Below are 288,358 nucleotides of genomic sequence, written 5' to 3' on the forward strand. Positions count from 1 at the left end.
CAGGTGGGGTCTCACGAGAGTGGAGTAGAGGGGGAGAATCACCTCCCTCGACCTACTGGCCATGCTTTTCCTGATGCAGCCCAGGATACGATTGGCTTTCTGGGCTGCTACTGCACACTGTTGTGCCTCTGAGCCTCTCATCCACCAGCACCCCCAAGTCCTTTTCTTCAGGGCTGCGCTCAAGGCAGTCACTGCCCAGCCTATATCGGTGCTTGGGATTGCCCTGACCCAGATGGAGGACCTTGCACTTGGTCTTGTTGAGTTTCATGAGGTTGGCATGGGCCCACCTCTCCAGCCTGTCAAGGTCCCTCTGGATGGCATCCCTTCCCTCCAGCGTTTCAGCTGCCCCACACAGCTTGGTGTCATCGGCAAACTTGCTGAGGGTGCACTCTATGCCACTGTCCATGTCGCTGACGAAGATGTTAAACAAGACCGGTCCCAGTACTGATCCTTGAGGGACTCCACTCGTCACTGGCCTCCACTTGGACATGGACCCATTGACAGCCACTCTTTGGGTGCGGCCATCAAGCCAGTTCTTTATCCACTGAATTGTCCATCCATCAAACCCATATTTTATCAGCTTGGAGACCAGGATGTCATGCGGGACAGTGTCAAAGGCTTTGCTCAGGTCCAGGTAAATGACGTCAGTTGCTCTCCCCTTGTCTATTGATGTTGTGACCTTCTCATAGAAGGCCACCAGGTTTGTCAGGCACGATTTGTCCTTGGTGAAGCCGTGTTGATTGTACCCAATGACCTCTTCATTATTCTTCTGCCTCAGCAGTGCCTTCAGGAGGATCTGCTCCATAATCTTACCAGGCACGGAGGTGAGACTGACTGGCCTATAGTTCACTGGTTCCTCCTTCTTTCCCTTTTTGAAAATGGGGATTATGTTTCCCCTTTTCCAGTCAGTGGGAACTTCACCAGACTGCCATGACTTTTAGAATATAATAGAGAGCGGTTTAGCAACCTCATCCGCCAGTTCCTTCAGTACCTGTGGGTGTATCCCATCAGGTCCCATGGACTTGTTCACTTTCAGGTTCATCAGATGGTCATGAACCTGATCTTCACTTACGATGGGCAGTTCTGTCCAACCCCTGCCATTGTCTTCTGTGACTCCAGGAGTGTGGCTGGAGCTCTTGCCAGTGAAGACTGAGGAAAAGGAGTTGTTGAGAACCTCGGCCTTCTCCATATCACTTGTCACCAGCTCCCCCGTTTAATTTCTGAGGGGGCCCACACCTTCCCCAGTCGTCTTCTTAGCATTAATGTACCTATAGAAATTTTTGCTGTATACCTTGATCTCCTTGGCTAGATTTAATTCTAACTGAGCTTTAGCATTTCTCACCAGGTCTCCTGCTGCTTGGACAGCTTCCTTATATGATGCCCCCCATTCTAGCTGTCCTTTCTTCCACTCCTTGTAAAGTTTCTTTTTGTGTGACAGCGTGTCCAGGAACTCCCTGTTCATCCAAGCAGGTCTCCTAGCATTCTTTCCTGCCTTCGTCTTTGTCGGTTTACTTTGCTCCTGGACATGGAGAAGGTGATCCTTGAATACTGACCAGCTGTCCTGGGCCCCCCTTCCGTCTAGAGCTTTGTCCCAGGGCACTTTGGCCAGCACATCCCTGAAGCGATCAAAGTCTGCATGCCTAAAGTCCAGGGTTGTAAGGTTGGAATACATCCTCCTAGTTGCCCTGAGGACCTTAAATTCTATCGCTTCGTGGTCACTGCAGCCAAGGTTATCCCTGAGCCTCACGCTGGTCACCAGCCCTTCACTGTCGGTGAGAACGAGGTCCAGCATAGCGCCGTTTCTTGTTGGTTCCTCTACCATTTGGAGGAGGAAGTTGTCATCTGTGCATTCCAGGAACGTCCTGGATTGCTGGTGCCTTGCTGTGTTGTCCCTCCAGCAGATGTCAGGGTGGTTGAAATCCCCCACGAGGACCAGGGCCTGTGAACACGAAGCCACTTCTGTCTGCCTATGGAGGGCCTCATCTGCTTGGCTCTGCTGGTCAGGTGGCCTGTAGCAGATCCCTACGGTAACATCACCTTCCCCTGTCTTTCCTTTAATCTTAACCCATACACTCTCAATGAGCTTCTCATCCTTCCCCATGTGGAGCTCCATCGATTCCAGCTGGTCACTGATGTAGAGGGCAACACCTCCTCCCCTCCTCCCCTGCCTGTCCTTCCTAAAGAGCTTGTATCTGTCTATCCCTACATTCCAGTCATGGGAATCATCCCACCAAGTTTCAGTAATAGCCACTATGTCATGGCTTTCCAGCAGCACAGTGGCCCTTAATTCATCCTGTTTATTGCCCAAGCTGCGTGCATGTCGCTGAAAGATTATACTTGCTGGAGGCTTAGTAAAGGCACTCCATATTTGTGACATGATTTAACTGTGCCTAGCTTTACTTTGTTTCACCAGGTCCTAATTTAGACCACTGAAAAGGCTGCTTTACACAGACCTCCGCTCTGAGCCAGTCTCTGAACTGATTTGGAAGACAGGAGAATGACCAAAAACCAATACGATATAATTCTATTTCTTTAAAGTGAGAAGAGGATTGAGAATACTCTGCTTGACTTGTAGCCCAGACAGCTGGTACCTGGGGCAATAGGAACAAATATAAGCTTGAACGGTGCAGTCATGGGGGATGGAATAGAGCGATTGCTGTGTATAGATTTTTCAATTATAATAATAACATTGTCGCCACACAGTACAAGTGAAGAAAAAAGGAACATTAACGATTAGACTCTGCTGACACACAGAAGGGGTAATCCAGCAGAGGGAGACAAACTGAAGAAACCATTGCACTGAAATCACCAAAAAAAATGAAGTGGAAGAAATAGGAAGAGTGCACAAAATGAAACAGAATAGTCACCTTTTTTTTTTTTTAAATTAGTAATTTACTCACCATTCTTACTTCTCTTACTTCCTTGTCAGTATCAGGAAATCTAGATTTTAATTTTAATTTCTTGCAAAGTGTGTTAAATCAGGCAAAATGTTGCTGCTAAAAATATGACATCTCTATTTCACAAACGCTATTTCTAGGTACTGGAAAAAATTTTCATCATTAACAAGTCCGCGTGAAAGAGCCATCATTTAGATTCCTACTGTTTCTTGACAGAAGGAATGCGTAGTGCAAAATATGTTTAATGATAGCAGTATTCGAGATTGCTTTTATAGCTCCAGGGGTTTGAAAATAATAATAATTATTATTATTATTTTTATTATTATTATTTACAAAATAATTAATTAATTATGTAACAATCTTTTACTTCAGCAAGACTGACTGACATAAAAAGTCTTCCTGACAAATAGGCAAAATAAAGGATTTTAGTACAGACTGACGGACACATGACGTCGTGGTGGATTGACCCTGGCCAACAGCCAGCACCCGCACAGATGCTTGCTCATTCTTTGTCTCATGCAAAGGAGGAGTACGTGAGCAGCTGTGTGGGTGTTTGGCTGTTGGCTGGGGTCAACCCACCACGGTCCTTCCAGACCCAGTACAAAAGTCTTCCTGATCTCAACAAAGTTCTTGATGCTTTACTTGGTGACAGTTTATATCCTGAGTTGCCTTGAATTGCTCTAACCTGAGCAAATAGAAATTAGTCATGTCAGTTTGAGCAGCCAACACATGTTCCACCTTATAGTCAGAGAAAAAAAAACCAAACACCTTGAAAGGGCAATTCATCTCGACCTAAGGCAGGTACGTGCGTTCAGATGAACTGTTCTCTTGAAACATCTGTTTCTTTCTAATGGGAACTTTGCCTTACTAGCTGAGGTCTGAATTCAGACACCCAAAGGCAGCTGAGACAAAGCCAACTAACTCCTTAAGTCTTTATCTAATTGCTCCCTTTTGTATCCCTTTTGAAACGTCTTCAGAGCTGTCAGTAGACATGTCCTGTATTCTAGTTCAGTCGTGCCCCACTTTATCCCAGAATTAAAGATTATCCCCTACTTTTACTTCTATATTCTCTGTATTTTTTCTCTGTTCTGCCACTATTTTTATTAATATGTACCCCTTTCTTCAGTAACAGCTATTATATTGTTTGTAGCCTGCTGTACTGATTCAGCTCTGGCCGATCAGGCCTAGCAAAAGAAGAAAAAGCTAAAATTTCATCTGCGACCTGAGCTAAATGTTCTCGTTTTTCATATGCTTACTTACCCATTTCATAGCTTATCACCATATGTAGCCCGAAGTATTTGCACTCATCTTTCTTTGCTGATCAAAAGGATATTTTTTGCTGAGGAATGGAAGAAAAACATTTCCTTACTTTCTTGTCGGGACAAGATACAGATATTGTCCCACTCGTACCCTGTCTCATTGTTTGTAACTCTTTTACAGCATTTATTTTATTTGGGGGTTTTGGCACAACCAGAAGCCCTAATGTTTTGAAGAATTGGAACTGTGCTCAGGAGTCTGGCAAAACCACTCCGTGACTAAATATTCCCTCCTGTGTTTTATACCCGTCCTTCTCTCCTTCTTTCCTTCTCTCTTTACTCCTTCCCTCCTTTGTCCTGTTCCCCTTTCTTCCTTCGTTCCTTCTATCCTTCATTCTTTCTTTCCTCTTTTCCTTCTCTCCCAAGCCTTTTAATCTGCCAACTGTTTTTTAACAGAAGTTTCCCACATTACCACCCAAGTTTTCAGTCTTTTACTTACCTTTATACTACTTCTGTTTCTCCTGCTGGACTGTATTATCATTGCTACTCATGAACACATGAGGAATCCCATATCCAAATCTAGTCAAGGGAGGTTAGATTCAAAATTTTGTTTGAGGGCAGGTCTCAATCCCAGCTTACTGAAATCAACAGCAGATCTTCCCCTGCCTAAGCCAACCACTCTATGGTTGGCCTCATGGGCCCTCATGGGCTTTTGAGATTCACATTAAAGAATTGCAGTAGGTTCTGAAACTTTTAACCTGAAAGGCAGGAAGTTATTGGAAAACAGGCTCTTGTTTTGCAGTCCCTCGTGGATAACACCCACTTGAATGAGGTTGCCATCTGTTGTTTTCTTGGATCCTGTCAGAATATGTGAAATAAACTGGAAGAGAGAGAGGCAAAACGACAGACAGATGCAAGCGGGAAATAATGTTTGGAAATTTACTGTTGAGGTTCTACAAAGCAGAAGGACGTGAAATGTTATATGTTAGGTCTGGAAAAGACCTGCTGGGGCAGTGAAAGTGAACGCAGCAATCACCAAAAAGTGGCTGGAGCATAAAGCAAGCTCCCTGGCTGCCATAGGTCCAGCATTGTTGTTCTTTATTTCTTTTTCTCATAGTTTTTAGGCATATATTGTCTAAATGCTGGCAGCGGGAAGTGGGACTGGAATCATCCTTTAGACTACGGCAAGAAGGACAAAGTAAAAGAGCAGTTAGAATAAATAACTTTTGGGTTAATGACAGGAACTAAAAGCGTAACATTCCCATTAACCTCTTCCTTTCGGCAAAGCTGAGTTGTAATGAGGAATCCAGCCTGTGCCTTATAAAGTTGAGGTATAGGGTTATGATCAGAAGTTTCATCAGTTTAGTGATACTACGTGTATTTCCACTTAAATTTAAAATCAAGTGTTTTAGGATTCAAAAGCAAATAACATCAATTCTGTCGGTGAAAATGAAATAGAGTTGTTTATCCTCGTTAAAAAAGAAGCATAGTTTTCTCTGTTTTCCTTCTGTTAGCTATCAAGGAATACATACCTGTAATATATAAAGAAGATACATGTATTCTTACAAAACCCAAAATCAGTGTATCGCACAGAAAGTACGTTTCCTGAAAATATTTTCAGAAATGTTTTAACAGCAAGTGCTTCATCAAGCCATTTTATCATGTTATATGCAGGAAGAGAAAAACTAGCACAGAGTTAGTTCATCTGCTAGCTTCTGAATTTAAGCAAACATTTAATATACCAGTAATATTGATTGCTGTTACAAGATGTTAGGCATGTCTGTAAGTAGTATTTAAATCTGATTCTTTTAAGCTGAAAACAGTTTTACTGACACAATGATACAAGCATTTCCTGAAACAGAAGGACATATTTCCTGTATTTTGTTAATATTTGACAGCACTGATCTTAAACCAGTAGCAACATCACACTGATTTGTAAGACAGATTTTAAAGTAAGGTTGAAACTCTGTATTATTGTATCCCACATAAACTCGTTTACCAAGCAACAATTACATAATAAATTACATTTAAACCCCAAAATAGACCCTGTTGTCCTTATTTAAGTCATAGAATTAAGCAGAGTTAAAAAAGGAGAGCGGATCCTGCAGATGAGCACTCAGCTGACCATGCTTTGTGTCCAGGCACTGCAGTTTCCTCCGCCTCAGAGCAGGCCATCAGCAGAAGTCAGTTCCATGCTCGGGGTTCCCCAAAGGAGTGAATTTTTCCCTCAGTGCTTCGTTTGTGAAAAAAAACCCACGCCACCACCACCAAACCCCCTCCCCCCCCCAACAAAAAAAAAAACAACTCCAAAAAAACAAGAAAAACTCCCCTTCACAGAAGGGAAAAGCTCACTTTGAGATATTGCAAGCTTTTAGAAGTCAATACCAGTATTTCCAACTGCATTCTAGTTTTTGCAGAGAGACAAGGGGAGTCTGGGCTCAAAGAACTTGTACATTTCCTTGCTGTTACTCAACAGGAACATCTAGTCTCTGAGCTTGCAGGGCATGAAGTCAAATTTGTGTGTTAACCTTCACAGAAGAATCCTTAGCCTGAGTTTATAAAGATGTCTGACCACGCCTGAGAGCACACCCACTAAAATAACTGGATTAATAAGAACGGAGAGAAACGCATAATCTGTATTTTTGGCAACAGACCCCAGCTTTTTGTCACTGTTTTCCTCCTTGCTCAGGACACAAGGAGATTTTTTTTAACATAAACTGTAGCTGAAACACAAAGGGGCCCTCTCAACCCTTCCACCTCCCACAAAAACTAAGAGCATAGAGCAGGAGCCTAGGCCAATCAAGAGATTTAAAAAATAGACATTGCAGTAAAAAAAACCCCAGTAGGTTCAATCTGCTTTCCTTGTGTAAGCGAAAGTTTGATTTAGCTTGATCACAATTTGTAATTCCCATTACGTGGCACAGCGATTTGGTTACAGAGGAGTCTTGCTTCCAACACAGGTGCAAGAAATTCCAATGATCAGAAATTACGTCTAAGTTAGTTAGATGGTGGAACAATTTATTCAGATTGTGTTGTAAACTTTGTAACCTTTTGATCCTTTTTTTTTGGGGGGACTCTTTACTGGACACTTACAGTGTCCAGGCCAGTGTCAAGGCTGGCCACTATATTATAGTGACAGTTGCACCAATGTCAGAGATAATACAGTTTCCTATTATACAGTGAAGATCGTGTCCACCCTTCCTAAGAGGATCAGGCTGAGAGCCGATGTTCAGCTTTCTAGCTTCCATGACCTTAGACGCTTTGCTTTGTTCTTCAAAGTATTGTTTTGTGCGCCGCTGCCCTAAAACTTTCATAGTTAACTTATCAAATGATCGGGAGTGCTCGGTCACGTGTATTCTGCATTATTTGCCATTCCTGCAGACCTGGTTATCATCTGGTAACAGTTATGTTTGTTTGCTTTGGTATTACTGATGATAATATTATACTGTAGAATAAGAACAAATCCCTGTAATGATAATAAGGCACCTTTCAATTAGTGGATTTTTAAACCACTGATAATTACCTTTATTTTTGATTGTTCTAAATTTCAGTTGCATTGCCAAGAGGTACCAGATCAGATGCCTCACAGAGTACGCGCATGTACCCACACTTATTCTATGATCTTTCGGTTTGGAAACTGCATCCCATACCACTTCTATCCAGTGCCTTGTTTCCTATCATAATCTTCCCAGAAGTGTGTGAGAGTGTTGGAGACTTGGATTCATACTGACCTGCTTCTTCCTAGGATCAGATCTCTCTGCCCTCCTGGTGAAAGACTTTCTAAGGTGCAAGGCAAAAAGCAGTTTCCCACAGACTTTGCCAGTGAAAAAGAGTTAAGAAAAAAATCCAGACTTCATGGACTGGAGGGAAATAGAATAAGAAATGGAAATAGAAAGAGCTGTACCCCTAATCCATGTAATTTTGATATTATTCAAGTTAAATATATAATATATGTATATCCGGTCTCTTTGAATCATACAGTCACTATTATAAGGCGGAAAAAACCCATGTTTTAGTCCAATGTTTTAGTCTAAGTAGTTTTAGAATAAATACTGTCTATTTTCACAATAGTAAGGTGTGCTCCAAAGAAGCAACCTAGACCTTCTCAAGTTCAAGGCTTCCCTACTGTCAGAAAAGGATAATACCTGCATGTTTTATTTTGTGTTTGGACAAAATATTCACTTCATTCTTCATCCTCTGTATAACTAGAATCTGGCGTTTTTGGTTAGACTCAATGGGTAAGGGCTCTGAAATTCCCTCGACATCTCCCAACTTCATACTGTCGTGTTGTAAGAATCAGGTCCTTTTTCTTGTACTTTTGAACAGCTAAAACTACTCCCCCGCTGATGATCCCAGCCATTATTCTTCTTCTATTCGAATAAGCTCCCTCCTTGGTGTCTCCTTTTCTTAATCTCTTTCCAGCATTGCATTTCCAGCCGAGGGAAGTTGTTGATAGTTGCCCAAGTAACCGGAGCCCACATTGCTACATGGGTCATGTCAAGGCAGAGTGCCATGAAAGCTTTTTGCCTAGTACTTTCCCAAGTAGATTGTAAAATAGTCAATTCTGCTAATAATCTAATTTAAACCTCAGAATTCAGTTCCATATTACTGCGTGGGTTTGCTTTAAATCCTTGCTGCAAAGATTTGCAAAGTCATTCTTTTGGTTAATAAAATAAGCTGTAAACCAGAAACCTCTCTTTCTATAAACTTCTATAAAATAAAACCTTTGAAATCACTTTTTATATGTGTATTTAGGTATCGGTATATAAATTTTAGCAAGGAATAGTCCTAGTCTGAGCTGCTTCTGGCATTTTCAAACCTTGGGTTTTTTGCAGCAAAGTTAAAAAGTGCAATCATTTTGTGTGTAGACACCATACCAATGACAGGGATAGTTTTAAAAAGTGTGGTGATAGACGAGTAGCAATGCACGATAATGCCACATTCTACCACCTACATTGTACCACTTGACACATAAAAGATATTTTTGTAACATCCAGGTGAAAAATAGGTTGCAGTCTCTTCCCTTCCCCTCTCCCTTGAGATCCACAGTTTCTTGTGGGGGATTTGTCAGATCTGGGCAAAAAATGCAAAGAGAGAGAAAAACCTTCAGTCATGCAACAGAAATATATTTAGATTGCATTTATTCTTCTGATTGAGGAACGCACTTTTTCTTTTAAAATTATTCTCTCTTCCAAAGGGTTTTCATTCTACTTCTATGTCAAACAACCTGGTATAAAACATAAGAAGTTATGAATTCACAATGGTTTTAAACTGAAAGAGAAGGCTCCGGGGAGACCTCATAGCAGTCTTCCAGTACCTAAAGGGGGCCTACAGGAGGGATGGGGAGGGACTCTGTCAGGGAGTGTAGGGATAGGACGCGGGGTATCAGCCTCAAACTGAAAGAGGGGAGATTTAGATTGGATATCAGGAAGAAATTCTTTACTGTGGGGGTGGTGAGGCACTGGAACAGGTTGCCCAGAGAAGCTGTGGATGCCCCATCCCTGGAAGTGTTCAAGGCCAGGCTGGATGGGGCTTTGAGCAGCCTGGTCTAGTGGGAGGTGTCCCTGCCCATGGCAGGGGGGTTGGAACTAGAGGATCTTTACGGTCCCTTCCACCCGAACCATTCTGTGATTCAGCAAGTCAGGGGTGGAGTTGGGTAGGTATTTTAGCAGTGGTGTTATTCAAAAAAAGAATGTCCACATAAACTGATGCAAAGCAACCACAGTATTTGTGGGAGTAATATTGAAGACCACTAATTCTGTTTGGTTTTAGTGTTTAATAAGATGAGACAATCTTTATTGACAGCTGGTTGGCTTGCATTTCTCCCCAGACTGGAACGAAATTCGAGTTTCTCTGAAAAAAAAAAAGAAAATATGCTTTGGGTCAAAAGAAATATGTAGGCAGGGAAGGATAAAAAATAATTTAGTATGTCAAGGCTGGTTTGATGCAAGAGGTTTATTCAGACTTTTTCCAAACAAGATGTTAATTAACATCTCACAGGGGTTCTTTTCTAAAGGGAAAACTTGCTTAGGCAAAGCAACAGATGGTACAAAATAGTTTATGTGGAATTTTCCTTTTAGGTGAGGTAGGTAACACATAGCACCATGTTGCATTAAGGAATGTTTTGTTGTGTAGCATGAAGTTGATGAGTTTTGACAAGTTAACATATTGCCATTGAATAAAGGTGTTATATTCATTTAATGGAAGGAGATATACGTTATTCTCCATACTCCCCTCGGTCTACAGAGGCACTACCAAGAACATCAAGAGAGGATTTTATGAGAACAGATTAAAATAGACTGCACTTGTTGAAATTAGCTGCTATCTTTACTTATTATTTGTCAAATATCTTAACATCGCATTTGACAACCTATTATGGCAAGTGACGCACCTTAGGACTGTTGCTATTTGTGCTCCTGTAGCTGGGAGAGGCTGCAATATACGTACTTAAATCAATAGCTTAAATTCAAGGATCTGAATGTGTCATGCAGACCATTTAATTATATCAAGCTGGCCAATGAACATGGCTTGGAGGGGATGTAAATGGATTCTGCATGCGTGAAAGGCAGCAGATGGATTTATTGACTTCAGATGCAGTCAGGGGACACAAAGTGACATTTATTCCTTAAGAACCAGAAACAACAGAATTCACTCACTAGTCTGTGTATCTGTGCACTAACACAACAGATTGTGACTGAAAGGTTTAGCCTCCTTATGTACTTGTGTTTAATTTAAATCAGTTATTATTGTGTTCAATGTTTATGTTTCTATCCTGCTAATCCGATTATTCTCAATTTTTTTTTTATTACTTTCTATGAAATGACCTGAATTTGGAGTCTGTTCTATATTAAAGGTTACTGACTTCCAATTCTCCTCCACCTCAATGAACTTTTTATTCCTTCAGGAAGAAAATCTAAGAATTGAGTCCATCTGAGGCTGTGTTCAAGATGTGGAAGTGACGTACAGCAAAACGTAATGGATGGATGCTAGGCATAGGCAAAGAAAGGGCACAAAATAACAAGTTTGGCTTGGCCTTTATCCATCAGAAAGTTGTCTGGCATGATGCCTCTGCTGCCTTTCATGTCTCTAATTTTCTTCTGTCTTGAACAAATACAAATGGGTATAATGACTTTGCTTGTTTTTCCTGTAGTTTCTGGGCTTACACACTTCTACTGTATTTTGCTAAACTATTTTTCCAGCTTGCTTCAAATGGAGGTCCTTTTTGACTTTCATTTTATCGCTCTGCAGCTCTTTTCCACCCTTTTTTCAAAAAGGTTCTCTCATTTGCGCTAAAATTTTCAATCAGATATTTCCTTGAGCTTGCAGAATAACTGTGATCTAACAGAAGTAAACAAATGAAACACCTCACCCTTAGGACTGAGCATAAACTATTTATACTGCATTTTATGGATGCCTAAAAATCACTATGCAATACCGTAATCCATGCATGAAGAACTAATTTCAGCTTCATTGCCTTCCATGGAGCTGCAGAAATGATACATTTAGTCTGATGATTGTAAGAGTGTGAAAGAGTGCGTCTTTCTTATATTCTCATTTATTTCTGTCTTTTCATATCCACTCGCTTACTTGAGGTGGAAAGGAATGTGTAATCGGCGTGGCTGAGCGAATTAGAAAGCTGTATGTGAAAAAGAAACCTATAGACTCTTTTCACTTCTTTGCTGACGGGAAGGCTATGCAGAGGCACAGAGAGCACGACACCAACTGTAACATATGCGTGGCTGTGGGATACATATGCTCCCGTCTTCCATTCCCTACAACTAACCTTCATTAGATTCCCATTTGCATTTTCCCTCCTTCGGAATGTCATCTCCTTCCTGCTGCTCGGTTCCACCAACATACCTCTCCTTATTCCTTCCCCTTCCCTTCCGATAAGGGATAAACATAGATGAATAATGGCGTGCCTCGGCCAGTTTGACATTGTAGTCCCAGTCCCATGTGATAACTCTCACCGGCTTGGGCACAGACTTTGCTCCTGGGTGTTCAAAGCCACTGTCTATGTGGAAGCAGAAGGAAGTGTGAAGGGAGATGCCACTCTGCTCAAGTACAGAAGGTGAAGAATGCTTATGTCTGCCTTCCTACGGCGAAACAGGGGTTGGTGTAACGGGACTGATCTTCCCATGCACACCTATGGTGTGAACCAGCTTTGAAAGGGCGACTGAGGTCTCGGACTTCTCCCTTCTACACCCTTGAGGGAAAGTTTGCTGATAAAATCAGTAATGAAGTACCTCTCTCTTGCTGTTTGTCCTCGTTTCATCTGCTAAACAAGAATTTTCCTAGGTCTGTGTGGTGCCTTAAGTTAAAAACGTTCTCATTTTTTTTGGCAGCTGCAGCTTCCTCAGCTTCAACGATTCAATGTGTAAAATTGATATCAGCGCTAGGCAGGCTGTGCATGCCTTTTCCCCAGGATCTCAGAGGGAGCCGATCTTATCCCTCTAACTGCAGATTACTGAGGCTCCCCAAGAAAGTGGAGGCTACAGACACGTGTGGATAACCTTTTTAGGTGGGTCCACTTCAAAGAAGTCATATCTGAGACAGTAAGATGCAAGTTAGCAACAGGTTTGACCTCATGGTAAATAACTGGCTTATGAAAATAGTTAAAAAAAATAAATAAACAATCATACAGCTTCTGCACAGCCCTGTTTGAAGACCCATTTGGTAACTTTAGGGAGAAAACACCGACTCAAGGCACAGCTGGCAGCGCTCCTTCCCTGCTCTGAGAAGCCTCCCCTCTCTCAAAGGCATTGGACTTACAGAAGGCTGGTAGGGCTCATCTTCTTTACTTTCCCCTGGAAGATGTGAGGAAGGGTTTCTTCACCCTTCCAGAGACCCAACAGAAAGATTTCTACAACTGGAGCAGAGTGCCTGAGGGCTGCTCGGAGCTATGGTGCTATTTTTTTCCCCATTAACCTAGCGGGGATTTTTTTTTTGCCTGCCTTAATGGTAAGGGAGGTTCTGCAAAGTTCTGCATCTGTGTCATATTTGTCCCAGAATCTGTTGTAAACCAATGCAAAATAGGCTATTTGTGTAGCTTTTAGGAAGAAGACATCAAATACTACATTTTCTATTTATACACCTAGATGAGTTGATGAAAGGGGTTAACTGTATCCCAAATACTTGGAACCATTAATCATTGCATCGTTAATAGCAGCAGCAATGCTTTGCACCCCTTTAGACGTCTGGTTTTCCAACAATTTCTCAAGCAGAATGTATTTTCTTCCCTGTTCAAAGGGTTTGATTGGTGGGATTTTTCTCTGCAGCCTGGTACTGATAGGTGCCTGCTCATGGAAAAAATGCAAAGCTGGCATTTGGATGAAAGTCTGCTTCTTCCTGGGACCCACACTATAGGATTCGGTTCTCTGAAACCAAGAAGGATGATGGAAGGAGAGATAGTGGACTACCAGTATCTTAACGGGGCCTACAAGAAAGCTGGTGAGGGACTTTTTAGGACCTCGGGTAATAGTAGGACTAGAGGGAATGGATTAAAACTAGAGATGGGACGATTCAGACTGGACGTTAGGAAGAAGCTCTTCACCATGAGGGTGGTGAGACACTGGAACAGGTTGCCCAGAGAGGTGGTGGAAGCCCCATCCCTCGAAGTTTTTAAGGCCAGGCTGGATGGGGCTCTGAGCAACCTGATCTAGTGGGAGGTGTCCCTGCCCATGGCAGGGGGGTTGGAACTAAATGATCTTTAAGGTCCCTTCCAACCCTAACAATTCTATGATTCTATACTCACTGAAGAGCTTTGGTGCATCGGGAAGCAGGATTTTGTACTTCCCCCAAGGAAATAACTCCACCCAGTAATTCAAACACGTATGGCTCATGAGCAGACACTGCTGATGTATGGATCAAATTTTCCATCCTGTGGCAGTTGTGAGAGTGATGCTATGTGAGGCAGAAAAAGAGCTGGTAGCATCTCTAAGTTTGGCTTGCATAATGCTTTCCACTGTTAGGGATGCCAGGGCCTTGTTGTTTGAAAGGAGGTGTTTGGAAACACAGCAGGGAAATTCCTTAAAATACAGATGAGTTATTTCGTGTGTCCCGTGAAGATCTCAACACAGCTTTGCCACACCAGAGAGGGAAGGTACGCAGAGGGGAGGAGAGTCAACATGATTCATCAACTAAGCCACGTTCACGCTGACTGACTTCTCTACTTTTAGTCCATACGGACAGGAAGCAAAAGGTAATGTGTCAAGCCAGTAAGAAGAAGAGTTACTACGATTGAAGAATAAAAAGAAATAACTATTAATTTCCCGCCCAGTGAACAGCAAGTACCTGTAGTAGGAATGAATCAAGAGGGGAAAATAGTCCATAATGAGAGACTGGCTCAGACTGGGCATTTGCACAACAGGACCATATTGAATTTGCACAGACTCCTTAATTTTGGCATTTCTTACCTCTATGACTGCTTCATTTTGCAGCCTCAACATTCTTTTATGGCAATTATTCCACCGTGTGGAATGCACAGCTCATATTAGGAACTTATGCAGCTTATTTATGGAGGCATAGTCCGTCACTGGAAACATTGTGGGTTAAGGAATGTTAAAGAAGAGTCTCTTGAGGGACACATGGGTGGTATTCCCTGGAAAGCATCCTGGAGGATTTTTTGCTATGTATTTTCTCAATGTGGGATGAAAATAAGCCAAAAAAAAAAAAAATAGGCAAGAGGTATTCTATGTACTGTATGACTGAATGAGAGACTCTGCGTTCTGAAACTACATGAGAATGGGAGCCCTTGGATGTCTTCGTAAAAGAAGAAAAAGACCATCAGACTTACTACGTATTTTTATTAAGTGGTGCTTTTAGGGGTCTTCAAAATAATACTCCAAAAACTACCCAGTAATGTGAATTTTGTACTTGGAGGACTTGTCATGCAACTGTTCTAGCTACATGGAAGTTAATGCCTTGTCATAAAGACTTTTGTCTTTATGAACCCCTTTGTGGATTCACATAATAAAAGTTGTGTGAAATTCAGCAGATCAGAAGGTGACACTCTCCTGTCTGAGGCTGTTACATGCCTGAAACATGTTTTTAAAATTAATTTTCAAAAGGTAGAGTAATGACATAGAACCTGGTCTAGCTTTCACAGGGGCAAGTTCATCTACCGCCATGAAGATCAGTGATCTCATTCCAGATTTCCACCACAAAGATTGCACTCACTATCTGGACAGACTTCTTGAAGTCCTTGTTTCTCATTCTACCTACATTGTAAATTCTGATATTGTAATTCCAGACTGTCCGAGGCATTCATCCTTAAAAATCAGTCCATCGGAATGCACTCCTATACTGACCATACTGATGCCTATATTGCTGGGTTTTATGAAACATTCCCTCCCAAGCTAATTTCAAAGTGCTTCTTTGTCACTGCGCCTCCTTCTGGCTTTGAAAAATAATATAATCATTGTGGCCAACCTCCAACCCACTCACCTTTATGGTTTCTAAAATTGTTCAGCCAGTTGACAAAGAACTTATTAATTCTTGCAGGTCATTCATTTACTACGACTACTACCATCTTTAATTGGTAGCTCACACAGCAGCCTCCCAAACCCCAGAACTCAATGTAGGTCAAACGTGAGGGAATTTAACCTCTTCCAAATAATGTTCTACATCTGAAAAGACACAACTTGACTTTGAAGCAGGAAGTTCAAAGTAAACCATCCTTACCTCCGGCTGTTTTCCTGAAAGTGTTCCTGTTTTGGCTGGAGGCTTTTGTTTGCTTGTTTTTTTTCTTTTCAGGAATCACTGGCAATTTCAAAGGTATCCCAGGTCCTGGCAGTCCGACCGTTTGCGGTTGGACAGCAGGCACAAAGAGATTATTCTTCAGTGTCTCCATTTTAACTCTCAGTTCAGCTTGGGTCTCAAGCTGTGGTTTGACAATACAGTGAATCTGGGTTTTGGGGCACTTAGTGTCAGATCTCAAAGCCACTGTAATCATAAGAACGCAGTACACTGGTACAGTCACTCCGCTGATTCAGATTTGTTAATATATTGAAGGGAGAATTTTGTCCTAGCAGATTTAACGTAGAGCAAGTGTTCTCTCTCTAGGCAGATCTAACTTCATGCTGTCTTCCTGCAGCCAGCATAAAATCAGCATAAAATCAACATAAAATTACAAAGTGAATGTAAACACTGTGTGCTGTGCTCTGGCTAAACCAACCTAAATAGAATCATATGCTCTTGCCTGATTTTGATCAAATTTGTACTGCTACATGACGTACAACCGCATAGAGCTGGTATTAAATGATCACAGAACCGCTGTCTCAGTAGTCTACCAAAGCAACAACTCTGTGGTTAGAAAATTAAAGACATTTCATCTTAGCGTCTGCTCTTTGCTTAGAATTACAAACATCCTCATCAGTGGAAGCTGTCGTTTCTAATAAATGGACAGCTTCAATCATTATCATCTAGGATGTCATCGGGAGCAGAAGATGGAAGATGCAGAAAACGTGCCTCGGCTGTAGGATTCTTAATGCTCGGTTTTTTATAGTGACCCAGACCTCCTCTAATGGCAAAAAATATTGCTTTTTGTGCAGGATAAGGTTATTTGTGTGCCCCTATTTGCTCTAATAAAATAATTTTTTTTCCAGCCTACAGAAGGTGTATCGTATTTCCATGATTATAAACTCAGAAGATTCCCTGGTGATTATCTAGCCAGTGGAGGTTATATGCTATATATACTATAGAAGATTTTACATGCATATAACAGTGGTGGTTGATTATTTAGTTCTCTGTTGAACAAGTCATAAGATACACCTGAGTTTGCATGAGAACTTCTTTTAAAACAACACCCAGTCTTTTGTTTAAAAATTTTGAACCATAAACCTTGGCATGTTATTCCAATGATTAATTTATCCTTGCTTTAAAATTTGTCTCTTTTTCTAGTCCTAATTTTAAACTTATGGTAGATAGAGTTTCTAATAGCTTATGTGTAGAGGGAAGAATCTCTTTGACTTCTTTCCTACTTTGGGACCTCCAAGCTTTGATTAAGTCGTCTCTCAACTTCTCTTGTTAATCAGAACAAACTCCTTGAGTCTTTAGCTATAAAGAATATTTTGTGGTCTTTCAGGTGCTTTGCAGGCGCTTCCTTGCACCCTTCCTAAGCAATACTCATCCGTCTTGGACTGTGGACAACAGCATCAGATGCCAGACCGCAGCTGCGTGTACCTCAGTACCAGGCACAGAGGCCATATCGCTCACTTATAAGTATCAGAAATTCTGCTGTTCATAGATCCAATTCTACTCATAAATCCAATTTACCATTTGATTCTGGCTGTAGATCTTACACAGCTGATTAATCACCATGACCCCTAAGACCTTTCCAAATCAAGGCATCCCCTAAAGAAATAAAGATAAGTCCTACAGACTTTGGTTTTAAGTGCACAGCTGTTTAGAAATATATTTGCTTATGTTCATCTCACCACCCAATCCAAAGAATTTATTTCAATGATTTGCCCTTTTCTTGATTTATTATCCCCTGGGTCTTCGTGACATCTGCAAATATTATCACTTAAAGGCTGCCTGTCTCTGATTCCTTCTCTGCTTGTTTCCATGGGATCCAGACGCTTTCGTCTTAGAAACTGGTGCCTAATAAATCTGGTTGACCAGGAACCGCTCAGTCCCTTTTAGGTTCACGAGGTTGGTACTTTTCCGTTCGAACCACAAACCTTTCCTCCTGGCATAGCTTCACCCGCACGTCACAAACATGAAACCCCCTCTAAGTTTCACAAACCTCGTGCAGGAAAAAAGCTTGGTTAGAAATGATATCCCTGTTCCCACACGGTGTGACTGCAGCAAAACATAAAGCAAAGAGCATCTCCAGACTTGGTCCTTAATTTGCCCTTTTGCTATTCATCTGGCCAAAAACGTGTTTGCTAGTCACCATTGCCTTGCCCCACCCTTCCTGGCGAGGGAAGAATTAGCCCCTCGGATATTTCACAGCCCAGCAGATCCGTTCACGGTGCCACAAGCAAACAGACCTATCTCCCACCCTGCGCAGCGTCCCAGCTGTACCACACTGCCAGCGAACAGGGAGGCCAAACGCATCTTCCCCGCCATCCCGTGCCCGCTCCGTGCACAGAGCTGGCGGGAGCCACCAGCAGGCACGCTCCTTCTTCCATCCCACAATGAAAGATTGCCGTTATTGTAGGAAAAAATCTGACAGGTCTTGCTTCACCTCCCCGTGAAGTAAGATTCTTAGGACCGACCATATTTCTTAGAATTTGCTTGGTCCTAAAATACCAAGGAGGACGGAGAAGTATACATGCCTGATCTAGTTGAAGACGTCCCTGCTCATTGCAGGGGAGGTTGGACTAGGTGACCTTTAAAGGTCACTTCCAACCCAAACTATTCTATGATATGCTTTTATTTGACAGCAGTAATGCAGACTGGTAAATTCTATTAAAGTACTTAAGCCCGTAAGCCCTGGTAGCAATACATACTTGTTCGTTACACCTCGTTGTAGTACTAATAATGTGAAAACTTTAATGGTGCAAATCTTCAGTAAGACAATAAAATATTTCTCCCTACAAACAAAAGATCAACGTTATTCACATGTGACTTCCGCAGTAAATGACAAGATGACAGTTAACTTAAGGACATATTATTTTTAACGTGAGTCTTCACTAAAAATATTTATGATATTCACCCCTGTATATTTCAGCTTTATTAATCCAAAATACACAGAAATGTCCCTTTTATTTACTTTTTCATTTATCTAAACTAGCCTTGGCTATACCCAGCCAATGTTAATTTGGAGCTCTCCCATACGTTATGGCTGTTTTGTGGATTAAGACTCTTTCTTTAAATTAGGAATACAACTTAAACAAGGTTAAAGTAGCAAAAATGTATTTTTTCTTTTCTGGTAAGTCACGTGCCATCCTTTCTATATTAAAAAGTAAAAATAGCTATGCAAACCATCTGATGGGATCCCTTGAAAGTAATGTGGGGACGCTATTAGAGCAATGCCAGAATTTCAACTCCACATTAAGTTAATAGACTCTATGAAAAACTTTGCGGCGCAATTTGTCCCCGAGATAATTGAATTTAAATCACAGGAATTATAGCAAGAATTAATTTAATCTTGTTATACTTGGCTCAATTACTAAAAGCATCAGTTTTACTTAACATTGGTATTTGTGGAGTTACTGACTTATTTTATTTGCTACTGTCAGAAAAATGTATCATCTTAGAAAAGTAAACAGACACATCCTTCACTCTCTGCTCTGTTTCTCATAGCCATCTCTCCGCCTTCCTTTCCTGCTTTCTCTATAGATCAAATATTTCTCTTCTCAAATCTGTCAATTTGCAAGGCTCCCCACTGAGGGTACGTGCTTTCAGCATGCGCTGGGAGTGAAAATAAATGGGACAAACTGCGTGCGTAGAAGTAGAATCATAGAGTCATAGAATCATAGAAGCTTCATGGTTGGAAAGGACCTTTGAGATCATCGAGTCCAGCCCAGTAAGCATATACCTCACTGGCTTGGCCAGAAGAATACTCTGCAGGTTTCAGCACTACATCCACCAACTCCTGTAAAAACTAATATTTATTTTTTTTTTGCCATGGCAACAGTATTCTCTAGGTCATCTTCAAAGAAGATCAGGACCGTGGCCACGAGTCCATCTTACTTTTTCAGGATGACCACACAGCTGCATTTATACCCCCCCACCACGTCGCATACATCTTGTCGCTTCTTCCTTTCACTTGTGCAAGCAACAAAAACTCCACTGGGATTAAGTCTGTCTCTTTCCTCTATTAAGGAGGCGGGGTTTTTTTGAAAAAAGATCTGGTTTGATTTTTATTTGAACAAGTACCATGATAGACTTCAAGGAGAAAACCGACTGAAGTAGGAATTTTACATATTGATTTGCTGTAATTGGAAAGCTCCCAAATATTGTGCTTAGTAGAACACATAAAAAGATAAAAGCAATGGCTCCATCGCAGCGCTAAGTTGTTGGGTGGGCTAAATTCTTTCCGTTTTTCATATAAATAATTTTGCCACCTGTTTTCTCCTTTTTAAGCATCAGGACGGAGGCAAGGCTCTTTTCCCCCACCCCAATTTTGCCATTTTAAACCTTTAGTGGTTCAGAGATTGTTTAAATAAAATGTTTCCTTTCGTTCTAAGCATTTCAGAAGGAATATATTTATTAATTTGTATGTGATTTTAAAGTATCACATTAGTAACCCTAATACTTTACCATTTGTTTCTCTTTCTCTTTTAGAATAAATGTTTTTCAAAAATTTGCATCTGCAAGGTCTGAATTAATTCAAAGCAGCAGATACTTAAGTTTGTGCCAGGCTTCCCAAAGTCTGTAACAACAAATGCAGAACTCCATCAGAGGTATTTGGCTCAGATGTAAAAATGAGGTGAAGGTACATCCTGTCTTGAATCGCTTCAGTTCTTGTACTATGAAGTGAAACTTTAAAAAAGGACAAAAAGGAGGAACTCAGGAATTACTGATCCATCACATAAACTTCAATTCTCCCCAAAATAACAATAAACTTTTTGTACGTACTTAGAAGATAACAGGGAGGGGTGTAACAGATACTTGTATTTTCAAGGACAAATAACGTCAAACAAATCAGGCCTGTGGATGGGGTAGATGTCACGTACATCGATTTACTAAATTTACTATGTATTTGACACTGATGTGCCATTTTCCTAGGAAGCCACGTTTCAGCTGAAATATTCCTGAGAGCTCACAGAACCGACGACACGCCATCGGGAGGAAGCCCTGCTCCACATACAAGCTGGAAGGATGTTTCAATATCCTCATTAGTGGTCAGGGTGATCAACCGAGGAGGTTGTAGAGAGATGGGTATTGGTCTCTTCTCCCAAGTAACAAGCGATGGGAGAAGAGGAAACGTCCTCAAGTTACGCCAGGGGAGGTTTAGATTGGATATTAGGAAAACTTTTTACACTGAAAGGGTTAATAAGCATTGGAACAGGCTGCCCAGGGAAGTATTTGAGGCACCATTCCTGGAGGTATTTAAAAGATGGGTAGACATAGTGCTTAGAGATATAGTTTAGATTAGTGATGGTTTTTGTCAGAGTTAGGATGACGGTTGGACTAGATGATCTGAAAGGTCCCTTCCAACCTAGGCGATTCTATGAGTCTATGTTCATCACACCTAGACAAACCCAGGCTGATGTTATTTAAGGTGAGGCCTCAGCTGGAGCATGGTGCCCGATGGGTGCTGCATGTCAAGCGAGGCACAGGAAACACCTTTGGAAGTGTGAGCTGAGAGGTCAATGATGAGAATGAAATTGGGCGGGTTTAGGGTTGAAACGTGTGACAACAGCCTCCAAACGCACCAAAAGTTATCATTGAAGAGGCATGGAATAGGTTACCTGTATTCATAGAGGATGAGATGAAAATTGCAGGACGACAGATTTAGGTCGTTCACTAACTACATCTTAGGAAGGCTACAAAGTCCTGCTCATCAGGGTTTGAGCAGGCAATGCCTGTTGAGGATGGTTTGGATACAGTTGGTGCTGCCTTGGGCCAAGAGATCGGAGTGAATGACTCTTTCCAAAGGTATTTTTTTGAAACCATCCATGGAAAGCTAGAATGCCTTAAATCTGGTTCAGCGATCTCTTTAAGGGAATGTATTAGCACATGCCCTCAGGTAGGGGCACTGGCAGAGGTCTTTACTGAAGGTTAGCAGCAGCTTAAGGAATCGACGCTTGCAGCCATCTGTGCTTTCACGTCATTTTTTTGCTGACTTTCAGGGTAGCCTGTTGCAACTTCAGCAGCGGGTCAGGGTGGCCAAAGGGGTGGGATGACAAACACACCCCACCCAGACGTCTCTGAATGAAGTCGACAAGGGGAGAACAAACTTCAGCCCTGTTAGCCCCTGATGCGACTCAGAAGGAGGTGTTGAGCTGGTTATCCGTGCCAGCAGAACAAGCAGGAGATGCTGACTCTGAGAGGGAAAAAACCGAGAAGGGGAAATAAAACCGGCGGGAGGGCGATGAAGGGGCTGGTGGATTGTCCCTCCACAGCTCTGCTGCTGCTCCAGTAACACATTTTTCCCCAAGGCTTCCTTCTCACTGTGATTTCTTTCTTCCTAAAGCTCTTCGTTTAGAAAATAGACAAATTTCTGCCAGTGCATAAGTAATTTCCCCCTTGTGAAACCCAAAACTCCAGGGAATTGTTTAAAAGCATCCTGTCTCTTATAGGTATGCGCAGAAGTGGCTATTAGAGTAACGAAAGGAATAATAATAATGAAGAGAGAATGCATATGGTGGAGAAAGTCTATGAATGAAAACTGAAGGCTAAAAACATTTCTCAGGTGCCACGTGTGAGACAGTCCCAAGCAGCAGGTATCGTAAACTGGGAGAAATGCAGAATTTCTACAATAGTTTGGATGCTCTCTCAAACAGAAAGTAGTGGGTTTCAAGGCAGCTATCAGGATTTTGCATATAAATCATAGAATCATAGAATCATTTAGGTTGGGAAAGACCCTTGGGATCATCAAGTCCAACCATCAGCCCCATTCTACAAAGTTCTCCCCTACACCATATCCCCCAACACCACATCTAAACGACTCTTAAACACATTCAGGGATGGTGACTCCACCACCTCCCTGGGCAGCCTATTCCAGTGTCTAACCACTCTTTCTATGAAGAATTGTTTCCTAATGTCCAGCCTAAACCTACCCTGCTGCAGCTTGAAGCCATTCCCTCTTGTTCTATCGCTAATTACCTGTGAGAAGAGACCAGCACCAACCTCTCTACAATGTCCTTTCAAGTAGTTGTAGAGAGCGATGAGGTCTCCCCTCAGCCTCCTCTTCCTCAAACTAAACAGTCCCAGCTCCTCCAATCGCTCCTCATAAGATTTATTCTCCAGGCCCTTCACCAGCTTCGTTGCCCTCCTCTCCACTCGCTCCAGCACCTCGATATCTCTCCCATATTGAGGTGCCCAGAACTGGACACAATACTTGAGATGTGGCCTCAAATGTTACTGATATTTTGGTTTTTTTTTTCTTAATTCATTCTGTTACTTCAGTTCTATCCGAAGGGTTACCAGGTTGAGACTTGTGTGCATTTTGCTCTGCTTTTAATATGTTTATCATTTTAATAACCCATGGCGGGTTGTTACTACCTGTCTGTCTGGCAGGAACCACCCAACTACCACGTTGATGAAATCCTACCTTCAAATGTTTTGCAAAATTATTTAACAGGGAAGAAAAAGGCCAGCTGGCATGTTTACAATAAAGAGAATGAAGAACAACATTTCCTTGAAGAATTTACTCAAATTAGGCTTGCATACTACGTGCCAAGAAAAGAAGGAAGTTTCATGTTAGCATAAATGGATGAAAATTAGTGTATGCTTTTTATGTGATATATGCTAAAGGCAATGCTGGTGGAAAAAATACAGAAAAATGTAAAAAAGCTCATTCTTTTAATGTCTTTCTACCTTGAATTAGGAAAAAAATTGAAAGTTCCTTTTTTTCCCCCCAGGGAACGGAAATATTTAAAGAGGCGGAGACTTTGCTTGCGGATGTCTGAGCACAGCATTGGAATCAAAATCTGTATGTTTCAGTGTGTCCAATATATCCAAAATATTTTGCTTCGAAAAGGCAGGCATGTGTTACTATTTTCAATGCGCTTCATACAAAAAAAAATGTCAATAATGAAACATTCACTTTGTTGATCCGGTTTTCACTGAGTCATTAAGAGTAGGGAACGGAAGAGACGGAGGGAGATGAGGCATCTTTGAACGCTGTAGATAGAGCAAACTACCAAGAAATTCAACCCCAAACGTCTAGACTAAGTGGAAAAAAAAAAACCTTGAAAAGAATAAATAAAACAAACAATCCAAACAAACCACACGACTTGGAACAAAATCAAAAAATCAATGAAATTAAACCAACCCCCGGGCTGTGTTGGAGATGTTTTGATGCAGTTTGGTAGACCAGCCAGGAGAATCGCTCTCTGTTCCCAAGCCGGTTGCGAAGACCTGCCTTCAGTGAGCTCTTCTCCCAACCCAACATCCCCATCGTCTCAAGGGGACAACTGGTCACTCCTCATTTTAGCAGGCAGCTCCTCTACCTCTCACTAACGAAGCTTATCTTTGCCTCGGGCCTGACTTCAGTTCCCTTGCCCTTCTGTAAATGTGGCAGCACACCCCTGAACAACAACCAAAAAATCTTGTGATTCTGACACCCGTCCTCAAATTCCATGTCGGCTTTGACAGACTCATGTTTTTCAGCAAAATAATTTGCCCATGATTTTCAGCCAGGTCAGCCAAGCAGCCCGGACACCTCGGTCCGGGCAGAAACTGTGCTTTTCAACCCGGTGAGCAGAGCTCACGCGCAGGGAAATCACATGGGGCAGAGCTCCTCAGCAAAGGGCGAAATCTGTTTCCTTCACAGAAAGAAACAAAAAATCAAATTTGGCAGTCGGGAGCCCGAAAGGGCAGGGCTGAGTTGAAGTTGCATTGCACGGGTTTCATTTAGACCCAGCAGGATCTGTGCCGCGGCTGATGTCTGTCCTCCTTTATCCAACGAGACCTTGAAATGTTCCTTCAACCTAAGTAGGTTGTTGTAATCTTCTGGGGCCTATACTAGCGTTCCACTTAGGGAAACCCAGCTTTGAACTCCAGGGGATGAAACGAGGCGAAAGTAATTGCGTATCTAGCCGCAGGTATAAGATTCAGGGCACACAAAAACAGACAATGGGGCTGAAGGCACAGCGAGAATCTGAATTTCAGGGCAAAAAGGTATGTATAGCGCTTGAGTTGAAGAAGCAACTTCAAGTGGCTTGAAGTTCCTGTACATGAGTTTTCAGTTTTTGTGGTTCAGCAAGCAAGCAAATGCGAGGCACCAGCATGACATACATTTCATGGCAGGCCACTTTTGCCACAAAGCCCCAGCCTGGCCAAGGCTAACGAGGCCAGATGTCGAGAGGTATAAACAACCATCATGTGAGATCCTCTGGTGCATCATAAGGAAAGGAGGGGAGCTGACTAATCTTTCTCTGACACTCGTTCTTAGTGTAAAGCCCTTTATAGTACGACATTCCTCGGCAGTATCTCACACTCGGGGGACAAAGGGAAGGAGACCAGACATCCTTGGACAACCGTTGCTCACCATCAGCTTTAGAAAGCTGCCTTCCAAGAAAGCAAAAGGCTCGAAGTCATCTTGTTTGCTTCCTTCCGAGGTTACGCTCCTACCATCAAAGCAGCTCATCAACAGACCGCTGATAAACTTATTATCAACAAAAATAGTTCCTTTTTCTACTGCCGGGAGAAAGGCAGCAATTTCGGTTCCTCAAATGAGCTATACCACTGTGGCACTTCTTTGGGCCTGGCTTCGGGGTACACCATCTAAACTTCATGGGATTTTTCTATAGGCTTAGTTAAACGCATAGGTAAGACTTCACCTTTTTTCAGCAATAGTGCTACTTTTTGTTAAGTTGCCAATGTATTTTGCAAAAGCTCTTAGGTGGCAGTGTGCCATTTTTTTGGTATAAAGAGCTTTAAAACACAAAGAAAAAAGAATATATCTTTAAATAAAACTATTATCCATACAAACTCCTTCTTCTTTCTTGTGAAATCCAACTCCTTTTCTGATGTTTGTGCTTATCAAGTAGATGACTTGGAGATTACTTTTTATAATCAAGCATGATAGCTGCAAATTCAAAAGGGCAGGCTGGAATGCAAAGGAATATAGAAAAACTGGGGTGATGAACACCATTATTTTGGATGGTGACTGAGCTTCATTTTCTCACTCTCTCCTCCGGTCTTCTCTCTCCTAGAGTATCTAGAAAGATACTTTTTCACATATCCCACTATTCTGCAACAACGGGGAGAAACAAATGAGTGAAAGTGCTGAGTTCACAGGAGATACAACATCCACTTGAAGAGTCCTAACACACTGGCCGGTGTTCAAGGCTGGGCTGGTAACAAGTAAACTGAGAAGACTCAAGTATACACACCGTGCATTAATAAAAGGCGTGATGGAGGGCAGGGAAATCCCGCTGCTCCATAAGGCAGGCGTGGTGGCCCTGGAAATGAAAGGCACCCCGTATCAAACATGGCCTACATGTCCCTGCTGTCTTCTCCGCAGTGGCCATGCCGTGTCCCAACTCCTGCTTGTCTTAAGGTACGTGCGGGACCACCCGGCTCTTCTGTAGGGCAAAGAGGCTGCCCAAAGCGGGTTAAAACGTGCGGTACCGCGCTCTCAGACCCCTGGTGGGGGTGGCAAAGGGCTTCCTCCACCCCCAGGACCCCCACTTTGACGCCTCCTGGTCCCCAGAGAGGGCTCGGTGGGAGCGGAGCGATGCGAGGGGCACCCAGCCGGGCCCGTCGGGGCTGCAAGACCCCGCTCTCCGCCCCCCCGGGAAAGGGGGAAGCGGGAAGGAGGCATCACCCCGGCGGGGCATGAGCGGCTCCCGGCGCACGGAAGGGGGTCTTTTCCCCTCGCCGCACCGCGCCGCGCCGCGGGGAGCATTCTCGCCCGCCGGCCCCGCCGCGAAGCCGACAACCCAAGCGCGGCTCTAAACCGGCTTATGCCCAAAGCGATTTGCCTGTAATCCGGTGGGTTTCCCGGGGCGGGGAGGGGGGTGGAGGAGCGGGGGGGGGGCGGTGTGCTCGGCGCCCGGGGAGCCCCCGGGGCGGCGAGGCGGGCGGGCAGGGGGCGGCGGGGGCGGGCTCCGCGCCCGGCACCGGAGGACACGGCGGCGGCGGTGATGTGATCGGCGCGGCAGCTGCCAGGCCGGCTCCCCCGGGGGCCGGGGCTCAGCCCGGTGGCCGTGGGAGGGAGAAGAGCCGGGCGGGGAGGGGAGGAGGGGGCCTGGAGGGGGCCGGGGGAGAAAAAGGGAGGAGCGGGGCCGGGGGTGAGGAGGAGGAGGAAGGTGGGGGGGGAGGAAGAGCAGCGCTGGGGAAGCCGGAGGAGCGGCGGCGGCAGGAGGGAGGCGCAGCCCGGCGTAACCTGCTCGTCGGCGCCGTCCCCGCGGAGGTAGGGGACCTGCTGCGGGGTGATGGAGGAGCACGGGTACCCTTCCTATAGCGCCCGCAGCCCCGCCTGGGAGGAACTGGTAGGTACATGCGTGCCTGGCAGCCGCACAGGCATTTCCTACCCTTTTTCCTGCCAGTATTGTTCAGCCGGGGGGTGTGTGTGTGTGTGTCGGGCTGTCATCCTTATCGGTGTGTGTGTCCCCCCTCCCCTTCTTTCCCTTCTTCCCAGCCCGGCCGCCGGCCCTCGTCCTTTCCCCGCGGGGAGCGAGGGGAGAGTTGGGGGGGGGGGTGGGGGGGGGGGTGGGAGCTTTTCGCCCCCGCCGTGTCCGGCCATTTGCTGTTGGGCTCCGTCCCTCTGGGGGGACGGGGAGTTCGTTGCCCTTTTCTGAGTTTCGCTGCCCGGGTGGAAAGCCGGGGATTAGCACCGAGAGCCTTGCCTCCAACTTTGCCGGGGGGGGGGGGGGGTAGTTGGGGCGTGTTGGGTGTTGATACCATTAAACGCCTTCTCTTAGCACAGCAAAAGCAACGTGTCCAGCGTTGGGAGGCAGTTTCCAGAAAGAGAGACTTTTTTCTTTTTATCCCCCTTGTTCTTTTGTAGTCTGGCTGGGAATTGTCCCCGTTGCTGCGTGGCGGCAAAGCGGGCTGGGGTACCCCGCTGACCCCCGGCTTTGTGGGGTGCGGGGAAAAGTGGGTGCCTCTCAGTCGCTCCGAAGGGAGCTGGGGTGCCTAAACTGGCCAGGAGGAAAGCTGTGGTGTGGTGGCTTGATGGTTTGTTTAAGCAACTCGGCAGACCCACCTTCCAGCCGAAGGAAATCATGTCACCGGCATCCTCAGCAGGCGATAAAATCAGATTTCCCTTTTCAGGGCCGTCTGGTCCCGCTCTTGGGCTTTTCTCCATTGTGCACACACACACACACACACACACCCCGGGCAGGGAGGGATAAAAATAGGCTTTGGGTAGCTGCTTGGGAGATTTCAGGCTATCTGAGAGGTCAAGGCTGGGCTGTCTCTGGCCCTGAACTTGGTGAGGCGATGTGAAGCACTGACCCATGCCACTGCCAAGCTCCCCTTTCGATGGCTGTGCCATGTTTTGCTAACTCGTTGTGTTGGTCCGGGGCCCCTGGTTTTTCCTTGTAAACCCAGTTTTAAAGAGCAGCTGGGGGAGAAGCACACTTTGCCTGGATCGGTGTTCTCACTCCCAGGAAGGCAGCAGCCCTGGAGATACCCACAGTGAACTAAGTTCACTCCCTTCCCTGCTTAGGATTTGTAGCCCTCCCAAATACGCTTTTACTAGCCTCATTTTTTGCTGTGAAGTTGAACATCCCCCTTCACCGCCCTCTGCAGTCCTCCAGCCCCGAAGCTGCTGCCGGAGATGCAGCTGTGATAGGGAAAACAGCTGTATGCGTGTTCCGGTAACATGGAGCTGACACCGAAAGGATCAGGCAAGGGAGACCCGAGATTTTTGCCTGGAGAGATGAAGACATCGTGGGAGGAAGGCGGCGAAGCTGATTCCCGCGAACACGTTATCCTATTAAACAGTGACATTTAAATTGGCTGCCGTCGTCATCCGAAACTCAGCTGAAACTTGGGAGGCAGATGGATTGCAGCCCCTCTGCTTGGAAATGCAGAGTCCTGGCTGAAGCATCCAAACCCGCTTCCTTCTGCGCGCAGGGCTCAGATAAACAAGGAGCCGATCTTTTTTTTTTTTATCTCCATTTCCCCCTCCCCCCGGTAAGGGCCAGGATTTGGGTCATGTTTATCATTTCATTGCTGCATTTGTTAAAGAGTACATCCATGAATGCAGTTTTAAGGTTAACCACTGCACTGATTTCCTTTACGAGACTCTAATTTCAGCTAAACCACTCAACCCTTTACCTGGTAACCTGCTGATAAAATACATAGTCTTTGTGGCAAAAGCCACATCGTTCTTTTTGTACCTGCTCGTCAGCAGGCTTTTTATTCTAATGGGAGCAAAGGGAGATTTAGGTGAAGGGAAGGCAAAAATGATGAAGGGAAAAAAAACCTGCTCAGACCTCTCCCTCGCTCTCAAAACACAGAAAAAGAGCAGCAGGATAGAGGAAACTATTTATTGCAGGTTTTGAATCTGTGCAAGTTAATTTTCTATGCAAATTGTCAGAAGTCATTGGGAAGTGCTGTTCCTATAGCTGTTCTGAGAAATAAGTGACAGGCGTCAAATGAAGCCACAACTTCTCCTTTGCCTGTCAGGGTTGGACATGTCTGTGTGCAATTTCAAATTTCTATACAATCCTTTCCTTAATTCACAGCTGACTTTTGAATGGGAAAGCTCTTCCTGACTCCAGTAAGAGTTGCATGATGGAGCTAAATAAAAGTCAGAGAAAATGTAAGGCTTATCCCACATTTTTCCCAGAGAGATTTGGGGACTTTATACTCAAAATATACACAATATATGTCTTAGAAATTTCTAGACCCGACTTTCATGTTTTACAGGAGACCCGAGTTCTTCACCTTTCCCTTGAAATGCATAGATGGGTCCTAACACATTTGCAAAGTGACTCTTTATTTTGATGACCTACACTGGTCTATACCTTTTCACTCTGAAGCGTACGACATGTTTTTGTAACCTACAGGTTACAGGAATGCCTCGGCTACTCCCAAAACAGCCACGAGCGACGCAGTTACTCTCTTTAACAGTGGTATGCATACATTTTGTTATATTTTGGCTTCCCCTTTGGTAAGTAAGGGAGCCAAGAAAGAATAACATCGCTAACTTGATCTGCAGAGGGAGTTCAGACAGGCAGCCCTGAAATTAATTTGCTCAGTGTGGGGAGTCCGGTTAAAAACTGTAGTTATCACCGACCACCAAAATTAGGAAAGAGTCAATAAAATCTTTTAAACACGATGAATTGTTAACCTGACACATATACCGTTATTCATCCAGATCCCCTCAGAACAACTTTTTGAGGTGGAGGAAAAAAATCAGCTTATAGATGCCAAAGTGACCTAGAGAAAAAGAGGTAAATGTGCTTGTTATGAAGGGAATCAATATTAAAGCTGGAATCAAATAATGCATTAATCTGCATTATAAACTATAATCTCCAGTGCAGCTAGAGTGGATAGGTATTTGGATTTTTTTTTTTTCCTGCCGTTGCACGTGCATTTTAGCGACACATACTCTGTTATTGGGACTGGATGTGGTCGAGTTAAAACGCTCTCACGGTGCATATATGTACCCAGCACTCTGGGGTTCTTTGACTAGGAAGGGTAGATCATCAGCTGATACCAATTGCCGTAGCACAAATGATGTCAGCGGAGCCGTTTTCTATCAGTTGAGCGTCTCCCTTTAAATGCCAACCTTTCTTTAACGCTTTTCGCCAGTCTTCCCTTGCTTCCATTAGGAAATTTAAGGCAATTACTAAAGAAGCGTGAAATAGAGTATGTTAAATGCAAGACATAGCGCATGCAAATATTGTATGTTTTTAATGGCTTTAATGTGTTTTAATATAGCGCCCCCCATGTTCTTCAAGAGCCTTTTCAGAAATCTAGGGGATTTTTGTGGTACCATTTGTACCAGCGTATTCATAGCCTATATTCACTGAGCTGAAATGTGCTATTCAGTATTTCTCATCTCCAGTCTGACATTGCTCACCTGGAAGAATTACAGCTGTGAGGTGAAGGGATGGAAGTCAAGTTGGCAGTCCTTATTGAGGCGAAGTTTCGTGGCTATCTTAGGCAGCTTTACCTGAGTAAAAAGGCTGGAACCGGACCCTGATTATCTATTAATGCCTCTGAAAAGAAGAACAAGTGGAAACGGTGAGATCTTTAAAACTGTCTTTGTGCACGGACAACGTATACATTTGTAGAAACAACTTTCTACACTAACATGAATGAGTAACTTGGGTATTTTCAACAATACTTTGCTTGCTTTCTCCATTTTGAAGAGCTCTGTATGCATTAGCTGGCTAGAGATTTTAGAGCCTGTAATTTTACAGATTCCACTACATAGTTTGTAGAAAGCATATTCTCACTCAACTGTACTTGTGGGACATTTCCTATCATTTGCGGATTTAGGTCATTGCTACTAAAATCTTCACATTAAGTGACCTGAGAGAACATTCCTAGTACTTCAGGTTTTTGTCATAGCACTCACTTGGAAGTAAAAGGCTGGTGCCTTCCCTCCTTGTAACCCAATTTTTGTGTTTGAGTCATGAGGAGAGAGGAAGAGCACAACAGGGTAGCCCATGCGAGGACGCACGATGCCCTCTGCACGGTGCAGAAGGACCGCAGAAGCTGGGGCTGATAGTTGAGCTCAGAACAGAAGTTGAAGAATTACATGTATTCCCCGCTTCACCTACAGATAGTCTTTTACCAGCTTTTATGTATTTGAGATGAAATCTAGTGAAGGAAATCTGAGCTGGCTATACAGACATCTAAGGAGATCTCCAGCTCCTTTGTTGGCATTGTAATAGCCACCAGATGTCACGGGAGCTGCTATATTTAAAAACCAAATTATTAACTTGTTTCTATTTTTCCGTGTAACATATGATGAAATGATGTATTTACATCCACTGCTAAATAGTCCAATGTTTTACAAAATTCCAGACAAGTGTTTAAATTAACTTGCAGTGTAACCAATTGTGAAAACAGAAGACAAACCAGATCAGTGTCTTGCTCTAGAAGATGCTGGTGCTGTGTGTTTAGTATTCCAAAACTTCAGTGGAAGGCTGTTTTTGGAAATAAACTTTAACCACCTACTGTTTTTAGGACCCATGTCTAAGTATGTAAGCAATAAGCAACGAGATAATGTTTTACTAAAAAAAAAAAAACAACAAACGCCCAAAGATGCAAATTTAGGGTCATCAATAGAGTCAACTTCATGATCTTCCTGAGTTCAAATGTCCTAATCCCAAGTGATACGATTGAGTAATACGCTGTCTTTGTGTGCCTTTCCTCCTCCTGTCTCGTCTCTCCTTTTCAGCTGGATTTGGAAAGGTATTTTCTGTGGGTGAAAATGTCTGCTTGTAAACAGTTTTGCACGTAACTTCGCGCAGGATCCTATTCCTGTGATACAAATAGATGGCAGTCACATGCGCCGATATTTTGAATGCTTTTTTAGTATGGGAACAAATCTAACTAACTAATGTTGTTCGGCTGGCGCTGTTTAATTCAGCTGAATTAAATGGAGTTAAGTCTTGCTGGTGTTCTGTTAGCACGAAGTGTTCCTCAAATCCCAGTCGCAATTACATGTAATACGTGTTAGCATGAATTAGCAAACTCTGTCTTATCATCCTCTTGCAATGTTCAGTTGTCATTTACCTTCCAAAGGCTCAAGGAATTGCAGTGAGACGTGTTCCGGCGTAATTTGCTCTTCCTGAAATTAAGGCAAAGAGGAAGAAAGGAGGGTGGAAAGAGCAAGCATCCATAGACTTTGCTCTTAACCCATCTTTCTTCCTAGCCATGCCCTAAATTAATTCACTGTGAGCAGGACATACGTGCGCTTGCCCAAGTTTGATCCCATGTTTTTGATAAAGGAGAACTTTCTCAGGGGAGGAGCGAGACAAGACAGGAGTCATCCCCGAGTTTCACAATTAGCCTGTAAGGAAAAGGGACTGTATGAGAACTTCAATCTATTTTGAGATGTGGTATTAACGGTAGGATTTAGGCCCTATTATTATTCTGATAGGGAACGTAGGTAATACGATCAAAATTCCTTTAAAATATAACTTCATAGAAATGCTGACCTTTTTTTAAGGTAACTTTTGGCAATTTTTTTTTTAATATAACTTAATAGAAGCGGTCCTACGTAGCGGACAGTAGTAGACTCTCATTTGAAGTCCCTGGTGCAGCAACACGGAACCAAGATGCAAAACTTACAAGGCTTCATGGAAATATTTAATTTCACCTATTCCAAACAAGTCCCAATAAAAGAAATGGGATACTCCAGAGTGTATGAAGTTAAGCTCGTGGCAAGGTGTCCATAGTGTACGATAGGTTGCCAACTATGGGTTTATCTTTATTTCTCATTAACTGCTTTGTATTTAGGTACTGTGTCATTATATTAGCGAATTAAGAGATGTCAGTTCCCTTTCTAGAAATATAAATAGAATTGTGGGAACACAGAAGCCACAAGTTTTGATTGCTTTCTTATGTTTAATCTGGTCCATGCAGCAAGGAGTTGTGTGTTTTATTTAGTATTGCTGTGATTTAAGTGCTTATTTTGAACACTGACTACATACAAGCCACAACAATTTCGAAGTCTCACAATTCAGAACATGTGGTGACATTTCCAGATCGTGTGAGCTGCCAGATCTGAGATTAAAAGGGAAAACTGACCCTTTCTCTCCCCAAAAGTAAAAGTTCCTCTTTTACAAAGACAAAAATGAATAGAGTAATAAGAAAATTACACTAAGAGGAGAGACCTGGGTTTGTTTACCCTGGAGAAGACTGAGAGGGGATCTCATCAATGCTTTTAAGTATCTAACGGGCAGGTGTCAAGAGGATGGGACCAGACACTTTTCAGTGGCGCACAGTGACAGGACAAGGGGCAACAGGCACAAACTGGAACACAGGAAATTCCATCTCAACATGAGGAGGAACTTCTTTGAGGGTGGCAGAGCACTGGAACAGGCTGCCCAGAGAGGTGGTGGAGTCTCCTTCTTTGGAGACATTTAAACCCTGCCTGGACGCGTTCCTGTGCAACCTGCTCTAGGTGACCCTGCTCTGGCAGGGGGGTTGGACTAGATGATCTCCAGAGGTCCCTTCCAACCCCTACCATTCTGTGTTTCTGTGAAAATAACTGGAAAGCAACACAGGCATTTGCCAAAATTGTCCAGCGCTTTGACGCTGAAGGGTGCCGTGGGATTGACTGGCTGGAGGTGTGGATTAGGAACCCGTTGCGTTCGATGATGTCCATCCAGTCCCCAAAAAGCCACCCTGCGCTCCCCAGGGCGTGTGTGCAACACAGCCGTGATGGGACAGCCCCTGGGGAGCCCACCCGCCTTCACACCCGCACGTTTTCACCGTGAAACAGTGAAAACTTGGCGTTCTACCTTCAGGTCACCCGGGTTGATGAACCCCAGGGTAGCGGTCGGTGAGGCGAGCAACCTGCGGCCCCCAAGGTACCTGAGGGCCGCTCGCAGCCTTGTGCCTCGTCCCACCGCCCCCGAACCAGACGGGACTCCGTTCGCGGGGACACCCGGGGAGGTGCGGGGATCGCCGTGGGCCCCTCCACCCGCCGTGGCCAGGCTCCCCCCTCAGACTTATCGCGCCGCTCACCTGAGGCGCAGCCCCCTCCCGCCGAGGGCCGGCCCGACCGCCGCCGCCCGGCGCCCCCTGCAGCCGGCCCGGCCGCTGCCGGGGGCCGGGCCGAGCCCGCCCGCCCCTGCTCCGCCCGCCGGCGCCTGGCGGCTCCCCAGCACCCTGACAGCGGGCAGCAGCGGCCGTCGTGGCCGGGCCGGGGCGGGCGCGCTGCCCTTCCCCGTCAGAGGGGGCGGCGGAAGATGGCGGCCGGGCGGCGCGCTCCGCTCCGCCAGCGCCGTCCCCGCCGCCTCCGTCTCCTCCCCCCCGCACCGCCTCTTTCCCCACCCCTCCCGCGCCGCCTCCTCCTCCTCCTCCTCCTCCCCGGGGAGGGGAGCGGCAGCGGCTGCCCTGGCTGAGCCGGGCTCGTGTGCTCTCTCTCGGCAGGAGTCCGGGAAGATGGCCGGGGCCGAGGCGGGGATGAGTGGCGCCGGGATCCCGCAGCAGCCTCAGCCCCAACCCCCGGCGGCGGCAGGGGGACCGGCGGACGAGTCGTCGGACAGCGAAGGGGAACACGAGGGCCCCCAGAAACTCATCCGGAAAGTGTCCACCTCCGGCCAGATCCGCAGCAAGGTAAGGGGGGAGCGGGGTGGGGGCAGGAGCCGGCGAGCCCCGCCGCCTCCGGGGCGAGTTGCTCCATCCCCATCTAAGAGCGGGGCCAGCCCGGAGCCGGCGGCGGCCGCTGCATCCCGCCCGCATCCCCGGGAGCGGCGGCGGAGGAGGGGGGTGGTGGTCGTGGTGGTGGTGGTGAAGCAGCCGTGCCTCTTCCTTCCTTCCCTCTCCCCTCCTCCCCGTCCAGCTGTTGCGTCCACATCTGTCCCCGGCTGGCAGGAAGAGCCCCCCGGGGCGGCGGGGGCTCCGCGGGGGCCGGAGGGGAAGCCGCCTGCCCCAGGCAGCCGCCCTGCCCTGGCCGGGCGTCCTGGGTGTGGGGGAAGCGGCGGGCTGCCTCCTTCCCTCCCTTCCTCCTTCGCTCTCTTCCTCCCTCCGGCTCCTCTTCCTCGGGGCACCGCTGCCGCGGGGATCCCGCCCTGCCTGCCCGCAGCGCGGGTGGGCTGTTTCAGCCAGCCCTTCTTCCTCGACAACTTGCCTTCCCCCCGCACCCGCCCCTTCCCTCCCCGGCTTCTTCACCCCCGAGCCCGCCGGGGCACCTCGGGCTCCCGGTTTTGGGGGAGCGGGAGTGCCGCCGAGGAGGGGAACGCCAGGGCTGGCACTTGGGAAGGCGGGACGGGCTTAAAACTTCTGTACATCCTCGCCCGCGGGGCCGGATACACGAAGCGGCTGTCAGAATTTCAGGTTAATGCGGTTTTTTGGGTTTTTTTTTGTTTTTTTTTTTTGTTTTTTTTTTTTTTTTTTTTGGCTGCCGAAGTCATCCCGGTGGAATTAACTTTTTGTGGTGGATGGTGTATTTACATCACGGTGTGTTTTTTTTTTTTTTTTTTTTTTTCCTGTGAAGCAAACTTCAAGAAGCGTGCATTTAAAAGTGTAAAAATAACGAGACCTGACTTAGTTTCTGTGTGGGACAGTCCCATAACACTGTCCGGAGTGTGGCCCGCATTCAGCGACGGGGTCTGCACGAAACCCTGTGGAGGAGAGCCTGTGGGTGCAGCGACGCCAAGATCAGGGGGTTTCGCTATAGGCGGCTGGTTTGAGGGGCAAAGCGACTCCCTGCAGGCCCAGACAGATCACACTTGGGATTTGATTTCTACACGATAGGTCGTGTGTTGCTGTTTCCTTTACAGAGCACCCATTAAAGTTAGTACGGAGCTGTTTGTGGGGTCCTGTTGGGTTGTTGCTGTTTTGCCTTTAAGCTTTCGCTTCACACGCTGCATCCAAAAGGCAGCCACCTTTAAACAGAAAAGCATTGCTTGGTAAACAGTAGCGTTATCCCGTTAGGCGAGGTGGAAAGCAATTTTTTCCTGAAACCTCCTAAACGTGATGTGTCATCCCATTTTATTGCTAAATGTTAATTTTGCATTTGCAGATGTTAGGCCTGGCTGAAGGGTTACTATAGTAAATAAGATACAACTGTTGCATTGTGTTGGAAATGTAGTTCTACACAAACTTTCGGCTTTAACACCACTTCTGTGTGGCGGTGTTCAAAACGTTTTTAAAGTGACAGAGCATGATGCTTTGTCAGCTGTAGTGGTGTTAATTGTATTCGAAAGTTTGCTCTCTTAGTTGATGCTTGTGTAAGGAAGGCATGTGGATTATGGATGTTACTGAAACAGGTCTGTGAGCATGAGATTCCAGCCAGTCCTTACCAGCTGTTATGGGTTGGTGGGATAAACGCAAAGCTGGGGTTGCCTGAAGTTCTAAGGCAACTCTACAAGTGATGCTTTTGCTTATCTTAGTTTGCGTCTCAGTTCTATTTCTGTGAATCAGATATATGTAGGAAAAACTGACTGCTGACATAATTGGAGTCATAAAATGTTGCTTTACGGCTCGCGATTTACAATAATATGCAAGCCCGAATATAAACATCTTTCTTTCCATTTAATTAAAAGTGATATATCTTTGTTAAAGATGAGACCCGTGTTAAATAATTCAGTAGCACTTTATTTTATAACTCATGATGCATTATTTAAGAGTAGCTATATTTAGACAGACAACTCCCATTTAGTTTAAGGGTGTTGTATGTTTGCTGTTGTAGTAGTTGGTGATCAGTGGTTACATGAAACCACTAGAGCAAGGAACATCAGGGAGCTGCTCTTTTACCGAGCTAGTACCTTTCATTCAAATTAGATTTGTTAAGCTTCACTTACTCGGTGAACGTGTTTGTAAGCTAAGGTTTTAATTAAATGGATGGGTTTGTCTTACAGCTAAGAATAGACTTTTGAAAGAACCCAAAACATGTACATTACATTTATCATTGATGCTTGTGGGCCATTTAACGCTGTGCTATTACCCTCCGGAGGTTGCTTATATACTTACTCGAAACATTTCAGCAATGTGGTATTGATTCCTTAGCTCAGAACTATACCCAAAAGTCTCTGCTGGTAATTGTTTTTATTTTACTTAAGGAAGATGTTATTTTTAGATGTTTTGGTACAGTTGATCATTTGTGAAAGCTACCATATGGTGATACTTTGCAGACAGAATCATTCAGTGGATTTTTTTTTTTTTAACGTGTATATAATAAGATTTAGCAAATGTATGTATAAGAGCGAACCCCTTTCGCTAGCACAAACAAAGTCTAAAAATTTCTAACACCTGTAGTGCCTCAAAGGGAGTTTTTAAGCTTTGCGTTCTTCTTCCTAAGTAAAAACCAGTAATTATTTGCCTGGGGGCAGGGGGTGAAAAGCATAATGTGAAAATAGAAAAAAAAATAAAATACTATATTGGCAGATGTACTTACACTGAAGTTCATTGCTTGCTTGTGATACGCTAATCGTATGCATACAGTTCTACTTAAAATCTGTTGTCCAGTTTTACCACCACCTGCCCAGGTTGAATAGCAACTTCCTCTGCAAATTGCTCGCTTGATTGCAGTGGAACTACTTTTACGGTAAATCACTACGAGGAACGGGTGGGCGATAGGGCCAGATGTTTATGTAATTTCTATTTATGGGTATATTTTTAATTTGTGCATATGCATCCCTCACTTTAAAGGCATGTCTGTGTCAAAATGTGGCCATTGTTGGTTTGCCCAAACAGAAAACTTGCAAGATCAATGTGTTTTGGTGTGTGCAAGCCTGAGAAGGATACTTGGTTATAGAGGGACACTGTGGCAGTAGGTGTCTTTAGGCGAGTCAGGACCAAAATTAATTAGTACTTCTGAGAGAATCCAGTATCTTTAAACCTAATCCTAGAAGCTGTTGCATCTCTGGAGCTTGTGTGTGTTCCCTAGACGAAATGCAAGGCAACAAACAGGTGGCAAGTACCCCGTGAAGTTCAGGCAGTTTTGAGCTGAAATCCCCAATGAAGAGCATTGAAACAATTCTTGACTTCGTGATGTCTGCCCACAATTTCCTCCCCGCCCCTCTGGGAGACCTGAATATTTACTATATAAGAAGTGTCTTGGTAAAAAACATTTTTGGAATATATGTTTTGTTTCTATGAGGATTTTGGAAAACTGTAGTCGGGCAGTTCTGAAGTAGTATCTATGATGCTGTACACACAGTGTTATATTGGGGATTTAAGTCGTGGAAAGTTCTCCACGCATCTGCATTAAATTTGTCGTCTTAACTTTTAAAGATGCCGGTTAAGACAGGCAGCGTCGGTGCCTTTCTTAAATGAAACAGATGACTTCAGATCTTAGGGGCTGCAGCCTGAAAACTCTGCCTGTCATCAGCTGGGTTGTATTTTCTTTAAAGTTAATCACCGTAGTGCAAAGTACATTCCTTAAAAAGATGGTCTTGCTTCAGTTCTTTGTAGCTGGGACCTGTCGAGAAGGGAGGGTTCAAATTAGAGCTGACACTTTTTCTCTTTAAATTCTGCTCATCGTGGGGGCAAGCACAAGATTAATAAATGAAATGGACCCTGGATACTTGGAAATAGAGTCGTCAGATTGAGCACGGCTATAGTTCCTACTCTTGTCTTGAGTACTCTCTGCTAAAAAGTGGATATAAAGAATAGCACTTTCATCATTGACCTGGCTTCCTACTTTAATGTGTCCATGTGCAGTTAATGGGAAAGCTCTGCTGGATACGGTGTTTTGCTGTCAAGGCTGCAATTGGGTATCTGGCCTGTGTTTATTTTTGGATGAAGCAGACATTCTGGAGCAGAAAGTATAAATCAGGAAATGCAAGAAAATAGGGTATATTGAGTGAGATAAATACACTTGTAATGTATCCAGGAGAATGCTTTCTTCCTGTCCTTCACCCCCAGTGGGTTTTGTTAATAATGAAATTACTGTAACATGGGAGACGTTCAGAAACACCGGTGTGTTATAATTAGCGGAGATGATACAGTGTTGTTTAGTTAAATGGCAAGAGTTGTTACTAAAATTATATTATCTGGGGTCTTAATATATTTTTTTTTTAGGTATCCTAAATCATTATGGGGTAATAAAAGTAAATTAATTAAATTCCCCACTGTGTTTTTATTGGCCTTAGTGGATAACACCGGCCATTTAGGAACTGAGCCTTCACTAAGTTTCTAACCTCTTCCATATGGTGACATCTGACAGTGCCAAGTCCCAGTAGTCACATCCTGTTTGTTTCTGGTATACATTTCTCTCCGATTACCGTAACTTGTTAATTCACCTAAGTGTAAAGTGCCATGGTTGATACCGGCGTTAGACTTCACGAACGTTGTACTCTGCAATGTAATCTGCATTTTCTAGCTTTGATGGTTCCTGATTTACTCAGCTGAGTAGCGGTTGATTCCTTTCTGGTTAAGCAAACATGGTTTTTGTGTACCAGAAGTTCTCAGGAGAATGCTACGGTAGCGAATTTAGCCCCATTGGGGATCCTGTATGTGCATTAGGATTGTCTGGATCTGCACAGCTTTAAAATGCATTGTAAATTGCAATTTATTTGGCAACAGCAGTGACACATGTAGTGTCACTAAACTTTATTGTTGTGTTTACACAGCATGGGGCAGAACTAAAGGGACCAAGTGTATAGAAATCGTCCTCAAGTTCTTGGTACCTGGCAATGCCTACGGAAAAGACTGACGGGTGCTGCAGAATATCTGTCTGCAGCATTCGTATTTTCCATCATTTTCACTTTGCAATTATATAAGTTGTTTAGTGCTTGCACGATATATCCATCCTTAGTGAAATGTTTCGCCAACTTTTTTTCACAACTGTTGTAAAATCTCTGGAAAATCCTATTCTCTCCTCGCATCCTGGGGTCTTTAATCTGATTTTTAAGTCAGTTATTCAGAATCAGTTCATCAGTGTATGCTCCTGATACACGCAGGCACACATACTCATGCGCAGAGTAATATATTTAAGGTTTCATGTACATACATATATTATTCAGTTCTCAAGTAGGCCTGGACGAAGCAAACCAATTTTTAGCATGAAACGGTGCACAAACGAGGAACATGGTATTTTTTCTCATACTTGCTGGATCTCTACGTAAGCTTTCAAAAAAGGGTCCGCTAATGGAAAATTTCAGCCAGAGATGTGATAGTTTTGGGAAGTTAAAAATGACTGAGCATACTATGTAGAAGCGAGCAGGCTTAGAATGGAAAGAGTTACACTATTTAAGGCACAGTGGTCATTACCACTCCAAATCCTGACACGTGTTTGTATAAAACTGAAATGAAATATGCTAAGGCATTTTAGTGATGCATGTATTGGCAAAGCTTAAATTGCCAGCTAAGTACCAGAAAGGAGAGAAAGGAGGAGCTTGTAACATTTTTTAGTAGATATTTGCAAGCAGGTCTTTGAAGAAAATGTTGGTGTGTTTTGTTTTTTTTTCTTTTTTTCCCCTAGAATATTTAAAGGATTAATGCTGTTTTGTACTGAAAAATAACATGAATTATACTTTTTGTTTTTTCACCTCCCAGACAGCTGGTGAGCTGTGAATGTGGAAAAAGACAAGATAATCACACTCTCATGTTTAATATAAGAAATTTTGATTTTTTTTTTTGTGTGTGTTTTTTTCCTGGGGAATGCTTTTCTGCCAAAAAGATCAGGTGAAACACATTGAGCTTCTTGTTTAGTTTAGAGAGAATTTCTGGTTTTAAGAAGCACAAGAAGAGACTAATTCAAGAATAAATGACAACTGGGAATCCATTTATGAGATGCCTTATCTTGTGAACTTCATGTGCACAGTCCTTAAGACACATAACAGCCATGCCAGAGCTCAAGAAAGGACTATTCTAGAGCTGGATCTTTATCCATGTAAGGCTATATGGATAATTTGTGGACATTTTGAATTGTTTCCAGCAGTTACATCAGAATCCAAGATGCAAGACTGCTGTATGACTACTGTATGACTAGCTGGACTAGCCAAATTAGTTTGGGTATCTGTAGCAGAATACATAGAATTACAGTGATTTTGTAACTGAGGTAGTAATCGCAAGAATAGTCTGTCTGGTTGTCACAAAGCCTGTATCTCAAGGTAAGTATTGAATCCACTTGACTCACTGAAGACGATAAAAGGCAGCTTAGACCAATGTTCTTGCTCTGGAATGCTCCAAAAGGCTAAGTGTTTTTTTGTTTTTGTTTTTTGTTTTTTGTTTTTTTTTAAACCAATGTTACTCTCATTTTCTTTGAACTCTGACCAACCATACTTCTGGTAAGGGGTCTATAGAACAGCATATACAGGCTGGAGACCTCAAAATCTAAGTGCAGCAAGAAGGTAACGTGTTTGTGTGTGGATTCATTGAAGCTCAGAGTACGAAGTTTTGGGTATAAAATAATGCTTCTGTAGTCATTCTGATGTTTTGGATGTTTTCCTCTGATAGGTATAATTAAGACACAGTTTGGTGTCTTGTGAAGGTAGTTCAGTAGCTCCCTTGCAGAGGAACCACAAGACCAATATTTTGTTCTGGTTGGCCATTACACTTTTGAGATTCTTTATAGTTATTTGTGACATAGGTGGATGTGATGTTATAAAGTAATTGACGGCATGGGTAGCTTTGTTCATTTTTTTCAGTTTGATACTTCGGTACCTGGACTTTGTCTCTTACGAAGAGAGGTAACTCTTTCTTTCACCTTTGTACTTGCTGCTGCCTTACATTACTGTTTTATCCTTTCCCCTCCTGCTTCCAAAAAGTAAGTTGCATTCTCCAAAATCTTCTTTTAAAAACCTAAGAGCAGGCTACTAAATAACAGTGCAGTAACCGTGGCTGTGTTATACTAAGTTCAAGCCACAATGGCAAAAAAAGCCTAGCTTGGGGACATCCATAACTTACGTCCTCCACGTGATAATAAAATGAAACCTCATTCTTTCTTAACGTAAACATTGCATTTATCACAGCAAACAAGCTTAATGCTGACCCAAAATAAATATTATTTCATTGATATGCTAAAAATAAGACCACTGCATTAGATCCATTTAAAAGGAAATGAGAGATTTATTCTAGTAAAACATTGAAGTTCATACTGAAACACTTCAGTCGTCCTGTACACTTTTATATGATTAATAACTTCTTAAAATTAAGCCGGCGCTTAAGTGCTCGTTGGATGGGGGCCATAAAAATTTTGTACACGAAGTCAGAATGTAGTTGACTTAGAAGACTTTTACCGTGTAGGAATTATCCTGATATATTGCATGATTATGAAGAAAGAGCAAACCTTTTTATTTTATTTTTTTTTTTCCAGCTAAGTTTTTCATTTGACTGGTGTTCCTGGTTAGGAATATTTCACCGCTTAGATACTGAAAGCACGATAACAAAAACCTGAGCTATGCTCCTGGGAGAGTTAACGTTATTGTAATGAATTCAGCAAGGTTTTAGACTTGATGGGAATTTATTTGTTTATTAGATGGGCTGCCTGAGATTTATGATGAGCCGAACCATTAATTTCCTTGCCTTTAAACGTTTGGGGTTTGCAAATGGTGTGAGATCGCGCTACGTTATTGTCACTTAGCAACCTTAATAGGGTTTTGAAGCTGAAGAGGAGCATGTGGGTGGTGAGTCTCCCTATGCATTTGCCGAGTGGGAAGCAATGCGAGCCCCTCTGTGTGCAGCCGTCAGGAGGATGCGTGTCCAGCCCGTGCCGAAGTCTTTCTGGATGTGCTCACTGAGGAGAGCCGGCCGTGCCCTCGGTGTCATTTTGCACTTCTGGCATAGTTTCGTGCTGGGAAGATCTGCCGAGGTTTTTCATGCCTGCGGAGATTTAAGTGGATCTAAAGGGCTGTCATGCTGCTCTGGTCAGTTATGTCCTGTTGTGTGGTTGCTTAAATTTAGCAACCGAGTTTGACTGGCTTCAGTTTGACAGCTGGTAGTCCTTATTGCCGCTGTGATCCTCTGGATGGAGCAGGGAGGTCTTGCCCAGCTCTTGGTGAGAAGGGTGGCTTGCTCTGGTTCAGCTAGGGATGTCAGAAGGGATCAGCGTGGCTAACCAGCAGCCCCAATTGCCCGTCGCGCAGAGACTTCTACCCACCCTGTACACACACTCTGTTGATCGTGAGGACGGCACATACTTCTGTGTTTGTTTTAATGCTCCCATAGAGACATCTTGCTTCTTGTTCCCTCCTTTCCTGCCTGCTGCTGTCACGGTTTCTTCAGGAATTCGAACAGAGAAAGGGTGACATCCCTTTTCCTTTCAGCCTGTGCCCCTGCAAGGTTTCTCCCAGTAATCCCCATAAAGAAAGAACTGCCCAAGACCAAAAAGTTTGCTGGGCGTGGAGTCTTAGAGAGGGTGAAGATACGTGAGGTTGCTCCTCTGGATAGTGCCTCCTCCGTCAGTGGTGCTGATCAATCTTGGGAGCAGATGGTTTGCTGGGCAGCTATTGACTTGAAAACTAATGCACCCTTTTTTCTGATTTTTCAGCTGTTATTATCATTTTTTTGCCCGATAGCCTCGGGGAGCTTTACACGAGTTACACTACAGACAAACATTGATTGCCTCAGCCTCAGGGGTCTGTTAAAGTGAAAAAAGAGAGGGAGAGCACAAAGGGTAAAAGGGGGTTTAGTGAGTCAAGGATCCCATCACTGAAAGAAATAGTGGTGTTCGTGCTGTAAACAGTAATTCTTTCTATTGTATATTTACTTGATATATTTATTATACGTGGATTCTGCCTGGGAGCAATGCTGAGAGGCCACAGGTCTGCAACGGGGAGCTACTGTGAGTGAGTTACTTGGGTGTGAGATGAAAAGCCAACATTTCTGATTAAACCAGAGCTTTTAAGGAAATAAAAAAGATTTTTATTGTTTACACAGCTTCTCATTACAGACAAAATAAACAGGAATAACCTTCAGAGCCATCTATCTGATGTTGTTAAACTTTATTTTCTTTCCCCAGAGCGAGGGAACTCATTCAAGCAAACTTTGCATATAAAGTGGAAGTCTGCGTTATAACACTTTTGTAACAGGAAAACAGAATTTAGGAAAACTTCTTCATGTAGCTCAACTGACTGCATCATGTGGCTTTTTTTGTTATGAATGAATCTGGGCTAATACACACATTTGGATGCTGATTCTTGCCTGCTTTTGGGAGCACGCAAGCTTTAGTAAAGGAAGGACTTACCTGTACTGAGTCCAGTGGTTAACATCTCGGTCAATGTGCAAACAACTACATGCAGGCAAGATAAAATTTATACCTGAGACACTTTACTGCTTAGGCCAGTGGTCTCCAGCCTTCCCCAATCCACTGCAAATAAGTTTTCAAAAACTCAAAGGCAGTTACATAAATTAGGGTCTGTGCTTGTATCCTCTCTAGTAGATGACAAGCTTTTTCCCTTGCCCTACTTGGTAATTTTATAAAATACGTGAAAAAATACTCTGGGCTGCAGAGGGTTGTCAGATTTCTATCTGTGCCCCTGATGCAGCATCACAAAACTCTGTTCTGCAGCTTCTTCAGCATTTCAAAGGAGAAGAAGATCCTAATAAGTACAGAACTTCTGACGAGCTCTTGTCAAAAGCAAGCTATTAAATGTTCTGGCAATGTCAAGCTGTACGCTTAAGAACCCATCAGTGCTTTTGTGTATTATCTCATGTTACCTGGTGTTGCCAGGTAAATGCAACTACAGTGAATAGCTTTTTTTTTTTTTTTTTTGTTGAAAGAATACATAATCTTTATTCCAGTTCCTTTAAGCTTTGCATTTTCTTTTCCCATAGTGCTGATTATATGTATACTTCAGATGATCTTACTTCTTGTATAAAGAGACCAGTAATTCTGTATACAGGTATGTGCATGTGAACCAATACTGATTTTTTTTTTTTTATTTTTTTTTTTTGCTTACACTGATTAGGGTAAAAGAAAAAAATCTTTTTAAAAAACAATCAGTTTTTCACTTGGTCCCTGTGCACACCACTGAGGAGGAGATAAAAGGAGTTAACATCACAGGTTCTACTCCTTCTCCACCCTTCTTCAGCCAGGGATCTGTTGCCAAGAGTTCTACAAAGGGCTCCTATTTCAAATTACCCTTTGAGCCCGTGATAAACCTGTGTCCCTGGGAGGTTGTCTCACAGTGAGGAGTTAGAAATGAGAGGGAAATCTTGTGGTTTTCTATTTGAGTTTAAAAAAAAAAAAAAAAAAAAAAAAGTCACAGCCCGGGCAAGAGGCAAATGAGCTTCTGGTGAATTTTATCCGAAGGATGATTATACCTTTTCTTTGAAATATACACCAAGGTTATTTATAGCTAATCCACAGTTTAAATTACTGTGTGTAGGTGTGAGAGGTTATAGAGACGGACTTTTTCTAGAAAAAAATATATTTACGGGGGCTGTTACAGAATCATAATAGTAATTTGCATTGGAAGAGACTTTGGGGGGAGGTCATCTGGTCCCACCCCCATGCTCAGAGGAGGGACATTTTCAGTGCAACATTGGGTTGCCCAGAGCCATCTCCCTCTGAATGTCTTACAGATTACTACGGTATGGTTCCTGATTTATTTTGAATTAAGTATTCTCTTTCTTTCTTTTACACGAGTGTCAAGGATAACCTGTGTCTGCTGAGGAAGATTTGTCAGTGTTTAAAGGCCTGATTAAATACCTTCGGAAACAAAAAAAAATAATTCTTTTCAATGGTACAACTTTAAGAAAGGCCTTAAAAAAAGGAAAGTGCCTTTCTTCTCCCCCACCTCTTGTAACATGGAGCAAGAATGAAATGGTGTGGTTGCTCTCTATTTATAGATTCAGTAATGTGCCAGTGTACACTTATTATACCTAATTAGGAGTATTCTAAATAACTTTCTGTTTGCATTACAGATAAAGCTATGTGATTGCAGATCAATGGCACGGAATCATGTCATGCCTTATCAAGGTCTAAAGTCTTTCTCCTCTCTCTAAATTAAACTTCCCTGGACTGATTGCTATTTCAAATAGCCTCCCTACTATAGCTGTGATTTATTTGCTGTAAGACCGTTTGTATGCTGCTTTAGTTAAAATTTTAAAGCTAGAATTTTAAGAGGCACTCAGGGGAACTGGGAACTAAACTAAAATTTCCTACAAAAGGAAATGGCAAGAACTTAAATTATTTCCAAGTTTTCTTGTTTCTGATGCCATCCTGCATCACATTTGACGACCTAGGGTTTGACAGCTGTACAGTTGGTCAAGATGCAGTTGAGGGTGTCTGGATAGTGCTGCACCGTCTTCGCCATTCTTCCCACATCACTGGAGGTGATTCTGCACCTCTTGCAGGTGGTGACAGATGACTCAGAGGTCATGAGTATGGTACAGAATAGGACCCATCTAAATGCAGCAAAGAAACGCTTGGCACAGGGACTTGCTAAAATTTAAGCTTCTTGACCCTTTGTGTCCTGGATATACTTTTAATGCTTCCCCTCTGGTGATTTATTTGTTGTGGAAGTGACTATAAAACTTCTCAAACTATGCAGTTTAGTTGAAAGACTGTACGTCTCTTGTTTGAGCCCAAGCTTCGTCTTCCCTTTTACTTGACCTTGGACCAATTAAACTTTGTTAGTTGTTGCTAATACCACTAATCAGTTTTACCACAGCGTATGGTGATGGAGAAATACTGATTCCAACTCTTCTCCCAAGGTGTTAAGCAGTACTAAACCTCTGACTCTTCGTGTGTGCAGAATTTTGCAGTGTACAGCAAAGCCTGTACTTCTGTATTCTTCTTTCATTGGGGAGGTATGTAATGTAACTTATACAAAAAGAAATTTATATTAAGCTGCACGACAAAAATAACATGCAGTATCCACAGAGAAAAATGGTTGGTAGCGCTGAATTTTGCTTCAAAAATTTGATCGATGATGAATACCTATGAATATGTGCAAGGCTGTAGTACCGCTGTCTTAGAAACGTGGGTAAGAGAACTTTTGTTCTCTAAGTAGCTACACAGTGTATAAAATTATTATTCATCGGATAGATATAAATATGGAATACTGTTCTGACACCTAAGGTTTAATGGTAGCTTTTGTTTTAATTGCAAAATTACCTTATTTTTAGATGGAAAGGTTGAAAATCACCAGCAGCATCTTGTTAAGTGCTATAGTAGGCTGAGTTTTTCTGTTCTTTAGAGCTTCCTAAATTTGACTGAATTTGCACTTAATTTTTACCCTAGGGAATAGATCTTGCACAGGGAATTTCTATGCATGCTACCTGAGAATTGCTTATTCTCAGATTATTATTTTTTAAATTTTATTTATTTTTTCTTAACTGTTGTGCATAGCTTGGTTATTCTCATCTTTACAGATGTTTCTTTCAGGTTTAACATTCAGGAAAAGCAGTGCCAGGCATGAAGCCCGAAGTTCAGGCAGTTCCCTGACAAAGTTCAGAGTAGCGCCTATTATAGAAGCACTGTTTATATAGTTCCAGTTAAGAACATCATAGCATGTCTGTTACAACCATCTCCTTTTATATATCGGCTATAAAAACGAATTCTAAACTGAAACAAGAACGTGGTCTTGATGTTTTATTGCTTTGAGCTAATATACAGTGAAAGCCCATTTGAGAGTATTCAAGACTAAATGCAGCTCATCATTGCAGTCTCTTGGCAACCTGTGGTGGGTTCATTGCGTATAGGCAAGCAGCTGCCTGAGCATCGGTGGGAGGTTTTTATCTTCTTTGTTATTTTCACGGGTTGCATAGGGAAGAGCACAATTTGAAATGTCAGCATCCTGGGATTTGGACAATGGGAATGGATATGCTTAGCGTTCCTAAAAGCTTCCGCGGAAGAGAGTGAACGATGGAGAGGGCAGCCAGGACGTTTCGTCAGGGTGGTTTAAATGGAGTGTAATGTGTGGGACAGCTTCCTTCTGAAGCTTGATCAAAGCAGAGGTAGAGGATTGTTTGCAAACAGCAAAGTAACTTGGGAACAGCTTTTTGGCCAGTGTCTTGGAGACCTGGAACTACACGCCCCAGTGAATGCGTAGCTTGACTGTCTCTTTCAGTGACCTCTTAAGTCTTTTCCTTTTTTTTTCTGGCCTGGTCATGGGCATAATGTTGCCAAGAAATAGAACTGTTGTAGCTTCTAGGGTCGTCTTCATGTGTCGTCGCAGCCAGTGGAGGCTTAAATGAAGGCTCAGTGCGGGAGAGAGTGTTCAGTGCATCAGCAAGGAAGGACGTAGTACTTGATCCACTTCTTGTAAGCTCCTGCTCTGGACAGAGAACCAGATGTAAAGAAATAAGGAGTATCTCTGGAGTAGCAGAGAAAGTGTGTGATTTTTAGGGCTGTGTGCACTATGCTTAATGCAGCAGATCACACTGGGAAAGTTTACAGCAAGCAAGAAATAGGATTTAAGTGCCCGTAGCTTGTGCTGGCCGCTGCACGTATGTGCCTAGACGTATCGTGGGACGGCTTGGTCAGTAAGGTGACCTGTGGGTGTTCCACCTCTAGCACCATCTCAGGTATTGCCTGTCATAATGGCTTTCTAACAGCTTTTCTCCCAGAAGCTAGTGATGCTTATGGGACATGCTTAATTCTGTGGGTGGATCTTAAAAGAGAGTATGTTGCCTGGAGGGCTGCGTTCAGCCTATGAATTGTTCGTTATTTTTCTGCAATCTGTGGCTCCTGAGGCACTCCATTTTTTGTTTTCCTTATTTTTCCCCAGGTGTGTCCCTACCCATGAATTCGTGATGTCATTTCAGTTAAGAGTTTGTTTTTAATTGCTGATAATGGATTCCAAGTAGGTCCATGAAAAAGTAATTCTATGACTGCTTATCTTCTTAAAAATCCAGCTAACCCTTTCCATTTTTCAGGAGTGAAATGATGATGTTCTAAGCCTTGCATGTCTTCTGAGGATAAGAGCTTACTTTAATTTAAAAACATTTATTTCCCTAATTGTCTGGTACGCAAAGGCGGAAGGCATAGTAGGTTAGTGGGATCAAAGGACTGGGATGGGGATGCAGGTACTGGAAGCCCTTCTGTAACGATTATGAAAATGTCATTTTGCAAGGCATGTGTGTTCTGAAATGTGTATTCTTATGCCATAATTATCTGCACTTATGACATGAACTTATATTTTTAAAGCCTATCTGTCAAACCAGAAAGCTCAGATTCTTTTTTTTCTTTTCTTTTTCTTTGTTTTCTGTTTCTCCTCCCAAATGAGCTTGGGGATTCTTCAGAAACATTTTAGTTCCTGGTGAGAAAGTTACAAACCCCAGGTTGAGATGAGTACTATAGAATCTATTGAACGCTTTTGAAAAGGCATTTGCCTTATAATCTTTTCTTTAGTCAAATTGTGTCCCACTTTTATGTCAAACGCCTGTGAGGTCTGTTGGTTAGAGTGGTGGGAAGGGGGAATGGCTGCCACGAGTGAACTCTTTAAAGTTGTTTTCCGTTCTTGTGGCTTTTCTTTTTCTAAAACAACTGGATAGCTTCAAAGGACTTTTGTGTTGCAGTGGACACCGGGGTAGGGTGCTGGGCCATAGTGATGATCAGATATGGCACAAGGCCCATCAACAGCTATTTTCTTGGCTGGGATAAACATGCATGTGAAAGCAGCAGGGTAGCAATGTGTGCTAAGGCAGGATCCGCGCTCTGCCTGCTTGTCAAACGGAGGAGCTCCTTTCCAGCTCTGGTGAAACAGCTGACGGTTTTGGGGTGTAATTGGATCTTCTCGCCTTTCTTTTTTACAGCATGTACTTCACAACTACTTTTCCAGTGAAGCTGTGCCCCTTTCTGTGGTGGTGATAATGATGATGATGATTTTTATTGTATCACGCTTTACACCTTCAGCTGATACATCGAGGAGGTGTCTGTCTGGAGGACAGTAGTGCTGTACTGAGGTGCCTTAGCTAGCCCTAAATGAACTTGCTTGCCTTCTGGATCCAGTGCAGGCCTCTCAGGCTTTGTTCCTAATGGAGCTAATTAGCTGGGGTGTTACATCATGCTAAAGCGGTTATCTTGCTTCCAGTTCCAACGTGCTTCATTTAGCGATAGCTCACATATCTCTGCAAAACATGGCATTGTATTGTTTAGGCCTGTCCTAAAATACTTATGAGGAGAGATTTATAACAGGGTGCTCAGATCTGCTTCCTTATTTCTTTGGTCTTTGCACGGTGATGAATTAGCTCCTCAGTTTGGTATGATTCCTTCCATGCTGCTGAAAGTTTTTTTTTTTGTGCAAAGGGAGCCAGTCTTGTCTTGTTTGTCTTCATTGTTCCTTGCCATCAAACTCACCTTTCCACGTCCTAACCAGCCCTTGGTGCCTCGCTCGCTCAAGGTAACGATTGCCATTGAGCAGCCTGCCTTCGCTTCTCTCCGTGCTTATTTAGGAGCACGGTATCTGAAGGATTACACGAGGAGAGAGAGGGAGTTGTGTGCTTCCACTTTACCAGGAGAGGAGAATCCAAAACCTTGCCTGCTCTCTGTAGGGACATAATTTGCTTTTTCCCACCTGAATGGTGCAGTGAAAAACTTCTAACCAGTATGCAGCAAAACTCTAGGAGCATTCTGGTAATTGTCTTCCTTCATTCAAGGATCTAGATCAGCGGATATGGAAAATGGTATCAGAAAGAACAGTCTTGTGTTTTCAGCCTCTTAATTTTTTGTGGTCTGCGTCCCCAGTAACTAGTTAATGTAAAGCTGAAGCAGAAAGAGATTCGAAGTGCCCTAGTCCAGGTAAAAATGCCGACACTATGAGATGGTCTAATTGGGATCAGAGCTTCCGCAGTTCAAAATTTTCCAATGTGTATTTGTTGCTTGTTTTTCAGTCTGTTTGCTTTTCTAATCATCCATTGACCTAAGAAATACAGTTATTGTAATTAACAATACTGTTATAACACACACTGACAAAATCCAGATAACTTGAAGTTGGGCTGACACTTGATCCTTTACTCATACTATTGTTCCATAATATTTTTTCCTCCATGACATCATGAACTATGAAAGTGCCAACATTTTTTTTTTAACCGCCTAGCCATTTCTTCCTTCATGCCATAACCTTTATGTTTAAAAATAACTTCTCTCTTTTTAAATTTTTTTTTTTTATTATTTAGTGCACGTTTCAAGAGGAACCTGATAGCCATGTGACAAAGTTTAACATCTGCAGTGGTTTTGCCACCGTGTATTCCAAGCAGTTGGCACATGCATTTATCTGCAGGGGTACAATGACATTTTTCTCGGCAGCTGTATCCATGACAACAACTGGGAATGTCCATGCCTCCTCTTTAGTTTTCAGAAGAGTATGAATTCTTACCTTCCTAATGAAAGGCCTGGAAGCAAAAGCTGTGCAATTTTAACGATGGCATGTTCCCTTCAGCCCTTCAGTAATGGCCTTTCCCAAGTGTTTTAGTATCAAGAAAGTATCAAAGGGGCAAAATTAATGCCCATGTGTCCGTGTGCACGGAGAGAAGAGTGAGTCTCTGATTCGTGATCACCTGCTACAACCTAGGATGAATTGTGCCAGTGTTTGAAAAATGAGGGTACTTGGGAAGTTAACTTTATTTTCAGTGTTGACATCTGTACAAAGTGTGTAATTTAAACACTTAAGTTCAGAGATATGAGGAAGAATGTATCGTTATGAAACACGTTTTTGTATCACGATAGACCCATTCTCTCTGTCTGCCTAACGATCAGAGTTATTTCTGAGTAGTGCACTGTCTGTGTATCAATGTCATCTTTAAATCCAGTGAGTGGTATGTGAAGTGGTACGGAAGTAGTAGATGGGGCAGCTCTTCAAGAGGAATCAGCATCCAGCAAATCCGAAGTGACTTATTTACATGCTTAAATGGGAGTTCTTGATGCTGAATGCTCTTGAAAATTTGATGGTGTTTAAAGTAGTCTCTTACCATGAACAGAGAACAAGTTGGAGAATAAAACAAAGGGCCTGGCTAACTTTATTTTCTCTCAAACAGAAATCTGAATTCAAGGATGAGACCAATATAAACATCCTGCTAATATATAGGCTGTCAAAAAGCAGTGATTTCTTAGGAGCTGAGATTTTGATTGTTGTGAAAATGAAGGTACAAGACTTACTACTTTGGGAAACTTAACACCTCTTCTGCATACTCTCTACTCTGTTCTCATGAGTAGTTTCTGGACCTCCAAGAAGAGCCGACTATACCTCTCATACCAGGTTTTCAGATCATTCGTTGCTTTAGGAAACAAGAAACACTATGACAGATGGTAGAAGTATTTAAATTGATTTATTCATAGTTACCTGTACAAATGCTGCCTATTTTTTCTTCAGATGAACAGGAGTGTGGGAAACGGAGTAGAAAACAGCTTGCTTACCATTTTCTGCCTCTTGCTTTCTGTCAAGGAGAGCGGAGGGAGGGGGGAGTTGGTACCTTTAGCTTTTGGGAATTTGCAGGAGAACAGGGGATCTGTAGGAGTGATGGAAGGAGAGACTTCTTAGAAGCCCAGAGGGGCTTCTGGAGAACGTGTTCAGTTGAGGAAAGAACCGAGAACTGCTGGTGTGCAAAGCAGAGACTTGGCCTCTAACGCTGTGGGTAGTTAGGGGGAGGTTTGTGTGCAAAGCTTTTAAATGTTTCACTTGACAATTCTGAATTTTCACTATTTATGGGTATATTATATGTTATAATAAAGTATTAGTTCCAGGATTCAGAGTTGTTTGGCGCCTTTTGCTATGCCCACCTAAAGGGAAAGAAGGTGGAGGCCAGCTGGCTAATGGCTCTGTCACGCCACCAAACCTCACTTTATGACTGTTTAGGCTAAGTTCAAAAGCTTTTCCATTCCAAGGCAAGAGGATGCAGCTATGACAAACTCAGGAGTCCCTAAGGACCACCTGCATCCCCTTCTAGAGAGAAACCTTTCTCCAAAAGAGAGAGCAGCATGTCTGGAGAGGCTGTTACAAAGTCATTCATGGAAGAGCTGTCTGTTTTCCCATCAGGGCATGGACAAGCCTGGCTTGTCTGATGATTTGTGAGAGAAGCTGGAGGCAGGATAGAAGCCCTTGGGAGGGGGAGAGGTAGCCAAATGTACATGGGTTTTGGCGTGGAATAAAGAGAAATCTCTGCCTCATTTCAGGGCTTCTGAACTGCGCCATGGAAGGAAGATCAAAAGATTTCTTTCTGGAAGGGTGTTGGGACGGTTTCTATTTTGCTTTGAGCTCCCAGACAGCTAGCAAAAGATCTCAGTAGATCTGCCCCAGTGATTCAAACCGTGAAGCTTTAATCCTTTCTTGGGAGCAGCTTCCCATGAGTTTAGTGAATGAAGTAAATGGAAGTTCTCATTCTGAGCAAAATCTTGGGTATGATAGAGAATAGGGCCCTTCTATCCTTGCAGGAAATGAGGAAAGCCTTGGAAACCAAGTAATTGGAAAACCAATTAAAAAAAGATTGCTTCTGTTTCATGAGCATGGTTGCCTCTCAGAGAACTTTGATTTTACAAACAAAGGCAGCAGAATTATATGTTTTAGTGTACCAGGGTAAGAAGTGGCTATCCTTTTTGAAAGCTCAGTTGGCTGCTGAAGTGGTTCTTTACGGCGGGGCTTGTGAAATGTCTGTCGTTCTGGTTAGGGGTCCACAGACGCCTTTTGTTGTCGTGCGCATTTAACCAGAAGAAAAGGATGTACAGAAACTGCCGGTGAGCTTTCAAGAACGTGACCCTGGAGAATGACCTTTGGATGCAGCACATTGGCTGGGTGTCCGCCGGGCACTTCAGGTTTCTCTCTGTCTCTCGGCAATGGGTGGCATGGCTGCAGGGGTCACCTTCCCTTTTTGGGGGGGAGTGGGGGGGGACGGGATTGATGGGCAGCACCTGCCGCAGTGAGTCAGCAGGGATGGACTGGCATCGGCTGCGGCGTTTCCGCACCTGCTGCGGGTGCCAGCCAACCTTTGACAGCGTCAAAAAAAATAAATATAATAATCATGATTCAAGAAACAACGGCGGGCTCCGCAGTGGGTCTTTTGTTGCTGTGTCCGGAGTTAGCGCCCTAGAAATCTCCCATCCCTGCTGGGAGCGCCGTGCTTGCTTCTCTTTCGCAGCTTCTTTTTCTTTTTGCTTTTACATTTGTTACATCATTTGGTTGCGGGTGATGTTTGGTTTATGCTGAATGCATACCTGATGGAACTACTCATTGGAGCGCTTGGTCTCTATGCCAATAAACAATATACCTTGGCAGCGCCCAACATTTTTTCCCAGTGAATGTGTCAATGGTTGCAGGGACTGGATGGCAATAAAAACTCATGGATGATGTTGAAATAAGATGCATATTTTTAATGATCGCACAACCTTTTTTTCTTTTCAACACTTTGTAACTATTTTGTCCAACAATTCTATCGAAGCCAGTACCATAAGTTTTCTCAGAAAAAAACCTGTATGTGGCCATAATTCATCAGGTCAATGAACTTCTTTGTTTTAAACCTCAGTATTAGTTTGGTGAATCCATTTATCGACAGAACAGGCTATTTCACTAGAAAGATCTAAAAGAGTGATAATTAACTCTGTAGCTGATTCTGTCTGTCTGTCTTTTGTCCGATAGAGTCTGGAAGCAACTTAATAGAATATAAAGTATTTAAAATTTCATTATCTAAAATTGCTTTCCCTAATTCCATTCACTTTGCATGTTGCAACACTGAATTAGCGTGTATTCTGTTCAGAGCTGCTAATGAACTACGTTCCATTTACCTGGTTACTCCTAGGCTTCTCTAATAAAGTCATGAACTAATAAACTTCAGAGTTGAGGTACAGCAGATGTATCTGGAAAAGTGTCTGGTAATAATGGACTGATCTTCATCTGTTTTTTTTACAGACGACATGGACAAAGAGTCTAAACTATGGGGTTTTTTTTGAGAGAAAAGGTATCTTTGAGTTTTGATATTGATATAATTTTCTATCTAGATCTTGCTGCTTAGGTTCACATCATCCACATATTGTGTCCATGCAACATTTCTCAAGCAATCTTTTGAATAATTACTTTTAAATAATTACAGTTTCATAAATACAAATATTAATATCTTTTTCATTAGAGAATTCATACTCCTTTTATCATGCTTTGCCTTGAAGAAACTGTTTTATTATGCAAATAAGTATAGATGGTATCTGCCATCTGAAATGCTTTTAACCATCAGTCTGAATAGAAAACCCTAGTGCTTTTTGAGGTGAAAATAGATTGTCAGAAAAGCTATATGAAAAATTAATTAAAAAAACTATTTTGCTGAACCAAATTGTTTTACATGAAAATTACACAATAACTACAGCTAACAGGGGATAACAGAGGGAAATGTAACTTTCTTATTGTGAATATAATAACCTTTTTTGTAACCTCTGAAAGGAGTAGGTAAGGTGGGATTCATGTCACTTCACTTCACTGATACCAAGGTGAGTCATCTACCTTGTCACCCAGACTCCCTCTATAAACAGTGGAAAGAAAAAGGTGCCTCTCCAAAGCTATTTTTCCCATTTTCCCGGTATCTTTTGGGCATCCCTTTTCCTTTTTTACCACTTTCTATTATCTGTTCAGATTTTACTTTATCCACATGACAATCAGTTGGCAATGGGACTTGCTAAGACAGGGCCTGATGGAGCAGTTTGCTGTTGATGCCAGAGGTTTCTGTAGGATCTTAAAGCTTTCCTTCTCCTCCCTCTTCCCAGTAACATAGCTTCCGGGTGCGCATTAGCCATTCTGGGGTGGATTCATTCTCTTTTGCTGTAATATGCGTAATTTCTCCATATAGTTGTGGGTGATCTCCTCTGACTCTGTTGGTGCTCGGTCGGGAGGGAGTTACTGGGTCCTACCTAGCATTTAGGTCACCTGGTGAAATGCTGTATTAATTACCTTAGAAGAGCAGGTTAAATAAGAACCTGAACAAGGTAGCTGTGTATTTAGATAGCAGGAACAATTCACTCAAATAACTCTCTGAATGCTCATGGTTTCACTCGCTGTTCGAGGCAAGTCTCACAGATCTAATCTTTCCCATGCCCTTTTCCACTACATGAAAATGACTTTTGGTAGGGCAGTTCTACCAGTTTAAGACTGCTGTGTAGAAGTACAAAGTGTCAAGCGTTTCATGATTGATTTTTGTTAATATCTTCATGGAAAGTATGAATCAAAATAGCATGGGAAAGAGAATTGTATGTTCATTCACTAAGTATATTGGTGGATTGAATTTACACAAGACTTAAGAGCTCAGCTGACTTCTGCAGGAGCGCACATGCTGTATGATAGGCATTCAAAAAGGATGCTCGCAAACAGGGAAAATGCATCTTGTAATGAACACCTAAGCTGTTTCACTTCCCTTATAGCTGAGTAAATAGGTAATACGTGTAGATGAGGCACATTTAGTGAGAACAAAGGCGAGTGCAGCTCTTTGATGCTGGCATATAAATAACATTTTTCTTTATTAGAAGAGTGCTTTAATCAACTGCTGTTTTATAGAAGGAAAAATTATTTTTTTTTTTAAAAATATAGGTGTTAGTTAAAAAATGTTAGTAGAAGTTTTTAGGATGTGTGGATGAGTCAAAGTGTCAGGTGTCAATTGGTTGAGGTGACCTTGGGAGGCAGAGGCCTTCAGTAAAAGTTCCAATATTTCCACTTCTTCATGTTTTTTCATGTTTTCTTCTTCCGTGCTTTTTCTCCCTCCTCTTTCATTTCAGTGCTTCTGCACTTTTAACCACCTGTGCCATTGCATCCACCCTCCCTGTTGTCTATTTTGGGTTCCCACCTGTATCGCTTGTGCCATTCATATTTCAGTCCTTCAGTTGCCCATAGGGCCAAGGTCATCCGCTGCAAGAAGGCTGTTGTGTGACCATGAAGGGTGCTGGGAGATGAGCAGAAGTGCTTTCTTTTTCGTGTTTCATTTCTTCTTTTCAGAGCCCCTATCTCTTACCTGACCCTGGGTAGGCAGCAAGGAGGAGCGGAAGGAGTCGCTGCTCCCTTCTTCGAGCTCCTGGCTGGCTCAGTCTCACCGTTTCTCTCCGGTTTGAACGACACCGATACTGATAAGAAACGCAGATGTTTGAGATATTTTTAAATAGCTGAAAATGTTTCGAGGGTAGCTTACTATTTACTCGTAGATGGAAATTTTCTTTTCCTTCAAAGTGTCGTGCTCATGGAACATCCCAAACGGGAAGCTCAAAATATTGCTTTATATAGAAACATTTTGCTGTGCAGTTTAGCCAATCGGGTGAATTCTTTCTATATTAGATTATGTGGGGAGTGATAAATCTGACTGAGGGCAGTGGCATATAAAAACCTTGAGAAGCAGAACAGTCACAGTACATACTCGAAATCTCATATTTAGCAGATTTGTGAGGAAACTTCTGGGAAATAAGACTTAGACTAGACTTTTGGTTTTGTTGAAGACATAGTTCTAGAGAATCAGTGAAGCAGTAAGTATTGTAAGAAAATTAAGCCTGCAAACTATATCTGTAAAACCAGATTTCTATGTAAAGGCAAATGTGTCGAAGAATGATGGATTTTAACTCAGCTAATTGCAGCAGTAGCATTTAAGTTTAGTAGAGCATTGTTTCTTCTCAAATAGATTTGTTTTATAATTATCAGTATATCGGAGGAAATCACGTTGGTCTCAGTATTTCATGGCTCTTTCTGGTCTTGTGTCTATTTATACTTTAACTTTTGTTTCATTGTCATTTTTATTATATTTTTTTATTAATCTACAGCCGTCTCTCTCTTTGTAATATATGCTGTTATATGTAACTGGTTTATTTTGAATAATATGCAGTGGATGCCTAGTTCTTCATGCAGCACCTGTCATCTTAAATTTTCTTTAATTTGAGGTGTATAAATGTTACTTACCTGAAACCATCTCTCCCCCTTCCTCATAATGTTTTTTTCCTCAAACCTGTCCTATTCACTAACGATAGTGAAGATCCAGAATATTGCCGTGCAGGAATCAAACTTATGATTTTGTATTGCAGCTGGAGGTACAAAAATATTATCCTAGTTTTATTTTGATCTCCATTTCTGTGAAGATGAAAATGATTAGTTATGAACACTTAGTGTAAAACATTGCATAATGAGTTATTACAAGAGAAACGCTCAGTGGTTTGTGACTGCCTTCATACTAATTTTCTTAATTATAATGTCAATTTTGAAAAATACATTTTGGCAACAGCTAGATCATCAGCTTCCTCTTGAAGCTTTTTACTCAAAAAGACAGATACTTGGGAATCTTACTTTACTAAAATAACTATGTACTTGACATTACAGGAATGGGTATTTAGAACCTATTAAGGAGAACATTATACCATGTTGCCGAATACTTACTGATATGTACTAGTAGATAAATCGATGGTTTAAAATGGCTTATTTTCAAAGCACAAAGGAACAAAATAGCAGTTGCCTGTTGGAACACGCAGCTGCCACCTTTTACTTAAGTTACTTTTAAATGTGACTATTAGATGGCAACTTTTAGCATTGTAAAGTATTAAACAATTTAATAGGTTTGATTTATTGTTTCTATTGTAATCCGTATTGCACTGTCTGCATTGCTATGAAGCAGAAGCGTGCTCTGGATATCACCATCATCAAAAATACCTTCTTTAAATTGCTCATTTAATTAAATGGTTATAGTAAAAAGCTGTAACATACTAAACATAAAATTAAGTCAAATAAAAAAATCAGTCTCAGTCTTAACTAAGTAAGTTTCCCTACTATAAAAAGTACTATAAAAATGGGATGCCCGTTTGGAGTGAGTGAGTATATTCTGGAAGTTACTGGCAGCACAGATGTATCCCCACAGGAGAAGGGGGTTATTTTATATTATCACATCTTGTTATATATTAGCATATAGATGGTATCACCAGTTTCTCGAAGATTAAGGTAGATTAAGTGCAAGGGTTGTCACTGGGATGCTTAAGTGGCTGTGGAAGATTAGCTCACTAGGATGAAGAGGGAAAACGCAGATAAGGAAAAGAAGGGGAAAACCTGAAACGAACCCGTCAAAAAAGCGCACGGGTAAATGCACCACATTGTTTGCGGAAGGGAATTTCGTTTAATTCAAACCTGTATCAACGCCATGAAAACCAGCAAGCTCCATTATACGATGGAGCTCCTCCTGGTCCTGTGTTTGATACGTCTGCCTTGCAAAAGGAAGTTACTCCAGTGTTGTTAACTAATGTGGTTGCATGGCTTGCTGACATATTTGAAAACACCAGCTGATTTTCCCTCAACTCAGCATCACTGAACCAGATACTTTAATAAGAAAGTTTACCATTTTCCCTGCTTTGGGCAGAGCTTCGCAAAACCACCAGGAATTGCACTTTCCTCTGATTTGAAGTGAGCTTTTGCAAGCTCTTTTTCTTTTGTGTCTTCATTGCAGTAGTTTGCACTCAAACTACCGGTATGGTGAAGCCATCCTGATTCCTATTCACCGTTGGTATCACCGTTCAGAGATGAAATCCCATTAATAAATTTATGCCTCCCACGGTGGTCTCCTTCTATGGCTTTTTTTTTTTTGGTGTTGCCATTTCCTCCTCTTAGTTACGCTGGTGCAGTTTTATGGTTCGCTCTGTAAATGAGATTTTTGCCATGATCTGAGCTGAAAATAACTTTTAAAAAGAAATTTTTATTTATTTATTTATTAACATCAATCATTTCATTGATCCAGGTTGCAGCAGCATAGTTGACAGGGGGTGAAATACAGCTCAGTATACCGGTGATGGGGAATGAGAAGGAGAGAATGAGCATCTTTAGGCTGAGTTTGCATGCGGGGAGCCAACCTGTTGTGCAACCAAGTGAAGTTCCCTACCTTGTCAGGAGAGAGAGGAAGATGCCTCTGAAGGCCTCCAGAGGGAGATCCTGTCCACCTCAGTTGAGGTGCCTCAACATTAAAGGGGATTCAGAATAAAGCTTATAGTATCACTAAGATTACCAGGAAATTTTGTGGCAGCTGCTGCAGCTCCATCATTAAAAGAAAAGATATATACAAAATTAAGTGGATTGATTTCCTATGAAAAAAAATCTGTAGAAGTTGCCAAGTCCTAATCAAATTTTTAGTTTAACCTTACGATGCTAAATTTCACTTCTTCCCAGTTCAGATATTCCTATTTATAAACCTAAAATTCCATGGCCCTAAATGTATGTGAAACAGGGAATATGTTTTATTTTTCATCTGCGTAGCTCTATGTCGATATTGAGATTGCTATTTAAGGAAATAAACTGTAAAGTAAGGCAAAACAGCTAAAAATAGGACCCACTAACTAATACATGCTCATCCAAGTAGAACATGTGGAAAACTTCCGTTGAGCATGCTGAAGATTAATTTTACCAAAAAAAAGAACCATGTTAAACTGGAGATAAACACAGCATTTTAACGGAGGAGGGGAGCTACGTCAGTCTGTTAGTTTAAAAGTGGAAAGGAAATGGGGAAAGGAAGAGGGAGGTTTGTGCAGCCTGTGTGGTGAACTCGATCTGGCTCAGAAATAATCGGGGAAAGAACTGGGAAGCAGAACCGAGTGAGAAAGAAGCTGGGTTGTTTGCTCAGAGATTCTTGGCTCTGTCTGTCAGTCCATCGTTTTCATGCCATCTTATCCCGGCGCCAAACTTAAACTTAGTAGCTCCAGCTGAGTGATTGGAATTGGGGAAATAAATTGGAAATTTCATGATGCCTGTACAACTGCACCATCAGAGCAAATACTTTAATTCAACTTCTTTAGCTTTTTGCAGACACTTTTTTTTTTTTGATACCTTTTTCTATCCAAGCAAATGTTTTTCATCTAGATATAGCATCTTCTGCCCACTCGTGCTAATAAGTATTTTCTTGCATTATTAAGTCTAATTAAAAAAGGTCAGATAGAGAAGAAACAAGCTGTTTCAAAATGAGATTGGGGGGAAAAAAATTAGTTAAAAGTAAATGTATTTTGTTGAAAGGGCAGAAGACTAGATGGAATGAGTAATAAGGAAAGGCATGATATGCCTTACCAGTGTGGGCTGTTACAACCGAGCAAGTTGGGACAGAACTGCAGTGCACCAGGAAGTGAAAACCAATTATTTGTAGAGCATGAATTGTGTGGGAAAGGGAATAAAGTCCAATCTTTCCGCTTCATTTAACCCAACAGCTGAAATTTGTACAAAGGCCTGGTTTAACTGCCGTCCTGCTCTATCACTTGAGCAAGGATGGGGTTAAAATTTCCATCAAAATAATGTAATATTTTGGTGGTGGAGTAGATTCCAGTATCTTGAATTCTGTTATTAATTTAATTCACAGTTTAATGAGCATACCTCCTTATTTCAGGGCTCTTGATAGTATAATCAGTCTTCATCACTAGGTTCAGTTCTGCTTGTATAAATGCAAACAGTTTTTGAGATACAAAAAGAATTTTTGCCAACATCTTTAATATCTCTGATTCTTTCAGCAAACTACTTTTAAAGAAGGCTTCATTTATCCCTTTTTATTGGATATTGACCTCCTCTTCAGGGGAACAATTCCATCTTGTACACGGCGTAAAACACAGAGGGAAATTTATTCCCTATTTGAGAAAAAACTGCGGATTAGGTGACTTTACAGGTTGAGCAGATGATATTTGGGGACTGGGATATTTTATTTTCTCATGAGGTTGTTTTTTTTTTTTTTTAAAAAGAAATTTAAAACTTCTCGTAAGTAGATTACCAAGGAGTGTTTGCTTGTTCATCCAGAAGGAGAACAGCCGTATGCATGGGACCATCTATACGGTAACTGTACCTAAAATTCATACGGTACTGAGGCATTTGACAGTGTATGAAATTCTGACACACAGAACTAAGCCAATTGACCATGCTGATCGATAAAAACAAGAAACATGCATTACTGGAGATAGAACTGAGAGTGTTTGTCAAAATAAAAAAATTGTAAAAATAATAAAAAAAAAGATAAATGGATGCAAGCAAAAAGCAGTAACTTGTAGGAAATAGGGTCAGTCATTCTGGAGACAGGGAGCTCTTGCTGTTTGTTGTGATTACTCTGGTTTATTAATTATAACTCCTTTCGTGTTAATTCAGAAACCAGATGTTAAGTTGATGAGAACGAATCCATTGTTATGTTTTGCCAGGTCTGTTGTGAATTTTTTGTTCCGCTTCAGTAAATAAAAGTCCCGGTGCAGTTAGTGGAAACCTTGGGGTAGAATTCAGATGAAGTCCCCAGACTCTGCTTGACCTCCCTTAGTGTGTTACACAGCTGGATCAAACTCCACATCTGTGAAATGGGGGCGATAACCCTTCCATCTCCCCGCAGGGTGGGAGCGCTTCTGAAGTGCATCAGATGGATTGGTCTAGTGGCTTGGAGATAGCCTGGTACTGCACCCTTTCCCCAGATACGCTGCTTATTTTCCTTTTTTAAAACAGTTTATTTATGCTCTTCTTTTGCACATGTACTTCACCTGCTGCCTGTTCGTGATGAAAAGTAAGCTCTCAGCACCTGACGTGTAGTAAAAAGCCTGTGTTTTCAAGAAACGGGTAATTTTAAAGTATGAGTTGGGGAGCATAACGTAAGAGTTGAATCCGAGAGCTTGATTTTCTTTGGGTTCAAGTAATACTTAAAGCTGATGTTCCCTGTTTTGTGATCACTTTGAGTTTTGACATTTTTCTCACGTAGTTTGATAGCTTTAAATAAATTTAATGGTTGAATAGAGTAATATAATATAGAGGTTAACTTAGAAATGTAGAGAGGCCAGTGCATAATTCCTCCAAGTTAAAAAAGGTAGAGTTTTTCCTTTGCTTCAATTAAGTTTCACATACTCACTTTCATAAATTTCTGAGCTGTGGCCTGTGAATTAATTAATTCCTTTTGGGGCTTTGGAGATAGGAATATGGTGTAGTAGCTCTCCTCATTTCCAGGCTTGTCAGTACAGAGCAGCAATGCAAAAAAGAGGACTGGAAATGAGAGTGGTTAATGTGCTCTGCTGTGGAAACAGGTAACAGTCCAAATTATATTAATTATATATTAACAAATAATATGTTATTTATTAGCTGTTTCTCTTCAGCCTAACAATCTCATTCTTGGGATGAAAATTTTGAGAAGGAGACGTGGCTGAGATTTTGTGTGTGTGTGTGTGTGCGCGCACATATATAAATATATATACATATATGCATATCATCTATTATATACATAGGTTTTTTTATATATAGGTATATTTGTATATTTTTGCGATTTTGTATGATATACATAGCTATTTTTATACATATGCAAACTGTACACAGACACATACACACACACACACACACACATATATATATATATATATATTAGACATGCATGGAAATTTTAAGAGGATTTAGGGGCTTTAGGGGTTTTGGACATGTTTTCCCAGCAGAGGAGCACGTGTTTGTTTGTTTGTTTGTTTTTCATGTTTTCCCTGCTCTTCTTTTTCACCCCCAAAGCCATTGAGGTGAACCAAAGTGTAGTGGCATCCCTGCTTTATCTCAAAAAAGAGAAAATTGTTTGGACGTTGACGTTGGTTTGAAAGGCCATGTCTTCATTGCAGTTTTTAAACAGATGTGTAATTGGTGGGTAGGGCTGGCTGCTTTCTGTCAATATTCTGTCAGTCACTACAGCTGCAAGCTGGCAGGATCTTCTGGGTCATGGTTGTTTTCTAATTATTCACTTCCAGCATCTTCTCTTTAATTTAATTTGCCCCCCCCCCTTTTTCTTCTGTGTGGGGGTATGGTTAGGACTGAGTTATTAGCCATGTAACTTTTGCTTGTAGATGCATATATTTTGTACATAAGTATCTGCTTAGATACTACTCAGCAATAACCCATTTTCCATCTTTTTTGGGGGTTGCAGAGCTAGTTGAGTCTGGTAGGGAAAGAGTAAACAGAATTGTGACTTTGAGTGGTCTTACCGTCTTAGCTGGGATGCTGTCAATTCATCGTAAGGAAATATTAAAACCAGTAAAGAGGGTCCGAGAGCAAATGCCTTCTCTGAAGCAAACTGCTGATGAATACCCATACAAGATCCAGCGGAGGAGTCGGTGAAGGTAATCAGACTAACAAAAGGAGGTTTCCTTTTCATGTATCTACTTGATTAGGGATCTCAAATAATTTTAATGATCTTAGAAACTGTAAGCCTTTAATGTAGTATTTTTGTCAGGTTGTTAGTGCGGTGCTTCACCATAATCGATCCAACTTAACTATTCTTCATAGGTTTGCATTGTGCTTGCTTTCCATCTACAATGCCTTTAACTCCAGCCCTTAATCCTTTCCAAAATTGGTTGTGTGCTAAGTTAAAAGGTATGCAAACCTAATCTCTAGCTCAGATTTAAACTTAAATTTGATGTGCAATGTATTCTGGATGGTGTGAGAAGATAATTTATGTGGTATATATTGGATCATCTTGTTGAATTTTACTTTGCTTATAATTTACTGAGTAATATTGCTCATAATCTACCTTGATTTTGCTCATTTATTTTGCTCATAATCTACCTTGATAAGCTTTAGAGAAAAAAAAGCTTTAAAAACTTGGTCTTATCTGTGCCTGTTTTTATTTGCTTTTTGTAGTGCCTTGTTAAGAACTGTACGGCAGCATACACACTTTAAGCATTAGTCAGAGTTGGTTCACCTAGTTTTCACATCTTTGCATCTAAATTTTCATATTTAATCTAAATTTATGCTGAAGAGCTAATGGAGTTTTATAATTCTCTGTTTAACTTGGTAGGGAGTTTTTATGCACAGAGACTGCAATTAAGGCATGTTTGTCTTAGGTAAAAAAAAAAGAGGTGTACCTTTAATAGCCACAAAATTTGAAATTACTTATTCTCAAATTGTTTTGCACTTTATTTACTTAAATTGAAACTTGTTGCTGAAATTTAGTCGAAACTTTCAGTGATTAAAAAAAAAAAACTCTTTAAATTTCCTCTCTTTAGTGGCTAGAACATCTTAATTAAAGTGAAAGTAAGTTGATCTGCCGTCTGCTCAGTCTCTAGCCTCAGATTTTTATTTTTTTTTCAAATATAGGACTTCATTGCCACTTATCCTTAGTCTTTGTGATTGAAATGAGTTAATAAGCAGTACAGTTATTTGTTACTTGGAGAAAGATCAGGTTAACATTTTCAATAGTTAGTAATTATTTTAATATCTCCCATTTTCCCTAGAAGTGCAGGAAACCACTAACTGTTTTTAATTTGTAGGATTTGTAGATATTTAACATCTTTGTTAAAAGTGAAATTAGACAAGCGAATTAGAAAAACTTCAGCTGTAAATCTCTTGGTATGTGAATTTTCAACTGGTCACTCAACTGCATTAGAACAACTATATGAAGCTTAAAAAGTGTCTTTGGGTACAACGGTTTGATAAATGATCTGTTTCTCAGTTATCTTATATATTGGTTTTGTGTCTTCTGTGTTAGATTTGTATATGTACAGCAACAGACACTTTTACCTAGCAACTGGAGGAAAGTCATCCATGTAATATTAATGTTACTTTTTTCTAAGAAAAAGTACATGTTTAAATTGCTAGAATAATCTATTCAAACAGGCTTACTTTTTTAATTTAAGTTCTACTCACTGATGCTCGGTGATTATTTGGCATATAATTCCTTTGATATATGTGTTTTTTTTAACGTCAAATGGATGTTTGGGTAAAGAAGCTGCTTGTAAATACGGAGTGACATAAAAATGTAAATTCTCATATGACAGAAAAACTATTTTTAAAACTCTACTTTAATGTTTCAATGATTTACTTTGAGGAACAAACACTTCATCTTTAAACATCCTGCTGGATGCAACTTTTACCAAAGGAGCTCGACTGTGACTCCACGTGCGTCTCCTCGTTGCTCTTGTACGCTGAATGTCCAGATACCTTCTCTTCAAAGCGTACAACTGTATTTCCAGCTTGTGAGGGTACGTGAAGGCTGACATATTTCATAAACTTGCCCGCGGTGATCTGAAGCATGAGATTAAAGGCTGAGTGTCTCCAATAGAAGGAGTATTCGACACTCTTGACTTCATTAGACACATGACTATACATTTTGAAAAAGGGTTCAAAATCGCATTGCTTTAAATAGTCAATCTATCAGCTTATTTTCTTGGCCCATGTAATATTTCTAATAAAGAAAAAGTGCAATAAATTGGAGAATATGTTTTTTTTTTTATCATTGACCAAGTTAACCTGAGATTTCCAGCTCTTCAGAATTATTGCTTAAGATTTTTAGAGATGGCAGTTAATTTCTTTCTTAAAAGTAATTCAGACATATTTGATTTAAGCACTGAAGCATATATGGAACAGCAGAAAATACTCCTGTCTTCGGAATGGTCTGATTTAGTCCTGTTAATTCTGTGTGTGTGTTTTTGTGGGTGACCATGATCTTCTCCTCTTCTTGTTCTCTGTCTTTACAAGGGGACAGTGAGGTGGATTGAGAGCTGGCTCTGTGACAGGACTCGGAGGGTTGTGATTAATGGAGCAGGGTTGAGTTGGAGGCCCGTAACCAGTGGTGTCCCCCAGGGGTCAATACTTGGGCCAGTATTGTTTAACGTATTCATCAATGACCTGGACGAGGGGACAGAGTGTATCCTCAGCAAGTTCGCTGATGATACCAAACTGGGTGGCGTGGCTGACACCCCAGAGGGCCACGCTGCCGTCCAGCATGACCTGGACAGGCTGGAGAGCTGGGCAGAGAAGAACCAAATGAGGTTCAACAAGGACAAGTGTAGGGTCCTGCACCTGGGGAGGAAGAATGTCAGGCACCAATATAGGTTAGGGGGGGACCTGCTGGAAAGCAGATCTGAAGAAAAGGATCTGGGGGTCTTGGTAGACAGTAAATTATCCATGAGCTAACAATGTGCCCTTGTCGCCAAGAAGGCCAACAGAATTCTGGGCTGCACAGGGAAGAGTGTGGCCAGAAGGTCAAGGGAGGTCATTCTCCCCCTCTGCTCTGCACTGGTGAGGCCACAACTGGAATACTGTGTCCAGTTCTGGGCTCCCCAGTTCAAGAGGGACAGGGAACTGCTGGAGAGAGTCCAGCGTAGGGCAACAAAGATGATTGAGGGACTGGAGCATCTCCCTTATGAGGAAAGGCTGAGAGAGCTGGGACTCTTTAGCCTGGAGAAGAGAAGGTTGAGGGGGGACCTGATTAATGTTTACAAGTATCTAAAGGGTGGGTTTAAGGAGGACGGAGCCAGACTCTTTTCAGTGGTTCCCAGTAACAGGACGAGGGGTAACGGGCACAAGCTGGGACATAGGAAGTTCCGATCAAATATGAGAAAAAACTTCTTTACGGTGAAGGTGGCAGAGCACTGGAACAGGCTGCCCAGGGAGGTTGTGGAGTCCCCTTCTCTGGAGACTTTCAAGGCCCGCCTGGATGCAGCCCTGAGGGATGTGCTTTAGGCAATCTTGCTTTAGCAGGGGAGTTGGACTAGGTGATCTCTAGAGGTCCCTTCCAACTCTGAAAATGCCGTGATTTACTATTAACCAGCAAATGTGTGAATTGACATGGTCCCTCCCTTCTGCAACCGAGAAAACAGCAGCTCAGAGGAAACAGCAGTTTGCAGTTGTTAGCAATCTGCTGAGGCCTGACTGCTAAAATACATACAAAGACTATTTCAGCTTCTTCAGTCGTAATCTTAACATGCTTTATTAAAGAAGCAGAAAGTGAGAAGTAAGTGGTTCAAGCCTGATATTTCCGTATGGAGCATATTCATTATTCCTGTCCAAAGGGAAGAAGCAGCTAGGCAAGCTAGAAGCAAAAGAGGAATGAACATAGCGATATACGTGTATAATGTACACATGCAAAAATCCCAAGAGTATGAAAAACAATGATGAAAACCTGCAGTGGGTACTAATAGATAAAGCCTAGATCTTTATCTATCGCCCTTTTGCAGTGACTCTAATCCCTGCATTGGGTGGATCATCGAGCTCTTTGGCAATTTGTATGCAGACAGGATTCTGCAAAAACAAGTCGTCTGCTTGGATTTTCACTGTCAGGATTGGTTTTCATCTGCCTTTGTCAAAGTAAATCCCAAAGTTTACCTGCAACTAAAACCCTGAATCCAAATATATTACATTTATAATTAGCTTTTGTGTTCATTAGTTGGTTTGGGGGGTGGGGGGGTGGATGGTGTTTGGTTGGTGTTTTGTTTTTTTTTTTAGTTGTTTTTTTCCTTGTTTGTTTTGTTTGTTTGTTTTTATTAAACTAATATATGGTATTTTTCATGCAGAGAATCTGACTGACATTTAGTAAGAATGAATCTCTGGTGGAAAATTGATAATGGAGTTGTAAACCAGAGAGAGAACTGGCAAAGAAGAGCAAACCGAAATTAAAGTGTACAGGCAATGCTATTCGGTAACAGGGGAAAAAAAAAAAAAAGGGCAAAGCAGAAATGAGCAAACCAGGAAATATGACAGTCAGAGGTAATATTCATCTTATCTAATATTGAGCCGGTCATTTCCACTTTGTAATCAGTGGAGAGAAACAGGCACCTTTAGGTTGATGTCTGTCCTGGTTTAGGTGCCTGCTTCAGGATAAAGTGCATCAAATGGTAGAAAAAACCTTTTCTCCACTGTCTGCCCAGGCAGGCGAGGGGGAACGGGCTGGGATGGATCCCACAGTACTGCCTGCTGCTTGCGTCAGCTTTTGCAAGGATAACAAAAGGGTATCAGAAAAGATGCTTGGCTCACAGAGGATTTCTGCTGTGTCGCTCTAAGTCAAGCTTGTGGTATAATCACAGGTAGGATTCTGAATTACAAAGGAAGCAGCCTAATGACTCACCAAATGAAACTCATTAGAGGAAAAAGTCTTATAGCCTGCAACAATAGGGAGAAACCTAATGAAGTGATGACAGAGGGTGAAATAACATTTTCCAACTTTATCTTGTTAGTAGAGTTCATCCCATCCTTCCAGAAGAGGATCCAGCTGTACTCTTCAGTGTGTTTACCAAGCTCATGCTGAAAGCACAGTTAAACATCAGCCAGTTTTTTTTTCTTGAGTGTATTAGACTAGAGAAAGAGCCTGCGCTTTTTTTGGTGACCAAATAATTGTTTTGAAGGATGAGAGGTGGTTTCCTCTTGCACAGTGTTGGGTAGCTTTTCTTTCCCGTACCACTGCTGGGGCAGATTTATGAAGGGGATGAAGGACGTACTAGTCCCCTTTTTTTGACACTGTTAGCGTGTGGACCGCTGATCGCCACAGGGGGAATAACTGTACAGCGGTTCTCCACGTTCACATTGTGTCTGCAGCTGGCTGTGTGACTTCTGTGCGCTGCAATTCCTATTACACCCCTAGTTGTTTTTTAGGGACAGCTGAGAACTTCATCGCAGTTCTCAAAGACATCAATGGACCAAGTCATAGCTGTAGCAGAGACTGCCTTCTGTCTATACTTAGCAAAATAAATTTCATTCTAGTAGCTAATCGGACATCGGGGGAAAGTGCTTGAATTTCAAGAAGGAGTTTCTAGGCTAAGGATGTGCATTTTGTCCTCGTCCCAGGAGAGGGCTAGATGTGCGGAGGCACGCAGATGTAATTTCCCTGTTGCGTCATTAGCAGCACGGTGCTGGCTGGTTTAGGACAATCTAATGGTATATTGATGTTTCAGAGCAATGAATCTCCTACAGTTCAGAGCCAAATCAAACCTGTTGAGTACATTTGAATAATTAAAGTTTTGAAGAAAGATGCCTCTACGTGGATGTTTTGTGAATGCCAAGAGGATGATTTGACAGGATCGCTGAAAACTAAGTCGTTCACACAGCTTTGAAACAATTAGTCATCATCCTGTATAGTCCACATTTTTAGACTTTTAAAACACTCCTCGATGTAGTTCTGCTGAGGAAGAGGGGCTGCTTTTTCACCGAGTTTAATGTTTTGAGCACCAGAACAAGGAGATTCCAGTGTTGCATGTTACACAGAGATTGGGGACTTTGACTATTCCTCCTGCCTCTCGCCCCCCCTGCCCCCCCCCCCAAGCTGTTTGAAGCTGCATTGTAGAATATTTTCCATAGAAACCTCCATGGAGATTTCTTTGTGCAGTTTACTTTGTAGTTCAACACTCAGGATGAAAATTGTGATGGTTTCCTGTGGCAGTGGCTGCGCTTTTGGTAGCTACCGATTCAAAGGTTGCGTTTCTCTTCTCTTTTGAATTTGAGCTCCTAGCTGGTTCCTTCTTGTTTCCCTGCCCTATCATTGGGGGGGAAAAAAAAAACAACCAAAAACCCTGTGAAAGAAGTGATACAGCCTCAGGCAACGTTATTTTAATTGCATGGAATTGGTAGATCAGGAAGAGTGTGGGATGGGAAAGGAAAGAAATGAGATCAACGTTGCACGGATGTGGAAGTATCGTTTCACTGAGGTGAATTTGGGATTTGCACATTACCTGGCCCTTGGCTCCTGCTGCTGTCTGATGAGCTACACTTTTAATTATTTTTTTTTTAAGGGCACCAAGATTCTGCAGCTGATGTCCTTTTATTTTAGGAGAGGTTGCCTAACACTTTTCATTATAAAAGATTTTTGTACCTCTATTATTTTTTTAAACGGCATTCTATTAAGTCTGTTACTTACTGCGGGTCTTTGGAATTCAGCAGGGAGAACCGCAAAGCCAAAAAAAGTGCTTTTTCTGTGTTGCTTGAAATCCTGGAGTGTTTTTTTAGCTCAGTTACAAAAGATGGAAAACAGATATTCTTTTTCTCCTGTTGCTTTTGTTGCCTGCAGAATTTTGGCAGCTTGTCAAAACACTGCCTGAGCACAAATATTCGTATCAAAATCTGGTCCCACACTGCTGTCAGCAGCGCAGGGTGCTTCGCTGGGAAGGAGGGAGGGGATGGTAACATTGGGAAGATGGAACTGTGAGAAGGGCGGGTTTTTTGTTTAATAATACACGGTTAACAGATGGGCAGGGCTCAAGAAGTTTGGTAAGGGCGAGGGCAAGGTGCTGGGGCTGTAGTTTGAAGGTGCCGTGTCTCGCCTGCTAGATCACCATGTGTGTAGGGAATGAAGCCAGAGATTACAAGGACAGGTGGGCTGTTGTTACGAATTAGATGAATGATACACCGAGGAGGCTGTATGTAAGCCTCACTTCCTCTTTAAAGGATTACTTAAAGTGATTTTAGGATGGATGGCCACTAAATTGCAAGTCATCCCCTTTTTGGATGCTATTTATGGCAGAGTTGGACTCTTATCACTTCTCCCGAGGTCCATGGGAACATTAAATGCTGAGTCCATCTGTGATCTACAGGAACGAGCAATCTGCGAATCTGTGACTGGAGACACGTTCTGAAGTTCTGCCCTCAGCTCCATCATTGATTCACTGTCCTTATTTAGAAAAGGAGAAAGGTAGCATGTTCTTATTCCACAGGGCACGTAACAAGATAACGTGCACTGATGCTTGAGCGACATGACGGTGAAAAGTATCTGAGGAAATTAACAGTTCTCAAGCCAACATAAAGACTGGGTGGCATGGCATCCCTGAATGATCAGGATAAATATAAATACACTTTTTTTTTTTGCTCTTTGAACATCTTATATCCTGCTCACTGCCTCACCTGCCTGGAGGGAGGCTCCAGTGGGAAGAAATAGCCTATCATTTTGTAATTACCGGTCTGTAAAAATATGTATGTGATTTACAGAGCTAAATTATGATTACTCAGCCAGACTATTCTGGTTTTAGTTAGTTTCCGAGTGCTTGACTTTGTCACTGAAAAAAGTGTTCAATGAATGTAATGTGATCAGACTTGTGAAATAAAGATAGAGCCAGTATAAATACTTGTTTCTTTGTTCCTCTTTTTTCCCCTGCGGTTGTAAAATGCTTCTGAATAGTAACACTTGTGTTGCTAATGCTGATTGTTTAATTAGGGCTTTTAATTTCCTGTATGAAAAATGGGAGTGGTTTTTATTTTGTTTGTTGTTGTTTTGTATAAATAGCAAAGTGCTACGGAGTATAATTAGATGTCTCTGATGGCCTGTCTTATTCCAGGCGGTAGCATCTCTATTTGGTTTTGTATAAAGTCTGATTAGAAGCGGGCATTTTGCAGGTTGCAAGGGGATCGTATCAAACTTTCTCTCAGGCGTCTTTCAGCTAAAGATGTTTACCAAAAAATTCTAGTAATAATTTTAGTAGGAAAAAGCTTCTATTTATAGCTCAGCTCTCTGTTTGTACTCCTGTGTTTTTTTGTTGTTATGTTCCTAGAGAGCTTTAGGAATGAAGGAAAGTACGTCTACCAAAGTATTCCTTATACAGGCTGCTTAATATACTACGTACAATATGGTGAATGTTTAAACAGATTTTTTTTATCTCCTGTTTATTCTGAGAAGAAGACGTTACCTGTTTTGAGGAGAGTACTCAGCAGAAAAAGCACTATCTGCTGCTAGGAGGGACGAGCAGCTTCCAGTCATAAACTCATGACCTCCTTACTCTCAGTTTTCTGGAGAATGTGTCTGGTGTTCAGGATTTTCCAGCGTGCCCTGTACTGTAGGACTGATGCTTCTCTTCTCTATATTTAGTTTGTTCTTAGAAAATAAGTCTCTTGCTTAGGAAAAGAAAAGAAAATTTTGATGGAAGGGGAAAAGATGTTAAATACTTGACATCATGCTCCAATTTAATTAACTTTCTGCCCTTACAGTGAAATCTCTGTGTTTGGGACATTGCACTGTGAAGAGTTGTTCTCCGAGGCAGTTCTCCAAAATGTACATGGATATACAGACCTGTTTGGCTGCTGAACCACAGTTTATTGTTTGATTAGCCTAAATTTGTCTATAAACTTCTTGGATTTTGGTTACTTACTATATAATACGAATGATCCAATAGCCTGAAGACGCAGAGGGGGGAGAATACTGTCTTTATGTCTCTTGGTTTGAGTTGATTTTTTACGTTTTATAAAATACATTTTATAAATACATTTTAATCTCATTTAAAATAGAATTTGATTCTTTAGTTACGCACTTGTCTATGGCACCTTAACTGAACATTGTAAGAGTTCCTCATTATAAGAGGAAGTGAGAGAGCAATTAATGTCTTTCTCTTTAACGTTTTTCATGTAATGATTTCCCATCTGTGCAACCTCCAAATTCTTTCGGTTTCCTTGGCTGAGTTAGAACTTTCTTTCAATGGAAATTTGGGCACTGAAGGGCAGTTGGCAAACTACAGAGTGTGGATATAGGAAAGCAAAAGGAGAACGAAAGATGGAATAGAAAAGTTTTAAATCTTGCAGTCTGGTAACCAAGAGAGCTGGTCCTTTGGAACCGAACTTTTGGTAACGTCACTGAGCCACAGAAAAATGTGTATTAATGAAATATGGTTTGGCTTAGGGTGGTGTCCTAGAGCTTACTTTTGTTTGTTCTACATTTTCCTTCTTTCCTTAATCACTTGACCCCTTTTTATAGGAGGCTGCATCAGGAAAATTTAAGTAACTGTAACCTCTTGGGTGGACTTTTTTCGAATTTCTCACTCTTTTAGAAGAAAATTAGTTGGTTTTATGACCAGAGAGATCTGGAAGATCTGTTTCATGAGAACATAAAATTCTTGTGGTGCTTAACTTGTTCCTGTTTACAGGCTTCTGACTGCTCTTAAAAGTAGTTACACATGTTAAATTTGATATACACGACATACATATGTGAAACTTCTAGACAATACCCTAAAGCAAAACTTTTCAAAGACGTATCCTACTCTGTCAAAATCGCCATTTGCATTACATGCAAAATGGCACTAGTTCTGACAACCTCCCGCTTCAGTAACTACTGAAAGTATCCTTCATTTTAAAATCATTGTATTGTGGCTTGGGTTATCAGCTGTAAATAGGAGAGGACACCAAAGAAATCAGTTTAAATCACAGATGATGTACTTCATTTTGTTGATGTAATACAGTAAGTTTCTGTCTCTTAACCATCAACTGTACATAGCAACTGAACAGGATCATGCCATCTCTTCAGTTCCTTCTTTTAGTGCTTAATATCCTTAAATTCCTTTGCAGTATCTGTAGGCACAGCTTATACCTTGTGTTCTCAGGCAAATCTGTAGAATGATATACCCTATAGGGTACTTATACATACTATTGACATTGCAATGTTTAAGTGAAAAATCTGTTCAAATACCCACTGATGCTTCTTATTGTAAGAGCGTATCTTTTATTTATGACGTTCAAATTCATGAAGTTTGTAAAACCCCATATCACTTTTTAAAATACCACGTTTCCGTTTATATTTTCCCCGGGACTTGATGATCTTAAAGGTCTCTTCCAACTGAAACGATTGTATGATTCCTAGCCACTTTTTCAACCACGCAAGACTAACTTCCTACCTTGTGATGTGAATGTCACCAGGCATTGTCAAGAAGTTTTAGAACATGCTGCTTTTCCTGTACCCACACGTTTGGTACCCTGGCGTATTTTTCAGTATTTTCCTAAGAAAAATACTTTGGCCATTATTCTTTGGCTCTTCCTTCAATCTCTTTCTGAAGACAAGGATGATGTTTTTCTCTTTGGTCTTCCTGAGGTGTACTTCCCTGACTCGCTCACTTCTCAAAGGTTATTGTTGATGTTCTGGCATGAATTCTGTCAGACTGCAACCAAATGTTGAGAACTGATGTCTTTTGGCAGCCATTTTTGGGAAGGTGGGCAAAGGGGTTTGGAGTCTGTACTTGTGCAACCACTGCTTGACAGTTTTTATTTTCCCTCCTCCCCCTTCTCCAGCAAGAGAAATCTTAATCTCCCTGGAGCAAAATAAGATCTACAGGGTTGGGTTTTTTTCCTCCTTCATTGCAGTTTTTTCATCATGTATTAATTTTGTTTTAATGACTTGCTGCAAGTAGAAAGAAGTGGTACAGTGGAAAAGCTTTGCGTTTGAACCAGAGTCGCAGTTAGAATCAGATTAAACGATGAAATGATTGTTGTTTAATGGTCAAACAATTTCAGGAATAAATGTCATGTTGCAAAAAATAACCTCTTTAGCGTCCTTTGCTTATCGTAAGGTTATAAGCTCATTTGCCTATGTCTCCGTAGTCTGGAAATCAGTGCCAGCGGAGATAGTAAGTACAGGCCATAATTACTGGTTCGTGGCAGGATGTTGAGTGTGCAAATAACTGGGTGTCATTGAAGAGGTTAGATTAACTGTTAGAGCTGACAAGATATAATTGCTTATGAACCGCTTTCTTTAACAATGAAAATTGTGTTACTTGAGGCTGTTTCTTCTTAGCATAGCGTCTGTGTCTGGCTGTAGAACTGGTTTTAATTAGGGGTTGAAACAGCTGAGAAGTAAGTGCTCACTTATTTTTATCCAGGGTAAATATCAACTAAAACAGATTTTCCTCAGAATTATATGAATAAAGGGTAATGACAGACAAACATTTGAAAATGGAGATACCGGTAGCTTAATCGAGTTTGAAACAAATGAATTCAAGCCCATAGTGTATATATAGAATGTCTGTCTTTTAATTGATTTCACCTTGGTAGTGTTGAACACTGAAATTATCACACTTTAACCTGAGTTTCTTGATTGTGTCAGTGTGTGGACTCTCAATATAGACCTTTTCAGTTGTCTGGTCTTGAGTAGCAAGTTGGGGTTGTTGGTAGTAAAGTGTAAGCCTCACACACATTGTCACAGGTGTCTTCCTAGATGCAGGCTTGGGGAGGAAGGTTTTGTGTGTCAAGGCTGCTGGTGGATGCTAACTGAGATTTTTAAATTGTGACAAACGACGTATATGAAGACGCCCCTGTTAATTTCACGAATTGTTCTGGACTGGACTTCGTGGTTAACTAATGCCTGTTTACTTCTTGTTTGTTATTTTTTCCTTTTATGGGACAGTACTCAATTTGCCGCACTTCAGAGGAGCTTGAGTTCTTCAGAGAGATCTCACTTATGACTCACTTTGGGCATCCAGAATCTGTTGAGGTTTTTTGCCCATCTTGTGGTAGTGCCTTTGCATCAAAACTACTCATGCAATGGGAGAGAATCCCCGAAAGAATGTAAATGCCCTTCCCATAGTGAGAGTGGTGGCCAGAAGGTGGCTAACAACACAGAGTTGACCCCCATCAAGCTGGGTGCTCCATGAATTCATTGTTCTGGAGGATTATACCTATTTTTTAGACCCAGGATGACTGCGCCTGGTCTTACAACATGAAAATTTCCAACACAAAGCCCCGTCCTATTTTGTGTTCAGCACTAATGTGATGGGTCCTCAATTCCAGAAACATTTCATATGACAGTCTGGAGTACATAAGAAAGGCGGTGATGGGCAGTCCACCACTTCATAGTCCAAATGCAAATAAGCCTTATGTTTTGATAAAAACGTAGTATGGAAAGAAGGTTTGTCACTCCTTCTTGAGTTGGTTGATTTTTCTGACTCTTTACAGATTGGTCAGCCAACTGTAAACATTATTATATGTTCCTTGTATTGTTTCATCCTGTGGACTTGATGTATTTCATTGAAAAGTAGCTCAATTTTCTACTGTATTTTGAAGAAAATATGTCCAGGCTTTTAAGAGAAAACGTCAGCTTTGGGCTCATCCCTTTTTTCCTCAGTATTTGAAATGACCAGTGAATCCATCAACAACTTAGAAAAAAATTGCTTGGGGACCTTTAGAATGGGGTTCTCAGGTCTGAAAGATTCCTTGGCCTAATCTTCCCATTCCCTTTCTTACTCTGATCTCTTAATCTCTTATGTATGTAGATAAAAAAACTGCACCTCCCATAGGTATGTGTTGTGGAGGAGCTGGGCAGGTCTCGGACCGGTTTTAGGAGAATCATAGAGTCACAGAATGATTTGGGTTGGAAGAGACCTTTAAAGATCATGTAGTTCCAACCCCCCTGCCATGGGCAGGGACACCTCCCACTAGACCAGGCTGCTCAAAGCCCCATCCAGCCTGGCCTTGAACACTTCCAGGGATGGGGCATCCACAGCTTCTCTGGGCAACCTGTTCCAGTGTCTCACCACCCTCATCGTAAAGAATTTCTTCCTTGTATTCAATCTAAACCTACTCTCTTTGAGTTGAAAACCGTTACCCTTTGTCCTGTCACTACAGACCCTTGTAAAGGGCACAGTTTTGATTTGATGATTCTCTGAAGACTGAAGAGTTTGAACACTATATGAATATTCTGGTCAAAGTTAATGTAATGAGTCCAACAAATCCAATCCTTAATATACCATATTTTTTTCAATACAGCTTCATTAAAACCAAGTCTGACTCCAAGTTTGTTTTGCTTTTGTGCTTAAAGAAAAAAAAAAAAAGAAAAAGAAATCACAGAAGTCTAAAGTTCCAATGTCTGGACTTGCAGACAGGTTGTACAGATTAATGCAAAACAGCTTTTCCCAACAATGTAGTTGAATCAATCCTATGTGACAGTGCTCACTTAATTTTGAATTTCGTTCATTTCAGTATATTTGATCTTAGTAAAGAATACTGGTGTCAACAGAGTGGATATGTTTTAAACTAGTACGCATCCTTGGCTAGATCTAATTTAGGGGCTACCCTGTACTTTAATTGAAACTTTAACTTTAAAAATTTCAATATATGCTTGGGGCATCAAGGCAACATATGTTGGCTGGTAGAGGAAGAAGAACCTACAGTGGGTAAAAAAACTATCGGGCTGAAAAATTGCCAGACATTGATCTCATCAGTGCTGATTTTAACCAGGCTGCTGTGAGTCCTAATTGAACTTCTGCAGTGAGAACCGGAGGGGCAGAGGACTGTCAAAAAGCATGTAGCTTCGTCGGTATTTGCAGTGAGTGGATAGTCCTGAAAACACGACAAGATTTTCACAGCTAGAAGAAACACTTTCCCAGATATCTGAATTTACCTTGGAAATGCAGAAGTAGGCTATCTATTAGGGCTCTGAGGCAGGCAAAGAGCATAAGACTTTTCACCTCGACATGTCTAGTTTACTTCCCATGTGCTTCTGATGAATAGCTAAAAGGTTGCTGCTGGTAGGTGGAAAATGAGAGCTACTGTATTGAGGAAGTCTGCGCTGTTATCTAAGGGTACTTTTCTTTCCTGGTCACAAGCTGGAGTACCATATGGAAAGTTTTACTGATAGGATATTAAGGCTGTGCTTTCCAATTCTATTGGCATCATCAGCAAGTCTTTTCCTGGAAAGGAATCTCAAGGTGAAATTTTTGAATGGTTTAGATTTCTTTTGTAGTGACAAAATTTTGCTTCTGTAGCCTTTTTGGGAGGACACATGGGTTGGGGAGAAAGGTGCTGCAGCTATCTTTTGAGTAGTTATGGAATTAGAACAGAATGTGCATTTGGCAAACTGAAAGGCAAGCTGAGATATCTGATGGCCATGCTCTAAGGAGAGCAAAAAATACCCGCCTTTCCCTGGGTGCCTTCTGTTTTCTGTTCTGTTTTGGTAAGATTTTCTGCGAGCAAGTAATCCAAGCCTGTGGATATTGGGAGAGAAGGGTAGCATAATGAGCTGTTTAATAAATGTTTTGGGCAGCTGGAGGGACTCTTTCTAAGGATCACATAGAATCATGGAATGGTTAGAGTTGGAAGGAACCTTAAAGATCATCTAGTTCCAACCCCCCTGCCCTGGGCAGGGACACTTTCCACTAGACCAGGCTGCTCAAAGCCCCATCCAGCCTGGCCTTGAACACCTCCAGGGATGGGGAAGCGATGGCTTCTCTGGGCAACCTGTTCCAGTGCCTCACCACCCTCACAGTAAAGAATTTCTTCCTAATATCTAATCTAAATCTCTCCTCTCTCAGTTTAAAACCTTTACCCCTCGTCCTGTCGCTACATTCCTTGATAAAGTGTCCCTCCCCATCTCTCCTATAGGCCCCCTGTAAATACTGGAAGGCTGCTATAATGTCTCCCCAGAGCCTTCTCATCTCCAGGCTGAACCACCCCAACTCAGCCTGTCCTCATGGGAGAGGTGCTCCAGCCCTCTGATCATCTTCGTGGCCCTTCTCTGGACCCTTTCCAGCAGGTCCATGTCCTTCCTGTACTGAGGACTCCAGAGCTGGACACAGTACTCCAGGCAGGGTCTCGTGAGAGCGGAGTAGAGGGGTAGAATCACCTCCCTCGACCTGCTGGCCACGCAGGAAACATCTTCCTTTGCTTGTGTGTGAAGCCTTATTGGCAAGGCTGCCCATGGTGGTGTGTGCATTGTGGCAAGTTGGAATGCTTTACATGAGATTTACACAGCCAGTGTATTAATAGAGTGCCTGTTAAGGTCCATGATGGCAGAGCCTTCTGTGAAAGGTAAAAGCATTAAAGCATTGCAGGAATGGCTTAAGGGAGGAAAGGGAATCTCTTGTTGTCCACAGCTGTTTTACAATACCTAGAAGAGGACTTGGAGAGCAGTAAGGGACACATCTAGTACCTCAGAGGTACTGAAAGACTGAAGAGTGCAAGAGTACTGTAAAGTATGTGACAGTCATTAACCACGTGAACTTCTTGCTATTATCTAGGCAAGCTCCTTCATTTCCAAAAATCATGTCTGTGAGAATTGCCTGTTCTTTTGTCTCTCCTTAATATTTCTCTCCTTATCTGTCTTTTGGCTCTTCTTTGGGATCCCATCCCTTCAAAGTTTCTCTCCTTCCCTGGAGATCCCAAGAATTATTCGAAGACCTTTGATTTTTCCCAGATGATTTACATGATATTAAGGAAGTGTCAGCAGCTGTAGGGAAAAGAAAAAGAGTTGGAAAATGATTCTACTTGCGCTCACCTGTCTTACGACAACGAAAATGCTGGCTCTGAGGAGACCATCTGACATCATGACTCGGAGTTGCTTTCATTAAAAAAATGGAATCGGAATCCTGTTGCGTTAGTCTGGTGACCCATAAGAAGTAGGCTTGGCAGATGTGTGAACTTCATGAATGGTCTGCCTCACAGTCTCATCCCTTGATATCATATCGTATCATCCAGCATTTGCATTCAGATTCATGACCTTCATGGATTTATGTCTCTTGTTCTTTTTAGTAATAAGATCCAAGAATTTTGTTGTTGTCGCTGATGGGGGATTTCCCAGAAAATGCACTGGTTGAGCAGTGAGATGTTTTTACAGTCTCATAGATACTGCAGGCCCAAGAGCTATATTGGAAACTGGAATGTTATCTTCTAACTTGTTGGAGTGCATTTCTCAAAAAACCTGCATTTTTTAGTTTGTGTCTGGGGACACGGGCTTCCGAAAACTCCTAGAGAAGGGTACGTCTGTTGTCAGACAGTATAAACCCACTATTCAGAGGTCTGTTCCTTTGTTTTGGGGGCCTTCAGGTAAAGAAAAGGTTGAAAACCACTGACAGGGAGCTGCACTTGGGTACTGTGGTCCTACACAGTGATCTGGAGGTTTATCAACAAAGCAGGACAGAGTACCGATGGACTTTCAAACACTTCTTCCCAATGGCATGGTGGTCAAGAAGCCATGTTGATACTCAAATAAAAAAGGATATAACACTGCGTATGAACTTTGCATCGTAAATAGTCACCGACTTTGAGCTCACACTTAAATAGCAAGCTAATGTTGGGTCTATGGTGACACGACATGATGCATAAATTCTCTAGCTTTTATGATATTCAGATAAAAAGCTGGGCTGTCCACGTAGCCAGAAAAGCATGAGGACTTGGCAGATAATCAGCCATTGCTTTAGGACAGTTAGACATATGTTTATTTTGCTGAACTTGTTGGCGAAGGTACTTGAGTGTCAAAATATACACGCTTTCAAAATTGATGTAACGACATGGCTAAAAAGTCAGACGGTTTATAGTAAAAAAACCTGTAAATTCAAATGTCTGTGGTGCAGGTTAACTTGTGTGATTTTACTTTTGAAGTGTAGATAACCTTTTAATTTAAACTGTAAGTACTACTGGGAGCATCCCTAAGTCAAGTGGGATCTTGGTGCTTTGCTCTGGATTAAAAGTCTGTTCTGAGATTCGGTCTGTCTGAGCTTCATTCCATCTGTTACCTAGGTTAGAGTATCTGGCCTTGTTAGAGTTTTTAATTTCTGATTAGGCTTGAAAAACTTTGCAAGTATTAATCTATAAACAGTCTCAAAACATTCTTTCTAGGGTTCCTGCAGCTATAAAATCATCCCCTTCATCTAAACAGTTCAGATGAAAATTGTCTGCTTTGTGTAAAGTTTCTTAAACATACACAGAGAAAGGTTTTATATTTAGAAATAAACTGTGTATTCTACTCGAGAAAGTCCTCGATTAGAGTTATACTCTGTCCTTTGTGTAAAGGTGAGCAATGCTCCCACGTTGGTAGGCTAGCGAAGTGAATTAAGAAGCTGTTGCCATTTGTGCAGGCGTTGAAGTGACTCTAGATGCTTCCAGAAAATGTAAGTATAAACCCACTTTCTTACATTATTTAGGAAGATGTATGTCAAAAACATTTAATAGGGCAATGTACTGTTTAGCACTGTGTTAAATTCATCATGCCATACAGTCTTTCCTCTTACCTGGAAATCTTATATGAATGCTCTTTAAAAGAATAGATGGTTCCCATCTGATTGTTCGATAGACTGCAGTATAATTCGATGTTGTATAAGGATTATTTGAAACTTCTGCCAATAACACCTGTCTAATTTATTCTGGATATTAGAATGTCTCCCATGGCTATTGTGTCTGAATGATTCATCAAAATAACGAAATTTATCTTTTCTCCTTTCGACGAATAAGAAAGTATTTTTGCTATTTCCAACTGTGAAATGAAGGTAAAAAAGAGGAATGAAACGTTGCCTGATGCAATCATCAGGAAGTCTGTGGCAGGTGGGAATTGAGTCCCCGTCCCTGATTCACAAGTCATGGCTTTGCCACACTGTTTTTCCCAGGCTTCTCATAGCGTTTTGTAAAATTTATAATTTTTCAGTACTGTCTATATTCTAGAAGGTGTCTGCACTTGTTAATTTACTTTCAGTTTTTACATAAGATCGGGCAGGGTATAAAGTGCATTTTCATCCCCTGTGTCTTTTAGGTTCCTCTTTTACGAGATGACGTTAGCAAAGAGTCACTGAAGCCTCTAGGCTGACTCTTAACGCAGTTGCCCATGTGAGCATTTGTAAGAGGTGTTGTTTTAGAAATACTGAGATAAGTACAAGCTAAGAAAAATAGGTGCAAAATACAGAAACCCTGTTTGCACTTTCAGTCAATTTTTGATGCAAAATGTGAAACTGTAATCTAGATTGCACAGGCTGTTGTTGAATTTTTTGTTCTTTAAGACCAAATGCCTAGAATAACAACATCTGACATTCTCAGGGGTTCTTGCATCAGGTCTGATAACTTTTCCATAAACATATCAGCTTTTTTTTATTTACAATATAAGTGAAAGCCAAGATGCCACAGTAGATATTTGTTATCTACAATATAAGCGAAGTCCAGATGATACAGTCACTGGATACCTGTATAATACAGGTATCACTCTATTTTGGTGCTGTTTTATTTTCTTCTTCTTTCTGGCAGAAATGTTGATGAAGTAACAACATAATGGGTAATTGTGCTCACTAATTATTTATGATTGGCATTTTGGCCTGGGTTGCTTACTGTTTAGGAGAAACTTGAGAAAATGTATTTCAGGAGATAGATGTTACTTCACTTCTTAAGAGTTAACACATGTAAACTGCTATTAAATATGCAGTGCTGTAGGTCTATTGTCTCCATTTATTTAAAGAAAGAGTAAAAAAAAAAAGTTCTTTTCGAATACAATTTTTTGTTTATATTTCTTCATTGGTCTGATGCAGAAAACTTCCTTTTTATTTGGTTCTTGCAGACTAACAAACAACAATTGGCAAACCAGTAAGTTGCCAAAGAAAACATGTTTGAAACATTGTCTGAAACAGCCGTCCCTATCCCAAAGTATAGAAAAATGTACAATTCTAGTCTCTCGCATTTGTTTTTGTAACAAAAAATCCCTCGGATTTTAGGTGGCAAGAAAATGAGATGTGCCTAACTGTGTTCTGGGCTGCTCTGACGTACATTAGGCAACAGATGGGGTAACACAGACGGTTAATTCTTCATGTGTGTCTGAGTTAGCATAAAGTCCTGGAATGGTCTCAAATTTGCATCTAAACGGAGTATGCGCCCCATTTGATTACAAACACGCATGGAGATTTTTCTGTTAGTCCAGTTGAGCTGAGAACAGGGAGGAGGAAGATGAAATAGGATGCTGTGAAAAGCCATGTAGGTCCTGGAGTGAAAAGGTGTTTACAAGGGAAGCTGAGCTGCGAGTTCTTTGGGAACCTAATCCTCCTCCCGTCGTAAACAAAGGAATTTTTGCTGTTGACTTGTAGAGGACCTTGAATCAGATCCGGGCATAACAGGTTGCTGCGTCTGCCTTTGGGAGTGCTGTATCAATGCAGAAGAGGAAGAAGCCGTGCTCCCTGTTGGGAGTTCATGCTGGAAAAAACCGTAATTTGGCAGCTATACTCAAAATTGCTTCCCTGTCCATGACAGTAGTATCCGGATGTATAGCACAGGATGTCATGTGCTTTTGTTGTGTCTTAAACAAATGTAATCCTCTCACTTGCTTTGGCACTAAATGACTCAGTAACTCGTGAAAGCATCTATTTGGGATTATCTGCAGCCTGGATATTAGAGCATTAACCTGGTAGAAGGGGGTTGATTTTTTTTTTTTCCCCCTGTGCTAGTTCATTTTAAATAAATCAAAATTTCAGCAACCAAAGTCCTTGCAGAGATTAAAATAGACTTCAAAAGTTGTAAACTGACGTGCTAAAACCAGAATATTAATTGGCAAATGAGTGTCAAATATAGCGTTGCACATTCAAAAATAGTTATTTTTGGGTACTGGTGGTTATTTTAAGGTAATTGGCTTGTTGAAAGCGTAAGAACAATAATGACGGGGAGCTCAAAAAGGTACAGACATAAAAGTGAGATGCTGATTTACAAGATTTTGTGGTCTAAATAAATCTATAAAACTAGATTTTTAGTACTTCATTTTGGAAATAAAATTGATTATTTTTTTTCCCCCCCTGGAGACTCAGTCAAAATTTGTGGATTCAGTGGAGTTCAAGTGGCATTTCTGGAGAGGTACTACAGCACTGCCCCAGCAATTCTGGATAGGAAATACAGACCGGGGTCATATTTCTCCAGAAATAGAAGGAAAATAAGGAGAAAGCCAGCAGAAATTACTGGCTTGCTTATAACTTCAGAGATGCAGATTTTGGTTTAAAAGTTTGCTCTGGTTATGTTTTAGACATTGTGCTCACTTCCCTCAAGAGTTAAGTAGCAAAGACATAATTATGATGTTATGGCCTGAAAATCATAGTATTAAATCCACAAAGTGATGCATACAGTGCAAAAAAAACCCCACGCCATAGCTGTGTTTATGCAGTGACCGTATAATATACACTGCATAAATGGTTGACGGAGCAGAGGTCAGAACCTAGGTCTCATGCTTTCTGGGGAAGTATCTGTTGGCACATGGAGTCATGATTTTTTTTTTTTTTTTTGGAAGCTCTTTGAACGCTAATTATTTTTTTGCAAAGTGGTGCACCTTCGGCAGGATGAGCATGGTGTTGTTTCGTGGCTGAACAGCTTCTAGTGAAGTTACTGTCTTCAAAACAGACATGTTGGTTTGGGCCCCCTCCAGCTGAAGAATGGAGTGCTATTGTAGACTTCTTGCATCATCGGCCAACGCTTTAAACTGTGACCTACTTGGACCATCAGCCCTTTCGTATGTTCCTCAATACAAGTGGTCGTGGTGGCTCTTTTGTGAAAACCTCTTTCCTGGTGTTGTGGTGTAGGTTTTGCGCACATTTACATTGACAGCACCTGCCAGATCAACACTTCTGGAATATTATGAGAATCCCAAGCACATTTCGATGAGAGGGGGCATCTGGACTGCTCACTGCTGCCAAAGTGGGGCCCAATCTGGACACTTGTAGTGACAAAGCTTTAGCCCTTATACAGTACTTTACTATTTGGAAACTAAGGAGCCTGAAGAAGTCGGTGGTGAGTTTTTTTTGTAGTCATGTTTTGGAGCTTTAATACTTAATATAAATTGTTTTGTCCCAAACAATAAAAATCAGTTTCTTAGTCTATCAGCTTAAGTGTCTATGGAAGGTGTCACCTATCAGGGTCATGCTCTGGGTTTGATTTGGGTTTTCTTGGTAGAAGAGCTTTCACATTTTGAGTACTTTCACCTAAAGGCATGGTTTCTGTTGAGGAAAGTTTCCTTCTTTATGTCGCTTTCCATGCGTGGTGGAAGTGAGGAGGGCAGAAGGCAGGCACTTAGTAAAACTTGTGTTGAACAATGTGTTTTAATGACCGCAGGTTTTAGAGATGTATGGTACTTCGGGTAAGAGGATTTAAAATCTGTAGGGATGTGCTCCTTATTTATCTTCAGTGCTGCCTGAGGGGGTGAACTGCAAGAGGTACTGTACTTTCAAAAGTGCAAAAGAGTAGTGGTATCATCAGCTGTGGTATTTATAGGTGTGTTAAGGTAGCACATACACTTTCAACAACTGTAAAATTCTATTCCTTTACCTCTTGGCACTCCTGCTATTCTAGAAAGGACAATAAACAAATAAAACTTTTGGTACAAAAGTTGCCTTCCAGCATGGTTCCCTAGTTTGTCATGAAACCGCTGATTTTGCTTGTCCCCATTAATTGCTTTTGTTCTGTGGTGAGCAATCAGACATCATCAGGATGGGCGGCTGTACAGGCGACTTGCATCCTTCTGTACTATTTCCTTTTTCTCACTTTTTTTCCTTTTCTTTTTTTTTTTTTTTTTTTAAATAACATATTTGTTCAGATTATTACTCACCTGTAGGTTGAACTCTTGTGTAAGATTCAGGTCCTGTAGGTTATGTTTTCTGGGGTGTTACCGCATGGAAAATTATTACAAGGATGTCTTGGAGTTATCTTTGTGGCTGAGAGTCAGAGTTTTTACTCCAGCTTTTCATATTTAGGAAGCATACGTACATGGGGTTCGTCTCAAAGTGTATTCCAGGCTTGGCCTGTTTGCGTTATGATTATGTGAACTTTGCTCTTGCCTTTGGGCGTTTTTCGGAGGGGGTATTAATTCTCATTCTTTCTTGTATGTCCCCATGTTTGTTAGTTGTTCACTTATCTTCCAGACCTATGATGAAGTCCAGTTATCACGTCTGTTGCTATTTTCCTTCCCCCTAGAGAGATGTATGCATGTAAGGTATGTAGCCTGTATACTGCTGCTACTATACAGTTCCTATGAAGAAAAGCCGGCTTTTATTATGATTATTTTTGACATTTATCCCTATCTTTGATCTTTACTAAATGGGATTGTGATTCTTAAATACCATGGCTGTTTACTGATGTAATGTTTCCAGATATGTCTGTACCGGACAACTACAATTCCTGGAAGGAGTGTCCTCAGTGATGTACCTAAATATTAAGCTCTGTTTTGTTAAATATGGGGTTTTTCTGTGTATTAAAGTCACTTGTGTATCAAAAATTCAACTCTTTATTCAAGCCGCCTTTTATTGGTACACCCGCAAAAAGAAAAGGTCTATATTAAATGCTGAATTCTTCCAGTAGGTCCCAAGGTAGCTGTTTTTCATGCTTGGATTTCCCAGTGCGCAGTAACTGGAACCAGTAACTTTCCCAGGTTATCACTTGAGAAAGAAAACCCCAGCACGTCAGTGTAATCAGAAGTGTGATTATGTGAATCATGAGCATTGCATAGACTTAAGAGGTGCTCAGGGATTTGGGGGGGGGGGGGAGGGAGATTTTTTCTTTTTTTTTTATTTTGCCTTTTTTCACTTTACTTCTGGCATTTTGCCTGCGTGACCCTTAACTGTGTCAGAATATTGCCCGCTAGGAAGCCTCTCTGTATCGCCAGTGACGGATTGTTTTGATTTTGGAGTATTTATACATGCTGCGCATTCTTTGGGAGCGCAGTATTTATGATCCGCTTTACGGAGCCGCGTTCTGTTCGTGCTTGCCCGCGCCTGCACCTTCCGTTAACGGGGCTCTCTGAGCGGCAGGGCTGTGGAGGAGGAGAAGAAGGAGGAGGAATGGTTTTCGGAAAGCGGAGAAGCGGAGGTTTTGGCAGCTGGCCGCTTGTCCCCGCCTGCCAGCCCTTCCTCTTTAACCCTACGCTAGGCACGAACTCGGCTGTTTCTCCTGACCGTGCCATGGGGTTCCTGCTCCCCCATATCCCCCGCTAAATGAATTTGTAAATGAGTCTAAGCAAACGCTGTCACGTCCTCTGTTGAAAAGCTTGGTATTAAGCTTTAAGCACTACTAATACTTCTGTTAAAATGCCAGCTGTCCATCAGCAGCAGGTGTTTTCATAGGAATGAGAAAAAAAAAAAAAAAAAAATCCCATTACTAATAGAGCCTTTGCCAATCGGTCATGAACAGACCAGGAGTTTCTTGGGGGTGTTTGCTCTTCTTGAGTAACAAAGTTCAAAGCTACATCTCATTTCGGACTGATCTGCCGAGGGAATGTACGCAAGAGAGATGAACATCATTCCCCTCGTGGAAGTGTGGCATGGAGAGCGTGAGTGGATATTTTATGGCTAATAAACAAACAAATATAGTGTGACCTGTGTACTTAACTTATCGATGCCTTCTTTTTTTTTTTTTTTTTTTGAGAAAGAAATCGCTCTACTTAAAGTCTGAGATTAACTAAATCCTCCCACAATAGGTCACATTTTAGCCTTGGCCTCTGTTTCCTGTGACCGTGATGCTTAGAGATGTAAGGTTGGGTTATTCCATCATCTTGACATATCCCTATGCTGCTGGCTACTATCCAGAAATGTTAAAGAAATATTTTTTTTCCCTAAAAATAACAGCTTTTGAATTTTTTTTCTTTTTCTTCCCCCCCCCGCCCCCCCCATGCAGAGATGTGACAATACAATCTGGTCGAGGCCAGATTGCATCAGTCTGGTGAATAAATTAGGTTTGTTATAGCGCTGCTTAGCCCCATTTCTCTTGTGCTGCGAGCTAGTATGCCTTGTTGTGTCCCTCAGAGTTTAGTTTACTAAATACTCTTGAAAAACCTCCTTATAACTCAGCGTTCCATGCCATGAAAAATTCTAAACTTTACTTCTGATCGCAACTTTTATGCCGTTAAACATTTGTAGGAGCTGTTGAGTGTGTATTGACTGTCCATTTAGAAATGTTCTGAGGTGCCCTTTAAACTGCCTCTGTTCTCCCTACAAAAGTTCACCTCCCGCCACCGAAGGGAGTAGGTTATGGAGTCTTGCCAGTGAGAAATCTTAAGGGAAAAACACTGTGTTCAGAAAACGCTGCTGTATTCGGAATCCTAGGACTTGCTCTAAAAATAAACTTAATTGAAAAGATTTGTTTTCTTTTCTAATGTGGTTTACATCACTGTTTTATTAATATTTAAATAACAGAATGTCGTAACCCGGAGTACAGAAATACTTCTGTACAGAGCTCCCACCAGAATCTTGGAAACCTTACATGAAGCATTATGATGTTTATTTTGCCACTGGCAATTTTCTTGGTTTAATGTTGCAGTACAAAGGAAGACGAAACTCTGGGCTTCTTCCAGAATGAAAACCAGATGATTATTGGGTTAAAAAGGAAAGTAATTAATTTTACTAAGTCATTATGCATACCCGGGAACAAGGCTTTAATTGCCAAGAATCTTGTGAGAATCTCTTTAGAAATTTCTTGCAAATTTTTGCATTTTTCCCCCAAGCCGCCAAAAATCTGATGTTTGAACACAAAGATTAAACCTGCTATTTTCCTTTGTACCCGTAATATTGCAAACATAAATGAAAAAATGTGGATGTGATATGTTCTCAGGTATATCTGTAAAAGGGAAAGTCAGATTTGAAGAACCCGACCCTACATAGCTTCTACAGGTGTTTTGGCGTAACACGTTTTTAATGTAGTTCTACCAAAGCGGACGCATTTTAGTTGAGCAGAAATCGAAAAATGATACTTCTTTTTGCTTAACTTTTCTATAACAAACAGCTAATGCTAAGTAAAGCCCCCTGAATTTAGAGACAGGTAGCAACAGGCAGTTGTAGAGTTCCCCATTGACGCGCGAGAAGGTGGAGGGCTGCCGACTGCGTGTCTGATTTTACCACTGAAAGCCCTATCAATGTGATACAGCCAAGGTTTTCTTACAGGTGTTTTTCCTGGGTATGTAGAATGGAAATAAGAAATTTGCATTGCAAAAATTCAGTAAAATGGCTTTTGCTTGATGGAAGAAGTGGTTTTGCCTGGCTTTCAGTTCCAACCCCTGTTCTACAAGGAGAGTTTTTAGTCTTCAGAAGCCTCTCTCCCTCCGAGACTTGGGTCAGAAACTGGGATGTTCCTCAGAGGTGGCCACCAACAGCATCCTTGCCTTGGTGTACTCCCTTGCAGGGCTGTTGGGGAGGGGATGGGGGCAACTAAGGAACATTTTTATCTCTGAATGTAAATACTTTTTCGTGGTCAAAGAAGGGCCTATCGCTGCTTGTGGGAGCTGGGTCTGGGTGGCAAAGTGGGCAGCCCGATCTCGTGCCGGCTGATGAGCAGGCTCATGGTTTGGTAAATCTTAGCTCACCAACTGAGCGATTGATCCAGATCTTAAAACAAAACTGTCTCCTGCCTCAGCTTCTTGAAAAATGCCACTAAGTGACAGAAGAAACAGGTTTTTTCACATCCTTCCCTCTCTGTCCCTGGGCTGTGCTTTGAGAAGAATATGTTCAACTGTCTTCAGCCTTTCCAAAGGCTTCGCCAGACATTTGTCAGGTAGTTGGAGAGAAACTAAAATGGGATTTTGTATTGTAAAATATAAAAATGGATGTTCTACTTGTCTATCAGGATCACAGAGTCAATATTTGTTGATTTTTTTTTTTTTGTGACTCAGGGTGGTTAGAAATTAATTTGCATAATTATCTTAACCAGATTTTTTCTTCTTGTATTTAAAGGATGGAGCGTTTTAAAAACCCTTTCCTCTCTGCAGTTCTGTTTTAATATGAAGACTATTGAACCAAACCTTACACCCTGACAAGAAACTGAATACAGAAAAGGCACATCTTGATAAATTATATTATTAATTTGCAATTATTTCACTATATTAAACACAAATTGCCTTGCTTCCTATCTTTTCCCAAGTAATTATCGTACTATATTGTCTTTCAGTAATTTGAAGTGGAATAATTGGATTGATGCAAAACTACCAGTGACTGGCTTGTAAATGAAAAATCAATTTTTCCAAAGGAAAACATTATTTTTAGTAACTTCGGAGTTGCAGCTTCAACTGAAAGCTTATGGCAAGCTGGCATCTCTTCCAGTGGCTACCTTGGGTATATTAATGTGTATTTATTGAGTGTATTGATTTCTTTTTCCTTTTTTCCCTGCCATATTGTCCTCCCATAACCTGGTATGATTATTATAAACGTGGTCGTGATAAAAATAGGTGCTCGATAAATGTGGATGCGATGAATCTAAGGTCAGTTTAACATCATCAGGAACTTGCTTAGGAACAGGTTTATGACATAGATTTTATCTTGTAGAGCTTGAGTGGGAGTACAGAGCAATTTGAGGACCAGCCAGGGTTTTCTATTTGTCTTTGAGTACTAAAGTAACAGTAAAGCAGTGAGCCGTGGTGCTTTATAGCCTCTCTTCAAACAATTACTTTGTATGTGTGTATAAAAGTTTCAGTTTTGTTATTATTTGATAATTCGGTGTATAAACTTGAGGATTTTCTTTAAATCATTTTTAGCTATGTGAGAAAATAAGAGTAGATTAGAAATGATGGCAAAAGTGAAAGCTTTTCTTAAGGCCAAAGGAAATCATGTTCATTACTCTTTTTAAAGTAAATCATTACTTAAATGTGATAAAAATGAACCATTTGGAACCTGTATGTTTGTTTCAGCTCCAAGCTGTTTGAAGTGATGTTGAATGCGGTTGTAGAGGTGAAACTTTTACTGGGCTTTTTTCCCCATAAACTTTCAGCTGTAATTCTGCGGATGCTAATGGAAGCTGCACCACCCTATTATATTTTGAAGACGTTTTAAGGGAGTTCTAAAATATTGAATTATCTATCGTGCCAATGTGACGTACCAGCAGATGGAGACAGAAAGTAAAACAGACTGTGGTGACGCCAACTTTCTTGTATCTGGAGTCACCTCCACTGAAAAAAAAAAACATTTTCGTTTTTCAGCTGTCCAGTGCTTCAGACAAGCTGCTGTTTTTACCTGCTCTTTTTAGCAAAATATAGCAAAATGTAGCTGTTTGCCAGAGAGCTTATCTCTTGCCATAGTAAGATTACTTACCTAGAATCAATTAGATGGTGGCCTTTTTATTTTCATGCTATGTAGAAAATTCTCTGTCCTCTCCTGTTCATCTGCGTTTTTGGAAGAGGGATCAATGTGTGTGATATAATGAAGAATGTTCTGGCTCTGATTTTTCCCTTCATCCCTTCCCTAAAAACATAATTTCCCTGCTTTCTGTAGCAGTAGCATGTACATGGTGTGCAGTTCCTCAAACTTCCTGTGAAGTTGTCTACAGCTTCCTCAAACATCCAGGAAGTTCCTCAAACTTCCCATGAAGTTGTCTCCAGATGGTGATTTTTGTCCCAGTTCCCACTTATTCTTTTTTGTTGGGTGGTTTGAACCTGCTGATCCCAGAGGAAGACAGGTGCCGCAAAGAGAAGATATTTTGGTGTGACAGAAAAAATCTGGTCTCCCGATGTCACCTACAGAGGAGGAGATGGAGATGTGGCCTCTCTGTATGTGCATACACTTGCAGCATAGAAGATTTTTGAAAGCATTATGTATAGGAAGAGTTCTTCTTTGGGAAGAAATTCTTTACTGTGAGGGCGGTGAGGCACTGGAACAGGTTGCCCAGAGAAGCTGTGGCTGCCCCATCCCTGGAAGTGTTCAAGGCCAGGCTGGATGGGGCTTTGAGCAGCCTGGTCTAGTGGGAGGTGTCCCTGCCCATGGCAGGGGGGTTGGAACTAGATGATCTTTAAGGTCCCTTCCAACCCAAACCATTCTATGATTTTATGTGTATCACTGGTGCTCACGAGCTCACACTCCTGTATCCATAGGAAAACCTCTTCTTCCATAATTCAGCAACATTGGAAACTATTCTCTGTGTTTACCTCATGTAGACGTAAGAATTTTACTAAAGCCTTTTTAGTCTGAGTGTAAATGTTCAAAAAGACTGAATTTCCTTAGGGAGCTACTGTAACATTAATTTTTAAATGGTCTTCTGATGAAGGATATTGTTAGGTTGAAGTAAAACCAATGAAATGCAATTTCTGAAGATTTATCGAAGTGATAATTTGGCATAAAGCAGCTGATTAATACAGCTGTGGGGTGAAATTTTCATTTGAAATTGTGACAGAAATGCACACCTAGCATCCAGACTTTTCCGCTTTTAACAGGTAGCTGAATTCTATTCTCTATTTCACAACTGGAAAGGAGAAATTAATTGAAGTAAAACACTTTTGTGAATTTGCTTGAAAAATAGGAAGAAACGTTAGAGCCTTTGGAATTTTCAGCGTGCTTTATACTCATTTTCCAAATCACTTTTTCCTGCCGATTCTAAATTTGGGGACGGTTATTTGTTTTTAATTTAAAACGTCCCGATGGGTTGAAATTAGCCAAGTTACACAGAGTTGCTGCTGGTTTCCCGGTTGCATAAGCCTACCAGGAAGGTTGTGAGAGGTCACGCTGCCGGGGAGAGCGTGGCTGCAGTTTGGGTGTGCTCTGGCTGAACTAATCAGAAAAAAAAAATGTTTGTAAAGCAGGGAGTGGTTCTGTGTTTGTTAGTTTTTGCATGCAGAGAGGAACTACTTGCATCTATTTTTCTCTGTTTTCTGAGGCAACGGGAGAGGGCTCAGTGAATAAGTGGTTTTGCATTGCAATATGACTTTAATTCATAGGCACCTATAGTATCTGTCTTTAGGTTCCTGAAGTGCCATAGGCACATAGTCCTGTAAAATTTGAAGAAAGTGTTAGGGACCTGCTGTTCCACATTGTTGTTACGAATAGTGTAGTAATTTGAGAAAGTGATGCTACTTCAAATGTAGTTCCTCCTTATTCTTGTCGTCTCGGCTGAAAAACGCTTTCAGCAAACTTCAGATGAAGTCCTCCGCAAGAAGGGATGTACTTGGAGTTGTCCTCTGCCCTTCCATTGCAATCAGGATTCCTTTTACTTGCAGAGAGGGAAGATGGATAACCTGAGAATATATTCTTTCAGCAGCAAAAGGGAGATCTAGCTCTATTAATGGATCAAGCAGAGCTGGAGGAAGCGATTTAGCAAAGAAGCTGTGGCACCCCTTCTTTTGTTGTGTAGATGGAGGTGCAAATTTCTGATGGCAGTAAATAGAATATACTGATTTGTATATTCCAGTTAGAGACATGACACATCAGTGGAAAAAAATCTGTTCTCTACATGCTTGATGGCTTTTATTAACTAGCCTTACCTAGTCCAGGGGTCTACTTTATTGGGGTAACTGAGAAACAAGAGGAGAAAAATTGTGCAAAAATCTGTTTCTTCACATGTGCCAGAATATGGAGATTTTGCACAAGTGAGATATTAAAATTATACAGTGGTGACTGTATTACATCTCTACATCCTCCTGAAATTAGTACGTTTCAGTTTAAAAAACCCCCACCCTTCTCATAATGTTTTCAGATTTTTTTTCTACTTACGAAACTGATCTTACATTAGACTTTGTGAAACAGGCCAGGCTTGTGCTATGAATAGTCCCATTTTTAGAACATTTGATCATAAATATTTTGAACCAGCAATGGATAATGCATGTTTTGGTAAACTGTGGATCTTCGCATTCTTTTTTAAATATATGTGTATATATTTTTTGAATATGTTCTGTGTTAGGAAACCATAGAAGGAGAAGGTATAAGGATAATTCTTCTGGAGGTCATGACTGTGAAGCTGGGTCTTCTAATAAGCAAAAAGAAGTGCTTTCTCTAGAAGTTCTGATCATTTGCTTTATATCCATTGCAGGATGCCTTGAAAATAACCTGGCACACTGTAAAACGCGTGGAGGTCAAACTGCGTACAAAGGCTAAATAATGACTTCCTCGCCTTCTCTGATGGCAGAGGCATTGTCTGCGCTTCGTATCATGGGAAACTCAGGTGCTGGAAAACGTTAAAGGCTTTGCAGGGTTACTTAGTGAGTGAGTGGGGAGGGTTTTTGAATTTGGGAACCTTGATCCCAGTCTTGGCTTTCTGAAAGAACCCCAGCATTTCTTTGTTCCAAGATAAATAATTGGAAATGCATTATTTTTTTTTTAGACTCATTTCAAAATCACACTTGCCTAACCAATGAATAATGTCATCACATCGGTACTCGGTTTACTGGCCTGGGGTATTTTGTGCTTTGAACCACTTCGTTTTTTCGAAACAGGTATCTATTTTCTAAGCAAGAGGGGTGCTTTTACCACTATATTAAATAATGTAGTCTTTAATTCAGAAGTATTTTCTGTCTGTGTGTCAGAAGGCAGCATGGAAGAGTCTGGGCTAGCATTTTCTGCAGTTTGTTATTTCCATGTTCTCCCATTAAATACTTTGCATTTCTTAAAGATTTGTGAACAGTTGGTATTGGAGTTGTTCTGGAGATGGAATGTAAAGGTCTTGAATTTGGATACTAGCTCAGACTAATTGAAACTCTTTGTTCTGTCTAGCTTCGTAATATCGAAGTGAGTGGAGTATGCAGTCTGATAATCTCTTTAATGTAGATTTGACATTAATTTGTCAAATTTGGCAATTCAGAAGAACTTTTGGGACTCGATTCCTTCGGAGTTAGGCTTAGACAACTGCTTTTGCAGAGTAAGTTCAGCCAGTGTTTGTGCACAGGTTTGGAATCTGTGAAACCCAAGAGAAACTTGTGTCATTTTGAGTGTGGGGTTGAAGTGTGATTACTCATATTTTTTCATCAGGATACTAAACAAACTATATTAAAAAAAAAAAAGTGCCAAAAGCTTTCTAGTACAGTTTGTTAAAATTCTTTCCTAATACGGCTTATAATTCTTCAGGCAACTGATAGAAGTTATGCTGGCAAAAAATCAGTTTGCTAATATATCTGTCTGACTTCCACATCCTCTGTGGAAGTCTGTTGTCATACAGACACATATGTCATTACAGCTCTATCACTTTCTAATGCAACTAAAATGGAGTGGTTCTGTCTTAAAAACCTTGGTGGAAGCTGTCAGTAGATGTTTCTTCTGTTTCTCTTCTTTCCTCTGGGCTTTGGATGTTTTCTGCTGTAGTACCCATGAGTTCACAGCCTTTTTCCAGGAGTAACCCGTAACACCTCATGTGCTCCTGGGTGGCAGCTCATTTTCCAGCTCTTTAGCAATTGGTAACAGAAAGTTTCGCATCAGTAGCTTTAGAGGAGGGAAGAGGTGATGTGTAGGAAGGGCGTCAGTGACCCCATAACCACTGTCTGCTCTTCTCTATTCCAAATTTTGTGTTCTTTGCCTTTCTTTATTTTCATATGTTTGAATTTTCTCACATACTAGGTTTGCTTTAAATATTTTAAAATATATAAATTAATTATGTTATTACAGTCTTTCAGGTACTTTAGAGGGCCTGGCATTCACAAGGATGTTCTTTAAACAGTGAACTAACCATTTCATGGCCTCCGGACTGCTTAACGCAACCAGGTGTATCATGCCTCTGACTTTTACTCTAGAAATGTAACATATGGCTTAAGAAATCTTTGTCTGATGACTATCTCCAGGCAGAATTTCACATCTTTCCTACTTCCCATAATGCGACTGATAGTCTATGCTGCTGCAGCCTTGGGAGGTATGAGGAAATTGCAACAGAACGATAAGAAATTCAACTATTTCCTATAGGCAGCAGTTATTGTATTAACAACCGAGTTTTCTGTCCCTTCCTTTTGGTTCATTTGTGATTGAAGAGGTGAAAAAGAATTTGAAATTGGAGCGTGGCTGACAAATGCCGGTATTTGAGGTAATGCCAGAAAAGGCGATCTGACTCCCCAGCACCCTTCAGAGTCAAGTTTTTCCTTAACCTGGCTAGACACGTCCTGTGGGAACCTACCAACCGAACGGAATTGCCTTCACCCAGCCCCACGACCTACATGGCTTCTCCATGCAGGAATGAATTCGCTGGATTTATGACGCTCTCTTCTTGACTCCCTTAAAGCTTTTAACTTTGACAAGGGAAGCAGCTCTTACTTCTCTCAATGAAGTTTGAAACACGCAGGTTTACAGACTTGGATAAAGTGCAGAAGAGTAAGACACTGCCCTCTTTTCAGCAGATAACGCTGGAGCTTTCAGTGACCAAATCCAGGCTAAGCTGGTTTTCAGACTTCTTAAGTGCTTTTTTTTTTCTGCAGGGGACCTTTCATGAGATCGGGTGAGCAAACTTTCTTAGGATCCTTGGCATCATTTATTAGTACCTTTTGGCATTTTGAAATGGTCAAGTCATTTTGTATGAAAAAAATCTTGAGGTATGTTATTTTTTTTCTCTAAGCCAGGGCAGCTGATTCCAGAAGAATATTATGCATTGATTTATAGATATGATCGTATCTACGTTTTAGCTTGCTTATTTTGTGGTCAGGGCTTTTTGTAGAAACAATATTCCTAAAAAGATGCATTAAAACTATTTTATATCAGTCATCTGGAATGCCCAACTTGACTCACTTACCTAGCATTAAGCAAGGATATACAATATGACATAGGAAGTGAGATCACAGAAGTCGATTAAAAAGTAATGAAATGTTTCCTTGATTGATTTACAAGAATGGGCTGTAACATGAAAAATTCCATTTACAGAAGCAACTTCATGGTTTGAGCGGGGTGTTGCATAAAATACGAGCAGAGTAACTGGATGTGGGAAATGAGTCAATCCAGTAGTTTGAGAATGGGATTAGGATTTCGATTCACTGTTCTGTTGGTGCTGACTCACCGTGACCTTACACAAGTCAATTTTCTACATATCAGCAGCTCAGCCGAAAAATACACAATTTTTCTTACTTTCTTTTACTGCCTGCAAGCTTTGACTGTTGCAAATGAAAGGGCAGAAGTACTTTAAAGAATTCTGAGAAATTGTCAATACTTGTCATGTTCTTAAAACACTCTGTGTTTTTTTTTTAAGTTGCATTTTCCTGTTTTATTACTGTTTTGCAATGTCCTCCTCTGCGGCACTGTGGAGAGCTTTACAAAGGGGAAGAATTGACTCTACTACATTTTACAATTAAAGCAACAATTTTGTAAAAGATTTAGCAAACACACCACGTAAAAACAAGAATAGTTTTTCTAATCCGCTTTGATTATGGTCGTTTTTAAGCCTGTATAACACAGGCGTTTTAGTTACCAGTGCAGTTGTGCCAGCACAAACTGCTTAGCCTCGCCTGGCTTAGGAAAAAAGGTATTAACTAACAAATGAAGGTATTACAGTGGTAGTATTATATTAATTAATATTATATTATATTGTAAAATAGTAACGTTATTCAGATAAAGTGAGATGAGGCTGTGTTTAACCAGGCAGTTGAAATTCCCGTTTAGAAGCAACCTCCTCCTCTTCAGAGCGACTTGGTGTGGCAAATAAGTTTCGCGCTCTTGAATTTTGTCGTGTTTTGCAGTAACCGCTGAAGAAGCTGCTGCCTTCACTTGTCCACCTTGACTTCGTCTGTTTTCACCATGAGACAGATGCCTTGCCCCATTCTGACCTTTTTTTTTTCTTCCTGTGTTTTTCTTGGGTTGTCAGAGCCGAATTTGCTCTGTTGAAGAATTACTTCAGACGTAGCTGTTGATTTAATGAATCATCCTGACAGCAAAGAAGTTCTTTAACTGGGGATTAAGCAAAACAGGAATGCAATGCTTTTGCTTGAGGGTAAGAGTGACTGCACATTGGGTTACGGACCGGCTATTACGCTTTAGCGTCAAACACTCCCATAATCTGCAGCAACTTTCAGGTCTGGGCAAGCCCTTAACAATACTTCTTTCCATTTTAGTACAAATGCTGCCTGTACACAGATTGTAGGAATGCGGGAGTTTATTGGCTTTGCAACATATTACTTGCCAAAGCACTGGGGGGAAAAAACCCCAGTGCTGGAGAGGAACAAATCGGTGGCCTGTAGCTCAAGCTTGGCTGGCCAACTTCAAAACTTCTTTCTTTTCCTGCCTGTATTCTCTTGGCAGTCTCTGACCATGGATAACGATTGCTACCAAATGCATTTGGGACCTCTATATGTGTAAAAATAATACATATTTGTAATATAAGTTATTATATATCAAAAATAGAATGCGTGTGAGTAAAATAATAAAAAGCCTGTGAATCAACATAGCTGAATAAGAACAAATCACATAGCACAACCAATTTGTTATAAAGGGTTAACTGCACTGTATGATCTTGTATGTACTTATAGCTATTTATATAGCAAGTAACCACTTTCCCCTTTTTTCTCCTCTATTATGTTTGCACGCGGTACAAATCTAATAAATATTTATATACTTATCTTAAAAAAGGCAAGTGGCTTTCACAAGACCAACTCTTGTGAGTTATTTATGATACTGGCTGATGTAACTAAGAGGAAAAAAAGGTTGACCCTATTTCACACTGAAAAGAGAATAGGAATTAACCTTTCTTTTCGTAAGAATAAAGTTCGAGCATCCTCTTTTATGTATAGAAAATTCAAATCTGTATTTAAGGCCAGAAGTGACTAACTACGGATAGCTTACCAGCATGCCTTAGGAAAAATGTTTACTTTTCTGTAACTTAGGGATTGAAAATGTCAGCTTTCGGTAAATGACTGCCCAAACTCTTTTATTTATTTTCTCACTAAATGTTGATTTGCGACTGTTTCTTTCTTCCACAACAAATCCTTCACAGAAGGAAAGGATAACTTGCAGCACTTCCTCCCTGAGTCTCCCAAAAGAGTCTCTCAAAATTCCGATTTTGGTGCTGCAGTTGGCCACGTGTATGTACATCCTATAGTTAAAGTATGTATGCTGTAAACTATCAAAAAATACGCTCACTTCACGCAGCCAGTGTGGTTGCGTTGCTGTGTGCTGCTGAGCACAAGGCACCCTACCTGAGCATTACCATCACACTGCTACCCCCGTGTGGTCGTTAACTGTAATCGGGTTTCTATAAAAAGGAATAAAAATCTTTGTGGATTATTTTCACTTAAAAGGAAATGACCATTTTTAGAAGGACACTGTGTTTGTGTTTTGTCTTAATGTTTGTTCAGGACGTCAGATGTAGGGTATTGGGAGATTACAAAAATCAGCGCGGGTTCTCCTTTTCACATAATATTGTGACAAAGTCAGTGTTACTTAGGAAGGTGCTGTAAGAACTAGCTTTTCCAACAGCTTTTATGGCTTGATTAGAGAAACTACACCTTGAAATTTCAGGTATAGAATCTGCAATAATTTTAATAACCTGTAAAACGTAAATTGGAATGCATATAAAGAAGATTAACATGAGATTTCATTGGCATCGGCTGTTTTCTGTTAACACATTATTCACAGTATTTACTTCCAAAGTAGTTTTTATGTCCAGAAAGTCCATGCACTGGAAGTGTCTATGACGTCCTTCTATGTAAAAGAGTAGCGTAAAGAACAAGAGTACTCAGAAGGATATGCAAGGGACATTAAGGAAATAAATGCCTGATTCAAAGCAACGGGTAACTTCTAGGAAGGTGTAGAAATACTCTTTGTTTGTATGACTCGTCTATTTATTGTAGAAAGCAGAATTACTAATTATAAACCAGTTTATGATCTCTTTTCAGGAAGTATATAGGCAGGTCTTAATTATGCAGAGTGTGAAATGCTCACATTGAATTAAAAATAATTTTTATTGTTTCCTAATAATTTCTTGTCATTGCAATATGTAATAAATTTTATAAATAATGGCAATGTATTTTTTGAAACATTGCAGGAAACTTTTGCTTCATAATAATTTATTCCTTCGTAATGATATCTCTTAGAATTTATAAAGGATTAAATTATTTTTGTGCATGCTAATGATATACCTTTAAAGTCAAAATTATCACTGTTATATCTAAATTCTGTCTAAATTCTATCATAATTCCTTACAATTAGTACCAAGTTGGTCGTGGAGCTGTCTCTGTGTCTTGCATTGTAAGCTACCTCATTTCATTATCAGGATTGCATATTCTCACCTATATGTGGGTCCCATGGAAAGGTAATATGTAGTTCCTTCATATAGATCGCTTCTATATTATCCTCATCCTCACGACTGGCACAATCACAGCAAGTAATTTCTAGGATTAATTACAGTTTTTGCCCATTGAGACCTGGAGTAACTCTGTTTTATGTAAAACCTAGCGTTGTGTGGTCAAATATAAATGGTATCGAAAGGATGCTCCAAGGCACAGCAGGCTCTGTATACACCTGTGGCAATTAAGGCAGCAGAAAGTAAAACTACTGTAAAACTTTTTTAAAAAAAAAGAACCCACTGACCTGCAAAGAAAACACTTCCCTCCCTCCAGGCGCTTGTGCTTTATATATCAGAATATTTATTTTTAGTTATGTTTTTCATTCACCTCACACCCCATGGAAGTCAGGTCTTAAAACAGATAGAGGATTATAAATAATAATGAAAAAAGATGTTCTGTATTGGAAATGTAAAAATTGCAGCTTCCCTGGTCTTTGTCTCAAACTTGGACAGTCAGGTTTTTTTACGTATAGAAAATGAATATTTTCATTCTGTCAACCTTAAGGTATATTAGAAAACACGTGAAGAAACCTTCGGCCTTCTCATTCAGAATTCTAACCCAGCCAGTTTCTAAAGCAGAAAAAAAAGCAAAAGGCCTGGTGCTTAGCAGCACCCATTAATTAAATGGGCTTCTGTGGCTCGGTGCTGTGTTCCAGATAGAGGGGGTGGGCACGGGGAAGATGGAGGAGCCCATTAGCCTTCAATAACCAACCTACCTCAAGGCCTCCCGCTGTTCTCGTCATCTGTTAGCTTGTCAGCGCCTGTCCATGCGTTTTCCCCCACGGGCTTCTCTTGTGAGTTTAAGACCTTCATTAACTAACAGGTATATAAATTAAACCATAACTTCCAGTGGAGAATAAAGAGGTTTAAGGCTGTTGTTGGCGATGGCGCCCATGGTATTGTGTTGACAGGCCATTTACCACGCCAGTTAATGGAAGGGAATGTACGCCTAGGCCTTGATATATTCTGCCCCTTTTGAGGCTGTGGAGCTACATTTTGAAGTGCAACTGAAAGCCTCTGAGGGTTTAGCAGCTGGGATTTGTAGTTCAGAGAGAAAGGTCTGGTGACAAGGGTTTTTTTTCTTTTGTGATTAAAATACCGTGCGTTTTTTGCCGTGTGCTCATGTTGTGCGTGGAAAACCTGTCCAACGTCTCCAATGATAGTTTGAAAGCAGCAACTGCGGCGTCATTAGATGAATAACCCTCTGTCAGTTTGGGTAACTGTCGAGCAGATGAGCACCCTTAGAGGCTGCTGCTCGATGAAGCTTGACCAAATGCCCTCCTGAAATCTCTGGCTGCTCTTCACCAGTTTCACTTGGTTGATCACCTTGCAGTTGGCAACCTGAAAATCAGCCAGTAGCTGTGGTGTTAAAGGAAAGCACTTGCAGCCTCCGCAGCTGATGGGATAAATCAGTGGAATGGCTTTAAAATCAGCACTGCTGATTTGAAACTTGCCTTAGATGTCTTAGATTGTAGGAAACATCAATTTTCTTTGCAGCGTTAACTGCTGCGTCTCTAGAATTGCTAGTGATGGTAGTTTCAGCCCAGATAAATAAAGCCGACGTGTCATACATATAAATAGGCAAGTCTAGTTTTTCTTCTGTTTCCCCAGCTGAATCAGTGGGGCTAGCGTAGCAAGATATGAAGCGTACAGACCGTTTAACTGTTTGAGAAGCACCTCCTTTTTGGGCTGGGGGGGGGGGGAGGGTAGGGTGGGGAGGGAAAAAAAAAAAAAAAAGAGTATTAATCACATTTATTCCCAAACTTCTTGCTAGTAGGAGACCATATTTTTTTCTTAAAATATTCCATCTGAAGGGGTTTTCATTTTTAACAAGAAAAGCACTATAACAAATAGCTAGAATTATTTTTCTTGGAATTAAGCTAGCATAAGACTGTAATTACCTAGCCTTTTCTTTGAAGCCGAGCTAGTTTGAAAGAAGACTGAAGATCATCCTGTAGATTTATAATTTTCATCATACAGCTTAGATCTGATTAATATATTTTCAATGATTTTAGCTTGTTTTCTCTGACTTCCTCTGCGCGTGGAGAAAGTTCTAATGTACCTCAGCCTCCAGCACAAGTGTGCAAAGAAAATGGGATGTTCTTGCTCGGAAGTTTCGGTGGGTTTAGAGCCAAGGAGCACCTGCCCCACCTTTCTGCTCCAAATTACTGGTCCTGAAATATGCGTACTTGTGCCTCAGTCATTGAAGCTCCTTATGGTATTGTCTTAACAACAAATTAACTGTTGTTGGCTGCTTAACCTGAAACGTTGCACGGTGGCTGTGTCTTCCCTTCTCTGACTATCACAGCACAGGAGACAGCATGGGCAAGATTTTCTAGGGTTCACCTTGCAAAGTCCTCCAGCTCTTATCGCAGAGAAGCTCTTATCAGAGGAACAGACGTTCCTTAAGTACTTAATACTTAGAAATTGGATCAATCTCAAAAGTTTATCATACCTGTATTAAACACAAGTAAGCAATTGTGAGAATAAAAGTATTTTAAACAGAAGAGAGCAGATACCAAAGAAACATGATCAGGAAACATAAGAGGAAATCTGATTAACCACATCTATTTTTAAAAAAATATTTTCCATGCTTTCCACTTTCATGTGAAAGGCCAATGAAATAAATAGGACACTCGATCCGCATCCCAGAGGAGAGGAGAGCTTCTCGCTCATAAATGCTCTTGAAGATGGTACTTCATTGAGAGGTTTCACGCAGCATAATCATATCTACCTCAAGGGCTGTATGCTAAGCCTAATCTTAGTACAGAGCAGGATATAAGACTTTCATAACCTGTATCCTCTGTGGAAAAGCATTTGCAATTCTCCATCGTTGTTCTGTTTAAAAGTGCTTCTAGAGGTAAATTGATTAGTTTGGTCAAAAAGCAAAACAACCTTATGACTCATTTAATAACTGTGTGTTCATAATATTTTTTCCTGGTGAAAAGTTAGTGTGATTTGGACAAAAGAAAATTGCAGCATGCCAAGTGAAGAGCAGTAACAATCGTCCTATCAAGTGATTGCTGTTCTCCCTGTTTTTCTCCTTACAAAGTACTGTAAATTAGGAATGGCCTTTGAATTTTGAGTTCATTTATTGACATTTTACATCTGTATCATTGTTCTACAATGGCACTTCATGGGTTTAAAGTACAACAAGGGAGGTTTACACAAGGGAAAACATTTTAGTGGTAGAGGATCGCTGTAACCAGGGGCATTAAGAACATTTCAGGCAAGTGTCTTATGGGAATAGTCTAAGGATGGCTGACAAAGGCAGATGCAGACCTCATTTAAATAGAAAGTAAAGAAGGATGGTGTATTTTTATGACAACAGTCAGGTCATGTGAAAAGCCGGATTTTAGATCCCCATCATTCTGTCTAGGGCTTCTGTGATTGGGAGCTGGACGTGTGAAGGTTAACTCTACGGAAGCAATGAATGCAGGCTTATGACGTGCAGCACCTCTGCTGCTCGTGGCTTTCTGTCTTCTGATGCAGATGTTGGATGATAGTGGCCTCTTTTTGCTAAAAAATGAGCCAGAAAAAAAATTTCAAGTGAAAAAATGGGACACCTGAACAAGATGATAGATAACCTGCTTCTGCAAATCTGTATACAGTTAGTATTACCTCGGAGGAGAGTGTGGACTAAAAGAACTTTTTGTGCCTCTTCTAGGTCCTTTATGAGTCTCTGGTTTTGTTAGTGAGTATGGAGGATACACTGTTAAAACAAAGATTTCAGAATATTTTTGAGGTTTTATTGAAGCTGAAATAGAATTTGCCTTTTTTAGCTCCCCTGGAAAGTAGCTTTTCCATCACAGTCTGAAAGCAAGCACACTGTAAAACACATAAATGCTTTTACCTTCAAGGTGCCAAATCCTCTTACACCATGGATATGTAAAGTGACAGGTTTTACGAAACTGAGAATTTATTTATATGGAAAGTACTTTCCTCAAAAAAAAACCCAACCCAACCAACCCACCACCAAACCCAAAAACCAACCAACCACAACTACAGTCAAATTTTATTCTAGCACATTTATTTTCATGTTTCTAGTTTTACTTGGTTTTATACTAGGGCTGTTTTCTTAATAGCAATTTAAATTGTTTAAATGGAAAACATTACCACCCAGCTGTTTAAAATTGAAAAGGCAAAGCCCATACTTAACCGCTTAACTCACCGAAATAAGAAAAGCAAGTGACTATGTGTGTTATATTTTAGCAATTAGAGCTGTTGAACAGCAAGTGAAATGGGAGGTGCTGTGCTATTATCTGATACAGGGGTCTTAAAAAAGATTTCTCGACGTTCAGGTGTGATTTACCTTTGGCAAGTCCATGCTAACTGTGTCTAGTTGCCTCCTTCTCTTTCATGTGTCCAGAAATATGTTTCAAGAGGATCCACTCCTGATTTTCCCATGGACTGAAGTGAGGTATTGCGTTGCGTTCCACGACTCAAGGGTTTGGACACAGAGTAAGAGCCAGAAAATATAGAGCTGGGGAAGAGGTTCCCTGATGGATAGAAAAGCATGAGCCATACTGTATAGAACTCTGAGAATTACTGATCTGCTCCGTTCTGGTCAGAGACATCGTCTTTCCGGAGAAGCAGCTTTACTGTGTTTTCTGAATGAGAAAAAATAGCACGTACATGAATGAGCCTGGTCACAAAGGGAATGTGAATTCAAAAGTAATTACAGGCTCTTATTTCCTGTCAGTAAACAGAGGGGAAGGGAGGGTCCGATGTATGTTATTCTTCTGCTCTCCAGTTTGGTCATCTCAAAAGAGAGAATTTCCTCCTGTCATTGTAATGTGAGAATTCTGCTTCCACTGGGGATGCTGCTGAAAACTGGGAAGGAAAATAGGATTTTACCATGAGAATCGCTAGAAACAGCTGAGACCTTGTCCTTTACTGAACGTGCCTTGCTGTTTTGGGGAATTCATCAGCACTCTTGCGATAATAATCTGTTTCATAAATTTATAGTGGTTCAGTAGGTACATGTACGTTTATATGTAGCAGCACAAACAAGTTAACGTATCAGCATAACATCGCTTTGAGACAAGGAAGTGTTATTCCTTTTCTGCTTGTTCAGAATTGAGGTGCAATGAATAAGCCACCTACCGGAGGTTACAGGGGACTGTTAGTGGCCTGGAAAGTCAACTTCCGATCTGTTTTGCATTTATTCATACTATATCACAAACTGTTTTTTGTTTTATTTTCCTCCAAAATACGCCAACCTATAAAATACTGACCTACTAAATTTAATAACTACAAATTAATTACAATACAGTAACTGGAACTGGGATTTTTGGTGCCAATTTGGGCTCCAGACATTGTCTAGAACTGCTAGACTTTTGTATAAGAAAATCCTGATTGGAAGAAATTGTGCAAGGGGTACCTCAATAATATTTATAAGGAAATGTAGGAAAAGCAAACTTAGAAAGAAGGTGTGGTTTTGCTATGAGGAATTTCACTTTTAGAACTAACAGAAGGTAGAGTGAAAGACAGAGAGTCAGAATCTGGCTGTTTGTGATAGTCCTATAATCTTAAGAGCAGTCTACTGCATGGGTGAACAAGGTGCTTCTGAAAAAACTCAGACGTAAAGAGGAAGCATGCAAAAGGTGGAAGCAGCAGCGAGTGACCCAGAAGGAATTTGGAGAAAAAATCATTAAGGGATGGGGTTAGGAAAGCTAAAGCTCACCTGGAGTTGAATCTGTCAAGGAATGTGAAGGCCAACACGAAGGTCATGTACAGGTACATCAGCAGAAAAAGGAAGACTAGGGCAAACTTGTGCCTTATGCTGAATGAGGCAGGGGACCTGGTGATAAAGGACATGGAGAAGGCCAAGATAATATCAGTGCTGCCTTCACCTTGGTCTTTACTGGTAAGAGCAGCCTTCTGCAATCCCAGGTCCCTGAGACTAGTGCGAAAGTCAGGAGCAAGGAAGACTTACCTTAGGTGGAGAAGGGTCAAATTCAGGAACACTTAAACTGCATGTACACAAGTCCACTGAACCTGATGGGTTGCACCTCCAAGTGTTGAGGGAACTGCTTGATGACATTGCAAGACCATTCCCTATTACCTTTCAGAGGTCATAGCAACTGGAGGAGGTTCATGAGAACTAGAAGAATGCAAATATTACTCATATTCAGGAAGAGTGAGAAGGAGGATTTGGGGAAGTACAGACGGGATTGGGGAAGTCAGCCTCATCTCAGTCCCTTGGAAGGTGATGGAGCAAGTAACCCTGAAAACCATTTCCAAACACATGAAAGATGGTGATCACGAGGAATCAGCATGGTTTTATGAAGAGGAAGCCATTGGTCTGATAGCATTCTGCAGCCAAGTGACTAGGTCAGTGGATGAGGACAGAGCAATGGATATTGTTATCTTGAATTCAGCAAGACTTTTGACACTGTCTCCCATAATGCGCTTGTAGACAGACTGATGAAGTACAAGCTGGATAAATGGATGGTGAGATGGACAGAAAACTGGGTGAGCTGCCAGGCTCAAAGTGTTGTGATCATTGACACAAAGTCCAGTTAGAGGTCAGTCACTACTGGTGTACCCCAGGGGTTGTTACTGGGGACAATGCTGTGTAACATCTTAAATAATGGCCAGGACGATAATAGAGAGCATAACCACAGAAAGTGTACAGACAATACAAAATGAGGAGGAGTGGCTGATACACCAGATGGCTGTGCTGCCATTCAGAGGGACAGGCTGGAGAAAAGGGGCAGCAGAAACCTCATGAAGTTCAGCAAAGGCAATTGCTGTGTCAGGCACGGGTCTGACTGGTTGGAAAGCAGCTTGGCAGTTTGGCAGAGAAGGACCATGGGGCATTGAAGGCCAACGGTACCCTGGGCTGCAGTAAGAGGAGTATTGCCAGCAGGTCAAGGGAGGTGACCCTCTACTCAGCACTGGTGAGGATGCACCTGGAGTGCTGTGTCCAGTTCAGGGCTTCTCAGTAGAAGAGAGACATGGACGTACTGGAGAGAGAGTCCAGTGAAGGGCCACAAAGATGACTGGTGCATCTTTGGTAGGAGAAGGGGCTGAGAGAGGTGGGACTGTTTAGCTTGGAGAAGAGAAGGCTCAGGGGGATCTTATAAATATGCACAAATATCTGAGGAGTGTAAAGAAAACAGAGCCAGACTTAGTGGTGACCAGTGACAAGACAAGAGGCAATAGGCACAAACTGAAATATAGGAAATGCCATCTAAACAGAAGAAAAAGCTTTTTTTTTGCCCCCTTTCTTTTTTTTTTTTTTTTTTTCTATTTTGATCGAACACTGGAACAGGTTGCCCGGGGAGGTTGTAGAGTCTCCATCCTTGGAGATGTTCTCCAACTGGAGATAGTCTCAACTGGACATAGTCTTGGGCGAACTGCTGTAGGTGACTGCTTTGTGAGGGGGGCTGGACTAGATGGGTCTGCAGAGGTCCCTTTCAACCTCAACTGTTCTGTGATTCTGCAAAAACCATGCTCCTTAATTGTCAATATATGTAAGCTGAGCCTACGGTACTAGTATTAGTTACACAGTACAAGTATTTAAAAAGTTCTGTGTTATTCCTTGTCTCAAAATGCAGCTTTTTATCCTGGAGCGTTGTTTACAGTTCTGTGCTTTTCAACAATTTTTTCTATCATTCTGATCATAAAGGATAGTAGGGATCGTGTATTTTTTTTAGTTCCACTTTTATTACTTCTGAAGTCCCCGTCATTCAAAAAGTCATTCATGAACAAATTGGATCAAAATGAAATGCTACTTCTAGTGAGACATTCAATAAAATGATAAGAAATCACAACCAGACTCTTGTGGAGGAGAATAAAGAAAGTTGGGTTTTTTTGCAGTGTGGAGACCAAAGAACAGACAGTAACTGCTTTGCCCCAGGTGACACATAAAATCTGCAGTCAAACTGGGAATACGTTGCCAATCTGTGGTGTATTTATCCTGTATTTCTACTTTCTCTAAATAATTTTGATGATAATCAAAAGGATTTTTCCCTATCTGTGTTACATTAGCTCTTCTAAGTGCCTGTTGCTGTATGTTGGGGTTTTTTTTTTCTTTTTTGCATATTTCACTAGTACAGTTTTACCATCGTCACTCAAATTAGATTCCCAGCCTTCTCACGTAAAGATTAATTTCTCAATAGGGGGAAATATATTATTGTTCGTCTCCCCATGCCTGAAAAGTTGTGTAGGTAAGTGAGAGATCCCGATCCTTGATTTTGAGTTATTATGGAGTTAAAGGTTTTATTGATTTAACTATTCTAGAAGTAAGAGTATTAAGCTAAGACTGTTAGTGGAAAAATACTAGAAAATGTAATTCAAAACATGATTAATGTGTATCGAGGACTTTATGTGCCATCCAGTAAAACGAAATTGGGGCCAATATAAACTTGCAGTGGAGTGCAGCCACTGAATTAGGTTAAAGCATGTAATCTCTGTATCTGCAGCAATCGGAAAGACTATAAAAATTCAGGAATTCTTGGGTATTCAGTTAATAAACTTCTCTGTAATTCTAAACACGTCAGGAATCTGCAGATCATAGGGATACAGTGTCTGTGAAATTGGTGTCTATTTGTCTCTATAGATTTCAGTATCGAGTAAGTTATCAACTGCAATGACCGATCACCTTCTAACGATGGCTGGTAATTTAAAAAAGGCTAAGGAGTGAACGGATGGGATGGTATTTTTACATTTTTCATCTTTTCAGAGAAGTGAATAAATACAAAGATTGTAAGAACTTACTCTTTTTAAACCCATTTGCGTGGTACTGAGATTTCCTGCAATTTTATGTTTACAATGTGTATGTTTTGGACTAGATGATGGCTGTAGGTCCCTTCCAACTGAACTGTTTTATTCTGTTCTGCAACTCTTCCTGGCCTTGTGTGAATTCTGTTGCTAAAAGCTTTTTCTCTTTCCTAATTTGATCAGTGGAAGTCAGATAGAGATGTAGAAAAAGCCCGACAGAAGGAAATAAGTTGTTCCCCAGCTTTCCCTGGAGAGTCACAAGCTCTAAGTGGCTCTGCGTAGGCTCCTTTCCACCCAGCGTAGCTCCTAGGAAGTCTGACAGCATCACTGGAATTTGTTTAAACATTCTTGGAGGGGCAAAAATTAAAACTGCAAGAAGTAAAACACAGAAGGTTTGCTATGACAATCTTAATTTATGATTTGTTTTCAAGAAAGGATCATTTAAAAGCTTGTAGCAGTGTTTAATATATATTTTTGTTATATGATGCTTTTGTAATTTCCTCAAGTAACTGATCAACTGTTATTTGCATATTTACACTGGATAGAACTAGAGGAAGAGTTTGCTCTTTCCTGTGGAAATGTAATGGGATTTTTTTTCCCCCGCATTTTGCTGTGTGAGGTGGCAAAATGGTTTATTTTGGACTTTTACTGCATATACTTTACAGACTGGCAAGTGTGTTGTGTGCTCCTCCTACTTAGTTGAGACCAAGACCTAAATAACTCTGGTAAAGGAAAAAATCTTGCCAGCTGAGTGCTTTAACTGTTTATTATGGGTTTTATTTTTTCCAGTTTTTTTCTTCCTGAGATATGTACCACTTATATTCTTCTGTCTCAAAACCAGTTAGACTTAGTTGTTTTAAATCCCTCTGCTCAGAGCATGTTAATTTAAAAGGAACAGCTTTTGAAGCGCTAAATGGTAGCTATAAAATACTACTCTAAGACTAAGTTAGCTGAGTTGTGTAATAACACCAAGACCCTTAAATCTTTGGCACTAAGTCACAGTCCTATAAAGTGTTTTATCCTTTTTTCAGTGTATTACAGCTGTTTCATGCCCTGATTAATGGGAACCCAGAGCGAGATCAACATGTTGTACATGGGTGGAAGTTAGGAGTTTAAATACTTGAACTGCAGATAAAGTTTCTTCTCCAATTCTCAGTCTAGTATCGAGTTCATATCTAAAATAGTTTTTTTTGTGTCTTTTAATTCCCAGTGTAACGTTTCATCCTAATATGGCAATATCCTTTGCATTTTTGACATATGCTATAACCTCTATTTTTAAAACAATCTGCTATTTGAACTTCACCTTGCTACCAAGATATCTTTGTTACGGCAATTTATCTGCAAATTCATATTCATGTTTTACTAGACTACCATATAAAAAAAAATAAATATATATTTATTTTTTAACAATAGTACTGCAAAATCTGTTTCCACAACGTAGGCTGGAAGGGAACACGAAAGGAGAACAATGTTGAGGAAGAAGTGCACTGCATAAGCTGTATAATTGCATTAATTTGTATTACAGTTTCACTTAGGCTAAATCTGTCCACATAAAGGGCCCCAAAAATATGGAATATAAGAATAACTTTGGAAGAACATATTGGTTTAGTATTACACAAAACCAATGATGCTTAATCACAGGTTAGTGTTGTGGTGGGGATGGGGGTGGGGGAGTGTGGCTGGCTTTCATTCTGGGATTTTTGGAAAGCTGTTTTCTCAAAGCTAGCTAGACTGTTGGGTTTTTTTTCCCTTTAATGGGACAGGGATAACTGTAGTCATCAACAATGACAGACTGAGCATATGCAACTCGTCGCTTTTTGTGATTTCTGTGACACTAATGTGACCTGGAGGATGCGTTAGCAGCAGCGGTCTGGGGCATCTCCGTTGAGGCAAGCCTGGTGCTTTACGTACCCCACGATACAGCTCCACGTGTTCCACTGAGCAATCAGTTTTTGATGGTACCTTTTCTAATTAAAATTTTCTTGAAATTAAAGCACTGTTATATAGTCAACGTGATCATATTGTTTTTCAATTTCATTTTGACCGTTTTTAGCTGTATAAATTCATAGGTATAACATAGCTCTTGGTTTGGTTTTAATTTTCAGATGCTGGGCTCCCTTCACTATGATCAGGAATCTTCAATAAAAATGTAACCTTGCACTGAGCATCTGATGAAGTTTTTATTCTTGGCAGATAAAAATCTATTTTTATTTTGACGTAACTAATGAAAAATCTGTCAGCATAAGTGACAGTAATGGAAGCTGTTGTATAGAGATTGTCAAGAAAATCACAAGCTTGGAATTCCCAGGTCATAATTTGAATCAAAATCAAGAGTTTGATTGTCACATTTTTTAATGATAAAAGTAATTTTCCACTTGCTGAACACATGGAATATTTTAAGGGGCTCTGAGTTAATATGAGCTGTGAGACTTTACCTTTTAACTTAACGAAGACTGACTGCCTAAAGCCATGTCTGTGCAGATGGTCAAAATGTACCAAACTGTCCACAATACTAAAAAGAAAAGGATTGGTTTTATTTCAATACTCAACTTTGCAAATTCATATGAATAGGAAGTGTCACAGAAGGGGGTTAAACAATATAAAATACTACTGTCTCTTTTTTTATTTTTTTCTTTAATGGCCTAGTCTGTCAACAATCCAAATATTAATTATTTTACTAAATGAGGGCCTAGGTCTGCATCCAAACACAAACATCCAACTTGAGGGTGGTGAGACACTGGAACAGGTTGCCCAGAGAGGTGGTGGAGGCCCCATCCCTGGCGACGTTCAAGGCCAGGCTTGATGAGGCTCTGAGCAACCTGATCTAGTTGAAGATGTCCCTGCTTACTGCAGGGGGGTTGGACTAGATGACCTTTAAAGGTCCCTTCCAACCCAACACATTCTATGACTTCAAAGCAAAAGAGATACTGTCAACATCGTGGGAAAAATTGAACCTGCAAATTTTTTTCCTGGGCCAGACAAGAATCCATCTTCAACAGCGAAATAGGAGAGGCTGTTCAGGAGCAGGATGATGTGAGTATGGCTGCAGTCCATTCCCCTGGTCCTTCCCCGTGGTGGATTAAAGGGACTGCATACAGAGGTGGTGTTCTTGAATTTGTCTAATCCTCTTTGTGTACATGCTGCCTCTACAAACTCTTGTGACAGCAAGCTTCATGAAATCACTGCCTGTTAATGTACAGATGTGCTGCTTTTTATCTTTGTTAAGCTGATCTCAATATAGTTTAATCACATCCCTCCTTGTTATAATATGGTGGGATTTGGTGAGCAACACTTCTGCATTCACCATACTCTGCTTTAATGCTTTTATAAAGTTTGATTGTATTACTCCCTTGGTCTTTTGCTCTTCAAACTGAAGAGTTCCATCCTTTTTAGCCTTTCTTTGTAAGGCAGCTGCTCCATCCTCTGAATCATTTGTGTTGCCTTTCTTTGTACCTTCTCTTAACCCTGTTTCTTGAGTTGGAGAGAGCAGAACTGTCTGGTACACCAGTGTTTTATATAGCAGCAAAATGACATCCTCTGTGTTGATTTTGTTACTTTTCTTGGTGACAGCCAAATTTTTTTGGCTTTTCTGGCTGTGGTTGAGCACAGACACCTGTGAACCGTGACTCCCAGATTTCTTCTCCACTCAAAGTTGATGTGAGAATGTTCATGAGGTTTAGATTTTTTCCCCGAAGCAGAACATTTTACATTGGCCTGGGCTAAAGCTTGTTTTCTGCCTCTTTGCTCTCTTGCTCAGTTTTATAACGCCCTTTGAGTTCCTCACCATTGGCATGGAATTTGACTACTTGAAAGAACTTAGTATCTTCTGCAAATACGGAGATTTCGTTGTGTGATCCTTCTTTGGGGCACTGAATTTGAATAAACCTGATTCCTAGGCAATCCAGAAGAGAGTGACTGTTAAGCCCTACTTGTGCTTCCTATCCCTCGAGCAACTTTCCACATAAATACCCTTTTCCCAATTTCATTCTAACTTAATTTCTTCAGTAGCCTTTACTGGGAAGCCCTGCCAAAGGTTTTCTGAAAGTCTAAGTCCACTGGATCTTCATTTATCCCCATGCTTTCCTCTCCACCCCCTGAACTCCCTGCAGGTAGCAAGGCAGTATTTTTCTTTACAAAAGCTCTGGTGACTTTTTCCCATGGGGTGTGTATGGGCTCAGCAATATTATTCTTTTCTATGGACCCGTATTGGAAGTTAGTATCAGTGATCCTTTCAGGACCTTCAAGGCTCTCAGGTCAGTGCCATCTGGTCCACATGAGTTAGTGATTTGGCTGCTCTGGTACTTCCTCTATGCGTGCTTCGTGTTGATGTAGCTGTTTTGATGTTACAAAGAACACGTTGTGTGAGATACTGTCCCATCATCTTCATTGGTAAAGACAGATGCCAAGAATTTGTTGAGCTTCTTTGCTGTGATCTTCTCATCCTGGAGTTACCCTTTTCATACCTCTGCTGAAAAATGATCCTGCCAACCCCCTAGCTGTCTTTCATCTTTCAAAGTATTTAAGGAACATTTTAGTCTCAGCGTGAGCATCTGTTGCAACGTGATCTTAAAATTCTTCTTCACCTTCTTAATTTCCTGTTTACGTTTGACCTGCCCTGTTTTGTGTCCTTTTCTATTCTCATTTTCATTCTTCTCATGTTCAGAAATTTCCTGATGTTCTTTTCTTCACTCTCCTGACACATTTTTGAGCAGTATGTCCACTTATATACCTGAAAAGGAGTAGAGGGGAGAGTTTTATCTTCAATCATTAAATGTTTTAGTTTGCAGTTGCCAATAACGCGTCCATAGTCAGTTTACTGTTTTCTTCTATAAGTTCAGGATATTTTACCCTTTCTTTGGGTCTTTCTAGGAGCAACAGAAGTAAAAAATTTGACTTTCGCACAGATGTGGGACTTTATAAACAGAGTAAATGAGAAGTAAGGCAGTGTGGTTCATTGTCTTTGAAATTAGAACTGTTAGTTTTGAATTTTCAAATGTTATAGACCTAATATTTTAAAATCTGCTGATATAAAAGAAGATGCCTCTCAGTTTTTAGTGATCAAAATACCCACAAATCCCATTTATTTTTGTCATTTACATTATGGCAACACAGAGTTGCATTCAACATTCTTGGGTGATTGCACACATATGTACACGTTCTTAATTTTATGAAATGTGGCTACGATTTTTATAATTAGATTTCTTCAGGAAAATATACCACTGTGGAGCACTGTGATGTTGAGATTGTAATATTGTGAATCATTTTCTTAATGGCTAAAGCAGTAAAGATTATTAGTGATTCTATAATAGTGGTTCTGTTCTATTCTATTCTATTCTATTCTATTCTATTCTATTCTATTCTATTCTATTCTATTCTATTCTATTCTATTCTATTCTTATTATAGTCCAGTATTTCTGGGGGGGATGTTATATTACTAGATGATACAAGATGCTGTGTGGGGAAGTGAGAGGTTTTGGCAAGCAGATGAGAGGTAATTTTGTAGAAGTGAGAAGTAGTGTGGGATTGTGGGATGTGCATTTCTTGTTTCTCCTAAATTACAGTAGGAAAGGCGTTAACATAACTGGCAGTGATTATTGCTTACGCTTCAGATTTAATGTCAAGCTGAGATTAATTAGACGAAGGTTTCTCAGAACAGCGAGATCTTGGAGCACTGTCTTAACTGCCATTGGGAGAGGAAAGGGTACCGATCTCTTTCTTAAGGTGCAGCTGTAGCCTGATCAACGCTTTTGAAAAATTTTATGTGACCTGGTTGTAGGCAACAACGTGGACCTAAATTCAACAACCTGAGAGGTCCCTTCCGATCTCAAATTACTGTAAGTGCTGTGACTTGTGTGTAGATTCAGGAAAGCATTATTAGCAGATTACCTAGTAACTTGGTTGGCAGCTGGAAGTTTTTTGCACGTTTTAAATGCTGTATGAAGTTAATTAAGGATATCGGGCCAAAGCTTTATGCTCAGTTGTGATGCCTGCAGCCATGGAATTGTCTATTTAAGATGCTCAGACCTCAGCCCAGTATATCTATTGGTGGTAAAATGTAAACTTCAGATGTCTACTTCATTTGAGCAACCTGATCTAGTGGAAGGTGTACCTGCCCGTGGCAGGGGGGTTGGAACTAGATGATCTTTAAGGGGCTTTCCAACCCAAACCGTTCTGTGATTCTATGGAGTGCTTACATTTCTTGGATAAATGTTTTATTTTTTTTAACATTTTGATACAAAAATACATTCTGTAGAGCCTGCATGGTTATCTACTGCCAACTGTAGGGAGTTAATTTGAAATGGCTGATTTGCAAAATGGATTTAATTTTGAAGTTATTAATTTGATTTAGGGATATTGGTCTTTTAAGGGGTGAGTAGAAATAGGGGAAATGGCTTATGTAGGCATAAAAATTACATGGAAGAGTTAATTAATTCTTTACTGAGTAATTACTCAAGGTTTAGGGAGATTTATGTTCTTTGAACAGATTTAAAAATTCCTGAAAGTATTCAGTATGATGTATGTTCTGTGTCTCCTAGTACACATAGTGTGTTTTAGGGAACATGGATTTCCTTTCATTTTGGAAATTTTTCCAGTAAGTTAGTGCCTGCCATGTATGTGAAGTACTGTTTCCTTGGAACTGAATTTCTCTGGTCTTACGTCTTCCGACCCTTGATAAACACACAAGTCATCTACTCCCATCCCGTGGGATGAGCTTCCAAAATCTTAGAGAGCGATATGAAACAGAGGTGCTGCAGGGATACAACAACTAGCTTTGAATAAGTGCTTGTATGTGCTAACTGATTAAATCTATTTATATCGTATATAACTAGCTTATCTTAGAGTCTGGTCAGAAAATCGCAAGGAATCTTAAAACGGTGTGTGGTGAGCAGACCCTTTCAGCAGGGGGTTGCTACCCCTGAGCAGGAGCCGGAGGGCTGACCAAATGCCTTGGTCCAGGTGGTTGGCATGTGAAGTAAAGGGAGATAAATCCAAATTAACCTCAGAGGGTTGCTTTTTCAAGAGCATTAATTCAATTGCTTTGTGATTGTTGGACCATATTCTTAGTTTGTGACATTAGGAGTATCTAACTGAAGGGTGCGAAACGTAACTGCGATGTTTCTCATTTCATTTTCAATCTAATTTCTGCTTTTTCTGTATTTTTATTGCTTGCATTTAAGCTAAGTAGAATTTGACATCTGATAACAGAAGATGTTTATGAACTTTCGGTCAGGTCTTGGTTAAGTCTCTAAAAGGTCTAGAATAACTTTAAGTGATGTTTATATCACATCGTCTAGAAATTATAAGATTTGCATCTCGTTATTACACTACAAATTGTAAATATTCTGGAAACATTTTGGAATATAATATCCAAATGTAGTTGCTTTGCCTCATACCCTATGATTGCTTCAAACCTGAAGAAAATGAATTTTGAGCCTCATGCAATTAGTATGCTCTGTCATTTCATCTGATTAAGTGGAGAATTTCTGTAATCGGTTGGATGAATCCCACACACGGTGGCGAAAGCAGCATACCCCTTTAAAATATGCTAATTTGTGTCTTACTCATTTGGAAAAAAAGGGCTTTATGTAGGCAGGGTTCAGTCTGCAGTGGAAAGGTTTGGATCGGCGAATCGTTTTTTGACTAAAAATATTTGCTTGATAAAAATATCCTTAGCTGTTACGTTCTCATACTTTCCATATAATAATTATTCCTAACGGTAAGCTGATTTCACGTTGAAAGCTTCAGTTCAGCAATGCACTTGAAGTCACGCATGACTTGCATCGTACTGGATCAGTCCCTCTGTTTTAAAGGCATAATGGACGTGCTTGAATCAGACACGCGTTTAAGTCCCTTGTTGAATTAGTGCCCATGTGGAAAATGTTTTTCTCCTCAACATAATCAAATTTGGAACCGGAAATGACCTTGTGTAGAAGGTTTTTAGTAATTTTTTCTGAACTGTGCCACCATCAGTTGTTGCTCACTTTATTATTTGTGGATTTGCAGCTGTCCAGACAGTTGAATTATTTTGTGTTCTTCACAATAATTATAGGCCTCTAGACCGCCTTTTCAGTTTACGTGTAAAATTATCATTTTGCCAACATTGTCATTGTTTAAAAAACAGCAGTGCAAAGTCTGGTTGTCCAGAGAATTAGTCTCAATTTAATGTGAATAGATACGAATTTAAGTTCACGGTTATATGAGACGTAACATAAATTTTTAAAAGTGTAACTTACATTTGTATGCGTGGTAATTTAGATATGTATTTACTGTGTCTTCTGTATTTTAATATTTTTCAGACAAGTATAAAAGAAGGATTACTACTGAAGCAAACCAGTTCTTTTCAGAGGTGGAAAAAGCGTTATTTCAAACTTCGGGGGCGTACCCTTTACTATGCTAAGGATTCAAAGGTAATTCTATGCTATTAGTGCCTAATGCCGTGCACTTGTAACTTCACTTTTGTTTAGATTTCTAAGTGTAATAATAACAATGTAATGATTTTTAGTGATTGTTTTATTAAATAATTGTTGCATATAAAATACAGTGTGTTAAATAACTAATGAAGACTGGTGATTTCTTTTGTATTTTTTTTTTTTAAATGAAGTTTATCACAGTTATTTTAACCTTTTTGACTATTCAGACAAATGATAAATTCACCTTAAGGAGTTGTGGGTTTTTTTGGGGGGTGGCTGTCAGGAGGTCAAATCTAACACTTAAAAAAAAAGAGTAGAAATAGTATAATGCTCAGAAGTTATCCTTCGAAACAAATGCCATTAAAACTCTTGTAGTGTAATGCCTATATTGCCATTAAAGAGGTGGAAATGGCTGCATGAAATAAAGATCGGAAGATTTTCTGCCAAATCTGATATATAAGGGGAAAAGCTGTTTCCCATCAGTTGAAGTTTTTGGTGGGAAAATTGGGGGTGGGAAGAGGGGAATACTTATCTTCTTTCTGAAAGGCATTTCCTCCCTCCCCCTCAGGGCCAGGACTGAGAACTTTTTGGCTTGTTGGGCTGGCTCAGATTGTGCTGTTCCATAGCGGTTGGCATTACTTTTTTTCACCCTGCAAGGTAGCAGCGACTCGTGAGAGCTGTAGGTGAGGTGCTTCAGGTCTCCATCATCTTCTATAGCCTGGTCTTCTCAATAAAACTATTACTGAGGCATGGAGACCTCTCTTTCTAGGACTATATAATTGTATGGTGCACAGTTGTGTGGCTGTGATGAATCAAGGAAAACATCGTCTTTCCAGGGAGCCCAGCACTGAAGTATCTCCGTTGTCACAATTGTCTGCACATAGTGCTACCACAAGCAGTTTATATAAAGATTTAATAAACACGGCAGATGAGAGCTGTGAGAATGGCAACATCATCTGTGCCATGACGATGAGAAAAGGAGGTGTAATGAATAGGCAGTTGCACAAATACTCTGTAACGTTAAATCCAGACATGCTGAAACTCCCCCAGCATCGATTCTCCTTCCCTTGGCATGCAAGACGAAGAACGTGGTATGGCTAAAGAAAGGGGGAGACATTTTTGTTGGTCTTCCCTTCTGTGCTTCAAAACCCATCGTGAATTTAACAGAACCTAATTAATCCTTTGCCAGAGGCAACATATATTTCTCTTTCTGGAACACCATGCAAAGGAGTGGAAGGGATCTCTTCAGGCCCCTGTGCTCTGTTTTCTCATATGGATACCGTATCATAGATTCCCCTTCATGAATTTAGAGTTCCATCCTAAAACTGATTGGTTAATCTATATTTTACTAAGTGTGAATCTCTTTCCTCTGACACCACATTTATGCTACACAGTAGACACACCAAAGCTGCATCTATTTAAAAAAAATGGTTAAAAAAAGATTTTAAAGCAATATATATTTTTGGAGCCACTATTTTATGCTCTCAGGTACCACTTAGATAGCAAATAGGACTGTGTTTAAGGGTCGAATAGGGAGTTTTATCACATCATCAGTGTTTTCTATTTTTTCACCACTTTTTTTTTTCTATTTTTATTTTCTAATTGGAATGGACACAAGGAAATGAAAGCACAGACTGTAAGCATACCTGAAAGTGGACTCAGATGATATTTAATGCTTTTATGTTCTTTTTCATTCACAGTCTCTAATATTTGATGAAGTTGACCTGTCAGATGCCAGTGTAGCTGAATCGAGCACAAAAAATGTCAACAACAGCTTCACGGTATGGAACCATTACAATACTGGTCTTGAAAGCTGTGGATAGACTGTTACTAAGAAAATCCAGAATCCTCTGAGTTGTTTCTTGTTTTTCTCTAGTTGGAAATAAAATATGCTTTATTTGGAAACGTATTTGGTATAACACATCAGAACAATATCACATCAGCTATTGATTTGTTTCTGTGATTTCTTTTTAGCAGGAATTAGAATGTTAGATAACAGTTGCTTCAAAAGATGATGATACAAGGCATTAAAAATTCAGCAAGGTTCAGTATTAGTACTTGGTTAGTACTTACTAGTACAGCTTGGTTATGTGCTGTAGTTTGTCTTTGAGGTGGCGTGCTGAATTGGTTCAAGTGTAGTTGTGCTATTCCTTTAATTCTCCAGCTGACTGCAATGGCATTGTTGTTCTTAACCTGCAAATCTTGTTATTCTTTATTAAAATCTTGATTTTCCACTTCCCTGAGGATTTTAATTTCACAGGTGGTCCATGTTGCCAGTGTTGGTTATTTCTCTCCAAGGCAGTCCACCTCGCTCCCAGGCAGTTACTGCACTAGTCAGAGCACTCCAAAGACATGTCTGTGTTGGCCTGGACAGTCCATCGTGTTATGTCAATCTAAGTTTCTTTACTAAGAATGCAATTAAAAAGACTACTTTGACAGAAGGTATTAGAGGAGGGGGTGGTTGTGTGAGGTACCAGCTTGCCTTTTGAAAACGTTCTTTCTGTTGCTTAGAAGCTCTGCTTCTGCCTTGCACCTGGCCAGAAGTAAAGCTGTCATGCAGGTGTGAGGATAGATGAGGAATAATGAGGCATACAAAGATGATGAGTTGAGGATCCCAGCAGTCATTACTGTCACTTATTGTTCAAGACAGGATATAAGGCTCAGCATCCCCTGAAGACCCAGAATTCCTTTACTGTAGCCTCCATTACAGGAAAAAGAAAATTAAGAAAACTCTGCCAAGACTACCACTAAATCAAGTCCCTAAGCACCACATCTACGTGAGGTGGTGACTCAGCCACTTCCCTGGGCAGCCTGTTCCAATGCTTAATAACCCTGTCAGTGTCAAAATTTTTCCTAGTACCCAGTTAAACCTCACTTGGTGCAACTTGAGGCCATTTCCTCTTGTTCTCTCACTTGTTACTTGGGAGAAGAGACCGACCCCCACCTCTCTACACCCTCCTTTCAGGTAGTTGTAGAAAGCAATAATGTCCCCCCTCAGCCTCCTTTTCTCCAGGCTGAACAACCCCAGTTCCCTCAGCCGCTCCTCATAAGACTTGTGCTCTAGACCCTTTGTGAGCTTCATTGCTTTTCTTTGGACACACTCCAGCACCTCAGTGTCTTTTTTGTGGTGAGGGGCCCAAAACTGAACATGGTATTCGAGGTGCCGCCTCACCAGTGCCGAGTACAGGGGGACAATCACTTCCCTCGTCCTGCTGGCCACAGTATTTCTGATACAAGCCAGGATGCTATTGGCCTTTTTGGCCACCTGGGCACACTGCTGGCTCATATTCAGCTGTCAGGTAACAGAATACGTCTCAGCTGTCAGCTAACACCCCCAGGTCCTTTTCCACTAGGCAGCTCTCCAGTCACTCTTCCCTGAGCCTGTAGTGTTGCATGGGGTTGTTGTGACCCAAGTGCAAGACCTGGCACTCGGCCTTGTTGAACACGATATAATTGGCCTCGGCCAGTCGATCCAACCTGTCGAGATCCCTCTGTAGAGCCTTCCTACCCTCCAGCAGATCAACGCTCCCGTCCAACTTAGTGTCATCTGCAAACTTACTGAGAGTGTACTCAATCCCCTTCTCCGTATCATTGATAAAGATACTGAACAGAACTGGCCCCGATACTGGGGAACACCACTTATGACTGGCTGCCAACTGGATTTAACTCCATTCACCACTATTCTTTGGGTTCAGCCATCCAGCCAGTTTTTACCCAGCGAAGAGTATGCCTGTCCAAGCCATGGGCAGCCAGTTTCTCCAGGAGAATGCTGTGGGAAATGGCGTCAAAGGCTTTACTGAAGTCTAGGTAGACAAAACCACAGCCTTTCCCTCATCCACTAAGCGAGTCACCTTGTCATAGAAGGAGATCAGGTTAGTCAAGCAGGACCTGCCTTTCATAAACATGCTGACTGTGCTTGATGACCTGGTGGGCCTATATGTGCTGCGTGATGTCACTCAAGATGATCTGCTCCATAACCTTCTCTGGCAGCAAGGTCAGACTGACACACCTCTAGTTCCCTGGATTATCCTTTCTGCCCTTCTTGTGGGTGGGCATCAAATTTGCAAACCTCCAGTCAACCGGGGGGACTGATAATGTTACTATTGATCACTGAATCATGAAATAAGACATTCATCTAAATATTAGGATAGACTAGAGAACTGGACAATCACCAACCGTATGAAATTTGACAAGAGCAAGTTAGAGGTACAAATTGGGTGATGAGAGGCTGGAGAGCAGCCCTGCGGAAAGAGATCTGGGAGTTTGGCTTGATGGCAAATTGAATGTGAGTCAGCAGCCAAAAGGGCCAACACTGTTCTGGAGTGCATCAAGCACAGCATAACTAGCCAGTTGAGGGAGGTGATTGTCCCACTCTACACTGCACCGGTGTGGCCCCATCTTGAATACTTTGTGCAGTCTGGGGCATCTCAATATAAGGACATCAAACTGTTGGAGTTAGTCCAGAGGAGGGCGATCAAGATGGTGAAAGGGCAAGGGCAAGACTTATGAGGAGCAGCTGAAGTCACTTGGCTTGTTCAGCTTGGAGAAAAGGAAGCTGAGAGGTGACCTTATGGCAGTCAACAACTTCCTCAAGGGGTGCAGCAGAGGGGAAGGTGCTGATCTCCTCTCTCTGGTGACCAGTGGTAGGACATGAGAGAATGGAATGAAGCTGCGCCAGGGGAATTTCAGGTTGGAAGTTAGGAAAAAGTTCTTCACTGAGAGGGTGGTTGGTCACTGGAACAGGCTTCCCAGTGATCACAGCACAAGCCTGTCAGAGTTCAGGGAGCATCTGCATGACGCTCTTAGTCATATGGTTTAGTGGTCTGGCAAGGAGCAGGGAGCTGGACTCAATGATCCTTATGGGTCCCTTCCAACTTGAGATATTCTGTGATTTTATAATCTTGATGTAATTTTGTGGGGGGAAGAAAAGTGTTTTGGGTGGGGTTTTTTTCTTTTTTTTGCTTTCTTTCAGTGTTTGGTGTTTTATATCCTTTATAATCCTTTAGGCCACTCAGTATCTCATTCTTTGCCAAAGGCATGTTTTGTATCTAGTATCAAGACTTCTGGGGAACATGATAGCGAAAAAAGAAATCTCAGGGGCTACAGCTTTAATGGCTTTGGAGACACTATTTATTTTCATGTCCTGGGTAATTTAAGGCAAACAGTGTTTTCTCTAAGGAGTCTTCAAATTAATTTTGAAAAATTATTTGGATTTATAGCTCTCCTGGATTGAAGTGTCATCTGATTTGACAGTGAAATATGGTAATAGTTGTCATCTCGCTAAATCTTGTGGCTTTTTTCTTTGTGTTTGCCTAACCCAGTCTCCCAGCAACACAGCTCCGTGAAGTAAGACATCTCTGGCCTCGCCTGCACTGGTTTGGAGTCGGGGGGGTGGGGTGGGTGGTTAGCTTTCCAGCAATACTCCTTATAAATAAAAGGAAACATTTCTTTTTGCCTTTTTTCCCCCTTCCGTCTTAAAAAAAAGACAATCCAGCCTTTCTTAAAATTACTTTTTTTTCCCCTCTATGTTTTAAGCGCTCTGTTAGCATTCTCTTTGTTAAAAAAGCTTTCTCTAGTTAATGTGCTCCTCTTGTTTCTTTGTCCCAGTAAAGAATATTTTTAACACAAAGTTATGTAGGTGGAATAAACACCAAATGACCATTTTTCCAGGGAAGAACACCTTTAAAAATGTACATTAAAATGGATGAATTTATTTTTTTACAAATCCTTTTGTCATTTCACTTAAATCCCTTCCCTCCCCTCAGTCTCCCACCCCCTGTTTGTAGAAGCTACTGGTATGCCTTCTTTTGCCCTTTCTAGTTTGTCTGTTTGGAGACAGAGGTGTGCGCGTCACGATTTTCCATGCTTTTTTTTTTTTTTTTTTGGATAAAACTCAAGTCCTAAAATTAGTCGTAACACACAGATTTAAGGTTGAGTTTATTTGTAATGCACATGCTTGCAGAATATTTTATGTAACTAAATATCAGTGTTTATTCACCAGAATTACTTTTCCTTTCTTACTACAAACAAATCGAGGTTAAGGGGAAAGTTGAGATAAATAAATATCCGCTAATTAAAAGGTGAAGCTGCTAAAGTTAAACCAGTGCATCTGTTTCAGTTTTTTCTTTATTGCTGATGATACTACCTTTCAATGAACAACCAACTCATTTCTAGCAAATAGTTCCTAGTGCACAAGCTTACGCTAGGGTGCCTTGTAAGAGATTATAGGCGCGTTGTAGAGGCTATTAAATACAGAAAAAGTTGTCCCTTGACTTCAGAATCTTTATAGGAGACCCTCAAGGCCAGAATCTTCCTACTTGATTGTTAGATACCAGTCTCCTAAGTCTGTGAGGAGAGAGAGAAGAGGTTCATGAAAGCAGTTCAGCCCACCAAAGATGTGCATCAGTCACATCAGGAGCCCATGAGGGCTTCTGCTCACCGCACTTCAGTGGCGTGGGTGGGCGCTGAGTCCTTGTAATGGTGTTGGGTATTCCGTGAAATGTTTTTTCTATAGCTTCTGCCTCAGAGGGTGATTTGTGTTGCCTCAGCACAACCTGAGGAGTGTAGTTGCACAGCATGTTGCCTCTGGGGGAAGACTTTGGGGGTGAATCAGTCTCCCACCCTTATTGCACGCAAGCAGATGGGGCTGTGACCAATTCTGCTGACAGCTGTAATTCCTTATGCGTTTTGGTTTGTAGGGATGGAAGATGGCTTGTTGATATCTCAAGGGCATTTAGAAAACTCTCTTTATTGTTTCCAAAACAAGACTTGAGACTGAATGTGCTGAATAGTTCTCTCTGGCATGCAAGCATGGGCATGTGGAATATTGGTGGCATGCTTTTGTCCTAACAGATATAAGGAATGGGATTTTTAATTCTAAAGTGATTCTTGAACAGGCATATTCAATTAATGAGGTTATGAATTTTGACAGGTTAGCTTTTGGCTAAGGTTTCTACCTCTGCCTTGCTTTTGGTGATGAAGAACTGATGCACACTGATGAGGAAGAAAATCTGTAGATGTTAAGCATACTGGTTTTCAGTTGTTGAGCCACATGGATGTATAAAATGCCCTGGGTTATTATAAATGTGTCCACCTAGAGTCTCATGTAAAATGCATAGGCATTGTGTGGCAGCACCTATATTTAATCTATCCAAACTGATGTTTGAAACATTTAATTCAGTTGTGATTTTTTTTTTGTGATAAATGTGATGGAAAATAATAATTTTCGGGTAGAAATACTGGCTTTGAGGCATTACTTCATGTAGCTGGCTTTAGACATTTGATTTGGATTAGGCCAACTTCTAGCACCTATAAGAACTACACAAAGCCACTCAATTTCTTACTATATGTAGATTCAGAAAACTGAAAATCCTGGCTAGATTAATTCTGCTGTCTAATTGCGTCTGAGAGTAGCAGAGGAAATAATTCCACTGTCGTTCTGGAAGGTGCTCTCCAGCGATAGCAGAATTAACATACTAGATGATACTCAGGACGGGGATTCAGCTTGCCCTAACTTCAGGGTGAGACTCAATGATGGGTTTATAAACCCCTAAATTTAGGTATTTAGGATAAGATTAATAGCTCCTCAAAGTAGATTCCTGTAATCGCTCAATTCAGTATAGACTCCACTGATTATTAACTAACTCTCCCTTAGCTACGGTAGGGGCTTTGTCATCCAGGGCATGTAACATGTAGACCCCTGCTTTAGGCTTTCTGAATCAGGTGCTGTATCAAGTCCTTTTTGTTGAATATGCATCTTCTGAAAGTGGTCATCTTGGGAGGGAGGAAGCTGCCGTAGGCAGATCTGCTGTCCTGGAAAGCCTACTGCAATTCTTAGTAATTAGAAATTGGCTGGAAATGAGACTTTATATTCCAGCCAGTGACACTGATTACTAGGATTCTGGGTATGCTTGCAAAAATGTCTAATATCATAAATTTTTGCTGATTTCTTGGTTTTAGAGATGCTATAGACCATATAGACCATAGAGATTATTTATTCTGTGAAAAAATGCTTCCTTGGAGAACTCTTAACGTTCTGGGCTTTAATGAAGTATTCTCACCTAGTGTTACGAGGCAAAGGCAGCAGAAACCTATCAACCGTCTGTTCTTTATTTTAGATTTTTTATTACCTCCTTTTGATTTGACTATTTTCTAAGGTAAATAATGTTTGTAAACATTTTTTTCTTATACTCTTACCTGTTCTTGCTGTTCTTCTGACTATTATTCTGCAGCATCATCTTGTAAGTGAAGTGACCAGTTTGGCACTTGGGAAGCACAAGTCATGGATATTTGGGACTATTTTCTAAATTAACGGTCATTTACATTCCTTATGGATCCCACATTTTGTCTGTTTTCTGCAGCAGTAACAAATAATGCATTTTTTTCCCCCCTCTATAATGATGCAAAGATCCTTTTCCTGTTAATTTGGAGCTCTCTGTAATTCATAAATACTTCTATGCTTCTGTGGTTTTTCTCTGGTGTGTATTTCTTTGTTCTTATGAACACTGGACTTTTTCAAGTCACTGTACTGCCTGTTTAATACCTTGCTTGGTTCGCTATGAAGTGCCTTGGTGATCAAGGGGGGAACTAAGTAATCAAAATTTTGTGCTATCTGTAAATGTTCCCATATCACTCTTTTACACTTTTCTTCCAGTTTAAGAATTACATCACAAAATTTTTTAAGAGAATAACAGGGTGCTTATTATCTATTAGTCTTTTCCCACATTAAAAATTCCTGTTATTCCTTCTTAATTTTTTTATGTCCCTTAGCTTTTCATCTCATCACATGATTGGGACATAAAAATAATTGGTCTTTTTGGTTCAATGACTGAACTAAAAATAATTACGGGTCAACCTGATGTTTTAACTTTCTTGAACAGAAGTATTAAATTTAGTTCAAATTAAAGGGATTAAATTTTGTTTTAAAGTATTTTTTTCATATTATATAAAGAAAAAAACCAACATGCATTGCGTTTCATTAAAGTTAGTCTCTGAATGTAATTTTGTTACAAAACGCTAAAGTTTTTTTTCCTCTGATTTCCACTTTTGTGGTTAGACTTATCAGTTCGCTTTGACCTGAAAACAGAGGGTTCTGCTTAATATGCTTTTAAACAAACAAACAAAAAAAATCATCCAGTTGTCTGCGATTTCCTTGATATTCTGTAAATTTGGATAGATATTGGAAAACTAAACACATATTTGCTGATTTTCCTTCAACCTGTTATTTTGAGATGATTAGGTATTTCTTATAGGTTAGTGAGGCTAAATGCTCCCTTGGAGCAACTGTGCTTCAACTGTGGTTAAAATTTATATTGTTTTCTTCCAGTTTATCTTGTTTTCTTCCAGAACTCTGATTACCCTACTTCCTATCCATATTTCTGAATGTAGCGTATCCTACGTCTTGGCCGGGGATGTAAAGTTTACTGGACTATAATTTATGTGGAACCGGCTTAAAGCATAAAACCAATTCTTTTCATCTTTGAATCCTCCTATACAGACGCTGTTTTTAATGGGAAGTTGCCCAGTTGTACTGGAAACTCAATTCTTGAAATTCATCAGAATTTCAAGTTAAATATTACAGCTAGGCCTGAAAGCGTATTGCTTTTAGGAGTTTATTTCAGCCCTGCTGCTTCTGACATCAGTCAGCTCTCTCCTCATCGTTGAGATTAGCTGCTTCTAATTGATTTTAGAAAATTAACCTCTAATATTCACAATGGGCTTTGAAAACAGAATGCGTTGCCAGACCTTTGCAGTATGTTGGATAGGCAATGGGAATTTCTTAGACTTGGACATATTTTGCTTCCTTTCTTGCCACTCAGATTTTTTTCAGAGTTGTTATCGAGGCTTTTCTGTAGGGACTACCAGAACTTCAGGGAATGGGAGAACTGTTTAACCTTCCCCAAGCCACATCAAGAGGAAAAGAGAAGAGCCTTTTCCCAAAGGAGTTTAAAACCTTTCATCTTTGGGTTTGGGCGCTCCAGTCTTCTGTCTTTTCAAATATCAGAGACAAAGAGAGATGGTCCTAAAGCTGGGAATAATTATCCTAATACTGTTTTTTTCCCTATTTAAATAATCTATCATAAATTCAGTTTTATTACTGACTCTTGATTTGCCCAAAGTTCAGGGTCTTGAGCTTTATTTAAGTGTGGAAAAGATTATGGATTCTAGTGGAGGTATTTCTCTGATGCCATCCCGCTTGTTTACAAAATCCAATTTATTGCAGTTTGATCTCAGTGGACATCAGGAAATGGTTTCTTTGCTCATAGCCTCAAGCCTCTTTCAGATGCTATTCTACCTCAGTCTGTTTTTTCCGAAGGCCACTCACCTAAAGGTTATACTGACCTTCTCTGGGCTTTATGCTGCTTCTCTTTCACCGTATTTCTTATTTTTCTAGTTTGGTGAAATCATCTGTGTTGGGAGACCTCTGACATCAAATAGTCAGCAACCACCTTCAAGGCTTTGGCTTGTTCCAGATTTGGGTGATTTCCCCTGGTTTCAGCTATTGTTAAGCAGAATTTTTTCACTGTCCTGTTCTTAGCCTGGATGATTAAACTTTCCATTCTGCTCTGTAGGAATACTCTGGAGCACATCTATCTGCAATTTTATTTCTTTGTGAAAAAAAGTATTTTAAGTGAATTTCTACATACAGTCTCTGCTGATGTTTCCTTCAAGGGAGACACTCTTGCTTGACTTCTCGCTTTAACAGACCACAGGGACACCAACGGAATGGATTTGTGTTTGGAAACATGTTTCTGTTTCTTGAGAAACTTACATAAATGGCAAATTGCAATTACTCGTTAAATGTATTTAACTGAATGCAGTCTGGTGTGAACACTCTTTAGTCTACTTGAACCTCAGCTATTGGTGTATCTTAACTCAATTGTATACTAATATAATAATACAATAATAATAATACCAACAGTTGTGATCTGGGTATGATTTAGGAGCTTATGTTAGTATTATGAAATTCTTTGTGTGCAGGAAACCAAAAGAAATATGGGTGAAGTGCTATGTACTGTGTGTGGTGCTATCCTTAGGATTCCTCTCGACGTACTTTACATCAGATTTATCCTTTAGGTGTGCAATAATTTCCTGGGTTTGGGTTCACTTTGAAATTTCCTTTGCGTTCCAGTTGAGTGTAAACACTGTGTATATATTGATGATGGTGGGAGTTCAGACACATTTGTAGATGTCTTTAAGTAAAGTGCCTTCCTCTGAGAGCTGAATCCTCCTCCTAGAAACACTGTATTTCAAATTTTGCCCTTGGCGTTATCAGAAGGGTCAGTGCATGGCACTGTTTGAAGATGGGGAAATGGCATATCCAGATATTCCCCGTGCCCCATTTGCAGTCTAGCACTGGAGTGACATCCTTGAAGATCCTGGGGCCTCTTGTCATCTCTGGGAGGTAGAATATGGCTGGAAACAGTTCAAGTTCCTGAGGTGGCCTCACCAGCGTGACTCAGCTCTGCACAGGTAGCTAACTCTTGGGATGGATGTAGCTTTTCCCTGGTTGTGAACTGTCTGCTGTTTCATACAGATGCTGATGAGCCTCTAAATGACAAAGGCTTCTTAATGCTCCCAGCCCGAGCAATACCCAAACCACAGAAAGAGAGGGGAAGTGCTTTGTATTCCATTTTGTTCAATTTTCCACTCAGTGTTGGGTTTTGTTTTTTTTTTCCCCTATATTCAGGCGGCCTAGAAACAAAACAAAAACTGAAATAGCAAATTAATATGCTGCAGGAAAAAAAGAAGTTGGAGAGACAAAAGCAATTAGTGTGCACTTGTGATGCATTTAGGTTTTTTTCCCTCCATTTAGCATTTGCTCGTTTTCCCCCGCCCTCCGACAGCGACAAAAAAAATGTAATGAAGCTGAGAGCTCTTTGGGTAGCTTTGGGTGTGACTTTCAAGTTTTAAGCTCCTTAGCTCTGACTTGATGCACTGTCTCCCTTTCCCTAGAGTGTGTGAAGACGTTGAAGCTTTAAGTTTCATTATGAGAAAGCAATAAAACATTTCAGCTGTGAGGCTAAAATCCATAGATAAACCGCTTGGGATTGAGCTATTACAACAAAGCTGAACGCTTTTCAGAAGAGGGGATAAAAAAGGGGGTGCTTAAAAACGTGACCATTCTGGGCTGCATTGTACGTTTGGGTTCTAGTTACATTGACGTGGAGCTTGTTTTCCACAAATTTCGAGCTTAAGCAGAAACTTTGAGAACAGCCGAAAGCAATAGAGACAGAAAATGTCTCTATTTCTTCCTTCAGATTTCTAAGAGTTTCTTTAATTTGTGGAACCCAATAAAAAGATTTGCATGGAAGTAAATGCCTGAAAAATACCTTTTAATTCCCTGTCTGAACTCATAGTATAGCACTGATGAAGGCCTTGGAGTATTTGGAGAACGGGCACTGGTCTGTGAATTACTGCAAAAGGATTGCCAGATTTTGTTCTTCCTGCAGTTTTACACTTACCTATTCTCTGACGTTTCTTTATCTTCTTGCTGTAAAAGTGGTTAAAATACCTGGAGAATAATTACCAAATAATTTTATAAACAAAGTCATTGGTGTAAACACTGAATAAATTTCCTGCTTCTGGTGAACAAGGATCCCTGGCTTCAAGCAACTGGATCATGTCGAAACAGGCATCTGTTATTACAGATGAAAAAAATAGTCACTTGCTGTTTTATTTGGTATAACTTTGCACCTAATGCCATTAAATATATAACTAAATGTTTTCCTTTAAGTACAGAAGCCGTGCCATCTGATAGATGTGTAACGAGCTTGTGAAGCCGGAGCTAGGGGCACAGCAGTGCGAAGTAATGTGCTTAACAAATCTTTATGTAAGGGCTTTAAAGAAACGTGCAGGCCTTGAACTATAAATAGCAGTTTCCAGTTTACGTTTACAAGAATGGTTTATTGGTTTTGCTATATTTAAATACTGATTTAAGATAAATTTCTAATTCTTCGGTCCAAATTCATGGAACTTTCCTACCCTGCTTCTTGTAACTGTCTCATTATAAAGTTATACTTGAAGGAATAATATTTTTCTGTTAGCAGTTGGTTGATGTTGGATACATGAGGTCAAATTTGGGGAACTGTAGATTTCTGACAAAGTGACCTTTGCTGGATACTTTTTGCATCTGTTTTATAGTTCGAGGCTGGACAGTTTTACAGTTTAAGGATTACTTGATTTACCTGGATTCTGTTTTCACAGAATCACAGAGTGATTTGGGGATTGGAAGGGACCTCTGAAGGTCACCTGGTCCAACCTCCCTGCTGAAGCCCGACCTCCTAGAGCAGGCTGCCCAGAACCACATCCAGGCAGCTTTTCAGCCTTTTTTTATCTCCAAGGATGAAGACTCCACAACTGCCTTGAGCAACCTGTGCCAGTGCTCAGTCATCCTCACAGTAAAAAAGTGTTTCCTGATGTTCATACAGAGCCTTCTGTTTCAGTTTGTACCCATTGTCTCTTAGGTTGTCACTGCGCAACACTGGAAAGAGCTTGGCTCCGTCATCTTTATACCCTCCCTTCAGTTATTTACATACATAAATAAGATCCCCCGAGCCTTCTTTTCTCCAGGCTAAACAATCCCAGTTCTCTCAGCCTCTACTCGTATGTCAGGTGTTCCAGTACCTTCACCATCCTTGCAGCCCTTCCTTGGACTGTGTCCAGGATGTCCATGTCTGTCTTGTACTGAGGAGCCCAGGACTGGACACAGTACTCCAGGTGCGGCCTCACCAGTGCTGAGCAGAGGGGCAGGATCACTGCCATTGACCTGTTGGCAACGCTTCTAATGCAGCCCAGGATACCATTTACCTTCTTTGCCACAAGTGCACGTTGCTGGCTCATGTTAAATTTGTTGTCCAATGGGACCCCGGGTACTTTTCTGCCAAGCTGCTTTCCAGCTGAGTGGCCACCAGCAAATGTACTGGTGCATGGGGTTGTTCCTCCCTAGGTGCAGGACTTTAGACTTCTTGTTGAACTTCATGAGGTTCTTGACAGCCCGTTTCTCCAGCCTGTCGAGGTCCCTCTGGATGGCAGCATGACCCTCTTGGCGTATCAGCCATTCCTCCCAGTTTTGTGTCATCAGCAAACTTGCTGAGGGTACACTCTGCCCCATCATCGAGATCATTAATGAAGATGATGAACAGGACTGTACCCACTATTGACCTTTGGGGTGCACTGTTAGTTCTTGGCCTCCAACTAGACTTTGTGCCACTGATCACTAACCTCTGGGCCCAGCCATTCAGCCAGTTTTCAGTCTGTCTCATTGTCTGTTCATCCAACTCATACTTCATCAGCTTCTCTATGAGGTCTTAAGCGATAATGCTGAAAGACTAACTGAAGGCAAGGTGGATGGTATCCACCTTTGTCTCTTCATCCACCAAGCCAGTCATTTCATCATAGGTTCTCAGGTTGGTGAAGCATGTATTCCCCTTGGTGGATCCATGCTGACTACTCCTGATCACTTTCTTGTCCTTCATGTGCCTGGGTGTATTCTGGGAGATGCTTTTCATTTTTGCTAGATGTCGTGTACGAGGCAAGGCCACCTAAATTAAATGGCTGGATTCCACTGCAGAGCGAAGTCAGAGTAAACCATATACCTGTTTCTGTGATGGAACCACTTTTCTCCTGCCTTTTAGTTAAGCCAACTTGTCCTGGTGTACTGGTGCAGGAGATGCTGTGTGGGACCAACCCTTTCCTTCCCCCTCCTAAGAGTTTTTATTGTGGGGGCCAAAACCACACATTACTTCATTACTTGTGAGCTTGGCAACAGTGAAATAGGAGAAGGCCAGCAAAAAGAGGGAAGCAACGTTTTAGTGGAGTAGACAGAGCTAATTGTTCTGATTATAAATTCTGTATTGTACTCAGGCAAATATAATAGCCATTTATTCCTTGCCTTGCTTTTAAATCCTCCCTTCCCTTTGTAATTTATACTTTTGCCTGGCTTGGCTCATCCTGAAAAATAATAGTGACGATTCACCATCAAGCACCAACTACACCTTTGACAGTGACAGTACTGTTACAATTTATTTAGTATCCTGAATCCAAGAAATTAAAAGTACTGTGGAAAGCTGCCCAACTGTTAGCGCTGTGATTTTTGCAGGCAAGTTCTGCTCTGGGTGCATCAATGACCCCAGCAGTCTACTCCCACCACTGTGATGGAGGTGCAATCATCGGTCCCATTCATATGGACCCACCTGCACGAGGGCAGGGAAACGGAGGGGCGGACAGAAAGCAAAGGAGGCATAACGTGTTATCGCGGTGTTTGCCAGAACTCACTCGCCAACGTCTAGTAGCACAGAGAAGTTACAAAGCATTAAATCTCTTACGTTCCCGCCCCAGGCATCCGGTGCGGTCCCTAAGAGGAGGGGTGGGGGTACTCTCTCTCGTTATATCACCCTCTTCATTAGTTCCAGAAAGATATTTTAAAAATATCTGTTCAAAGAACAGGAAAACCAATTCCCCACCCGTTTTAGATTCTAAGTGTTGTTTCTACATTACTAAGTCAATTCAAGATTGGCCGTATAAAGTGCTATTAGTGTAATGCCTGATAATAGTTTAGAGCAGCAGAAGGTGCATTCTTAATGCAAATATCATGTTGCAGGAAGCGGGGTGCTCTACAATAGCTGCTGTGTTGCTACTGAGATGTAGACCATTATTTTCTTGATTAGCAAATATAGTGTCTGCATTTTTCTTTGAATCAGTAAAGGGAACCAGAAATATAGCCACCGACTTTTGGGAGCTGTATTTTCTTACATATTGCTGATAGGCTAAAATATGTTAAAAATTAGGCAGTAGGCTTTAATTGAACTGTCTACGATTTTATTTTACAGGTCGTAACTCCAAAGCCAGTGTGCTGAAGGCATGTTATTGGTAAAGTTAGCCCCTTTGAAAGCAAAAGGTGCTTTCAAATGTACATTGAATTTAATGGCAATTTTATTTCCTTTCAAGATGTTAAGCTTGTTCCTAATAGGTGCTGTCTGAAAAAAAAGTTGCAGTAGTGGCCCAAACTTGACTGTGTAATTTCGTGGAAGTAATTTCTAGATGTGTGTGTACATATATGTGAGTATGCGTATGTTTTTAGAAGCCAAATTCTTACAGTGTCAACATGTGTGAAAATCCCAATTTATGACAAGACCTATGTGGTGGCAGACTGAACAATGTCCTCTTGGTCTCTCCTTCATTCCCCACTCAAAAAGCTCCCTATTTTTCTGAACAGAACAGGAATACTATCTCAGTAGTGGGCCATTTTTATTCCTATCCAGACATTCTTTATTCCCTATGATGTTTTAGGACATGTGTTGTTTGCCTTCAACTTTTAAGACTGTATGTGCTCACTCTTTCCCCATACCTACTGTGTTAAAAACATTTTTTTTATTCCCACTACCTCAATTTCATTACTTTCCAATACACTGCAGTATCTGGCTTTGATAACTCTCTCTTCCAAAATCAGCAATGACTTCTTCTTGGCTACTTGACAGTGGTGAAAATTTTTGAAGTAACTTAATCTTCTAAATTAAATCCGCTTGATTTATTTATTTTTAAGGCCTTTTGTCTGTCTTCATTCTTCTTGATTTGTCTCCTGCTTTGTCAGCGTGTGAACCATTAGCACCTGGGTGCATCCAAGATTTAAGAGTTCCCTCATCCTTATGTTATCTTGATGGTCTTCCATTGATCCCTGTGACACTTCCTTTCTCATTGTATTAAATGATTTCTTCTTGTCAGTTGAGGGTTTAGCATATTCAGAGTGATATCTAAATAATAATATTTGGGGCAGCGAGCACCGATTTAAAAAAAAAAGGCAATATGTAATAGAAGAAAAGATACTGACTTTGGTTGGTAGAAGAAAAGAGACAAGACTTTGAATGTGACTACATGCAGAGAAGATTACTAGTAAAATCCAAATTTACATGGCTGGAAAATAGTTTTAAGGACAATTAAATCCATTTTAATTTTGAATATGTCTGCATACAGGTTCAACTGTCTTTAATGAATGCACTCTAAACATCCCACTTAAGTCAGTAAATCATAACTTTCTGTTAAGCATCCATAAGAAAGCATGCCTTCTGTGTAAATAAGAAGGTATAGGAAGTCATTCTCAGTTTAGGACAAGCAAGAGCAGCTATACTGAGTTAGTGTAAAGCTCATAAAACCCATACTGAATTAAAGCAGTATAGTAGCAGTAGCAGGTACTCAAGAAAGGAGTATAAGCCGCAGAGCATGGACGGTGATTCTTCCTCTTGTGTAACTTCCCAACATTCAGTCATTGGATTTTGAGGACTTGCTAAGTTGAAGGTTTCCGATATTGTGTTTTACAGTATATGATACATCTGTTTGTGATGAATTCGTCAACTAACTTTTTAGACATTTATACTTCTGGTCTTCTCAGCATCCTTTGGGAATGCTTTTCAAGTATAAATAATGCATTACATTCAGGAAAAAAACCACTCCTTGTTATTTGTTAATCGTTTCTTTGGTTCCCTGAGTTCTTATGTTAGGTGAAATACCTAATAAATAACAAGAATACACCTTCTCCATGATTTTGTAGGCTGTAATAGATGAGATATAACGATAGATACAAATGTCATGATAGATAGATAGATGTAACAGCTGGGAACCTAAACTTTTTTTTAAGAAAAATTCAAAGCATGATCAGTATTTTTTGCATATCATGCTTTTGTCTTTTTTTCATGTTATCATACATCTTCTTGAAGTTTGTTGTTAAAAATATGTAAATCAAAGACAGTATGTAGTTTAGTCATCATGTTATAGATGCTGTATTTACAAATACGTCTTCCAACTTTCCACTTTATTTTTATAGCAGTAATAATAATTGATCCTCCATTCATATGATCATCAGTATATAATTTAACTTATAGACTGCTGAAATGCTCTTATTAAGTTTATTACGCTCTGAATTTAATGAGAAGTTGAGATATGGGAATTTCTTATATGTTTACGTGCATTAGTTAGAGATGTTTGGTGACATGATTTGGTTGCCGACACATGGGTGTGTAGTACCTTTTGAGATGGCCTTTGGTGTCCCACCTGGCTTATTTATAGCTGCTGTTCTGGGAGTTACGGTCCTCTGTCATATTTACCTGCCTGGTGACAATGCCTTAGGTACCAAAGGGCATCTCCACTGGCACTAGATAACGATGTGCGAACAACTGAACTAAGGCCTTGACTTTGGGAGGGGATTTCTGCCATCAGTATTGTTAAGGACATGAGTAATATAAATAACTATGACTTGAAAAGATTAAGATTGTCAGGAGTCCTCGGCAATAAATGCAGCTGTTGTTGCTTAATGGCATTTCACAACGTCTGCTTACAGGTTAGCATCAGTAATGAGCGTGGGGGAAGGATGGATGCAAAATGCAGAATTTTGGGTGGACTTGTCCTTACTTAATCCGTCATGCTATATAATAGGAAATAATCTGCTGGGTGTATTTGCCCAAATAAGATTTCTGAGTCCCCTGAAACCTGGAAATTCCAGCAGAATGCTGATTGTTGTTGGAGCCAGGGTTATATTATGATTTAATGGCTTTTCTGGGTTTCATTTGATGACCTGGCCTAGAAAAACATTTTGAAGTAATAAAGCGTCTGTTTGGCTCCAAACTAATGAGAGAAGCATTGCTCTTTGCATTAACTGTTCTTTAGGAAGAGCCGCGGAGAGCTACTAATAAACCTTATTAAAAAGCTTAAGCAAGATTGAAGGAAATAGAAAACAGAGAAACTATTCCATTCCATGTGAAGTGAGTACATTTAAAAAAAAAAAAAAAACAAAAAACAAACCAGGAAAAAAAAAAACCAACCCAACAAGCCCACAGGGTTTTTGCCTCCCCTCCGTGTGACTCGCAGCTTGCTGCACTTCACTTACAACATTGCCTCTGAGATATGTTAAAGTGCAGCTCGGTTTAATGAAGAGGTGGATAGGACAGATCAAGGCTAGAGACTATTTACGGCAGAGACTGGGTAAGTAAATGCAGCTGTGGATAAGCGTTTACTAATATTGTGCAAATGTTACAATATCGGGCCGGTAGCATTTAAAACAATATTCAGAACCCTCATTTTTTGGTGGTCCTTTCTTCGTTTTACTGAAGTAATTTGCAAGTGTGGGTGGTGCAGACTATGCGATAGATTTATGCATAAGACTGATACAGGATTTAATTTTATTTTTCAGACTTCCTATGACAAAACAAGTAACTTTCTTTTAATTTCATGTACTTATTTTGTTTTAAATTCTTTGCTATGTAACTGCTTTGTCTATTTTAGTGCAGTGCTCAAAATAATTTCAGTGGGAGTTAGCTGATAGTTTCTGGTGCCTTCCTGTTATTTTAATTATTTTTCTACTGGTGAGGGAGGGCGGAAAAGAGCTTATGGTCTGAACCTCCTAGATACTGCATTTTCAGATTTCTAGAACCCAGCACCAGACCACTGAAAACTCCCCAGCATCAACTTGTTCCAGGAATTTGTTCAGCCATCCTAGTAGGATATGATTTCAGCTGTTTGCTTTTGTTCTCTGTGTCTTTTTAGAAAGATTTGTATGTGTTCTTATACTGAGATTTATATAGAAAGTTCTGTTTTAAATTTACGCATGTTTAAATTTCTGTAAATTTAATACCAATATACAAGATAAATATGATGAAAGCTTCTGTTGTTGTTTAAGACTATCAGGCTTTTGCTTTTGATATGTTTTTGTCTCTAGCAATTGGAATGGACCTTGCAGTTGCTGTAATGCTGTTATGAAATAAGATTGCAATCTTAGTCAATTAGTAATTTCCAGAACGGTTGTTTTAGCAGTTTCGGCGCCTGCCATTTGGGTATTTAAATGTCAGTGCATAGACAAAGAGCTGAGAAGGAAGAATGATCAATATAGATTCTAAAGACCTATACTGAAGCCTGATTCGAATACTGGGAACTGAAAAAAGAAAAGCAAACTCCTTCGTTGTTGGTAGTGTGTTAAAGAAAATATTTTTAAGCATTTAATATCTTGTAATCTAGGGCGTGTTTTCCTTCTGCATCATCTCGCAGGAAAGAGTACGTTAAATGTTACAGTCTATCATGATTTTTTTTGTGTTTGGATTAATCGGAATGCGTTATCTTTTTCAGATAATCACTCCATTTAGGAGGCTAATATTGTGTGCTGAGAACAGAAAAGAAATGGAGGACTGGATAAGCTCTCTGAAGTCCGTTCAGTCCAGAGAACACTATGAGGTAAGCTGACATCCCTCTTGGTGCAACCTGTTCTAGCTCAACAGATCAAGCTACAGGACACAGAACTGGAATATTCACCCTCCTTAGCGTGAAAAGTGTGTCTAATGTCAGAGTGAAGATTAATGTTAAGACCTAGTAGTGAAATGAGAGCTTATTGTCACGCTTCTGTTTGGAAGTTTGGAGGGAGAGCAGGCTAAATACCCTTTGGAATATACTTTTGGTGAACATTGCATTGTCGTCCCCTGTAATGTGGAACCGTAGGTAATTTCAGTCACTGTAGCTGTGTTCTGTACTTGCAAATTTGTCTTAACTTCTCCTTTACTAGACCGCACAGTTTAATGTGGAACATTTCTCAGGGATGCATAACTGGTACGCCTGCTCCCATGCCCGACCTACCTTCTGTAACGTGTGTAGAGAGAGCCTCTCTGGAGTCACTTCTCACGGCCTGTCTTGCGAAGGTAAAATAAACGCTTTCTTCCCCCTGTTTATAATGTGGACAGATGGCTAGAAGTTTAAGGCGAGTAATGATTCTGAAAATAATGAGTAAGAGAAAAGCCCAAAGAGAGACATATATTCACTAGAGTGACTTTCTTTTGGGCAGAGGGACTGGTAATGGGCTTCATGTTCCAGGTGCCTTTTTCTAACTCGTCTCAGTAAAACGGTTCCTTCTGCTGCAGCGACCAGTTTGGAATGTGTTGGGTGGACAGGTTGCAAGAAAAGATAGGATTTCTGTGATTTGCCCATCAAAAATGTGAAACAAAATAGTTTTACTGGTTTGCAGAATCAGCATTCCTCGGGAAGAAAATCATAACGGTAATTTCTGACCAAAATCTGTAAAAATTCTTGACACTTTGTTCAGCACCATGACCTCTTCCTATCCAGTTCTTGCTTGCTCTGTTGCTGCTGCTTGGTCCTGCATTACAGGCAGGACAGATGAGGACTGATTTATTGGTTTAAAAATTGTCTCATGCAGTGAGGGGGTAGAGATGTAGATGCCTTCGCATTTTTGATGGCTTAAGAGATGAAATAGAGCACAAAGAAAAAGAAGGTGTGGCTAAGACTTCAACACTAAGCTTATCTGGAGAAATGGTGCTTCGCAAACAAATATTTATAATAAACCTGAAACAGGTTATTTATTTTCTGCTGCAAGTTATGTGAAAAAGGGGTAACAAGTCTGCCTGTGTTAGAATCCAGCAGAAAATAAAGCATCCGTGTGACCTTCTCATATATATATGAAATGTGGAGATATTTAATTACCAAAATAGCTAACTGTCCAGAAAAGAGTTAAAATTACACCATTCAAAACTTCATTTTTTGGATGCACATTACCCAACCGCTAATGCCTTTCTGTTATTGATGCTGTTATAATACTTGAGGTCTGAGCGTGATAATGTGTATTAAGGAACTCTTACGAAGCAAAGAGTAACCCACTGTCCTGAATCGTCCGTGTTTTTAATGTAGCTAATGGTGTAGTTGCCAAGGAACGGGATGAGCCCGTTTCATAGAAATTAGAAGTAGCACAGTTACTTCCAGCTTCTCTGGTGTATGTTTTCCCCTGCGTATAAGTCACTTGGACAGTTTTAAGGCAATTATGGTATTTTCAGTGTCTGATATTGGCAGATGGAAGTATCGTCCTTAACTAAAATGCAGTTGTATTGCCTCTGTGTACAAATAACAGTTATATTTGCTCAGGCAAAGGAAAGACTTCTTTCATAAAGAATTTATCCTTTCAGAAGTTAATTATAGCTATTTTGAAAGGCTGTTTAGCAAGAATTATTCATGTAAGGTTATCAATGTTGATGGTTGTAGTTAATCATCTTCTGGTTTTTCAGTGTCTTATTGTGCTCCTAAGTATGGTTTTAATTTCCAAGGTGTTGGCGTTAACTTTACATTAAGGAAGTTTCCTTAATTTCCCGATTTGGACTTTGTCACCTTTCTGCATAACTTATTGCAAACTAATGCTAAATTTATCCACGTTTCTGATGCCACTTGGTCTTTCAGCAGTTTTTACGAATGGCTTGTGAAGGTAGTTTGGATTTGTTTTCACTGGTCCAGTTTCATAAATGTGTATAAGCTGGATTGGTTTATATGTAGATACTGTGATATTCTTTTATCTATTAGTAAGTTTACCTCCTCTTACTTCTTAGCTACTAGTTCATATCTATTTTCTTTATTTTTTTTCCAAGTATTTTTTAAAATAAAAAGGGAACTTTAATTACGTGTCTAATCTAAATCATTTGACAGTTGACTCTTTACTGGTATACTCATACTTTGTCCCCCGTTCTGTATACCTGTAAAACCCCATGTTAGTCATCCTTAATTTTTTCATCCAAGAGGTGTATTTTGGTTTGATACTAGTGCTTTCTCTGAAATCCTTATGTGACTCAGTTCATATTTATTTGCTTCTGCCATGTGCACTTCTAATGCATTTCACCATCTATTTTTTTGACTTACCCTGTCTTAGCAATATACACTGTTTGAGGAGATGATGGAGGAAGTATGGAGTCTCAAGATTCCCCAGACACGTTCTGTGCTACTTCTTCTCATTACATCTTTAAAAAACCTGTTTAAATATTCATGTCTGGCATTTGAAACCTCCAGCACCGCTTTACACTGGGAATCCATTTATATGTGTACTAAATTCAATTATTTGTGTGGTCATTGATCCCAGGCTATTCTATTATGTCTTGTATTGAGAAGCAGGAGAGGCTTCTTCCCAAGAGATATTGGAGCTCTTCCTCCTCTCAGTGCTTTGGGTTACTGGCATGTCGTCCCAAAAGCACACCAAGTAATCTTGAAAGTAGCTTAGAGTCTTCGTACTCTTTGTGGTCTGATTCTTGGCTGTTAAATGAAGATAAAAATAAATCCCATTGCTGATATTTTGCAGTTTACCATACTTTAGAAGATCAGTTCTGTAATATTTTATTCTCTCAGACCTGCTGGTCTCCAGCAGCATTACACAACTGTTTTTTTCAGCCTGGCCACACAAGCAGCCTCATTTCTTTTGGAGGTAACGCGGGTGCCTTCTTTTTTTCAAGGCAGCTTCGCTCCCAGTAGCCTTCAGCAAAGGCTGACCAAATTAATTGCAGGCCATCCTGAAGGTATTCCTGTGTAGGAAAAGAGGGTATGTCAATACCTTTGCTAGGGAAAAGACTGTAGTGTGGACTTGCGTCTTTTTAGAAGTCAAAGAGTCAATATGTGTATCAAATTGAAGCTATGAATTCATATCAAACCGGGCTTCATTCTTTCTACTGCTCAAAAAACTTTAAAAAAATTTAATCGTACACTCCTTTGAGATGCAATGCTGTTCCTACCACTAGTTCTTTCTTTTGTGTCTTCTCAAAAGTTAATCTACTTTTCAGATGCTGTCTGTGTGTTGTGTTGCTCTAGCTAGCTCTAAAGAACTGATCTCCGCAACATTCATCCACAGCCTGCAGTAGGACAGAGAAATTATAATTTTTTTGCTTTGCTTTGGAAATTACCCTAAACTAGCTGAATGAAGTAAGACTTTTGTTCTTCATGCTCCTCAAAGGTTTCTCTTATTCAGAGTTTAGCTTGCTGTATGCGCAGGAGTCTAAGCCTAAGAAGTTGTCAGGTAAGCACAGGGATACGTAGAATGTTTAGGCAAAGAAACCTAAAGAACTATAGATCATTATCTACAAAAACACTTTCAGAGTTCTCTAAGCTCAATTATTCTGTATTAATACCGCATTTCTATCCAAGTCATTGCCAGTGGAACACTGCCATTATGATTATTCTCAAAGATGTATTTGTTCATGTAGTGTTTTCATTATCATGACTGAGTCTTGATTCTTGAATATGAAATTATATCTAATAAGCTGGAGATTGCAGTTTAAATGAGACTCTTTCTCCTGTGCTGAATTGCACAAACAAACAGTATTGAAAGTATTGAAAAGTATTCGAAAGTATTATAGGAACACTTTAGGATCGTGAAATCAAGCAATAAGAAAACACCGGGATTAAATTACCTCTGCAAATGCACTTTGTGCACTTGGCCTTTTTTCATTATGATTGGGGTTTTTTGCCCACAAAACCCCATTCTTCTTACCCACTGCATAGAGTATTGTATGTGCACAACTTGGGTAGTCCTTGCCTCCAGGATTTTTGCCACATTTTCTTTCTGCACAGGCTGCAGAGCAAATAGTGAATGGGATAGAAGGGGTGTTCATTGTTAAAAGATTTAGGAGTAATAGAAAAGTGTGTTCTGTGACTTTGTATCGCACTGTGCCCCTCTGTAATCCCGGGGAAATCACTTAAATAAGAGTTTTGATCAAATCAGTAATAGTTTGTTGTTTATAATCTGGGACTTGTATCACAGAAATGCTGAATTTTCTGTAACTGCAATTAGTTGAAGCTGTTCTGAAGTCACTGGTACTTTGGAGATACACAGTATTGAAAAAAAAAAGGTCTTCCATTATAGTAGTAATGAGCATAATAGGAGTAGTAGTAATAATGTTAATAATAATAATAATAATAATAATAATATAATATATATTATATAATAATTATATAATGTAATGATAATTATAATAATATTTATAATATTATAAAGGCTAGGAAGAAATTAATATTGTTGTCTAGAAAGCAGTATTTCATTAGCTTTTGGTAAATAAAGCAAATACCTGTCGAAAATTCTTACGAACCAGAATATGACTCAGCTGCTTACTTATCAAGAACCATCCACTGCATGCAGCGACTGAGGGTCCTATTCTCAAAAAGTGTGTGATGATATAACTGAAGACTTTACACCTGCGTAGAGCAGCTATATTGCAAACCTGTATCGCAAAGTTAAATTGCATGAGTGACTTAACTTCACAGTGCACTCAGTAATATTAAATTAACTTAGAGAGTTATTTATTTGGGTGAAAATAGTAAAAACTACCAAGAAACTGCTCAATGTTATCCTTTGTAACATAGACATAAGCTTCAAATAGGAGTGAAGTTAGGTTGCTGTTTCAGTGTGAGTCACTCAGTTTTTACTGTGACTTGCCCATCCATCATGGGATAGTATTCTTGGAAACAAAACAGCAGGTTTCTTGGAGTACCTGAAGACAAATCCTTCCATCTTGACAACTTAAACTATAGATACCAGCTCAGGGTTCTTCAGATCAGTTTCAAAACTTTGATTTTTGGCCTTTGAAGCTGGAAAAGAAGAGTCTGGGCCAGTTCTTCTTTAAAGAATACAGAAGAGAAAACTCATCATAAAATAGGTGGAAGAGGGGTAAGTTTAGGGAAAAAAAAATCGAGTGTCTTGCCAATGTAGTTAAATTAATTGCTGGGTGGTTAGAATGAAAAGCCTTTGAGACAGACGTGTTCTATGATGAAGACGTGTATTTTCAGTGCAAGAGATCCTATGATAATGTTCCGTAATGTTGACTTTTCTTCATTATAGTTAATAATAACTCAGGATTTAATCACTGTGTCTGACAGCAGATGTTGGTACCACTGTGACAACTGTTTGCCAATTAAGTGGTTCTCTTGGTTGGCTTTCTGAGAGACCTGCTTCATTTTCCAGCTAGAAATATTTACACAGGAAATTCAAATTTTAAATAATGTTCTATGAATATTCTAGATTGGGTTTCACTAATTTTTTCCTTTTTTCAGCTTTTAGCTTTCATTGGCGAAGTAATGGCAACTGATGTCTAGCAGTATATCTGCGTCTTTCTAGAAAGATTTCAGATATCAGACTGATTCATGAATAGGATGCAGTATCATCTGAAACAAAAGAAATTAGGGGGTAGTGGTAACTAAGGTTGAGATTTAATTTAAAATTTTCCTTCCTATACCTGTCTCTTCTGTACTGCTGTGTGTTTTGTTCAGAAGTTACCTCTGGTGCAGAATCATAGAATTGCCTAGGTTGGAAGGGACCTTTCAGATCATCTAGACCAACCATCAACCTAACTCTGACAAAAACCATCACTAAAATATATCTCTAAGCACTATGTCTGGGTGTCAAGGTCATCATTTTTCGTAATTTTTAATGCTCAGAGTAACATGAATTGTTGTTAGATAATATTGGGGGTGCAGGGAGGTGACATACAGAAAGTCGAATCTGAGATTTGTTAAGTTATATACTGTAACCACAAAGCAAACATTAGCTGTCACTTGCTATCCGTGGTGTGGCTTGCTGCAGCTCTTCAGATCCCAGGTTTGACTTTGTCCTTGCGTTGGTGAGTGAGCAGAGGTTGAATACACAGCCCTGAGATCTAGTTGTGCCATAGCTCAATAGGATTTGGAAATTCCCTTACTTTGCTGTGCAGCAGTCATTTGGGGTTTCCTACTGCCCCTCATCCCTGATTTCACAGAATCACAGACTGACAGGGTTTGGAAGGGACCTCTGGAGATCATCTAGTCCACCCCCTGCTGCCAGAGCAGGGTCACCCAGAGCAGGTTGCACAGGAATGCGTCCAGGCAGGTTTTAAATGTCTCCAGAGATGGAGACTCCACCACCTCTCTGGGCAGCCTGTTCCAGTGCTCTGCCACCCTCAAAGTCAAGAAGTTCCTCCTCACGTTTAGGTGGAACTTCCTATGCTCAAGTTTGTGCCCGTTACTTCTTGTCCTGTCACTGGGCACCACTGACACCATCCTCCTGACACCCACCCTTTAAGTTTTGTTGTATTTTGATCTGCGTAGCAAAGACAAATGTGTCTCATTTATGAATATGAAGGTGGCATATCTTCTCCAAAACATTCAAGTGGCAAAACTGCTCAAGGGCCGTCACTTTTGAAAATACAGCCTTTATTTCTGTGCTTCTGTGAGAGCTGACTGCTTTAGACGCTTGGAACCAGCTTAGGTTGGCAAACACACAATGTGATGCTGAGCTATTTTGAAAATGCGAGCCTAACCTGTTAGTACAGTAATATGGGCTATTTGCACAATTCAGGCCTATGAATGCTACTTTTTGAAATACCGGGGGAATTACTGTAAAAACAACAAAATTCCTTTTTCTGGTTCCTTCTCTTTCTTTGAGCTAAGCACGTACTTTCACCCATCTCCCAGAACGGGGATGGTTGCTCTCAAACTCAGATGTTGCTTACATAGTCTCAGTTCACTTTTTAAATTGATCTGGCAATGTATCTGTGGAATTAAAATGAGAAATTTATGATTCACAAGACCTTTTGTACCATGGCTTAATGTTTTTAATGGTGGACAAGCAATGGGCCAAAGCTTTTAATAGTTTCCAGTCAAATATTTGTTTGAAAAGAGACTACTACTTCTGGTCTGCTGGCTAGTTCTCATAAACCTTTAATGGTCTTTGCCAAAATAATTTGTATAATGCAGTCTAAATAGAATGATGTCATGCAGTTCCAGTAACAGAAATACCCACAGTTGTATGCATCAGTCTGGTATAATACGATATCATTAACTAGTCATATTAATTGAGTTGAACAAAATACAAATAGTTATTAGATGGTCAAAATGTCTGCCGGTACTACACACTTGTGCTGAGCATTCCAATTAGTAGATTTTTTTAATAAATGATCCAGTAAGACGTCAGGCTCTTCCTCACTTAATGTAACTTCTTAGAAAATATTGTCACCACCAGTATCCTGAATAAATATATCACCACCTAACCCTTCGCTTTCTCAGCTTCTGGGAAAACAGGCATGGGATGGTGCCCAAAAGGGATTCTTTAAGCAAAGAAACAGAGCTCCTGAAGCAAAATGCTTCTGTGAAACACTCTCCCATCACCCCCTGCAAATTTAAACCAGGTATCTGAATAGAAAAGGTAAAAACACAGGAAAAGATATATTTGTACCGTAGTACCTTGCATTGCACCTCAAAAAAATGGGGACCAATGTGGCTTTGAGGACACGCTTAACATGGGCTACAGCTAAACAGTTAAACCCAGTTTAGAGAGTTAAAGCTGGACTGATTATGACCTGAATTTCCTTTTAGTTGGGTTGTGTCATGTGTGCAACACTAAGTGACGTGTACTTACTTGGCTGTTATATGGAATATCTGCGTTTAATTTGTTAAAAGGTTGCTGAAATACAGCCAATAACATAGTATCCATGCTTATGTGTGCCTTCCAGTGTGTAAGTTTAAAGCACATAAAAGATGTGCTGTCCGAGCAACGAATAACTGCAAATGGACTACGTTAGCCTCAATTGGAAAAGACATCATTGAAGATGAAGACGGTGTAAGTACTATTCATATGTGCAGTATTTTCCAAAGCTGTTTCTTCTTTGTGGGGGGGGGAAAGATAAGCATAGAAATATTGTCATATGGCCCATTGAAGTTAACGACAGGTGGCTGCATTCCTCAACACCACTTTTCAAACATTAGCGTGGTATTTGGAACAGAAGTTACATTCCTGTCTCACGAGACAAGTTGGGTATCTGTGGGCGCTAGATTGCAGCTGTGTTACAGGACTTTAAAGGCCGCATGCAGAGAAACTCTGAAGCTGGAGAATTGCTCCCAGAAGTTCCTACTGCTCTTAAGCAAAGGTGGTATTTTATGCTGTTACCATGCTGTTTTGGCAATCTATTTTGCGTCCTCCTTACCGGTAGTTATTCTCCAGGAGGCCTGCTTGGAATTCACTGAGGTATGGATTTTTTTTTTTTTTTTTTACTAACGAAAGCAGGAATTTTAAAATTAGCAGGGGAAGTGACAAAACCTTTTCAGAGGTTTATTGTGATAGATGGGTTGTTTTTACAAACGCAACTGGGTGAAACTTCTTCCTAGAAGGTTAGTAGTGAATTGCACACCTAGGAGTGTCATTCCATCGGTACTTGGGAGTTGCACGTCGTATTAATGGGGGTGAAGAGTGCACTGAGTAAAGCTTTGCACTGCGTTTAAGGACAGTTCTATAGAGCTGTGACTTACCAGCCGTAGTGACCGCGGGGGTACGTAAAGCCACAGAGATATTCCGCTGTCCTGCCTATTCTGCTGAATTTTAGTTATTTTAATTGGTTTGTGTCATGTAGTCGACATTAAGGGAATGGGTACTTATTTGTATTACGGAGTCTCTAGATTTAACTGCTCCGTTGTTTTGTGGTTAGTTGCTACCGTAGTACCATGAATAGTTGAATGAGGTGTGTCTCCCTTCCTCAATCACATTTTCTGCCTAGCAAATGAAGCACCACCATAGTCCACCTTCGTAGCTGTTGCCTTGCGAGTGTCGGTGTCACTTATCCTGGTCAGCCATACCTGCTTCTTTGATGAAAGGGTGGAACTAGGGGAAATAATAGTTTAAATCCACCTACGTTCGAGAGAGAAAAGCTTCAAATTTCTGAGTATTTGACTTTTATGACTGCTTCTTCACAGATAGCGATGCCTCACCAGTGGTTAGAGGGTAATCTGCCCGTCAGTGCCAAATGCGCAGTCTGCGACAAGACTTGTGGCAGTGTCTTACGCCTGCAAGATTGGAAGTGCCTTTGGTGTAAAGCTATGGTAGGTGCAATGAACCGCGTCCAAGCGTCGAGGATTTTGCCAGCTTTACTGCTCGCCATCATTTTCATTTTGTCATTTCGTAGCCGTGCTTTTGGATTAAGTAGGAGCAGGCAGCAGGTTGTGCAAACTCAGGTCTCTCTAACGTTCGTAATTTCTCATGACTTGTCATACTTACTTCAGTTAATTTTTAATACGCCCACAGATGCAGCTTTTCTTTAATAGGTGTTGTCATCCGGTGTGTTTTCTCTGCCTTCTCCTAACTGGTAACTGAAGGTTCAGATGCCTGTTCTGTATGCCTGATAATCAGGTTGCTTTCTTGTCTCTTTTATAGTAGGTATTGCTGTAATAATATTTTACAAATATTTAGTAATATTAATATTTATTACCATTTATTAATGTTATTAAAAAATCTTGAAGTTCTCTTCTTCAGGACACTCTGTAGGTTGCCAATTGACATTCTGTAACATATTATTTCTGTTTCCCCAAAACATAGTTTTCTTTTAATTTTTTTAACTTGTCTATAGAAATGGGCTTCATATGCTAGGCTGTAGAAGTGGAAAGTCAGCAGTTTTTTTAACGTTGAGGCTTTTGGCATATAGAGGTCTGAGGCTCTGTGTGTAGGCAATGAGAAATGATTGGCATCTCCAGAGGTGATTTGAAATTTAGGTGAAGTTCAGCACCCTCTGCATGTGCCTGTTTTCCCAATAACTACGGATGAGACCTTTACAACACATACTTTATGGGACCCACCTTTGGCCGGTTGATCTGGTTTGGTAGGCATGCTGGCTTTAGTGCACATCTTCCAGAACATCCATGTGGACCAGGGATGTACAGAGCTATTGCTTCGCATGTTCCTAATGTGCCCGCTGCCCCCAGCACAAGGACTGGCTGCTGGGAGCTTGGTCCTTCCTTGCTCCTGGATGGAAGTAAGTGATTCCCTTGAAAGGACAAGTCATTTCTGCTGTAGGGGTAGCTGAAGATGAAGTACTCCAACCTCATGTTTTGTGGAATGAGTAACAAGCCTTCGTGGTTGAACGCTCATACGTTTTTTTCTCCGGTCTCGCTCGTCTTCCCTCTACACCTAAATGTTTTATGTTAGTCCATTTTTGTTACGTAGATACTATATCACTTTCACCCTGAAATTCCACTGTAGGGAAATAATTACTTGTTTCTTTTGTAGGTTCACACTGCCTGTAAAGATCTGTATCCTCGTAAATGTCCACTTGGCCAATGTAAGGTATCGATCATACCTCCAACAGCACTAAACAGTATAGACTCTGATGGTACGTAGTATTGTAGTGTGTTCAGTGGTAGCTCTGGACTTGCAGTGCCTACTGAGATCTTGTATGATTAAACAAAGCTAAAATCCTTCCGCTGAACAGGTGGATGCAGTCTTCAAATTTACAGAGTAGTGTAATTTTCCATGTAGCTTTTTAGAGGTGCATATAACCGACACGATTTAAAAAATGTTTTTGAAAGTTCCCTCACTAGAAATTTTCTCCCATTTTATTTGTGACCCTTGGAAACTTCTCAAGTGAATGACCAGAGTTCTCAGATGAAGCCGGCTGATGCCTGCCTGGCATCCATCGCTCATTCTATGAGTTCTCAAATTCCAGCTAACTTAACTTTATGCAGAGGTGAGCTAGCTGAATGGCTCAGATCCAACAGCTACTTCACCAGGGTAAAGAGAAGAATCGCTTCCACAGTCTCTCTACATTTCTTTTAAATATAAGCAGGGTAAGAATCCTGCAACAACACACTGATAAAAAACCCAGCAAATGTTCACAAGCTCTTTGGTGGCTCAGGATGGAGATGCGTGAGCGGTGGGAGACTGCAATTAAAGGCACGGAGTGGATTTAATAAGGAGTAACATGAAATCTAACTGCTTGAATTTTATAGTTTGTGTTGATGGCAAATGTAGACCAACAACTTTGAGACATTCTAATGAATTTTATTGTATGAAGTTAATAAAAGTGATTGGTTTTGCTGTATATATTCACTCTTTCTATTTACTTGCTATGTGGTGTCTCAGACCAGAGCGTCATGCTCCTATTTATTATTCGTGCTAGGAAGGTTATTCCATATGTGAAATTATTTTGCTTGGCCTGTAAATAAATCAATCAAACCTTATTTTCAATTACATTATGATAATGCAGAATTAAATTCGCATCCTTTAATGCCATTTTTTTATTCGTAGCTTTAGTAATTTTTTTTTTTTTTTGGCAACTGAAAGCAACATAGTTATTTTACTATTGCCTGAAGGAAATGTCAAAACCTATACCTGCGATGTCTGGTTTTGAAGTGTTGCTGAGAAACCACAACTTCCACGGACTGGCTGTGTTAGCGACGACAGTGTCCATTAGTACTGCTAAGGGCCTTAGAGAAAGTCTGCTGTAATCAGTTAAGACCTGCGTTGACTTTAATAAGCTTTGAATCACAGCTGAAGGCCTGTTGTTCAGGGCTGCTATTACAATTAATAGTATAACTTCAGTCCGAGGAAAAAAGTTCTTGTGCAAAATCTCAGCTGGGAGCAACTGACTACAGTAACTTTTAAAATCTATGTGTATTCTTAGAAAGCTTATACGTATGTGGGTGATCCAGTTCAACCCAGTAAAGTTAAAGAAAAATCAGATTAAAACCCAAACGCTTGTAACTGAAATATATATTTAATTGCGATAATCTGTAAGGACAAGATCTGAGAAGTAAGCTAAAAGGTTAATAACTTTTTTCACTATGGAAAAACAATAAAGCTATTGTCTTCAGGATTTTACTAAATCTAGGCACTGAAAATATCAGGAAGAAAAAAAAATGAACTGGTAAATCTTGAGCGATTATGTTTTCCTTGCAGGGCTAATATTCAATTTAGCATTTACATTATGTAAGATAAAATGTACTCCTTTTGTCCTTCATCCCTTTCTTCTTCTTTCCCATGATTTCTTTTTGTGTTGTTCATATTAGAAAGCCTTATTTATTTCATTCTTTCTACCTATGTTCACAGGTTTCTGGAAAGCCACATGCCCGCCATCCTGTGCCAGTCCTCTTTTAGTTTTTGTTAACTCAAAGAGTGGAGACAATCAGGGAGTAAAGTTTCTTCGTCGATTCAAACAGTCATTAAATCCAGCTCAGGTGTTCGATTTAATGAATGGAGGACCTCACTTAGGGTAATGACCTTGGAAATCTTGAGCAATCCTTTCCGCAAGGGAATTTAGTGCAAAGTATAGTGTTGTGTTGTCCCCGTGTTGCTATAATCCTATCATCAATATCTACTGTGACTTCCTAATTAAAATCTAATAGATAACAGAATTTCAGGGTGAATTCTGGTGGGTGAAGGGATTGTAGGATAATATTTTCTTCTTAGAAAAAAAGCGCTCACTTGAAAATTCAAACCCCAAACCCATCAGCCCAAGTTTTTTGTGGCTTTTTGGCTAGCTTTGACTTCTGTTAACTGGTAAGGTTCAAACCCGTTGCAAATGTTTAGATGCTTTCCTGAATCAGGGCCTTTATGCACAGTTGCCTGGGTGCTTTTCTTCCATTTCAAATGCGTAATTCAGATATTCCTGTGACTTTGTTGTAAATAGCTATGGAATAGAACTCTCCGCTAAATGTACTCTGTATCTTTTTGAATTCTGAACACAAATGTCAGTAGGGCAGTCCGAAGAGGGTGATGGACGAGTACACTAAAACTTTTGTCGTTGGGAAACTACATTCAAAATATGGTTTTAGGCAACATATGCAAATGATCAAGAAAATAAGCATCTCACAAAATTTGGAGCAAGAACACAATTAAAACCATCAGGAATTCTACAAAATCTAAAGGCTGGGTTGTTGGAGAGATAGGGATGAAATCTGCATAGCAGTGGCCACAACCCAAGCGTCTTTGCACATTCATAAAGATTAAATTCATGCACGTTTTTCTGTTGCCTAACTTAATTCCACCCAGATGTAGCATTGTGGTTAAATGCCCTATTAATATCAGTTACAGCAACTAGAAACACTAAGTTATGCACAGATGCAGAATTATGCTTGCATGATAAAAATGCAGATGAAACAAATGCACAAAAATTCAGTTCAAAGAGTGGGCAAATAATACAAATATAATGGAATACAGATGTGAAGTTTTATAGTTAGCACTGTGTTATGGACATGTTATATTAACTCTTTAAGTTGTAATAGTCTTTTCATTATAACCCTGATTTAAATCTGAGTTTAATCAAAGTCCTTTTTGGCTAACATTTTGTACGTGTAATTATAGTGACGGATAAAAGTGAAGAAGGTTCATCTCAAGTTGGAGAGACAATTTTTGAGACAGGACAATCTGAAAAAAATCTGTCTGTTTGCAAGTTCTCTTGCTTCATCTAGTTGTACCTACCAGCAGCATGGTTCAGGAGGCTCACTTTGGTTTTGCCCAGTAATCGTAGGTCAGGTTGGTTGCTTTCAAATATTTTTCCCAGTTTCCAAAGAGAGGTCGTTAGCAGTTATTCTATCCCGTTGTGCTGACGTCTTGTTTCTACTAGTTGACCTAAAAAGCAGAGTTGCATTCTTTGAGCTAGTGTGTTTCTAGAGGTTTTTCTCTTTTCTCTCAGGGTAGGAGAAATTGTTCTGGTATCAACGTTTTTTTTCCTTAAGTATCTGCATCTTTTGTTCTGAATAGGTATCTGCCTATCATATATACAAGTGACATCATTTTCTTCAGAAAAAATACAAGTGCTTCAAAAATTTGTGATCTTAATATGTTGCTTTTTAGAAATAGTTCTAAGATTATACATATTCTGGAAAATAACATGCATTAAAAATAAACATCTTTATTTTGATTATTTTAAGAGTTTCTACTTTTCAATTCTCTTTTTTTTTTTTTTTAAGCTTAAATCCCTGTTGTTTTTACCTCTTGGCTGTTTCTTCTCATCTCATTCCCCTTTCCTTTGCGTCTCACCTTTCTGCTTGTTCTGTCTCTCTTGTCCTCCTTTTCTGTACTGCCAAAGTGTTGTATCCTGGAGGTGTTAAAAGTCAGAGAACAGGAATCACAGAATCAATCTTCATGGTTGGAAAGGACCTTTGAGATCATCGAGTCCAACCAAACAACCTACAATCTTTGCCACTAGAGCATGCCCTGAAGTGACACATCTAGACGTTTCTTAAATACCTCTAGGGATGGTGACTCAACCACCTCCCTGGGCAGGCTGTTCCAGTGCCTGACCACTCTTTCAGTAAAGTAATTCTTCCTAATATCTAATCTAAACCTCCCCTGCCACAACTTCAGACCATTTCCTCTGGTCCTGTTATTATTCACTTGGGAGAAGTGAATTGGGAGATGGAAGAAGAGCCGTAGAAAGTGAAAGCAGGATACGGCTTTAAGGATTTAATATGAAATACCAGTAGTATTTGTCTTACATTGTTGTGATCATTATGTGTAAGAATTGCCTCCAATGGTCCTTGCATTTAGTTAGTCACGCGTTGGCAAAAGCCCACCTGTATTGTGGAGCACATCCTGTCGTTGTGTCTTTACCTCCTCTCCTGAAAAATTCCCTGTGGTGCCTTGTGCTTCTGGCTGAAGTGGGAAGCATAGAGAAGTCGCAATTTCATAGCTTAGAAAATTTTTTTTTATATTGATAAAATTAATAAAATAATATTAATAAAATCCTGAAAACAATATCAAGGGATTCTTTTTAAGCAAAACTTGGCATGTTATTTATCAGAAATGTCAATATAAGTGGAATATACAGCAATAGATGGGATGCAGATAGGTTTATTAAGTAGATGGTTGTATCCACATAACCCAGAACAATACAAGAAGGACCATAAAGGTGCCGTGCACCATATTTTCTTGTAACAGTTGCTAATGAATGTAACTGCTCTCTCCCTAATGGACATAACTGGCTCTAACAGGCCGTGTCTTCTCTGCAGTTTGCGGTTATTTCAGAAGTTTGACAACTTCAGGATTCTTGTGTGTGGCGGCGATGGAAGCGTGGGTTGGGTCTTATCAGAAATTGATAAGCTCAGCCTGCACAAACAGGCAAGTGTGCATACTTACTTTTCTTGACTATACTGACTAGACTTAATTTTGTATGCTTACTTTTCCTTCACTTGGTTCTTTGTCATATCTCTGTGTATCACCCAAACTCAGTTGTTACCGTTAAATGAAAATTTTCACTGCTGTAAACAGGACAAGTTGAATTGGGATTTACAAGCTTTAGACGTCAACTATATACTTAACATTTGTTGCTTGAAATAACAGGCATTTGTAATAGTTTGCACTTTTTCTTTCTAGTTTTCAGTAGTAGATTTGCTCCTGTGTTGTGTTTCAGTGTCAGTTAGGAGTGTTACCCCTTGGTACTGGAAATGACCTCGCTCGTGTCCTTGGTTGGGGAGGATCCTGTGATGATGATACGCAACTTCCTCAGATCTTGGAGAAACTAGAACGAGCCAGCACGAAAATGTTAGACAGGTAAACCTAAATGTGCATACACGTGAATTACCATGAGATGCAAATTGTATTTGTTTGGATGTCTGGTGGCCTAAATCCATCTTGGAGACTTAATCGGCAGTGTTTTGGGTTTTTAGGGTGCAGATCGTAATCGTGAGGCAAGACGAGGTAGTAATGGGGACAGCTTTTCAATGTCCTTTTTAAACTGAAGAGTCAGAGGGGAGAGCGGTTGATGAAACTAGGAGGCGTGTCATCCAAAGATGAACAAAAGGTGGCAAATTATTGCGTAACTGATGAAACTGCCTAACTGCCTCTTACAAGAAATTGTAAGCGTTAAGAAATTGTACAGATTCCAAACCATTTGGGGCAGTTTTATGGACTCCATGGATGCTATTAAATACCATTAAAGATAGCATCTTTATTTAGGAAACACCGGAGCTCTCTGTCCTTGGATGCGGGGAGAATGCGCATCGTGTGCTTTCACCCTTCATCATCAGCTGTGGGCAGGGTCCTGGGCTAACTGGATCTTTGGCTTGATCCACTACTAATATTTCTGTTTGAGCCATTCTCTTAGTCAAACCCAAGAGATCTTCCCAGTCTTTGTTTTGTGTGGTTTCCATCCAGAAAGCAAAGGAGCAATCCTCGTTTAAAAAGAGTCAGGGAAGATGATGGTCATGTTGTTCCAATGAAGGTGTAGCACTCTGGTTTTGAGAGGAGTACTTCTTACTCTGTTCCTTTCTCTCATGGTCGTTTCTGTTCTTGCTCTAGTTAGTAGCACTTGAATGTGATCAAAGAGGGTTTTGGTTTAGGTTTTTTTTTAATGAAATAGAGTCCTTTTTTATTTTAATCTTTTCTGTGGACTATTTGATCATTTTACAGCAAAGTATAGAGAGAAATGCTTGTTAGTGATTCTTAAAAGTAATTGTAGGTCTGGGCATTCTGAAATATTTGGAGATTAAATCACGTTTGTCTTTTTCTGTACTGAAAAGAGCTCAGTGTCATTTTTTGTTCTAATTTCAGTAGACTTGCTCCCAAGGCCATCTGCAGCGATTACCAGTTCTTTTCAGCAGGCTTTGAAGGACGTTGCTATCAGTGGTTTCATACTGTCTGTGCTGTAGAGTACTGTCCTTTACCAGGGGAAAAAAATACAGATGTCAGTGAAGATACTTAACCATTTGCTTTGTTCTCCTGCCGCCCTCCCTTCGTTGAGCTGAAAAGCTAATGTTACCTTGGAGCTTTTTCTCTAGGAACACATCCATTTTCCTTTGACTTCTGCAGTTTGTTTGCGTGAATTCTTTTATACTGTGAATGTTTTGCCGGAAAGTGTTTGTTGCCTGCATTGAGTGTCTGGTGATTTGCTCACAAAGAAGGTTCATCATCAAATCGCTGACAAAAAATCTGAGCAGTAAAACTAATTATTATCTTCAGTCTCAATTATTTCACCTATATTCAGGTAGCATACAATTAAAAATTAAGATGCTTTGTTTGTTTGTTTGTTTTAACAATTGGTGTGACACTGAATTTTCTTTTCGTTGATACGTTGGAGAAGAGATAAAACTAATAATCTGGAAAATGTAAAGGTGTTATGTTTTTTTTTTCAGGTGGAGTATAATGTCATATGAACTGAAATTACCAGCAAAGCCTTCTATTCTTCCCGTGACTGCAGAAGAGTCGGAGGAATGTCAGGTGACCTTTTACTTTTGTTTCCTATACTTAACTTTGAGCTTCTGGGATGACAATATTAAAAATCGAAGCACCTGCAGGAAAAATAGATGTTTCGTGATCTGCTAACGGAACTGAGTAAACATCTGTTCATGGTGTGTATCTCAAGCGATTAGGGTTTCCAGTTCTGTGTTATTTGCCAAAAATGAATGAAGGTCAGAAAAATTTCTTCCTGAAAAATGTATTTTTTTATCTATCTGTCTGTCTGTCTATCTATCTATCTATTTTATATATTAGTTTATATATTATATATTCTTATATCATATATAAGAATATAATATAGTATTTTATTGTTCTGTAATATTATTATATGTTCTATATCATTATTTTATGTGAGAATATATTTTTGTATAATTTTATAGATAATAATATTGTATTATGGTATTATATAGTAATACTATGTATACTATTAAAATACACAAATATATGAAAATATATTTTTTATCTATCTATAAAAGCAAAATGTTTGCTACCTTGAGTTTGGAATAAGCATTGGAAAAACTCCACATTTTGAAGTCAAGGGTTGTATTCTGAAAGAGAGAAAGAGAGAAAGAAAGAGAGAAAGAAAGAAAGAGAGAAAGAAAGCAAGCAAGCAAGAAAGAAAGCTTTTTGCAGCTTCTGAAAGTGAGTTAGATCAAGTGATACCACCCAACTTTGTCTTTGTTTTTTTCAGTGAACTCAAAATCATAAGTGACCTCAGAGAAAAGCTTAGTCTCTCTTTCAGACTAGGCTTGTGCTTGTACTGTTTGATGAGGTTTCGATTTTGAGGGCAGAGGGAGATGCTTTAATCAAATTAATTGGCATGAAAAGTCTGACTAAAAATGAGAAAATAACGTATTCCTTTAGAAAGTTAATGCACATCAACTTGAGCTCTAAAATACTTGAGAAGCAACAATTAATCAGCAGGTTCTTGAATAATTTAATAATCCAATCTGTTTTAATTGGCAAGGAGTTTATAACCTTTGACAGCTTGCTGGATATAGAGATGCAAAAAGGCTGGGGCTCCGCTGGCTGGGATTTTTACAGGTTGCTTTGTGCACGGCTCTGTTTCCAGCGTCAGACCAAGGCTTTATCTTCCCCAATTTTGCAAGACTGTTAAAATTTTCCCATGTATCTGCATCAGGTAAAGGAAAAAAAATGCACATTTTGTTCTAGTTAGTTCTGGCTTTGAAATTGTATTTAGCCCCTCCTGAAAATGGAAGGAACTGCTCATACAAAACCTCTATTTTGGGAAATGGCTTTTGTAAGCTATAGTTACCTGCCATTACTCTGAGTTGGAGAAAGCTATTTTCTTTTCTGTGCCCTGGTCAATCTCTATTTTAATGTTTTTTGCATGGTTGCTTGAGTTATGATATTTCAGAAAAAGACAGTTTAACCTTACAGTAGGTAAGCTGTTAACGCACAGTTCAAAAAGTAAATAAAAGTACATATCCGATTCTTTTTTTTTTTTTCCCTACGGTTTGAAGAGACTTGTTTCACTTGGTTTGGTTCCAGAAGCTTCATACTGATGTTTGAACAACTGTAGTTCATTCTTACAGATGAGATAGTTATATATTGTTTTTTCTCTTGAAATGAAAACTGATTTACTGTTAGAGTTCTACAACTAAGGCTAGGTTTTAGGAGGAAAAAAGAGTGGTATATCTACCTGCTCCATGTCAAGGGTAAAAACACACAAAGAGATTTTAAGAGATTCATAAAGGAAGTTGTCAGAAAATTTCAGAACTGCATTTACTTTTAGCTTTAGATTTGGAATTTGGTTAGACTTTTCTCTTAAGACTGAGGTCGATCCCTTTCTATAAAGACGGGATATAGTGCATGAAGATGTGAATCTGATCCATTCCAAATCTTTGTCTGAATATTTCAGGCTTTATAATTCTTCTGTGCAAGAAAAAACAGAAGACAGGTGCACCCATTCATTCTCCCAAATGTTGCTCCTTAAGGATTGGGTTTGATAACTTTATATTAGTTTAGCAGCCTTTGTCAGAAGGGGTGCTTGGGGCGTAACAGCCCATCTGCCAGTGAAAAGAAACTTCAGGGTTATAACGGCAAACTTTTGATTTATTTTTGTTTGAGCAGCTTAGTTTGAAGGAAACTTTGCTTGATTTGGAAATACAAGGTATAATAATTTAGGTTGCTATAAATCTAGAAAGAAAGTAGGGTTTTTTTTCTGTCTCATGGACTATTTTTAGCCTAGAAATAACTTACTGTTTTCTCTACAGGAGAAAAAGAGCTGTGGATCAAGTTCTCAGATACAGCGTTACTCTGAATATTAAAAATCTGGTACCTAAAATACAGTACGCAGGTAGAATCTGTGTTGCCAGCTGCTTGTCCTTATATTAGATCTGAAATGGAAATCCTGCTATTTTTGGAGGGATTTTAACTCACTACTTGGTGTTAAACTGCTGAAACATACAGAAATTGAAGTCTTCTTTCTCTGTTTTCAGATATCTGCTTACGAGGACTCAGTTGCTGCTCATCTTGCAAAAATTCTCAATTCTGATCAGCACTCAGTTGTCATATCATCTGCCAAGTGAGTTGATCGGTTTTATGTACGATGTGTGGGATAAATCCCCTGTGTAACATCATAACCATAATAACCTTCTATCTAAGCCTGATTGTCTTATGGCTGGCCCAGATGGCTTTGGCTTGATATACCTTGATGTATATATTTTAGAGGGGATGTTTTTTTTCTGCAAAAAATTTTATGTGACACAATTGTAATCGATATCGAAATTCTGAACTCATCAACATTTTTTTTAAAAAATCACATAGTATTAGTATAAAGTGATTTTAAATCACTCCAAATCAGTGTGCTGTTTAAATATGAAATTTATTGTTACTAATGCAAATATGCAGTGTACTTCATGTTAATGATATGGATATTCATAAAACAAAACAAAAAAGAAATTAAGAGGCCAAACAACTTCACCAGTGTGTAGCAGAAGTTCAGCTAGGTAGCTTTGTCATAGCTCTGTCTGTATCAATTCAATAAATAGCGGCCACAGGCAACAGGGTTTTTTTCCCCAAACCAAAACACTTAAAAATGAGATACAATTACTTGGCAAATCATGGACGTGATCTAAAATCAGAAGTATTCTGTATGAAAAAACTTCTATTTTGCGATATGCAAAAGACCAGTGACACTATCTTTAAAAGTACGTCTGAATGGCATTACGTCTCCTCTTTTTTTTCTGCTAAAAGCAAGGTAATAAAGTTTAGTGTTTTAACTATACATACCACATATTGAAAATTAAACTGCAGGATATTATTATAACTCCAAATTCTAAATCGGGTCTGTATCTTGTTAAATCTATTTAGTTTCTGTCAAATAAATCTCAACCAAATGAACAGTACTAAGCGATTATCCACACCTCGTTAGTGTTTGCTGTCTGTCTGCGGCGTAGGTAACAAGAACCAAGTCTTTTCTCTGAGTTTACACAATGAAAATTCACTGCAGCCACCATAGTTCGCATAGATAACGCCTCGGGGTCAGCTGGCGTTCAAAAAAAGCATGAGCTGTGCAATGGGAGGTGTGCGGCCAGATGCTGTCGTCTAAGAAGTGCTCCGTTAAAGTCGGTAGATTTTCTTCGTGGTTTCTAGGCTCCGTCTTCACGTAGGAATTTGCAAGAAGTTTTCGAAGTTTGAAGTTTAACAAAGCAAAGGCAAGTTTGCTAACACCTCTGGTGTGGAAGGTGCACAAGCGAGGGAATGAATAAATTAGTCACGTTTGTTTCAGTTCTTAGAAATAAGAGACTTAGTGTGAGTGAAGGCTTAAATAAAAAGGGAGGAAGAGTTTTTGTTTGCAAAGCTTACTGCTTGATTTTGGCAAGCCGTGGAAAAGTGTATCATCTGCTTTGCAGGTATGATCACAGAGTTCAGTTTCCAATAAGAGCGGCGCGTAGCAGTATGCACATAAACCAACTGCCACGAGAGTTTAATATTCATTTTGATCTATTTAATTTCCTTTGATTTCTCCCCTCTCCTATTTTTATCTGAAGAATATTATGTGAAACTGTAAAGGACTTCGTTGCCAAAATAGGGAAGACTTATGAAAAACCGATGGAAAATGCAGAGGAAGCTGATGCCATGGCCATTAAGGTAAGACAATGACTATTCTCTGGTTTAAAGTTGTGGTTTTGTGCTGTAGCTCATGGGTGTTTAATTTTTTTGAACCTCTCCAGGATGCCCAGCTCTGCTTCCATTTCAGCCAGCGACTTTAAAATTCTTCTTGTCATAGCGCATAGAACAGTTATTTCCAAACTATCTTTAAACTGTAAGATCTCTATAAACTCTGTTTACACTTTTTTCCTTCAGAAAGGATAAAGTACAAGGTAGCGTACACAGAGATAAATGGAAATATTCTGCGTTAGAAGTTACACTTTTGTCTGGAAGGGAGTAAGTTAGCTACAGGGAAAAAATGGGATAATGAAGAGAGTATGCTGGGAGAATGAAGGGAAGAGAGACTACAGTGTTAAAAACAACGGCTTAAGCTGTAGATTGTGGAGATCATGTTGCAAAAGCATTGGAAAAAAAACCCAGAAGGATTTGGTATGAGGCAGAAAATTTACATGAGCTGAAAAGAAAAGAAGAAAACAACATCACTAACTGTCCCAGAGTCAGGAAATGTACTTGCTAAATGGCAGTTCCTGGTTCAGGTTTCTGTTCAGTGCACATCTTCAGAAAATGATTTTTCTTTTTTACTCTTCCAGGGCCTAACAGTGTTGATTTCCTTGCCCTTCAGCAGAGAAAATCACCTCTTCTCCAGTGTACCTAGAGAGCAACTGCTCAGTCAGGGGAGAGGTGTTTGACAGTGCTTGGTTCTGGCTTGAGCCTCTTCGCTCTGTGACAGCTCGCTTCCTTCAACGTACAGCTGTGTTACAAAAAAAAACCAAAACCAACCATAAACCAAACCACCATGTGTTTTCAGTCTAACGGCTGGGCTTGTCCCCATAGGTTATCTCTTCAAATTGAAGTAGTGATCACCCGTAATTTGTTACAATGCACATGGTACGGGCAAATCTGTGCCTGTTCTCTCCCTGCTGCTGGCCATCAGGAGAGGAGTAAGATCTAATCTGTACCTCAGTTATGTGCCAGGCTGCGTTTACCACGGTGTGTTATTTTAGTCTGAGTGTAGGGGGGGTTTATATTATAAATTGTTCTATGTAATAATGTACTATCATAATATAATGTTATAATTGCTCTAATGGGGTTGAGTGTCACAGGGTCTGCAAAAACCCATGCAGACATACTCATAATCTAACATTATGAAATATTGAACCTGAGTTTGGGTTTTACATAGACAATGACATAGACACTTAGACACAGGCAATTTTCACAGAATCACAGAATGGTAGGGGTTGGAAGGGACCTCTGGAGATCATCTAGTCCAAGCCCCCTGCCAGAGCAGGGTCACCTAGAGCAGGTTGCACAGGAACGCGTCCAGGCGGGTTTTGAATGTCTCCAGAGACGGAGACTCCACCACATCTCTGGGCAGCCTGTTCCAGTGCTCTGCCACCCTCAAAGTAAAGAAGTTCCTCCTCATGTTTAGGTGGAACTTCCTATGCTCAAGTTTGTGCCCATTTTAAACCCTTTTCTACTTTGTCTTAGTGCACCGAGTTAAATGAGAAGCTAGACCTATTGCTCCAGGCTCTTCACACAGAGGCCCAGGCTGCTCCCATTCTCCCAGGCATCACTCCCCCCATCGTGGAAGAAGAAGCAGAGGAGTTTTCAAGTGAAGAATCCTTGTCTGAAAGTAAAGAGCAATTAGCGGAGTGTGTCTCAAAGTCTTCCACCCAGAAGCTCTTCAAACCGAGGGAACAGTTAATGCTGAGGGCGAACAGCTTGAAGAAGGCTGTGAGGCAGATCATTGAACAAGCAGAAAAAGGTGCACATCAGCAACGTTTTGATCCTTACCGATAGACTAACAGTGCGGCTTTTTTTCTATACTAGCATAAATTTTCATTATTAAAGCTTGATTTCTACATTTTTACATCGATAAAATGATGTGCTTATTGCAAGCTGCAAGGGAAAGAAATGCAGCTTGTTTGGTTGTTGATGACTGTCTGCATATATGAATACATATGTATACACATGTGTGCACACAGACAAATGCGTTTCTTTTGTAACTGTTATCCTCCACAAAATGAAAATGTCTGGCAGTAAATCTCCATCAATGGGCAAAAGATTGCTAGACTCCCTTTCCCTGAATTGGCAATACAGATCCTTTGTTAATATTTTTAAACTGAAAGGTAAAGCTGGAGAAAAAAAGAAGCTAGTTTTCTATTTTTGCAAATTTTCTTTAAAGATCTTGAAACTTTCTGTCTTTTTTTAATAAGCAGTTGTGGATGAGCAGAATGCTCATAGTGAAGAACAAGTGAATCAGTCCCCACTAGAATATAGCAAGGAATTGGATGAATCCAAAGAAGAGGAAAAAGACGAAGATACAAAGGAACTTGAATCCCCATCAAGTGAGTAAATTAGGAATAAAATAATTTAAAATTATGCTATCTCCTTATAGTTGTATTATGGAGCGTAGTTGGCTCCATAATTAAAAATACTAGCATGTTGTTTCACTGGAAACTAGTCACAATTTTTAATAGATTTGGATAAATAGAAGTTGAGGGGAAAATGGGGGAGATGTGATGAATGGTCTTTGGGAATGGATTTCCAAAGCTGAGAAGGTATTTGTTGGGGAGAGAAGTGCCTGCATTTAATCAGTGTTTACACTCACCTTTCTGCATGAACCTGAGCAGGGACTAGAACCTAGGTAATGGTGGCGATACCATGTCTCAGTCGTAGGCATTTTTGGGCATATTATAGGAGTTTCTGTCAGTCTTTTCTGTGAAGGGGTTTCAAATTGTGTGAAACAGACATATTTATTCATTGTATTGATGACAAACCCTGATGTCTCAGCTGGGAGCTTACCTGGAGACAGTTATTGGAACAGAGAGAATGAATATTTAAGTCTCCTGTATGAAATGGAACAGCAGGAAAGAACACAATAGAAGCTGGAGCATGGAAGCCTCCTGAGAAATGGCAGTACTAAGGTCACCCCCTCTATTTGTCTAATCCAGAACACAAATTTGAACCAAAGTCTTTGATAACCTAGAGCTCCTTCCCATGAAAAATTTCTTGTGGTACAGGTCATTAATCCAGCTAGTTCCTTGCAGCTATTGACTGCTGTGTAGCAAGCCATATAGCAATCACCAAGGTACTCTGGCTTTCCAAGGTGTAGAGCCCACTACCTGCTCTGTCCTTGATCGGATGGACTTTGTCAGCTGCTGCTGTCTAAGGGCTTCTGTTTTCCTGTAGGAGCATCGTTCTGCCCCCACTGTGGGGCTCTGCGGGTTGCTTTCCAAAAACAGGAAGGCAGCATGGGTAGCCCATGCTGGGTTTTAAAATACAACAGAAACAACACAGTTGTATTATTTGTCTCAATAATTGCACAAAGCAATCAGAATATTGAGTGATCTGAGCGTAAAACAACATGCTTGGAAGGCGGCATTTTCATAGAGTAATAGCCCATTTTGTGACTAAGCTTTCCTTTTGGCTAATCAGTGTTTGTTTATAGTGTGTAAAATTATATTTAAAGAACAGTCATCTCCTGAAATACCATAGTACTAATTCTCGCTTTCAAATGGTAGGGTAAAATCTCTCCTTCATGTGTCCTGTATGAAATTTGCCAGCAAGTGGCTGTAGTGGAAGAAGGAAGGATATGTCTATACAGGACCCTCACTTACCTCTTTCCTTGCTTGGTTTTGGCATCAAACTAATCCAGCCAGAGGTCATGTTTGTACATTTTCCATGACAAACATCAATACTGCATTTTGTGTTGACTGGTAGTTCATGTGACAGGGTTGTTCAAGAGTCTCAAGCTGCATCGTAATTTTAGGAAAGCTGCTTCTTACTATAGGCGGAAATTTCAGTCTTTGCCATATCAAAGTGGCCAGTGATGCACTGCAGGTGAGGTCTCAAGACGATCTACGAGTCATGGAGAAACAGTGCTAGCTGGTGGACAGCAAAACCCATCCTCTAGATATTTGGTGAGCAACTTCCTGTGGCAAAATGAGCAAAGGTGTTTGGGATTTGCCTCTCCTTCTGTTACCCTAAGCCACACCAACATCCTGAAAACAGGCGTTGTCATCATGGGACTCTGCTCTGAAGCTACTGCCTGTGTCGGTAGCTCCTACCTTAGAAATACGACATTAGTCCCTTGGGGCTTCTGTTCATTCAGAATCTCACATTTCCTTGTCTCCAGGAATGGATGTCAGACTTGCTCCAGTGAATGTCTCTTCATTGACCCCTCTCCTTTTCCCTTGGTTATAGGAATCAATCCTTGTTGGTTGTCCGGTTTCAACGGTAGCTCATAGAGGATGCTGGCCCTGTGCATGACCCAATCCTACTGCCATAAATATATAATAAAATAAAAATATACACCTATGTATAGCCATCTGTAGAAATATATATAAACCCCTTGTTTCTTGGTGGTACAATTTCTGCATCTATTGGGGAGCTGTATTATTCTTCATACATCTGATACGTGTGAAATGGAGTGTGTATTAATGCTGTCAGTGGAAGATAGGTGTTTAGGGACAAAGCATGAATTCAATTATCTGCAAGGAAACATCAGTTTTACTCATTAGGGCTCTGTTGTTTTTATCAGAGCATGAACAGCAAAAGTTTATCTTTATTGCAGTTATCCCCGTGAGTCTCATCTGTCAAATAAAGAGCAGCTGCTCTGTTGGTTTTCCTATTTAATATGACTGCCTTGTTCCCAAGTGCAGAGAGAACAGACTGTGTAAATAGCATTGTGAATTTTTCAGTAGCATTATGATAGATGAATGCTAATTTTGTTCTGAATATTATATTTTACCCTTTGAGGATCTTCCTGGTCATTTGATGAAGGTAATGTTTTCCCATACGTCAGTTGCCTTCATCTAAATATTTAATAACTCTTGTTAGATATCGCTTGCGGTTTTTCTTTCTTTTAACTTTTTAACTTTATGTTACAGTGTTGTGCACAGACACAAATCATTGTGTTATACTGTCATCATGCAATACTACAGCATTTTGTGATAATTACCGAGGCTCTTACACAGATGTTAAAGCCCGAAGGAGCTGTTAGGCCACTTGGTCAGACCTTTCATATAAAATAGTCCATAAAATTTCACCCACTTATCCCTGTCCTGCATCTGATGAATTCAGTTTGACGTAAGGAAGTCATCCAGAAAGGTGTATAATCTTATTCCTGGGATACAAGAGGGTGAGGAATTTGCCATTTCATTGACTGTTCTGTGCCAGATTATCATTACTTAAAAAAAAAAGTGAATGCCCAAATCCTAGCCTGAATTGATTTGAACACAATTTCAAACACTTGGTTCTTGTTATTACGTTTGTCTCTAGATTTTCCCACTCTGCATTTTCTTTCCGTAAGGGTGTCCAGACAATATACCCACATTACTCTCAGGCTGAGTTATCATGATTGACGTGAACTGATCTTTCCCCCTTCTGCCACAAAAAAGGGTCTATTTTATCCTTCCCACCACATTCCTAGTGGTCTTTTAATTCTGCTTTCTTCATGCTAGTCCCAATCATTCTATTTTTGCAGAATTAGTTTTCAGGTTTTGAGAAGAATGTGTCAGATCACTTTGAAATAATCTTATTTCTTGTTCTGAGCTTCTAAAGATGGTCAAGGTTGAAGTTGTCATAAGCTGAAGTAGTTTTAATGTGTGAGACAATTTGGAGCAGAGGTAGCCAAGAAATGTCTGTCTGTGATCATCTGGTGTGCAAAAGCTTTCTACATGCTACATGGAAATGCTGTGTCAAAGCATTCGGTAATACCCAAACTTTTTTCCCTGGGGCACCAATTTCTGGCTACATCTGATGGGGCTGAATTTCACAGAGATTAACTTTGATGATCAGAGGGCTGGAGCACCTATGCTATGAGCACAGACTGAGAGAGTTGGCGTTGTTCAGCCTGGACAACAGAAGGCTCCGAAGAGACCTTATAGCAGCCTTCCGGTACCTAAAGGGGGCCTACAGCAGGGATGGGGAGGGACTCTTTATCAGGGAGTGTAGTGATAGGACACGGGGCAACGGTTTCAAACTGAAAGAGAGCAGATTTGGATTGCATGTTCGGAAGAAATTCTTTACTGTGAGGGTGGTGAGGCACTGGAACAGGTTGCCCAGGGAAGTTGTGGCTGCCCCATCCCTGGAAGTGTTCAAGGCCAGGCTGGATGGGGCTTTGAGCAGCCTGGTCTAGTGGGAGGTGTCCCTGCCCATGGCAGGGGGGTTGGAACTAGATGATCTTTAAGGTCCCTTCCAACCCCAACCATTCTGTGATTCTCCAGGCTAAAGCACGCACTGCCATATTCTCTCAGTCTGCAAGAAGGAAGTTCTGCCAGGAAAATAAATTACAGCAGCCTGGGGTTACCCCTCTGAAAGGCATATCCTTCTTAGAATCATAGAATTGCCTAGGTTGGAAAGGACCTTTCGGATCATCTAGTCCAACCATCAACCTAACACTGACAAAAACCACCACTAAACCATATCTCTAAGCACCACATCTACCCATCTTTTAAATACCTCCAGGGATGGTGCATCAACCACTTCCCTGGGCAGCCTGTTCCAATGCTTGATAACCTTTACGGTGTAAAATTTTTTCCTAATATCCAATCTAAACGTCTCTTGGTGCAACTTGAGGCCCTTTCCTCTTGTCCTATCGCTTGTTACTTGGGAGAAGAGACCGACCCCCACCTCTCTACACCATCCTTTCAGGTAGTTGTAGAAAGCAATAATGTCCCCCCTCAGCCTCCTTTTCTCCAGGCTGAACAACCCCAGTTCCCTCAGCCACTCCTCATAAGACTTGTTCTTCAGACCCCTCATCAGCTTCGTTGCCCTTCTCTGGATGCACTCCAGCATCTCAATGTTTTTTTTTTGTAGTGAGGGGCCCCCCTTCATCACCTTCAGAGGCAGCCCCAGGGAGAGCCCCGGTGAGAGGCAGCCTCACCGAGCTACCGGTTCCTCATTGTGAACACCTTCTCTTTCCCCTTGATTTTCTTCCCCTTCGTTTTCCTGTGCCATTACCTGCTTTGGTCACCAACAACTTGATCAGCTACCCAACTTTGCTATCTGTCACAAGGTTTTGTTGATCCATCTTCTGGAGAATTTTAACAAATAAGTTATGGTAATTACTTTGGGAATTGCTAGGGTTTTTTTGTGAAAAAGAAAAGATGATGGTAAACTGATCTCCCCCATGATCACTCTTAACTGCAGAAGACAAAAATGCCTGCACATGGCTTTCCCTTCCCTTGCAGATTTCAGGTCAGCTGTAGATAAAGATGTCAGAGTTTTGTCTGAGGTTTTCAGAAACCTGAAGCAGGCAGGGGGCCCATTTTAGCTGCTTGAAGCAAATAGCATGGCTGTTGATTAGGTGTTTTGATGGCCTGTGGCTTAGAAAGCTTACCTATCAATATTAAAATTGATATAAATAATAATTAACTATATAATATAGGTATATTTATAAGTAAATACACATTGAATTTAAGTTAAAGTTGTGTTACTTCATTAACATGTTTATCAGAAGCTTACTACAGCATTAAATACTATTACATTTTAAGGTGGATATAATTCAATTCTTGCTGGTAGCTTGAAGCGTAAGTGGGGCACTCGCCACATTGAATGCCATGCACACTTGTTCTTTTTAATTTGCGCTTGTCACTTGATCTGTTTTCTGTGTTTTCTTCCCTGTATTTAGAAGACAAACTGTGGTGTGAGGGGGAAGGACATTTGTCATGGAATGGTAGCAGATTAAATTCATGCTTTTGAAATATTTTCAGGGCTGGAAAAATGATGTATTTGGTAATGTCATAATAGGTCTAATTAGTGCTCCTACTTTTACTTCTTCTGCACAGTTAAAACTGCACCAAGATCTCCAGATCGACGTACAAGCCGAGGTATCCATTCTCAGACAGGCTCTTTCTCTGCTCCAGCTTTGGCTGCAAGCAAGGAAAACCTCCCAGTGCTTAACACTAGGATTATCTGCCCAGGTAATTATGATTTTGAATTCTGCCGTTCCTTACACTACTTTAATATGGCCTTCTGTTCCTCCGCTTGCTGTCAAATAACAATTTTTACTTCATGCTAGGAGCCCTGTAGTTGTTTGAACCGATATACACATCTTTGTGTTGTATCATATAGTAGGAAATGCGAAATAGCATAAAAGATTCCTGAACGCTTGTCATGACACCAGATGCAGCAGAAGGATGGAAAATGAAATTCAGGATCTTAGAATCATAGACTCACAGAGTGGTTTGGTGTTGGAAGGGGCCTCTGAAGATCATCTAGTCCAGCCCTCTGCCATGTGCAGGCACATCTTTCACTAGATCAGGTTGCTCAAAGACCCATCCAACCTGACCTTGAACACTTCCAATGATGGGGCATCCACAGTTCCTCTGGGTAACCTGTACCAGTGTTTCACCACCCTCATTGCAAAAAATTTCTTCCCTATGTCCAATATAAACCTACCCTCTTTCAGTTTAAAGTTGTTGCCCCTTGTCCTTGGTAAAAAGTCTTTCAGTCTTTCTTATAAGCCCCCTCTATGTTTTGAAAGGCCTCAGTAAGGTCTCCCTGGAGCCTTCTCTTCTTCAGGCTGAACAACGCCAACTTTCTCAGCCTGTCCTCATGGCAGAGGTGCTCCAGCCCTCTGACCATTTTCATGACCCTCCTCTGGACCCGCTCCAACAGGTCCATGTCTTTCCTGCGCTGTGGATCCCAGAGCTGGACGCAGTACTCCAGGTGGGGTCTCGCCAGAGTGGAGCAGAAGGGGAGAATCACCTCCATCGGCCTGCTGGCCACGCTTCTTTTTTATGGCAATTGGCTTTCCGGGCTTTGAGTGCACGTTGCCGGCTCATGACCAATTTTTCTTTCACCTGGACTCCCAGCTCCTTCTATCATTCATCCAAAGCAGTGAGGCCATGAAGGGGCTGAGGGACAGAGCCGTGTGAAGTTCAACCCTCTGAATTAGAGGTGTCTGCAGATACCTCTCAGGAAATGGATAACTGAAACTCCACAAAGCTGCTGTGCAGTAAAACCAGTTGAAAAAAAAAAATCTGTTCTTATCCAAATGCAATTAACAGTTGAAAAAAAACCTGTTCTTATCCAAACGCCATGAATTCTAGGGGGCAGCGGTAAAGCACTGTTTTAATTAACTTCATTAGTATAGTTAAAACATAATGGAACTGAGCTTACATTTTTCTTTAGGTCAATTTAAGTGAAAGCTTTTAGAAAGTACTTTTCTTTGTTTACCTGCATTACACAGTGTTTTGCAGAGTGACTTCAATATAAGTCAAAGGTAGGCATGGCAAGGCTGTGACCTTTCCATAAATTAAGTTAAACTATGACTCTACCAGTTGTAAAAAAGGTGAGGATATTCCTTAGGAATATTTCCGAAGGAAAGGACCGAAGAAAAATCATGGACAGTTTGGAGGTGAAGATTAAATTAAATAAAAAGCTCTGGTAGTCTTTTGGGATATTAGGTCACCCATTGGGTTACTATGCCAGTCAGTGAGTGATAGCTTGAAATCCTGAATTTTCTTTGGTTTTTTCTTTCTCAATGGTGGTACCTGAAGAGTCAGCCACCGCACCGCAGCATAGCTGCCTTTCTGCTCAAGAGAGCCAGAGACCTGAAAAGATAACCAATACAGGTAAAAACTGAGATAGAAACACAATCGTTCCCTGTCCAGGTTTAATGAATATTTTGTCTCTCAGTATGTGGCTTACATTATGACAATGTATGTTTCTCTGTTTATCAAATACAAATCGATTTTTTGTTTGTTTGTTTGTTTTAATCAGGTTTGAGGGCTGGTCTAGCTGCTTCTATTGCAGGAAGTTCAATTATTAGCAAAATGTTGCTAGCAAATATCGATCCATTTGGTGCTACGCCGTTTATTGACCCAGATCCAGATTCACTGTAAGAAATGATTTTTTTTTCCAAATTTACTGTTTGTTTTAGTTTGCTTTTCTTAAGCTTTTTTTTTTTCTTTTTTGTAATTTTTTTTTTTCATTATGAAATTCTGTTTTGCTGTCCGTTTGGCAGTAGACCTCAAGGTCTGAAAACAGGTTAGATTGTGCCATTTTAATTATAAGTAGCGCAGAATTGTCTTGCAGCAGGAGAACTAATAGGAGACATTTGCTCACTTACCCCTTGCCCGCTGCCTCTGAGGGGAAGAGGCCAGCAGTCCTTCAGCGCTGGGTTTTCCTGCCCAAACTGCTGGTCTGAACACAAGCTCAGCCACCAGCAAAATGTTGAAGCGGGTCTGGGCACTTCGTAGTGGACGAAGAAGAAGAGTGTCCCCTAAAGGACTGGAGCAGTGAGGTGGAAATTTTATGTCCTAAGCTCTCTCTGCTTCCCAGAACTGGGTGTAATGTTGGCAGAGACTTATGGATGGCATCTGGGTTGTGGGCCGCAAGTCCCCTAAAACAAAGCACCGCTGTGCCAGGCAGCATCAGCCAAACATCTAGCACCAGCATGCCTAAAGGCAGCCTGGATGCTCGGCCCAGTGTTGTGCTCCTGTCTCAGGGCTGTGCCCAGGGCAGCTCTTTCCTCATATTCCACTGTTAATTTGGGGTATGGTGGAGCTAGTGCTAGGATGGGGGTGTGTTAGAGTTTCTTCTGTGTCCTATGGGAAGTAACTTCCATCTGCAAAGTAGCTAGCAACCAATCTGTCTCTTCGACTGCCCTTGGGTTTCCTTAGGGAGATTCAGGGGAAACATCTCTTGATGTCTCTTGGTTGATGTGTCTGTTCTGAGACCAACCACAATCTTGGCCAAAGCTCTGTGTGTACAGGTACTGCACAAACGTACACCTAATTATCTCTTTTCTTTTAACAGAGAGGGTTATTCAGAAAAATGTGTCATGAACAACTACTTTGGAATTGGGTTAGATGCAAAAATTTCACTAGAATTTAATAACAAGCGAGAAGAGCACCCTGAAAAGTGCAGGTAATATAATTGTCAGTAACAGAGCCAAGACGTTTCCATTATTTTCTTTTCCTTATCTCCTTATTTGAATTTCTTAACTTTTTCTCATCCTACAAATACGATACAGTGCATGTATTTCAATATTTGAATCTTGTTCTACCTGTTTTCAGAAGTCGGACGAAAAACATGATGTGGTATGGAGTTCTTGGCACAAAAGAGCTGCTGCAGAGAACTTACAAGAACTTAGAACAAAAAGTTCAACTTGAGGTAAATTTTATTCATGGGCACAACGGGTATTTTTCCTTCCACAATGTGTAGGGAAGAATTTGGGCTTCCTCTTGAAACCTTTTAGAGCTCTTGTGTCAACCCAAGTTGACCTCAAAGGCACTGTGTAAAAATGTGCCAGGTAAGAGGTGAAAACTCTTACGTGAAATGAACATACACTAAACACAATGAAAGAGATAAGGAGTCTTAATCCTTCAGGCTCATTTTAAACTATTGGAGAGCTTGATTACACATAAAGGGAGGGCACACAGATGATTCTTGTCAAAAATTCATGACAGAAGAGGGGAGATTCTGAATGTGCGTCACGAGAAGCCCAGCTGCACCTATAGAGACTTTCTCTAATAGGTGTTTGAGACAGTTATGCAGAAGAAGCAAGATATTATCGCAGCAACAAAATCGCAGTGTAAGTTATCTGAACGTGGTTATTTTTTGTCTTTTGAGCTCTAACTGCAAACCCAAGTCTTCTTCACAATACTGGGAACTTAGAGGAGATATAAATCATTACCAAATGCAGAAAAAGACTATGAGATGGTCAGAGTTATTTTCACCCAAAGAATATCTGGGCTGGATTTCGACAGAGAACATACGTAATTTCTCTTTTTACTTCCTGCTGAGTATTTCATATGGAAGTTTACGTTATTTATAAGAAGATAACTTTGCAAGTTGAAAGAATAATTTTAAGTTACTGGAACTCTTTCTCGCTCCTCTGAGATTTGGGAGGATTTTGTCTGGTAGGGGCAGATTGCTGTTATCTAAGGATTGAGTAATTATCAAGGAATTATGCGCTAGTTAGCAAATATAATGGCAGGAAAGGACGTTATCTGTGCTGCAGATAGAATTCTAATTTAAGGATTTTTTGAATAAGATTCAAATATGATTCATTAAGACATTCAAATCTGACCTTTCCATAATTATTTTTGAACATTTCTGTAAGTAAACCAGCAAGCAGAAATTTCATATTTAGTATTGCCTTGCATAATATTAGCTTTATGCTAAAATGTGTGATGAGGTGCATGGCACTGGAAAATTAAAAATATCCATTTCAGGAATTGGAGGCAGACCTCTACTATAATACAAACGGCTTGGCAGCATCTATTAATATCACAGCGTATTTTGGATATTGTCACATTTTGATCAAAATGTTAAATTCTGTCTCGTTGCTGAGATTAAATCATAAAAAGAGAGCACTAAGCACATTCTGGAAATAATTTTGCATCTCTCTCTCCTCCTGATAAAATTGCTACAGATTTTGCCCTTATTTTCATAGCATTTCTATTTCATTTGTGTAATTTTAAGATCCTTCTGTGGGACAGGTAACTTGCGGTAATCTGGCAATCTTCTTTAAAGGCAACTTCACCCGCAAATTCATGATCCCCAAAGTGACGCCTGCATCCAGCATTTAGGACCTTACATTTCCAACTTGCTTCAAACCTGCGCTTGCAGGACTTCACTTTTGGCTGCCAGTTGAACAGTTTGAGATTTTTGGGTTCACCTCTGCAGGCAGTTGCACTGCTGTAAGTCAAGAGTGATTTCACTGACATCTGTAAATTCACTCATGAGATTGACTGCGTCATCCCGTGATGGTGTTGAGCAGGGCTTGGAGTTGCTTGTGGGTTTTTTGGAGGATAAAGAGGTAAGAAAGAAGGGCGGAATGACCGGTCGGTCATAGAACCGACCTCTTACCTGCAAAATCAATAACTCCAAACGACCGCCAGGCTAACAACTGTGGGGTCATTCCCAGATTTGCACTTTTGGGAGGAAAGTGAGTTATTTTTGCAGGAAGGCAAGTATACAAGTGCTACCAACGCTTACATTTAACCACATGTTTGTGGTTATGCCAGAAATATTCTTGGATTCTTTTGATTATTTTTTTTTTCCTGCTTAATAGACTTAACTAAATGTGAAACTGTGAAACTATTTCTTTGAAGAGTCATGGAACACCTCTGCTGTAGATACTAGTGTTTTTTCAGCTCTGCAAAAAATACTGGGGAGAAGAGGTTTGTGTTAGAGATGCTTCACAGCATGGGTGGAATAGGTTTGTGTCAGCCTATTAGTGACTCCGTCCTCCCCTGCCAGCTCTGATGAATCTTCATGTATTAAAAATTGCTGATTACTTTTATCACATTATTTATATACTGAATGAGGTTTCTATCCATTACAGTGTGATGGACAGTACATCCCCCTTCCGAGTCTGCAGGGCATAGCTGTGCTAAACATTCCCAGCTATGCTGGTGGGACTAATTTCTGGGGTGGAACCAAAGAAGATGATGTGAGTAACATTAAAGAGAAGTAACCTTCTGGGTGAAACCAGCAATAAATAGCATGAACTGCTCTTCTCATTTAATTTCAAAAGTAGTAGCGTGTAGTTTGGATAGCAACTCTTATTCAGGGAGGCTGTTTCAGTTTAAACTGTATCGTCTTGTTGATTTTTTAATTGCAAATATATCCCATGATTTTTCGCTGTTGCCTTCTGTCGTGTCCATTAGAGCAAAATGTTCATAATAAGGCTTAGTGATATTTTTTTTAAATGACTATGGGTGTTTTTAGAAACTAATTTTATAAACAGAGGCACAAATCGTTCCTGTCTATATTGTAAACCTGTAAATAAGGTTTCTCAAAGCGTAGACTCCTCTGCTATATTCTGACAGTAAGCAGGGTGGACAAGGATTATCATTCACCCTTTATACCTGAATTTTCCTCCTGTTTTTCAAACAGCTTTGGACTCTAAGGGATGGTGATTCGGGAAATGGGGACTGATGCATTTAGTGACTGATAATTTAGTGGGGGTATTAATCTTGTTTTCTAAATATTATCTTCAATGAGCTTCTAAAATTCTTCTAAAATATTTTAGAAGATATCTTTTTTGCCTTCTTTCTCACATCTCCTAAGAAACGTGGTGCTACGTGGATATTTAAATGTCTAACAACTTGGAGCAGTCTTACCGCTGCCATCCGCTTCACGCACAGTGAAACAATTGTAATTACTAGCAGATTATCTCAATTCTGCATGTCCTGATTTAGTGTGTGTGTGGTCTGAATTCCCTGAAACTGTAGTTGCAAATTAGCCTGTGATTTTAATGTAGACAATCCAGGATTTTTTTGCCAAAATGCTTTTGGTTTCTTGTGAGTTATTATCCTTTGCTTTTATATATATATATATATATATATATATATATATATATACACACCCACACATGCATACACCCACACACACGTAAAAGTCACAAAAAATATTTAAACATGTTTCAATGTCCTCTTCTTATTTTTGGTATATGTTAGACGATGGCAGTTGTGTTTATATTTGGCTATTGATATCTAAAGTTTTTATATACTCCATGTTCATATTCATAACTCGAAAGCATCTCTAACATCTGCTCAGGAGTTTAACTCCAGTTAACTCCAGTTCAGGAGTTTATTTTTTTCCCTGGACTGCCTTAGTGAGAGAGAAGATTTGTGCTAGCTGTCATACCGGTATACAGCAAATGTGTGTGTCTTGGAGCAGTTTTACTGATATTCTTAGTCTTCTGGTGATCAGATGTACCAGCAAAATGACATAGCTGTTGTGGACAGAGGTAGGAGCATAATTCACCGCTTTAGTGCAGTCTTGAGTGATTGGTCATCCGAGGTGGTGGTGGTCTGAAGTGCTGCTGATTCTGCTTCTCTGGACAAAAGAAAGATGTTGCCTTGACAGCCGCAGATATTCCTGAAGCATCGGTGAGCCAAGCAGGGCAGCCAAACGCCGACCGACTTGAGCTGGGCTTCTTTACACATGCTTTTTTGATGTCCGGAAGACAGGCTGCAGCTATGACATGCAACAGGAAAGGAGGGAATTGTTTCTTGAACGTTGATCCATAGAGATTTGTTTGCCTTTATTACAAAAAGAAAAAAAAAAGAAGGATGGTTGGTTTTCGGTACAGATATGTTTTACTGGTGGAGAGACACAGCAGTCTGGGTTGTGGTTTGCCCATTCTTTTGCTAAAGTGGAAGCACAAAATAGATGAAATTTTACAACTACTTTTTCTCAACTCTTGCAGAACTAGCCCTGTAGATGTCAGTTATACTTGTTAAAGCTGGATCAAGGACTCTCTGTATTTTTTACCTTGGGATAACGGAATCACTGTCTTTGCTCTTGTCAAGACGTTCATATCACCATGTGAAAACTGGAAAAATACCCATGTAAACAGAAAAAATTCAGATGGAGAAACCCTTTGCTTCAAAACAGTCTAGACCCAGTAAAATTGCACTTTCATTCTTTGACACTGACCTGCTTAAGATCTATCCGTGTGATCCTGGGATGCTCTAAAGGGAAGTCTACCTGGATGTGGCCCTAAACTGTGGCAATTGCGCTGCGCAGCCCTTTCCCTGAGAAGCCCTCCTCAGCCTCCTGGCCAAAGCCACCGCTTGCTGCACTGGGGTGAAGGCTCCTACTGGCTTGGTGGGCAGCAGGGACCAAAGTCCCTCAGCCTGTTCCCCATCCTCTCTCTCCCTGAGCCGCTGCTGCAGACACTACCTGGATTACACAGAATTGGATCCTCACCCTCTTATTCTTCACCTCCAGGAAATGCTCCGTCAGGGGACAGGACCCGACTAGTTGTGGCTTTTGAGCTCCTTTCAGGGATTTTCTCCATTCTGGTCTCAGGCGTCACCGATGCAGCTTGCTCTGCCCAAGGTGCCAGTTGAGGTAGTCTGAGTACTGCTCAGAGAGGTGATCTCTCCACCTGTTAAACTCTTACTGGAGTGATTTCTCCTGCTGATTTTTCTCCCTCCTTGCTCCCTATTGCATATCAGGATGAAACGGTCAAGCTTCCAAGTGACCTTAGTATGGCATCTCCTGCCCAGACCCAGTTGAACTCCAGCCTAAGACTTGTCCTGTGGCACGGCCGAATTCCCCTGCAGGACACCAGGGGGCAATGACACACACGAGACTTCCTGTGCTTTGTGTGAGCTCATGGAAATTCAATGTCTTGGTTGGATATCAGGACGTTTGTTCCATACAGAAGCGTTTTTCATATTTAAAGTGGATAATTGCACACAGCGCAAACAAGATCCTCGTCAGTATGAAAGCTGTGTTTAACAAAGCCGCGTGTGGACTCGGATGTTGGTTTCCAGAGAATTCAGAGCATAAGAAGACACGCGCTTCTGAGAGAAAAAGACACCATTACTCCTCTTAACTTCGAGAACCTCTTAGATATTAAGTACATTAACCAAGCAGAGATTTGAATTGGCCTTTCATCTTGCCTTCAAAAACATTTCTTAGTCTGCACACTGAAACATGCCATCCTTCCTGTATAAGGACATGCCTTGTCATTCAGATATTTGAAATGCTATTAGCACTGCTGTTTTAAAACAATATTTGCCTACAACCTATGCTACCTCACCCTTACAACTTTTGAGAGACAGTGTAGCTGTTCTACAGTAAATAAGTTAGAGCATTTAAATATTGGGATTTAAGAGATGGGTCGATTCAGACTGGACGTTAGGAAGAAGTTCTTCACCATGAGGGTGGTGAGACACTGGACCAGGTTGCCCAGAGAGGTGGTGGAAGCCCCATCCCTGGAAGTTTTTTAAGGCCAGGCTGGATGGGGCTCTGAGCAACCTGATCTAGTGGGAGGTGTCCCTGCCCATGGCAGGGGAGTTGGAACTAGATGATCTTTAAGGTCCCTTCCAACCCTAAAAATTCTATGATTCTATGAAATATTGAAAGCGAGTCTGTAAATGAATCTGTGTTTCATTGAACATAGAATCATAGAACATGTTGGGTTGGAAGGGACTTTTAAAGGTCATCTAGTCCAACCCCCCTGCAGTAAGCAGGGACATCTTCAACTAGACCAGGTTGCTCAGAGCCTCATCAAGCCTGGCCTTGAATGTCTCCAGGGATGGGGCCTCCACCACCTCTCTGGGCAACCTGTGCCAGTGTCTCACCACCCTCATTGTATAAAGAACTTCTCCCCAATGTCTAAGCTAAACCTACCCTGCTCTAGTTTAAAACCATTGCCCCTCGTCCTGTTGCTACATGCCCTTGCAAACAGTCCCTCCCCAGGGACATGCAATCTAAGCACTGATTTACCATCCAAAAATGGAATGTTTTCTTTTCCTTTCAGATATTTGGTGCTCCATCGTTTGATGATAAAATCTTAGAAGTTGTTGCGGTGTTTGGGAGCATGCAGATGGCAGTTTCAAGAGTCATCAAACTGCAGCACCACAGGATAGCTCAGGTTTGTTTCTTACTTGAAAGCATGCAACGTGGTTGGCAGCAGTTTGGGATGCTGGCAAGTAGCGGCACTTTTGATTACCAGCATCCTATGCATTAATATAGCACTGACGTTGTTTTAATTTTAACGGGTAACAAATTGTCTTCAATGATGAATGAAGTATAAAAGTGCTTCATCCTCGAGACAGTCCTGGAGGGAAGCCACAGCTCCTAGTAATGAACATATTTCAGGTGGCCCGTCACTTTCATTAGTATTTATTGCTCTGTAAAATAACGTGTTTGTTCTTTTCCAGTGTCGGTCAGTAAAGATCACCATACTTGGTGATGAAGGGGTTCCAGTGCAAGTCGATGGAGAGGCATGGATCCAGCCCCCGGGAGTTATTAAGATCATACATAAAAACAGAGCTCAGATGCTAACACGAGACAGAGTACGTAGCAGAAAGTGTTATGAAATAACCATTATTTACATTGCTTTCTGTAATAATTAGATTCAGTTATAACATGAGCAAGACAGCGCTTATAAAAATGTTTTATAACTATTCTTGTAACTTAGATAATTACTTACAGTTTTATAACTTCTATAATAAGCCAGATAGAGAATTGTTCTTCTGTATGTGACAAAGCTTTGTTAGCTTTTATCTGTTTTATTAGTAATATTCCTGTATTCTTATTAATACATAGTAAGAATGGTGAAAATTTTATATTTCCTTCCTTCCTTCCTTCCTTCCTTCCTTCCTTCCTTCCTTCCTTCCTTCCTTCCTTCCTTCCTTCCTTCCTTCCTTCCTTCCTTCCTTCCTTCCTTCCTTCCTTCCTTCCTTCCTTCCTTCCTTCCTTCCTTCCTTCCTTCCTTCCTTCCTTTCCTTCCTTTCCTTCCTTTCCTTCCTTTCCTTCCTTTCCTTCCTGAGAGAGCTTTGAGAAATTACTTATTCTCTATACTAAATCTAAAAAAAATTAAATGTCATTTCATTATTTATACAGCTTGTGTTATTTATATAGACTTAAAATTAAATTTAAAAAAATTATTTGTTAAATTATTTTTAACACAATTTTTTTCTAAAGTAAAATTGACATAAAATTCAAAATTCATTTTTTTAATAAGCAAGAGTACTCCAAGTGCTGTGAACTGACTGTGTAATTCATTTTGCTTAGGCCTTTGAAAGCACCCTGAAGTCTTGGGAGGACAAACAGAAGTATGATTCCTGTAAACCTGTCATTCGGTCTCCCTTGTACCCTCAGCAGGCTGTTGAGTTGGCTACAGAAGAAGAAGTTGCACAGATCCAGCTGTGCTCACAAGCTGCAGAAGAACTTATTACCAGGTACGGTAAAATTAATAAGTTTGGATTGGCAACCTAGACACCAAGACTGAATTATTCATGCAAATGCATACATAGAAGTTTATATTTTCCCCGTTTTTTGTTTAATTTTTAGTTGCCACTCAAACAGTTATTTTATTTTATTTTATTTTATTTTATTTTATTTTATTTTATTTTATTTTATTTTATGGCTCAACTTGTCTATGTATGCTTTTCTTATATATTTCTGTACTTTTATTTTTATGTGTTTATTTTTTTTTTTGCTTGTGAAAAACGACTTTCTGAAGGAGCAGCGGAAATGGAAAATGGGAAGGCTTATTTGAGGAGGGGCTTTTGATTGAAACTTCTTGTTTTATGCAAAAGCAAAAATATATTTATTGAAAAAACCCACTCTTAGAAGTCAACAGTGCGGGTGTATCCACCTGACCTTAACGTCTCCTGACCTTATTTTGTCTTAATGCCTTGCTAATCGCAATTTCAAAGAGAGGAACACTTTTCAATAAACCTGAAATTTTTCCGAACGTATGTAGAGAGTAAGCAGTTAACATTCAAGGAGCCCAAATTGCCATATAAAATCTTCATACCTTTTTGCATTCATCCACTCATTCATTGTTATTGCAGTTTCTGTTTCATTCCTAATGCTCAAAATCCTCATCTCTGCGCCCCTGGATGCTTCAGTAATATGTGTGGGTTGAGACGACAGTAGGCTGATGGTATAAAACTGATCCCACAGCCTTGCTTATTTTCAAGAATTTTCAAGAATTCCTGAGATGCCAGTATTTAAATAAAGAAGACACTTTGATTTTTACAGGGAAAAAAAAAAGCCACCTAGGTTTTTTTAGAATAGGCTTTTTTTTTTTTAAATCGGAATATTTTATAAAGCTGCTCTTCAGTTCATCATGATATCAAATTATCTTAAGCATAAAAATCAACTCTTGGAGTCTCTGTTGAGTTGCACCGATAATATAAGAAAGGAATTGAAGAACTACACATTCTTTATACACTGTATTGGTGACTTAAGTAGACATAGAAGAATAATTTAGGTTATAAATTCCCTAAAGTGAAGTTTAGCCAAGACAGCTTAAAAACTTTACTGTTCTAGAGATGGTCCTGAGGTTGTAATTACAGCTCGACTTCTCATAATCTCAAATGATTGCAGCCAATTTTAATGTCACATCTGAAGGATGTGCCGTGTGAAATAGGTGTAATAGTTCTTAAGATAACTTAAAGTAAGTAATCTTAATATGCTAGGGCTTTCCTCTATACTTTATTTGAATTAAGAGCCCCGATATTTTTTGGTAGCATTTGTGTCTCAGTATTTTATAGCAGAATAAATCATCTGTGTTATGGGTATCATTTATGTGAGGTGCTGTATGATTTGAAGAGATACTTGTATTTCAACTTGTGTTATAAAGGACTGTATTTTTTTAAAAGTGTGTTGTGAAACATATCTTTGCGTATTTTCTCATCTGATGAGGTTGTGTACTCTTAAGAATTTGTCTTTAAAGGAAGTGAGAAATATTTTTCTCTTTTTTTCTGTTTTTGTAGGATCTGTGAAGCAGCAAAAATACATGGCCTCTTAGAGCAGGAGCTTGCTCATGCTGTTAATGCATGTTCACATGCATTAAATAAAGCCAACCCAAGGTTTCCTGAGGTAAAGGAAGAACAGAAACTTATGTATAAGTAAATAAGCTATAATATCTGCGTGCATAAGTTTGTGACACGGGAGCTGTATTGTACTCCCTGTCCCTGTATTAAAACAAGTTGGGTGACAATTCTTGAAGTTTTTGATAAACAGAGGAACGGATGCTGTATCTTCTCCCCTTTTTTGCCACTTTTTCTAAGGCGAAAGATGAGGGAAAACTACTTTCGATTCTGAAAGTACTGAAAGTACTATTTGGCAGCAGGGAGTCTCATCCCTTCACGTGCGTAGGGGAACACCCCATAGCTGATGAATTTGGTAGAGATCATGTTCAATGATTCTGAAATTTATTAATAATACCCGGAATGGGAGTTAGGAGAACTGCCTTTTTACGAAAGAGTATTAAAGAGGAGAGTCCCCTCCTGGTGTTAGATGGGTACCACATCTGAGAAGGCAGAAGATGCAATTTCCGCATTCATCGGGGTCCTCCCCAGCTGATAGGCTCTCTCTTTGATGCACTGTTAGAAAGGGACATTAATGACACTTAAAATGCGGACCTTTTGAGCGTTGTTGCAAGGGGAAGTGAGTAGTTGAGAGGGAGATAAGGAGTTTGGATTAGGAGCATGGTAAGAGTATGTCTGTTGCCTTTCGGAAGCAGGAAAGAATTCGTTCCACCTGCAGCAGAGGTCCATAGCTAGGGGGTGCACATCCTGAAGTGATCCAGCAGTGCTTATGAAATCAAGTGAGGTGGTGTACTAATGTAGCTACGAGCATGAATTAACCAAACTTGGGTCAGCAAACAGCAAAAATAATAGAAGTAAGCTCATATCTGCTCGCAGACGACTGTGTAGGCATGTCCCCAGACACAGGGCGGAGGCATGACGAAGGCTGAACCAGTGCTCTTCCTACAGACAGGTCAATTTTTGTGGATGAATTCGTAGAAACTTTCATGCTTGTTAGCCAAATGCTATGTTGAGAATGCAAAGGGAGCGAGGGGAAATGAGTTTCCTGGTTTTTCTTGTCACACTAGACAATCTGGCTGTTTTCAGGGATTGGACCCAAAAAAGATTAATTAGGTAGAGGCTGTCTATATCTAACCTAAATTTACGTATGGTAAATACATCGGTTAACCTTTGCTTCTTAAAATATGGCTAGCAGCTTACTTCCACTAAAAATAAGGTGAACAATTCAGATCAACAGTCGTTGTTAAGTGAGCCCCAAAACTTTTCTGGTGCCTTTTGTCATCCATAAAAATTGTGGCTTCATCTCACTTGATGATCTGCAGGATGGTATACGGTCATATTAAATTAAATTGGGGAAAAGACAGTAATTAGATTCTACATTTTTGTTCAGTGCTGAAGAAGTTGTTAGTGTAGAGATAAATTGATGTATTTCTCCTAGAAGACGCTTAAGAACTGTGCTGTAAGTCCAAAGTACTTATTCACAGTTTGACTTGCATCACTTCAAATAATTTTTATGATTCTTATTCCCCAGAGCCTTACCAGAAACACTGCCATGGAGATAGCTGTCAACGTGAAGGCCCTACATAATGAAACTGAATCTCTGCTAGTAGGAAGAGTTCCTTTGGTAAGGTCACAAAATACATGGGTTTATTCCCTCATTCATATTATCTGTCATTTGTTCTTTGCTGATTTTTTAAACTGGCGCAGGATTTATGACATACTACAAGGAGCTCATTAATTACACTGCATTTGTGGTTTGGATCGGAATGAGTTATGAATTCTTGTCCTAGGTTGCCATCCATCTTATGGGCACTGAATTCTATGAGCTTTAGAAGAGAAAATAACACGATAGCAAGAGGGAGCTTATATTTCCAGTATTACTCTGCTGAACAGCAATATCTTACTAAAGACGGTCTCTCCTTTGAAAGGTGGTAACATACACAAACTGTTGAGGCAAAGGAAAGTTTTTGTTAGGTGGGATAAGTTAATGGGGGCTTGTAATTTATCACCAAACCTCAACAACGTCAAAATCTTTTTCCAGCGCTAGAGATCAAAGATTCACTTACAACTTCATTTTAAAAATGCATTCACTAGGATATAACTTAATTAGATCCTTTCAAAAGGATATTCTGCACTGCCTTGGGACTGCTTTTACTTCAAAGAGAGAAGTAGATGTTCAGATTGCTTTATTAGTGATTCCAAGCAACTCGTTCCAAGAACTCTTTACCTCAAAATGATGTTTCAGCAACCCCAGATGAGCCCAAAAAAGGGATCAGCTGCCTTCCTTGCCTCTTCCTCACAGTTTGGACTCACACAACAGCTGCAGAATAGTTTTCAGACCAGCATTTTAAGGAAAACTGGTGCCTCCATGGGGTCCTCAGAGTGTTTATAGAGCCAAATTCCCATAGGTCAGCAAGCCCAAGCTTTTTACACTGCTACCACTTTCTTTTCCTCTTTGGCCTTCACTGATGTGTTTGGCTTTTTGTCTCCCATCTGGGGCTGCAGTCGTGTCCCTCTTCCATGCCTGGTCCCCGTTCTTCCCATCCTCAGCCCACAGCAGTGGCTGTCGCTCTGTGTGTCACCTATTTAGAAGGCGTAGCGCAGGGATTCTATCACCACTGGAAGACCGTTGGGAATGGAGCATCTTCGGTAACATCCATTTCCTCTTACTTGACTGTGAGAGAGTGATCTATCATATGAAGACATTTGCAAATAATAACTCAGGCTTACTACCATCTATTCAATCTTTTTATGCTACTTTTCATACAAAGACTTTCCAGGTGCTTGTTTTTCTGGTCAGGTTTTATCTCCTTGTGCTGGTAGTTTCCATTTCTAGTGTGTTCTAGTATTGGTGTTACCAGATAAGTTTTGCTCTGTGAAGACTCCAGGAGTGTGGTGAATGATGAGAGTGATGGACAGCTAGGTCCAGCTGGTCCGCACCAAAAGTCTCAGTCATCCCTTTGTGGTGGGGACCATACTAAATGTAGCGGCAGGGTGGTCTGATGTACCTCTGAAGGAAAATTCAGTTTGGTAAGATTATTTGTTTTCACTGTTCTCACTGTGAAGTCGTCATCTGTTTGTGTGAGGTAACAACATATCTAGATTTAAATGTTATATATGAACAAAACTAAAAATACTATTTTTCTGACCTGTTTATAAACAGCAGTTAGAAGCTCCCCATGAAGAGCTGTTGTCTGATGCTTTGCACAGTGTGGAAATAGAGTTGAGAAAACTTGCCGAGATACCTTGGCTTTATTATGTTTTTCAACCAAATGATGACGAGGTGAGTTTGATTGATACTTCCTGTTTCTAACTGAACTTAATTTTCTTTTGATAGGGAAGAGTACGTTAGAACCCCTCATGATCTGGAGAGGCAATTTCAGTAGCGATGCTGGATCCCTTCTGTCTGCTGCGAACAAGCTTCTAAGCTTAGCGCTTTTTGTGTGTTTTGCTTCCTTTTGCGAATGCAAAGGTTTTAAATGGTTATTTAATAAATGAAACAAGTATAGTGTTAAATCCCAACATTATTCTTTACAAAAGTAAAATCTGGTATTAGTTTTTGAGATTAACTATGAATTACCATCTCAAGCATGTGATTTCACTGCTGTTTTCTGTTAATTAAAGGTAAATATGCCTCCTCTTTCATGCAGGATCCCCCTCTGGATTATGCTAAAAGAAACAACAGAAGTACAGTGTTTCGCATAGTGCCAAAGTTTAAAAAAGAAAAAGTTCAGAAGCATAAGACCAGCCCTCAGCCTGGTATGTGTTTTGCAATTACAAGAAAAATAGTGGTGTTTGGGGAAAATGTGATTTCATGGGTCGGGTTGTGTTTTTTTTTTTCGGTAAGAGCGGAAATGATGCACCCTACCTAAGAGTAAAGTCAAAGTGAAAAGCAACTGAGCTAACTGGCGTCTTCATTAGGATGAAGGTTTCTTTCAGTGCATTTAGAACGCATTCAGTAGGACCCCAAATGAACCAAAGAACTACTGCGAAAATATTTAGGTAGCTTTATTACGTGACAGGACCCGTGTCTTTGCTGGTGGTTAACTCATAGCAACGCAAGTCGTAGGTAAACACATTGTTTCCCTGCGAAGCTCCAGTTCAGGTTTTTCAGGTTAGTTTCAGGAGGTGCGCAATAGCTTTTATCATACTGGCTTAATTAACCAGTTATTCTTAAATTTCAGATGGGTTTTAAGTTCGGCGAGTGAGACAAATCAAACAAAAAGCCACGAAAGGCAATATCGATTTTTTTTATTTTTTTTTTTTTAATTAGAAGAAGTTGAACAAACTCCACTCTCCTCTCTTCCCATTCTTATCCATGAACTTATTTCCTTAAGATTATGTCCAGGAGTTAATCAGTGATCAGATGGTCCTAAAACTGTTTCTACATCTTTGTCTTTTTAAGGAACAGTTGGTCAAAATCTGCAAAATCTTGCAGTTATTGATCAGACTTTAGATTTCAGATTAGACTTCAGATTTCACTTCGTTTTAAAACTGATCAGCATTGAATGAAGTTGCAAAATTATAGCAATAAGTAGCATAACTATTTTTTTGTTTTCAATAAATGTGGTCTTATTAGGACTAATGTGGGCAACTAACCTTAGAGAACAATGTTTTACAGAGAGCTTATTAATGGCCTATGTAACACAGTAGCTTAAAGAATACTTGTTGCATTAATTAAGAATACTAGAAACTGTTAATTAAAACCGGACTTGCTTGCTGCCATTGCTATATTTGAGTTATGGTTGATATTTTAATTTTACATGTTAATTAGTTTTTGAAGGCTTCTCCTCTCCCCTGGATGACTACTAATAAATTAACGGTGTAAAGCAGAACAACATTAGACTTTGCGTCACTGATCCTAAGGTGGTTTAATGTGAATTTGTTGGGACGTGAGGTTTTAAAGGCTTTACTGAAGAAACTGGAGTAAAGCTGAAAGCATGGCTGCAAAGCAAAGAACCCCAACTTTGTTTAGATACTTTCTCATGTTAACTGCTAACCTGTAACCTGCATGTGAAAAGGAAATTGTCAGTTTTTGTGGAAATGACACCTCTAACCTTTCCCTTTGCTAGCACGGCAATTCTACTCTGTTTTCCACTCTCTTTGGCCTAACCTTTGCTTGTGATGCATTTGAGCATGTAGAAATTAAGGGGGTTTTGCTCTTAACTTTGGTAGTTCAAAAATGGGGCACAGATGAAGTTGCTGCTTGGCTGGATCTGCTCAGTTTGGGAGAGTACAAAGAAATCTTCATCAGCCATGACATCCGAGGCTCTGAGCTTTTACATCTGGAAAGGCGAGATCTTAAGGTATTTCCTTTGTGCTACTTTTCTGCTATTGACCATTTTCTTTGACAAAACAACAACCGACTTTTCTTCTTTCCCTGCACTTGTTATGAGCTTGTAGCTTGGCTTACACTGTGCAAATATGCAATAAACTAATACGCCCTGTCCTTTCGCCTGAATTTCTGAAGTGCTGACTTGTACTCGCAACCAAGAATATCTGTGTTATCTGAAATTCCCTTTTTTTTTTTTTTTTTTTTTTTTGCTCTTCACGTAGAATTGTAGCATTACGGTTTATGTCAGAAGGCATAGGAAAAGCATGTTTGATATCTTACTGACATCAGTGTCATGTAATGTCATCTTCAGGAGTTCACTGTTTCCATTAAACAGGATCAGTATGGATCAGTTGAAGGTGGGGATAGTAATTTTGAATCTGTCTCCTGCAAGGTCAGCAGCTACGAGCAGCTGACCTGCCTCAGGTGATTTATTGTTTATATATTGGATATAGTGTGCGTGAGAGAGATACGCAGCTTAATAAATTGCGGCATTGGACTTCCGTGCTGTTGGTGTTTGTGTGTCAATATAGACCTCTGCAATAGGTTTTCTCGCCCCTGACCAACCTCTGCCTGATTATAGCTGTAGAGTTTTTAAAAAAAAAAAAAATGACGTTATTCTGTCTCCAGAATGGTAAAACTTTCTTCCTCTGAGGTCAGATTGATAAGTTTTGCAGGGAGAAATGTTACCTAGCAGGCTGAGGCTGTTATTTGAGCTTGCTGGTCTTTTTCAGGAATGACTTAAGTGCATCCATTAGATGTAATAGAGGCTATATCTTTGGGGATTCATTACATTACTTTTTCCGGGAACTCGGTAGTAATGAGTTCTTGATAATGTGTTTTGCAACTGCTTTTAGCACATAAGAGAGGAAACAGGATATTGTATAAATCGCAAACATTTACATTTAGAGTGCAAGTCATCGCTCTAGCCACAGTGCAGTAGTCTCCAGATAGAGGCAATGCTTTCATACAAATGTGCCATTTTTCATAAAGTTCCTTTTATGGTATGAAATCCTGACATTATAAAGTAGTGCTTCCATTTGTGACTGTTGCAGTAGAATGCAGCTGCTGAAGATAGCTGTCTTTCTTTGATATGACGTGTTTAGCTGTTGTGTATTATTTTACCCTTTGGTATTAGCTCACCTAAGCTTCTTTCTGTGGAAGCTAAATTCCTTTTTTTCAGGATAGTACAGTCCCTCCATGCAAAATTTTAGAAATGGGAAACTGTCCACACAATCCACCACAATGTTCCATTGACGGATGTTGCAAGTCCCTGTTCTCTTAAAACTTAACCGGGAAACTTAGTACCGTACGATGCATAGTTTTGCTAAAATGTTAAGAAACCTTAATTTAAAAACAAATCAAGATGTCAGGTTTGTTGGAATGAATGATGGTGGTTAAGATCCGTGTTAAAATAGGCATGGCTTCTGACCATCCCTCGTTTCTGGTAGGTACCGCTTTGACTGCATGCCCAGCAGACTGGCACTTCATCCCAGTGAATATCCGCAGCAGGGTAATCATCACCCTGTCACCCCTGTTGCTGGAGACTCATGTGGATTCAGCATAAATAAACCCCCAGCACGAAGGCCAACTGCCTGAAATATCTAAAAGCCTGTTTTAGAACCTACAGAGAGTCAGACCTGTAGCGTCCCCTCTATCTAGTGCTGCCTGGAAGCACGTTGAGCAGGTTTTAAATTGCTCAGCATAGCTGGAGGAGGGGTTGCTCTATGCAAGTTGCCAAGGGTATGTCATGTGCAAGCAGAGGTCTTGCTCTGGAATCGCCCCATCTGCTCGTGAGCAGAGCTGAGAGCTTCCAAGGCGGTGTTCTTCCCTAAGGTAGGCTGGGCTTTTGGCCAAGCACAGCTTGCTGCTCTAGGTAGCAACGCTGAATTTAAATAGCAGAGTTTAGCACTCATCCTGTTCGTTACGTACGGGGCACGATCTCTGCAGGGAGCCAATTAAGGATGGCTGAGGGAGCCTGCAGATTTCTGACCGGTGACCTGAATTGGTGTCAAGACGTGTAACGCGGTACCTAGGAAATGAGGAACACGTCGCAAGCTGCCCTGGTAATTTTTCCTCCCTTTGGCTATCAAGGTGTGCAGATGAGTCGTCAGTGCTCTTGCGAGCTATAATCTTGTCTCCAGCCTCTCCTCCTAGTGCTTCCTGCCAAGCCAAACGGGCTCGCCATTGATTCACAACCTCTTAAGTCATGTGCAATAGATTTGCCTCTGTTACCTCTCATGTCTACGACAGGAAAAATCGGTGCCTGTTTTAATTGAATCCTCTGGGCCCGTCTTTCTTTCTGTGGTCAAAAGGAGAGATCAAAGGCAGTACGGAAAAGGATTTGATGAAACTCGCTTCCTTTGCACGCATCCCTGAAATAGGTCGATAAGCTGACTGAAGGGTTGGACGCCTCTAATTCTATGTCCGTGTAGCTTGTGCATCCCATTCTCGGTTAGCTCTGTGTGACAACTCGGAATGGAGAACACCTCTAAGAGGAACCAGATACCTCTCTCCATCCAGCCCCTGCAGTAATACCCTTTCTCCAGCCTCCTATGCCTGATTTTATTTAGGGGAATCTTAGACTTTTACACCCATGTGATTTTCTTTTGCTCGAGGAAAGGCTGGATGGTAAATTGCAAACTAGGTTGTAGAAATCGTAGAAAGCAAGCTTGTCGCGACTTTTTTTTTTTTAGCTTTATTTTACAGGCAAACTCATTGAAAACTAGACTCTGATTTTTCTGAAATAAATGCTGGCATTCTTAGCATTGATAACCTTGTTCCTATGTATGCAATCAGAACTGCAACACATTTGGTAGGACGAGGATGATGTCTCCTTAGAGCTCTGTAGCAATGCCGGTTTCCTTGGAAAAAGGGTTTCCACGCCTGATGTCGGCTCAATGTGCCAGTGGAGCTGAAGTCTGTGCTGAGGACTGCGGCATTTCATCCCTGTGTTTCGCAGTAGAGTGTTTTGAAGAAGTTCTTGCATGGAAAATGTGTTCTCAGATTTGTTAGACTTCGGGTACATTAGATGGCTTTTGACACTGAGAATGCAAGTAGAGTAGGTTTCCCATCTGGAAGATGTTAATAGTAGGGAGTGTTTACAGAAATTGTTTGGTAGTATTACATTGGTGGTACGTTTGGCCAAAATCTGTGTGGGACAAACCGGGAATAAATGGGTTCTTGGCTAAGCAGAGGCCTAGTCACCATAATATAATGCAGATGAAGAACTTCAGAAAGCTGTTGCAAGAATTTTCATCAGCTTTTTCTTGCCCAACCTCTTTTTTTTTTTTTCCTTTTTCAGATTTTTTTGAGCCTTACCTGCTGAAGGCCTAGAGATGGCAAAGTGGGCAGGGAGAGCGGCAGGAGAGGTGATCCCGTAGTTTTAAGGCCATAGCTGGGGCAAAAGAAAGACTGTTTTCTTCCTCAGACTCTTGTCTTCAAAACCATATTTTAGTCCAATTGAATTTTTGTTAATTAGATACCAATTAAATATGGACAGATTATGTAAAGCATGATGAAACTCATGCATGCACGAAAATGCAGAGATCTTCGAGCATCTTGCTTTTTAAATGGTGCACGTTATGCTGCTGCAGCAGATCCTTTTAGTCTGAGATGACGGAAATCTTGATTTCCTCCAAACCAAGCTATTACACAGCTTAAAAATTCAGAGGTCGTTTTGGCGGTTGGTTTTGTTTTTTGGGTTATTTTTCTACAAGTGTGGCAGAATTTATCAAACGGGTCCCCCAAATTGTGGTAAGGCTCGTGAGGCTTGCTGTTCTGATCCACGTTTACAGCAGCATCAGCTCGAATGGAAATAAAACCTCTTGCCTCTGAAACATAGGCGATGCTTTGTAAAAGTTGGTGGAAAAGAGGGCTGAGTTTTCTGGGAATTTCATAATATGATTCTTTCCTCTGATCTTTGAAGTCTGGCAGCGTCTCGCTATGTTGCTTATCCAACAAAAGTTCTGCTCATGAAAAATGTTTGTTCTGATGAATTTGCAAGTTCTTAACCTTTAACACATGTGTGGCTTCTCGTGGTTTGGAAAATATCCATATAGGTTTTTCTTTATGTAGAATTTCCTCCACATAGCAGCTGGGCTATTTCAGTACTTTCAATAGCTGTGTGTATTTTTGATTCATTGGAAAATTAAGTTTAGCATAAACAAGAAAATATTCTTCAAATCTAAAATGATAAATGTTACTCTCATTGTGGGATGAATTTAACAACTGCTGCCTACATCAATTCTCTTAACTTAAAAGTTAGTATTAATTTTTTTTGTGAGTGTTGATAAAAGATTTACAAATCAATGTGATGTGGAAAAATCAGAAGTTTTGTTCAGATAGGTTTACGAAGTGCACTTGATTTGGGGACTTTTATGAACGCATCTTGAATTCTTTAATGCTGACACCTTTGTCCCAAAGTACTGTAAAGGACAGTCACGTATTTATAGTACTGACAGTTTTCTACTGAAGAAACAACCAGATTTATTTATTTTTTTGTCTCTAACATAACCAGAATTCAATCTTGACTTTCCAAAACCAAATCTGTCTGTTTAATCTGTGCCGTGCTACCTTTATAACAAAATAATTAATTCATGCCCATCTTACCACCCTTTTCTTCCTTTGGAGAAATGCAAAATGAATTGCATGCTAATGCTTTTAAGTAATACAAAGTGCAGATTTCCAGAGCTTTCTGTGACTGTAGAAAGTGTGATGCAGTCCTTGTGTAGGGTATATAGAGAATATTTTATTTGCTTTCATTTTTCACTCTGTATGAGAATAATTATTTCAAGCTGCTTAATTACACTCCCTTCCTTTTAATGTCTCCATAATGGAAAATATTCCTATTAAAATGAAAGGATTTCTATTTCAGAAGACTAGATAGTGAAAATTTGCTAAGACTTTTTTATTTAATCACAACCTATTTACATAAGGCTTATTCTACAAATAACTAATGTTTGAATCTGCCACTTGCTCAACATCACTAACGCCAAGATTTTAAAGACTTTTTTCAAAGCTGGGTTTTACAGATAAGGGAAGCAGATTTCTACCAAACTGAGCTGAAAACTCATTAGCGCAGTTCAGGATCATTAGCATAATTGGGTGTCCCATTCTGCTCCTCTGACCACCATTGGACTGGTCAAAATTGAAAAAGGATGTTGCTGGAAGAGGTTTGCTGCAAAAATTTCTTGTCTGTTGCCACTCATATGGAGATGGGTCCCAGAAACCAATATTAGAAACATTTTGGCTGCTGTGATTGTTTTAGTGGTGGCTACAAGGAGATTTACGCTTGTGCTTTTTACATTTTCCTTTGGGATGTGACTGTCATGTCTCTGAGAATTTTTCTTCCAGCTCTCTAATCAGGAAGATCCATGTTAGAAGGCGTAACCTTTTTGGAATGAAAAACAAAAGCTTACCTTTTCTATTGCTCTCTAAAGGGAAGTTGTCCTACATGCCTGTAGCCGTTACATCCACTTTCCCTTGAGAATTTGGGAATATGTGCGTTTGTTGATTAAAACAGACATCGTAGGGCCTCAGATCAAGTGACATTGCTGGACAGAAGCTCTAACCCATCACATCCTCACCAAGCATTTGATTGCTGAATTAGAGAGGAGGGGGAGATTGTTCTTTTTTTTTTTTTTTTTTTTTTTTTTGACAGAAATTGTGAAAAGGTTTTTGTACTTAGAAGTGAAAGTGAAAGATGTTTTTGACAGATATTGCACTGCCTTGGGTTGCAGGTGAGTAATTATCTGTCTGCAAGACAGAGGGATTCATTGTACGCGCTAAGCAATTTTTTGGTGAGGCAACACTTGCTAGTGCCATAGAGTCTTTTCCAGTTAATGTTGATTGCAGTGAGCATATTTCTAGACATCTGTTGCATGGCTAGATTGTAATCGATGGTTTTGGTTGTTTTTTTTCCTTTTTGTAAATAAACTTCCCTCTTTTTCTTTTTCTCTTTCTCTCTTTTTTTTTTTTTTTTCTCATTTCTGTAGGACCTGGGGATAACGAAAGTGGGTCATATGAAGCGAATTCTCCAGGGAATTAAAGAGCTCGGCAAGAACACCCCTTTGTCTGAAGTGTAATTATGCTGGCGTTCTCCCTAGAGAGAGAAGGGAAAGTTGCCGGAGAAGCAAAGCTGTTGCAGGCACTTCGCTGTCTTTGTAGTTTACTCTATGGAAGAACAAGCGCCGGTGTTTGTACAGGCTCGTATCTCTGAATTCTTGTACGGTGAAGAGCTTGCTGCAAGAGTACAAAAGGATTTGTGCCAAAAAAGAAAAAAGGAAAAAAAAAAAAACCAAAACAAAAAACCCCCCGACACAAAAAAAGGAAAAAGTGATGTGTTCTGCGAAGACGTTTTCTTGGTGTGCAAACTTGGCCAGTTCGGATAAGCACATTGTGGTAAATCAGTCGGTTTATGGGGAACTGCACTGACTGGAAAATATTATCAAGAAACGATCGCTTTGCTTTTGTGCAGCTCAGTATGCCTCTCTTTGTGCTGCAGCAAGATACCACTGTACAGCATGAGGTTGTCCGGTTATCCTTCCGAGGCCGAGCTCCCTAAAACCTCCCGTGTGGGAGACGAAGAGGTTTTTTTTGGAGGTTCGACGCGCGAGGCCGGCAGTGCCGCGGGTACCCAGCGCTCCCTGGCCGCGCGGAAGTGGGGAGAGATAAGATACCTTGTGATACCATGAATGCAAACGATAATGCATGGTGTGCCTGCCTGAATCATCTGTTGTTCTGTTGCATGACACATCTGATACTTTAAACACTTGAACAACTTTTATATCGGTTTGAATGAGGTTTAATTTATTACTACTTGAGTGTCTTTCCCTCCCCCCACCCTTCCCCCCAGTTTCAGGCACTTTTCTATTCTTCAGTGTTGTGTTATGCCTAAAACGTGTTCTACGGCAAAGGATGTGTGGGTGTGGAAACTTAGCATTTGTGCCATATTCAGCAGATTATATGCATTATATATGATGGAAACACTGTACAGTTAGATTTTTTTTTAAATATACCATGTACAGAAGGTGTATCAGGTAACTAACTTATGAGTATTTTTGAAAGACCGGTACCTCACAAAAATATCAGTTGGCTTCCTGCATGGAAAATGATAACGAGTTTTCTCATGGTGCATTTTAATGTAGTTATCCAGTTATCTTAAACATCTGTAGCATATTTGAACTTTTAGGCACTAATGGTTTTATTTATTCTATTGTTCAAAAAGCAGGTGGAAAGATTAATGAAAATTTTTTACAGGAAAATTCATTTTATTTATCATGCGTAAGAAGAGTTTTGAAATGTAGCAGCTGATTTGATTTTTGTGGGGTAAGCTTTTACTCATTACTAATTTACTGTTAATTTAAAAATGTCTCTGTATGCATATCTCTACAAAGGCATCAGTCTGTTTCTTGTCAGCACTCCTACATTGCTAGCTCAGAAAAAATCTAAAAAACCCAAACTCTAGGGTTTTACACTATGCATGCAAAAATGAATCACGTGCAAGATAGTAATCCAGGAGTGTGAACAGGTTAAAAAATGAAAACCATTTTGTTTAGAAATTGTGTTAGGCCAGAGTTTATAAGGTTATTTACAGTTTACTTAAGCGAAACATAGCTTCATAAGGGAATTTCATGGTTAATTTTTCACAAAAATGTTAAGCTAGTAGAAAAATAATTCGCATGCATCTACAAAAAAACCTACTGAAATGTTAGAGATGTGATGATATTGCACCACCTGCCAGAACACTTGCACGGAATCGCGGTCTCCTTGCTGTTCCTAACAACATGCCATTGAGGCATGAGGAACACTTGACTTTTACTTACTCGAGTAGCGTTGACATGTCTTACAAGTTAAAGAGTATCTTCATATCTATTTAAGTTTTCCTCGTAGGCAGCAGAGTAAGGTTTCTTTTGTTTTTTCCAAGGCTTATTTTCCCCGTTTAAAGGGGCTGACGTCAAGTGCTGCATCCTGGTTTTGCCCTCTGTTTCTCATGAGTGTGATGGGAGTCGTCCCTTGGAAGATAGATGGAAATCATCTCTTGGAAAGTAAAATCTATTCCCCTCATTGTTTTATTGCAAAAAAAAATTAAAAATTTCAAGAGGAGCAAAACCAGTTTCATTTATATCCAATGATAGTACTATGTTCTCTTGCTGCTGTAGGTTCAACGGGCACCACTCTGGGAGCTCTGTGGACATAATTGATTGTTCTGGTAAACAAAAAAAAGTAAAAGGCTACGTTCCATTAGGTTTTCCATAAAAAACAACCCAAAATCTCTTTGCCGAGTGACACGATTTTCATGCTGTTGTACGAAAAGCATACGCAAACAATGGGAAGTTAGGCAAACAATGGAAAGATTATATATATTTTTTTAATATGCTTGACATTCGCCCCTTTAATGATGTTCAGATGGCATCTGTGAAGTCTTTGCAAGTTGTATTTCCTCTTCTTTTTGTTTCTCCGTTAAGCTACGCTATATTTTAACGTGTGGCAGCATTCTAATATATCGATGTTACGGTAGACTACGTAGTTAATCTTCCTGGTCGATTCAAGGACATAATACAGGGAAGAACTTTCTTTTCTGACTTTAGCAGACACTCTCTTTACAACTTTCAGCCTTGCTATATGCAATGCGTTAAGATGGGCTGTGGAAGAGGATCTCTCCAGGTTGCTGTAGAGGTCTACGCTGAGTATGTTAAAAAACGGGAGCTGCTTTTAGGCAGGGAAAATGGCCAAGTGGTGTTCATAACGCAGCGTTCTTACGACACTCCTCAAATTACCTCAGTATAGGACAACTGATCAATTGTCTTTGTACAGTTTGATTTTTTTAAATGACCACCAAAGAATTTAACTTTGATTGTCCTAAGCAGAAGGGTTTTTTTTAAATGTGCGAGTAGGAAAAAAAAAAATAAATTGTAAGCATCATCTATGCTGTATTTACTGGATGCCCAGGAGAGGAAATTTTATGCAACTCTATGCCTTAGACTAGTGTTGGCTATCAAATCCAAATGCGGCTGACAGGGAGGCTCAAAATATTTTACAGGGTTTCTCTGCCGAGCTCATGGGTTGTAACTGTGTTTAGAGATGTGGCTTTTCTAAAGAGAGACTTTTGAACACAGTGTTGCTATCTCACGATTATTGTAATTTCAAACTATTGGGTTGGTTGGGGTTTTTTTCCCCTTTACTACTGTACAAGTCCCAGGTCCTGGAACTAAGGACATGCATAGTTACCTTTTAAATGAACTGAATTCTTTACGACTTAATACTGATGTTTAAAGTTCTTCAAAGCATACATCCCAATATTTCATCAAAAAATAAGGTAAACACGTCCCCTAAAAGTAATTAGTTTTTTAGAAAACACATTATCCCAATAGATCTTGTGAAGTCCAATACAACGTGCCAGATTCATCAAGACAAAAATCACTGTACAAACTTTACTGGATGGATTTTTTTCCTCCCCTAGTCAAATACGCTTAATTTCTGCAGTCAGTCAGCGTACCTGGAAATCTGAAAAGAATCCAGCGCAATCATCATTTTTTGGGAAGTGGTTGGCATTCGTATAGGTGAAATGTCCGACCCTTCAGAAAGAGGAAGGGGGAGAAATGCACGTTTGAAAATGGCAGCAGACTGCTAAGCGCATGTTTCTGTTTTGCCATTTTCGAACGGGATTTTTCCAGTTTACTGTATTCAGTTCGGGTCATGCAGATATTGCCTTTATAATGCCTAATGCCTTCTTCTTAGAAAGTGAACGAAATCAGGCAAACTCATGGTTGCAGGTGTTGGGTTTTGTGTTTTTTTTACAATACCTTAAAGAAAAAATACTTGTTCAAAAATGAAAATTTTTATATGATGGCAATTGCAAAATTTCTTTATGATACGTTTTTATCTGTTTCCCCTTTACCGCTATTTTTGTCCTGAACATCTCATTCTTTCAAGGAAAAATATTTCAAACGTATGGAAGAATAGTAAAATATAAAGGATGTGATCAGCACTCGTCCCAGACTATTTCAATCCAGTGTTTCTTACTTTGAGACTGGACTAAATATGCTTGGGCCTGTGAATAATAAATAGAAATCATCTTTCTCTCTCCATCCCTGCCCACAGAAATTCAGACTGCAATGTTGAATAACCGTAATTCAAACAAGAGGAATTGATTTTTTTTTTTTTTTTTAATAATTGCCCATTTCATTTTTTTCCTATGCTTTTTGTAGAAAAATAGATAACCTGCCAAATTTGACTTTTTGATTGAACTCAGCGATGCTAATTCACTTAATGAAAATGTCATGATGCCTTGATAATGAACAGATCTTATTGCAAGGGTAAAATGTGTTTTTCAATCCATCTAGTCTTCCCTTCTGGAAGACTGGCAGGAGACCTTTTTGACATGTAATGGAAAATTAATATATAAAGCAAATACGAGAGGACGTTCCATAGTGCTACTTTAAAAATAAATATAAAACTACGTACTATAGATAGAGAATACTGCAATGGACATGTGAGAGAAAAACCGTGAGTGATTCCATTTTCCTCGATGCTTCCTATTAATTATTGCGTTACTAATGTTTACTGCTGTTTCCCCGTTGCTTTCTCTGTGCCCCTAAGTATTAAGTTCTTGGATGTAAGTTTGACAGCTCTGGTAATTAATAATTGGGAGTGCAAAAGGTCTTTGCAGAAGCGATGTGTATTGTGGAGGATATATGATAATGTTGAGGATAACCAAGCTGGAGCAATGTATTTAGCGTACGGCCAGGAAATCATCTTGTCATGCGTGTACGTGAGAGCCACGGAAAATTTTATGATTAATTACAAATTTATTTTTTTTCACCACAATAACATAAGTACCTCTCAACTACAGTGTCCCGAGTGTTACATTTATGCCACAGGCTCTTCCGGTTTTTTAATTCTGTTTTCATAGATTGTATGGTTTCGTGGTATGATTTTCGTATCGTCAAGGTTTGATGCTGCTTATTCTAACTGCGAAGATTTAATGTTTGCAGGAACTGTACATGACTGTAATTGCTGTCTTAAGTAAAAGGAGGAATTTTTTTGGTGACTTGAGGAAGCCGAGGAGTTTGGACAGGACTTAGAATATCTCTGCTGCCTCTTCAGAGACAAATGGCAGCGTCAGCAGGATTCATAAAGCATCATTTGGTAATTACCAATAGAAAATCTTTACTGGTTGTATAAATTCCTGTATTTATATATAGAATATAGCATGGAGCTCGATCTTTTTTACAAAAAGAAAAAAATTTTCTAGTTCTTTTCTACTACTGTTGCATTAGGTTTAATAGCTCTGTTAATGGTTAGCTTATGTACTTGAAAGGCTCGCTTCTGCCATACAGTAGCCCAGTCTGTTTCTCGGAAATCGTATTCCATTTGGAAGCCATCTGGAGCCTTCCAGGAGACTATTCCTGTAGCCAGTTGGAGCTAAAACCAAAACTCATAGCAACTTCCGTAGGCTTAATAGTGATTGCCTTCAATATTTTAGCTGAAAAAAAAAGTTTCTGAAAGTTGGTTTTTTTTCAGCCTGTAGAATTAAAACATCATCATTCCCTCATCAACTGTAAAAAATAAAATACTAGTACTGTTCACACTTTGGCAAACTAGCAAAATGCTGGCAATAACAGACCTGGGAGCGTTCCTGGACAAACTGTAATGAATTCAACTGCAGTGGTTAAAAGACCTACCACCTTCAAAGCAGTCCACAGAAAATTCATATATTTACATGGTAAATGTAAATTTAAATGTAAATTCATATAGTTACTATTTTAAATAATTGGAGACTTCGTCTCCCAGTTGACGGAAACACTTTTTATATAAGCTCTTGGATGGGATTTTGAGTTCATATAACCTATTGCTTCTATGAGTGAGGGCAGAAGAAGCTGGTGCATAATTTATGTTTAACACAAGTTATGTCTCCACTAATGTTCCCACATTGCTTCCCAGCTCCTGTGTCTGGATGACTTCCCAGCTGCTTGGCAAGGTGCTTGGCACGTCCCCCCTATTTCTATTCAGAAGAGCTGGACAGGCGGGCTAGGAAAAAGCTGTAGGACGCTCCAGGAGACCTAGATTGACCAGGGCTTCAGGTTCCAAAGTCTAGCGTAGCCATGGTGGAGTAAAATCCTTTAAGTTATACTTTTCAATGCCCACTGAAAGCTGTATTTAGCTCGCCGTGCCACTAACAATTGGCACTAGCCCTTTGAAAGAGAGGTGTTTCGGCTAAGCCCAGCAGCTGGGTAAGGCTTTTGAAAATACTAGAAATGATGGTAGCTATTAGTAGGACAAGTATGCAAGTGACTAATCCGTATTTTATTCTGTGGAACAAACGCTTTGGAAAAATGTATTTGTAGTACGATTGAAAGATTAGTGATGGGATTGAAAAGATAACGGAAGGTTAAAAGCAATATGGTACAAAGTTTAAAGTAATTTGAGTTTATTATTTTTTTTCAAATGCATTGGAAACAATTCTTTTAGGAAGCTGGTTTTGATCCAGGTGTAGCTACGTTATACTAGAGCATGTGAACTAGAAGATGAAGCCAGGAAGAAATGAACTGGGAGTAAAATTGGGTAGGTTTTTTTCCTTGATGGAAGCGGTGTGAAAAGCCAAAAATAAAATCCCCGCAGTGCCCCAAACTCCTGCTCTGAACATATATAAAGGGAGCTTGCATTTTAAGTTCTACTTTTATTAAGCTAAAGTATTAATTGGATAGAGAACTTCTTAGTTGAATTAATAACCTGACGATATCACTACCAGGGAAAGCGTTACAGGTATGACTCTGCTTTTCTCCCTGCGTTAGTTGAGGTGGGCTCTGTTTGGGACTCATTCTCTTTGCGGTTACCGTCAATTATTACATGAATGGGGAGGTTGAGGAAAGCCGCGTGAAGCTGCTCGGTCTTGCTTTTCAGGAAGGGAGAGCGTGTGTGCGGACAAGTAGGGCCTGGGGACTCTTACTGAGAATTTTAAGAACATAAGATTTTTCTACTGGGACGCTTTGTGAAGGTTTACAACAATCACACAGGCATGTGGATACTCACCGCAAAGGTTTCTGTCTCTATATACTGAAATAGGCATTTGGACTGTACGGCTTAGCCAGATTTTGGAGGATTTTCTACAGGCATCTGTCGCTTGTGGTGTCCATACTTTCCGTCTTGGATTTCCGTCTCTTTAAAACATGCACTTTCAACAAGGCAGTTGTCCATATATGACAAAAGTTACCATTTTTCCCCTTAAAGAGCACAGATTGTGAATCTATCCTGAAATAATTTGTTTCATTATGCACTCTCTCACATCATGTCCTTTGAATCCTAAAATAGCTGAAACGTGGGCCTCTCTAGAGCTGCCAGTTACCTCGTAATTTAGTTTGCTGAAGCTTATACGTTGAAGGGATCATCAAAGGGCAAGATAATATTCGCAGCAGAAGATGAGATGTGCAAAAGATAAGAGTACAAGCCATTGAGTAGCTTCTGAGAGGTGAGGAGGGCCTGATCTCTGCACCAGAGATCTCGTCCTTCTTTGTCACTGTCATCACACGCAAATCATTTAATCATAGAATCATAGCCTGGTTGGGGTTGGAAGGGACCTTAAAGATCACCCAGTTCCAACCCCCCTGCCATGGGCAGGGACACCTCCCACTAGACCAGGCTGCTCAAAGCCCCATCCAGCCTGGCCTTGAACACTTCCAGGGATGGGGCAGCCACAGCTTCTCTGGGCAACCTCTAATGACCTCTAATACTAGCAGCTTCCTGTCTTAATTCACGGTGACAGCAAACATATCAGTTAGTACTAACAAAACTTCTCACTGTCACAGCTGCACGCCCAGAGCAGGTATCTTTAAATGTTGAGCACCGTGGAATCGCATGAATGTATCTCCAGTGCATGTTCTGGCATTTTAAAAAAGCAAATTTAATATAAAGGTATGTTAAAGGTCCTGAGAGGTTCCCAGCCCAACATGAGTGATTTCTCTCAGTAGCCAGGCTCGTCACTTAGATCAGTATTCCAGTCAAGTACAGCTGTTAGTTAATTCTGTAGTAACATCCGCTCACTTGCATGAATGGACGCATAAAGTGCACATGGAAGTGTTGCAGAGCTGCGGCACTGTCTGGTTTTCTGCATAACTCATATATTGGGATCTGAATAGCATTTTGTAGCAAAGAGCTGAAAGACACGATTTCCACTCAATTCAAAAACATACTCAATAGAAAATGAAAACATCCTGTGGCCAGCAGGACTAGGGAAGTGATCGTCCCCTGGACTCGTCACTGTGAGGCCCCGCCTCGAGTGCTGTGTCCAGTTTTGGGCCCCTCACTACAAGAAGGACATTGAGGTGCTGGAGCGGGTCCAGAGAAGGGCAGTGAAGCTGGTGAGGGGTCTGGGGAACAAGTCTTATGAGGAGCGGCTGAGGGAGCTGGGGCTGTTCAGCCTGGAGAAAAGGAGGCTGAGGGGAGACCTTATCGCTCTCTACAACTACCTGAAAGGAGGGTGTAGAGAGGTGGGGGTCGGTCTCTTCTCCCAGGTAACAGGCGACAGGACAAGAGGAAACGGCCTCAAGTTGCACCAGGGGAGGTTTAGGTCGGGTATTAGGAAAAAATTCTACACTGAAAGGGTTGTCAAGCATTGGAACAGGCTGTGCAGGGAGGTGGTGGAATCGCCATCCCTGGAGGTATTTAAAAGACGGGTAGATGTGGTGCTTAGCGACGTAGTTTAGTGACGTTTTTTGTCAGAGTTAGGTTGATGGTTGGACTCGATGATCTGAAAGTTCCCTTCCAGCCTTGGGAATTCTATGATTCTATGATTTGTGCTGGTTTAGGTAAAAATTGCTGCACGCTTGGTAGTTTCTGCCCTTCGTTTCCCCTGTTCGCTCCACAGGAAAATCCATCGTCTTCGCAAACATACGGATCTGTTGGGACTTAGGCATGTGCTTAGCTTTAAACAGCACTTTAGTCCCCCTTGGAGATTGCTCATGGATTTCAGTTTTAGCATTTATGTGAAAGCCTACAGAGGACTTAGGTAGGTAGAAATTGCTCCTCACATAAACGTTAGCAGATTGATGATCAGTAAGGCTTTTAAATGCCATACCTATGAATGTTGTTCTCTTGCCAGTATTTGCGTGTGCATGTGTGTATATATGTAGTATCTAGTTTGTAGGGCGTATGTGCGTGCACACCTGTACATATATCTGTATATACATACCCCGTTTTGCCCAATATAATGACGCCAACTTGTGTGTAGAGCCAAAAAAACTTAAAACTGTACAATGCTTGAGATGCTGCATTGTTTTTATTATGATATTTTTTATATCAGATGAATTGCAGGATGTTTACAGATGCTTATTAATATTTAACTTATACAATGGAGTGGCAGGATGTTTATGATTGTTGTCAGCTAAAGAATTGTATATGATTCTGGGTGAAATTTTGGCTTTGTTGAAATCCTTGGCTAACCTCCCATTGATCTCACTGGGGCCAAGATTCAACCCCCCTGAATCTGTTGTTTACTGGCTATTTTCCTACTGTGATAATTTTTTTTAAAAAAAATGAGTGAAATGTATTTATTTTTTTCCCAATGTGAAATCTGCGGTTGCCATTTGGATTTTTTTTCTACGGGACCTGCAAACTACAACACAAGTGGGAATATACGCCTCAGAGAATGTACAGAATTTTTCATTGGTCTGGTCCTTGACTATGTCTAAGAAAATACCTTCTAAAACAACTTTTGTAAGATTTAATACAGAATCTTCTAAAGACAGATCACCTTTCGTACCTCTCTCCACATCGAGGGCATGCAGCGTGGCAGGTGAAAATGAAGCGTTATTTACCGGTGAATAAAAAGTAGTCCCGTCTGTTTTGTGTAGCTGCTGATTTCATACAGCTCACCTGGCTCTGCAGATCTGGAATGAAACACTTGAAGTACCTTATCCAAAAGTACCTTATCGAAACAAAAGAAGTTACATAGCGTATGGCTTTAAACTTCTCATCAAGACGTGGAGGTGTATCTTCAGAGCCAGTCTGTAGAATGATTCTTTTACTATTTCACGGATGAATAAAATTGTGAAAATATTAAGTGGTAAGGCGAATCAGGCAACGGCTTGACAGAGAAATCCCTTGTTTAGGGACAGAAGGATCAGTTCTTTGATAGCACCAGGGAGGAAAAATACCGTAATGCGGCGCTTCCTAAATCCCTTTCCAGGGTATCTTTTCATTGCGTATGCTCTAAGTATATTCTTCCTGTAAAAAGACATAAGGCTGTGAAACAGCTAAATAGATGCATCTTAATTTCTTCATCTAAGGCTAAAAATATAATTTTCAAACAAGAGCTGTCATGCACTTTGAAATATATGTGTCTGGAACAGGTAAGTTTGTATTCACCGTAGATAGTCGCCATGCAGTAGGATTTGTACAATAAGGTAGTCATGCCAATGTTACCAAAAGCTGAAGAAAAATAGCAAGCCAGCCGTATTCCCCCGTGAGGCCCTTTCCGAAGACATCTGTGCAAATGCCCACCACTCCCAGGAATCTTTTCCCATAATTTTGTTTAAGAAAGGATCCCATCCAGATTCCTGCTCTTCCCCTTGCTAATAAGGAAGTACGCACCTTGGTTGAACTTTCCAGGAGTTTGTTGGCTATAGAAACAGACCTCAAAAGGATTAACAGTCGAGGCAATCAGTGGAGGATACACAGGGCTCTGCCTGGACTCGATAGTCTACTAACGTGGATCTGATGACAGATTTTGAGGGGAAAAATGCTCCTATTGGGCTGCTGTCAGTGGCAAACTTCCGTGGTTATCCATGGGAGCAGGTGGGCACCCAAGCGAGCGGACGATTTTCCTTTTGGCTGTTCCTTCTCTTTCTGTCCTTATAGTCAGGTGTGGAGTTCAGGACTCGCCCGTTATTTGTCTGAAAGGCCAGGAGGAGTGGAGGAGATGGGAGGAAAGGAGGAGGACGTGGCGGGAGGTCGGCATTCGGCCTTTCGTTTCCTGCCGCGGAGCTGGTGCGAGACTGGGGGCGACTCGGTTAACCTTTGTGTGCCTCACTTTCTCCGCTCGCGGGAGTAAGGATGCTTACCACCTTTGTACAGCCCCCCCCCACCCCTATAGGCGAGCAGTGGTATATAAGCGGCTAAGTTTTACTGACACTATTATATGTAGTATAAATAAATTACTTCTGTCCGTAACACTGCAAAAATTGCTTCTCCTAGTTTGGGTTCTGACTATTGGGTGCCATCCTGGGTAGTCAGTTTTGAAGCTTGGCGATCGCTCTAGTACTTAACGATTTACACACATCGCGGGCTCTGCGTTTGCTGCAGAAAAGAGTAAAACTTTAAACTGCCTGAAAAAACTTGCCAATGAAGTATATCTAACAGAGCAGGGGTGTAACTTTTGGCTTTATTTACTTGTAATAATGGTAAGGAGCAGTGAATTTTGTTTGTTTACATACTGTTTACAATGGCACAGTTTTATTTTTAATATATAAAAAACAATTGAGGTATTTATTGCATATACTATTTTAAAGATGTTTTATGTGTTTTCACCTTTGGAATATATTGTTACATTTCCTTGTACAGATAATTTGGGTGGCTTTGTTAATATAGTTAGTAATTTTTATGACTACTAAGTGACCAGTTTTCCGTGCCTTTTTATTGTCGGATGCATGAATTACATATTTATTATTGTATGGAAGTCACTGAGATGTGTATTTTTGTATTCTGCTGGAAGCAACGGTTGATTTTATTGTACATGATAAGAGATGCCTTCCATAACGGGCACTCGTATGAGATCTTCCTTCTCAAATAAACAGAATGCATTCAATGTATGTAAGTCCTTGATTTTTTTTCGGTGCCTGGAAATCGGTGGAAATCCTTGAACATCATGACACTGAGTTTTAGATGTTACCCACCTCAAGCGTGGGCTGCTATCGGTGTCGTCAAATCCAAAACAAAATTCCCCGTGGAAATCAAGACAATGGCAAGCCCTTGGCGCCCAGTGTAAGCCGTTGTAATTTCAAAGAAAACTCTGTATGCTACAACTAAATAAAATGTGGATGAACGACTATCCAGCATCATTTCTATTCAGTCTGCCACGCGCTGCCTGAAAATTGTTTTAAATTACAGGCCTTGAATACGGCTTTTAAACATACTTTATATGGCTACGTGCAAACCCACATGTAACTTCTAAGTAGGTCACTGTGCATGTAGGTGTTTACGTTTACAGGGATATTCTGCCAGATCTTGCTGGCATACGGCGTATTAAATGTAAAAATAGATGTACATTTGCATCCATAGTAACAACGGTCGTTAAAACAGAATATACAGTAGTGCCCTTCCCCCCCCCCCCCCCTCCCCCCCCCCGCCCAGGTAAGCGGCAGTAAAACAAACACATTTTTCCTTAGCAGTCTATACTGAACCTCTCTGACACCAACCCCAGACAAACACTCGTTTGAGTTGACGCCGTGCCAGGACAGGGCAATTCCGCAGGCCATCATCAACTACCGCGTCGTGGGGCAGGGAGCTACTAGGCTGGTACCTAAGCCGTGATGTGAGAGTAGCGACAAGCAGTGGCTCATACAGAAGGAAAACCATCGCGGATAGGAACCTAAGTCAGTTGATGAAGGCAATAATCTCGTGGCTGATGAAGGCAGTCATCTTGTGGCTGAGATCCGATTGTCCTGAAGCGATCATACGCGGGAGAGGCGTTTTTATGGATAACCCGGTAATCCTTAAAGGTCAGCGCTGGCGGTTTTAACACACAATGAATGCCAGGTGCTTACAGATCTCTCAGCATTGAAGCCTGAAATGGTTGGTTATAATAATCAAAGCTGTGGCATAAACGAGAAGACTGTATCAGGAGAAATAGCTAATGAGGTGAAGTCGGGGACACCGCTGGGGGTGGCGCTCTGCAGTAAATGAGACTGGGTTTGATGGTGTGTTGACACCGTGAACTCTCCGGAATTGCTTCTAGCAGTAAGACTTAACAAAAGGTTGGCTTCCCATAGTCGACCTGGCACATCGTAGGTTAGATTGGTGTGAAGAGGAAGTCAAAGAGTGTGAAAAAAGTGGTTACGTTATTAAGCCTTAATTTGGGAGATGCACTTAGGGGAAGTTTTTAATAATTTTACGAGGAGTTTGATAAATGGGCCAACTTTATACCACAGTACGTATTTTAGTATTTGTGTATAATCAATCCGGTCATGCCAGTGATACTGAATACCTGATGATAAAGACTTTGAGATTGTGCTTTTAACTCCCCTGACTAAATTCATCAAAATCTGAAAAAAAAAGGTGGCGGTAGAGAGGAAAAGATTAAGTTAGAAGTCCTGAAGCAAATCCCTAGAAGCAACGCGGTAATGAGAGTTCTTGCCCGGACAGTTTATGGAAAAGGACTATAGATGTCTTGTCTAAAATACAAAATCTAGTCGTGGTTTCGTTGGGATGGAGTGACAATCTGCAAGGGCAGAAATGAAACTGACGGCAGCTCCCTCATTTCATAATATTAGAATATTCAACTGTTAGAACAGTGGGCGCGGCAAAAAAGTGGGAAAGAAAATTATTTCACAACGATGCCATTCAGGCCACTGAAAGCTTGTGTTTAGATTAAAATCCGCCCCTGTCTTGGAAGCAGGTGTGGGAGCGTGGTGTTAGCCCAAACTGGCTGCGCATTTAACTAGTTGTTTGTACCATTTTCTCTGGAGTTATTACAGGCTGTTTTCTAATTATATAACTGCAGTTCTGATCACACTTATAGGCATACTTTTAGGAAATAAAATAACCTATGTCAACAGAACCATGGCCTTGATTGTCCCCAGACGTGTAACGGCCGGAAGAGGCCATGGGTCGACTCTGTACCCTGAGTGTGACAAAACAGAAGGCGGGTGCAATAGCTTCTGGCCCAGCCAAATGCCCAAGAGATGAGTGAGAGCAGCAGCTGGCCCCAGCCCTCCTCTTTTAGCTGAGAACCAAAGGGATCTACACGGAAGTGCATCTTTCTTTTTATAGAGGGAGAGACGGCTAGGTGTCACGGTGATGAAATGGGACATCCTGGGACGTTTCTGCTGGGGCTTTAGTTCCCATTTCCTTTCCCTGACAGCAGCGCACAGCTGTGCCCGCGCTTGCCCTGCTGAACTCGTTCCTCCACTCTGCCCTTTAGCTGTTATTTGCCTCTCCCGTATCTCAAAACTTTCAGGCCTGCTCAGGTGCCTGTCGTCATTTCCCAATTTCACCGTGCCAAGTGCAATTTCCTTTCTTCAATTCCGTTCCTAGCGGCGTCAGTATAACAGCAGATGTACATTCTCCTGTCAGTCATGCTATCTTCCGAGTAAATCAGTTCATTAATTAAAAAATCACACAGCTAATACCTCTGAATCCCTAACACGCTGTCCCCGGTAATAATAACCTGCTAATGGCATAACTATTCAACGAATGGTGTGTTTTCCCTCACCCTGGGAGAACGCCGCTTTGCTGAGACTTCCTGGGCACGGCTTCTCCGACCTGCTGTTGAAGCCATCAGTTCTCTGAAGGTCAAGTCAGCAAGTTTTCATGCAGGATCCTGCAAGCAGTATGAAAGTATGGGCTTCTGATTTATGCTTGATGACTTATTTTCCAGCTAACTTTGCTTAAAAGCATGAATTCGGTTGATCAGAAATATTAAGGCGCTATTTTTAGATGAATAAAAATGAAGAAAATGCAGGAGTGTTTGAAGACACCATGGAGCCGCTTCCAAAACACAGGTTTTTCTGGAGTTGGGAACCCACTTATTTAAGCATAGTAGGTTCATCAGTTACTCCAGAAGACCTGCAGAAAGAGCTTGGTAGGTAATGGTTTCAGGCCATCCTTTCTCCTTTCCCAGCTTCTTCATTTCCCAGACTAAGTCATATGAGGAGCGGCTGAGGGAGCTGGGGCTGTTCAGCCTGGAGAAAAGGAGGCTGAGGGGAGGCATTCTCGCTCTCTGCAACTACCTGAAAGGAGGGTGTAGAGTGGTGGGGGTCGGTCTCTTCTCCCAAGTAACAGGGGATAGGACAAGAAGAAATGGCCTCAAGTTGCACCAGGGGAGGTTTATATTGGATATAAGGAACAATTTCTTCCCTGAAAGGGTTTTTAAGCATTGGAACAGGCTGCCCAGGGAAGTGGTTGATACACCATCCTTAGAGGTATTTAAAAGATGGGTAGACGTGGTGCTTAGAGATATGGTTTAGTGATGTTTCTTGTTGGTGTTAGGTTGATGGTTGGACTAGATGAGGAGCAGGTTGGGTTCTGGGGTCAACTCCTCATCTGAGCCAGAGTACCCTTACCTGGACTTGTGTAGGCAACTCTTTCATAAAATTAAAACCCAGGCAAGTAAATAAAACCTTGTGTTATGAAGTGGTTTTTTCTTCTTCAAGCACTGACTTTCTAAGGAGGTGAGCTTTACGTGATTCTGCTCTGTCATTCCATCTTTCTCGCTTCCTCTCTTCCCGGCCTCCACCTTCCATGCCACCATGTTTGGAGCCCCTTCTCTCAGGTAATCCACATGCCATAAACCCAAGGAAGTGCTGGTACGTGTGGGACACTTGAGATGACGAGGTGGGAGAGCCTCAGACAGCATTGATCGGCTCATAAAATCCATCTGAAAAATTTTTTCCAGATGCCAGTTACTCATATCTGTCATTTGTTATTTATGTCATCCGAAGAAAATAATTGCATGAGTTTATATATGAGTAAAAATCAAAATTTTTTCTTAAAGAGTTTATAAAGGAATTAGACAGTTAAACACGGGGAGATGGAGTAGACAATACCTGTGCCAGCCCTGTGACACCTCAGCATTGAGAAATGAACAGCATGAATTTTACAGTTTCAGTGTAAAACCTTCTCAAAATTGTATTAGGAAGGTATATAGAGCTTTACAAATCAAATGTCTTCTCTATTAACATTTTCAACATAATTTCATCTCCCTGTGGCCACTCAGCCATGAAAATGATTACTCTTTCATTCCCAGGATCTTGAGCCTATTTAAAATATTGATAGGAGTATTAGTTAAATCTTCCAAACATTGTGGAAAGAGTAGCCTGGGCAAATGAGCCTAAATTCCTGAAAAATACGATAACGATTAATTATGTCAGGACAATCAATCCCTATTTCTTTCTTAGTTAATAAGAGCCATAGCTAATGGCAGACTAAGCTCAATTTTAAGTGCTAGTTTTTAAACAGAAGTTAAATTATTAAACCATACCGTTTGCCAGCAGGATCAACAATAGATCATGGCTTATTTATTACGCACAAATCTCCTCTCAAAATGTATATATTTTGAGATTTATGTATATATTTGAGGTCCCGTGTTTTCTTAGATGGCCAGTCAATCTGAGATTTTATTAAAGACTTTTTTGCCTTGCTGGATTAAATGAAAAAAATCCTGGAAGATAAACCCTTGTGATTCTTCTACATCTGTTTATCTAATACCTAATTTGAATGCATCTGTTATCCAGACTAATCCCTGGGGAAGTGGAAAGAAAAAAATATTTTCCCTGGATTTAAAGAGCACTCCTATCCTCAGTAGACTGGCTTGCTTTGTGTCTTCTTGGGAGCCTGGCCATCAGGCTGCCTTTGGGTTGGGTGAAGAGGTTTGCCTGGGAGGAAGCACAGCGATGGAAAGATGTTACATGACATTTTACCAATGCATTAATGTTCCCATTCCGGCTGCCAGACTCACTTGCTCCTGCTGTCAGGTTCCCACCTCCCCCATTAAACAGAGAAAAATGAGCATTTTAGGGTCTGTGCCACACTAGAATTCTGCTGCAGATGAGCCTTGGGCACTGGGTGATTCTGGCACCTAAAGCACGATTGAGCATGGAATCATAGAACCATAGAATGGTTTGGGTTGGAAGGGACCTTAAAGATCATCTAGTTCCAACCCCCCTGCCACGGGCAGGGACACCTCCCACTAGACCAGGCTGCTCAAAGCCCCATCCAGCCTGGCCTTGAACACTTCCAGGGATGGGCCATTTGACAACTTCCCTGGGCAACCTGTTCCAGTGCCTCACCACCCTCACAGTAAAGAATTTCTTCCTAATATCTAATATAAATCTCCCCTCTTCCAGTTTAAAACCGTTATCCCTTGTCCTATCGCTATACTCCCTGATAAAGAGTCCATCCCCATCTCCCCTGTAGGCCCCTTTTAGGTACTGGAAGGCCGGAAGAAGGTCTCCCGGTAGCCTTCTCTTCTGCAGGCTGAACAACCCCAATTCTTGTTAGAGTCCCTTACTATTTCACCAAAGCTTGGTTTGCTTTCAGTATTAACTGATTTTTTTTAATTAAGTGGTTCAAGACCTTTACAATAAGTGGGGTTTTTTTTCACATTGACTTTTTACTGGCCTAGAGTCATTCTCCTTTAGTGATACACAAATTACAATTGCTATCAGGACTTTCCCAGAAGACATGCAGTACCTCAACTAAAATGCAGTTTCTCTTCCTGAATCCCATCTTTTTCTCTTGTCCTCCCCTTTTGATAGTCAAAACCAAAACTAGAGCAAAAAGCCTGTTTTGCAGGGCAGCTGCATCTCTCACCTTCCATTCTCCTTTGGCACTCAGTGTCTTTGAGGCCATCCAACACCAACGTTGGTGGTGTCTCTTCCTTCAAGCGTCATTTTACAGAGGTGTTGAGCCTTTTTACTGGACCGAGGGTGGGGATAGGGAAATGCACTTTGAAGACACATATTGTATTGTTTCATTACACAGAATTAATCCTTAACTTCTGTCACAGCTGGGTTTTTTTTGAGTTGAATATACATTCTCCAATGGCTCATAGTCATGATGAGGCCATAGGATACCACATCAGCTGAGCTGTGGTAACGGCATCTGTCACAGTAAGTAGAAGTAATTCAACTACATCGCTATGAAAGCAGTTTAAACTAAGGTACAGCAAGAGCCTGCACACAGATAGTTTTCATGTATTAACTTAATCCCGTGGCTCAACAATTTGATAAATCACCTCTAATATTTATGAAGTGAGTACAGTATTCTGTGATTTCCCTGCACCACAATAAATAAAAGCCGATGTTCCCTTAATTCGTCACAGAGTAGCACGGTTTATAAAATAGACACATAACTAGTGCAAATTGTACTTTTTAGTCCGTCCTCTCTTCCACATTGCAGTGGATGGGATTTCTCATTTCCTTTAAAAGCAGGCCACCTAGTGCTTGCGGAGCTTCATCACAGAGAGAAACCTACTGCAAACAGCTTGGTTTGCTCCCTCATTTGCATTCCCTTTAAACCACGGAGCTGCTCACTACTTTTTAAGACCCATTTATGAGTTACGCTATGGTGCGATTTAAAAGAACAGATTAAAAGAATCAGATTGTGATCTCGCACTCCTGTTCCCTGTCTTGCTCTCTGCTACTTACTCAGCTCCAGTACCGGTTTTTGTCAGTCCTCTCTGTCAACCAGCGTAACTCCCTACCATGGCCAGCAGGACGAGGGAGGTGATGCTGCCCTTCTACTCTGCACTGGTGAGACCCCCCTCCCCACTGCGTCCAGCTTGGGGGCCCCCAACATAAGAAAGACGTGGACCTGTTGGAGTGGGTCCAGAGGAGGGCCACCAAGATGATCCGAGGGCTGGAGCACCTCTGCTATGAGGACAGGCTGAGAGAGTTGGGGTTGTTCAGCCTGGAGAAGAGAAGGCTCCAGGGAGACCTTATTGTGGCCTTTCAGTACTTAAAGGGGGCCTCCAGGAAAGATGGGGACAGCCAGGGCCTGTTGCGATAGGACAAGGGGTAATGGTTTTAAATTACAAAAGGAAAGATTTAGACTAGATATAAAGAAGAAATTCTTTGCAATGCAGGTAGTGAAACACAGAAACAGGTCTCCCAGAGAAGCTGTGGATGCCCCATCCCTGGAAGTGTTCGAGGCCAGGCTGGATGGGGCTTTGAGCAGCCTGGTCTAGTGGGAGGTGTCCCTGCCCATGGCAGGGGGGTTGGAACTAGGTGATCTTTAAGGTCCCTTCCAACCCAAGCTATTCTATGATTCCATGATTTGTCAAGGAGAAACAATCACCACCACAACATGGTAGGAATCTGCTGGGTTAATGAACTAAACCAAGTGATAGAAGGACCTAACACCAGGACTGGCCCAAGGAGGAGGTAGTACTGGGACAAAAGAGGAATGACAAAAGGGAAAGAGAGCATGATCTTCCCCTTTCACCCCCTGTAAGCTGGCAGAAACTGCATCCTCAGGTTCACCAGAGAAGAACAGAATTAAGGTACAAACACTGACAACTTCTCCAGAATGACACCAAGGCTCTATTAGAGGAAAAAAAAAAAAGCCCCAGTCCCTTACAAGTGCTATTAAAAAACTATGAGCTAAGTAGTTTCCATACTGTAATGTGACATCTCCAAAGAATGCCGAAAAGCATAGCTTGGAATGATGTTACTAATTCTGTAGCTGTCTGATTAGACATGTAACCAGTGTCCCAGGAAGATACTTCATCCCAGCATTTTGCTGGAGCTTTCCTTCCTCCTCCCAGTGAGACGGAAGGAGAAAACCCAACTGTCAGCTGTCATTAATGATCCCATGGCGCTTCTCATATCATGTCTAAATTCTGGTGATGGTAGATCCCGTCCGAATTTTGCGTTGGATAAATTGGATAAATCTCTCAGTGATCTCAAGTCAGAGGTGAGTTTGGGGCTTTTTGTGCATATGTAAGAACTGTAAATACTGAGCTATTCAGCCCTATATGTGGTATAGCATAGCTAAGTTCAGCCCTGCATGGCTGCCAATGTATTTGACAACATTCTCCTTTTTTGCATGGGCTCAGTCTTTCTGGTAAAGTGAAAAAAAAACCCCAGTAATTTCTCATTCTAATCTGCTTTTTAAAAAGTGCGGAGCTTTTACTTTCAGCTTTTTAAAAAAAGGAAATTTAACCCTAGCTAGAGGATCAAATCTGAATCACTAAGAACATTTGTGGAAACCCCATGTCTCAGACTTTAAAACTTGAGAAAATTATTAAATGTCAGAAGTTATAAATAAATCTTTCCTATATTTGGTCTTCATTGGATAATGGGCACCTTCATGCAACACATCTTTTGTTAACTACTGTCCGAGATGGAATATGGGCTGGACTGTTGGTTCTGGCATGGAAATGCTGACATTTCTACAGCGATAGGAACTTTAACAGAAAAAGAGGTCTAAATTAAATTGTTTTGGTCATATATTTCAGAAAATTAGACTCTGAAATTCAAAGCAAGCTTTGCATTCTTCAAGAGCAATGCGTCAAAATGGACTACGTGCTACTGTGTGTGTGCTCTGTGCAGCTTCTTGTCAAGGTATGTCAAAGACCTGTTATGTCAAACTGACTGAACATTTTGTGGCTGGTAAAAATAGCACATGCATAGATGGACAAAAAAAATAAATCTGTAATTACGCTCCTCAATACTTTGTCCTGTTGGCAGAACTTTTAGCTTTTGACGTAGGATCGTCTCGCATTAGTTCTGTATCATCCACGGTAAAAGGATGTTGAATGAAAAGATAGGTGTGTATGGTCACACTTCTGATGAATGTCAGAGAGTTTTCTAATATAGAATCACAGAAGGGTTCGGGTTGCAAGGGACCTTAAAGATTATCTAGTTCCAACCAGCTTGCTCAAAGCCCTGTCCAACCCGGCCCGTCCAACCTGGCCCTGTCCAGGGATGGGGCATCCACAGCTTCCCTGGGCAACCTGTTCCAGTGCCTCACCACCCTTATTGTGAAAAATTTCTTCCTGATATCTAATCTAAATCTACCCTCTTCCAGTTTGATGCCATTACCCCTCGCCCTATCACTACATGTCCTTGTAAAAAGTTCCTCTCCAGCTTTCTTGTAGGCCAAATTAATTAATATAATTTTTTTTAAAAAAGCAGTCTTTTATGTACGCACAGTACATTAGTATTTTTAAATTAGGGTTTTTTTTTTTCCTAATGAATCAAGATGTACTTTACAAAGAGCCGTACAACAGCACCTGAGGATTGCTCTTGAGATGGCTGTGGGGGCAGAATTTGTGAAATGCCTTGGAGCACAGTGGGAGGAGGGTGCAGTGCACGGTAGCTTTACATTCACTTTCTGCCTTCTCCCAGATGCTTCTGAAGACTGAGGGATTGTCATGGTCTGCCTATACGGTACTCTCTTCCTCAGTCCACAACAGGAGTAGCACTCCTCGCTCTGACAAGCCTCCTTCACCTCCAGTGTCCATCATTATCTTTCCTGAGCGGAACTGGAAAACGCCCACATTAAAAATTAAAGGCTGCAGTGGAACACTTTATTTTAATGAAAATAAGGTGTTTTCTCTAGCACAGTGTGTATTTTTCTCTCACATACACATATATACTGCCTTCAAATATACCAAATTGCCATGCTAAGTTGCAATTAATAATATTATTTACATCAATTAAAAATTTCAAATTTTTAAATCATATCTTAAAACTTGTCATCTATAAAACTGAAATTAAGTTTCCTTAGACCATCAATACACATTAGGTTTCTGCAGTTTCTTCACATGCATTTACACAGAAAAGTATCCTCCCCTGGAAGACCCAAGATAGAAGGGGACAAAATAAATGCCTTAAATTAAAAACAAAAAGAAGGGAGGCTAGAATCTGTGCTCTGGATCCTGGCACACTTCCCATTTCTCAGGTTTAGGCTCTTCCTGCATCACATACCAGTTATCAGGAGCAGACTTGTGTGTTCTAATGCTCTGCCTCATAAAAAACACCCTCTATCTTCCATGATTTTCCTTATTTATGAAAACAAAAACCAGCCATTCAAAGCTGCAAAGCTCCAAAGGGTTCCCCCTCCGTGGATGATGAAGGAGGCAGGAGGAGGAGGTGTGCCTTCAGCCTGAGAGAACTAGGATGGGAAGATTAAGAGAATAAAGAATAAGCATTAGACTAATTCCTAACAAAAGCCGCATGCAAACTTCTCAGTGATTCTTCTGAAACCCTGAAGTTCTTCCCCACACAAACCATTCACATCAATCAGTTTTCAACCGTAAAAAGGTGCTTTTGATGCCCTGAAAAATCAACATAATTTTGCTGACGAATAAGCTAAATTGGATTAACGTAACTTCCTTTTCTGATATAAAAATGGTAAAGTTAGGTTTGCACGTGAAATGAAATTCATTTCCATTTTTCTCCTTTGGTATGATGTGTTTTAGAGAGTATATTACTAAAGAATCCATCATCAGTACATTATTGTAACGTATCCTTCAGTGACTTCGTTATACTATTAACTTCAGCTCATAAGGGATCAGATGGTTCTACGCTTATGACTGTCATAGACTTTTTGGCGTAAAATAAAGAAATGTGAATATTATAGAGGCTTCAGCCACTAATTTCTTTCCTGTACCCCATCTTCACTGCCCCTAAAGAACAGAAAATCACAGCTGGCGAATCCTTACCTGACTTTTAGTAGCAGGGAAACACTTAAGAAACCTTTTGACTGCAATCTCTCAAGATAACCATCTTGCAGGGACAGACCTCAATGTTTCCATGTATTCAAAGCTGATGAAATGAAAGGCTGCTGGTAGTTCTGGGAATTTATTGGCAGATAAGGAAAAAATCATTTTCATACTTTTACAACACAGCTTTCAGGATCAAATTCTGATTTATCAATAGCACATCTGCTTTATTGTGCAGCATGTGACCTGGGCAAATATTTGAAAGCAAATATTAATTCTCATTTTCCATTCATTTACAGATAGAACAGTGTCTTAGCAGTTGAAAATGATGACACATCATTAAAGTTCAAATAATTTGATTTTAATATACTTTTTTTTTACATTTTCATATATTCCTAATACAGTTTCCTGCAACTGAGCAAGCAGGCAATGGATTATTCCCCTTTCAACCAATGAAAAAAGTTTTAGCTTTTTTTAGATATATATATTCCCACGGCTTTAAAACATCAGTGGCCACAAAGAAGATACTTTTCTTTCAACAAATTTAAAAATAATTTTTCGTAATTAGAATATTAACGAATACACCATTGGTACATGGTCTAAAGTACCCGGTAATAGACAGGCTTACCAAGACATCTAATTTTAAGCTACATTTGACTCTTGAAAAACTCAATTTACAGTCACAATCAAGTGAGCTGTAAGTATTGGTGATGCTGTGGAACATTTTTGTTGCTCTGCAACAGGTACTGTTTTTTCTGTATGTCACATTTTTGCAACAAAGAAATAAGAAGACTTGCTCCTAGAAGCTACCATCTCTTCCGTTCATGGGCTGTCTTACTGGTCAAAGCAACATCATGGAGCTGCTTCTTCCAGAAAGTGCCATCTTGACTAAATGACAGAATATTACAGTCATTACTGTGATTATTATCCACCTATACCCAGGTGCAGAAATTTAAAAAATCATTCCTATTTAGACTCAGGCTTAGTTTATCATTCCATTCCATTACCAACCTAACAGACTCCAGTTGCTGTACTTGATACATCAGGAGCACATGGGATAATCATGACTCCCAATATTTTAGTTAAACTTGATGTACGCTGGAAATACATTTCAGATATTGTTTATATTCTACATTTCTGCTCGGATCTGCTTCAGTGACAGCTGAAAAATTAAACTTGTTTGGTTCTCAATAGGCCGTGTAAATGTGACATGTCTGAGCTGAGAAATTATCCTGGAAAAATTTCATTGTGAAAATGAAATAGCCTTTAGTAAAGGTAGCTCAGAAACAGCTACTCGGAAATCTCACAGCGGTATGGAAGAACGCACGGCATTTCTTTCAGGCATTTCTATTTCTTGTCTCATTCTGGCCAAGATTTTCCATCTTCAAAGAGTAATTCGCAAAGAGGTCCTTGGAAAGGAGTGTTACAGTGCTCATTTTTCACAATGGAAGCTCCCTGGGGTAATAATTCCCTCTCTTTGGCATAAGGCATTTCAGGATTCTTTGTATCACAATGAGCTTTCATACAACCAAGTGGATGGAGTGAGGAACTCCTAGTTTGTCTTAGATGATTGATTCCTTGTCACTACTAGTTTCTTTTTAATTTTTTGAGAGAACTGAAAATGAAGTTTGGGAGAAGCCATTAACATTCCTATTATTCCTGAAAAGGTGTCACCAAGCAGTAGGAGGATTTGGTAGTTTCCCTTCAATATTTTGAAAGAAAAGACAATAACACCTTCATTAAAAGGCGCGGTTGTTTAAGGAGCATTTCTTTTATATACTGAATCAGAGAGGAAATGAAATAATATCCGAGTATGTGGCAACACTGAGGAAATTAAGAATCAGAGAGACTCAAATGACACATGACAGCAGCTATTTGTGTGTGAAATATAAAACCGGGCAACCCAAATGGACATATTGATTGAGACTGACTTAAACCTTAAACATATGCTCAAGTTAATGCCCCTGAGATGAAGAGCCCATTTTAAGATACGTTGCGGCAGCGCACAGCAAACTGTGTAACAAAGCCGCCAGAAATGCAGAAGAAAGCACACCATGAAGGGTACATTAAACACAAATTATTTCCAGTTCAAGAATAAACTCTGTAAAAACACCAATAAACTGAGCCTTCCTTAGAAAATATAAAGGTCAATGAAAAGCAGAGCAAGTGCCATAAAACTCATTTGGAATCCAGATGGCAATAGCATGGGATTCACCAAGACTGATGCAGCATCTCCGCAGTAGTTGAATTTGAGAGAGAAAATAAGAGTCAGGTTTAGTTACCAGTGGAAGGAACAAGATTTGAAATGTAGCTCAGTAAAGCATCTGTTGTTCCTCTGATTTCACAGCAGGAGTATTAGAGACTACTTAAATAGATGACATTGCAGAACACTTAATTACCACTAAACATTTACAAGGGAATTAATTGTTCCCTGGAGTTACGACAGTTGAAGTAACGATGGTATATGACATCTCTGGGCTTTAAAAAGGAAGTATATGCAGCAACTGGTTGGAAACAAGTGAGAAAAGTATACAGTATCTGCATATTTAAGAAATGATGAGATTTATCCTACAACAGAAATTATCCAAGCATTTTTAAAAAGCAGCTGATACCTTCTATGATGATACCATAATTGTAAACTGCAGGAATGCAAAGATGCAATTTTTTTTAATGAACTTTTCCAACACCTTTTCCTAAAAAACACCAAAAGGGACAGACAACTGGAACACTGCCAGAATTCTGCAATAATATCTGAGGTTACATTCAGCAAACTTAGCACTTGAGCACGGCTAGTTCTGAAAATGAAGGGGGCTCTCTGTATTGGTGTTGACTTCAACATTAGCAATTACTCAGTAGGGCATAAAAGACCAGTATCTTTTACCTAGTTCAGACGGTATATTTGCCTCATTATTGCATTTTTTGGCAAGTTCATCCTAACTTGCCACAATGACACAAAAGAGGCAGTGTGTATCTGATACACATAAGAGTTTATTTCAATCTAATAGTGTATTATCTACAGCAACTGTACCTTCTGGTTAGCAGGCATACACAAGCAGATACTACTAGATATTCCTAATAACAACAGTCAAAAAAACTAGCAATGAAGGACATCCTGAAAACCCCCTCACGGGCTTGGGTATCATCACTGATGCTTAAGGAAAAATTCATTGATTTCATCAGCTCATACTAGCAATGAAGGTGGGCAAAGCTGCAGAAATCCATAAGGAATCCAAAGTGGAGTACAGTTACATTTTTTTCTGACAGAAGTCAGTTATTGAGAAGGTGCTTGAACATTTTCTAATTCAACAGATTGGCATTGAAAATGCCGGATCATACTGGTTCCATCCAAACTTTCTACAGAAGCTTAAACTTTCTTGGCTGTGACTGTCAGCCAGAAATCCAACCAAGGTGGCTGCTTACTGTAGCTCAGCTGACTGGCTATCTAGCTCCCTGGCAATATGCCGACTGCTCAGTTGGTTTCTTAGCTCCCCACGCTTGTCAGCTGGCAAAGAAATAGATTGTTCCATTCTTGCCAGAAAGGCTGCAGAGCCAACACGTTTTGTTCCAGCGCTTGATGAAACAAAATATTGACAAGCTGGAATTTCCTGTAGAATAGAAATTTCTCTTCCCAGCCAGCTCCAGTTATTATTGTACTCTTGTGTAGCATAGCGACGGTGTTATCGCATCCTCTAAGTAAACACAATGCACAGAAAGGATGTGAATCCAGAGAGCTTTCCAAGCCTTTGGATAAGAATCTCATAGCATCTGAAACCCTCTCTACACAGTACAATGCATCTTTTGATAAGGTTAGTTTGTGACGCTTTCCATTTTGCATTAAAAGGCCCATTAAGTTGGCTCTGAGAACTCATTTGTCAGCAGGACATAACTGGCCACCTGAGGGATTAATTCAGTCTGTGGATTACGCTCTTTACGCATATTGTTTTGGAAGAGGACTTACATAGGTTACAGATCTAACTCCAGGGAAAGAAAAAACAGTAATAGCTGCAACTTAGTTACGTATATAAAGACTATTAGTTTTCGCTGCTGAAAAAAGCATTCGAAATACCCATGAACATACAAATAAAAATGACTTCTCAAACATGTCACTGGAAACAACAGATTCCTGAAACATTCAGTGAAAGGAAACCTGAAAATGTCATTGCATGATAGCATAGTGCCATAAAACCAATCTTTGTCAGAGACAAACACCATGGTCCAGCCCAGGCCAAAGATTCATGACAGGATGACTAATGAAATTATGCATTCAAATGAAGAGTTCCAGTTTCATAGTTGGTAGGTGCGTCAAGAGTGTTTTCAAGGAGACGCTCAGCAGGGTCTAAATGGCAATGCCAGTCAACACATGGATATGCACTCAGTGGCAGAACAAGGCCATTTAAGCTGTTTCCGTTCTCGGTTGTCCCTGTGCTATCCCCAGTGCCACGCTGACACATTTATTATGTTGGTGAACTGGATCAGCAAAAAGGAAGGAAAGCAGGTTGTTTTCTAGTCTTCTCAGTTCAATCTCATTTACTGCTTGATTTCACAAATGTTCATGCTGGCACAGTCCAGAAGCAATGCAGACATAGAAGCAGGTAGCTGGGCTGCGGAGCATAAGGGTATGTTATAAACAGATAAGCCACTACAAGTCATTAATGAAATTATTACTTTACGAGCCTTAGATTTCCCGGGGGGAGAACAGTACCAAGTATGGCAGATCCTTCCCAGCCTGCTGCGAGGGGATCTATGGAAAGGCTTACCCAGGTTTTGAGACAAGAAGCGTATGCTATGCCTCCTGTTAAAGGTAGGAATACAAAGACTATAAATCACCTATCTGTCTTTGAGAAGGTAATCTGTACTATTATAAATTACATCAGCCTAGTTTATTGGATGTAATTTAAAGTCATGCCTGAACTTAATAAAGCTTTAGTTAGAGAGGGACATTTTTCAGAGGTAGTATAAAAAAAAAAAAACGAAACCACTGACACAATCATGCAACTGGGTAGTTTTTATGTACAGAGGAAAAAATTTTAAGTAAGAGATTAGTAAGAAAACGGATGGAAAATGGCCATAAAGTCACTGACTAGCTCTTCATCTCCTTTTATGGAACTGGCATTCAATACCTTAGAGAGATGACATACAAGTCAGTCTGAGATAATCTTTCAACAAGTTGCTCCAAGCCAGTGATCCTGAAAATATCAAGCTTAAAAGACAGGTGCAGACAGTGACTCAGGATAGTACCAGGGACATGACAGTATTTCTGACAGAAAGATAACAAAGATGCCTATTTTTGATACTGAAACAGCAGGCAGAAAACACTACAGGTGCATGACACCAGCCAGCCAGCTTTGCCTGATGCTGGTTCCCCTCACCAGGCTTGATCCTGAGCCCCACACATGGACTGACATGCCAGCCTGGCCTTGACTTGTCCCTGTCCCTGCAGAGATCCCCGATGCCCTGGGCTGGGGCTGTCCCCGGTTTGCCCTGCTCCCTGGCTGGCGGTAGTGCATCAGGCTCCAGCTGGCCAGGCCATGTCCTGAAAAATATAAAACTGAACAGGACACAAAATACCAGAGCCCAGAAACTGATACCCTTATTTCTTCCCAATTAATATACATTTTAAGAAGTGTTGACTGACCAGCTAAGTTTCCTGTGCTTTTACATAGGCAGTATTTAAATCAATTGCAAATAAAATATAAATCACTATTTCAAAGCAATTCCCATTTTATTATTGTATAACAACAAAAAAAAATATTCTGACAAACAATGGCATGCTCTGGGTTTTGTTTCATAGTTTCCTGATGAGGGTAAATCTTGATTTTTTCCAAGGTTTTGGCAGGGAGCCATAGGAACTCATTATTCTGAATAGTCTAAGGGAAATTATAAAACAAAGGGAATAAAAGGCTTGAATTTATTTTTAAAGCATGCTTTCTCATGTTTACATTGCTTCCAGATCTATTTTGTTTTGGATGATTTTTCCTTACTGTAAGTCTTGATACATGAGAAACAACAAAACCCTCTCACGGAATTTTTTCTTTTTATGAAAACTGAAAAGTATTTTGAAAAGAGGAGTTGGTCAAAAGAGGTATTTTTTTGGTTAACCAAAGATGTGCAAAACTGTTGATTTTTTTTTTACTCAAATGACAGTGTATTTCCAAGCCAGGCTGGTCTCAATGGGCACTGAAACTTAAATTTGATTCTATTATTCATTCACTTTATTGCCATCCCATAGGGACCTGCAGTCTCTGGGAATGTGAGAAACCTTTTATTTGTCCCACTTAGCTAACACTGTGACATACTTTAGAACCCATAATCCTTTGTTTCTTTTATCTACCTAGTCTGTGCATGGTTTGTGGGCTTTGTCGCACAGCTTATTAGTTTTTAGGGTAAATTAAAATGTAGTTTATCTGACCTGTTGGCAAAATGAGTGAGTACGCACCCTCCGACTTCTAAAGTGTCTGATTACACAACCCAGAAACAGCGTATGATCAAGGACTAAAGAGAAATAAAAGACACAGCTTAAGTAAAAACAGAAGCTAGGCAGAAGCCGGAATTATCCGGAAAAGTAATGGAGATCCAGTAGCAAAAATTCTTATATCCTTTTTATAGGGCTCAGGTGGTACGCAGAAGAAAAATGTAACCTACAAAGTCAGAGCGGTCTCTCTGTCTAGTGGTCAGGTTAGATTTTTAAACCCCCCAATTCTGAACAAGCTACCAGTCTAGCATATTTTTCTGATTTTTTTTTTCTTTTTTCCTCCCTACCCCCTCCTCCAGTATACAAACTTTTGGATTCTTGCTGAATTCAGCATTGGGGGTTCTTTCTTTTCTGGCTTCCAGAAGCTGTTGCAACCACATGCCGCCTTGTCTGTGCCTGTAGCCACAGTGGAACTCTCTGTTGTTCCTCCTGCTGAGGTTCGCTCTCACATGCCAAGTCTCAGAAAGACCTGTCCGGATTCCAGGAGTCTCTCTTTGGGGGAGGGACAGAGTTGTTAGCTGACAGTGTGAGGCTATCCATCACATATTGTTCAACACACTTCCTTATTTGTGTCCTCCTCATTGTTGTCAGGTTAGTGTCTGAAGGAGATGCTGCTTAAATGGAGTGATGTTGGGAAGCTATGTGAAGTTACCGTTTCCATGCAAACAGAAAGAAATCCCAGGCCCCAACATCTCCATCATAACTCATGAGGATTTGAAAATAAATTGCATAATTGCTGGAGTAAATAGCACACCTGATGCAGAGAGGAATCCGGTGGCACTGAGTTTAAAAAGGAGTGGGAAGGGAGGAAGGCGTAGGAAATTCAGATAGGCTTTGACAGTTTTCTGTCTGTGCCCCGTCTGACAAACCAGATTCTACCCTCTAACCTATCTACCCTGCTGAGCCAGCCAGCCAGCTAGCTGGAAAGCAAGCCTGGCACGAGAGGCTTTCATGAGCAACCAGAAGGCAGGCCTCCAGTCCAGACTGACTAGGCAGGAAAGACCCACCTCACAAGTCTACTCTCCCTCACATCTCGCAGTACAGAGCTTAGTACGCAACTTCCTGAGGGCTTTGCAAAAGGCTGCAACTACCCAGAAAAAGAGCGTCAAGCTCCGTGCTGCAGAGCAGATCCTGATTGCAGCTGTGCCATGGCTGCTGTGGCTGGGACCATGCAAGGCAAGATGCAGAGGCTCTCCTGTGGGTGACAGAATCACAGAGTCATAGAATTGCCTAGGTTGGAAGGGACCTTTCAGATCATCAAGTCCAACCATCGATGTAAAACTGACAAAACCACCACTAAACCATGTCGCTAAGTATCACAGAATCACAGAATGACAGAATGGTAGGGGTTGGAAGGGACCTCTGGAGATCATCTAGTCCAACCCCCCTGCCAGAGCAGGGTCACCCAGAGCAGGTTGCACAGGAACGCGTCCAGGCGGGTTTTGAATGTCTCCAGAGACGGAGACTCCACCACCTCTCTGGGCAGCCTGTTCCAGTGCTCTGCCACCCTCAAAGTCAAGAAGTTCCTCCTCATGTTTAGGTGGAACTTCTTATGCTCAAGTTTGTGCCCATTACCTCTTGTCCCGTCACTGGGCACCACTGAAAAGAGCCTGTCCCCATCCTCCTGACACCCACCCTTTAAGTATTTACAAGTGTTGATAAGATCCCCCCTCACTTGTCTTTTTTCCAGACTGAAGAGACACAAATCCCTCAGTCTTTCTTCATAAGAGAGGTGTTCCAGCCCCCTAATCATCTTTGTAGCCCTTTGCTGTATCCTATCCAGCAGTTCCCTGTCCCTCTTGAACCGGGGAGCCCAGAACTAGACATAGTACTCCAGGTGCAGCCTCACCAAGGCAGAGTAGAGGGGGAGGATGACCTCCCTCCACCTGCTGGCCACACTCTTCTTGATGCACCCCAGGATGCCATTGGCCTTCTTGGTCACAAGGACACATTGCTGGCCCATGGTCATCCTGTTGTCCACCAGGACTCCCAGGTGTCTTTCAGCTGAGCTGCTCTCCAGCAGGTCAGCCCCCAACCTGTACTGGTGCATGGGGTTATTCCTCCCCAGGTGCAGCACCCTACACTTGCCCTTGTTGAATTTCATGAGGTTCCTCTTTGCCCAACTCTCCAGCCTGTCCAGGGCTCTCTGTATGGCAGCACAGCCTTCTGGTGTCACGTCCACCTGTCTTTTAAATACCTCCAGGGATGGCGATTCCACCACTTCCCTGGGCAGCCTGTTCCAGCGCTTTGATAACCTTTTCGCGGGTTTTGTAGAAATTTTTCCTAATAATGATGCTGCGGGAGAGGGGGGGGAGGGCAGCTCCACCCAGCCCGCGGCCCCCTCCCTGAGAGGGCCTGGGGAGACCCGGCGGGAGGGTGCTCCTCTCACGGCCATCCAGGCACAAGCTGCCTTTTCCTCCCGTGAGGGAAGTACGGCCCCCAGAGGCCCGTAACGGCCCTAACGCCCTCGCCGGACGCGCGCGACCCCCGCGGCGGGCGCGAGCGAACAGCGGGGGGACGCGCGCAACAACCCGGCCCCGCCCCTCCCGCGGGGTTCTCCCAATTCCCGCCAATGGGGGCGCCGGCCACCGGCCGCCACGTGACGTCTGGCCCCGCCCCCCCCCTCCCGGAGGCGCGCGAGTCTGCGTGGGGGTGGGAAGCGTCGCGAGAGCGGGGGCGGGGCCCGGAGGGGGAGGGGCCGGGCCGGACCGGGCGGCGGAGGGGCGCTGCGCCGCGGCGGCGCTGACGGGGCTGGGGCCAGCGGGGCCGGGATCGGCTCCAGTGGCTTTTGGCAGTGAAATGGCTGCGGGAGCCGGGTACTGAGGAGGCGGTCAGGTACGGGGCGTCCGCTCTTCCCTCTCCCCCACCCCCCGCTGGCCTGCTGAGGGGGGACCGCCGCTTCCCTTCCCCGCGCAGGGCCGGGGGGCAGCCTCCCGGCCTGTCAGGCTGGGGATCGCTCCCACAGGTGGCGGCGGAGGAGGAGCAGAGCATCCCCCACTACCCAGCCGCCCTTCCCTGCGGGGAGGAGGCGCTGCTGGCACCTCCCCAGCCGGCTCCGTGTGGCCTGGGGCGGTGCAGCCCCGGACGGGCCACACGCACCTGAGGGGAGGGTGCGGAGGCGGGGGTGGGACACAGGCAGGGGGGTAACGCAGCGGTTTGGCCCCGAGACCCGCGGAGCCGGGTGGGGGGTGAGGTGCTGGCAGCATGCCTCCTTCCTTCCCGGAGAGCCCCTCGGTAGGCGCGGCGGCCTGCGCCGGAGGCCTGCTGGTGGGAGCGGCTGGGTGGGCAGTCCCCCTCGGCAGGGGTTGTCCGCCGTCCCGGCTGGAGCCTGGGTCGTGCCCGTGTTGCCGTGGTTGCTGCACGGGGGCTGAAGTAAGTTCGCGTTGCCTCCTGCGTTGGGTGTCTCGCGGTTGATGCACACGGGTTAAATAAGTTCACCCCATTCTCAATATTTCGCTTTTTAAAAGTGTCTCCTCCCCCTCCCTCCCCACGTTCCTCCTCCCCTCGGGGCGGAGGAACAATGTGTATCCCTCGTTTACTTTCTTGGTTCTTTTGAGGGGCATTCTTTATGACTGAAGCAGCGTTCTCTGATTTCCCCCCACTATCCAAAGGCGGGGGAGGGGGGGGTCGGGGAGTTACGAACTGTTGATCTGGTATTATAACCTTCTTACTGAAGCATCTGGGATATTAGCAGAGTGAGATAGGGACGCAAAAAAGGAGTTACATTGTATTTGGGAAGGATCAGTGGTACTAAAATCAATGGTAATACAATACACTTAATTTATCCGTGTTGCACTTGGGAAGAGCCTTAAGGCTCTTCCCATTTGCAAGATTATTTCAGAATTGTACTGTTAGCCTTTTGTGACAGATACTGCCAATATTTAATTCATTCTTGAGAAATCAAATATTTTAAAATAATTTTTGTCACATTTGTCCAGGTGAGTTTCTTGGTTTGCAGGCAAGACGAGGTTTTTTTTTTTAAGGCATGGTAATTCAATTATGCCATCTTGGTTGATGGCATAATATGGGTAAAAAAAAAAATAAAGTATTTTTATATTTTTAGTATTTTTAAATACCTCCTAAAGAAGGTATTCTTTGGTGAAGTTCTATCTAAGGGGAAATAAGATTGTGTGAGGAAATGCTACTGCTTAGAAATTAATATACCCCCCAACTTAATTGGTTTAGTTATGTTATGTATGAAATACACAATGAAATAAAGTACAGAAACTAAAAGTTATTTGCACAAAGCACAAAATCTAGAATGATAGATATTTGTGGTAGAATGAGTAGTAATTTTTTTTCTCAAGCCGTGTTTGAGGATCCAGACCCAGGACTGGGGGGAAGGTGGGGGCAATGATTTTTAGTGTTGATCTAGGCAGAGAAAATGAAGGATTCTTTTGAAATTGGTGAAGCTTGGTATTCATGTCATGCCTCTATGTAACAAGAATACAATGTAAAACAGTTAGAACTAAACAAGAAAAAGAAAATTCAGCCTTTCATAATTGTGCTGTCTAACAGAGATATATTCCCTCCTGCCCTCTTCTCTTAGTGTTGCTGTGGCTGTGGTAAAGACAACTTGTCATTTTATAAAACAGAATTTTTCAAGACTGCCAACCCAATTAGTGAAAGTGATAAATCATTAAAAATGAGAAAAAGAAAAGGATCCATTAGACTGTTCTGCCGGCTTGTCAGTATAGGCTTGTTTCATTTGGATTTCAATAGCAATTGTTTTGCTAACGTTACAAAAGGGTGCGTCTTATTTCTAAGGTATTTTTAAATTTGATATTTGGGATGAATCTTTCACAGCTCAGTATTCAATTAAACCTGGATTTGCAAAGCATCAGCAAAGTTCTTTTGGCTGCTTCAGATCATTGTGTTGAAGATAAAAAAAAAAATACTTAGGCTTTAAAAGAAAGATTTTTTTTTTTAACAGTACTACGGCAAAAAATACTTTTTTGAAACATAATCACAGATATATTGTTTTCCTCAGCTAGAATCTTTTATTGGAAATGTAACTGTAGAGTCATTGAATGGTTTGGGTTGGAAGGGACCTTAAAGATCATCTAGTTCCAACCCCCCTGCCATGGGCAGGGACACCTCCCACTAGACCAGGCTGCTCAAAGCCCCATCCAGCCTGGCCTTGAACGCTTCCAGGGATGGGGCATCCACAACTTCCCTGGGCAACCTGTTCCAGTGTCTCACCACCCTCACAGTCAAGAATTTTTTCCTAATATCTAATCTAAATCTACCCTCTTTCAGTTAAAAACCATTACCCCTCGCCCATTGCTACACTCCCTGATCAAGAGTCCCTCCCCATCTTTCCTGTAGTCCACCTTTATGTACTGGAAGGCCACAATAAGATCTCCCTGGAGCCTTCTCTTCTCCAGGCAGAGCAACCCCAACACTCTCAGCCTGTCCTCTTAAGAGAAGTTCTTGAGCCCTCTGATCATCTTGGTGGCCCTCCTCTGGACCTGCTCCAACAGGTCCATGTCCTTATTATGTTGGGGGCCCTAGAGCTGGATGCAGTACTCCAGGTGGGGTCTCATAAAATAAGAACATATTACATATAGTTCAGATTTATTGCCTATATGGTTCAAATTCCTCATGTCCTTGTATGACTTTCACATAGATGTGTACATGTACATATACGCTTCTCTAGCTATTAGATTAATAATATTAATATTAAATTAATCTCTTAGATATACTCAGCACATTTGCACTTTACAGCCAAAAATAAGTTTTCTTCCTTTCTGTTAGCTAACTGTTGTCAGTACACACTGGCTTCTAACAAATTTAGGCATAGGATAAATTTATACAAAGAGATGAAATTTATGGCAAAACTCCTGTTGGATTCCCTTAAGCTGATTTCGCTATTTGATTTGGATCCTTACGTACATTCAAACAAGACTGGACAAGATAACTAAATGCTTATTACGTGGTCTGGTGAGAAAGGTATTCCTCAACAAATCGCTGTAAAAATGGATTTAAGATGATCCACCTTTTTGGAAAGGTAAAGATGGTTAAAGTTTGTGTGGGTATTTATCAGTTGTTCGCGTGATCAATTTTTTCTTTTTTTTCCGCATCTACTGATAGTTATTCAGTAACAGCAAAGTCCTTGTCCTCCTGCATCTGATACTTAATGCCATTTATTCCTCTTTTTTTTTTGAGTTTACAGTAGGAGGAAATGAATTTTCATAGTCAAATACAATATGCAGAAATAAAAATAATTTTAAAGGGTAGGTTTTATTTGCACAAGAAACAAGCTATTTCCAGGCTGTTTTGTTTGCCAGTGCTTTCACTTCCTTTCCAGTTAAAGTTTTGGTACTTCACAGATGATTGGCCATTTGTTTCTTTGAAAATTGATAATAATTTTATATATTAAAAGGAACACTTTCAGATTTCATTGTGTTGTTGATCAAGTGGGACCCTTCAGATTTCTCTGAAATGGAAGATGGATAGCTGTGATGCTGTAGGTGGTGGGGACAACCTGCGTAACTCAAGTACGGAAGGACAGGATGCAGACACAACAAAATGGTTATGGTGGTGTGTTGATAAACCAGTACAGTTTCTCTCCAGCATCTTTCAGAGTTTGTACTGTGATTTATGAGACTGTTGGTTTCATGAGGTAGGTGACACTGCAGGTGGCTCTGTGATGATGCTCATGTCTCCAGAGTTTACCAGCTGATGCCACAGGAAACTACTGAACGTACGGCCTGAAGGCAGTGTAACTGTAGACTACTGTGTCTAAGCAAATACTGTGGGACACAACATGGTTATAAAGTCATCTCCATGATTTTGCTATGCCGGGCTTTTGCTGCAAGGAGTGATCAGTCCAAAAATGTAGAGCTCAAGGAATTGACTTGACCCTGTGTGAGAAACCAGCTTTTCCTGTAGGTGGCTCTTCTTAGGACAAGGATGCGTCCAAGAGTATTTCCCTAATGTGATTAGATTAACAGAATGGATTAGCTGCTTAAGATAGAGCAGTAGGGACAAGTGAGGTGGATTTATTTTTCTTGCTTGCTGTTGTTTCGTGGCTTTTGTTGTTTTTTTGTTTCTTTTTTTTAAACTCTTGAGTCTCAACAGAAGCATCGTTGGTTTTTTTAATCTTCCATCCACAGAAGTTTGCTATGATTGGAGTTTTCTATTTGTATTTATTATATTTATATATAATATATATATAATATGTCTAACACGTACCTAGCTGCTTCATGTCATTGTCTTAATTATCCAAACTTCAGACATCCTGTTAAGAGAGATGCTGTGCTCCAGAGATTAAAATGTTGCAGTTTATTTACATAAGTGTAACTTTTCTTCTAAGGTTCTAGCAAGTTCATCTTCATGAAGGAAAGCAGAAATTGAGGTGGAATGTGAATAGATGTATCTAATAATATCTAATAATCTCTTGCTGTTTTATTTTTGAGAAGGTGTTACTTTTATAGGTGCTGAGGGGGGGATGAAGAGTGCAATTACTTGATGCCACTACTCATCGTATTATTTAAATTACATATACTGAAGAACAAACCCATATAAAAATTTCTTTCCTGTATAAAGGTTAAATGTGTGCTTGAGATGAGATTGAGAAAATCTAGCCAGTCAGTTGTGCAAAGGAGACCTATACTCTGATGTCTTGGTGTTTATTTTTTTATTTTGCAGTCATCTTTACATGCATTTGCTCCTTACCTGGTTTATTTTGGATAGTCTAGGAGTTCTTTTTCCTGGCTAAGTTGTGTGACCCTGGGAAAAGATGAAGTATTAAAACTCCCATAGAATTTAAAAGCCCAACACAAGCTTTCTGTCTTTATTAATACCCTACATTTATTGCCTGTTTTGGGGGACGTGGAGGTGAATGAAACAGACTAGATTATTCTATTTCTTTTCATTGCTGCTGATTAAGCAGGGAAACTTGAAAAACTTGTTTTGATTTCATTGCTTTTTTTTCGTTGTTGTTAGATTTAAGATCAATAAGGGTAGCTGACTTGAGCAAGAGCTCTTCTGACCTACTTTGGTGAAGTAAGGGTGCTGGGAAATGCATCCTATTGTCCTGTGTTTTGCCAGCAGAGACAGGACAGCCCAGAGCAATGCCAGAGAACGAGATTGTTGATACGTGTTAGCCTGAACAGGAGTCACATGTGTTCGTCTGTAGTACTTAAGAGTTGACAGAAATAAATAGGCCAGTTGGTTGAGTGGGTAAGTAGTACGTTTTCTTCTGGAGATTGTTGAAGGGTAGTTCCAGTGCGTGGTATGGTACAGGAATCTGCTGATAAACTTCACCAGATATCAGCAGTAGTGGAACAATATTTAATGCAATGTTCCTTCCCCCCTGCCCCCTCAATGCATCCTTGAAAGAAAAATGTTGGAACTAACTGTAAGAGGTTTTTTACATTTGTGCATTGTTTTAAAAATAAGTATGGTAGTACCTTTTATTAAGTCAACAATCAGTATGGATGGTGTGCTGTTTAATTTTTTCTCAGTTGTAAAATGCCTTTTAATTGTTTTTATTGGTTCTTGTTTTGTCTACTTGCATTTTCAAAATGTATACAAACTAAATGGAGAAACATAAAATAATCAAGTGTAAATGTTTTTCATAGGTATTTTTGAGCTGACTTCTTTCATCGAATACTAAGATTGGTAAAATCATGGATATGTACGCCAGGGCTCAGGGCAATCGAATGAAGCCAAGAATATCTGTGAAAAAGGTAATTACCTGTATTTAAACAAAAAAAAAAATTCAGAGCTTTTCAGTCTTTATTGCAACAGTCTAATAATGAACCAAGTGAACTGATAGATTTGGTTAGGGCTTTTTTGAGTGGGTTTTTTTTTTCTTTATGTGTTTTAATTTTGGTAATTGTCTAATCAAGAAGGCAAAGAAACTGTTTTTGCTTTATGCTTTGGCATATTTAGCATTGTTGAACAGTGAGACAGAACAATTTAAAGAAGGGGGGTGTATGCTTTTGCCTTTTGTTTTAAAGTAATATGAAATTTTATTTGCTAAAATTTTGCATTTATTTGCTAAAATTTCCCTTGTTTATTGGAGTATAACTTATTTTGAACACAGATTTTTCAAGTTTATATGTAATAAAATATAAATATGTAGTGTTCATTGAAAACTGTTCTGTGAAGTCTGTGTTAGGGCTTACTGTAATGGCTTTATCTTTAGATTTTGGTTTCTTGACTGGCTTATCCTTCTGTTTACGTGAACTTCTAGGCAGTGTTTTGGTGAAAAAGAAAATATGTCTAGCAATTATGAAAGGTATTGGGGTTTTTTAACAGTATTTGTTTATTTATTTATTCTTTTAAATTTTGTCACTTTAGCTTGGAGAGCATAAATACTTTTCCTTAAACTTTCTTGCAACTTCCATAAGCATTTACTCAATGAAAATTGCAGTTTACCCTGAAGGAACAAATTTTTTTACCAAATCATATTTCTCAAAGTAGTTGAATACAGATGAATATTTTTCCAGGTCTTTCCTGGTTACTAATAAATTCTTTACTTGCTAGTGTGTGCAACGCTTAAGAGGAGAAACTGAGCAAGGAAGTATCTTGTTGCATGAAAATTGCATTATTTTATTCCATAAGCAGATTTTGTTGTTTTAAGGAAACAGTGTCTGTGGTATAGGACCTATAGAAGCTGCTTTAAAGTGAAGGTAAGCACTATGGGACTGCCAGGCACGTAATTAGTTGTTCCAGGTCCTGATATGGAAGCTTAACTGCCATACATTAAGCACTTTGTAATTATGGGTGATATTCTTTCACTTTAAGACACATGGTATCAAAACTTTTATTGTATTGATTTATGAAAAATCTCCAGCTCAAACAGTTCTTTAACAACAGTCAAGTCATTTTGCATTCTTAACCTGAACATAAACTGCATTTTAGAGGACTTTTTTAGTCTGCCCTTTATTTGTTTTTTTTCACTTCAATTAAAAAATCAAACAAAACAAACCAACAACCCCCGACCAGGTTTTTAAACCTCTGGGTTGCAGAAACATCTTTCTAATAATGACAATGAGCAGTGATTCCTCACTAATTCTAATGGTTGCCTAAAATACTAGCTGTGTGAACTGCTCTCTTAGTTGCCATTGAGCGTTCTGGACTGTGTGGTTCTAGGAACATGAATTCAACCTTTCTTGAGTGTCTTGCTAAACTCTACATTTTCGTACAGCCAGACTCCAATGTTTTGATCTGTGTCTGCTTCCTCTTGATGTTTCCCTGAGAGGTGGCTACTTAGATTATAGCGTGGAACTTCCATTCTTTCTCTCAGAGCCAGGCAGTAAGGTGGTCAGAATCACACTGTTTCATCTTCTGTTGATTGAATCTTGCAATCTGATTCATGTCGTCTTTGTGATACTTAGCAGGAATTGTTGCAGTAGTAGTTCTTAAAAATCAGTGCGTGGTTGTGGTATGCACATTTAAAGTCTTAAGTTTCCATTTTTTACAAAATTATTTCAAAATATTCAGTCCATTTAAATCTTACAGGACATGAAATCAGGAAGAGCTGCTTTGTTACTTAAGAGCAGAGTAAACATGACTCTCCAACACTGGACTTGATTTTTCTGCAGATCGTGGCATCTTACAGGTTTCTGGATTGTTTGAAATGTTAAAGAGCAGCTGTTTGAAATAGTTCATGAGACCAATTAGTATAGAATTTCCTTCAGTGTATTCTGAAGGATCTACAGATAATGACTTCTTGATTTGCTGGCCACAAAAGGGACAGTGCAAAACCTTGAATTGCTCATTTGAGCTAGAGGCATGACAAGGGTTTTCAGATGTTTGCGTCTGTCTTGCTCTGCACACCTTTGAGGATATTTGTGTTTTTCCCCTAGTATGACTTAGTAAGTTTGATGTCTGTGCTCACAATTGAAATAGGATTTCTTGTGAGACACGGGACTGGAATTTCTGTAAAGGAGTAGTACGCAGGCCTAGCAAGTTAGAGCTTTATAGGTTGCTTGGGATTTTTTGCCCATATGTCTATGTAAATTGGAAGTAGTTGTACTATTTATAAAAACAAATGTTGAAGATGACCTCTTGTCCTTACCTAAACTGAGCTTATATTCTTGGGAATTTGCTAGTTTTCAGTTTTTAATGTAGTTGCATGTCTCCTAGACTAGGGTTGTGAGAGAACTTGCTTTTGTTGTCAAATTGGCAAAAGTGAATACAGTCCTTTGCTGTCACAAGCACAATTTTGATAAGAATATGAAAAAGTTGTTAAATATAGTCTCACAAAAAAAACCCTAAAACCACCACAATGTGCTGCTGTTTTTTGTCTTTTTGAACCACACTGCTGTAATAGCTAAGAATCTTATGAATTCCAGCTGAAGCTATTCACAAGAAGTTTATACCCATTTTTCATGGATGTCATTATTCTTTGGCTTAAATAGCTTTATTTTTTTTTTTGCCTATGTTCACTCTCGTGATGTTTTTACAGTTGGTGATCTGTCCTCTGTTAGCCTTGGTTTTTGGAAACTGTGTAAACTAAGGTTTTAGTCTGCTTTTGTATGACAGCCTCTGCATTCCAGTGATTATCCTTCATAGTCCTACTTTCTGTGCTTGTTGTGAGTTAATCTTCTTTTTACATGTGGATGATACTGTACGTGCAATTATATGGGATGTCCTTCTCAGTGACTCTGATGATATCAGTTCTTGCATTAAAGGATGCGTACTAGGTCACGTTTGCTATTTTCAGTGCTGTATCGTATTGACCAGTCATTGCTATACCACGATCAAGAAGTCAACTCAGGTCTCTTATTTCCCAGCTTGTAAATTCGCAATTCTATTTTAAAGCTTGCTTTTAGTTTTTAAGGACATAATGTTGTACTTCCTACGATTGCATTTTAAAATACTCTCACGTTGAGCAAGTTCTTCCTGGATGATGTGCTATTCTTCCTCTTGACTGATGACACTTGCTTACTTTGAATTATTATCAGATTTCATCTACATATTTACTTCCCTCCTTCTCCCCCCCCCCCCCAATTTAATTTATTAATGATGATGATGCTTGACTTCACTCTCAAGATAAATTTTGAGGAAGTTGGTTACTGACCTACATCTACTCTTATCCTCAAGAAAAATCCTTTGCTAACTCTATGCAGGCAAATTCTTCTTTCCAGAAGCAGCTCTTTTAGTAAACTCTGTCTTTTTCTGGTTTTGTAACTCTTCATATATTTCAGTGTAAATAATCTGTGGAAGTCCAGATAGCTGAGATCTTTCCTCTAGGTCTGTATTGTGCCTGTTAATTTCCATATTTTTATTCTTTCCATGTTCTGAACTCTTATATTCATTAATATGATCCTAAAAACATGCATCACTTCCATCCTCCTCCTTTTTAAAATAGGGTTATTTTATCTCTTCAGTTACCTAGTGCCACCATCAGTGTACTTACAGACCTACGTATGGTCTTGTATGCTGATTCTTCCAGACCTGAAGGAGATTTTTCCAATTGTTGCATCTTTCTTATTCTTCCGCTTCAAATTCTCCAAAACCTTAAATTTTCCTTCATCTCAACTGTAGTAGCTCTTACGACCATACTTCTGTTCTAGTTATTCGTCCTGCCTTTTCTTTCATGGTATTAAAGTAGGAAAAAAAACTTGCTTATAAATAAGGTATATGTAGTAGTTTGTAGACTTAGAAAACCTAACTACTAGAGAATAATGATAAGTCCTTCTCAAACTGGATCATCGTTGGTCTGCAGAAAACTAGCAGGTCGTGTTGTATGACCTTTTATTTTTTTAATTAGTATTTTGAGTCTGTGACTGATTAAGTTATTGTAGAAGCTGAAAATGAGCCATTTTAGCACACTTGCTTGACTTAACAAATTACTTTTGTCTGAGATGAATGGGGGAACTGCTGGGGGAGAGTCTTTAAGCAGTATTGATATTGCAGCCACCTGTAAATCTGGAAGATACAGAGAATCAAAGAGAAAGACACAGTAAGCATACTTTGGAAAGTGCAAGGATACGTTACTAAACTGTGGAGGTAAATTGCAACTAAACATGTCGTAAAAAAGGAATAGATGAAAAGTGGAAATTAGATGAATGCTTCATTAGTTTGTTTTGTATGACCCAATAACTGCCTTAAATGCATTTTTAAAATAGTTCAGCTGTTACTTTTCCACAAAAATGACTGTTTGACTGCTTTAAAGTGACTTGACCTTGGCTGTAAGGGTGGTAGTCTGGGCCTTGTTTGCTAACATTCTGAAATATATTTTGGTAATTTCAAAGATCCTGAAGTGCAGTTTCTATTTTGCTTTTGTCTATGCATTCTAGAAATGTTTTCCTAATTCTGTATCACCATGAGCGCAAGCATGGTGACAGTGGCCATGCTATAACAATTTGGCTTCCCATGCAGTAATACTTGATACCAATTTTTTCTACGGGGGGGGGGGGGGGGAGGGGGGGAGAAATCTTTCTTGAGGTTTAACTGTAATACACAAATTGCTTTTTGTTGTAAACAGATTGGTTGTGTTGTGGGTGTATCAGAAATACAAAATATTCTCTGACTCACTTTGGCTTCTAGCACTTCTACTATTGTTTAAGGAACGATGTAAGTTTGAATGTGTCATAAATTGGACACACTGATTTCTCACTTCATTTTTAACAGGGCAATCATACAGAGAATAAATAACTGGATTAACAATTTATAACCACATGGCAGTCTTATTTTTTCTTCTTGACCTTACCACTTGCTAGAGAAGATGACAATTTTAAAATAAAAAATAAAGAAAAAAGGTTGTTAACTTCCTAAAAAAAGTGAGAGGATGTTGTCTTTTTTACAAGCTAAGTGAACCAGTTTTTGTTGTTGTTCTGTCGTCTTGTTTTATTTGACTTCAGATACCAGTAAAGATAATTCTTTTGTTCTGCTGTGCTTTGTTACACTGGGAGAAATTCTTAGATTCTTAAGCCTTTTTTAGACATCTGTGGGTGCTTGCATGTCACCATAAGTGCAAATAAAAGAAATGTTACAAGAACTGATTGCATGAGATTAAGTTACAGTTCTTCCATATCCTTCAAGGAACAGGGAAGGAGAACGTGTGTGGATTTTCATGGTGGTTTCCTTTGTTTGTTTGTTTGTTTTCTTCCCCTTTGACTTCTGAAGCCACCTCCATTACTTTTCTTGGCTGAATTTTCTTTTCATCCTTTTTAAGGAAAAGCTGATGGAAAAGTTCCATATAAAGGCTTTGATGCAAGGAATAGGTGGGACTTCAATGTCTTCTTGGATTCATCTGTTTCTTTTTTCAAAGTTTGCACGTTCTCAACTTTTTTTTTTTAATACAGAATTGTCACCTTCTTTTGGAATAAAAGTTTTGCTTAAGAAGAAAACTTACTGTTTCAGTTCCATGCCCTGAAGTAAATTTAAACTTGAAACCTGATGATTTGTATAAAAAGTAATTTGGAACAGTTCTTAGAGTAGGGAAACCTATGGGGGGCAGGGGATAGATGAAAACTGAAAATACATTTTCTTTGTCTTACATTTTTTCATTGTTTTTCAGAGTTTTGGTGAAGGTGTACTGCACTCTATGAAGTCACTGCTACACAGCAGGAAAGAGTTATGCAATGTGTCAGCAGAGGAATGTCTAAATCGGGAAGAACAAGACAATTTTATTGAGGTTTGGCATAACCTGACCATTTATATCTATTTTGTGGCTATGATAGAAAATGACTTAGAGCGTAGCAGTATGGGAAGTTGCAGGATAGTAAATCTGAACAATGCTTCAAGTTACTGGCTGTAAAATCTGTACCCCCTGTTGTCATTCTTGAATTCAGTTACTGTAGTCTTGAAAAGAGCTGTGACATTTCCAGATGACATTTCTCTGCTTTGTAGGATTTGTGAAACAAAAAACCAAAATGTGTAGATAGAAGATTTTGTAAGAATTGTATAACTGGGTGTACTAGATTTGTGAGCGCTCCTGTGATTGAGATTGTATGGATGATATCCTAACAAAGTAGCACAACGTTTTGATCCAGGTCTGAAAATAAAAGTTAAAGTGATTGCTTTTGTTTGCCTTGTGCTCAGCACTAAAACCTGAAGCCTCGACATTGCAGGTCTAGAATTCTTTTACATTACTACAGATGGGCCAAAAGCTGGAGAAGGTCTGGAGAGAAAAAGAAGGTAGACTTTGACAGAATGCAGGGCTGTCTAGGTAAATCTCAAGCTGTGAGGAGGAATGACTAGAGCTGTTTGAGTTACAAGACTAACAGCAGTTTCTCCAAAGGGAAAAGAAAAAAGCAAGAAGCAATAAATACCATGTATTTCCTATTAAGTGTCTTAGAACTAAGTAATAGTTGACAGACCTGACAAGGAGCTTAGAGGAGAGGATGACCTGCACTGGCCAGGCAGAGGAGCTGAGACAGGGAAAAATGAAGCAAAAAAAGACTAAGGAAGTGGCTAGGGAAGGTTGCTAATTGGATAAGAAGTAGCAGGAGGAAGGGAAGAGGCAGATTGTGTGACCAGCAGAGATGAGTTAGGATTGCCTGGATAACATCAGGTTTCTTGGGTCTGGCTGGATGGTGAGGTGTGGTGACTGTATGAAACATTTGGGGAGCAGGCAAGGAGCTGAATTTGTAAAAGATGAAGAGCTGTGACAGATTAGAGGTATGGAAGAAGAGCTAAGCAGTGGAGGAGTGGGCGAAATCTTGTCTGTCTGTTCAGACAGACCATGTTCTAGAATCTACAAAACCCCTCAAGTGTTCCGCTCCCCTCCACCCACCCCACCCCCCCCCCCCGGCTTTTTGTCTTGTAGCAAATACCTGATGAATAGCTGGCAGTGTGTTTTATGTGGCTGTAATGATGGTCCCTATGGAGAAAGATAGCTGACTATATTTAGTTACCTTATTAGCTCAGCAATTAAGTGCTCTCTCATTGAAATGTAAGAGGTCAATATCCTGCCACAGAATGTTTTTTTTTTTCTTATGCAAATATAGGGAAAGACACCTATATGCGGAATAACATTAAAAGAACATTATTAGGACTGCAAAGATAATTACTCAGACTTATGAAAACCAGAATTTAGGTTTTTCTGTACCATTTTAATTCATTTCCTCTGTACCCGTGGGTTATGATAACCTTAAAATACAGTGTCTCATGCACTATTTTTAGTTTAAAGAATGGTATCATAGAATCGTTTAGGTTGGAAAAGACCTTTAAGGTCATGAAGTCCAACAATCAACCTAGCACTGCCAAGCCCACCACTAAACCATGTCCCTAAGCACCACATCTACACATCTTTTAAATACCTTCGGGGATGGTGATCCCACCACTTCCCTGGGCAGCCTGTTCCAATGCTTGACAACCCTTTTGGAGAAGAAATTTTTTTTAATATCCAATCTAAACCTCCCTTGAGGCTGTTTCCTCTCATCCTATCACTTGTTACTTGGGAGAAGAGACTGACACCCTCCTTTCAGGTAGTTGTAGAGAGCGATAAGGTCTCCCCTCAGCCTCCTTTTCTCAAGACTAAACAACCCCAGTTTCCTCAGCTGCTCCTCATAAGACTTGTGCTCTAAACCCTTCTCCAGCTTTGTTGCTCTTCTTTGGACACTCTCCAGCACCTCAGTGTCTTTCTGTGAGCTGAACATGGTATTTGAATTACAGCCTCGCCAGTGCTGAGTACAGGGGGACAATCACTTCCCTAGTCCTGCTGGCCACGCTACTCCTGATGCAGGCCAGGATGCTGTTGACATTCTTGGCCACCTGGGCACACTGTTGGCTCATATTTAGTCGGCTGTTGGCAAACACCCCAAGTGTTTTTCTGCCAGGCAGCTCTCCAACCACACTTCCCCAGTCCTGTAGCGCTGCATGGGGTGGTTGTGACACAAGTGCAGGACCCAGCTCTTGGCCTTCTTGAACCTCATACAATTGGCCGTGGCCCATCGATCCAGCCTGTCCAGATCCCTCTTGTGTTACTGACTGTTGGCCTTTCCATCTCCCTGACCTACTTCCCAACAACTTTTGAACTGGTATACTAGCTTCAGACATGTTTGAGATATTAAAAGGTGATTATTTTTCTGTGAGAACTGGAGTTTGGACGCAATAAAGAAATCCAAATTAGTGTTGTCATTGAGGCAAAAACAGACAGACTTGGCAGCGGTGTGGTCTCTTTGACAGCAGTCCCCTGGCCCGTCTGTGTACATATGGACTGGCTGGCATACTGCCCTATCTTGCACAATGATTTATCCCAAGGGAGAAGGAAAGGGTTGGAATGATTATCTTGAGGAAGAGGAAAGGGCATGCAAGAAGAGAAAAGTGCAAACACCCACTAAAAAAAAGCCAGCAACAAACTACCAAAAAAACCCCAACAGCAACAAACGCTAAAGCCTCCCAAAACGTTCTTCAAAGAACTAGGTTTTTTCCAAGTCCTTTAAATTGTTTGCTATTTTGCCTTTTCTGTGGAGGAATTCGGTTCAAAATGTAGGTATGTACAGATAAGATGATGTCGAAGTTGAAAGGTGTAGCACAGATGAAAGATGTAGGAGCTGAAGAAAAGATGTAGGGCATGTTGCTCAAACAGAATCGTTTCATAGTTAACACAGTGAATATGGTGCTGGAGACCTGTAATTTGTCTGGAGCTGTTTAGAATGCTACTGCGAAGCATTGTTTCATTTATGATGTTGTCATAACTGAAATAAGGATAAGTGGATGTAAACAGGAAGATCTTTTCTGAGGGCATAGTAGCTTCCCAGCATGAGACCCCCTGGAATAAACAAGTCATAATTTTTCATAGTTTAGTATTAATTCAGTTTAAAAGAAAGTTTGAGGGTTTTCTTGGTGCAGCATTGAAATAACGTATTAAAAACTCAAATACAGTTCAAAACAGAATTGTTCTTCAGCCATTTATTTTTCTAGCTCCATCCCTTTCAGAGATTCTGTGTATGCACAAGCAAGTAGCTGAACCAGTTACTAATAAGTTATTATAAACATAGTGATGTTCTTTGCTGTTTTTAAACTTGAGAACCAAATGACTACCTTAGAGTAACCAGGGAGTAGCTGCTACTAGTTTAGTATGAGCTGTGGCTTGAATACGTAACATTCAGTCTATTGCATAGTGCCTTGCAATAATTGAATCCAAGCCATATCAAACTTAAGTTCAAATGTCAATGGAAGTATTTAATCTTTGTGCTTTATTACATATCTACAAAATGTAAGCAAAATTTATTTTCTTACAACCTTGTTTTGAAAATAAATGCCTTGGGATTTTTTTTTGAGCATGCAGATACCCTATTGATTTGTTGTTAGGGAAATATTAAATGAGAACAGAGGAAATCTGGTGTTTGAAATAACGTTTGAATAGTGGATGTAAAATAGATGATGATCTGACACTGAAGAATAAAGGTAAGACAAAATACTGCCTTTCTGGTCTGTTCATGTTGAATGATACAAGACACCTACCTGTAGACAGAAGAGAGGGACAGTATATGATAAAATAACTCCCCTTGGGTCCACAAGCACAAAAAACCTGAGGAAAAGCTGTCATTTCTGACATATTCCACGTTTGTGAGACTGACAAGACCTTTTTTTTCGAGGTTGAATACTTTAATTCTTTTACTTTAGGGGTTTGTCTGCTTGGATATTGCATGCAAACATGTGGCTTAAGTAATCTGTTGTGTTTTGGCTTTAGGCTGATCAATTTACATGGTAAATTGTATAATGTGTTGGCATTATGCTCTCTTCAGTATATGCAAATGTATCAAAGTTTGTTAGCATGGACAGATTTCAGACTGGAACTGTTTTATATGAGTCCAGCCTGAAGCAAGGACAGATGAGCACTGATCTTTGCAAAATCATGTTTATTTTAACAGATGTAGTGGGGCCTGTATGTTTTTCTCAGTGTATACCAGCCAATAGGCCACTAGAAAAATTTATATGTGCTGTGTTTTGAATGTTGTATATGCTCTTTAGTCTGATCTGACCTTTCACAATTCAAATAGTATAGCGTTCCTATTCTTTATATAAGAACACGTGCTACTGTTTGACCATGCTATCCTACCCCAATGTATTGTTTTCATGGCCGTAGAATGAAGCTTTGTGGTAAATCCTGCAGAATTTTAACTCTTAAGTATCTGCAGAAAACAAAAAAGTTCTTTTCTGTACTCAATATGTTCATGTATTTATTTTACAGATTACATTTATAGGTTTTGCTGAGGAGATGGGTACTGCTTATTTGCAGGTATGGTATATATCTATATTTATTGGAAAATAATGTTCTTTAGCACTGGTGATTTCTGAGTTTTTTCAGATGGAGGAATTTTGGTGTTTTGAGAAATGAAATATATGTATCTTGAGCATTTAAAATCCTAAGTTTTAAATATTATCGAAAGGTTGAAAATAATTATTTTAATATGATCATCAGTGTTTTATATGTATTTAAAACATTACTTGGGTCACTCTTTGTATTAGAATGACCTGGAACAGCTTACTTAAATTGGGAGGGGGATTTGTTGTGTGTGTGTGGTGTTTGAAGGGGGGGAGGTGTTGGTTGTATTTTTTTGTTTGTTTGGGGTTTTTTTTGTTTTATTTTTGGTTTGTTGTTTTTGATTTTTTTTTTTTCTTAAAAACCTATATGTATCACTAGTTTGGCTTGTAACGTTCTCTTTAGTAGAGTTGTGCTTATTGCTATGGTACAGTTGTCATGTGCAAAGCTAAAACTTTACCGAATTGACTGCTAGCTGGTAATTGCTGGTGGGGGATCAGGAGTCAATATTATGGTTATGCCTTAAGACATTATTCTGGAGAGTTAGATGAGGAAGTCTGACACGGACCTGTTGGAGCAAGTCCAGAGGAGGGCCACCAAGATGAGAGGGCTGGAGCACCTATGCTATGAAGACAGGCTGAGAGTGTTGGGGGTGTTCAGCCTAGAGAAGAGAAAGCCCAGGGAGACCTTATAGTGGCTTTCCAGTACATAAAGGGGGCCTACAGGAAAGATGGGGAGGGACTCTTGATCAGGGAGTGTAGTGATAGGACGAGGGGTAATGTTTTTTAACTGAAAGAGGGTAGGTTTAGAATAGATATTAGGAAGAAATTCTTTACTGTGAGGGTGGTGAGGCACTGGAACAGGTTGCCCAGGGAAGTTGTGGCTGCCCCATCCCTGGAAGTGTTCCAGGCCAGGCTGGATGGGGCTTTGAGCAGCCTGGTCTAGTGGGAGGTGTCCCTGCCCATGGCAGGGGGTTGGAACTAGATGATCTTTAGGATCCCTTCTAACATAGCCGTTCTGTGATTCTACGCAATGTTATTTTAAAAGGGGAAGTGTAGCAAACTAGTGGGCTTGTGCTCTGCCATTTTAAGAAGTTAAGGATTTAATCTTCCTGTGCAGTTTACACATCAGTATAATCCATAACATACATGTTTACAGTGCTGTTCCATACTTCTACTCTGTCTAGATCTTAATAGATAGAGATTGCTGTAGTAATTTGATGATGTTTAAAAATGAAAAATGGAAACTCTGAATCCCTTTGCGTTCAATGTTATATCAATGTTGCTAATTAATCAAATTATAATAATGCTAGACATTCTTTCAAGTATAGGTAAGAACTATTTGTCTAGAATTAGGTGGAATTTAGAGAAATTTGGGCTGAATACCGTTATGGAGACTTGCTTTGTACCGGGTGAATCAGTAGTGTTTAGTCTGTAAAAAAAAGGTAAGTTTTTCATAGACCTTTTCTACATTAGGTAAATCTAAAAGTTATCCAAGATCATGCTTAAAGAAGTGCCTTGTCCTTGTTTTTGTAATAAGGGGCTAAAACACTATTTCAATAAAGCGCACTCAGACCATGTAGAGATCCATTGAGAACCATTATTAGCTGAGTGCAGCGTTCTCTTTGTAGTTGCTTACCTTGTAGGATGTACAACTGCTTTTCAGAGCTTACAAAATTCTCCTTTGTGACAGTGGAATTTCTTTTGGTAGGAGCGTGAGCTGGAGATGAGTGTGGACTGAATTAAAGCTTGTTTACAGACGCTTTACACCACAGTTTGAGAGTATGAGATGGGGCAAGAAATAGGGCAGAAAAGAGCTTTACCAAAATAAGCAGCTGTTACTATTTAGGGGCAATGAGAGATCAAAACTGTTATCATTTACATGTTATTTTTTTCACTTTATATTCTCAATGTGTTTGTATATTTAAATCAGGAGTTGGCAGCTGTTTCTGTAGAGCTTCCAGATGTTCTGAAATCGCTCCAGTTGTGCAAACTAAAAGAAAATGAGGTTATATTTCTAAAAGATGTAAAGAAAACCTTGGCAAAACCTTATGTCATGAAACCTCAGGTAAAAATTTTGTGTATTCTTGCATGTCTTAATTACACAAGCATTGTATTTGGCCTCATAAAGAGTTTAGTCATATGACACCTTGTCTTGCTTTTGGTTTTGGGCCATCTTAGCCACAGTGGTATTAATATTGTTATTAATATGGTTATATTCTGTGATTTCTTTAAAATGAATGTTAGAAAAATTTCAAACTTTCTGCTTTCAAGTGCTGTATTATGAACAGAAAATATTTAATAAATATTTAATTATGGTGCTGATCCCATGCTTCTGCTAGGCCATAGTCCCTTTTATTGTCAATTAGTAAAGAAGATGAAACTTGTGAAGTTACCGATCTGTGCTCAGATACAGCTTTCATCCTTGGCAGACTTTTCTTCTTGAAACAGAGGTGCTAAAAATTTTGAGAATGTCAGGTGTTCGTAAAACTCAGTGGGCTCTTTTTGTACTAAAAATTATTTTAAATTACAAATGCTGTTAATGATATAATTTCCATTATTTTTGTTTCAGTATTATTTCCAATGTTATTATGATGTTAGTTATATTATTTCCAATTATAAATGTTGTTAAAGCAAGCTTCTTAAAGTTATATTGACTAATCATGCATGATAGGTTTAATTATGTTGCATATAAGATAAAAAATACCTTGAAGAAATAAATATCCTGTAAACTGATGTACTGTTCAGCATAAACATGCTTTGAAATGTTGTCTTCCTCTACAGATTTTTAACATTCATTCTTTAATAGATTCTTGAGTACACATTATCAGGGTTGTATTATGCAACCTTTTTTTGTTTGTTTTATTACAATGATTTATCAGAGTGCGGAAGTTATGAAAATGAGTAAGTGATTTTAACTGTCACTCTACTCAAACTGTTCCAGTCATTTTCTTATCTTTAAAACACTTGTAAATTGTTTACTGTTCGTAACAAAGCATTGAAGGAATCCCTTGCTACTCCTGACAGCTCAGATCATTCTAAGATTGTCGTGTTTGCTTTCTTGTTGCTCTCTTCTTCAAGAATCAACTTCCTGAAGTGGTTTGTGTGATGAGACTGTCTCCTTCATTCCCAAGGATCAAAGTTGATTATATATTTACCTTGCTGGGCAAGTATACCACAGGCATAAGATATGCAGTGGAAATAAACTCATCGCAAAAACATCAAACAGAGACATCCCATGGAGAAGACGATGACACTAATCAGTCAGTTTCTTCAATTGAGGATGATTTTGTCACTGCTTTCGAACACTTAGATGAAGATGAGCCTTCAAAGATACAAAGTACTGGTAAGTTCTTGCATGCTGTTGATTTGTAGAAATTGTTATTTGAAATTTAGGCTTTTGGGATTTCATGAGAAAATAAATGTAAATAAATAGTATTTTCTTACATTAATCATGTTTTGTAAAGGGGTATTATGCAATTGAATTTCAATTTTTTTTTCCTGTTCTTCTCACAACAGTTTATCAACTCATAAATCAAAGATTTTAATCTCAATGCCGGATGCAGATCAAGTAGAATATTGTTCTACTTTGTGTGCTAAAGAACACATTAATTTGTCAGTGATTAGATTAGTATAATAGGATTTGAAAAAAATGAAAGATTGCTTTAATCGTGAAAGATCAGCTAGCATTTTGCAACAAAAACAAGCACAGCAGTTGCCATCAAAATCCGCCTCCAGTTCTCTGCAGTTCGGTGCAAACTTTTTTTCTTTTCTTCTTTCCCTTTTTTGTTTTTTTTTCCTCCCCTCTTCAGGTGCATGTAGCTTTACTTCTCGAAACCATCGAGATGCTGCTTCGCAGACCATCCCTGCTCAATGTTTAGAAGCTGTTGACTCAAAGGTCCTTGTGGGTTCTGCACGTCGAAAGTCATCTGCCAGATCTTCTACTTTGATTGATATTTTGGGGCTTAAGGAACTGTCCTCAGTAAAAAATTCAGTTACAACTTCAATTTCTGATCCTTGGATACAAAGGAGTTTCTATAAGCCATATAATCCTTCTGATCAAGGTGTTAATTTTTTACGTAAAACGTTATTTTCTTCCTCTCCAGCTGAATCCTCAGAGTCAGATTGCTCTAGCCCAAGCCCCATCATCTTCTTAGATGAAGAAGGGTATCAAAAAAGCTTGAAGGCAAAACTTCAGCTGCCAAAAATTCCAGTAGTGAAAGATGGTATAGAGGATTCAGATTCAGAAGTAAGTGAATTTTTTGATAGTTTTGATCAGTTTGATGAGCTGGAACAAGCCTTGGAAAACTCTTGCAAAGTTATTAGGGATCCCATTGTAGGAAATCCCTCACAGAAAAGGAGGGCTGCACATGAACAGTTGTCTTCTGCAAGCATTACAATGAATCCTCAGAAATTCAAGTTTGATCGTCCCACTCTCCCAGCCAATGTAAAGAAACCAACTCCTCGTAAACCAGAATCGCCGTATAGCAGCGTCTTTGATGTCCCGGATTCCCCTCGCCCAGTTAAAACATCAGGAGAAGAGAATGGAGGCTTGTTCAGCCCTATTAGATCATCAGCTTTCAGTCCACTAGGGAGCTGTGGTTCTTCTGAATGTTTATGTCGAATTAATCTTGGTGGAGATGGGACAGGTCAAAATCACCGTGATGCGCTCTACAGTAGTTATTCAGCATACGCTGATAGTGTTTCATTTGAAATACTGGGTTCTGTTTTTCAGTCTGAGTCCTCATTGGAACAAGTACATGCAGGAAATGATTCAAAACACAAAGGGATTGGTTTGAAAGAGAAAAAAGGTCAAGCTGCAGATCTCAGAATGAAAACTAGTAAAGAGCCAGATAAACAAGCCAAATCTAAACATAAGTCATTAATGATTAGAGATAGCATTCAGAAATTTGCAACTGAATTAGTTGAAAAAAGTTTTGGCAGTGCATTTAAAGACCTGCAAAAAGGCGTTTCTTCGTGCACCAGTGCTCTTTGTCATTTGGCTGCTAGGTTGACTTCTTCTGTCTTTCAAATGGCCTTTTATGAGATTGGAAGACGTAGAGCAATCTCCCTGAAGGAGCGTGCCATTAATGGGATAGCAAACTTTTTGGTGAGTGAAGCCATAACTGGTGCTTTGAAAGAACTGCGGCATGTAAAGAAACAAATATTTACCAACACCGTTGCCCGGTTTGCAGCAGACCTTGCTGAAGAACTTGTGTTTGAAGGAATAATGGAAGTATGCCAGTTTTCGTATCCATCGACACCTACAGCTGCACAGCCTTCATCTTTTGATTATGAAGACAAAGTGGTAAGATCCTATGCCAGAGATTTGTCTGAATCTGTCATTCAGGAGGCTTTTATTGAACTGTCTCAGGTTGATGTGACCTTCACAACACAAGCAGCCATTAGCGTTTCCATGGACAACATCAAATATGTGAGTGCAGAAAGTATGTTAGAGTCAACACGGACTTCCACAGTTTTTCCTAATTTTAATGATAGGGTAGCACTGAAGCCCATCCAAGATTCCAAGAAGGAATATACAGTACAGCAAGCTCTGTTTTGCACCTCTGGTGTTGTAAGTTCAATACCTGTGCCCTTAGCTGGAAGAGCTCTTTATCAACATCAGGTTTCCTCTGATGCTTATAAAGCAAAAGTATCTACTGCTCCGAATTCCGATGACGGTATGAAAGTATACAAAGACTCCACTCATCCATTTTTCACAAGCAAAAAGAGAGAGGAGGAAGTTACTTCTTACAGAAATATATACCTAACTTCAGATCACAGTCAAAGTACTGAAAGTACTCCATCACTCTTACATAACCAAAACGATACCAAACAAACAAATAACAGATCTGGAATGAACAATAATTCAGAATTAACAAGTGGGTCGAAAGGCATTAATACTTTTTCTGGAACTATGGTAGATATGATAGTAAATGAAGCTTATGAAGCCATAACCTCATCTAGAGTAACAAAAGCAGTAGAAGAGTATACAGATTTTTTAACAAGAAAAATAATAGATAAAAAACCTTATGTGCAATGTGTTGGTGAAGATTTCCCCAAGAGTGTGTTTGCAGATCAGTTGGCCAAGTACGTCATAAAACAATCTGTGGATGAAAGTAAAACTGCGTTATGCAACACTAGTGAGAATTTAGCATGTAATGTGAGCTCACAGACTTACACAGGTATCAGCAGAAAAGAACAATTTGTAATAAAGAAGCAAGAGGCTGAGAAACAAAGTAATGTTTCTGTAATTGTGGAACAACAGCAGATGCCTTTGAATAATCCGTGTAAATTTCTTACTCCAACTCATTCTGTTCAGTGTTTTTCAGAACCTAAAGATTATTTGCAGGAACAAAAAGGACACAGATTTTCTTCAAAATCACCACCGTCTTGTTCCACTGTGACTTTTGCTAGGCATGTTCTAGAGGACTTCACTGACACAGGAAGCTGCTCAATAACACACTTAAACAAGCCCTCAAAAAAGCACGATACTCAGAAACCATCCTCAGGACCTTTGACTTACAGGCAGGCTGATTGTTTTCTGCATGCAAATAGCTTTTCTTCAGTGATGTTTGGCAGTGAAGATGCTTTGCACATGGAAGATAAATCAAGTCTCAAGGATGGAAGTACCTGTGTAATGCCTGGTACACCCCCACCAACCCCTTTAGTACCATGTCAAAGTAGTTCTGAAAGAAACCTAAGAAAACTATCTAAGAAACTCAAGGGAGAATTAGCAAAGGAATTTGCACCTGCAACACCACCTTCTACACCGTACAATCCATCCGTTGGTGGTTTGTCTGAAACTGAACGTGACTCTTTGGAAAATGAGGAATTTATGCTGAAACTCATGCGGTCGCTTTCTGAAGAAGTGGAAAGTAGTGAAGATGAAGATCATTCTGAAATGCCCATTGAGAAAGAGGAGTGTTCAGAAAAAACCGTTCAGTATGCAGATTGCTTAGCTAGTCATATAATTTCAATAGCGACTGAAATGGCTGCTTCCCATTTAGATGGTAAAACCAACAAAAGAGAAGCTGATAGGCAGGTTCAGTTAGGTATGCAAAACAAAAGATGTGGATATACTGCATTTATAAACATCCCAGAAGAGACGTGCACTTCTTTGTGGAATTATGCAGGTGATATGGCAGGAAAAGTCATCAACGAGGCCAAGAAGATGGTGAAATCAAGGCATTGTAAACTGTTGAGGTTGAAGCGGGTTAACTGTCAGGTGGATTGCCTTTATCTGAGGAAAGGTGATAAAGAGCGTAGTTCAAACGAATGGTGCGGGGACCAGTGGCTGGCGGAGAGAGATGCATCTGTACTTCCTTTACCGCAAAGTTCAGGCATGACAGGTTTGACTTCCAAATACCCAAGCTGTGAAAGTGTGACTGACGAATACGCGGATCATATTATTCGAGTTTTGAAAAGAGAAGGCGGTAATGCTGAACTGTTGATGGATCAGTATGCTAGCAGACTGGTTTACAGGTCTATCAAATCGGGCTTACAGCAAGCTGCTAGAAAAACCAAATGGAGATACAACAGAAAGATACTTCCTGGGCAAAACGCACAGGTAAATGGTAAGCTGGAGCTGATCAAAACGGTGAATAAAGATGCAGTACAGCAAACGAAAAGCAGCATTCATCGCTGTGAAGACCAAACGTGCGAAAGGAGTATCGGCACACAGAGAACAGAATGCATGGACTTGTTAGATTTTTCAGAATCCCTTGCTTGCAGTATCACTTATGATGTCAGGAAGAAATTGAAAACGTCGGGAACACGTTTACCAAAGTCTCTGACAGATTCCTGTCTATATAAAAAGACTGAATTTGATGAAGTCACAGGGGATCTTATTAAAACAAGATTTTCTAGGACATTTCTTCCTTTCTCCCCAGATCATAAACTGTATCATAGTACAGGCAGTTTAAATGAAAGTGGCTACAGCGAAGGCATAATTCAAACTATAGAACAATATGCTAGGAAAGTAGCAGATGATACTTTAGAAATGGGTTTAGAGTCGGCTGTTCTCCATGTGGCGGAAAACAGAAAAAATGGGGATAGGCTCTCATATACTGAGAAACTGTCTCCTTTTTCTGGAACTGTCTGTAGATGCTGCAGCATGAAGGAACATCGGTACTGTACAGAAAGTACGTCTCATCACCTGCCTGCGCAAGAATCCTCCATTCCAGTGAGGCATTTTCTTCATTCTGGATTAGGTGGTGCCTGTCAAAAATCAAGAGTGTTTCAGCTTGATATTCCTAAAATTCACGTTGATGTAGAACAGAAGATAGTGTTTTCTGACAAGGGGGCTACTGCGGCCGTAGAGAAAGCAGAAGGAGAGCTGAGTTACACAAGTCTGACAGCTGACAGTGGTATTGGACAAGATGGAGTCAGTTTTGCTGAAAGCCTTACTACTGAAATAATGACATCAGCTATGACTAATATTGGTCAGGCGGTTAACATAAGGTAATATTAATTTTCTCTTACTTGTTGCATTCTGTACCAGAAAAAGAAGGATTGTTCATACCAATATGTGCTCAGAAGGAATTTTTTTTAATTATTTTTTTTTAGAAATTTACACTTTATGTTCTGCGTGTTTTCTTTTTATTCCTCTGGTGATGTTTAAATGATTCAGAACTAGAAAAAAAAAAAGTCTTTTTTCTACCTGTGTGAGCTTGAAACCAAGGTTTCTGTGTATATCAGTGTGCATATATTCCAGTAGGTGACTAATAAGTGGAACTTGTTATTTCAACTTGAAATGCTGTTATTTTTACCTACAGTAGAGAATAGTACCCCTTAAGTGTTTTATTGATCTGTGAGCCATGACAGAATCCAGGTTTGTTCCCTACCTGTATTTCCTCTTCTGTTCTAAAAAGTTTATTTTTGCATTTGTCACTAAGACCAGCATCTGGTACTGTCCAAACTGGCCATTGCTTTATAGTATGAAGGCTTTATTTTGATTATGGCTGTGTGATGACAGTGTCCTTATTATTGGGGAAAAAAAGCCCCTCTTACTTAAAGAAAAAACAACTTACTAAAACACACTTTAGCTTATACGATAGTAATACAGCAGACAAGGAACTGACTTTCACATTCTTGTGTATTTAGCAAACGCTAATATACTGTTTCCTTTAATAGGCCTATAAATAGGAAATATGTGCCACAGTGACTTTGGGGCAAACGGCAACTGTTTCTTAAAACAGACTGCAGTGATCAGAATGACTTGAAATTCCTTCTCTTCAGGTCCAAAAGCAGTCTTTACCATGTTGTCTTTTCCAATTTATAGTAATGTTTGTTTTCCTATGATTTTTGTGGTGGAATTCCTCACAATAGCTAAAGTTTTCTTTTCCTGGTTTCTAGAAGGGGCATCATGATGAATAATAAAATTATTTTTTACATGTTCAGTAGATGAATGGCCACAGTGGGAACGAATTAAATTTTTCGGGGTTTGATATGAAACCCATACGTACTAGCTTGTGCTCCATACATGCGAATGAAAGTTTTTGTTTTGTGTGTGGGGGTAACTTTTGCAGAAAACTACAAGATCTGTTTTAACTTCTATGACCTTTCAATGAAAGCATTCAAGTAAAAATTCTAGCAGCGTAAAAATGCTAATAAGATGTATATTGTGGCTCTCTGTACAACAGAGTGGAGTCCTTAGTGTGTGACCAAAAAAATAGTAGTAATGTGGTGCTGGTTTTCTATACCTGCAGTATCAAAGATACTTTTTCTGAATGACTACTTAAAATATTATTTAAAATTTCTAGTTAGAATATAACAGCAATAAAATACAGGTTTCAAAGAGATGCTGTTTATTATTTTATCTGTGGCAAAGAGGCGATATTACAGTTTTAACATGACAAAATTTGTTTCTTACATCATCATCTAATATATGGTGTGTAATGCACATGTTTCTTGAGAAGCTGCCTTATGTGGGGAAAAGAACCGTTGCTAGTCCTGGCATAACTGTAACTAAAAATGGGGGAAAATCACCTTTTTATTGCCCAAATGGGTTCTAGTTCAAACAGTTAAACTATTTATTCGAAGCTACATGTTTGTCTGCAAAAAATCATGCTCGCTGGAGCAAGGTGTTGCCTGTGATGTGGTTAAGGGTAGCTTTTTAAATAGTGGCTCCTTGCTATGGTGGTAGTAGGATGATAATTTTTCTTGAACTTTCTACCATTTAATTTCTATGTAGGTAATCACAGTTTGCATGTTCTCATGTTGTAACCTTTTTTTTAGATCTTTTGAATTGCCTTTTAAAGGCTACCTTCTATTGAGCATACTTGCTTGATTGTTTTTTGGGTAAGATTTTAAATTTGTTTCCTGAGGGAAAAATTCTGTATGGGTCATGTGTTGCTACACTTCCTTGAAGCAGAAAGACAAATCTTTATCTACAGAAAGGCCTTTTTAAAAAACGGTATCCTAATGTTTTAAACACAAGTGGGTACTTCAGCACTTTGCCTACAATAGCAGACCATGTAGCTGGTTGTCCTGAAAGCAGGGAGGAGAAGCAGCCAAACTGCTATGGTGAACAAGTTCAAAAATGTTAAGTCTTTTGCTTAAAAAGTTTCTGTAAGACAGTCTGTAAGACTAAAATGCCTTCTGTGTTTTATAGCAAATAATCTTCCAAATGAGAGAATTATTTGTGCCACTCCCTCTGTGGAAGAATTCCAAATAGCAATGAAATTTCAAATAGCAATGAAACTTCAAATTCATTTGGGTGGTCCATTTCTTATGTTGAGAATAGGGTACAAATTAATGCCCCTCCCCCCCCTTTTTTTTTTCCCCTTGGACTTCAGTGTCTTTGAAATGGTGTTAAATTGCTGTAAATGAACTAACACAGATCAGCATGAAATGCAGTGATGTTTTTGTCTTAAATTTTTGTTTAGCTCTGGTGGAAGAGAAGGATTTCACTCTGTTGAATCTATTGTTAGCCAGCAGATGAGTCTTAGTATTGGTGATGATAGCACGGGCAGCTGGTCCAATCTAAGTTTTGAAGATGAACATCCTGATGAGAGCAGCAGTTTTCTTCACCTCAGTGACAGGTAATTATAAACACGTTAGTATAGTTAAACAGTTACGTTGATGTCAAATTACTTGGCATCAAGTGGTTTTCTCCTGGGGGCTGGGGGAGAAGAGCTTATTTTTGCTTCACAATAACCCCTTTATTATATAGGGTTCTGATATTATGCTTGTGTGTTCTTACAAAATGTTGTTGCCCGGGAATGTTCATATTATACACTCTGTAAATGTGTGGAGTGTGCATTGATATCAGGAAGTCACATCAAGTAAAACTGTACATATATAATTTAAATATTAGTGAAAGATACAGACCTTTTAAAAACAACCACGATGCATAAAATACGACTGGAAAGTATTGTTTTTTAGTTTTGCTCTGAAATACTAAAACTTAATCATTAAGAATCATCTATTCTTGAATACTTTGCATGAGGAGCTTTAACAGCAATTTTTATCTCTTTTGGGAGTTGAATTTATAAGCTGTTCTAACTGATGTTGGTGGAATATTTATGTACTACTAGCCATGAGCTTACAGGTCTGTAATATTGTAACTTACCTGTTCAGGGTAGTAACGTTTTCCATGGAGCTTCTCACAACACTTACCCCGGCTGATTGATAACTAACAAATATTAGAATGGGAATTTTAAAGATATGCAATGTCTCTGCCTGTTGCCAGGGAAAATTATATTGAGAGTTGTGGCCCAAGCTTCTATATAAGGAATATATGAGGAATGAGTAAGGTTAGTTTTTTATGATTGATATACCACTTACGTTAATGCAGAAAGATCAGCATTTCTGTTGAAGAACAGCAGAAACAGGGGAGAAATTTTTTTTTTCTTTTTAGTTAGTGCTTACAGCGTCACTGAGATTAGAGAAAATATGGGGGATATACTTCCTTATGTAGTGTGCAGATGGGTTATTTGGTATCAAAGTGAAACTACTTGCTTAAATGTGTACGATATTTTTCATGTTTTGCTGAACTAAGTAATTTAATCAAACCACTACTATGATTTATCACTCATACAACTGAATAATTTTGTAAGAGAATACATTGCCTTAAAGTTATTTTAATGAAATATCATCTGTTGTTGAATGAGTGAAAATGAGTTCAGACTTACATGACGAAATCCAGAGTATAAGGAATAGTATTCAGTATACTGGCAGTTACAAATAGTGAATAAAATATAGGTTAGTTGATGCTAGAAAAAAAACGTTTAAGAATATTGCTGTACCTGAAGTGCTCATGTTGTATTTGTTGTGTGTTTATCATCCCCAAAACAGATTTAAGTGAAAAAAAGGTAATTTCTATAACTTGCAAGAAAATCTGTGGCTCATAAGAGGAGTGAACTAAATTAGCATTTTACTCAGAGAAGGGGAGGCATGATTTGGACAGCAAGGTGTTGGCAGAAGAAACTGGCATGCACAAATTGATGAGCTAGTTTTACAAAGCCAGCTGTGGATTGGTAGCAGCACATGTGTTCATTTGTGTTGCTGAGGTTTAGCAGGTGGAAGTGACAGGACCTGGGGTTATTGCCCTGAGTAAAAATATATTTGGGGGGAGACCTTCTGTAACAAAACAAGGTTCAGTAATAACACTGTTTCTAGAACAGTGTTATCGTCTTCTAAAGAAATAAAAAATTGCATGGCACTGATGAAAATTTATTGCTTTCATTTTCTCTTTTTAGTATAACTGTTTTATTAAACAGGAAAATGCCATTCAGTCATAGAAGGGGCATTCATTATGCAGTTGCAACAGTTGAAACTTTGACGTTTTGGGGTTTCTTTTGTTTGGTTGGTTTTGTTTTTTTTCCTTATAGTTAGGGATGGTTATATGTAAACCATGTCAATTTGAAACATTTAAGTGTACTATCAGGTAACATTGCTCCCCTGGCAGCTGTTTCTTAATGCAAGTGGCTTCCTTGTGTCTAAGCAGCTGTCAGCAGTCTTGTTGTACTATCTTTGAGGTACTAGATATCATTATACCAATTTTTTAGTAGTGTTGGTACAATATAATTAAGTGGCATAGTGAACGTTAGACAAGTTTTACTTGGTGAGAGAGGACATCTCCCTTCCCCCAGTATTTTCCAAGCTGTTTGCAGTGTTCAATGGATGCTCATACTTGAGACTCCTTTAGCTGACATTTTGGAAATTATCTTCGTAATGATAAACCCAGAGATTCTATTTACGGTAGTTGAAATTTTTTTGGAACACAGGATCGCAATCTCCAGAAAACAACACAACAGTACAAGCTGCAATGGTCCAGTTCAGTTTACCTTGAGTTGCTTTACTTCAGGGGGAAAAAAACCCCCACAACATTTTTGTAGTGGCTCTGTTGAAATGGTATATGCTGTTTGTGTCTCAGATCAATATAAAAATTATACTTCAGTACTTCACAGAGGATTAAACTATCTGTAAACAAGGCAGCAAGACAACTTGGAAAGAATTATCAAAGCACAATCCTTGCAGTTCCATTTGAATGGAAATAGGAATGAAAGTTCTTTAGCAGATTTGGTAAAGTTAGTTATGCAGGGGAGTTCTTGTATCTTCTGCTTTGCGTGCCTAATGTTAGTTACTTTAATTGAGAAATAAAATAGTGTTAGGCTTTCTCTATAGTTAATGTATAGGTATAGGCATAGATGTAGGCTTTTCCAGGGCATGAATTGGAGCATCCAGGTTAGGTTATAATTCAGAGCAGAAGTCTCTTGCCTTTGGCTGTATGTACATAATGCAGAATCTCAAAGCAGATGATCTGAGTTATAGTTGTCATATGTTTTCCCAAGTGGAAAGCTTTTCTTTTAATTCTTCTGCTGGCTCATGTTGAAGAACTGCATGAAGCATTACAGAAGCATTATAATGCCTTTGTCTATTGCTTGTTCTGTGGTTGCAGGACTTTACTTTTAAGACTGTTAGTTTGCCATCGTAAAACAAAATAAAGATCACTATACAAAAAAGTCTTGTACGTTGCTATGCATTATAATCATATGATTAAATATATGATTATTTCAGACTAAGTTTGACATCTTAAAAATACATTAATCTCTTATCTAATCAGAATAGTAGTATGTGTGAGGTCATTCTGTTAGGTTGCAAATACTTTTTTTCCTTCGATCGGAGAATTGGGGCAGCTTTTACTTCCACTTACGTTATGCATCTATAACTTTAAGTGAAAGAGGCTGTTTGAGTGCAAAGTATTGGTATCGATAGGCTATGTTAAATCTCTTCTATCCACGTAATTCAAACCAAATTTAATACTTCGGATAGTCTCACACAGTAGCTTGAGACATGTTCTTAAGACCAGGTTTGCATTCTCTGTGCAGATCAAGTTGGTTGATTTGGAAACTGCTGCTCTTTAATTTTCTTTTTTCTTTTTTGCATAACGAGAGAACTGTTTGATTGTTCTTTGCACACACACACACACACACATATATATTTGTCTGCTAGGGTGTGTTCATATTACAGGCTTGCTAACCTGCTGTTACTGTTTTGAAATTAGGATCCAAGCTGGCATACTGGAAAGCAAGGGACACTGATAGGTGGTGATGTTACTGGCAGACTCTTGAAATAGATTAATGACTGTCTCTCGAAATGTTTCTTTACACCATTCATGGTTTTAAATTTTAGTATTTACCTTGAGTGGAATGAGTGGAAAAGAAGAGCTTTAACAGTCATGCAAAACTTAAGTGAAGAAGGCATCTTCTTGCAGCCGTTGTTCTCTGGAGTTGCTTCATGGCTCGTCATATACCATCTATAGTAGACAATCTAGCTTTCTCAAAGAATGCTGGTTATCTTGAAATCCTATTTTGGAAAGCTTCCAGATATACTCTGGGGGAGGTATAAAGTTGAGGAACAGGAGATTTAATCATATGAGTGGCTCAGTCTTGTACATAAGCACAGACTTAACAAACTCTGCTAATTATCTTGCCTGAAATGTACCAGTGTAAGGACATGCTCAGTTTTTTCAGTTCTTTGCATTGGCTTGAATGTAGTCATGGAATAAAAGTAGTATGTTTATGAACTGTGAGTGAATTCATCTTTTTAGTATTGTTTTCACTGATCTATAACCCCCTCCCCATTTTTAAAAAATGAGCTTGTAGAACAATATTCAGAATTTTTTTAAAAAGATTTTTTTATTTGCTCTAAGAATTCTGTTTCATCAGATGTTGGCGATCATTGCTGGATTTTTGGAGTGAGTTGGAAGGATTTTATTTGTGCAGTTGTCTTCACAATGTATAATTTTAATAACTCCTAGCTAGTCCTTAAGCAAATATTATAGTTGGAACCATATTCCTGTGAGTAATCATATTGAAATTGTTGAGCTTGTATAAATAACGAGCAATGTGCTTAGACCTGAGGACAGAATTACTGCTAGCACTGATATGGAAAATTAATGAGTAAAAATTAATACTTTCACCTGCGTACTGAAACTTTAGCAGTTTTGCATTATTGTGCACGTAGCCGCTGTGAATAGCACTGACAATCGGGTTTGTACTCGGTTCCAGCAAACCTGTTTAGGAAGTTTCAATGCTCTCGCATTAAATGTCTTGATAAAACAGCTCTAAGGAAAATGAAGGTTCTAGTTTGAGGTATTGTTCTTTTCTAGTTCAGCTGTGTTCTCTTCTTCTCCTGGCAGTAATGGTAACAGCAGTAGCTGGAGCAGTCTTGGTTTAGAAGGGGATATGTATGAGGAGAATTTATCCTTTCCAACATCAGACAGGTTGGTTGAGTTGAGAAATATAAACCAGATGGGTTCCTCATAATTAATGCATGAAATCATCATTTTGGAAAATAAAAATACGTGCTTTTTTTTTTTTTATGCTGGTACTTTATTCGCACTCTTCTCATTTAATCACAATATGATTTCTTCATTAATTAATCCATACGGAATGGTTAAATTTTGCTGTGCTAAACTGACAAATGTGTTCTGCTTGCAAAATGGAAGGTCCTTTTTGTGCATGTTCTTGCTTGCAGTTTTACAAGTCTTTAGATTCACTTTTTCATGCAAACTAGAGCTTGCTTCCTACAGGATTTCTGTTTTTTCCTTTAGCTTGTGGAAACTTGCAAAATTGCTTGGTAATTGGTTTTTCTAGAACACTTATGACTTACAGCTTTGAATAATCTATAGCTGTTCATACTTGTGACATAAGACGGCTCAGCCTTTTCGCATATGAATTAAAACTAATCTGTCTTCCTTAATTAAAATCAACAAGTTTTCTTCTTATTTTACAAAGTCTTCATATTAAAATCTTTCTTTTTAACACCCTTCTCTTGTTTCTCTTTTCTCCCTTCTTTCCTTAAGAGCAAATCTTGTGAAGTTGACAATAAATCTGTTCCCAACATGAAATGGTGTGAGAAGCAAAGCTTCTTTTCATGATCACTTCGTAATTCTTTTATGATCTTCCTGTCCTTTAACCTTCATTACAGTCTTAGGGTTGACTACATTTATTGTGCATATATTGGATTGTACTAATATTTTTGTTTTATTTTTAAAATACAGTGATGGAACAGAAGATAAAGATGAAGACTCCAAGGATGCTGTAGAAGGTAATGTCAGTTCCAGCATATAGAATTGTGCTTGACCTGTGCGCTCTACATGAATTATTTTTGTTAATTCTTTGCTTCTGTAGTCTGCAAAACAAGCTGACAACCCTGTTATCCTTATACATCATAATGCATGTCAATCAAGTGTCAGAATATATTCTTAGATTAGTACCCTACATACATCTCTTGGTACACCACTGAAATTTACAGCCTTTGGGATGTCTCTGATGCTCGTACATGTACTTAATAATGTAAGGTAGCGAACTCTGATGAGCTTGTTGAAAGCATACATTTGTATGCATAGAATAACTTCTTTGTAAAATAAGGAGCCATGGCAATGCATCTGCATGGCTATGTTTGAGATACTGAAGAAGTTACTCAAATTGGCCATATTAACCTTGGAAGAGGAGTCATGAGAAACAATGAAAAAACTTGGATTCAATACGTTTGCTGTAATCTCTTTCTTCTTAGTGAAATATAAAATAGGGTCTATCCAAAATTTTGTTACAACTTCATGGTTCTTAGAACATCTCTGCACTGGTTCCGGTCTGATAGAAGTGCCAAAGGTTGTTAACTCAAATGAGGACAGCCTGAATACACAGTGTGTGAGGCGGATTTAAAGATGAGCTGATGTTAGAGCAAGTGGCAACAGAGCTTTTCTTTGTGTTGGGTATACTCTGAAGATGAAATAAGTGTTTCAAGAAACCTCTGCTGCCCACTTACAGAGGATATTCAGTCATGTTACACATCTTCAAATAGTCTTGACGTAAGCAGAAAGATGTGTGGTCATTTCTTTTTTTTTTTTCTTTAAGCTCTTGGAAAAATATATGGAAGTGAACCACATCTTTTAAATTTATTTTTTTAAAAATCAGATCTGACTGTAAGGTTATAAGGAAATAAAACTAAACTAAATTATTGAGTATTTTTTCCTTAGGAAATAATTATAATTAAAATATTTTCTGCTCTGTAGGTTTCATCTAGGTTACCAATATACCATTGCTTTCTTTTGGTCTCAACTTAAAAAAGCATCTCAAATGCTCAAATTGCTCAGTTAAAATAGTGCTTGATTTTATTTCTTTACACAGTTTTGGTGTCTCCGGGAGTCCAACAGACTGCTTTATTGTGTATTAAGGATTTTCTGGTGAAGTTTTTCCCGTTTAATTTCTTCACCATTTCGCTGTTGTTTTGAAAAGAGTCTTTCTGTTACTTTCATTGTAGGACCATGTAAATAGTATTCGTAGAATCATAGAATTGTTAGGGTTGGAAGGGACCTTAAAGATCATCTAGTTCCAACCCCCCTGCCGTGGGCAGGGACATCTCCCGCTAGCCCGGGTTGCTCAGAGCCCCGTCCAGCCTGGCCTTAAAAACTTCCAGGGATGGGGCTTCCACCACCTCTCTGGGCAACCTGGTCCAGTGTCTCACCACCCTCATGGTGAAGAACTTCTTCCTAACGTCCAGTCTGAATCGACCCATCTCTAGTTTTAATCCAGTCCCTCTAGTCCTGCCATTACCTGACATCCTAAAAAGTCCCTCACCAGCTTTCTTGTAGGCCCCGTTAAGATACTTGTAGGCCACTCAAAGGTCTCCTCGGAGCCTTCTTTTCTCCAGACTGAACAACCCCAACTCTCTCAGTCTGTCTTCATAGGAGAGGTGCTCCAGCCCTCTGATCATCCTCGTAGCCCTTCTCTGGACACGTTCCAGCACGTCCATATCTTTCTTATAGTAGGAGCTCCAGAACTGGATGCAGTACTCCAGGTGGGGTCTCATGAGAGTGGAGTAGAGGGGGAGAATCACCTCCCTCGACCTGCTGGCCACGCTTCTGGTGCAGCCCAGGATACGATTGGCTTTCTGGGCTGCTAGTGCACACTGACGGCTCATGTTGAGCTTCTCGTCCACCAGCACCCCCAAGTCCTTTTCTTCAGGGCTGCGCTCAAGGCAGTCACTGCCCAGCCTATATCTGTGCTTGGGATTGCCCCGACCCAGATGGAGGACTCTGCACTTGGTCTTGTTGAGTTTCATGAGGTTGGCATGGGCCCACTTCTCCAGCCTGTCAAGGTCCCTCTGGATGGCATCCCTTCCCTTCAGTGTGTCAGCCGTCCCACACAGCTTGGTGTCGTCGGCAAACTTGCTGAGGGTGCACTCTGTGCCACTGTCCATGTCGCTGACGAAGATGTTAAACAAGACCGGTCCCAGTACTGATCCTTGAGGGACTCCACTCGTCACTGGCCTCCACTTGGACATGGACCCATTGACAGCCACTCTTTGGTTGCGGCCATCAAGCCAGTTCTTTATCCACTGAATTGTCCATCCATCAAACCCATATTTTATCAGCTTGGAGACCAGGATGTCATGCGGGACAGTGTCAAAGGCTTTGCTCAGGTCCAGGTAAATGATGTCAGTTGCTCTCCCCTTGTCTATTGATGTTGTGACCTTCTCATAGAAGGCCACCAGGTTTGTCAGGCACGATTTGTCCTTGGTGAAGCCGTGTTGATTGTACCCAATGACCTCTTCATTATTCTTCTGCCTCAGCAGTGCCTTCAGGAGGATCTGCTCTATAATCTTACCAGGCACGGAGGTGAGACTGACTGAGTATTCCAAGTAGAAAACCTTTGTACCTGCTCATATACATTTGGAAGTTCTGTTCATGCCATACCTAGGAATTTTTCTAAGCTGACTGCACCTGGTTCACCAAAGAATTTGAAACACAGCCTTGTTATTACCAAATGTACATCTATTTTATAAAACTGAACAATATATAGAAATCTCCCAGTGATACATTACCACAGTGCTTTCTATCCACTAAGTGTCATATTTTTTTTTATAATTGGGACTTTCTCCTATAAAGATACTAGATTTTGGGGCTCCTTGACAAATATTCTGTTGTCCACCAATAGCACATTTATGTTGACAGTTCCACTAGTTAATTTTCTCTGTCTTTTTCCTCCTGGGGGATCTATTTCATCTTCCTTAACTTCTTCAGTGAGGAATGAATACCTTACGTACCTCAATTTTTATAAGCTTGATTGGAAGAGTAGTGAGGCTGAGGTAAACTGCACATGAACATATGTTTTTTTTGCAAATATATTCTATGTTTCTAGGGAGTTAAGTCCAGTAGTCTGGAAGCAGAGACTTCAAGAACAACTCGGAGAGGACTACACACATGCTTAGTGGGTTCTGAGAGTGGATTACTGTGACAGCTGGATACAGAAATTCAGAGTGGGAACAGAAGATGACAATGCTGTAGTTTCTATGTGTTTCTAATGCAACTGCTTTTTTCGATACTAATGTTAATTTTTGGAACCCATGCTGTAAAGGAAGTTTTGAAAAATTGGATAGACCTCAGTAAAAACAGCACTATATTTTGGAAAAAATTGGAGGCGATCTGATCAGTCTGCCTGTACAGGAAAGAATTCTGAAATACACACTTTTTAAAAATTTAGTAGATGAAGGCATGGTGAAGAATAGCAGTTTGGAAACAGAAATGACTGATGGATAATGTGAGAGCCATTGCTGTTCAAAAAGTTTATGAAAGCCTGTGTTAAATTCCTTGTTGTTTGGAATGTATGTTATAGCTTAGATGTCTCTTAGTATTCAGCTCTATTCACGTACAATTGTAAATGGGATATACAGTGCTTCCTTATGTGAAAGTACAGAAGCACTTCAGACCAGCATGATTTTTTCCTTTTATATTATCTGTGTGTATTAAATTGAGGTTTTTAAGAAAATATAGTCTAAACAGTGAACTACAGAGACTTTTTGGAAACAATTTGAAGCTATGTATTTGATGATTTGTATTTTTAATGTTAGGTTCGGAGCGAATACGGAAGACTTTAGCAATAGTGAATATCGATCTGGAACCAAATCTAGTGGACCCCCAACTCAGAGCAGCGCTCCAGTGGCTGGCAGCTTCTGAAACAGAGGTGTCTGATCTTCACTTTCATGACACTGCTACAAGGGAATTTGTCTTGGTACGTACTTGGGTTTGATGGGTGGTGAGGAAGGGAAAGGATTTGCTTTGTTTCCATTTGCTGTGATGCACCAGCTGCTACTGCCTCATTTGCCACTCCATAATACTGAGGTATTTGCTGTTAAGGAAAATCATTATTTAAATCCTGAGAGGTCAAAGTGGAACAGCCTGTTTAGCCTGTGTATGTACAATAAAGAAAACAGTATTAATCAAAGCTGAGTTAACTTGTTACACTAGTTGTTCTCCTTGTTTTACTCCAAAGAGGACACAATTACAGCATTTTTATTTAGTGAAAAATGTATTTTTTCGAGCATTTTTACTTAGTATTTAATTATCTATAAACTGAATCTTCCTGAGAACTTCTCATACAAATTAATTTCTAACAATATTTTGATGTTCTGCCTCATTTTTTTTTTTTTGCTATCAAATGCACATTTTCTTATCACAAAAAAGTTTAGGTTCTAATTAAATATTAAATATGTTTTTATTCTGTAAGTAACTGCAACTAAAACTATTAAGAAAGAAGGCTCAGTAAGATTGTTTCATTTTTACGTGCCTTTGTTTTGGTTTTATAGATTGAATTTAATATGTGACCAAATAGAAAGCGGAAGTTTAAAAAGTTAGGCTTTAGCAATTGGCATCTCTTAGGGAACGGTCAAAATTTTGGTATATGCACTGACCTGAGATTTTCCATCACAAACATATAAGTGAAAATTCTTATTCCTATAAAATCATAAAAATTATTCCTTTGTGGCTACGCACCAAACTGCACGTGGTGATTTGGCATTTATTACGTTTGACCTATTCTCTTTTTAATCTTCTTCCAAGGAATTATTTTTACATTACCTGGCTATTGAAAGGCTAAACTAACAGATATGTAGGCATTGTCTCTAATGATGAGGTTGATATGAATGATAAATTATCAAAGATTTTTATGTTGTGACTTGGTAACGTGAAAAAGTGTTAACATGACACCATTAGTATGTTTTTAATAATTAAGATCTTGGCAAAAACAACTTAATGTGCATATCAGTATATTAAGGAAGGAAAAGCTTGCTCCCAGTTCCCAAATCTAGCAATGAGTCTTCAACTTGGTGCTTTCCAAAGTTAAAATCATCATTTCAGGAGAAAAGGGGGGTGGCCAGGAAGTAGAGGACAGTATGACTAAATAGTCTCCCAAACTTAGATGAATGTGGGCACCTATGGTGCTTAGTTACTCTAGACTTCTTCAGTATGAGGGTGGTGAGGCACTGGAACAGGTTGCCCAGAAAAGCTGTGGATGCCCCATCCCTGGAAGTGTTCAAGGCCAGGCTGGATGGGGCTTTGAGCAGCCTGGTCTAGCGGGAGGTGTCCCTGCCCAGGAGAGGGGGGTTGGAACGAGACTGTCTTTAAGGTCCCTTCCAACCCAAACCATTCTATGATTCTGTTGTACATTAGTTCTGACACTTAGAGTGGACTTCAAGCTTTCATAAACTAGAAGGCAGTTTGAGAGTACTTTTCTCTATTTCTGTTTTTATTTTAAACTGGTGGGTTTAATGCTTATATTCATATATTCCTCCCCTGTTACGGATCGTAAGTGTCCTAATATGAAGAAGAAAGTACTTCACTTCTTCTGTTCTCACATGCCTGCCTCAGCATTCTCTGAAGTTCTTTTGATGTGAATGAGTTGGGTTTAGTGACTACAATCATTCTGACCTCGGGAGCCATTTTTGCCATCTTTTGAAGATCAATCCATCTATTTCATGCTGCTTGTATGTGAATTGCAGTGTTGCAAATACTCAGGCAGGCTACTGGTAGGACCCACAAGTGTTGTTAGTATTCTCCTTTGTGTGTGTGTGACACACCTGCATCTTACACTGCAACATAATCATGTAAGTCAAAAATAGATGTCAGGTGCCATTATTTTTTTTTTTCCTTTCAATTTTTTCTCGAGTTTCTCATTCTTCTGGCAGGTCTGACTTAGCAGATTTCAAAGTTGTGGTGCTACTCTTTGAGCCAACACACAGAACAATGTAGGAAAGATATTATTAGCTGGCTGTGTACCTGAACACGACTCTAGCTACCCTAATAAGAGAATATACTGAGAAGAGCCCTTCTGGCAAATAGCAATGTCTGTTATGTATGCACTCCTAAGAAACTGTAAGATTTTTCTAATTGACACTTGAGTCATAAATTGACATTGAGTTGACACCAAAAGATAAAACATAAAACCTTCAGGCACGCAGTAGTCATGAAAAAGTTAAGATAGTTAATTGATTCACGTAATTGTATAGATTAATTTTTAGTTCTCTAAATGCAGTTATATTAAAATGAATTGAAATCCTGCTTTCCCCCCGCCGGAGGCAGGGAAGGATTACCTTTTTTTTTTTTTTTTTTTTTAATTCCATAATTCCATCCCGTTTCTTAATTGGAATGATCTCTGACCCAAACTGAGGTTCTGAAATTATAAATAGTCATTCTTAGTTCTGTCCCTAGTAAAGCTAGACAAGCACCTCCAGAGGGCACTGCAGCCCAGCAGAAAACTAAACTGACCTCCACATACTGCTCACTCGCCAGCTCTGGGGTTTTGGTCCTCTAGTAGGTACTTTGGTAAGTTACCTCAGTTACGTGGGCTTTAGATTACATTAAACAGTAATTTTCTCTATAAGCAGTTAGTGGGTTCTGGAAGGGAGGAAAGGCTTGTGTTAGCTGATCACAGCAGGGTAATGAGCCACTGATGTGATGTGGCTGTATAAAAGACAAAAATACTCCTAGCATGTATCAAGCAAGGTATTACTTGCTGCAGCTGGGTATGAACCCTTACTTAAGGACACATGTTATGCTTAGCAAGGCAGAAAGAAGTAAAATACATATGTAGGAAAGAAAATACATGTTAGGAGCTAGAACAAGAAACCAGTTAATTAGAATTGATAGTTCTTGACTTCTTTGAGAATCACAGAATCATAGAACTGTTAGGGTTGGAAGGGACCTTAAAGATCATCTAGTTCCAACCCCCCTGCCATGGGCAGGGACATCTCCCACTAGCCTGGGTTGCTCAGAGCCCCGTCCAGCCTGGCCTTAAAAACTTCCAGGGATGGGGCTTCCACCACCTCTCTGGGCAACCTGGTCCAGTGTCTCACCACCCTCATGGTGAAGAGCTTCTTCCTAACGTCCAGTCTGAATCGACCCATCTCTAGTTTTAATCCATTCCCTCTAGTCCTACCATTACTCGACATCCTAAAAAGCCCTAAAAAGGAGCTCCAGAACTGGACGCAGTACTCCAGGTGGGGTCTCACGAAGCCTGATGGCATGGTTTTACAGGTGCCTGGATTAAAAAAAACATATATATGCAATTTTTAATCAGCCCTTATCTAGCGCTGTTAGGATTTCCGGTGTCTATTTTGAATAAACTCCAATATTTCATTTGTCTGACAGTAAGAAACGGATCAGTCTGCTAAAGGAATAGTGGGATTGAAGTTTGAATGCTAAATTAAAATAGAAAGATTAGTGAAGGCCAGGTGTTGGCTCTGTCGTCTTATAATGGTGGTATCTTTTTCTTTGGACACAGGTTTTATACTGTATTTGCTGAAGTAGGTCTTTGAACATTAGCAAAACTTCCCTCTGGTATAAGAAAAATTACTATTTTATAAACCAACAAACAGTATTTACAAAATTGCCTGCCATAGACTGTAAAACTCTTGCTTCCTGTCCTCTGTTTTAAAATTCACAGAAATAACTACAGATTTCAGTTCTTTTTATGTAGAAAAGCCATATTTTTTTTCACTGAAAAAAGTTTCAGTGTTCAGGATGTATTGTATTTGAAATTAGAGACGATCTTTTTTGCTCGTTCAAGTTAACTGCTTGCTCAAGAAATTAATTGTTTTATATATGCTTTTATGCCCACATTCTTTGTCAGTTCCATCATCTAGGTAAAGAAGCAGAGAGAGATTGTCTTCCTTTTCATTTTTTAATAGAATTTCGTATTGCAATCTGACAGGTCTCGTAGAAGAAACATTATGAATTTTAAATTTTGTATCTGTGGCAGATATTTCACTGCACACTATTTATGACTTTTTTGTTTTTGAACTTAACACATAGAATGTCATGGTAGGGACTGTGAAAGGCAATAAAATTCTACAGTTCCAACGAATAAGTAGGGTGTCTAAATTGCATTTATTAAATGCAGCACTGACAGTTGTCCAGAAAGTTACAGGGAATAAAGTTTGTTGGGTTGAGTTTTGCTTGGGGTTGTTTGTTTGTTTGTTTTTTTAATAAAAGATTTTTTTATTTTTTTTTTTACTTCTGGGCAAACTGGTAAATTCATCCTTGTCTTAGGGTGGGCTTTTTTCCATATGTAGCTGAGCTTGACATATAAGCAAAGGAAGATTTTATTTGCTTGGATCCTGGGCGGAAAATAAATGTTTTCAGCTACACTGATCTCTGCTCCCAAGTGGTAGCTTAACTTAACCCTCACCTTTTCCTCTTCCCCAAGTTGTTATAATTTCCCAACTCTGAAGACACTGTTTTCATTGAGGGTAGCATCCGTGCCACCCAAACCACACTATAAGTTGTGAAAGGAAAATCCACATCCTTTTATTAAGACTGAGTTTTGTCTTTTTATATGTGCATTATTGGCATGGGAGGGGTGGCAAATGTCTTAATCTTGCGTTCAGAATTTCCTGTTTTTTGCAGTCTTGATGAACCACAGCCCTCATACCTGTGGCACCACGTCATTTGAAAATGTCGCTCCCACCAGAAGAAAATTTTGTGAAAACTGCCCTAAAGAGAAGTGCCTGATTCTTGCGGAAGTTTTTGTTTTTATAGATGTGGGAATAACGATTAACTCATTACAACTGATCTCTTATGAGCTAATGTTTCAAGAATAACTTATGTAACTGTTAATCAGGATGTGCTGGTCAAAATGTTTTGTTTTGTGTTCTCCTGTCTCCCCTTTAGCTTTCCAGAAGACTGCGAGAAAGAAATTGGAAAGTTGGAGATCTCTTGCAAGCAGTGCTGAAATATTGTGAAATGATGGAGAAGGTGTCTGATGGAGAGCAAGCTCTAAATAAGTCTTTGGTTGGTTGGCTTCTGGAAAACATCTGAAAAATCCAAAGACGCAACACTCTTCACTTCATTCCTCTTTTGAAAGGAGATAGAAAGAACACGGATATGTAAAGTAAAATTCAACTAATAAATGTTCAAGTAATTATCAGCATTTAAGAGACTTTGAGGTGAACGTCAAAATAGCTGTGCTGTGCTTTGTGATACTGTGCACATGGTATGTTTATTCAGTCCGTAATTGGTATTGTCCACCCACGCATAACATGTATTTACTGCTGTGTTCAGACCATTGAAATATTTATGAAAAAATCCCTTCTCTGTGATAGTAGTTCAGAGGAGACAGTCTCGGACATGGTATTCAGGATCCCCACTGTGCCAGGATAGCTCTTTTTCCCACTTGTATATGTGCTATATTTGCTGTGGGAGTAAGAGCACTGACGTTCTGCAAAAATCGGTTCTGCAATACCTTGCTTCAGACAATGAAAAAAAAAAATTACCGAAGTTGGCCAGGTGTTATGTGCCCAAGGGCACTGTTGCCAGAAAATGGTGGCAGTCTTAATGCAGTCTGGCTTCACAGCCACCTTTATCAAGTTTAACTTTATGTGATGATGTGAGAGTCTGCTCCGAAATTGTTGAGGTGCAAATACATGTTCCCTTTTGTTGACTACTATAGAGCTGGTAGAAGGGCAGAGTGGGTAGCTGAGCATAATTTCACACATACTTCTTCATCCAGGTTTCCTGAAGCTTGCCAATCAAGTTGAAATTGCTAAGTTTCTTACTGAAGCTTTTTTGTATGCAAATACTTCTATGACATTAATTCTGTGTCGAAGAATTTGTATGTTAGTCTCTCAGTAAATGTGTTAAAAGTAGCAGATTGAAACTTGTTCCTCTGAGGATTTTGGCCATCTTCTTGATTAATTCTTCATTTCTTAGTCTCTATATATGAACTTTCTTTTCAGTAATAAAGAGAATTTTGTTACTCAGTGAGCACTTAAGCTTTTAACAAAGAAAGCTAATTAAAACATAAAGGGGAAATTTCTTGCAAATTGATTTTCCATTTTTCTTAACTACCTTCACTGAATTTTTTTTTTTTAAAGGCACTTTTAATCAGGTCGTCTTAACAGCCTGGTCAAGTTTCTCACCAATGCTGCTGACTTGCCTCTGAAGGGAAATCTGGACCTTTACGTATCTTGTGGTTTGAAAGTGCTTTTTGGATTTTGATTTGGTTTTGGGGTTTTTTTTATACATCCTTTGAAAGAAAAAGCCATGTGCTGGTAATTACAAGGTTGGCACCTCAAAATTCATATCACTTGCAGGAGCATCATGGAGTCATCTTCTGGATGAACAAAAGAATCTTAATAGTTTTTTTTTTTTTCAAAGAAAAATGCACTGTTGATATGGTGCACAAGTTTCTGATCCCGAACAAGGAGAGATAAAGTCTCTAAACTTATTAATGAATTTTACTGGAATGTGTACCATTCTGATTTCCCCTACCCCCTAAATTACTGTGAGGTGTCACACTGGTAACTCAAGAGCACGCTCCTTGTAACGTCTTTTGTGTTTCAGGAAGGCATTCCACTGCTCCTTTTACAGAGACCTGGATATAGTCCTCATTTGTCACCTGGATTTCTGCCTTGGATCTCACAAAGCTCACCTTTCTCACTGAGTTAAAGATTTTTTTTTTTAACATGTTTGTACATGCACATAGGTGTGTTTACACATGTGGATACACAAATAGATATATATATGCATCTCGGTGTATATGAGATCTCACCAATATGAACTTACAATGTAAAGTTTTACCAGTAACTTAAAATTCTGTTATGCTCATAGTTTATTGCCTCACTTCATGTATCATTGATTGATCTATGTATGCCATGTGACAAAAAGACCAGCAGCCATTACAAGGTCTTTTGTCTTGTTATAGGTAATATAAGGCCAAGCGTCAGGAATTGTTTTTTCTCTAGAACCCAAAGCGAGGGGGGAAAGTTAGCTTAATTCCTGTATTTGGAAGATGGGGCTAGTAACAAATATTTTTGAAGAGTTGCACAAAAGTCATCAGGATTTTTTTTTTTTCTGCCCCAGCCCCCGTACTTCTTTGTTCCTTTTTTTTTTTTTTTTTAAGGTTGACTTTCGAAGTTATTTTAGACAAAAATTTGAAACCATTCTTTGGCTGTAACATCTTCCCTTTAACACAACAATAATGTACAAATTTGCCTATAAAATTGAAATGTGAAGAAAATAAAATACTAAAAACAGTGCCCTCAGGACGAAATTTTGCTCTGGGTTTTGCACCCTTGCATTCTCACCAAGAGGAATTTCAGGACGCAAGGATACGGTAGTACTAGTACAGTGTTTCTGTACCTGTCCAAAACCAAATTGATAAAGATATTGAAGGCATTATAAATGTATAAAGCTATATATTTGAAAAAAAAAAAAACCAAAAAAACCCCAACCAAACAACACAACGGAACAGCCAATTTTTAACTGATTTATTCAGTATATTGGATGTGAAGTGGTTTTTCTTTTCTGGACCTTTTCTGGAGAAAGGCAAAAGATTGTGAGATTCCCAAAGCTTACAACTGTTCAAAAAGCGAAGTAGACAATAGTTGCACTAAAAATGATTTTTATGAATGGAATCTTGTTTCCAGACTTGATCAAATACATTATGTAACTATTGATTGTTGGTATATTAAGGAAGAAATTGATTTATTAGCTTTTGGGGAAGGTAGTATAGTTTCCAAACTTACATGAGAAAAATGTTATGAAATACTTAATTTTTACTTAGAAAACTGTTTTGATTTTTTGTCTACACAAATTGTTTTAAATTTGTTTTGGACTTCTATCCTTGGGTATCAAAATTGGGAAAGCATTAAACTAGCCTGGCAAAATTACTATAATTTAACAATTTTAATAATCTTTGGGAAACCTTACTCTCACTATATTTAACTGATGCTGTCTGCCATATTAGTGAGAAAGCTGTTCTTTGCTAATGCGAGTCTTAAGTTGTGCTATTACTGAGTATATTTAAAACTCCTGACCACAAATACAGAAATGTGTAAATGAAAACTGTAAAAACATGAAGGACCATGTTTTGGTCCATGTAAACCAGACAACTCTGCTTTATAAACAAACATAGTAAGGTAGAGTGTGTTTCATCTTGCATTTTTTCTGTATGGGAAACCTGACTTGGTAATTTAATTTTTAAGTTGAGGAAAATATATACAATGGTGATACTGTTCCAGAAGACACCCTGACTCAAACACTTCATAAATACATTTGATGTTCTGAAAAATGGAAGCGTTTGGATGTTTCCTAAGGTTCTGTAGAAAAAGCACTTTGAAAATAGTCCCTCTATAAATTAACAATTAAAAGTGGCCATATTTAAAACAAGTTTAAACATTCAGAACGGGATGCATAAATAATACAGAAGTATGCATAAAGCCTTAAAATAAAAACCAAACAAAAGTCAAAGTCATGTGCTAAAATTAAAGAGGATTTGCTGTCTCAAAATGAGGATGTGAAAAAGTCGCTAAGATGATGCACTTGAATGCAATTTGTGTAGTATCTTTGTTCTTGACTTTTAAAAGATTGTGTAAGCTTTTTGAAAAAAAAAAAAAAAAAACCAAACAAATAAAACCCAAAAAACCAAGCAAACCACATTCCGAGACTAATTAGGTCTCTCAAAAACGGTTTCAGATTTTAAACATTACATTTACTAGCGTAACTTCGGGACCTTTTCTATAGTCACATATTGTTGGAGATGGGAACACAGTAAGTGGTAAACACTGTCACCAGCGCAGAACCCCCTAGTTTTACGCAGTTGATTTGCAAAGCAAAATACGAGATTCAGGAATGATTTTAGTGTAAGAATTCTGGCTTTTCAGCAAGAGCCACTACTGTCGAGCATTTACTGTACTTGAGCTCTGAAGAGGCAAGTACAGAGCCCAGCCACTGTAGTCACTTTATTTTGTACCATCTTTGTACATTCCTGTTGTATAGCTGGAGTTGTAGTTTTAGAGGGCCTTTGTTCTGTTGTAATGTCTGAATAGTATTTAATACTGAAATTTATTATAATTTGCTGGAACTGCTGCTTATTTGTGCAGTGTTACAGTAATTCACAGCCCAGTTAGTGATGCAATTGTGTACCAAAAGCAGTTTGAATAACCATAAATGTTTATGTAACTGTACTCAATGAATATGAAGGTCTTGTACTGTATAATGGTGACGAGTTTTGCCATTTTAGTAATTTAACTATATTCAGTTTTCAGATTATGAACTCCAGGTTGCACTAAATTTGTCCTTGTTTTAGCAGTGGCTTAAAATAAAACACATTTCACTGGCTTTGAGAGAGCTTCATTTCTTGTAAATTCATGGAATATTCTTTTTCTTTTCAGCTAACGCAGCTTAAGATGGGTCTTGGTCAGTGGTTGTGTGAAGGCGCTTGAAGAATGGTACAGTAAATAGTGCATCAGTAGATGGCATACTTCCTACAGAATTAAACTGGTGTCCAGGAAGAATGCAAGAACACTGTTTTACTGTCTTTGGGTAGAAAGGTAAACTCGTAGTTCTGTTTACATGAAGTAAAGCATTGCATGGATTCTGTGAGGAGAGACCGGGCGAGAAATTCACTCTTAATATCTCAACACAAGTAATATGTAATAACCAATCTACCTTAATCTCATCTTGCCTGGGAGCTGGGTTAGGGAGGTTGGCTTGATATTTCCATGTGGACTGTGGTTATCTTTGGCACATTGTACAGTATTTGGGGAATCGGTGTAAAAGCCAGCTTTAGAGTCTTCTGGATAAATGCAAGGATACACTGCTTATGAAAACGTTGTATGAAACATGAAGTTTTGTAGGCTTATTCGGAATCCTCAAGTGTTTTGGTATCTTGTGAAATCTACCAAACAGCATATTGTCAAGTACCCCAAAATAGTAATGCTGGGCAGAGATGTTATGCCCAGATAAGGTTTCTAAGACTTAAAAGTGCTGCTGTTGTAAATAGCTGTCTTAATGTTTTTTGGTATAGAAATCATAGAACCATAGGGTTGGAAGGGACCTCTGGAGATCATCTAGTCCAACCCCCCTGCCAGAGCAGGGTCACCTAGAGCAGGTTGCACAGGAACGCGTCCAGGCGGGTTTGGAATGTCTCCAGAGATGGAGACTCCACCACCTCTCTGGGCAGCCTTCTCCAGTGCTCTGCCACCCTCAAAGTCAAGAAGTTCCTCCTCATGATTAGGTGGAACTTCCTATGTTCAAGTTTGTGCCCATTACCTCTTGTCCTGTCCCCGGCCACCTCTGAAAAGAGCCTGGCCCCATCCTCCTGACACCCACCCTTTAAGTATTTATAAGCGTTGATAAGGTCCCCCCTCAGTCATCTTTTTTTCCAGACTGAAGAGACCCAAATCCTTCAGCCTTTCTTCATAAGAGAGGTGTTCCAGTCCCCTAATCATCTTTGTAGCACTTATATATTGTGAGTCTAATAATCTCAGCAGGGTTTCATTTCAAGAAGTAGGAAACTTTTGCTGAAGTTACTTTTAAACCAGTAAGCATCACAGCTCTCCTTGATTCTTTATTTTTGCAATGGTTGTTTAAAGGAGGCTTCTATAGTATTTATGAGATTATTTACAAAAGGAGCATTCTTTTGTTTCATTACCATATTTATTTAAAGATTTTTTTGTTTTGTTTGGGTAATGTCTCATGTTCAGTCATGTAGAAAATATATATTAACTGAAGCAAGTAAACATTTAACTTAAAATATTATACAGCCATAAAAAAAGACGGGTGGTGAGTTTGTGAACAAAAAAACCCGATTTTTGCAAAGGGAAAGAAGAGGATATTCATGTGGAAGATTAGTCTAAGCTTTTTTTCTTCCTGCCTGGGCTTTATTTTTCTTTCTTTTAGCAGTCTGGTTCTGGCTGGCTTTATTCAACCACAGAACAGTATCCATGCACTTAGTTTAACCTCGGTGTGTTAAATTGAGAGTTAAGTCTCCAGTTATTCCATAGTCTTCGCCCAGCATGTGTGCTACTCCATCTCCCGCTGCTGTTGCTCGGACCTTCCTCTTGCTCCGTAGCCTGAGCTTCTGGTGTGACTGAATTCCATGCTGGTTACTGCTCCGAGCCTCTGGTTGGAAGGTGGCTACGGAAAGTGAGTCATGCCAAGGCTGAAGAACTGTACCCAGAGTACTAACCTTACTGGTTATTGAGCACCATATTAATCAAATGCTGTCTCTTCCCCTACTGTTAAGGCAAACCACAAAGCGTGTGACTACTTGGGGCAAGGGAACTAACCATGACAAGCATGAGACCATGTCTGTGGTCGAGGTACTGGCTATCTAGTCCCTAACCACACAACACCTTTGCACAGGAATTGCAAGGACTGAAACTGGGGCCTCTACATAGTCAAAATACGTAGCCTGCCTTCATTCCTACAAAAGTTGCTGCTGCTTCTAGGACTGTGAAGGAGCTTGGTGTATGCGTGTGGGGTTTTGGTTTGGTTGGGTTTTTTTGTTTTTAATTAAGAATGGGCAAAAGAGAACGCTTGTACAAATCACTTGACTTAGTTTCCTGAAGTTCCAGTGCTTTGTCCAGGAATCAGATGAATATCGAGAAAAGAAATGGTGTGATAATGTGGTGGTTTTTTTCTGCCATCTGTCTCTGTAGCCCACTTATTGCCGATCTCTTATTTTGTACGGTCTCCACCTCATATAATTTCCGAGTCTCCTCCTACACTTTCGTTGTGGCTGTTGCCGGTGTCTACTTATTTTTTTGGAATCTTGTCCAGTCTTGTAGTATGGCTGTCATCTGCTTCTTTCTTGACCCTACTCTGTTGTCCTGATGTGACTTCTGGCCTTCTCATTCTTGGCCGGTGGAAGTGGTTAAAAACCAGCAAGGGGAGTCTTCTTAGCTGAGAGGCTATGGAATAAGGCTTGCCTACCAGAAATCGTCAAGCAGTGAAGAAGAGCTAAACTTGCTTTTGGCTGAGATTTTCACTTCTGTAGGAAAGTAATCTGTGGTTGCTTTGGTTTGGAACCCAACTTACTGCTTGCAAAACCCTTAGGGTTTATGCTGATCTGAAAGTAACTTTTAAGCTGATACTGAAATATAATGTAAGTCTAAAATACTGGATTATTCACGTGGATGTGTATTCATATGTGCTCCATAACAGCAGCTTCCAGACACAGACAGGGCAAAACTAATTCTTTTTGATGGCAAAATCCTAGTTGTCTCCCTTACTTACATCAGGTCTCTGTTTAGGTAGATAGTAACCTTTAATAACAAATAGTGTCTCTCTTTCTGAGAAGAACGTGTTTTCATAATTATTGCCCTGGAATACGGTGCTCTGAGCAGATGTTGCAGCTGGATTGATTAACCACACAAAATCAGTCATACTATTCATGCTGCTACAAAAACGCTAACGCGGTATGGACAGAAATACAACAAAGAACCATCTCCTCATGCTGGAAGTCGTGAATTTAGAGGAGTTGCATAATGTTTCTTTAGGAAACTGGAATATGACTCTGGAAAGCAAACTGTGAAAGAAGTTCATCAGAATGCAGTTGTTTAGAGAAATTATGTCAAGAGAAACGGCAATACCCAGCTGTCCTGTTGAACAGAACTCTTTACGATATGTTATGCAGTCTGTATCAGAGAAGAGTTAGAGTTCACAACCAAATGTATGGGAATTAAAAGGCACTGGGCATAGGAGAGGTCCCAAGCTAACTGTTGCAGGACCGTGAGATGTTTAGCTAGTATTTCTGCGGCAACAGATGATACACGTTTTTCATCCTGCTAGCTTAGGAGGTTTGGGACTTGGCTTGTGTCCTAATTTAATGCTGTAAACTACGCTGTGAAGATCGTATCTTTGGGGTGGTCAGAGCCATCAAAGGGTTAAGCCTGAGACATCCTGACAAGCCCAGTGCACGCTGGCATCTTCAACAAAACCTCTTTTCCTGTGACTGCCTGAGAAAATAAAGAGGTGGGTGTTGGAAATTCCCCAAGGAGTCTGGAGGGCCCTCATCAGTATGATCAAAGTGCTTTTGAGAGGCTCCTAGGGACAGGGTTTCAGAGAAGGAATAATGGTAATTTCTGTTTAAAATTATTTTGTGAGATTTTTTTCTTCTTCTTGAAGTCTTGGAATGCCACTGCTTGTGGCATACGCCCAGCTTGTAAGTTTGTGTGTTTAAAATTTGTCTTATTTTATTTTCTCTGTGTATTAGCTTGCCGCAACCGTTAAAATTGAAGTACATAAAGAAATCATCCTTGCTGCGGTCATCCAAATTACACTGGATGAGTGATTTAGATTAATTAGGGAAAAAAACATTAATCTGAATACACATCAGCAATGAGAAGGCTGGTTGTTACCATTGTTCATTTTTAACTCTCTTTCTTAAAATGTGAACCTTTTTTTGGTAATTAGACTGGAAGCCCGCTAAAGCTAAAGCTCATGTAATTGTACCTAATTAACAAGGAGAAAAAGAAAGAGAATGAACTGTGGTCATAACACAGTCTTGACCCTGGCAGCTCATTTAATCTGAACGAAATTAATTGCCTACCAACTGCCTTATGTTTGCAAGTCCAATGTTCAAACGCACATGTCACAAATTCAACATCTGATTTTACATTTGCAGTTTCAACAGTCTTGGGATGCTGAGAAGAGTAAAGGTTGCAAAGATTTCTCTTTCTTCTTGCTTGTGGTGTCCTTGCTGGGTGGGACTTTTTCTCCAGTCCATCTTCCCAGTCCCACCGCCCTTTCAGCAGGGGTTGTAGATGGCACTGACCCCACATTGTATGCTGGGACCTAGAATTTCTCTGCCTTTTGCTTCACTGATTTGACTTCAGTGCTGCTCTCTGCTGCGCCTAAAGGGTCTCCCAACCTCAGGTCCTATACTCGTAACACTTCTCCAACCCTGAAGATGGTCTGATACCCTCGAAGAAGGTGAAATCTCCTTTGGGAAGAGTCAGGCTGGATGGGAGCGTAGCAGACAGGAGAAGACAAACAGCCAGCCCTCCACTGTTCAGCCTCTCCCTTTCTCTTGAAATGTGCACAGAGAACTGCCACCGAACAAGACTTTGTCACATGGCTGATAAAAATCACACCTTACTGTGTCAGAGGAGAGACAGACAAGATACGTGAGACTTGAGGGGCTCTCTTTTCAGTTTGACTGCGAGCCTGGGTTTGATACCTACCTCTGCTGATGCCTTGTTTTGACCTGAGGCAACTTGTGCCCTTCGAAGGCCCTTCTATGTTCCCCTCTGTAACATGGAACAATGAAACCGGGCTCTTCTGAAGAGTTTCAAACTTTCAAAATGAGGAATAATCTTTGTATTTGCCAAATCCCCCAATAGTTAGCATTTTTCTCATGTTCCCAAATGTAATTAAATATTTTATAATTTGAGATTCTTTAATAAAGCTTGAAAATTGTGTGCAAATTCAGAAATCGTTCAGAGACAGTCCCAAACTGGTTGTGTGTAGAAAGGCCCTCATAATTTGGAATCTGATCACATTGTAAGGCAAGTACGTGACTCTGTTTTGGAAACCTTTCTGTGGTGAGCCGTAAAGGGTGAAATGTCTCTCTCCCTGTTCTAGATGATGACTTACTTTCAAGGTGGTAGCAAACCCATGGCTACATGGCCAGAAAGTCTAGGAGTTCCCCAGGATAACACAAGAAATGCCAGGATCTGAAATTCCGTATGATGTTATCCCTCTTTGTGTCATTTTCCTAAGGGCATTATGTTGGCATAAAAGCCAGAGCAGTAAAGACAGCGATAAGGTGCGTGATGTCTACAAGACTGTGCTTGGCCCTACCCAGCTCTGACCTGGGGCACCTGGAAGGTCTTTTGCGTAAGTCTCCTTCCTTAAGCTTCTTCGTTTCTCATTTTGTGAAGCTGACTGTAATTGCCCTTTGTGCAGTGAGCTGGTGGGAATGGTCTCCCTCTCCTCTCCATGTGAAGGACTCTTCTCCTGCCAAGCTGAATTTGATTGATGAGGCTCCAGGGAGCCTCGGGTCAGGAGCAGAGGATGATGTGCAGCAGATGGATGTTAACAGGCATGTTAGGAGCTGGTCATGGATTAATTGAGGTGCACACAGCTAATTCAACAGCTAATTAACCACCTCTTGAGGAGACCTGAAGGTAGCCATTTCAGGATTGCAGTCCTCTCCCATTGAGAAAGTATTGGTTATGGATTGCCACAAAATTGCAGCTTTAAAGGTGTTATTTAAGTTATGTTTGAAAGAAATAAAAAAAATATACTGTAAGTAGAGTTATATAAATAACTGGGTGCTATTTCTGGCTTGGTGTATGGGAGTTCAGACTGAAAATACTCCTTGTTAGCCTTAAAATTTGTCCTGATGCCTGCGGCCCCTGCAGAGAATGGTTCTTCATACACTCTGTGTACAGCTGAGCGGAAGGGGGGCCCTTGGAAGGCGACTGAGGCACAGATAATAGCAACAAGGAGATAAAACCATCCTGGCTCTGCTACTCACCTGACGAATACTGTGTTCTCAAGAAAGCCACAGAAATGTTTTGAAGAAAGCAGCATAACCACTCTACTGCTGGTGGTTTGGTCAACCTCATGGGGCGGCCCGCAATCGGATGTCAGCCATACTTTCCAAACGGCAGTAGTGCTGGTCAGTGGTTTGACATGAAACGCAGCCAGGCTTGTGCTTTGGCTCCAGGTAACGCCACCACAACCTGTTTATAACGTTTGCTCTGTTTTTATGGTTGGCGATGGATGCGTTGGCCTAGCTGGACCATCGTTAAGCACCTTCACGACAAAGTACTTTATACAAATTGCCCTGAGCCATCTTGGTCTTTCTGGCTGAATCTCATGTAAATGCTAAACACCGGAATTTTTACCCTCATTGAAATACGGAGTTTTGATGCTATGGACTTGCATGGTGGCAAACTTTGCCAGGTTTTCAGGGAAGGCCAGTATGTTAAATTATAGTAAATGTAGTGCATGCTTCTTTCTGTAGCTTGATAGCTGTAATTTGTTAGCTAGAAATGCACTATTACATACATACTGAGGTTTTGTGGATTTCCTGGCTTCGTTGCTACAATGAGGACAAGTGATTAATCATCTAACATGTCTAGTGATGAGTGAGTACGTCCGGTCCAGTTTTTATTGTTTTAATATTACTTCATTTGTCTGTACCTCTCTAGCTTGTACATGGTTTTATACCAGTTCTTCTGCTTCAGCTTTAATCTCTGCACTAATCGCTGACAATCCCAACAGCCATTTAAGGAGAAGAATGGCACAAAACTAAGACTTATTTTAAAGCTATAGAAAGATTGTCTATACTCAGATTTTTTTTTTTCTTTGGAGTTATAATCTCTTAGTAGGTTGGAAGTTTCAAATGTACATGTTTCTTACATTAAGGGTGAATTTACAACCTTGGAAGTCTAAGGTAAAGTTGTGCTTTTTGGCATCTTAAGAAGCAAATCCTTACACATGAACTGTATCTGTGAGATGCATCTTTATTTTCAGTAGCCTTAAGCGATCTTCCGTGCCTTCCACCTGCCTCCCACCCTGTATTAGAAACATTCCACTTGACCTTGAAGAAAACAGTATCAAAGAGACTCAGCGTCAGCAATGTCCCTTGAGCAATATTCAGGGACCATATAGCCTCTAAATACTGATCCATTTTTAGTTCTTTACGTCCTTCTGTACCTCCTTTTAATCACTTTGCTCTAGAAATGACAGGAAAACCTGGCTCACAACTGAGTTTACTTTTAAAATCCTTGCTTTGTTTTAAAACCCTGTCGCCTTTCTCCTCGCCACAGTAAGAGCGGCAATTCCAGATTATAGGAAACCGTTGCAAATGTTATGATTAAGGTTGTGATTTCAATGCTGGATTTAAAAGAAAATGCACATTTACCCAGCTGCAAAGATGACAGAGGTGGGTTCCTGCAAAGGGGGTTTTCCAGTTTGATTAGTGTTGCAAGAGGGTGAGAAGAGCAGTTGGCTGAGAGGTGGATGAGGTTACCCACAAGCACCAGTGGTGCACCCAGTATGGCTCGATTGTCGAATTGCGGGGATATGGGTCAGCAAAAAGGTGGAGATTACTGGAACAACGAAGAGGTGTTGGAACCGGGGAAATCTAAGTGACAGAAAAAAAATAGGCGATATAACATGTCAGAGTCGTAATGCAAAAATGAAACCAGGCACCTTTGCTGTAAGCTGAGTGCTCGGTAATGAACCTTCGGAGAAAGGTATGGATCTTTTAACTTGTACATGCACACCTCTAGCCACTGTACAACTAAAGAAGAAAATGTCACAGTTTGTGGAACCAGAAATAAAAGTCCAGATAGAGGTTTTAAGTTAAAACTACAGGCCTAGTAAAACCCAATAGTAGTAATGGATTTTCAAAGATGAACATGCTTATTTATGTCATCAAATTTGGCATCGTCTCCCGTATGCCTGCCTGCTTGTTCTTCAAATTGGCTAGGAGCGTAAGCTCGTGTTTAGTCGAACACCTGAATTGTTAGAAATGTGCAAATACCCAGGTTTAAGCCCAGCTTAAGATGTGTGCGTAGTATAAACACAGTTCTGCATATCTCACTCTAGGGCATAGACTCTACGGCTGGAAGCTTAGTGGACCACAGTTTATAGCTCTTTAGAGAACATGTGCAGTGTCGCAAGGTCCAGCTTTTGGCAGGATTTTTTAGATAGAGAAAGAAGATAAACAGAGTTCTCAAGTTCACAGTTTCACAGAGCTTTTTGGGTTACTTGGAGAGATGCGTTTGTGTAGGCACCACAGATGGTCGCAGTCTACGTATTTCAAAGCCAAAATAGGATGCTGAAAATTTTGGTACTGATTTCCAATTAGCAATTATTTAAACTATGAGATCATTCTTAGTTATTGGAAAATCTTTTAAGACTGATGGCGTTATGTAAATAAAGGAAGATTTTTTGAAAGTACAGGAATCCTATGGGAAGATGACACCTTTGTTATTGACTGTTGCTAAGACCATATTAGAATGAAGCTGAGAAGGCTTGCTTTTCCAGTGGCTGTTCTTATCTTGAGCTGTTTTAAAAGCCAGCGCATCTGACAAATCAAGATGACTTACGGATGGCTGAGATAGAGACGTCCAGGGTCCCTACTACTTAAGAGCAAGGTAATTTTCTACAGAAATTTCTACATGTCCTCCAATGTCTGGCCTCTGTAAAAGGGGTCAGCAAAATGCATTTGTCAAAATGAATGCCTGTTTGGGAAATGGCCACTTTGGTACACTAATGGGTGAGAATCCAGATGAAAATAAATAGCTAGGACTCCTTACTGGGTTATTGGCTGTTTTTTGAGGTTCAGAGTAAGAAATAAACATACAGACATGTAATTAGATTTATTTGACGAGACTGAAAAATTACTAGCAGAATTTAAAAGCAGTATGTTTATGTAGACAAAATCTGTTTCTTCTGCTAGAGGCTAATTTTACAGCACTTCACTTTTTACTTTCCAGAAACGTGCGGGACGATGTCCTTAGCCTGTGTATAAATATCAGTATTTGACAATGTAGTAGCCCACACCGCTTCATGCTGAAGATGGCATTATCAGCCCATTAGAGGAAAGCAGACATATCCCAGCCCAAGACATACTGCTGACTACCTCTGTCGGTTAATTTGTCCTGAGGTATGGGGGCAGCTTGAGGCCACTGCTGGACAAGAGGAGGATCTGCCGTGAGTCCAGTCCAGACAGGTATCCCCACTGAAAGCTTCTGCAGTGAACGTCTGAAGGGCTGAGAGGCTGAAACGCCTGTTCTGCTGCTGGATATTTTAATTTTCTTGTAACGTCTCCTCTTCATTCATGTTGGTATGGCTGACTACAGTAAAGCTCCAGCCTGATGAATAGTTAGGCCAAGATCTTTTTGCTAAGAGGGACAGGGAAAGACATTTCCCAAAGAATTTAAGTCTTATTTTCAGAAGTGGGCCAGAGACCGCCTGTTGGCAGCCCTATTACAACAGTTCGTGCATTTTCTCCAAAGCAGCTTAAATGGAAATTGTAAAATTGCATAAGCCTAGAGGAGAGGCCAAGACATGCCCTGTCTTTAGGGAAGATGCTGATTTATGGCGTTACAGTCAGATTGCTCTTCCTATTTCTATTGCTTATTCTGTGATATCCATAGGATATTTCGCAGCAAGTAGGTGAGGCTTGGTTAAAACTGTAAAGTTGAATTTTGGTATAGAGTCTAGCAGCAAAGACCACCTCTTGGAGTTCAAGACCTTCGCAATTTAAACACCCCTCAGATGAGACAGGCCTTGTAGTAGACATATCCTTTCTGGGAACAATGTTCCTACCAATGTGAAAAGCGAGGGGCATCTCAGTTGTCTTCTGAAAGGATCTCTATGAGTCCAGGTCCTTTAGGCATTGCTTAACCAGACTGTATCTGGCCTCCTTAGTGAATGTAGGAAGGTTTTGGAGCCCTTCCCTCTCCAGTTTGGAATTGCAGCAGAGATTTAGGGTAGAGCTGAGACTCTGACCATAAAACCTGCAATGTAATGAAGGACTCCTACTTGAAAAGCCAAGTCCTGTCAGACCTGAAGTGTTGTTTGTGAGAAATGTAGGCATGTAAGGGATGATTAATCTTGCTAGAGGACTGCAGCATGCGTTGGAATCAGTTGCCATAAGTTCACTGTAGCAGACAGTGGAAACAAACAGAAAAGTCTCTTCTAGGGCATGATTCATTTGATTTTCATGTAGACATTTGAAAACAGGTCAAATGAATTGTGATCTATTTCTTGATGAGTCTTGATGGCTAACTAATATGTTGATAGGCATCATAGAATAGCCCAGGTTGGAAGGGACCTCAAAAGGTCATCTGGTCCAACCTTTCATGGGAAAGGGGGCCTCAATGAAGTTATCTAGCACCCTGTCCAGTCTCATCTTGAAAACCTCCAGTAATGGGAACTCTACCACATCCCTGTGGAGGTTGTTCCAGTGAATGACTTTAGTCAATGTAAAGATGTTCTTTCTTATATTGGGATGATTATATAGTAGTTGTTTGATGTTAGTAGAATTGAATCCCACTCTGGCCATCCCGTCCCTTTGGCTCAATTGCTCAGTTCAGTAAGATATTGGCACTACGTTTCTGTCTATATGACCTGCTTGTAGGATTATTTTTGAGGCCAGTTCTGAGATGACCATATTCCTGGCAGAAATTGGTAGGAGGGAATGGACATCGATTGTGGTCGGTGCTTGAAGTGGATTTACTTGCTAGTGCAGAGATATTGTCAGGCAGAAAATGGACTGGAGTCTTTTCTTGTGGGACCTTCTTCCTAGAATGGCTGCCATAGAAGGACTCTACATTGCATTTTCCAGGGCAAATGGTATTTATAGACAGCCTGAATCCGCTTGCAAGAGGCAATATAGAAAACCAAGTGACTAGTCTTGGGGCTCTTCTAGCAAGGAGAAGGTAGAGACTGAAATCACGTTAGAAAATGCAACTTATCTGGGCACTTCTGAAGAACGTACCTTTGGTTACCAGACGACTCAATACAACTGTCAGCTCATCCTGCATTACTTTTTCCCCAACCCTTATGACTCAGCTAAGTGTTTTGATAGAAAAGCCCAACTGCTAAACTTTATTTCCACCAAGAGCACAATTCCAGAAGTCTCTAGCCATAGCAGAGAAAATAATTAAACCAAACAAACAGCGGACTGGCTGTACTTGTGTTCTTTTCCATCTTGCTCACTTATCAGTGGTCTTGAAGTATTGCAAAACTTCTGTGGCTGACAAAGTTAATCTTAAAAAAAAAATAAAAAAAATTATAATGTCTATCAAGGGAAAGACCTATTTATTTTACATTTGATGCTTAAAAAAAAAAAAAGTATTCCGATAATGCGGAAGAACATGTCTTGGAGCTGGGAGAGGCTGTCTCACCAAGGAACCTCAGCCCCTAGCATTGGAGGCCTGGCATGAGAGAGTAAACCACATGTTCCTTGGGATGAGTGATTATTAGTGACAAACAAAAGCAGTTTTGGCAACCCCAGACTTTCGACACTCATGAGTCAGGACCCCAACCAGTCAAAACTGAGAGACGTACAAAGAATGTGTCTTGTATATTTTTTTATTTGCTTGCTGGTGGTTGAGAATTCAGGGCTCGCGTTTTTGTTTTCTTTGTAAGATTTTGAGACAGAGAATGAATTCATGCTGTTGGGTGTTAGGGGGGAAAAAAGGCTAGTTATCGTGATACCTATGATGAAACCACAAAAGGTTGCAAACCCACATTGTTTATTTTGAACCTGAGATTTCTTTCCGTTTGCTAACCAACGATTCCTGATGATTATGGATATGTTTGTTAGCCATAGTTAAGAGTTGCTTGGAAATTCTATCTTAAAAATGGAAAATGTGGTTCTCATAAAAAATCAAAATTTACCACAGGAAAATGGTTTAATTTTTTTTTCCTCAAGTGTTTCCATCAACATGTAGCATTTGTTGCCTCGAATTGGGAGGACCCAGGATGCTTGGTAAGATGCTTGATAGAACCCAACTGAAAAAAAAAAAGATTAATTTAGTATTAATGTTAATCCATGTCCTCTGAAGTGCTAAAGAGATTCTTTTTTGAGTCCTAAAGCCCCATTGTTTTCAAAGGGCAGAACTTTCCAATCGCCATTCAAGGTTTATGACATACTGCAATTTGTCTTCTCTATGAGATGCATCACAGCATTCAGGTACAATCTGACCTGATAGCCTAGATGCTTTCCTGTGCTGTAAGTTCCCTAAAATCCAGTTTTCAGCCTCTTCCCGTGTTTGGAAGCGTGAAAAGATTTGGACATATCCAGTTTTCTCACTAGAAAGAAATTCCTATTTTTGCTCAGCTGTGTTCCTAAGTACTGTTGTAGCTGTTTGCATGAAGACATTTCTGGTTACAGATTTTGGAAAAATTGTTCATTTTTCCCACTCTCACAATATGTATTTAGTCATCAAAGTCATACCAAATGTTTATTTTTCTGATCAGAAGCACTTAGATAATAATGAAAACAATGTATTTCTAGGTAAAATTTCAGATGAGCTAACGTGTTCTAAAGCGCTTGAAATGTTATTAACTTTTTAACATCTTCATAAATATGTGCTGGCTCTTCAAATATTCGTGAAAAAAAAAAAAAAGATTAAAATCACACAGGAATCTTAGTTTGTTCCTTTCTTTTGTAAATGACTAGATTTACAAGAGGATTTAATCACCAAATTGCCTCATCTCCCTCTATACCAAATGGAAGGACAGAGGCATCTCCAAAAGAGGATGAGGCAACTTTCCCAAAGTTTGAATTGCCTTCCGGATGTACTTGTCCGTTTCTACAGACAGTGGAAAGATTCTAATGGTATGTCTACGTTGCCAAATAAAAAAGAGCTGGGAAGTGAGCTTGAGCTCTGAGCCCCAACCAGCCACGGTGCTGAAGAGTTGGCTTGCTCTCCAGTGCTGTTTTGGACATCCCTCAGAGGCTGTCTCAGGGGAAACCTGCCATAAAGAAGGCTTAAGTTTGTGCAGACAGAGGCCTATCTGGACCTCAGATCCCAGTTCAGGCGCCTGGCCTTCCTTCATTTATCTCTCAAGACAAAATTGTACAGAAGAGGTGGGAATCTAACATTCAAATGTTGCAAAACTCAATGTTCTTTGGAAATCCAGCACCAAATACGAGCAAATCCCAACTTGTGCTGTGTCAACAATTCACCTTTTGTCTTCTACTTAAACTCTTCTGAGTATTTGTCTAATTTGGCATGTTGTGTAGTCCTGGACTATTCATGAAAAACTCAACTGACAACAATGGACTCTAATTTTCAGTGCCTCCAGTCTTTGGAGGACTGCCTAGAGACTGAGAATTTAAAGGAATCTGCAATCAAAGTCAAGGGGAAATGCAAATAGTTACCACCTTTAATAGCATTGCTCAGGATGTCACATGTTAGGTGGGTGTGAGAGGCAAGGCACCCATATTTAAAATGCCCAAATTTCTAAAATCTTGGAAAACTTTGACTACAAAAGCACACAAGCAAAGGAGGATGAGAACGGTGATTCGGAAACCCATCTGCACCTCAGCGGTTCTGCTGGGAAGAGGCAAAGTGATACATAATCCTAGTCTTTACGGTTTCCTATTCACTGACCATCCCCAGAGAAAAGCAGCGGGTGGTCTTTGACAGTGTTTGAGATCAAACTCTTCTTTTACCCTTTAGTCAATCAAATTCGTCGCAGTTCTGCTTTAACAGAACAGAACAAAATTGCTACGTGGTTTCAAGTTGCATTGTTTTGAATTCAGTTTTTCTGTTCCTCGGACTGGTCCCCCGAACACTTCCCTCCATCTCTTCCTTCTTATTCCTCCCTCTCTCTTGTTGTCATGTGCAATCATGTTACAGCAATTAGGAGACGCTGGCCTGGCAGTCGTTAAAAGTTGCAAATGCTTCTTATGCTCGCTGATTACACGCTGGTCAAAGCCAGACCCTGCAGGACTGTGTGACAAACCCCTAACATCTGTGTCCTGCCCCGTCATATCATTAGAATGTATATATTCACAGAGGATGGTGCGCTGCTGGCTGGGAGTCTGAACAACAAACCATAAATAGGATAATGGCTTTCCTCAGTACATTATCATTATTCAAAAAACAAAACCTCAGTTGTTTTTGAGGACCTTTTTGGTTTCTCTAAATTTCTCCATGGATATGGCTTTCTACTAGGGACTGATGACAGAGGTGCGCGTTTGTTGTCATCTTAACCACTAAAAACCCTGTGCCCCGTCTGCGGTGCATGACATCCTCCCCGTGTCTCCTGTTACGTTTTCCGCCCCGAGATGCACAGTCGGCCCTGGCACTCTGTCAGGAGGACAGGCCGTCGCTGGCAGCTCATCTCCGCTTTGCTCAGCCAAGCTGTTTAAGCTCTATAAGGATGCTCTCTCAATACAAACCAACCCTGTTACCTCGAGGTGCGGGGAATGACTGTCAGTTATTTATTAGTGCGTTTTGACTCCAGCAAATTAAATCTCCGATGCAACCAGGCATCTGCTAATTCCAGAGCTAAATATAGCACGGTTTTAAAGCTCGCTAAATGGGGAGCTGATGAAGTGGTTACTCAGCTCGTCAAATGGAAGCCACGGGCGTCTTGGTGCAGATGCATTCCCGCGCTTTCATTGCTATGAGGTATTTTAGACTTTGTATACACAGGAAGAGGTGGGCGCATCGATCTCAACCAGGTGAGAGGAATTAAAGCAGAACTGCGGAACTGCAGCTGATATTTTTCTTTCTTTGTCCCCCCCAAAGGAAGCACAACGTCTCACTCTACCACACAGTTAGCACTCAAGCTGGCCACTGCTTTTGCTCGCTCTCAAGGAAGCTGAAGGGAGGGATTCTTTTTTCCTCTCCCTGCAGTGGAGCTACTGTACTGATTGTGGATGTGGGAGAGAGATTTAGGCTACAGCGTTCCAAAACTGTTTTCCCTTGTTTCTTATTATCTCGCTTTTCCATTAATTTCCTATGTTGGAATTATATTCAGCTTCTTTCATGCTTCATTTTATAGAAAGTCACCCGGTGTATTATGGGGGTCCACAAAATGATACATAGATTTTAACTGCTGCAAATAATTACAGTAGCCAAATACCAATGATCTTACTATAGTCTGCAATTCAGCTTAGGCTTTGCACTGGCATTTTATATAGCACACGCAGCAGCAGCTGAAAATGATATTGAAGCCTTTACCTATATATAGTATTTTTTTTCACTCAGGGAATCTAAGGAAAGATTCATAAGCGTGTATTGTATCACGGAAGTAAAATGATGATAAGCACGCTCTTTGATCCCCAGCGTCTGCGTCCCAAACTCTCCCTGCCGCAAGCAAACATCACAGCATACATTGCCCGTCTCATCTCGCGCTGGGCTGGTGTGGATAGCTGGAGCCTTTATGCAGCCGAGCACACTGTACGCTATCAGAAAGCTTTGCGGCGCCCCTGCCTCCCTAAGCGGGAGTGGAAAACCTTGCTTCAACCTCAGCTTCAACCTTCAACGTCAGCCTTCGACAGCCCATGACCGAGTTCATGCACTTAGCCCAGCCTCGATGCGCTTGCCCTCCTTCTTCAGTGCATGCTTGGGAACTGAAAAGCTTTGAGTTTCACACCTTTACTGAATGGAATAGTAATGATATTACAAAATATATTGCCTGTGATTCCCACATGCAGTTAGGTACTGAAATTAAAAAAAAAAAAAACAAAACCAAAAACCCACAGGGAAAGATTCACCTCTTTTGTATGGAGCTTTATGCTAGTTCTTGAGCTTTGTTTTCATCACTAGCTATTGGCCCTTCAGAAACCAAAAGAAAAAGCTTAAAAATATCACCTGGGCTCTCCCTGCTAGCAGCACCTGAACCAGTTAGCAAATGCTGGCCAGGCACTGGGGGGTGGTATGGCCAAGGGACTGTTCCTAACAGACAGTAGGGAAGAAGCAGTGCTGTTGTGGGTTGGAAATCTGTGGGAGATGGATTGTGCCGTTCCTCCTGTCTTTGGGCTGACAGAGCTAGTAGAGATGTACCTGGGGATACGGTAACGCAGAGAAATGGTCAGGAGGAAAGATTTCTGTAGTATCACAGGCAGCAAATGTTTCCTATCATAGCCCTTATGCAGCATTTGGATTCTGAAGGAATATCCCATTTGATTTTCCCTTCCTCAAAGCATTTTAGAGAGTACTTTAATCAGCCACTATGCCGGAAATAGTCTTGCCTGTAAGAAAAAAAGTTATTCAGGAACATTTTAGACAACCCTACTCTAAGGATGCTGTTTAGAGAAGAAGAGGCATAGTTCTGACCTGCAGATTATCCACGTGCTTCTAGGGGAATTGCACGTTTATATGCCTCGCTTTTATCATTGTGTTTCAGTAACAACCGTTAAACTTAGTTTGTCATTGAATACCCTCATCCTCGCTCTTTCCTGCCCCTAACATTGGTGGTTCCTGCTTGTAGGCAGCCATCCCATTCACTTGCTGATAAATATATGTGAGAAAGGACGAGCCTACAGTGACAGACTGACAAGCAAGCGGACATTTACCCATCTGCAAAGATGAAAGAAGTAAACTCTGACACAGGCAAAATGAATCATGCATAGGAATGATTTTTTTTTTTTTTTTAAACTGGGATCTTCCTCAGTGCTTGGTCCCAGAGGAGAGAATTAAAAAGCACTTGGATGAGATGCAGAAAAGGCCATTCACTTACCCGTAGACACCATCAGCACGCTGGGCATGGCCTGATGGCTGAACTGAAGGGATGTGGGTCACAGAAAAAGGCTGAGACTGCCAGGACAAGAAGTGGGGTGGGAGGAGGGGATTGAGGTACCCCCTGCCCAGGCCACAGGAGAGCAGTTCCCAGGCAGCAGCTGGAGCGAAAGGTTGGCTGAGGCACAGGAAAGGGAGAGAAAGATGTCCTCAGCCCAAGAAAAGGTTGATTGTATGTGGCTATGGTGGCAGCTGACATCAAAGGCAACAGATGAAGAAGGAAGACAAGACAATCGCATGACTCAGAGGAAAGGCAATGTGGTACATTATCAGGACCTCATGCACCCCAGCAGGCTGTGAGGACACCATAGATGATTGCAACGCAGTGTGGGAACCCTGAGAGAAGAAAATGGATGGGGTGGCCTTTGTTTTGTCCTGGTTTGGTCTTCTGTAGGGAGCAAATATGTTCACAAGCCTTGGCAAAGCCAGCGGCATTGTTGGCTCTGGTAGTGTGCCTGTGAAGAGATGTGAGGGACTCGGGGACTTGCCCAGTTGGTGCATGCAGATGGGGTGTGTTGGTTTAACCTGGAGAAGCTGTAAAGCTGGGGTTTCGTGGTCAGTGTTTGCTCCTGGCAGCCTGCCGCCCTCCCTGCCAGACCCGCCTCGGCCTCCCTGCACCCTCTCTTTCACTGGCGTTGGTTCTTGTGGCCCCATGGCCGCTCCCATCAGCAACTTGAAAATTCATCTAGCAAACATGATAGAAAAGGACCCAATTTGCCGCGGCGGAGCGTGCTTACAGACTGGTTTGAATTAAACATGCAGCATTTAGGGCTGGCCCAGTGCTCTCTTGGAGCTGGACTGAGGTCTCCTCCCATGAAGGTAGAAGGCTGTCGGTTGCTGGAGAGGGAAGGGAACTTTCCAAAGAGAAATAGCACCTTTTGACTAATAAATATAGGCTTCCAATAACACAGCAAATGCAAAGTTACTGTTAGTGGAGCAAGAAACCAAGCCACCAGCCAGGCAGACTTTTTAACTTTTCTCAGAAAAGTTTCAAGTAGGTATTTTTAAGGCCAGGCATGGACTCTTAGCCCTTGTGTATCAGAGGGAGCTGCCAATAAAACATAGTACTCAAGACGGATAGCCCATTTGAGACATCAATGTCCATTTGGAGCGTAAAGTGACCAAGTCTGTAGGACAGAGTGCTAGGTTATTATTTTCCTTGAGGCTTTGAACGGCAAACCGGGGATTTATAGTTCCTTATCTTCAGTCAGCACTTTCCAATGCAGCTGGAGGCAGCTATCAGTAAACCAGATGCATGAAAGGACAGATTGCTTAGGTAACCATTAAACACACCATCGCTCTTCTCACATTGTGACACATCCTGCCTGTGCCAGGACACCTCCGTGCCAAAACAGCTATAGGCAGGCACCGGTGGTTCAGCGGAATGCAATGCTGCATCCAGGTGGGATACACAACGTTTCTTTGACATGCGTGAACTCAATTTCTAGGTATCTCAGCTCCTACCCGCCCCATCCCACTCTGCCTTCGCTTGAAATCAGCCTAGTCATGGTATCAGTCAGACTTACTCAGATTGAAAGCAAGCAGCGGGGGAGGGTGGAAATTCGACAAATGCCGTGTACCCACCACCCCAAGGCAGTAGTGGTGCGTGGTTACTCGTGGCAGGAGACCTGGAAACTTTCTGCCGCCAATGTGCCAGTTCGTTTAGTGCGTGAGGCATGGTCGTAACAATTCGTGCTGACGTACAAGAAGAGACCGCGGGTCAGAAAAGGAATCATTCCGGGTAAACAGCATCCAAACTGGTATCAATGAAATTCATCCTTTTGATTATCTGCAGATATTAAAGAAAAGTTGGCTAATATGGAAGAACATGTTTCTCAGGTGCACATCTTCATCTTTAGAGGCCTGGCAGAGGTCTGGGCACCAAAATCCTCAGGACTGGAGGAACCAGTCATAGAAGCATAGAATTGTTTTTGTTGGAAGAGACCTTTAAGATCATCAAGTCCAACCATTGACCTAACACTGACAAGTTACCACTAAACCATGTCCTTCGTCACTACATCTACACATCTTTTAAATATCTCCAGGGATGGTGACTCAACCTCTTCCCTGAGCAGCTTGTTCCAATGCTTGAAAACCCTTTCAGTGAAGAAATTTCTTCCTAATATCCAATCTAAACCTCCCCTGGAACAACAGTCAAATTGTTAGTGACAAGCAACAGTCCCATGTGCTCAAAACCTGAGTCAGACTCCAGCAAATCAGGACATCTGCTTAAAAATCATAAGGCTTCCAAAATAATTCCTTCTGGGCTTCTTTTATTTTCTTCCTTTATACTCACATGCTTTCCCCTTCCTCTCTTCCCTCATGGTTTTGCTCCCCCTGCGATTACAAGGGCTTTCAAATGAAAGTAGGTGAAATTCTCAGGTAAATAACCTGATTCTAGGGACTGGGGCTTTAAGAAAACAAACCAAATATGCTTAGGCCCAACCATTAAACCACAAATACTGGCAATGCTTCAAGAGTCATTTCAGAGTCTTTTCGTTGTTTGCAAGTTGTCAGAGAGCGATGTTGGAGCCCTCTGCGCTGATGCTCAGCAGGGCACTTTCTTCAGATCCTGCCACTGGGCC

The 288,358-nt window shown here is 40.4% G+C and overlaps 2 protein-coding genes and 1 long non-coding RNA gene across 11 annotated transcripts; 2 read left to right on the forward strand and 1 right to left on the reverse strand.

The window, feature by feature from the left end:
• Positions 1-26,992: 26,992 nt before the first annotated feature.
• On the forward strand, positions 26,993-193,821 carry DGKH (diacylglycerol kinase eta). 7 transcript variants are annotated; one of them, XM_074564792.1, is made up of 31 exons: positions 26,993-27,213; positions 34,796-34,981; positions 117,318-117,428; positions 119,132-119,212; positions 137,541-137,645; positions 137,971-138,103; positions 145,703-145,809; positions 146,937-147,062; positions 148,243-148,345; positions 150,061-150,223; positions 152,964-153,072; positions 153,365-153,504; positions 155,085-155,169; positions 157,650-157,735; positions 159,204-159,303; positions 160,813-161,089; positions 161,544-161,672; positions 167,118-167,252; positions 169,057-169,174; positions 170,095-170,205; positions 170,355-170,451; positions 172,631-172,738; positions 176,570-176,683; positions 176,973-177,107; positions 177,829-177,995; positions 179,541-179,646; positions 181,129-181,221; positions 182,761-182,880; positions 183,248-183,356; positions 184,773-184,903; positions 190,926-193,821. In XM_074564792.1, the coding sequence occupies exons 1-31, from the start codon at positions 27,157-27,159 to the stop codon at positions 191,013-191,015; spliced, it is 3,732 nt and encodes a 1,243-aa protein (XP_074420893.1). In that variant the 5' UTR covers positions 26,993-27,156; the 3' UTR covers positions 191,016-193,821. The 7 variants fall into 7 exon arrangements, with proteins under 7 accessions (XP_074420893.1, XP_074420912.1, XP_074420886.1 ...); XM_074564785.1 differs by having other exon boundaries at positions 26,998-27,213; positions 161,541-161,672; XM_074564820.1 differs by having other exon boundaries at positions 27,082-27,213; positions 138,002-138,103; positions 161,541-161,672.
• On the reverse strand, positions 29,208-34,519 carry LOC141733866 (uncharacterized). Its single transcript, XR_012584404.1, has 5 exons — positions 34,388-34,519; positions 32,605-32,705; positions 32,429-32,483; positions 30,762-30,900; positions 29,208-30,115 (listed from the first exon to the last, which is right to left on the reverse strand). It is a non-coding gene; the product is annotated as an uncharacterized LOC141733866 (long non-coding RNA).
• A 28,644-nt stretch (positions 193,822-222,465) lies between the features above and the next one.
• AKAP11 (A-kinase anchoring protein 11) lies at positions 222,466-266,955 on the forward strand. 3 transcript variants are annotated; one of them, XM_074564862.1, is made up of 12 exons: positions 222,466-222,620; positions 228,374-228,481; positions 234,271-234,387; positions 238,894-238,941; positions 240,898-241,032; positions 242,046-242,310; positions 242,777-247,427; positions 249,854-250,009; positions 254,614-254,697; positions 255,478-255,524; positions 259,329-259,489; positions 264,424-266,955. In XM_074564862.1, exons 2-12 carry the CDS (start codon positions 228,422-228,424, stop codon positions 264,568-264,570), a joined length of 5,871 nt encoding a protein of 1,956 aa, XP_074420963.1. In that variant the 5' UTR covers positions 222,466-222,620; positions 228,374-228,421; the 3' UTR covers positions 264,571-266,955. The 3 variants fall into 3 exon arrangements, with proteins under 3 accessions (XP_074420963.1, XP_074420981.1, XP_074420972.1); XM_074564871.1 differs by lacking the exon at positions 222,466-222,620 and adding an exon at positions 223,055-223,157; XM_074564880.1 differs by lacking the exon at positions 254,614-254,697.
• Positions 266,956-288,358: the final 21,403 nt, after the last annotated feature.

This window comes from Larus michahellis, chromosome 1 (assembly GCF_964199755.1).
Source record: "Larus michahellis chromosome 1, bLarMic1.1, whole genome shotgun sequence".
Lineage (NCBI taxonomy): Eukaryota > Metazoa > Chordata > Aves > Charadriiformes > Laridae > Larus > Larus michahellis.

Coding starts and splice junctions, on each gene's coding strand:
- DGKH (XM_074564785.1), top strand. CDS start 27,157: ATGGAGGAGCACGGGTACCCTTCCTATAGCGCCCGCAGCCCCGCCTGG. Junction 172,739..176,569: donor GTGGAACCAAAGAAGATGAT/GTGAGTAACATT, acceptor TTTTCCTTTCAG/ATATTTGGTGCTCCATCGTT. Junction 183,357..184,772: donor TAAGACCAGCCCTCAGCCTG/GTATGTGTTTTG, acceptor TAACTTTGGTAG/TTCAAAAATGGGGCACAGAT.
- AKAP11 (XM_074564862.1), top strand. CDS start 228,422: ATGGATATGTACGCCAGGGCTCAGGGCAATCGAATGAAGCCAAGAATA. Junction 234,388..238,893: donor AACAAGACAATTTTATTGAG/GTTTGGCATAAC, acceptor TTTATTTTACAG/ATTACATTTATAGGTTTTGC. Junction 259,490..264,423: donor CTACAAGGGAATTTGTCTTG/GTACGTACTTGG, acceptor TCTCCCCTTTAG/CTTTCCAGAAGACTGCGAGA.